Genomic DNA, 245,943 nt, shown 5'->3' with positions numbered 1-245,943 from the left:
CACGGACTGCTCGGTTAACGGTAGGGGGTTCCCACCCTGGGTCATGGACCGCTCGGTTAATGGTAGGGGGTTCCCACCCTGGGTCATGGACCGCTCGGTTAATGGTAGGGGGTTCCCACCCTGGGTCATGGACCGCTCGGTTAACTGTAGGGGGTTCCCACCCTGGGTCATGGACTGCTCGGTTAACGGTAGGGGGTTCCCACCCTGGGTCACGGACCGCTCGGTTAATGGTAGGGGGTTCCCACCCTGGGTCATGGACCGCTCGGTTAACTGTAGGGGGTTCCCACCCTGGGTCATGGACCGCTCGGTTAACGGTAGGGGGTTCCCACCCTGGGTCACGGACCGCTCGGTTAATGGTAGGGGTCCACCCTGGGTCACGGACCGCTCGGTTAACGGTAGGGGGTTCCCACCCTGGGTCACGGACCGCTCGGTTAATGGTAGGGGTCCCACCCTGGGACATGGACCGCTCGGTTAACGGTAGGGGGTTCCCACCCTGGGTCATGGACCTCTCGGTTAATGGTAGGGGGTTCCCACCCTGGGTCATGGACCTCTCGGTTAATGGTAGGGGGTTCCCACCCTGGGTCACGGACCGCTCGGTTAACGGTAGGGGGTTCCCACCCTGGGTCACGGACCGCTCGGTTAACGGTAGGGGTCCACCCTGGGTCATGGACCGCTCGGTTAATGGTAGGGGGTTCCCACCCTGGGTCACGGACCGCTCGGTTAATGGTAGGGGGTTCCCACCCTGGGTCATGGACCTCTCGGTTAATGGTAGGGGGTTCCCACCCTGGGTCACGGACCGCTCGGTTAACGGTAGGGGGTTCCCACCCTGGGTCACGGACCGCTCGGTTAACGGTAGGGGTCCACCCTGGGTCATGGACCGCTCGGTTAATGGTAGGGGGTTCCCACCCTGGGTCACGGACTGCTCGGTTAACGGTAGGGGGTTCCCACCCTGGGTCATGGACCGCTCGGTTAATGGTAGGGGGTTCCCACCCTGGGTCATGGACCGCTCGGTTAATGGTAGGGGGTTCCCACCCTGGGTCATGGACCGCTCGGTTAACTGTAGGGGGTTCCCACCCTGGGTCATGGACTGCTCGGTTAACGGTAGGGGGTTCCCACCCTGGGTCACGGACCGCTCGGTTAATGGTAGGGGGTTCCCACCCTGGGTCATGGACCGCTCGGTTAACTGTAGGGGGTTCCCACCCTGGGTCATGGACCGCTCGGTTAACGGTAGGGGGTTCCCACCCTGGGTCACGGACCGCTCGGTTAATGGTAGGGGTCCACCCTGGGTCACGGACCGCTCGGTTAACGGTAGGGGGTTCCCACCCTGGGTCACGGACCGCTCGGTTAATGGTAGGGGTCCCACCCTGGGACATGGACCGCTCGGTTAACGGTAGGGGGTTCCCACCCTGGGTCATGGACCGCTCGGTTAATGGTAGGGGGTTCCCACCCTGGGTCACGGACCGCTCGGTTAATGGTAGGGGTCCACCCTGGGTCATGGACCGCTCGGTTAATGGTAGGGGGTTCCCACCCTGGGTCATGGACCGCTCGGTTAACGGTAGGGGGTCCCACCCTGGGTCACGGACTGCTCGGTTAACGGTAGGGGGTTCCCACCCTGAGTCATGGACCGCTCGGTTAATGGTAGGGGGTTCCCACCCTGGGTCACGGACCGCTCGGTTAATGGTAGGGGGTTCCCACCCTGGGTCATGGACCGCTCGGTTAATGGTAGGGGGTTCCCACCCTGGGTCACGGACCGCTCGGTTAATGGTAGGGGTCCACCCTGGGTCATGGACCGCTCGGTTAATGGTAGGGGGTTCCCACCCTGGGTCATGGACCGCTCGGTTAACGGTAGGGGGTCCCACCCTGGGTCACGGACTGCTCGGTTAATGGTAGGGGGTTCCCACCCTGGGTCACGGACCGCTCGGTTAACGGTAGGGGGTTCCCACCCTGGGTCATGGACCGCTCGGTTAACGGTAGGGGGTTCCCACCCTGGGTCATGGACCGCTCGGTTAATGGTAGGGGGTTCCCACCCTGGGTCATGGACCGCTCGGTTAATGGTAGGGGGTTCCCACCCTGGGTCATGGACCGCTCGGTTAATGGTAGGGGTCCACCCTGGGTCACGGACCGCTCGGTTAATGGTAGGGGGTTCCCACCCTGGGTCACGGACCGCTCGGTTAATGGTAGGGGGTTCCCACCCTGGGTCACGGACCGCTCGGTTAATGGTAGGGGGTTCCCACCCTGGGTCACGGACCGCTCGGTTAATGGTAGGGGGTTCCCACCCTGGGTCATGGACCGCTCGGTTAATGGTAGGGGGTTCCCACCCTGGGTCATGGACCTCTCGGTTAATGGTAGGGGGTTCCCACCCTGGGTCATGGACCGCTCGGTTAATGGTAGTGGGTTCCCACCCTGGGTCACGGACCGCTCGGTTAACGGTAGGGGGTTCCCACCCTGGGTCATGGACCGCTCGGTTAATGGTAGGGGGTTCCCACCCTGGGTCATGGACCGCTCGGTTAATGGTAGGGGGTTCCCACCCTGGGTCATGGACCGCTCGGTTAATGGTAGGGGGTTCCCACCCTGGGTCATGGACCTCTCGGTTAATGGTAGGGGGTTCCCACCCTGGGTCATGGACCGCTCGGTTAATGGTAGGGGGTTCCCACCCTGGGTCATGGACCGCTCGGTTAATGGTAGTGGGTTCCCACCCTGGGTCACGGACCGCTCGGTTAATGGTAGGGGGTTCCCACCCTGGGTCATGGACCGCTCGGTTAATGGTAGGGGGTTCCCACCCTGGGTCATGGACCGCTCGGTTAATGGTAGGGGGTTCCCACCCTGGGTCACGGACCGCTCGGTTAACGGTAGGGGGTTCCCACCCTGGGTCATGGACCGCTCGGTTAATGGTAGGGGGTTCCCACCCTGGGTCACGGACCGCTCGGTTAACGGTAGGGGGTTCCCACCCTGGGTCATGGACCGCTCGGTTAATGGTAGGGGGTTCCCACCCTGGGTCACGGACTGCTCGGTTAATGGTAGGGGTCCACCCTGGGTCACGGACCGCTCGGTTAATGGTAGGGGGTTCCCACCCTGGGTCACGGACCGCTCGGTTAATGGTAGGGGGTTCCCACCCTGGGTCACGGACCTCTCGGTTAATGGTAGGGGGTTCCCACCCTGGGTCATGGACCGCTCGGTTAATGGTAGGGGGTTCCCACCCTGGGTCACGGACCGCTCGGTTAATGGTAGGGGGTTCCCACCCTGGGTCATGGACCGCTCGGTTAACGGTAGGGGGTTCCCACCCTGGGTCATGGACCGCTCGGTTAATGGTAGGGGGTTCCCACCCTGGGTCACGGACCGCTCGGTTAATGGTAGGGGGTTCCCACCCTGGGTCACGGACCTCTCGGTTAATGGTAGGGGGTTCCCACCCTGGGTCATGGACCGCTCGGTTAATGGTAGGGGGTTCCCACCCTGGGTCACGGACCTCTCGGTTAATGGTAGGGGGTTCCCACCCTGGGTCATGGACCGCTCGGTTAATGGTAGGGGGTTCCCACCCTGGGTCATGGACCTCTCGGTTAATGGTAGGGGTCCACCCTGGGTCACGGACCTCTCGGTTAATGGTAGGGGGTTCCCACCCTGGGTCATGGACCGCTCGGTTAATGGTAGGGGGTTCCCACCCTGGGTCACGGACCGCTCGGTTAATGGTAGGGGTCCACCCTGGGTCACGGACCGCTCGGTTAATGGTAGGTTCCCACCCTGGGTCACGGACCGCTCGGTTAATGGTAGGGAGTTCCCACCCAGGGACACGGACCGCTCGGTTAATGGTAGGGGGTTCCCACCCTGGGTCACGGACCGCTCGGTTAACGGTAGTGGGTTCCCACCCTGGGTCACGGACCTCTCGGTTAACGGTAGGGGGTTCCCACCCAGGGACACGGACCTCTCGGTTAATGGTAGGGGGTTCCCACCCTGGGTCATGGACCGCTCGGTTAATGGTAGGGGTCCCACCCTGGGTCATGGACCGCTCGGTTAATGGTAGGGGTCCCACCCTGGGTCATGGACCGCTCGGTTAATGGTAGGGGGTTCCCACCCTGGGTCACGGACCGCTCGGTTAATGGTAGGGGTCCACCCTGGGTCATGGACCGCTCGGTTAATGGTAGGGGGTTCCCACCCTGGGTCATGGACCGCTCGGTTAATGGTAGGGGGTTCCCACCCTGGGTCATGGACCGCTGGGTTAATGGTAGGGGTCCCACCCTGGGTCATGGACTGCTCGGTTAATGGTAGGGGGTTCCCACCCTGGGTCATGGACCGCTCGGTTAATGGTAGGGGGTTCCCACCCTGGGTCACGGACCGCTCGGTTAATGGTAGGGGGTTCCCACCCTGGGTCATGGACCGCTCGGTTAATGGTAGGGGGTTCCCACCCTGGGTCATGGACCGCTCGGTTAACGGTAGGGGGTTCCCACCCTGGGTCATGGACCGCTCGGTTAACGGTAGGGGGTTCCCACCCTGGGTCATGGACCGCTCGGTTAACGGTAGGGGTCCCACCCTGGGTCACGGACCGCTCGGTTAATGGTAGGGGGTTCCCACCCTGGGACACGGACCGCTCGGTTAATGGTAGGGGGTTCCCACCCTGGGACACGGACCGCTCGGTTAATGGTAGGGGGTTCCCACCCTGGGTCACGGACCGCTCGGTTAATGGTAGGGGGTCCCACCCTGGGTCACGGACCGCTCGGTTAACGGTAGGGGGTTCCCACCCTGGGTCATGGACCGCTCGGTTAACGGTAGGGGGTTCCCACCCAGGGACACGGACCGCTCGGTTAATGGTAGGGGGTTCCCACCCTGGGTCATGGACCGCTCGGTTAACGGTAGGGGTCCCACCCTGGGTCATGGACCGCTCGGTTAATGGTAGGGGGTTCCCACCCTGGGTCATGGACCGCTCGGTTAATGGTAGGGGGTCCCACCCTGGGTCATGGACCGCTCGGTTAACGGTAGGTGGTTCCCACCCTGGGTCATGGACCGCTCGGTTAATGGTAGGGGGTTCCCACCCTGGGTCATGGACCGCTCGGTTAACGGTAGGGGGTTCCCACCCTGGGTCATGGACCGCTCGGTTAACGGTAGGGGGTTCCCACCCTGGGTCACGGACCGCTCGGTTAACGGTAGGGGGTTCCCACCCTGAGTCACGGACCGCTCGGTTAACGGTAGGGGTCCACCCTGGGTCACGGACCGCTCGGTTAACGGTAGGGGGTTCCCACCCTGGGTCACGGACCGCTCGGTTAACGGTAGGGGTCCACCCTGGGTCACGGACCGCTGGGTTAACGGTAGGGGGTTCCCACCCTGGGACACGGACCGCTCGGTTAACGGTAGGGGGTTCCCACCCTGGGTCATGGACCGCTCGGTTAATGGTAGGGTTTGATGGCATCAAAAAGTTGGGACCCCTGCATTAGAGGAATTCAGTATACTTACCCCTCCATTTTTCTTTCATTCATGTGCTTATCTATGTGGGAGGGAAGGGTTAGATTGACCCTGGAGTAGGTTAAAAGGTCACTACACCATTCTGGGCTGAAGGGCCTGTACTGTGCTGTACTGTTTGATGTTTTAACAAGAGGCATAAGTTTTGCCTTGGAAGTCATTGACTGGACAATGTGATCAAAAGGGAACGGGAGAAGTTTCACAGGGGATCAGAGCAAAGTACTTTGATAAAAAAAATTGACTTTGAACTCCAGTCATCTTCGTTAGGAAACTCCAGGCCATGATGCATCTATAGAAGTTTGTCAAAAGACTTTGGAACTTGGTGATGTTAATCAGGCAGAGTGTGTGAACTATCGGTGATTAGACTGACATACCACACAGTATTTCAGTTTTTTAATGTGCTACACAGCTGAGTAAAAATCTTTGCAGAGAACTCACTGAGTTTAAGGGAAAGATACCAAGGGTCCGAATGCTAGCTCCGGAATAGTCGTGTGTGGTATGAGAGGTCTGGGTGACACACTAACAATGGCTTCTCACTGAGGCTCAACACACCCTGACTGTACTCCGCACCGAGGCTGGTCACAGACACACACGTACACACTCCTTCCCCACCCCTTGTGCTCCAGAACCCAGCTCCCAGCTGAATTCCAGACCTTTGGCAATGAGTACGCACCCTCTGGATCCTCGGCTCAGATCCCCAATGAATGAGTGAGCCAGATGCTGAATTAGATTCAGATTTGGACTTATTTATCACATGTCCCTTGAAACACACAGTGAAATGTGTTGATCGTGTCAACAACCTACTGTCTGAGGGCAGCCCGCAAGTGTCACCACACGTTCTATCGCCAACGTCGCATACCCACAATGCCCAGCAGAACAACATAGCAAAATAAACAACCCTCACAAATGCTGGAGGAACTCAGCAGGCCAGGCAGCATCTATGGAAATGACCCTCTTCTCGTCAAGTATCTTCAACTGTACTCTTTTCCATAGATGCTGTCTGACCTGCTGAGTTCCTCCAGTGTTTTGTGTGAGTTGCTCTGGATTTCCAGTATCTGCAGAATCTCTCACCTCCTACCCACATACTTAAAGCATCCTAACTATCCCCATATTATCAGGAAATCTAAAAAAGAAAGTTGTAAGTTTGGCTTTCAGGAACCAGGAATGTTCTCCCCACTTGGAAACCCCCTCCTCCACTGAAGCTGGGAGGTGACAGGTGGAAAAGGTAAAGGGCTGTAGAAGGAGGAATCTGAGAAGAGAGGAGAGTGGACCGTGAGAGAAAGGGAAGAAGGGGAACAGGAGGGATGTGAAGGGTGAGAAGAGAAGGAACAAGAGGGGAACCAGAAAGGGGAATGGAAAAAGAGAGGAGAGGAGTGGGGAGAAAGAAGTTAGAGGATTCCATGTTGATGCCATCAGGTTGGAGGCTCCGCAGTTGGAATACGAGACGTTGCTTCTCCAACCCGAGTATGGCCTCGTGGTGATTTCAGAGGAGGCCACGGACTGACACGTCGGAAAGCAAATGGGTAGTGGAATTGAAATGGGTGGCCTCTGGGAAATTCTACCTTTTGTGGTGGACAGAGTGAAGGTGCTTGATATAGCGGACACCCCCCGATCCATGTAGGGTCTCACCGATGTAGAGGAGGCCCCACCAGGCCGCGTTTCTGTTTCCCCAGCCCACCTCCTTTGCCCATTGGTTCCTTACGACCTTGTAACCTCTGACCCATCCCAGTTTTGACAAGGGGTAATTGAGCTCACCGTTGGCTGCTCCCTTCTCCATAGATGCTGCCTGACCTGCTGCGTGTTCCCTTTGTGTGGCTGGGTGAGGCTGGAACACATTCAACTCATCCCCAGCCTGTTGCTGGAACCGGTAGGGCAGCATTCACCGAGAAGCCAGCCTCACGAAGAGCAACCTGATCTTGTGATTAGGTTCCACCCTGCCTGCTGCTCTGCCTTCAAGGCCCCAGAGAAGCAGCTCTACTTACAAAGTTACCTGCGTCCTGTCTAATTGTATCCGCCGGGTCCCTGTGGTCAGCTATTTCGGACCAGGGTTCAGTAAACTTATCAGCAAAGTGCACGTATGCCCTCATATACTACCTTGAAATTCATTTCTTGCGGGTATTTGCATGAAAATAAAGAAATGTAATAAAATGTATGTATGAGATACCGGGCACAGCTCTCTGGGTCTCCGCGATGGAGTAAAGGATGGGGAGACACCGGGCACAGCTCTCTGGGTCTCCGCGATGCAGTAAAGGATGGGGAGACACCGGGCACAGCTCTCTGGGTCTCGGCGATGCAGTAAAGGATGGGGAGACACCGGGCACAGCTCTCTGGGTCTCCGCGATGCAGTAAAGGATGGGGAGACACCGGGCACAGCTCTCTGGGTCTCGGCGATGCAGTAAAGGATGGGGAGACACCGGGCACAGCTCTCTGGGTCTCCGCGATGCAGTAAAGGATGGGGAGACACCGGGCACAGCTCTCTGGGTCTCCGCGATGCAGTAAAGGATGGGGAGACACCGGGCACAGCTCTCTGGGTCTCCGCGATGCAGTAAAGGATGGGGAGACACCGGGCACAGCTCTCTGGGTCTCCGCGATGCAGTAAAGGATGGGGAGACACCGGGCACAGCTCTCTGGGTCTCCGCGATGCAGTAAAGGATGGGGAGACACCGGGCACAGCTCTCTGGGTCTCCGCGATGCAGTAAAGGATGGGGAGACACCGGGCACAGCTCTCTGGGTCTCCGCGATGCAGTAAAGGATGGGGAGACACCGGGCACAGCTCTCTGGGTCTCCGCGATGCAGTAAAGGATGGGGAGACACCGGGCACAGCTCGCTGGGTCTCTGCAATGCAGTAAAGGATGGGGAGACACCAGGCACAGCTCTCTGGGTCTCGGCGATGGAGTAAAGGATGGGGAGACACCGGGCACAGCTCTCTGGGTCTCCGCGATGCAGTAAAGGATGGGGAGACACCGGGCACAGCTCTCTGGGTCTCGGCGATGCAGTAAAGGATGGGGAGACACCGGGCACAGCTCTCTGGGTCACCGCGATGCAGTAAAGGATGGGGAGACACCGGGCACAGCTCTCTGGGTCTCCGCGATGCAGTAAAGGATGGGGAGACACCGGGCACAGCTCGCTGGGTCTCTGCGATGCAGTAAAGGATGGGGAGACACCAGGCACAGCTCTCTGGGTCTCGGCGATGGAGTAAAGGATGGGGAGACACCGGGCACAGCTCTCTGGGTCACCGCGATGGAGTAAAGGATGGGGAGACACCGGGCACAGCTCTCTGGGTCTCCGCGATGCAGTAAAGGATGGGGAGACACCGGGCACAGCTCTCTGGCAGTCACCTCCCACCTTTGAGCCTGGGCACTCAAAATATTCTTCCAGGGAAGGACTCAGAGATCACACCTTCGACTTGTGCCAAAATGTGGGCACCAAGCCAGGGATCCACCTTGTTTATACACACATTCCACAAAACTCCTGAATATCTCAAACTGAACAATAACATGATCCAGTGTCAGTCCTCCAGGGCACCGTGCCTTTGTACATCGGTATTCACCCTCGTATGTACCTTTGGCACAGGACTTTCTCTCTTCATGACGTCTGTTTGTGGTTCAAAATTGGTCTCCTCTGTCCGGGCAGTTCTGGGATGTCTCAGGCATTCCGTATCTCGGTCCTTGCAGTTATCAATCAATCTCTCTCTCTCGCTCCCTCTTGCTCTCTCTTGTGGCCGCATTGCACCGTGCTGGTGTCAGCAAGTCCCAGCACAAGGTAAGACTATTGGGTATCTCTGCAACCTTTAGAAGCAGTCCATGTCCATCCTGGGTCCAGCTGGTCTCCTCAGTCAATGCTCAATTCCTTAATGACACAGTGGACAGGGTGGCAGAGAGCTCACCGGTCAACCGGATGCTTTACTCCGCCAGTGGCCCAGGTTTAATTCCTGCTGCTGTCTGTAAGGAGCTTGTACATTCTCCCCGTGACTATGTGGGCTTCCTCCAGCACTCTAAAGATGTTAGTGTTTGTAAGCTATGGTTGTGCCACGTTAGCATCGGCTGATGTGATACTTGCAGGCTGCCCTCAGCACATCCTTGGACCATTTTGGTCTTTGACTACAAAACAACACCTTTCACTGTTATGTTTTGTTCTACATTCACTCCTAACTTGCACCCCTCCATCAACAGTCAACCCCACTCCTAATGTGTGACCCTCACTCAGTACCACCCCTCCCACAGTGTGACTCTCCCTCAGTACCTCCCCTCCCACAGTGTGACTCTCCCTCAGTACCACCCCACCACAGTGTGACCCTCCCTCAGTACCACCTCTCCCACAGTGTGACCCTCCCTCAGTACCACCCCTCCCACAGTGTGTCCCTCCCTCAGTACCACCCCTCCCACGGCGCAAAGCTCCCTCAGTACCACCCCTCCCACAGTGTGACCCTCCCTCAGTACCACCGTTCCCACAGTGTGACCCTCCCTCAGTACCACCCCTCCCACAGTGTGACTCTCCCTCAGTACCACCCCACCACAGTGTGACCCTCCCTCAGTACCACCTCTCCCACAGTGTGACCCTCCCTCAGTACCACCCCTCCCACAGTGTGTCCCTCCCTCAGTACCACCCCTCCCACGGCGCAAAGCTCCCTCAGTACCACCCCTCCCACAGTGTGACTCTCCCTCAGTACCACCCCTCCCACAGTGCGACGTTCCCTCAGTACCACCCCTCCCACAGTGCGACGTTCCCTCAGTACCACCCCTCCCACAGTGTGTCCCTCCCTCAGTACCGCCCCTCCCACAGTGTGACCCTCCCTCAGTACCGCCCCTCCCACAGTGTGACTCTCCCTCAGTACCACCTCTCCCACAGTGTGACCCTCCCTCAGTACCACCCCTCCCACAGTGTGACTCTCCCTCAGTACCACCTCTCCCACAGTGTGACCCTCCCTCAGTACCACCCCTCCCACAGTGTGACTCTCTCTCAGTACCACCCCTCCCACAGTGTGACCCTCCCTCAGTACCACCCCTCCCACGGCGCGAAGCTCCCTCAGTACCACCCCTCCCACAGTGTGACCCTCCCTCAGTACCCGCCCCTCCCACAGTGTGACCCTCCCTCAGTACCCGCCCCTCCCACAGTGCGACCCTCCCTCAGTACCGCCCCTCCCACAGTGCGTCCCTCCCTCAGCACCACCCCTCCCACAGTGCGACGTTCCCTCAGCACCACCCCTCCCACAGTGTGACCCTCCCTCAGTACCGCCCCTCCCACAGTGCGACCCTCCCTCAGTACCGCCCCTCCCACAGTGTGTCCCTCCCTCAGTACCCGCCCCTCCCACAGTGTGACTCTCCCTCAGTACCGCCCCTCCCACAGTGTGACTCTCCCTCAGTACCACCCCTCCCACAGTGCGACGTTCCCTCAGTACCACCCCTCCCACAGTGCGACGTTCCCTCAGTACCACCCCTCCCACAGTGTGTCCCTCCCTCAGTACCCGCCCCTCCCACAGTGTGACCCTCCCTCAGTACCACCCCTCCCACATTGTGACCCTCCCTCAGTACCACCCCTCCCATGGTGCGAAGCTCCCTCAGTACCGCCCCTCCCACGGTGTGACCCTCCCTCAGTACCACCCCTCCCACGGCGTGACCCTCCCTCAGTCCCACCCCGCCCACGGTGTGACTCTCCCTCAGTACCACCCCTCCCACGGCGCGAAGCTCCCTCAGTACCACCCCTCTCACAGTGTGACCCTCCCTCAGTACCACCCCTCCCACAGTGTGACTCTCCCTCAGTACCACCCCTCCCACAGTGTGACCCTCCCTCAGTACCACCCCTCCCACGGTGTGACCCTCCCACAGTGTGACCCTCCCTCAGTACCACCCGTCCCACGGTGTGACCCTCCCACAGTGTGTCCCTCCCTCAGTACCCGCCCCTCCCACAGTGTGACCCTCCCTCAGTACCAGCCCTCCCACGGTGTGACCCTCCCACAGTGTGACCCTCCCTCAGTACCACCCCTCCCACAGTGTGACCTTCCCCCAGTACCACCCCTCCCACAGTGTGACTCACCCTCAGTACCACCCCTCCCACAGTGTGACTCTCCCTCAGTACCACCCCTCCCACAGTGTGTCCCTCCCTCAGTACCACCCCTCCCACAGTGTGACTCTCCCTCAGTATCACCCCTCCCACAGTGTGACCCTCCCTCAGTATCACCCCTCCCACAGTGTGACCCTCCCTCAATACCTCCCTTCTCTCAGTGTGACCCTCTCTCAGTACCACCCCTCCCACAGTGTCACCCTCCCTCAGTACCACCCCTCCCACAGTGTGACCCTCCCTCAGTACTACACCTTGATCGTGGCGGCACTCCAGCCCCTCCCACGATGCGCTCGCCCGGTTGCCGGCTAATGAGGTCGGAGGGCGGGACCTGTGGGGTGGGGTGGGGCCGGTTTAAAGGAGGTGGAGCGGGCAGTATCGCTCTCGGTGCTGCCGCTGTGACCGACGCGCTGCCGGGCCATGTCTCGCTCCGTCACCTTACCGGCGCCAGGACCCTGGGGATTCCGCATTAGCGGCGGCCGCGACTTCAACAAATCCATCTCCGTGTCCAAGGTGAGCATCGGGGGCATTTGGTCCCTTCTCCTCCTGGACAGCCTTCCATTCTGCCCGCTGCCCTTCTCCCGTCTGCACCCGAGACCGGCGCCGGACTCGCTGGGTGGCCGCTAGGTCCTAACGAGAGCCGGCACTGCAGGGTGAGGGGTGTCACCTCTCCCTCAACCCCCTTCACTGCCCAGGAGAGGGTGTGGGGGGGGGGGGATAAGGCTGCCGGTGTTCCTCAGCCTCTTTCCCTCATCTGGACTGCCTGGGCGCTTTCAACAGGGTCTGGGGTCCCCGGGATGGATGATTGGAGGGTTGGGACAAGTACTGAGTTGAGGGGTTAGTCGGAGACAGCCCTGAGGCCCGGTGTCCCAGTGGACCGGCTCCGGGAAGTTCCTTGGCAGGGCACCTGTTGTCACCAGGTTTACAGGGGAGGTTGGGGGCTAGCACTCGGGAGATGAACCCATCGGCTGGCATCAGGGACAGATCACTGACTCAGCTGACGGCCTGGATCAGTGTTCAGGTGTAACTTGTTCAAAGGGGAACACTGACTCATCTGACGATCTGTGTCACTGCTCAGCCTTGCCCTACTCAAAGGGGTGAAAGTGTGACAGGCCTTTCGGCCCACAATGTCGACCCAAAGTGTCTTGAGGGTTTATTATTGTCACGTGTACTCTGCAGAGTTTTATTTGGCCTGACGACCGTGCCGATAGTTTTAACCCATCATAAGCATACAAGGGAAAACGATATAGCCAGTGCAGAATTGCGTTAGACTTACAGAGAGGGTGCGGGACAGAGCGTTAGACTAACAGAGACTGTTACAGAGAGAGTGTTAGAGTAACAGAGAGGGTGCGGGACAGAGCGTTAGACTAACAGAGACTGTTACAGAGAGAGTGTTAGAGTAACAGAGAGGGTGCGGGACAGAGCGTTACAGTAACAGAGACTGTTACAGTTACAGAGAGAGTGTTAGAGTAACAGCGTTAGAGTCACAGAGAGTGCGGGACAGAGCGTTAGACTAACAGAGACTGTTACAGAGAGAGTGTTAGAGTAACAGAGCGTTAGAGTCACAGAGGGGGTGCGGGACAGAGTGTTAGACTAACAGAGAGGGTGCGGGACAGAGCGTTAGAGTCACAGAGACTGTTACAGTTACAGAGAGAGTGTTAGAGTAACAGAGCGTTAGAGTAACAGAGAGAGTGCGGGACAGAGTGTTACAGTTACAGAGGGTGCGGGACAGAGTGTTACAGTAACAGAGGGGGTGCGGGACAGAGTGTTACAGTAACAGAGACTGTTACAGTTACAGAGAGAGTGTTAGAGTAACAGCGTTAGAGTCACAGAGAGTGCAGGACAGAGTGTTACAGTTACAGAGGGTGCGGGACAGAGTGTTACAGTAACAGAGGGGGTGCGGGACAGAGTGTTACAGTAACAGAGACTGTTACAGTTACAGAGAGAGTGTTAGAGTAACAGCGTTAGAGTCACAGAGAGTGCAGGACAGAGTGTTACAGTTACAGAGGGTGCGGGACAGAGTGTTACAGTAACAGAGGGGGTGCGGGACAGAGTGTTACAGTAACAGAGACTGTTACAGTTACAGAGAGAGTGTTAGAGTAACAGCGTTAGAGTCACAGAGAGTGCAGGACAGAGTGTTACAGTTACAGAGGGTGCGGGACAGAGTGTTACAGTTAGAGGGTGCAGGAAAGAGTGTTACAGTTACAGAGAGAGCGTTAAACTAACGGGGTGCGGGACAGAGTGTTACAGTTACAGAGGGTGCGGGAAAGAGTGTTACAGTTACAGAGAGAGCGTTAAACTAACGGGGTGCGGGACAGAGTAACAGAGAGGGTGTGGGACAGAGTGTTCGAATTACAGAGAGTGCGGGGCAGACAGTAAGGTGTGAGGGTTAGGACGAGGTTAGATATTTGTCAAAGTTTGGAGGTCCGGTGGCCTGTACTGGGGCTATTTATTGAGATACAGTGCACAGTTGCCCTTCCAGCTACTCCGCATCGTAATCCCTGGATTTAACCGAGCCTGATCACAGGACCATTTACAATGACCAATTCACGCACCAACTGGTTCGTCTTTGGACTGTGTTGTGGAAGTGGGTGGTTGGGAGGGCACGTTGTTAGTTTGTTGCTGGTTGTGTTCTGTGTTGCTTTGAATGTGCAAGGACACGTGGGGAACGGCCCACAGCTCAGCTGAAGGGCGAGGAACACGGAATACTCCAGCACAGCACAGGCCCTTCAGCCCGTGATGGAAAGGCATCTAGCCTTTTTATAGATACATCTCTACCAAAGGAGGTGTAAGGTGCTCCTTCCCTCCGCTAGCCTGCCGGTCACCCTTGGGCAAGACGTAGCACCTGCTTAGCCCCCGATCAGGGTCACCTGAAGCCATGGGAGCAGGTGGTGGATGGTCGTATGAGCAGCCGGTGCAGGTCACAAGTCCTGGTTATGTGACCACTGACGCCAGGCAGACAATCTCTGAAGAGTATTGATAACGGCTGGGGTCACCCGTCTTGTAAAGACACTGTCCAGAGGAAGTCAATGGCAAATCACTTCTGTAGAAAAATTTGCCAAGAACAATCGTGGTCATGGAAACCGTGATCGCCCATGTCACATGACACGGCACATAATGAATGAACATATTGGCCAATTCCGCCTTGGGAGAAAGTCTCTGTCCACTTGATCTATACCACTTACTGTCTCGTACACCTCTCATCTTCCTTCACTGCAAAGAGAAGGGCTGTACCTGTCCTCACAAGAGATAAGGTTGTGCTGCTTGTTGCCAGACAATGGATTTCACTGCATGTTTTGCTGTCCATGTGACTGATGAATCTAAATCTGAGCAATCCGCCTTAAGCTGGAGAAGATGCTTTGCCTGAATGACAAGATGTAAGGTCAGTGTGGATAGATGGGAATGTGATTAAAATCTGACTGGCTGTGATCATGGGGATGCCCCAAAGGTGTGGGAGGGCTGTGGCCTCTCGTTTGGACAGTGACTCTGACCAGGACTGGCTGACTGACCCTAACCGCCATTTTGAGTGCTGTGTCTCCTGGCTGCACCCCTTCATTCATGGGAATCTGTCCAACAGGGTGCGTGTGGCCTGCCAGTGAGTGTTTTGTGAGGAGTACTGCAGGGTTCTGAGCCTTAATGTGAAGAGGAAAGCCTGTGGCCTAGACTGCCGTGAGCACTGCCCCCGTTTGTGTTCATCAGAGCAGAATTGGGCCATTTGGCCCATCGATCATTCCATCAAGCTCATTTATCATCCCTCTCAACCCCGATCTCCTACCTTCTCTCTGTTACCTTTGATGCCCTTGCTAACCAAGAACCTATCAACCTCTGCTTTAAGTATACCCAATGATTTGGCCTCCACAGCCGTCTGTGGCAATGAATTCCACAGATTCACCACTCTCTGCCTAAAGAAATTCCTCCTCATCTCTGTTCTAAAGAGACATCCTTGTATTCTGAGGCAGTGCCCTCAGGTCCTAAACCTCCCACTATTGGAAACATCCTCCACTCTATCCAGGCCTTTCAATATTTAGTGTCAAGAGAACTGGAAGTAATGATTGGACTGTGTCCATTTGGAAGGACAGGCCATGGGGGGTTATAGACTACGTCCATGAGAATGGGATAAGTTAGAACGTAGAACATGGAAAACCTACAGCACAATACAGGCCCTTTGGCCCTAGGCTTGCACATAGCCCTCTATTTTTCTAAGCTCCATGTTCCTTTCCAGGAGTATCTTAAAACACCCTATCGCATCTGCCTCCACCACCGCTGGCAGCCCATTCCACACACTCACCACTCTCTGCATAAAAAAAACTTACCCCTGACATCTCCTCTGCACCTACTTCCACGCACCTTAAATCTATGCTCTCTTGTGTTAGCCATTTCAGTAATTGATCAGCCATGATCTCAAAATGGCGGTGCAGGCTCAAAGGGCCGAATGGTCTACTTCTGCACCTATTGTCTATTGAAAAGCCTCTGACTATGCACACGATCAAGCCTCTCATTATCTTGTACACCTCTATCAGGTCACCTCTCATCCTCTGTCGCTCCAAGGCCGAGTTCACTCAACCTTTTCTCAGAAGGCATGCTCCCCAATCCAGGCAACATCCTTGTAAATCTCCTTTGCACCCTTTCTACAGTTTCCATGTCTTTCCTGTAGTGATGCAACCAGAACTGAGCACTGTACTCCACGTGAGGTCTGACCAGGGTCCTATATAGCTGCAACATTATCCCTCGGCTCCTAAACTCAATCCCACGATTGCTGAAGGCCAATGAACCATACGCCTTCTTAACCACAGAGTCAACCTGCGTAACAGCTTTGAGCATCCAATGGACTCAGATCCCAAGATCCCTCTGATCCTCCACACTGCCAAAAGTCTTGCCATTAATGCTATATTCTGCCATCATATTTGACCAACCAAAATAAACCACCTCACACTTATCTGGGTTGAACTCCATCTGCCACTTCTCAGCCCAGTTTTGCATCCTATCAATGTCCCGCTGTAACCTCTGACAGCCCTCCACACTATCCACAACACCCCCAACCTTTGTGTCATCAGCAAATTTACTAACCCATCCCTCCACTTTATAAAAATCATGACGAGTAGGGGTCTCAGAACAGATCCCTGAGGCACATCGCTGGTCACTGACTTCAATGCAGAATATGACCTGTCTACAACCACTCTTTGCCTTCTGTGGGCAAGTCAGTTCTGGATCCACAAAGCAATGTCCCCTTGGATCCCATGCCTCCTTACTTGCATGGGGTACCTTATCAAATACCTTGCTGAAATCCACATACACTACATCTACTGCTCATCCTTCATCAATGTGTTCAGTCACATCCTCAAAAAATTCAATCAGGCTCGTAAGGCACGACCTGCCTTTGACAAAGCCATGCTGACTATTCCTAATCATATTATGCCTCTCCAAATGTTCATAAATCCTGCCTCTCAGGATCTTCTCCATCAACTTACCAGCCACTGAAATAAGACTCACTGACCTATAATTTCCCGGGATATCTCTATTCCCTTTCGTGAATAAGGAACAACATCCCCAACCCTCCAATCCTCCAGAATCTCTCCTGTCCTCATTGATGATGCAAAGATTATCACCAGAGGCTCAGCAATCTCCTCCCTTGCTTCCCACAGTAGCCTGGGGTACATCCCATCCGGTTCCAGTGACTTACCAACTTGATGTTTTCCAAAAGCTCCAGTACATCCTCTTCCTTCATATCTATGATCTGCATCACAGTGGGTACAGGCATTGTGGGCTGGAATACCTGTCTCTCATCCTAAGGCTGGGTGTGATGGAAACTTGCTCAGCACCAGTTCTGCCCAGTGTAGGCCTCAGTATGCAAGTGAACCATTCAAATGATCTCTCACTCCGTAACACACACAGAATGCTGGAGGAATAATGTTGAAAAAGTGCAGAGAAAATTCCCAAGGGTATTGTTGGGTCTGGAGGGCCTGAGTTATAAGGAAAGATTGAATAGGTTAGGACCGTATTCTATAGAACATAGAAGATTGAGAGGAGATTTGATAAAAGTATACAAAATTTTGAGGGGTATGGATAGGGTAGATGTAAGCTGGCTATTTCCACTGAGGTTGTGTGGACTACAACCAGAGGTCATGGTTTAAGGGAGAAAGGAAAAAAGTTTAAGGGGAGCATGAGGCAAAAACTTCTTTACTCAGAGGGTTGTGAGAGTGTGGAATGAGCTGCCAGCACAAGGGATTCAGCAGGTCAGGCGGTATCAACAGAGCGGAATAAACTGTTGATGTTTCAGGCCATGACCCTTCATCAAGGCTCCAACTCTGCCCTGATGAAGGGTTTTGGCTCGAAACATTGACTGTTTATTTCCCTCCCTAAATGCTGTGTGACTTGCTGACGGTGTTCTCTCTAAGTTGCACAGCCGCGCAGTAACTGAAATGCCCCTACGCCCATAGCCTTTGTTGCCATGTTGCTGAAATTTTCCTCTGTTCAATGTCGATAGAAAGTGCTGTGCAGTTTTCAGGCCATGTAAAAATGTCCTGCTTAGAGCAATGATTGTTCTCCACAGTGTAAAAAATTAATTAGAGGTGACATGGCCTGCTGAGTTCCTCCAGCATTTTGTGTGTGTTACTCTGTCCATAGACACCGTCTGACCTGCCGAGTTCCTCCAGCATTTTGTGTGTGTTACTCTGTCCATAGACACCGTCTGGCCTGCTGAGTTCCTCCAGCATTTTGTGTGTGTTACTCTGTCCATAGACACCGTCTGACCTGCTGAGTTCCTCCAGCATTTTGTGTGTGTTACTCTGTCCATAGACACCGTCTGACCTGCTGAGTTCCTCCAGCATTTTGTGTGTGTTACTCTGTCCATAGACACCGTCTGACCTGCTGAGTTCCTCCAGCATTTTGTGTGTGTTACTCTGTCCATAGACACAGTCTGACCTGCTGAGTTCCTCCAGCATTTTGTGTGTGTTACTCTGTCCATAGACACCGTCTGACCTGCTGAGTTCCTCCAGCATTTTGTGTGTGTTACTCTGACCATAGACACCGTCTGACCTGCTGTGTTCCTCCAGCATTTTGTGTGTCTGTGTTGCTCAAGCATCTGCTGAATCTCTTGTTCATATCTCCCATTTTGTGCATGCCTACAGCTCTGGTAACTGCCCCATTGGCCTGTGAGGGCAATTTCGCTCTGTATCTTTCCCACTACAAGTGTCTCTACACCTCACCACTTGCCATTGTCTGACAGGGAGGTTAGAGTTGCTGTACTGCTCGAGCTGGCAGCTGTGGCTTTGCTCATTTCACCATAGCTTCCTGGCCTCTTTCTTCCGCGAGGCTTCTTCAGCAGTGCAGACCAGATACGGAAGAGTGGTTTTCTGATGGTGAGAGCGTGGCGGGGGAGGGGAGAGAGACTGGAAATGAATCAGAATGGGATTTAATATCACAGGCACACGTCATGAAATGTGTTGTCTTGTGGCAGCACTGCAGTGCGATCACTGTTGTATGTCGTGGGTGATCACGGTTTCCATGACCATGATTGTTCTTGGCAAATTTTTCTATAGAAACGTTTTGCCATTGCCTTCTGGGCAGTGTCTTTACAAGACGGGTGACCCCAGCCATTATCAATACTCTTCAGAGATTGTCTGCCTGGCGTCAGTGGTCACATAACCAGGACTTGTGATCTGCACCGGCTGCTCATACCACCATCCACCACCTGCTCCCATGGCTTCACATGACCCTGATCGGGGGCTCAGCACCTTGCCCAAGGGTGACCTGCAGGCTAGCAGAGGGAGGGAGAGACTTGCACCTCCTTTGGTAGAGATGTATCTCCACCCAACACTCAACATCGCAATACAGAATAATAAAAAACTCTAAGTTACAAAAGTACATATTAAAATAAATAAAAAGTTCAAAAAGAGAGCAAAAATATAGTGAGGTTCATTCTGAAATCTGATGGTGGAGGTGAAGAAGTGGTTCCTGAAGCGATGCTAGCAATGAGAAGCGGGCATGTCCTGGGTGATGGGGATCCTTAATGATGGATGCCGCCTTTTAGAGGCATCGCTCCTTGAAGATGTCCTGGATACTGGGGGGGGGGGGGGGGGGGGGGTGCGGGGAAGAGTGTTCATGATGGAGCTGACTGAGTTTGCAACTTCCAGCAGTTTCTTCCGATCCTGTGCAGTGACCCCCCCCCCCCACTTTACCAGACCGTGAATGCAATCAATGGTAGAGAGAGAGATGATAAACTCGAGATTCTGCAGGTGCTGGAAATCTTGATCAACCTGATGTGAGGGTTGATGGGCAGGACTTCCAACCTGGGATCCACGGACCCCTTGCTTAATGGTATTGGTCCATGACACAAAAAACGTGGGACCTCATGCCCTAGAGTGTAGGAGAATGAGGGGAGGTATGAGAGGTATACAAAACTGAGGGGTATGCAAGCAGGCTTTTTCCACTGAGGTTGGGTGAGACTAGATCTAAAGGTCAAACTTAAGGGTGAAAGTGAAATGTTTAAGGGGAACGTGAGGAGGAACTTCACTCAGGGTGGTGAGTGTGTGGAATGAGCTGATGGCAGAAGTGGTGAATGAGGATTAGATTTCAACAGTTAAGAGAAATCTGGATAGGTACATGGATGGGAGGGGTATGGAGGATTATGGTGCCAATGCAGAGTAATGGTTTGTTACCAAAGACCTGTTTCAGGACTGTAGAGTTCTATGGCCTAAATCAGCCAGTCAGTGTGAGAGAGGGAGGATTTATAAAGGTAAAAAGATAAATTTGGTCGGAGGTTGGGGCAGAGGTCAGTGTATGGGGCAGTTGCTGAGCCACTCCAAGCTCCTGAAACAATTGGGCAGAGTGCAGTGGAAGCTCCCCTGGTTGTAGCAGCAACAATGCATTCTGGGTAGGCACAGGAAGAGCCCATAGGTTGGGGGTGGGGTGGGGAGAGAACAACATTGCATTGCTTTAAATATCTCTGGGGAGAGGAAATGGTGGAGTCACAGGAAGAAGGAAGCTACATTACAGCAAGAACTCTTGCACAGCCATTAACCTGGGCTGTTGCTATAGTAACTCACCCTGAGCCAGTAAGATCCATGGGGTCTTGGTATTGTTGCAGCTCTATAAAACTCTGGTGAGACCTCCTGTCTGAGCAGGCCAGGGCTCTTTCATTCATTTAGAGATGCAGCACAGTACAGGCCCGTGGTAGGGGAGTCTAGGACAAGAGGGCACAACTTCAGGATTGAAGGACGTCCATTTAGAACAGAGATGTGGAGAAATTACTTTAGTCAGAAGGTCTGTGGAATTTGTTGCCATGAGCGGCTGTGGAGGCCAAGTCATTGGGTGCATTTAAGGCAGAGATAGATAGGTTCTTGATTAGCCAGGGCATCAAAGGGTATGGGGAGAAGGCAGGGGAGGGAGTGGAGATGACTGAAAGAATTGGATCAGCCCATGACGGAATGGCAGAGCAGGCTCGATGGGCCAAATGGCCTCCTTCTGCTCCTATATCTTATGGTTTTATGGCTCATTTGGCCCACCAAGCCTGCACCACCCAATTATTTATGGGTGCATAGGTATAGAATATTAAACAAGGCTATTGTAACAAAAACTTCACACCATCTTAAAAGTTTCTTGCAGGCTGGCAGTTAATCTGATCAACCATTATAGTTAGACTCCCCCACAACCCCCTCTATCTATTACCCTGTTGCTGCACTGTAAACACCTTAAGCCACTTTTTATAAAGCTAAGGTATATTGTAAATTACTTAATAAATACATAATTTATGTATTTATGCACATTTTATTCCAAATCCATACTTTAACCCCTAACTTTATTTTTATATAATTCTTTATTCATTCTAATTGTTGAATGTTGTGTTTTTTTTGCAGCATGTACTTTGAAGGCAGAGCACGTGGTTAGTTGCAGGATTCCTAACAGTGTATCGAACAGGGGGATATTGAGGTCCACATCCATAGACACCTCCAAGCTGCCGTACAGTGGTTAAGAAGGTGTATGATGTGTTGGTCTTCATTAGTCCGGGATTGAGTTCAAGACCAGCACACCATAGTAAATTCCGAATACGTGTAACTGTACTTGGGGAATAGAGTTAGTTGATCTTTGATACACTGAGATCGTTGCGTATTGTCAGCCCACATGCTCCTAAATCGGTGGCAAATGCATGTTGGTAGCGTAGTTAGAGAGTAGCTCAGTCTGCTCTGCATCCAATAGGGCCGTGTTCACAGGAGCAGAGTTAGGCCATTGGGCCCATTTGACCGTGGCTGATTTATTATCCCGCTCCATCCCATTCTTCTCATAACCTTTGATGCCCTGACTAATCAAGACTCTATCAACCTCTACTTTAAATATACCCAATGACTTGGCCTCTACAGCTGCCTCTGGCAATGAATTCCACAGATTTACCACCCTCTGACTGAAGAAATTTCTCCTCATCTCTGTTCTAAAAGGATGTACTTCTATTCTGAGACTGTGCCCTCTGGTCCTAGACTCTCCCACCATAGGAAACATCCTCTCCACATCCATTCTTTCTTGGCCTCTCAACATTTGATAGGTTTCAATGAGATCTCTCTAATCCCCCCCCCCCCCCCCATTCTTCTAAACTTGGGTGAATGCAGGCACAGGACCATTAAGTTCTTAACGCATCTCGAGCGTTAAGCGCAGTTATACTGTGATACTGCACAATTGGCAGCAGCAGGAAGTGTTGTTGGGAAGCAGAACTGGGCTTTGGACAGGATGTAGAGCTGGGCAGAGAAGTGGCAGATGGAGTTTAAGCCAGAGAAGCGTGAACTGATTCACTTTGGAAGGCTGAATTTGAAGGCAGACTACAGGGTTAATGACAGGATTCTTAGCAGTGTGCGGGACAGGGGATCTTGGGGACCATGTCCATAAATCTCTCAAAGCTGCCAATCAGCTGTTGAATGATGTTAAGAAGGCATACGGTGTGTCGGCCTCCATCAGTTGGGATTGAGTTCAAGAGCAGCGAGGTAATGTTGCAGCTCTGTAAAAGTCTGGTTAGGCCACACCTGGAATATTGCATTCACTTCATTATAGGAAGGATGTGGAGGCTTTAGAGAGGGTGCAGAGGAGATTCACCAGGACGCTGCCTGGATTAGAGAACATGTTTTATGAGGATGGGTTGAGCAAGCGAGGACTTTTCCCTTTGGAGTGAAGGAGGATGAGAGATGACAGATTGAGGAGTATCAAATGATAAAAGGCTAGAGAGAGTGGACAGACGGACTTTTTCCCAAGGTGGAAATGGCTAACACGTTGGGTATAATATTAAGGATGTCAGAGGTAGGTTTTTGACACTGAGTGGAATGCCCTGTGGTAGGGGCAGATACATTAGGGGATGCTTAGATTGGCAACATGGCTGATAAAAAACGGAGGGTTATGTGGGAGGCAAGGGGTAGATCAGAGATTCCCATCTTTTTGATGCCACTGTCTGCGGACCACGGGTTGGGAACCCCTGGCTGAGATTGATCTTAGAAGGACCCATGATGTGCACCAGCAAGTACTCGCAGCTTCTCAAAGTCCTCTCGACAACTCCAGATGTTGGTGGCTGGCGAGACAGAACACCCCAGCGTGGGGATGAGTCTGTGGCCTCCATCGGTCGTGGTCGACCATGGGTACTGCGCCTCTGGTAGTCACCGGGAGTGGCTTCTCCAGGGTGCAAGCCGGGGCAGAGTTGATATGGAGATCCGTCTGTTGCCCGTGCAGTGGGACTCCCCTCTCCGTGCTGATGGCAGGTCCAAAGTTGCCGTGCCGGTGCTGGGTACAGCAGTCAGCCGCCTTCAGGACTCCGACTCCGGATCTTTCCTCAGGGTTTACTCCCAAAGCCTTTCCCGTGAGCAGGTATAGCCTCACAGCAGCGGAGGTTTGAAATCGGAGTTTTCCCCTCTCCTAGATGAGCTACCATCCGTGGTTAACGAGCCCCATCTGCCCGGAGCAACTGGTTTTAAGGTGCCAGTGGCCCGCCTTTGCCCCTTCTCCTGTCAGTGAGAACAGCTCCACCGGGCATAAGAACTATGCCAGACGTGAAGGCCAGGAGTTGGACTTGGTTGTCAGAGGCTGTGTGAGACGCACACCATGAAGAGCATCTGTTTAGCAGTGGGAGCTCGTCCCCACCACCACCCTTCGGCTATGACTACTTAGGATGAGTGACTGACTCGCGCAGGTTCTGCCGAGCTGTCTCTGAGTGAGCAGGGGTCCAGGTTACAGTGGGTCCCCCGTAACCGAGCACACAGGGAGCGTGACCACAGCGGCTGCGTTTTGACACTAGACACAGTTGTTCAAGCACAGGCAGGCAGTCTGAGGCCTGCGGGTTCTCCTGGAGCGAATGGAAACTTTTCCCCCCCCCGCCCGGGCCAATGATATTGTTCAGCACAGGGTCTGGCTGAGAATGTGCAAGTCTTCAGTGTTGCAGAGAGAGGGAAAGGATAAAAAGAAATGTTAGCCCTGCAGAAATCTGCTCTAAAATATATCACTCGCTCTAATCTTCTGCAAAGCCACAAAGTTGAATATCCTGTTTGAGAGACGCTGGAGCCACAGCTTTTTGTAGCAGCGGAGAGATATGAATTTAACACTCCTAAAATGCGTGAAACTGCGTGCAATTTTAAACTGAAAAGTAGCAACTCTGTTGAATTCAGAGAGTCCGTTTTGCATGTGGTTCTGGAGGAATTTGTTCATCACGAAATGTCTCACAACTGTTTGGAATGTAGTGTTGTGGCTTCAATGGAGACGGCAGCCAAAATATGCCAAAGGATTCTCCTTTGCCAGGTGCGAGCATTAGATTGCTTACAGTCAAAGGGAAAGGCTTTCAGTTTCAGTCCAGAGATGGTGCCAACAAATGTTGCCACGGTAATAGCAAATGTTCCTGATACGACTGCTATTTTTTAAGAAGCTGTAGAGAGGTGCAGCCATTTTAGCTGCCCCATCGTGGAGCTAGGAGCCCTGTCTCGATTCGGAAGTGGGTGCTGTGTGCAGAGTTGTGCCCCCCTCTTGGTAACTGTGAGGGTTTCAGAGACAAAATGGTGCTGACGTAGTAAGGGAATGGGTGAAGCAAGGGGGTGGGAAAGGTAAAGAGCTGGAGAGGAAGGAATCTGATAAGGAGAGGGGAGTGGACCATAGGGGCAAGGGAAGGAGGAGGGGACCCAGGGGGAAGTGATGAGCAGGTGAGAAGAGGTAAGAGGCCAGAGTGGGGGGGAAAGAGGGGAGGGAGAGGGATTTTTTTTTAAACCGGAAGGAGAAATCGATACTCATACTATCAAGTTGGAGGCTACCCAGACCTCGATGGAATTGTCCACTTTCAGTTACTGAAAACAGCTCCTGGTAATGGCTTGCACATGAAGTTGGAACTTGGTTCTGCAGAGGTCTTTCTGAGAACCGACAATAGAACCAGCACATTCCAAGTTGAAATAACCTCCATCTGCTGACAACTCGTCCAGATACCTGTGACCACTTGACGATAATGGTGAGGACTGGGCAGAAATGTAGTCAGCTGATGCCACCCTGAAGTTACTGGAACAACTGCTCTACTTTCTCTGTTTTAACACGGGCAGCAACTGTAGCAAAAGGCAGTGGGCTTTCTCTCTGGCGAAAGAAATGGGGTGGTGGACACCAAGAAGCTGGGTGGATGAACTACAGGAAAAAGGTGGGGGTGTTGGATGATGGCTTTAGTGGTGGGTAAATTACAGGAGGGATTCTGAGGGACAGAACCTATCAGTGTTTGGACAGATTGAGTCTGATCCAGGAGAGACCGCAGGGATTTTTTATTTAGAGAGGCTGTGCAGAATAGGCCCTTCTGGCCCTTTGAGCCATGCCACCCAGTAACCTCTGATCTAACCCTAGTCTAATCATGGGTCAATTTACAATGACCAATTAACCTACCAACTGGTACGTCTTTGGACTGTGGGAGGAAACCGGAGCACTCGAAGGAAACCCATGCCATTGTGGGGAAATCATACAAACTCCTTACAGGCAATAGAGGGAATTGAACCTGGGTCACTGGTACCGTAAAGCATTGTGCTAACCACTATGCTACTGTGCCGATTTGTGCGTGGGAAGTCGTGCCTGGGAAATTTCAGGGAGGTTGCTGAGAGAGTGGGTGAGGTTAGGGCAGTGGATGTTGTCAGTATGGATTCTATGGCCTTTGACAAGGTCCCTCAATGCAGGCTGATCTGCAAGGTTAGATCGCGTGGGATCCAGGGGCAGATAACAGATTAGATACATAAGCACAAGATATTCTACAGCATATATGTCAAACTCAAGGCCCGCGGGCCAAATCCGGCCCGCGGTGGAATTATCTTTGGCCCGCGAGATAATATCTAATTACTATTAAAGCTGGCCCCAGTAATCGAAGCGCCTATGGCGTATGATATGGCTAATGCTGAGTTTATTCAGGTACCAAGTTTTCAGGGTTTTTAGTGTTTATTCGGCAGTCTTCTTCATAAGAAACGGAATTTGTAAAGTGAAACACTTTGTAGTTATAGCAGAGACTGAGACACATGAGAGCAGGCTGAAAAAACGGAGGCAACGAAAGCTGCGTTCGCACGCGTCCGACTGATCCGGCCCGCATGAAGCTGCATTTTGCTCAATCCGGCCCGTGACCTAAAATGAGTTTGACACCCCTGTTCTACAGATTCTGGAAAACCTTGAGCACCGTACATGGAATTCTAGAGCAGGGGTTTCCAACTTTTTTATGCCCTGGACCAATGCCATTATGCAAGTGGTCTGTGGACCCCAGGTTTCAAACTCCTGTTCTAGAGGGGCTCAGCAAGGCTCTTGGCCTAAAGTATTGGCTGTTTATTCCCCGCCTGACTTGCAGAGTTCCTCCAGCACTCTGTGTGTGGTGCTCAGATTTTTTTCCGATTCAGATTATTGTTTGAATTAGATTCACAACTTTCTTGGTGCTAGGAAGCAGAGAGTAAGGGTTGAGAATTATTTCTCAGACTGAAAACCTGTGTCTAGTGTGGTGAGCCATAGAGTCGGTGCTGGGACCTTTATTGTTTGTAATTTCTATAAACGCTTTTGATGTACAAGGCATACCTAGTAAGTTTATGGATGATACTAGGATATCTGGCATTGTAAACAGTGTAGAAGTTATGAAAAATGACAGGGGAGTCTAGATCTCCAGGTGAGGATTGACAAATAGTTTACACTGAACTGCAGTGAGATGTATATAATAGTTAAATTAAATAAGTAGTGACGTAGTGTTCATGGGTTCAAACTCCATTCAGAAATCGAATGGCAGAGGGGAAGAAGCTGTTCCTGAATCACTGAGTGTGTGTCTTCAGGCTCTTGTACCTCCTCTCTGATGGCAGAGGGGAAGAAGCTGTTCCTGAATCACTGAGTGTGTGTCTTCAGGCTCTTGTACCTCCTCCCTGATGGTCTCGGTGAGAAGAGGGCTTGTCCTGGATGATGAGAGTCCTTAATAATGGACACAGCCTTTTTGAGGCATCGCTCTTTGAATACTACAGAGGCCTTCTTTGTAGCTGCAACAATGTTTTGGGACCAGGTTAGATCCTCAGAGATATTGACATCCAGGAACTTGAAATTGTTCACCCTTTCCACTTCTGATCCCTCGGTGAGTGCTGGTGTGTGGTCCCTCAATGACGATTTGTGTGTAATCCCTCGGTGATGTCTGACGTGCGATCCCTCGGTGTGGTCTGGCGTGCGACCCCTCGGTGTGGTCTGGCGTGCGACCCCTCGGTGTGGTCTGGCGTGCGACCCCTCGGTGTGGTCTGGCGTGCGACCCCTCGGTGAGGACTGGCGTGTGATCCCTCGGTGAGGACTGGCGTGCGACCCCTCGGTGATGTCTGATGTGTGATCCCTCGGTGAGGTCTGACGTGCGATCCCTCGGTGAGGTCTGACGTGCGATCCCTCGGTGAGGTCTGGCGTGCGATCCCTCGGTGAGGTCTGGCGTGCGATCCCTCGGTGAGGTCTGGCGTGCGATCCCTCGGTGTGGTCTGGCGTGCGATCCCTCGGTGTGGTCTGGCGTGCGATCCCTCGGTGAGGTCTGGCGTGCGATCCCTCGGTGAGGTCTGGCGTGCGATCCCTCGGTGTGGTCTGGCGTGCGATCCCTCGGTGTGGTCTGGCGTGCGATCCCTCGGTGTGGTCTGGCGTGCGATCCCTCGGTGTGGTCTGGCGTGCGATCCCTCGGTGTGGTCTGGCGTGCGATCCCTCGGTGAGGACTGGCGTGCGACCCCCTCGGTGAGGACTGGCGTGCGACCCCTCGGTGAGGACTGGCGTGCGACCCCTCGGTGAGGACTGGCGTGCGACCCCTCGGTGAGGACTGGCGTGCGATCCCTCGGTGAGGTCTAGCATGTGATCCCTCTTCTTGCCCCTCCAGAAGGTTCACAATCAATTCCTTAGTCTTGCTGACTTAGAGATTGTTGCTGTGACACCACTCAACTAGCCGATATATGTCACCGTCTGAAGTTCTACTAACAATCCCGATAGACAGATATATATATTTGCTTTATTTATTGCACTGTACTGCTGTCGCCAAAAAAGGAATCAAATTTCATGACATAGGTTTATCATCACTCACATGATTCTGATATGGGTCTCTATTATGGACGGAGAGTGGAAAGGGGATCCTGGTTGGGAAAGAGGAGGGAGCGGGAAGCACCAGAGAGGTGTTCTGTAATGATCAATAAAATCACCTTGCCTGGTGTCTCGGGGCTGGGTGTGTTTGCACCCGTGCCTTTGGCCCTCTTCTGTCACCTGTCCCACCGCACTCCACCCTCCCCATTCCCAACATCCTTTGCTCCCAGCAGAGTTACAAACTTGCTTTTCACTTCACGTTGACAGACAGTCCTGTACAGAAGTCTCAGGCACCCTATCTATATTGCCTAAGACTTTTGCACAGGACTGTAGTTCACCGAAAGAGACATTTCAGGAAGATAGGGTAACGGAGAGAGCATTTGATACACTGGACTCCATCAGTCAGGACGTTGTGTACCGGAGTTGAGAAGTAATGTTGCAGTTGCATAAGATACTTGTGAGGCCACACTTGGAGTATTGTGTGCAGTTTTGGTCACTCTATTGGAAGAAAGAAGTTTTTAAACAGGAAGCGTGGAAAGATTTGCCTGGACTTGGGGGACCTGGCTTACAAGGAGAGGTTGTAAGCCAAACATAGGAGACTGAAGGCTGATTAAGATCTTGGTGGGGGAGGGGGAGGCACGGATGTTTTACCCAGGGAGTGGTCGCTAAAAACAAGAGGCCATAGAGGTGAGCGACTTTAATGGGACATCAGGGGCAGCTTCTTCACGCAAAGGGTGGCCTGGGTTTGGAATGAGCTGCAAGGCATAATGGTTGAAGCGGGACATGAGCCATGTTTAAAAGCTGTCTGGATACGTACGTGGAAAGAGGTTTACAGTGGGCTACCGGCCAATTGTGGACAGATGCAGCTGGTTTGGGCAAGTTGGGACAAAGGGCTTGTTTCTATGTTGAAGAGATGGATCTCCTGACAATGCTGCGGTGAGTCATACTGCTGAGGGTCTTCATGGCATTGGTCAGATCGCGCCTGGAGCATTGTGAGCTGTTTTGGACCCTTTATCTAAGATAGGATAGGTCGGTATTGGAGAGAGTCCAGAAGAGATTCACAAGATTGATCCTGGGAATGAAAGGGTTAACATATGAGGACAGTTTGGCTCTGGACCCGTGATCGCTGGAGTTTAGAAGAATGGGGGGGGGGGGGAGGAATCTTACTGAAACATTTTGAATATTGAAAGGCCTCAATAGAGTAGATGTGGAGAAAATGTTTCCTCTCGGCCAGCAGTTCCCAACCTGGAGTCTGTGGACTCCTCAGTTAATAATAGGGGTCCATGGCATAAAAAGATTGGAAATCCCTGCTATAATAGAGTCTAGGACCAGAAGGCACAGCCTCAGATTACAAGGACGTCCCTTTAGAACAGAGATGAGGGTGGTGAGTCCATGGAGTATTTTTACCACAGATGGCTGTGTCACTGGGTGTATTTAAACCGAAGTTTGATAGGTTCTTGATTAGTATGTCAAAGGTTATGGTGAAAAGACAGAATGGGGTTGAGAGGGATAATAAATTAGCCATGATGGAATGATGGTACAGATTCAATGGGCTGAATGGCCTAATTCTGCTCCCTGTCTTATGGTCTTATGCAAGGTAAACATCTGACGTGACACTGAGATAGGAGGGCAGAATGGCTGTGGAGCCAAATGTAGCTGCTTGTTGAAAAGCCCATTTAGAAAGCGAAAACACTGTGCAATGTGTATACGTACAGTGAGTCAGTGACATGGGTGTGGGATGAGGCAGTGACATCAATCATGTATGCACTGGAGATTATGCAGTTATGGGTGTGTGATGACGTTCTGTAGACTGTCCACACCCCTGTTCTGTGCTCCTGTTGTCCGTGTGTTATTGCTTTCGTTGGACCTTGCTAACTCACTCATCTGAGTCCAATGTCCACCCTTAGATGCCGGTGTTTATTTACGCACGTCTTGTTCCACGTCGGTCTTTAACCTCGTACTTCATTAGCCTTTTTGATTTCTTTCATGTTGGTTGTGGCACCAGCACAACACAGCAAATTTCTGATCCATGGAAATGTACCTGTGTACCTAATAAAGTGGCACTGAGTGTATGTTCCTGGTCTTCCCCTCCCCTCTTCACTATTCCCCACTCTGGCCCCTGTCAGATTCCTTCCATTCCAGCCCTTGATCTTCCCCACCCACTTGGCTTCACCTAACTATCCTCCTCCTCCTCTCCCCACCCCACCTTTTTATTCTGACATCTTCCCTCTTCCTGAAGAATGGTCCCGGCCTGAAATGTCGACTGTTTATTCATTTCCATAGATGCTGCCTGACGTGCTGAGTTCCTCCAGCATTTTGTTTGTATTGCTGTGGATTTCAAGCTTCTGTAGACTTTCTTGTGCCCGTGGTTTTCTGCTGCTGTAGCCCATCCTCTTCAAGGTTTGATGTGTTGTGTGTTTGGAGATGCTCTTCTGCACACCACTGTTGTAGTGTGTGGTTATTTGAGTTACCGTCAACTTGAACCAGCCAATCTCCTCTGACCTCTCTCATTAACAAGGTGATTTTGCCAACAGAACTGCCACTCACTTGATTTTTTTTTTCATTTCTCTGAACTCTGGAGACTGTTGTGGGTGAAATTCCAGGAGATCAGTTTCTGAGATACTCAAACCACTCCTTCTGACAACAACAATCATTCCACAGTCGGTCATTTAGATCATATTACTTCCCCATTCTGATTTTTGATCTGAACAATAGAAACAAAGAAAACCTACAGCACAATACAGGCCCTTCGGCCCACAAAATAACTGAACCTCTTGACCATGTCTGTATGCTTTTTTGCATTGAGTTGCTGCCACGTGATTTGCTGCCACGTGATTTGCTGATTAGACATTTGCATTAACGAGCTGGTGTGCAGGTATTACTAACAAAGTGGCCACTGAGTGTATATAATTCTTTATTTTTATATATTTTTTCATTGTTGAATGTTGTTTTCATTGCATGTTGCACCCTGATCGACACACCCTAATATATGGAAATGTACATGGTGAATCATTTTTTTTTAATTTAGAGATGCACCACAGTGAGTGGCAGGGTGGAAACATGGCTCTGCTAAAGGAGGTGTAAGGCGCTCCTTCCCTCCGCTAGCCTGTAGGTCACCCTTGGGCAAGGTGTAGCATCTGCTTAGCCCCCGATCAGGATCACATGGAGGCATGGGAGCAGGTGGTGGATGGTCGTACGAGCAGCCGGTGCAGATCACAAGTCCTGGTGATGTGACCACTGACGCCAGGCAGACAATCTCTGAAGGGTATTGATAATGGCTGGGCTCACTCGTCTGGTAAAGACGCAGCCCAGAAGGTGGCATTGGCGAACCACTTCTGTAGGAAAATTTGCGAAGAACAATCATGGGAAGACCGTGATCGTCCATGTCATATGATACAGCGCGTAATGAGTGAACACCACAGTAACGGGTCATTCTGGACCAATGACCTGTGTGACTTATTAACCTAGCAACCTGCGTGTCTTTGGACTGTGGGAGGAAACCAGAGCCCCTGGAGGAAACCTAGTGTGTCATGGTCAGAACATACCAATTCCTTACAGACGGAGGCAGGAATTGACCAGGTCGCTGGTACTGTAAATAACATTATGTTAACCACTCTGCTTCTGTGCCTATCAACTACTAAAGTTGATTCTAAATTTCTCCTGATTCTGGTTACACAATACTCACAACTAGATACACAGCCAAGATGGTGAACAGGAAAACAGGGGCTGCTGGCAAATGCGGGGAAAGTATGAGAGATGTCAGGTAGGAATTTATGCGGAGTGTGGTGGGTGAGGAACACAATACCAGGGTGGTGGAGGGGAGGGTGGAGATGCGTTAGGGACAATTAAAAGACTCTTAGATAGGCACACGAATGGAGGGCTACGTGGGCGGGGAGGGTTAGATTGATCTTGAAATAGATTAAAAGGTCAGCACAATATTGTGGATCAAAGGATCTATCTGTACTGTTCTACATTCTAACAAGAGGTACCAGTTTTGGCCAGGAAGTCATTAGTGAATGATGTGGGCGAAAGGGAATGGGAGAAGTTTCACAGTGAGGGAACGTTCTTCACCCAGAAGACAGGAGGAGGTGAGGGAGGGGGTGCCTGTTCCTCACAGTGTTGGAGGCAACACCTTCCCCACACTTAAACCCCACTAGATCACGTGAAGCATAGACTTCTGAAAGTCCATGAGGTGGGAGGTGACACCTCCATCTGTCCCTTACTGTTAACGTTTCTGTTCTGAGACCTGGATTCCTTCCCTTGGGGAGTTGATAGGATTTTTATGATGATCTGACCTCCTGGCCACTTCATTTCAGGTTCTGGGACAGGAGTTTTGTGCTGCTGGGCTGGCCTGGGTCTACCATCACCTGTTCCCTCCACAGTAAAGTTGACTGTTCATTCCCCTCCACAGACACAGTCTTACTGCTGGTGGGTGTGTGCGTGCGTGCGTGCGTGTGTGCGTGTGCGTGTGTGTCCCTCAGATGAGCCTGCTCCCCAGGATTGGTTCCTTTGAGAGGGGCGTGCTCCCTCTCCCGATGCAAACACAACCTGGCCATTTCCCCGACTCTGACCAGCTACCACTGTCTGTTCTCTCCTCACAACCAAACGCCAACCACTAGCTGGAGAGCAACTAGACAACAAAGGCTTTTTGACTTAGTCTGTCTGCCTGTGGCTTGTCACGTCTGCCGGGCCCCCGCCTCCCTTGGCTCTTGCTGTGCTTTGATGGGGCTGATTCCTCTCCCTTTGTTTCCGTCTTGCAGGTGGTAGCGGGGGGTAAAGCGGACCAGGTGCAACTGAAGCCCGGAGATGTGATCACCACCATCAATGGGGCTGAGACGTCAGAAATGATCAACATGGAAGCGCAGAGACAGATTAAACAGTGCCAGGGAGACCTGGTCCTTGGTATCGAGAGGTATGGGCAAGGTGGAGGGATCTGTGGGCTGGACGAGGAGAGAGGGTTGTGGTTTGGGGAGGGGCGAGGGTGGAAAGTCAAAAGTTGACCTTTTGTGGAAATCAATTTGAGCATGTCCCTCCTCTCCCTCCCAGCCTGATACCCTCTCCCCCTTTCCCCACGAAGGAAAACCCATCCGTGTCCGATCTGTGGTCCCTCCGGAGCAGGGAAAGATTAGCTTTAGTTGTCACGTGTGTACCTCACACAAAATGCTGGAGGGACTCAGCTGGCATCTATTGAGGAGAATAAACAGCCGACGTTTCTGAAGAAGGGTTTCGGCCCAAAATGATTATTTCCCCTCCATAGCTGCTGCCCGACCTGCTGAGTTCCTCCAGCATTTTGTGTGTGTTACTCCAGAGAGTCAGTACCATCATCTATAACCTAGCGATTCCTGAGCCATCTGGCGAGGGGAGCCTGAATCTAACTCCTCCCCCCCCCCCCCCACAACACATCCAGCCCAGGGTCCTGCTGTACTACTGAGGGAGGGATCCAAACAGACGTCTTGCCACGAGCGGCAGACCGTACGGAGCCTGGGGCCCAGGCGAGGTCACTCATACAAGACCCTGTCCTACCTGAGTCGCTGTGGTTACCTACAGGGCCACACCCCGTCACCCAGCGAGCAGAACCCAGCGCTCCATACCGCGGAGACTGATATCGAGGCCGCTGGTGCTGGTTCAGATTCAGGTTCATTAATTTAATTGACACAGTGAAATGCGTCATTTGCGTGAATGGCCAACACATTCCGAGGATGCGCTGGGGGTCAGGGTCGCACCTTCCCATAGGTTGTCCACCATGCTTAGCTTAGCAGAACGACACAACAAATAAACAACAGCAAAACAAGTGTTTTTGCCCCCTCTCTCGCGCACACACCTCCAACCCCAGGGCAGAATGCCTCCAGCAGACCTGAGTACTGCGCTGAATCACCAAACACCATCCCATCAGCGATCGGGGATCAATTCCTGCCTGTAAGGAGTTTGTACGTTCTCCCTGTGACTGTGTGGGTTTCCTCTGGGTGCTCCGGTTTCCTCCCACAGTCCAGAGACGGTCAGGTTGGGTTAGTAAGTTGTGGGCTTGCTTTGGTGCCGGAAGTATGGTGAAGGATGTGGATTTCTCCTGGCACGTCCTCAGGCAGCGTTTGGTCATTCACACAAATGACACATTTCCCCATACATTACAAAATAGAACAACACACACAAAATGCTGGTGGAACGCAGCAGGCCAGGCAGCATCTATAGGAAGTACAGTCGATGTTTCGGGCCAAGACCCTCCGTCAGGACTAACTGAAAGAAAAGATAGTAAGACATTTGAAAGTAGGAGAGGAAGGGGGAAATCTGAAATGATAGGAGGGGTGGGGTGAAGCTGAGAGCTGGAAAGGTGATTGGCAAAAGGAATACAGGGCTGGAGAAGGGAAAGGATCATGGGACGGGAGGCCTACGGAGAAAGAAAGGGGGAGGGGAGCACCAGAGGGAGATGGAGAACAGGCAGTGATGGGCAGAGAGAGAGAAAAAAAGTGGGGGGGGGGGGAGGAGAGATAAATAAATAAATAGATAGATAGATAAATCAGGGATGGGGTAAGAAGGGGAGGAGGGGCATTAACGGAAGTTAGAGAAGTCAATGTTCATGCCATCAGGTTGGAGGCTACCCAGCCGGTATGTAAGATGTTGTTCCTCCAACCTGAGTTTGGATTCATTTTGACAATAGAGGAGGCCATGGATAGACTTATCAGAATGGGAATGGGACGTGGAATTAAAATGTGTGGCCACTGGGAGATCCTGCTTTCTCTGGCGGACAGAGCGTAGGTATTCAGCGAAACGGTCTCCCAGTCTGCGTCGGGTCTCACCAATATATAGAAGGCCACACCGGGAGCACCGGACACAGTATACCACACCAGCCGACTCACAGGTGATGTGTTGCCTCACCTGGAAGGACTGTCTGGGCCCTGAATGGTGGTGAGGGAGGAAGTGTAAGGGCAGGTGTAGCACTTGTTCTGTTTACAAGGGTCAGTGCTGGGAGGGAGATCGGTGGGAAGGGATGGGGGGGGGGGCGAGTGGACAAGGGAGTCGCATAGGGAGCGATCCCTGCGAAAAGCAGAAGTGGGGGGGGGGAGGGAAAGATGTGCTTGGTGGTGGGATCCCGTTGGAGGTGGCGGAAGTTACGGAGAGTTATACGTTGGACCTGGAGGCTGGTGGGGTGGTAGGTAAGGACAAGGGGAACCCTATCCCGAGTGGGGTGGTGGGCAGATGGGGTGAGAGCAGATGTGCGGGAAATGGGAGAGATGCGTTTGAGAGCAGAGTTGATGGTGGAGGAAGGGAAGCCCCTTTCTTTTTTTAAAAAAAAGGAAGATATCTCCTTCGTCCTGGAATGAAAAGCCTCATCCTGAGAGCAGATGCGGCGGAGACGGAGGAATTGCGAGAAGGGGATAGCATTTTTGCAAGAGGCAGGGTGGGAAGAGGAATAGTCCAGGTAGCTGTGAGAGTCTGTAGGCTTATAGTAGATATCAGTAGATAGGCCGTATCCAGAGATGGAGACAGAAAGATCAGGAAAGGGGAGGGAAGTGTTGGAAATGGACCAGGTAAATTTGAGGGCAGAGTGAAAGTTGGAGGCAAAGTTAATGAAGTCAACGAGCTCAGCATGCGTGCAGGAGGCAGCACCAATGCAGTCGTCGATGTAGTGAAGGAAAAGAGGGGGATGGATACCCGTATAGGCTTGGAACATGGACTGTTACACAAAGCCAACAAAAAGGCAGGCATAGCTGGGACCCATACGGGTGCCCATGGCTACACCCTTAGTTTGGAGGAAGTGGGAGGAGCCAAAGGAGAAATTATTAAGAGTACGGACTAATTCCGCTAGACGGAGGAGAGTGGTGGTAGAGGGGAACTGGTTAGGCCTGGAATCCAAAAATAAGCAGAGAGCTTTGAGACCTTCCTGGTAGGGGATGGAGGTATATAGGGACTGGACGTCTATGGTGAAAATAAGGCGGTGGGGGCCAGGGAACTTAAAATCATTGAAAAAATTCAAAGCATGAGAAGTGTCACGAACATAGGTGGGAAGAGATTGAACAAGGGGGGATAAGACAGTGTCAAGGTATGCAGAAATGAGTTCAGTGGGGCAGGAGCAAGCTGAGACAATGGGTCTACCTGGACAGGCAGGTTTGTGGATCTTGGGTAGGAGGTAGAAACGGGAAGTGTCGGGTGTGGGAACTATGAGGTTGGTGGCAATGGATGGGAGATCCCCAGAGCTGATAAGGTTGGTGAAGGTGTGGGAGAGAATTGCCTTGGGTAGGAGGTAGAAACGGGAAGTACGGGGGCCGCTCCCCCTCTGGTCTTCTATCATTTCAGATTTCCCCCTCGCACTTTAAAATCTCTTACTATCTTTCCTTTCAGTTAGTCCTGACGAAGGGTCTCAGCCCAAAACGTCGACTGTATTTCTTTCTATAGATGCTGCCTGGCCTGCTGTGTTCCACCAACATTTTGTGTGTTTTGCTTGACTTTCCAACATCTGCAGATTTCCTCGTGTTTGCGTTAACAAATAGAACTAATCTTTATCTTTACGAACATGTCCAAAATCCTCTTGCATGTTAGAAATGAACCCACACCCACCACTTCCTCTGGCACGAGGTAGAGGCGGAGGTGGAAGTGAGGTTAGGGGAGGGAAGAGGAGGGATTGGTGGCATAAAACCTCAAATGAGGTCTCGGGAGGGGGTTTCGAAGGGAGCAGGTGGGGAGGGGGGATGAGACTGGAAGCTCACCAATGTTATGTTGTTCTCACGAATGGGATCTACATTTGCCACAGGCCAGAATCAAACGCGCTCAATGGATCTCCCACGGACACATTTGTTGCACAGAGATTCCAGGTCAGTCTGTGGCAGCAGAGAAGTATTGGGGGGGGGGGTGTTATTCTGGGGTTATTGGGAGGGGCTGGGTCCACACCAGCGAGGCACTGATTGGCTGATGTGCTCTTCCTGTGACTGGGTGTGATGACCTCTGACCCCCAAGGCTTGTTTCTCTAGGGCGCCTGATGACTCCCTAGGGGGCTTGGTGACCCAGGACAGTGGTTGAGGTCAGTGCCCCAGAGGGAGGGTGTTGAGGGGATAATTCTGCTGAGTGGGATGGGTTATGATGATACTGGCTGGAAGGGTGGGTTGGGTCGGGGGGGGGGGTCAATATTTATACATTGGCCCCCACTGCTAAAAGAAATGGTTGGGACATTACAGAGGGTATCTGAGGATTGGAACTGACCCCTCGCCTCTAGTGAACAGAGCAGTAGGTGTTCCTCAGAGAGAAATCTCAGATGAAATTGGTAGCTCATGTACTTCTCCTCCTCCAGGCCGTCCTTCATGTGGGAGAGGATGAGAGCCAGAACTCCAGGAGGTCAAGTCCCAGCAGGAGCCCAGCCATATCGCCCACAGCTGAACTACAGCCTGCATCTCAGGGCGTGAGCTGGAGGTGAGTCCATAAGACAGCCCGGCCTAGGAAACCCTATCTCCATCTGCCCCAGATCGAAACCAGCCCTGCTTGAATTGAATTGAATTGACTATATTACTTACATCCTTCACATACATGAGGAGTAAAAATCTTTATGTTACGCCTCAGTCTAAATGTGCAATGTATAGTAATTTGTGATAAATAGTATGTACAAGAGGACAGTTCATATCACATAGAAATATAATTGTATCAGCGTGAAATAATCAGTCTGATGGCCTGGTGGAAGAAGCTGTCCACCTGTTGACAGGTGTTGGTTCACCTGTTGGTCCTGACTTTTATGCTGCTGTGCCATTTCCCAGAGGGTAGCAGCTGGAACAGTTTGTGTTTGGGGTGACTCAGGTCCCCAATGATCCTTCGGGCCCTTTTTACACACCTGTCTTTGTCAATGTCCTGAAGAATGGGAAGTTCATATCTACAGATTTACTGGGATGTCCGCACCACTTCTGCAGAGTCCTGTGATTGAGGGAGGTACAGTTCCCTTACCAGGCAGTGATGCAGCCAGTCAGGATGCTCTCAATTGTGCCCCTGTAGAAAGTCCTTAGGATTTGGGGGACTCATGCCAAACTTCAATGATCGGAGGTGAAAGAGGCGCTGTTGTGCTTTTTTCACCACACAGCGGTACGTGCAGACCACATGAGATCCTTGGAGATGGGGATGCTGAGGAACTTAAAGCTGTTCACCCTCTCAACCCCAGATCCATTGATGTCAATAGGGGTTAGCCCGACCCCATTCCTCCTGTAGTCCACAACCAGCTCCTTTGCTTTTGTGACACTGAGGGAGAGGTTGTTTACTTGACACCATTGTGTCTGTTCCACCTATTGTACTGACCTTCCATCTTGGTTCACTAATTTATTTTGGCCTCTGGCTGGATATCTCACTGCTTTGAACTCAAATCCCTCCATGTTTCACCTTCCCCCTCCCCCCACCTTCTTTATAGGGTCCCTGCCCCCTCCTCCTTCAGTCCTGACGAAGGGTCTCGGCCTGAAACGTTGACTGCTCCTTTCAATGGATGCTGCCCGACCTGCTGAGTTCATCCAGCTTGTTTGTACCTCCATGTTTCTAAATGTTTCTCCGTCCACGCCAGCTCTGTCCTCCTCCTGTTGTTACCCGACCACTCAATGTTCCAATGGCTATTTATTTATGAAAGGCATTGTGTTGTGAGGAGGATGGCATGGTTAAGGAAAGCAAATGAGGCAAAGAATAAAACCATAAGACGCAGGACCAACACACTCAAAATGCGGGAGGAACTCAGCAGGCCAGGCAGCATCTAGTAAAAGAGTACAGTCGACGTTTCGGGACTCAGATTTCCAGCATCTGTGGATTTTATCTTATTTGAGATTGGACGTTAGGCCATCCAGCCCCTTGAGTCTGCTCCAGCATTCCATCACAGCTGCATTGGATCTGAGGTAGCAGTTATTTCGTACTCCTTTACACTTGTGTACAGGATATGACAGTAGTAATCTGAATCTACCTGCACCCAGACCATATCCCTCCAAGCCCCCCCACGTACCTATCCAAACTCTTAAATGTCACTATTGAACCCCCATCCACTACTTCTGCTGGGAGCTCACTCCACCCTCTGAGTTAAGAAGTTTCCTCTCGGATTCCCCTAGAATATTCCAGCATTCATCCTGAGTTCCTGACCTCTAACTCCAGTCTCGCCCAACCTCAGTGGAGAACGCCTGCTTGCGTTCACCCTGTTGATTGTTAAACTCTGTTCGTTTGCTGGACGTTGGGACAGGATCCTGGGGGATGCCGCTCCTGGGCCACGGCAAGACTCCGTTCACTTGACCGTTGAGGCGTGGTCCAGTTGGTGACAATTGTGTACATTCAGAGCTGATCATGTACACGGCTCTGCAGGGGTTGGCAGGGGCTGGGGTAAAGGGTCATTTGCAAGGAGGGGTGCCTTCCCTGGCCTGCCGCTGTGCTCTCTAACCCAGGCAGCTTCCTGTTGAACCTCCTCAGTTCATTGGTTTTCATCACCCTCTCCTCATGTACCCGTCGATGTTTCAGGTCGGCGTCCCCGGTCTCGAGTCAGTGGAGGCCGATTGAGAGATCTCCATCCCCAGTGGATCTGGCACTGAAGGTGAAGGTGAGTGGTCTGGGGGCCGGGACAGTGGTGGGTGTGGGAGGGTGACGAGTCTGACCGGGCGGGGGAGGAGGGACCCCCTCGAAGTGCCACTGAAGTATATCGTAGCTGGCACGATTCTATTACAGCTCAGGGTATCGGAGTTCAGAGTCAGCTTCTGGCACTGTCTGTAAGGAATTTGTACAATCTGCGTGAGTTTCATCTGGGTGCTCCTGTTTCCTTCCACATTCCAAACACGTACAGGATCATAGCTTGGTTGCTCACTGTAAATTGTCCTGTGATTTGGCTCGGGTTAAATAAGGTTGCTGGGCAGTGCAGCTCGTTGGCTGGAAGGGCCTGTTCCGCTCTGGCTGTCTCAGTAAATACATTACATTGCGGTCTGTTCATGCATAGTGACATTACACAGGGGAGAGCCATAATGAATATTAAGGGCCCAGGGCTCTGGAATTGAGCTCCCTTGAGAAAAGTTTAGACTGAGTAGTCAGTGCCTCCACTTGGATCCTTCGAGAAATGGCGCCTTTCACTGCCAGCAGTCCCCCAGCGCCACACAGGATGTGTTACGCTGAAGATCCCACACACCACTGAGGCAGGACAGAGCTGCTGAGCCAACCTTCCAGAGGATGAGAGGTGACCATTAATCCCATGCAGGTTGATGGGACTAAGTAGGATAATAGTTTAGCATGGATTAGATGGGCTGAAGGGACTGTTTCCGTGCTCTAGTAGCCTATGACTCCGGAAGTGGTATAACACGGCATCCGTGCTCGTTGGAGGTTGGCCTCTCCCACTGGTGCTGCCATCTAGTGTTTGATCGGTGGAATGGCAGGCTTGATTGCCAGGAACTATACCGTCAATCTGCGGGACATTTCACTCAGGGTCTTGGGTTATATATGTGCTTTTTTTGCATGACTTTTCTGAACGTGCTGTGTGTATTTTGTACCTTGGCCCCAGAGGAAGGCTGTTTCATTCAACTGTATATATGTGCGGTTGAATTATAATTGAATTTGATTTGATGAGTCAGTGACTAGTTAGAGGTGTACAAGTTGATGCGAAGCACAGATGGAGTGGAAAGGCAGCATGTTCTCCCCAGGGTGCAAATGGCTAATACAAGGGGGCATAATTTTAATGCAATTGGAAGAAAGTATAGGTGTTTTTACTGTGATATCTGCGTGAAACAAGGGTTGGTGGTAGAGGCAGATACTTTAGGGACGTATAAGAGACTCTTGTATAGGCACTTAGACAATTAGAGGGCTGTGTGGGAGGGAAGGCATTAGATTAGAGGTTAGATTGATCTTGGAGAGGTTAAGATGTCGGCATAACGTCATGGGTCACAGGGCCTGTACTGTGCTGTACTGTTCTAAATCTCAGCAGGGCAGCTGAAGTGTTTAACGGTCATTACAGTAAACATATAGGTATATTACTGCAACGTAACCAGGTACAGTGAGAAGCCTGTCTTGTACACATGTACAGAACACTGAGCTGGAGTGGGGCCCGGAGCACCGAGGTGGGGGCAGGGCACAAAGCACTGGGGTGGGGGCGAAGCAAAGAGCGTTGAGGTGGGGTGAGACAAAACAATATACCTGTCTGGACACGCCCCCTGCTGACTGCTCCTGTGGCTCCTCCCACAGACTCCGGTATTGATTGAGGCCTGAGCCTGGCCCTCATTCTCCAGGATGTAGTATGGTGGTCAACTACTGCTTGTTCTTTCTTCCAGTCAATAAAAGCCGATATCTCAACTTCACGTCTCAGAGAGAGTTATTGATGGTGCATCAATAACAAAGCTGTCCTTCTGTGAGTTTACAGTCAATACCTGTGGATGCAGTTACTGGCCCAACTTTTAAACCATTTCTTGCATTGCTAATGATGAAATCATTCACCCCGGGTATGCAAAGCTGGAGGTGTCACTCTGGTGGGGAAAATTGGCCAAAGTGGCTCTTTCACATAAAGCTGAACCAATCCAAAGATGAAAAATAGTTTTATTTGTGATGTGTAGATTGAAACATCCAGAGCATGTTTAGGCAAAAGCTGATGTGTGGCTGGTCTCACTGGTGCTGCGTACCAAGCTATAAATAACTCTAACTGCCTACTCAAAACTTTTAAAGTTCAGGTAAATTTATTGTCACAGTACATACGTGCCTCGTGTACAACCCTGAGATTCATCATCTTGTGGGCATGATCAATAAATCCATCACAGACTAATAACCATAATAGAATCAATGGAAGACCGCACAACTTGTGTGTTCAACCGGTGTGCAAAAGACAACAAACTGTGCAAATGATAAAAGAAAGAAATAATAGTTAATAGGCAGGCAATAAATATCAAGTACATGAGATGAAAAATCTTTGAAAGTGAGTCTGTTGGTTGTGGGAGCATTTCAATGATGGGGCAAATTCCCTCTGATTCATGAGCCTGAAGGTTGAGGGGTAATAACTGTTCTTGAACCTGGCAATGTGGGTCTTGAGGCTCCTGTAGCTTCTTACTGATGGCAGCAGCAAGAAGAGAGCATGCGGTGGGAGTCCCTGATGATGGATGCTGCTAGCCTGCAACTGTAGATGTTCTCAATGGTCGGGAGGGCTCTACTTGTGATGGACTGGGCCGAATCCACTTTTTTTTTTTGTTTGAAGACGTTCCTGCCAGAGTTGGTACCAAACTATCCTGTGTTTGATTGCTGACCAGAGACTAGGTAAGGATACGGTGGCTACAGGGCAGGGACTCAGATTCAGGATTGGACTCAAGTTTGTTATCAGTGACGTAAACAAGTAATGCAAAAAGAGAACAAACTACTGAGGCAGTGTTCACGGGTTCATTGTCCGTTCAGAAATCTGACGGCGGAGGGAAAGGAGCTGTTCCTGAATCGATGAGTGTGTCTACTGCACCTCCTCCCCTAAGGTAGTAATGAGAAGAGGGCATGTCCCAGATGATGAGGATCCCTCACAATAGATGCTGCCTCCTTGAGGCATTGTTGTTTGGAGATATCCTTGATGCTGGAGCCCATGATAGAGCTGGCTCAGTTTGCAACCCTCTGCAGCTTTTTCCAATCCTGTGCAGTAGTCCCTCCATACCCGACAGTGATGCAAACTGTCAGAATGCTCTCCATTGTACCTCTGTATAAAATTGGTAGAGGGGAGAGAAGATTTATCCGAGCAGGTAATGGAAGAGGCCTGTGAGTTGGATGACATACCGAATCTCATCAAACCCCAGTGAAGTGTAGCCTCTGGCATATCGGTGGGGAGTGACTTGCCTCCTGTCACTGTTCACTCTACCTTCAAGACACAAGGAGAGCGATGGGACCTTTCCACTTGCCTAGAGGAGAGTAGGACCAACTTGGATGCAGTTCAACAACATCTAGGTCCAAGGAGTCCAGCTCTCACCATCTCTAACATGCTGTGGCCACGGTGTGCACCATCTACAAATGTAAGAGAAAGAGAGGCGACTGTACAGGAGTGTTGAAAATTATGAAGACTGATAAACTAGATGATGTCAGTCTTTCCCACCGGATAGCGGAGTCCAAAAACTAGCATCATACTTTAGGTGAGAGTGGAAAAATTTAAATGTTTATGCAAAGACTGGTGAGTTAATGGAAGGAGCTGCCAGAAGAGGTGGCTGATGCTGGTACAATGGTATCATTTCCAAAGCTCTTGGAATGAATGTTTTAGCTGTAGGTACAGTCTCCTAACTCGAAGGATCTATACTCTTCTTCAGTGAATGGATGCAAGGTTTCTGGGTCACGGTGTCCCACCTCACCCAGGAAGAGATCAGGCCCAGAGTCTGATGAGTCAATGGTGTCAGTATTGGAGTCAACCTGGACCTGGGTGTACCCACGCTGCAGAGACGGCTGACCCAGTTGCCAAGCTGGTTTCATCTGCCCCCGCCTTCAGAAATACTTTTTCTGTATCCAGAATGTCTCTGCTGAAGCTTTTGATTCTCTGTCAGTAAGCTGTAGATCTTCTTGTGCAGAAGTCTGTTCTCAATTAGCAGAGTCATAGAAAAAGTACAGCACATAAACAGGCCCTTCAGCCCACCTGGAAGCTGCCTACTCCCCTCGAACTGCACCAGGTCCATAGCTCTCCATGCCCCTACCTTCCATGTACCTATCCAAACTTCTCTTAAACCTATTCCTCCTTGTTTTCCAGGATGTCCCGCCAGGTCCCGGACAGCGGAGGAGCCTCTCGCCTGCCCACAGCTCCCAGCCCGACCCCAGGCTAACCCGGTCGGCAGAGTCCAGCCCCCGAGAGACAAGGAGTCCTGTTGCCAGGTCACTCTCGCCCAGCCCGGTGTTGGTGAACAAGGGGTACGTGATGTCACTGTGAAGATTCACCCCTCCTCCTTTTACTTCATAATTAGGGGTAACACAACATTTGTGTCGTGTTAGCTCCCTTGGACAGGAGCGATGAACCAGAGAGAGGGGAGAATGGGTGGAAATTGTAGCTTTGAAAGATGACTATTTTTCCCAAGTGTGGGCAGCAGTAATGTGCCAGGGACACAAGTATGTTGGAATGGTGATTGAGTGTCTGTGAATCTGTGGAATTCATTGCCACAGGCAGTTGTGGAGGCCAAGTCATTGGTATATTTAAAGTGGAAATTGATAGATTCTTGATTAGTCAGGGCGTCAAAGGTCACAGGGAGAAGGCAGGAGAATGGGGTTGGGAGAGAAAATACATCAGCCATGATAGAATGGTGGAACAGACTTGATGGGCTGAATGGCCTAATTTTGCACCTGTGGCTTATGATTTTTGGGGGTTGTTGAGTCTCTCTGGAGCAGGGTTTCCCAAAAAGTTTACGCCTTGGATCCCTACCATTAATCGAGAGGTCCGCGGACCCCGGATTGGGAAGTCCTGGTCCAGAGTATCTGTTTGAATCAGAAGCTGTCTGATTCTTGGCAAGTGTGGAAAGTTACGTTTCCTCTGGTGTGTCGGAGGCCTGATAGAAGTTTGTAAAAGTGTGAGAGGGGTAGAGAAACAGACCTTTTCTCCTCAGGCACAAAATATCAAATACTTTAACTTTAAAACTTTCCCTCTCTTACCTTAAGGTTATGTAAAGTCACAACAATTGGATAATTGTGTTCAGCTCTGGTTGCCCCTTTATAGCAGGGATGTGGAAGCTTTGGGGTGTCGGGGTGGAGATCTCTCTCCAAAGGAGGTGTGAGGTGCTCCTTCCCTCCGCTAGCCTGTAGGTCACCCTTGGGCAAGGTGTAGCACCTGCTAAAGCCCCCGATCAGGGTCACGTGAAGCCATGGGAGCAGGTGGTGGATGGTCGTACGAGCAGCTGGTGCAGATCACAAGTCCTGGTTATGTGACCACTGACGCCAGGCAGACAATCTCTGAAGAGTATTGATAATGGCTGGGGTCACCCGACTTGTAAAGACACTGCCCAGAAGAAGGCAATGGCAAATCACGTCTTCAGAAAGATTTGCCAAGAACAATCATGGTCATGGAAAGACCGTGATCACTTAGACCACACGACTCAGCGCAGCGAGCGGACGTGAAGCTTGAGAGAGGGTGCAAAGGGGATTTACCAGGATGCTGCCTGGATTAGAAAGTACGTCTCATGGGGATAGGCTGAGCGAGCGAGGGCTTTTCTCTTTAAAATGAAGGAGGATGTGAAGGTCACTTGATAGAGGTTTACAACATGATTGATTTCCCTGGGCAGAAATGGCTATTATGATGGGGCATGATTTAAGCAGATTGGAGGAAAGTATGGGAGGGGGGAGGGGTGTCAGAGGTAAGAATTTTTTAAGAGTGGTGGGTGCATGGAACGCACTGCCAGGGTTGGTGCCAGATGCACTGGGGACATTTCAGAGACTCGTGACAGGCACATGGATGAGAGAAAAATGGAGGACTGTGTGGGAGGGGAGGGTTGGATTGATCTTGGAGTTGGTTAAAAGTTAGGCACAGCATCATGGGTCGAAGGAACCTGGGCTGGCTGTGCTGCACTGTTCTGGGTTTCACAGGCCCCTTCCATGTTGGATCCTCAGTACATGTTCAGGTTCTGCTCAGGAAAGATTTTTCTTCAGCGATTTGGCCCAGAATAGCCCATACACTCCCCCAGTAACCCCAATTAACCCTAACCTAACCAAGGACCAGTTAACCTACCCGGTATGTCTTTGGACTGTGAGAGGAACCTGGAACACCCGGAGAAAACCCCCACATTCCATGGATGCTTACGGATCAGGGCCAGAATTGAACTTTGAACTCGGGAATGCCCCTGAAAGAGTGCAGGGGAAATTTACAAGGACTTGAGGACCTGAGTTTTAACGAGTGGTTGAATAGGTTAGGACTTCATTCCCTGGACCTTAGGAGAATGAGGGGAGAACTGATAGGAGTATATAAAATTATGAGGGGTATAGATAGGGTAAATGCAAGCAGGCTTTTGCCACTGATGTTGGGTGGGACTCAAATTAGAGGTCATAGGCTAAGGGTGAAAGGTGAAATATTTAAGGGGAACTTCCTTCACTCAGAGGGTGATGAGGGTGTGGAACGAGCATCCAGCAGAAGTGGTGGATTTGTATTTAAGAGGGGTATGGTGCAGTGGAACTAGGCAGAATAAGAGTTCAGCACAGACTAGACGTGCCGATGGCACTGTTTCTGTGGTGTAACTCTCTGTGACGCTACACAGGGACTGTAGTGTCAGTCAGTTTTGACCATCTGAGGCAAGTCTGTCCTAGCTGTCTCCTACACAGGCACAAGAGGACACTGTTTTCACCCTGTTTTTCTCTCTGGTCCCCTAAGAACCACAGAACACCGGCCACTCAATCGGATCGACAAAGACTCCGAGGTGTATAAGATGCTTCAGGAAAACCGCACAGCGAAGGAGCCACCTCGACAGTCTGCTCGCTTCCGGCAGCTTCAGGAGGCACTGGACACTGACCAGGAAGGTGAGCTGGCCCCGGCGGGGTGCGGCATGCGAAGGGTACTGGGGACGCAGCAGGGAGGGGCTTGTGGCTGGCCTGGCTGACTGTCCTTCCTCTGTTCCCCTTTCAGCGGCCGCGGCTCAGTTTCCGGGCAGACTGTCGCCCTCTGCCCCACGCTCTGTCGCTTCCAGGTACCGCGTGTGTGAGAAGTGCGGCTCCAGTATTCTGTGAGTATCCGGAGGAAGGGGGCAGCTTTATCCTTTAGAGTTCCACAAAAGGTGGGGTCTGGGCATTGCGCTTAAAACTGTACCCCCCCCTCCCCCCAGTTCATCTAACTTCAGTGGGAACTTGCCATTAAACCTGGACCTGTCCCAACCAATTCCTCTACCCTGTCCTTTCCCACAGCTCTAAACTGATTCCCCCGTCCACTTCATCCCATCTCCCACCACTGTAAACGTTCCCCAACCCTTTCCCCATGGCTTTGTACCAACCCCTCACTGACGACACCGTTCCACCCTCCCCGCACTCGACCCCTTGGCAGGGCAAACTCCTCAGTCGGTCTGGGGTGGAGGGAGTGAACGTGGTCTCTGTCGGTGTGTGTGTGGGGGGGTGTCTCATGCTCTCTTGCTCTACTGGCTGTTGCAGAACGGAAGCGGTGAAGATCCGGGATGGGTGTTATCGTCACCAGGAATGCTACATCTGCACTGACTGTGGCCTGAACCTTGGCATGAGGGGCCACTTCTGGGTCCACGACGAGATGTTTTGCGAGAAGCATGCACGGGAGCGGTACCAAGCTGCCGAGGGAAGCTCGTGACCCAGCCGCTTGGGGCCTACACGCGCCTGACCTCTAAGACCCTAAAAACCAGCACAACGCAGATCCTTGTAATGTACAGAGTGAATAATTAAAAGAAAGAAATAGCAGTTTGTGGATGATTCTCTCTTCTGCCCTGCCTTATCCTTATCTGGAATTTTACTGTTTCCATCACCAGGACAAGGTGCATTCTGTTTGTCAGCTTAATCAGTGTCCTTGGCACTGTTCCAGTAACCAAATCTGGTTGTCTTTCTGCAGTCTGTGGAATGCTCTGCCCCGGAAGACAGTGGAGGCCAAGTCTCTGGATGCTTTCAAGAGAGAGTTAGATAGAGCTCTTATAGATAGCGGGGTCAAGGGATATGGGGAGAGGGCAGGAACGGGGTACTGATTGTGTATGATCAGCCCTGATCACAGTGAATGGTGGTGCTGGCTAGAAGGGCCAAATGGCCTACTCCTGCACCTACTGTCTATTGCCTGTTGTCTGTCAAGGACTCTGGATCTGTCGCATGATGATGTGTGAACACTATTAGCAAAGCACTACGGTGCTACACAGGTTCCATTTTGTTACAAAAATATCATTTTGTTACTACAGGTAAGGTATATTTCCACATGACAATGGGCCCAGCACTAGCCTCTAGAGATCATAGAAGAGTACAGCACAGGAACAGTCCATTCAGCCCACAACGTTGTGCTGAACCAGCTAAAAAGCAAATCAAAAACATCCAAACACTAATCCCCCCCCCTACCTACACCATGTCCATATCCTCCATCTTCCTTACATCCATGTGCCTATCCAAACATCTCTTAAAAGCCTCCAATATATTTGCCTCTACCACCATACCAGGCAGAGCATTCCAGGCAGCCACTACTCTCACAGTAAAAGTACTTGCCCCTCCATCCCCCTTGAACCTACCCCCCCACCCCCCATCTTCAATACATGCCCTCTGGTATTAGACACCACATCTGTCAAACAACTCTTCAGCATCAGCTCGTGTGTGATGCCATTAAGCCAATTGTGTCTCTGTGACCTAACCTTCCAGAGCAGCCTACCATGTCCAACCTTATCAAAGGCTTTCTCAAGTCCACATAGACAAGGTCTACAGCCCTGTCCTAATCTTTTTCTTGGTCATATCATCATTTTAAATAAAAACTCAAGTTGGTAGAATGAGATCTCCTGCTCACAAAGCTATGCTGACTACCCTTCATCACCCCAGTCTTTCCAGATACACCTATATCTTGTCCCTTGGACTCCTCTCCAGTAACTTGCCTACCCACACATGATAGACATACTGGTCTCTAGTTCATAGGTTTTATTTTGCTGCCCTTAAATAATGCACAGCATTCGCTACCCTCCAGTCTTCTGGTACCTTGTCTTAAGATGCAACTCTTGGCCAAGGGAGATGTAATTTGTGTAGTCTCCTACATTGTTCATGGATACACCTGATCATGTCCTGGAGATCTGACCGCCTTCGTACATTTTAAGACACCCTGCAGCATATTTGCCGTAACACAGGACATCTGAGATCATCCCTCGTTCTCAATTCGTCTTGTCTTTGTCCATGGTAAAACCAGCCAGGAAATTCATGAAGGCCCTTGCCCATTTCTTGCATTTCCACACAAGAATGTCCTTTTTCATCTCTCCTCTCTCATTACTCTGGCTTTAGGTGATACTGCTGAAGGCGGGGTACAACTTACTGGCAGTTACCAAACAAGAAATACAACTGAATACTTTATTACAGAAAATGTCTTTAATAAAAAAAAAAGGTAAATGATTACCGCAAGCAAAGGCGAGGCTGAGTTAAGGCTGATTTATAATTGTGTGTACGGGCTACGCCGCAGCCTGCACCCTAGCCCTGATTTTCACTTCTGCGTCACTCTATGCCGTAGCGAGCATGTGTTGGTGTGTACCAAAATGCTAGTTGGCAGTGGGGCTTCTATGCCACTGTGAGTTTCTTCGTGAGAGACATGGTCGAGGAAATGCATTTCAAACATTTTCACATGTCGGCAGGTAGATTTGACTATTTGGTTCATCTATTTCACATCGGTGTACAGACACGGCGGAGAAGAAGCAAATGGAAATGCGTTGGAGGAAATGCGATGCTACCAAGCGGACCAATCACAGTTGTTGGGGTCTGCTTCGCCACGATGCATGAGTTACTTTTCTGGGGAGGTGCACATCACCCTGCGGCGTAGGGTACGCGGTACCTATGGCATTGATGCGACGCACAAGTATAAATCAGCCTTTAAGGGTCAAAGATTGTGGGTGCAAGGTGAAGTTGGGATGAGTTTCAGGCACATTCAAAAAGAAGTCGGAGTGAGGTCGGGGCAGATTCAGAATGAAGTCGGGACGAGTGGAGTGGGGGAGAGAAGCAGATTTGGGACACAAAATGTCCCACACAAAATGCTGGTGGAACGCAGCAGGCCAGGCAACAACCATAGGAAGAAGTACAGTCGACATTTCGGGCTGAGGCCCAAAGTTTGGTCAATCTAAATGCCAGGCCAGATGGATTGGAAAGGCAGAGTGTGGACTCGGGACCGAAGGTGGGGATCAGGCCGGTTCGGCTCACTGCTCCACGCTACACAAAGACTGAGGTTGCAGCTTGCTCGGGCTGCTTCGGGCATCGTGTCTGCAGGCTCACTGTCGTTCTAAATGCTATTTGCTTACTTTTCTTGTTTGCACAATTTGTTTCTCTCTCTCTGTGCATTGAGTGCTTTATTAATGGGCTCTTTTGGGTTTCTTGTTTTGTGGCTTCCAGGGAGGAGACGAATCTCAAGGGACATACACAAACTTTGATAATGTACTTTGAACTTTGAAAACAAAATTGGAGAAACGATTCAATCATTGGTACGGTCTTCCATTGATTCTATTATGGTTATTATTCTATAGATTTATTGAGCATGCCCGCAAGAAAATGAATCTCAGGGTGGTATATGGTGGCATATATGTACCTTGATAATAAATTTACTTGAACTTTGAATTCAGCTGGTTGAGCAACATCTGTAGGATGAAAGGAAAGGTCAACGTTTTGGGTGAAAACCTGAGTTTCAGGACTGAGTTAATTAACAGAGAGGACAACAGTTTAACAAAAAATGTCAGTTTGATGACTTGCAGACGGTTCTACAGTTGAAGAACTTGGCATTGAAACTGGATGGCAGTCACGTAGCCAGAAGGAAGATGAGATAAGACCATAAGATATGGGAGCAGATGTAGGCCATTCAGCCCATCAAGTCTGCTCTGCCATTCAATCATGGGCTGATCCAATTCTTCCAGTCATCCCCACTCCCCTGCCTTCTCCCCATACCTGTTGATGCCCTGGCTAATCAAGAACATACCTCTGCTTTAAATGCACCCAATGACTTGGCCTCCACAGCCACTCATGGCAACAAATTCCACAAACTTACCACCCTCTGACTGAAGTAATTTCTCTGCATCTCTGTTCTAAAAGGATGTCCTTCAATCCTGAAGTTGTGCCCTCTTGTCCTAGACTCCCCTACCATGGGAAATAACTTTGCCATATCTAATCTGCTCAGGCCTTTTAACATTCGGAATGTTTCTATAAGTTCCCCTCCCATTCTCCTGAACTCCAGGGAATACAGCCCAAGAGCTGCCAGACATTCTTCATATGGTAACCCTTTCATTCCTGGAATCATTCTTGTGAATCTTCTTTGAACCCTCTCCAATGTCAGTACATCCTCTCTAAAATAAGGAGCCCAAAATTGCACACAATACTCCAAGGGTGATCCCACGAGTGCCTTATGGAGCCTCAACATCACATCCCTGCTCTTATATTCTATACCTCTAGAAATGAATGCCAACATTATATTCACCTTCTACACCTGGAGGTTAACCTTTAGGGTATCCTGCACAAGGACTCCCAAGTTCCTTTGCATCTCTGCATTTTGAATTCTCTCCCCATCTAAGTAATAGTCTGCCCGTTTATTTCTTCCACCAAAGTGCATGACTATACACTTTCCAACACTGTATTTCATTTGCCACTTCTTTGCCCATTCCCCGAAACTATCTAAGACTCTCTGCAAGCTCTCTGTTTCCTCAACACTACCCGCTCCTCCACCTATCTTTATATCATTGGCAAATTTAGCCACAAATCCATTAATACCGTACATTGAGTTCTTGTTGTGACCATGGCCGCAGACAGATTGGCAAGTGGAAGCTCCTGTGACTGAGCTGATCTGGAGTTTGTAGAGCATTTTGCCCTATTGTCCTGCTTCGCAACAAAGACTTCATCTCATCTGCATTGGAGTACTCGGGCTTTCTAGAACAGTTAAATGTGTATGGGAGTAGCAGTCTATTAATTTACCTAATTTAAAGCACTGCTATTTGCTTAGATGTTCAATTAACTGTGTATTTCTGAGCTCGGGCACAAGTCCTGCCTTTGCTTGCCAGGAGTTTGTACATTCTCCCCGTGACCGTGTGGGCGCTGCAGTTTCCTTTCACAGTCTAAAGACAGACAGGTTGGTAGGTTAATCGGTCACAAATTGTCATCTGAGTGGGCGAGGGTTAAATCAGGAGTTTGCCGGGCAGCGCGACTCGAAGGACCGGGAGGGCCTGTTGCATGCTGTATCTCAATAAATAAGTAAATAAAACAATTACTTCCAAGAGTAGTTTATTTTTCAAAGTAGGAGAATAGGTAGATCTATAAGTCATAATTTCCAAGATCACACAGGACACTCAACTTGGATATGTTGTGGATTATTAGCGGATATAGAGGTGCAGCAATGGAGACCCAGTTTCCACCCCCACCTCGGCTGCTGCCAGTGTAGCATGCATGTTCTCACTGTGACTGTAAGTTTCCTCAGAAAGCTTAGTTTTCTCCCACAGCCCAAAGAAATGAGTTGGTAGGTTATTAGCTGTCAGAAATTGCCCTGACTCTGCATGTGAGTGGGAGAACTTGGGAGGGGTTGATGGAATAGGGTGTGAATTTAACAAATGCAGTTCATATAGAACTGGTGTGCTGCTCAACACGGCCTGTTTCCAGGCTGTATGTCTCTAAGACTTCTGGATAGTAATGGATTTCAGACAGAATTGTCAGGCAGCTGACACAAGACAGCTGAAAAATCATAGATTATAAGACATAGGAGTAGATTTAGGCCATTTGGCCCATCGAGTCTGCTCCACCATTCCATCATGGCTGATTTATTATCCCTCTCAACCCCATTCTCCTGCCTCCTCCCAGTAATATTTGATGCCCTGACTAATCAAGAACCTATTAACCTCCACCTTAAATATACCCAATGACTTGGCCTCCATGGCTGTCTGTGGCAATGAATTCCACAGATTCACCATTCTCTCCCTAAAGAAAATTTGACTCATCTGTTCTAAATGGATGTCCTTGTATTCTGAGGCTATGCTTCTGGTCCTAAGCTCCCCACTGTAGGAAACATCCTCTCCACATCCACTCTATTCCAGGTCTTTCAATATTTAATAGGTTTCAGTGAGGTAAACCCTCACATTCTTCTAAACTTCAGCAAGTACTGTCCCAGAGCCATCAAACACTCCTCATGTTAACCCTTTAATTCCTGAGATCGTTCTTGTCAACTTCCTCTGGACCCTCTCCAATACCAACGCATCCTTTCTCCGATAAGGGACTCAATACTGCTCCCACTACTCCAAGTGTGGCTTGATCAATGCCTTATGAAGCCTCAGCATCACATCCCTGCAAACAGGAAGTGTAATAATTTGGCAGGAAACATCAAAGCATCTTAAAGTACAGTGACCGACAGTGATCTGTGCATGTGACAGGGCAAGCTGAGGAAGTGGGAGAGTTTTTAACGTGGAAAAGCCATTGCACTGGGTCAGTTCTACACTCTTGATCTCGGAAGTCCAAGTTCAGTGGTACGAACAAGCTTCACAAACTGGGGTCTTCCTTGGTTACAGTGGATGCCCATGATGTCTCCTGTGCCTTGTGATGTCCTTCTAGCTAAATCAGCATTTCCAGAACAAAAAACATTCATTGCTACTTCACTCAAAATGCTGGTTTATAAGTTGTTGTAAATAACTTTCTTTTATGTATTCAATAGTCCTGATTATTTTACAACCATTTATTTGAATGATCAACTTAAGTTTAAGAAATTGCACACAGTTGTATAACAAAAGGTGGACAGAATACAATATACTGTTCCCTGAGTATAATTTCCAATTTTCTCAAAAACACTGTGTTGGAACTTGTTTTAAACTTTTATTTTGTGTATCTCACGCTGTAGAGTGTATTAGAATCAATTATAAGACCTTAAGACAGAGGTGTTGAACTCAATTGCACATGGGGCCAAAACTCAAAGCACGCTTTAGGTCGCGGGCCGAACAGGATAAACATTTATTGAACACACTAAAACTAAACATTTTTTGAACATAAATATGAATAAAAACAGACAGGAATATTATTCCAGAAAAAATAAACTAAAACTTTAAATAACTTAAGTATTTTGCTCTCCATAAAAATATCTCCTGTCAGTATTATGCAAGTTAGAAATACGAGCAAGCTGCAAAAAAACCCTGAAAATATAAATAAAATTTGTGCTTTTCAGCAAAAGTTAAAACAACAACAACAAATCAAAACACTCAGTTTTCTTTGCTCTTATGCCGTTTTGTCAGGGCTGGATGTTTGGCATCTTTTCTTGGCAATAAGTTCGTTTAGGTTTGGTGTAAGGTTCTGTGTTGTGGAGATTCTCAGGATGGACTGCAAGTGTTCATCAGTGAGACGACTCCTGTGTGATGTTTTGTTAATCTTCATCACTGAGAAAAGCTTCTCACACAGATATGTGCTACCAAACATGCACAAGGTTCGAGCCGCATGCCGACAGAGCTGAGGCATTGCTTCAGGAATGGAGCGAATAAACTGTACGGGCCCTGCAGTGTCGTACTTTGCCTTTAGTGTCCCATTACACTGCAGCTCTATCAGCTCCATCTGAATCTGTACAGGTGCAGTTTCCAAGTCGACGGCAAATGGGTTGCGAAGCAGCTCGAAATTAATTTTTTGTGCTTCAAAGTCACCAAAGCGCCGTGCGAACTCAGTGCGAAGTGCGCTCAGTTTATCAGCAAAGTGCGCATTTGGGAACATCATTGCGCCGACCCGGTTCAACATTACTTGGCAACAGGGAAAATGAGGCAAGTTGCACTGGTGCATTTGTGTCTCCCATAAGAGCAGCTTCACTTGAAATGCCTTCACTGCATCATACACGTCAGTGATCATGCGGTCACGTCCCTGGAGCTGAAGGTTTAAGACGCTGAGATGTGTTGTTATGTCAGCCAGAAACGCCAACTCACATTTCCACTTTTCATCCCGCAAAACTGTGGAGTCTTTTCCTTTACTGTCCATGAACTGACAGATTTCCTTGTTGAGCTTAAAAACTCTATTGAGAACTTTTCCCCGACTCACCCAACGCACCTCTGTATGATAAGGAGTGTCGGCAAACTCTGAATCTATTTCCCGCATAAAAGACTGAAATTGCCGGTGATTTAAACCTTTAGCTCGGATAAAGTTTACGGCTTGTGTTACAGTGCTCATTACATGTTCCATCTTTAGGACTTTACCACACAGCGTTTCTTGGTGTATGATGCAGTGATATGTTGTTAACTCACCAGTACAGTTCTCCTCCTGCATCTTTACCCGCATCCTTCCCACTAGTCCACTTTTTTCACCGCACATCGCCGGTGCTCCATCTGTTGTAAGTCCAATAAGTTTGTCCCAGGTCAATTTCATGTCGGTTACACTTTGACATACATTTTCAAAAATGTCTTTTCCTGTCGTTGTCCCGTGCATCGACTTAATGTTCAATATTTCCTCTGTAACGCACAAATTGGAGTCCACTCCTCGGATGAAGATAGCCAGCTGTGCAGTGTCCGTCATATCAGCACTTTCATCCACAGCAAGCGAGTATGCAATAAATGGGTTGCTTCTTTCAATCAACTGTGTTCTTAAATCAGTGGCTATCTCACAAACTATACTCAGCAACCCATCGGTTTTGAAAGACTCTTTTTTCAGAATCAACTTTTCTCTTCGCCATTGTTAGGGGTTAGCTTTGACTTCAGAATAGCGTCGTATACCGCAACAGACGCTTGACGCGGGAATGTTCCCGGGTAGCCTATCGGCAGCTGTTGCGCTGCATTATGGGATCTGTAGTTTGTGTGTTATCAGCGCTTCATATCGCCGGGCCATTAATAATTAAAATAATAGATCTATCTAAAATGATCTCGCGAGCCGGATATAATTGTACGCCGGGCCGGATATGGCCCGCGGGCCTTGTGTTTGACACCTATGCCTTAAGATATAAGAGCAGAATTAGGCCATTTGGCCCATCGATTCTGCTCCCCATTTCATCATGGCTGATCCATTTCCCTCTCAGCCCCAATCTCCTGCCTTCTCCCTGTATCTCTTCATGCCCTGGCCAATCAAGAATCTGTCAACCTCTGCCTTAAATATACATTAAAAACTTGGCCTCCACAGCTGACTGTGGCAAAGAATTCCACAGATTCACCACTCTCTGGCTAAAGAAATTCCTCCTCATCTCTGTTCTAAAAGGATGCTTCTCTATTTTGATGCTGTGTCCTCTGGTCTTGTACTCTCCCACCATAGGAAACATCCTCTCCACATTCACTCTATCAAGGCCTTTCACCATTCAATAGGTTTGAATGAGGTCACCCCTCATTCTTCATTCCAGTGAATACAGGCCCAGAGTCATCAAAGAGTCTTCATTTGACAAGCCATTCAATCGTGAACCTCCTTTGAACCCTCTCCAGTTTCAGTACATCCTTTCCAAGATAAGGGACCCAAACTGCTGACAATACTCCAAGCATTGCCTCACCAGTGTTTTATAAAGTCTCAACACTACATCATTGATTTTATATTCTAGTCTTACTGAAATGAATGCTCACATCACCACAGACTTGACCTGCAAATTAACCTGTAGGGAATCCTACACAAGGACTCCCAAATCCCCCTGCGCCTCAGATTTTTTGTATTTTCCCTCCATTTAGAAAATAGTCAACCCTGTCCTGATACTGTATTCCAACTGCCGCTTCTTTATCCATTCTCCTAATGTCTAGTCCTTCTGTAGTCTCCCTATCTCCTTAAAACTATCTGCCCCTCCACCTATCTTCATATCATCTGCAAACATTGCAGCAAAGCCATCAATTCCATCATCCAAATCATTGACAAACACCTTTAAAAACAAAATTGCTCCCAATAAAGACCCCTCTGGAACACCATTAGTCACCGGCAGCCAATCAGAAAAGGCTTCCTTTTATTCCATTCTTTGCCTTCTGCCAATCAGCCACTTCTTTATCCATGCCAGAATCTTTCCAGTAATACCATGGGCTCATAACTTGTTAAGCAGCCTCAACTCAGTCACCTTGTCAAAGGCTTTCTGAAAATCCAAGTACGCATCAAATGATTATTCTTGTTATGTCTTCAAGGAATTCCAACAGATTTGTCAGGCAAGATTTCCCCTTGAGGAAACCATGCTGACTATGGCCTATTTTATCATGTGCCTCCAAGTACACTGAGACCTCATCCTTAACTATCAACTCCAACATCTTCCCAACCACTGAGATCAGACTAACTAGTCTATAATTTCCTGTCTTCTGCCTCTCTCCCTTCTTGAAGAGTGGAGTGACGTTTGCAGTTTTCCATCTTCCGGAGCCATTCCGCAAACCCGCTTATCCGGGTAGACCCATTGTGTCAGCTTGTACCTGCCCCACAGACTCATCTCCAAACCTCTACTCTATTTTTTTGATGATGGAAGTGGAATTAAAATGGGTGGCCACTGGGAAATCCGCTTTTTCTGGCGGATGGAGTGTAGGTGCTCGGCAAAGCGGTCTCCCAATCTATGTTGGGTTTCACCGATATACTGGAGGCCACACCAGGAGCACCGAACACAGTAAATGACCCCCAACAGACTCACAGGTGAAGTGCCGCCTCACCTGGAAGGACTGTTTGGGGCTCTGAATGGTAGTGAGGGAGGTGGTGTAGGGACAGGTGTAGCATTTGTTCCGCTTGCAAGGATAAGTGGCAGGAGGGACAAATGGACAAGGTAGTCACTTAGGGAGCGATCCTTGCGGAAAGCAGAAAGTGGGGGGAGTGACAGATGTGCTTGATGGTGGGCTCCAGTTGGGGGTGGCAGTAGTTTCGGAGAATTATGTGCTGGACGTGGAGGCTGGTGGGGTGGTAGGTGAGGACAAGAGGAGCCCTATCCCTGGTAGAGCGGCCGGAGAATGAGTAAGAGCAGATGTGCGTGAAATGGAAGAGATGCAGTTGAGGGCAGCATTGATGATGGGAGAAGAGTATTCCCTTTATTTGGAGGGCATCTTCTTTGTTCTAAAATGAAAAACCTCATTCTGAGAGCAGATGCGGTGGAGACAGACCAACTTGGAGATGGGGATGGCATTTTTACAAGTAACGGGGTGGGACAAAGTGAGTCCGTGGGTTTATAATAGATATCAGTGGATAAGCTGCCTACAGAGATAGAGACAGCGAGATTGAGAAAGGGAAGAGAGGTATTGGAAATGGACCAGGTGAATCTGAGGGCGGGATGGAAGTTGGAGACAAAGTAGATGAAGTCAATGAGTTCAACATGGGTGCAGGAAGCAGCACCAATGCAGTCTTTGATGTAGTGAAGGAAAAGTGCAGGATAGTCTCCAGTGTAGACTTGGAACATAGACTGTTCCATGTAGCCGGCAAACAGGCAGGCATGGCTGGGGCCCATGCAAGTGCCCATGGCTCCTTGTTTGAAGGAGGTGGGAGGAGCCAACCTTGTATTCTGTCTGGGTAGCCTCCAACCTGATGGCATGAACATCGGTTTCTCTAACTTCCAGTAATGCCCCCCACCCCCTTCCTTCACCATTGCCCATCCCCTTTTCCCTCTCTCACCTTATCTCCTTGCCTGCCCATGCCTCCCTCTGGTGCTGCTCCACACTTTTCTTTCTTCCATGGCCTCTGTCTCTTTCACCAATTTACTTCCCAGCTCTTTACTTCATCCCTCCCCCTCCCAGTTTCACCTGTCACCTGGTGGTTCTCTCTCCCTTCCACCCACCTTTCAAATCTACTCCTCAGCTTTTGTTTTCCAGTCCAGCTGAAAGGTTTCGGCCTGAAGCATGGACTGTGCTCTTTTCCATTGATGCTGCCTGGCCTGCTGAGTTCCTCCAGCATTTTGTGTGTGTTGCTCCATTCCAGAATCCAGTGGTACTTGAGAGATCATTACTAATGCCTCCACAATCTCTTCAGCCACCTCTTTCAGAACTCTGAGGTGTAAATCTAGGTGACTTATCTACCTTCAAACCTATCATATTCCTGAAAACCTCTCTAGTTAGGGTAACTTCACATACTTCATGACCCTTGTAACCTGGAACTTCCACCATACCTAGAACTTCCCAATCCTGTGTCTTCCACAGAGAAGACTGATGCAAAATTCTTATTCAGTTCATCTGCCATTTCCTTGTCCCTCATTACTACCTCTCCAGCATCGTTTTCCAGCAGTCCTATATCCACTCTCACCACTCTTTTACACTTCATGTATCTGAAGAAACTTTTGGCATCATCTTTAATATTATTGGCTAGCTTACTTTCAAATTCCATGTTTACCTTCGAAATGACTTTTTAGTTGCCTTCTGTTGTTTTTAAAAATCCAATCCTCTAACTTCCCACAAATTTTTGCTCTATTATATGCCCTCACTTTGGGTTGTATATTGGCTTCGACTTTCCTTGTTAGCCCTGGTTGAGTCACCTTGTCTTTAGAATACTTCTTCCTCTTTGAGATGTAAATATCCTGTGCCTTCCGAATTGTTCCCAGAAATTCCAGCCATTGCTGCTCCGCCGTCATCCCTGCCAGTGTTCTTTTCCAATCAGTTCTGGCCAACTCCTCTCTCGTGCCTCCGTAATTCCCTTCACTCCACTGTAACACTGATACATCCGACTTCAGCTTCTCCCTCAAATTTCAGGGTGATTTTGATCATATTAGTATCACTTTCCCTTAGACTTTTTTTTACCTTAAGCTCTTTAATTAATTTTGGATCATTGCACAACACCCAATCCAGAGTAGCTGATCCCCTAGTGGGCTCAACCACAAGCTGCTCTGAAATCTCGTAGACACTCCAGAAAATCCCCCTCTTGGAATCCCACACCAACTTTTGGCACGCATTTTCTATCTTCCATTGTAACTTGTAGATCACTTCCTTGCCTCTGTTTGAGAATCTGTACGTAACTCCCATCAGGGTCTTTTTACCCTTGCAGTTCCTTAGCTCTATCCACAGTGATTCAACACCTTCACACCTTATGTCACCCCTTTCTAATGCTTGTATTACATTTTTTACCATCAGAGCAATGTCACCCCTCTGCCTCCCTGCCCATCCTTTCGATACAATGTGTAGCCTTGGACATTAAGCTCCCAGATACAATCTTTCAGCCAAGATTCAGTGATGCCTGCAACATCATACATGCAATCTGCAACTATGCTGCTATGCTCTGCAACTGGATCCTAGACTTCCTGACTGGGAGATCTCAGTCAGTCTGGATCGGGAGCAGCATCTCCAACACCATCACACTGAGCACGGGGGCTCCCCAGGGTTGCGTGCTCAGTCCACTGCTGTTCACTCTGCTGACCCACGACTGTGCTGCAACACACAGCTCGAACCACATCATCAAGTTCGCCGATGACACGACCGTGGTGGGTCTCATCAGCAAGAACGACGAGTCAGCATACAGAGAGGAGGTGCAGCGGCTAACGGACTGGTGCAGAGCCAACAACCTGTCTCTTAATGTGAACAAAACAATAGAAATGGTTGTTGATTTCAGGAGGGCACGGAGCGACCACTTCCTGCTGAACACCGACGGCTCCTCGGTAGAGATCGTAAAGAGCACCAAATTTCTTGGTGTTCACCAGACAGAGAATTTCACCTGGTCCCTCAACACCAGCTCCATAGCAAAGAAAGCCCAGCAGCGTCTCTACTTTCTGCGGATACTGAGGAATCTCCCACCCCCCCATCCTCAGCACATCCTACAGGGGTTGTATTGAGAGCATCCTGAGCAGCTGCATCACTGCCTGGTTCGGAAATTGCACCATCTTGGATTGCAAGACCCTGCAGCGGATAGTGAGGTCAGCTGAGAAGATCATCGGGGTCTCTCTTCCTGCCATCACGGACATTTACACTACACACTGCATCCGCAAAGGAAACAGCATTATGAAGGACCCCATGCACCTCTCATACAATCTCTTCTCCCTCCTGCCGTCTGGGAAAAGGCTCCTCAATACCCAGAGCCTGGACTGACACCTTGCCCTACTGTGCTGTTTATTATTTATTGTAATGCCTGCAATGTTTTTGTGCACTTTATTCAGATTCAGTTTATTGTCATTTAGAAACCACAAATGCAATGCAGTTAGAAAATGAGACAACGTTCCTCCAGAATGATATCACAAAAGCATATGACAAAACAGACTACACCAGAAAATCCACATAACGTTTGGCAATCCCCATTCCAGAGTCCGGAGAGGCTGCTGCGTATTAATATCGCGCTACCGTCTTAGCGCGTTCCCTGGAAAGGAGCTCCAAACCCACCAGACAAACAAGACCAAAAACTAAAGCTACAAGACCTACATAAAACCACATAGTTACAACAGTGCAAACAATAGCATAACTGATAAAAAAACAGACCATGGGCACAGTAAAAATAGTCCAAAGATGTTAAAGGACTATAAGTTCAAAAGAAATCACCACACAGTCCAGTCCAGTGTAGGTCTGTAGTCTAGTGTAGCTTTCTCTGTGTTTTTTAAAAATTACGTAGTTCAGTCTAGTTCTCCATCTCCCTCTGGTGTTCCCCCCCTCCTTTCTTTCTCCTGAGGCCTCCCGTCCCATGATCCTTTCCCTTCTCCAGCTCTGTATCACTTTCGCCAATCACCTTTCCAGCTCTTAGCTTCATCCCACCCCCTCCGGTCTTCTCCTATCATTTCGCATTTCCCCCTCCCTCCACTACTTTCAAATCTCTTACTATCTTTCCTTTCGGTTAGTCCTGACGAAAGGTCTTGGCCCAAAACGTCGACAGCGCTTCTCCCTATAGATGCTGCCTGGCCTGCTGTGTTCCACCAGCATTTTGTGTGTGTTGTTGTTTGAATTTCCAGCATCTGCATATTTCCTCATGTTTGTTTGTACTGTGTCATGTAACACCATGGTCCTGAAAAACTTTGTCTCATTTTTACTATGCACTGTACCAGAAGTTATGGTCGAAATGACAATAAAAGTTGACTTGACTTGACTTGAAGTTCATTACCTTATTCCATATACTGTGTGTATTCAAATAGATAGATAGATAGATAGATACTTTATTCATCCCCATGGGGAAATTCAACATTTTTCCAATGTCCCATACACTTATTGTATCAAAAACTAATTACATACAATACTTAACTCAATATAGATATGCATCTAAAATCACCCTCTCAAAAAAAGCATTAATAAATAGCTTTTAAAAAGTTCTTAAATAGTTTACTAAAATAAATTGAATGGTAACTTAAGCTCAGTCATAACCCCGGCACTTTAACATATCTTTCCCCTGGCGGTAGAATTGTAAAGCCGAATGGCATTGGGGAGTAATGATCTCTTCATCCTGTCTGAGGAGCATTGCATCGATAGCAACCTGCCGCTGAAGCTGCTTCTCTGTCTCTGGATGGTGCTATGCAGTGGATGTTCAGGGTTTTCCATGATTGACCGTAGCCTACTCAGCGCCCTTCGCTCTGCTACCGATGTCATACTCTCCAGTTCTGTGCCCACGACAGATAGAACACTTTCAATCCTCTATTCACCCTTTCTGAGTTTGTCCACCTTTTACATTGCAACTCATCCTGTTGACTGTAGTTTTGCCCCATCATCAGCCTCTCCTTGCTAGGGGTCTCAGTTCACATTGCCTCTGTTTATAACCCAACCACCTCATTTTTAGAACTCCCCCCCCCCCCCGCGCCAAATTAGTTTAAACCCACTTGAACAACTCTAGCCAAGCTACCTGCAAGGACATTAGACCCCTGAGGGTTTGGGTGTAACCTGTCAGTTTTGTTTACTGCTGATTGTTTTACTTCTATTTATTTGAGAAATGCTGTTGTGCAGCTTTTGCATGCTGTTGTACAACAAAAGATGGCCAGAATCTAATAGTTTCTTGAGCAATAAAAACATAATTTCCAATGTCCTCAAAAACACTGTTGAAACTTACTTAAATTTCATGCTGTGGAGTGTTTTAGAATCAATTATATCATTGTGTAAGTTAAGTCTGAGATGTTACATGCAGTTGTTTAACAAAAAGAGTACTGCAAGCTCGCCCCGGCCTCGTCCACCAGACCCGAGCTTTGCCCCCCTCTCCCCCCATCCCGTTCCGAGATCCGGACCCCAGCTTCCACAATCCTCCCCTGCTCCCCGGCCCTACGGACGCCGAAGAGCGGGGCTGCCATGACAACGAAGACGACGTCACAGCGTCGTTCAGTTCACGCGTGCCTGGGGACGCCGAAGTTCGGGGCTGTCATGACAACGAACGCGACGTCACAACGTCGGCCATCGTGCGCGTTCCCGCGGACGGTTGTTGGGCGCAAATAGCGAACTCGGGGTAAGTGGGGCGGGGGGACGAGGATGGGGTGGTAGGCCCGGGCCTGGTTACTACCCGTGTCCACAGTGACGCGGATGCTGAGCTGAGCTGGGATGAGGGCCGGTGACGCTGGTGGTTTATGGAAGGCAGAACGGACTGATAGATGGGGTATTGGGAACTGGGGTATCTGGTGGATGGAGGCTTGTGATTGGGGGGTGGTTGTTATGGAAGGCAGAACGGACTGATAGATGGGGTATTGGGAACTGGGGTATCTGGTGGATGGAGGCTTGTGATTGGGGGGTGGTTGTTATGGAAGGCAGAACGGACTGATAGATGGGGTATTGGGAACTGGGGGATCTGGTGGATGGAGGCTTGTGATTGGGGGGGGTTGTTATGGAAGGCAGAACGGACTGATAGATGGGGTATTGGGAACTGGGGGATCTGGTGGATGGAGGCTTGTGATTGGGGGGTGGTTGTTATGGAAGGTAGAATTGATTGAGAGATGGGGTATTGGGAACTGGGGATCTGGTGGATGGAGGCTTGTGATTGGGGGGTGGTTGTTATGGAAGGTAGAATTGATTGAGAGATGGGGTATTGGGAATTGGGGGATCTGGTGGATGGAGGCTTGTGATTGGGGGGTGGTTGTTATGGAAGGTAGAATTGATTGAGAGATGGGGTATTGGGAATTGGGGGATCTGGCGGATGGAGGCTTGTGATTGGGGGGATGGTTGTTATGGAAGGTAGAATTAATTGAGAGATTGGGGATTGATGACTGTGGGGGATCTGGTGGATCTGGAGATCTGGTGTTTGGTAGAACTGATTGATGGGGGCTGGAGGATGGAGGGATGTTATGGATGAGGGAATTGGTTGTTTGGGGGAAGCTTGTGGATTATGACCTATAGAGTGATCAAATTAATGATCACTTCTTCATTGTGCCTTCACAATAACCATCAGCACTCTTCACCAGTTCTGAGCCCTGATGAAGGGTCTCAGCCCAAACAGAGACAAACAAACAAACTCTTTATTCCCTGACCTGCTGAGATCCTCCAGCATTCTGTGTTACTCAGCATAATGTGTCTGCCAGACAGAAAGGATTCCAATTCCTGTGTTCCTATTTTGAATCAAGCTATTGTGCTCTGTTACAGTAGTACCGCCAAGGAAAGATGTCTGAAGGCCCCTCCAACATATCTGGCCCGATTCCACCAGATCCAACGCTATTCCCAGACTTTTACCACCGGCCAGTATCAGGTAAAAGAATATTTTGATTATTTTTTCAGGTGAATTGCACCAAATTTTCCTTTTGGAGGCTTGGTTCAATTGCCAGTCTGATCTGGATGGACATAAAGCAGAAGGCAGTGCAACTGTTTAGCAAGGCAAGGAAGTACTTGGTTATTGCATGTGATTACCTTTCAGTTGTTCTACACCAGAATGAGAACTCAGCAAGAGTATGAAAGAAACAAAAATTAATTCCATAAGATCATAAGACATTGGAACAGAATTAGGCCATTTGGCTCATCGAGTCTGCTCTGCCATTTCATCATGGCTGATCCAATTTTCCTCTCAGCCCCAATCTCCTGCCTTCTCCCCATATCCCTTCATGCCCTGACTAATTAAGAACTATCAACTTCTGCCTTAAATATACCCAATGTCTTGGCCTCCACACCATCTCCATTCTAAATGGACATCTCTCTATTCTGAGGGTGTGTCCTCTGGTTTTAGACTCCCCCACTATAGGAAACATTCTCTCCAAATCTACTCTATTAATATCTTTCAACATTTAATAGGTTTCGATGAGAACCTCCCCATTAAGTTCTCTTTTTATTAAAAGTAGAAAATGTTAGAAATATTCAACAGACCAGGCAACATCTGGAGACAATAGACAGTAGGTGCAGGAGTAGGCCATTCGGCCCTTCTAGCCAGCACCACCATTCAATGTGATCATGGCTGATCATCCACAATCAGTACCCCATTCCAGCCCTCTCCCCATATCCCTTGACTCCGCTATCTTTAAGAGCTCTATCTAACTCTTACTTGAAACAGAGGTACAGTTAAAGTTTCAGGTTGTTAGTTTTTTATCAGACGTTTATCTTGAGGAATGGCAGACAGACAGGAAGCGGTGAGTAGGAATAAAAGGGGCCTTTTCTGTTTGGCTGCCATTGACTAGTGGTGTTCCTCGGAGGGTCTGTATTGGGACCACAACTTTTCACATTGTTAATGATTTAGATAATGGAATTGATGGCTTTGTGGCAAGGTTTGAGGATGATATGAAGATAGGTAGAGGGGTAGATAGTGCTGAGGAAGCAATGCGATTGCAGTAGGACTTAGACAAATTGGAAGAATGGGCAAAAAAGAGTGGCAGATGGAATACAGTGTTGGGAAATGTATGATAATACATTTTGGTAAAAGGAACAATAGTGCAGACTATTATCTAAATGGGGAGAAGGTTCAAACATCAGAGGTGCAGAGGGACTTGGGAGTCCTCGTGTGAGACTCCCAGAAGGTTAATTACAGGTTGAGTCTGTGGTAAAGAAGGCAAATGTAATGTTGGCATTTATTTCAAGGGGAATAGAATATAAAAGCGAGGGGATAATGTTGAGGCTTTTTAAGACACTAGTCAGACTGCACTTGGAGTATTGTCAACAGTTTTGGGCCCCATATCTCAGAAAGGATGTGTTATCTTTGGAGAGAGTCCAGAGGAGGTTCATGAGGATGATTCAGGGAGTGAAGAGGCTAACATATGAGGAAATTTGGCAGCTCTGTGCCTGGACTCTCAGGAATTTAGAAGAATGCGGGTGGGGGGGTGGGGGGGATCTCATTGAAACCTACCAAATGTTGAAAGGACTAGATAGGGCGGATGTGGAGACGATGTTTCATATGGTGGGGGCATCCGGAGCTAGAGGGCACAGCCTCAAAATTGAGTGGTGACCTTTTAGAACTGAGGTAAGGAGGGTTTTTTTAAGCCAGAGACCAGTAAATCTGTGGAACATTCTGCCACAGACTGTGGTGGAGGTCAACTCCGTAGGTATATTTGAGGCCTGATCGGTCAGGGCACGAAAGGATATGGCGAGAAGGCAGGTGTATGGGGTTGAGGGGGATCTGGGATCTGCCCTGATGGAGTGATGGAGTGGACTCGATGGGCTGAATGGCCTAATTCTGCTCCTATGTCTTGTGGTCTATTTTGCAAATGGACCGATTGGGCAAATGCATTACTGTCTTGGGCACCATGAAAAGTATCTTATTAAATCTGGAATCTTATTAAAAGTTTGAAATATGTTATTTATAGAATAGTTGGATGCCTGGGTGTGATTACAAGGCAGATTTTTCATCAAACAGTTGGATCTCCCCTTTATTAGTCAAAATGGTGAAACTTTTATTGGATATAGTTTTAGAATTATAATGCTTTAACCGTGATCTTGTTCGGAATTGTGCCTTTTTTTAGCGAATAGATCCCACTGATTTGTGATATGACAGACAAATGTTTGTAATTGATTGCCAATAGCTACCTTGTCCAGCGTGTGTTATATAGAGGACAAGTGATTTTCTGGATGAGGTTATAATACGCTTAAATCTTGAATAGAGATGCAAGAGACTGCTGATGTTGGAAATCTGGAGAAACTCAGAGGGTCAGGCAGCATCTATGGAGGGATATGAACAGTCAAACGGTTCTAGGGTTCATTGTTCATTCAGAAATATGATGGTGGAGAAGAAAAAAGCTGTTCCTTAACCATTGACTGGGTGTCTTCAGACTCCTGTACATCCTGCCTGATGGTAGTGATGAGAAGAGGGCACGTCCTGGATGGGTAGGGACCTTCATGATGGACGTTGCCTTCTTGAAGATGTCCACAGTGCTGGGGAGACTAGTGCCCATGATGGAGCTGACTGAATTTACAACCCTCTGCAGCTTTTTCCGATCCTGGGCATTGACTCCTCTATACCAACCTGTCAGTGCTTTCCATAGTACATATTAAATAAGTGAAAATATAATTCAGCCTCTTTCTGTTATCTGTTGCTGAAATCTGACCATCTTTTGACCGCATTGCCAGCTTTGTGGATAGTGATGGAATGTGATTGATTGATGTCCACCTAACTTTTCTTTCCTTCTGTTTATGTCTACAGCTCGGGGAAGGTTAGAAGGAAACAGCCTGAAACTTGACTTTCTCTCAGGGCCGTTACTTCCGGATCCCACTTTGTACCCATCGTGCTACAGTGCCAGGCCTCAGCCAGCTCCTCGTGTGCGTTCAAATGCTAGAGAGATCCTGGAGAGAGGACAAAAGGGTTCTGTTGGTGTGCTGCTGCAATTGGAAGGAGTGTCACTACATAGACAGTTCTCACCAAGAAGTAAATGGACTCTTTTATTGCTTAATTTCTTTCAGGGAGTTACATTGCTAACAATTGTGTATCATTAGTTTTGGGTCTGCTATTTCCTGTACTAAAGAGCCTAGTTACTATGGTAGGATATCTCTGTTCATGAAAAAGCAGACAAAAAAAACCTGGAGGTATTATGTGAGATGAGCGACCTAGGCAAGGATGGTTAGGACCCAAGTGCTGGAGTGAAGTCGAGATATGACACGAGACTGGAACAAGAACAGGGTACGAAACTAGAGGCTAGACGAGAATTCAGGTGGAGTTGGCGATTGAGCAACAACCCTCAGTTCAGGAGCTCTTTAAATATTAAAATCCTATTGCCAAAGCGTGGCTGCCAGTTAGCGGGCGAGGCTGCGCCAGTGTCTAAACCCCAGCAGGTGGCGCTGTTCGGTGTGTATCATCACATTATGAGTATGCTTTATCTAGATTTTAGCTCTCTGTTGGTTGGTGTTGTCTGTAAGGAATTTGTATATTCTCTCATATTCCAAAGATGAACAGGTTGGGGTTAGTGAGCTGTGGGCATGCTATGTTGGCGCTGGAAACGTGGCAACACTTGCAGGCTGCCCCCAGCACATCCTTGAACTGTGTTGGTAGTTGAAGCAAATGATGCATTTCACTGTATGTTTTGATGTACATGTGACAAATAAAGCTAACCTTTATAATATTTAATCTTCCTGTGGTGGGGTGGGGTGGGGGTGACCATCCCTTAACTACCATTTTAACTAATGTTAAAATTGTACAAGGCATCGGTAAGGCCAAATTTGGAATATTGTGTACAGTTCTGGTCACCGAATTATAGGAAGGATATCAATAAATTAGAGAGAGTGCAGAGACGATTTACTAGGATGTTACCTGGGTTTCAGCACTTAAGTTACAGAGAAAGGTTGAACAAGTTAGGTCTCTATTCATTGGAGTGTAGAAGGTTGAGGGGGGATTTGATCGAGGTATTTAAAATTTTGAGAGGGATAGATAGAGTTGACGTGAATAGGCTGTTTCCATTGAGAGTAGGGGAGATTCAAACGAGAGGACATGATTTGAGAGTTAGGGGGCAAAAGTTTAACGGAAACACGAGGGGGTATTTCTTTACTCAGAGAGTGATAGCTGTGTGGAATGAGCTTCTTGTAGAAGTAGTAGAGGCCAGTTCAGTTGTGTCATTTAAGGTAAAATTGGATAGGTATCTGGACAGGAAAGGAGTGGAGGGTTATGGGCTGAGTGCGGGTAGGTGGGACTAGGTGAGATTAAGAGTTCGGCACGGACTAGGAGGGCCGAGATGGCCTGTTTCCGTGGTGTGATTGTTATATGGTTATGGTTATATGGTTACAGTTCTTTTTTTTCCTTCCCAACCACTCACTGGCTATTCACTCTGTGTCCATGGAAACAACACATTTCAGTGTATGTGACAGATAAAACTAATCTTTATATCTTAATCTTTATACTTCAGCAGTTAGCATTGTGAAAGTCAGGAGGTCTCTTGGTAGTTGGTACTCACTGGAACATTTACATTCCACTTTGTTCCTGGTAGGGAAGGAACCAAGGGATCATGAGAAGGAGAACGTGAGGCGAATGCGTGAGATCCAGAAGAAATGCAGGGAGAAGGACCAAGAGCGTGAGCAAAATGGCCCCAAACCCATCAAAGCCTTGTGGAAGTCCCAGAAGTATGAATCTGTTCCTTCCAAAGTGATGGCTCGCTTACAGGTAGATACTTGTGAAAGCAGTAATGAACTGATGGAAGGTTCCTGAATGAGTATTGTTACGTATCCCGTAACTGGATCACTTACCAGCAAAAATAGAGAGGTCCGCTGAAGTCTGATGGTACCATTTTTAAACGTTTTTATTTATAAAGGGGCACAAAAGTAAGGTTAATACAAACATTCAGATAACATACGTCGTCAATACTCAATCTAAAGCGCAGGTATAGTAATAATCAATAAGAAATAAGCTCTCTCGTTGTCTAGGGGTAAGGTATATATTGTCCGCTGTATATCTAAAAGTCTCTTGCGTTCACTGCAGTTCCACCAGCTGCCGTCTTCTGGGGTGTCGCGGTGGTGCACTTTTGTTAGAGAGAGAGAGATAGAGATTGAAAGAAACAGTTACCCGGCGGGTTTTTTCCAACCTTTATGAGTTCGATCCATCGGAGTCTCGTTGGGGGGTGGCCGTTCACTTGTGGCCTCTCCTGTAGCTAAAGCCGTTCTTTCGTGGTGAGGTCGCCAATCCCAGGCAAGGAAAAGAAGGCACATGAACCCCCCCACCGGCTGTCGCTATTAAACGCTGTCGCAGGATTTCTAGCGTGTCTTCTGGTGCGTCTGGGGGGCCGTCTTTACAACCCCTCTTTTATCTGAACTCACGGGGTCTCAGATGTCAATCAGGTTGGGATGATGCAATCTCTCTCCATCTCTCCACCCACGTTGCCCTGAGGGTATACACGTAGTACAGTTCCCAATTCACAAAGGTGTCTCCATGAGACAATGACCACAGACGCCAGCTTTTGCCTCGACGTGAAACGAGGGACACCGCACGTATCTTTCTCTTCTCTTGGGTCATTGACTAGGGCATTCACTAGGGCTCTGGCGATTCTCACAAAGGAGGGGGCTGGGATCATAACAGTATAGAACAGTTCAGCCCACATTTTAACCTACTCTAAAATCAATCTAACACTTCCCTCCTACATTTTTCTATCATCCATGTGCCTATCTAAGAGTTTCTTAAATGTCCCTAATGTGTCTGCCTCTACCACCCTCACTGACAGAGTGTTCCACATACTCAGCAATCTCTGTGTAAAAAAATTTATCTGTGACATTTCTTCCCCTCCCCCCCAATATTTTCCTCCAATTACCTTAAAAATATGCCCATTGTGTTAGCAATTTCTTCCCTGGGGAAAAAGTCTCTGTCTGTCCACTCAATCTATCTCTCTCACCATCTTCACCTCTATCAAGTCATCTCTCAGCCTTCATTCCAAAGAGGAAAACTGTAACTCAACCTATCCTCATAAGACATTTTCTCTAATCCATGCAGCATCATGGTAAATCTCCTCTGCACTCTCTTGTAAAGATTCCACATCCTTCCTATGAGGTGACCAGAACTGAACACAATATTTTTTCACCCAGAGAGTTGTGGATCTACGGAATGCTCTGCCTCAGAAGGCAGTGGAGGCCAACTCTCTGGATGCTTTCAAGAGAGAGTTAGATAGAGTTCTTAAAGATAGCGGAGTCAAGGGCTATGGTGAGAAGGCAGGAACGGGGTACTGATTGTGGATGATCAGCCATGATCACATTGAATGGTGATGCTGGCTCGAAGGGCCGAATGGCCTACTGCCTCTATTGTCGATTCCAAGTGTGGCTAATCAGGGTTTTATAGAACTGCAATATTACCTCACAGCTCTTGAACTCAGTCCCTCAACTAATGATAGCCAACACATCATAACCCATCTTATCAACCCTTATCAACTTACACGGCAACTTTGAGGGATCTAAATGTGGACCTACAGTGGGAGGAGAATTGTCTGATGATGGTTAAGCAGAACACAGTAAATGACTGGCGTCTGTAGGAGGTAGTGCTGCATTAAGATTTATTGAGGGTCTGGATACTGGAGGAACCCTTCCCCCTGACACCCCCACACCATTTCAGGCAGTGTGTAGCAGAAATACATGGGACCAAATTGTGCCCAATAACTGTGGCCCATGTATAAAACTAGAATAAGAATCTGGATTATTATCACTGGCATGTTGTGAAATTAGTTGTTTTGCAGGAGCAATACAGAACAGTTGATAAAATAATTACTAAGTTATACTAAGAAATATATTTTTCAAAAAGAGCAGAATAGTCCAGAAGAAGAGTCTCAGCCTGAAACTTCGACTCTTTACTCATTTCCATAGATGCTGCCTGACCTGCTGAGTTCCCCCAGCATTTTATGTGTAGTACTCAGCAAAGTAGCGAGGTAGTGTTCATGGTTTCATGGACCGTTCAGAAATCTGATGGTGGAGGGAAAACAGCTGATCCTAAAATGTTGAGTATGTGCCTTCAGGCTCCTGTACCTCCTCCCTGATGGTGGTATTGAGAAGATGACATATCGTGGATGGTGAGGGTACTTTATGATGGATGCTGTCTTCTTGAGCCATCAGCCCTATAAACTATACGGACACTTTAAAAGTGCATTTTTAAGAAAATGCATGGATTCTTAAATATATGGCAGTAACCACTGGCACAGAGCACAGTTTCCCAAAATCTACCTGATTTCCTTTCCATTTTTGATTTGATTTATCTTCAGGAGAACTCATCGGTGAAGCCTGTGGATAAACAGCACTACCTTAAAGCACATTCACGATGTGGGACTGGGATTAGCCCAAAAAGATCCTCGTCGCCAAACCCAACAAAAGCAGAGATCTGTGCTGAAGCATCAGAGAGGGTTAACCTTGATGTGAGTGTACTATTGGACAAAATTCACAGGGTACTTTAAACATGACTGTTATATTCCGAATAAGATGAAGCTTTATTCTAACTGAGGAAAAGAATCAGAATTAACTTTATTATCATTGACATATATTGGGAAATTTGTTGTTTTGTGACTGCAGTACCATGTAAAACATAAAAAGTACCATGTTATAAGAAATATATAAATATTTCTTAAATTATATTTATATACTGCATATACACTCTGACCACTTTACTAGGTACAGGAGGTGACCTGGTATGGTCATCTGCTGTTGAAGCCCATCCACTTCAAGGTTTGACATGTGTATTCAGAGATGCTCTTCTCCACACCACTGTTGTAACATGTGGTTATTTAAATTACTGTCACCTTCCTGTCAGCTTGAACCTGTCTGGGCATTCTCCTCTGACCTCTCTCATCAAAAAAGTATTTTCACCCACTAGACTGCTGCTTACTGGATATTTTTTGCACCATTCTTTCTCTTTTTGCCTTATGTAATATAGTGCAAAGGGTGGCAGGATGGGGATGTGTTTCTACCAAAGGAGGTGTAAGGCACTCCATCCCTCTGCTGGTCTGCAGGTCACCCTTGGGCAAGGTGTAGCACCTCCTTAGCCTCTCCCCCCACCCTATTAGGGTCATGTGAAGCCATGGGAGCAGGTGGTGGATGGTCATATGAGCAGCCGGTGCAGATCACAAATCCTGGTTATGTGACCACCGACACCAGGCAGACAATCTCTGAAGAGTATTGATAATGGCTGGGGTCAACCATCTTGTAAAGACACTGCCCAGAAGAAGGCAATGGCAAGCCACTTCTGTAGAAAAATTTGCCAAGAACTATCATGGTCATGGAAAGACCGTGATTGCCCACGTCATAGGACACGGCACATAATGAACAAATGATATAGTGCAAAACTAATTAGGTAGTGTTCATTGTCTGTTCAGAAATGTGATGGTGGAGGCGAAGAAGGCATTCCTAAAGTGATGAGTGTTCTTTCAGGCTCCTGGACTTCCTCTGTGATGGTAGTAATGGGAAGAGGGCATGGCCTAAGTGTGGGGGTCCTCAATGATGGATTTTAGATGACCTGGATGCTGGGGAGGCTAGTGCTCATGATGGAGCTGGCTGCATCTACAACTCTCTGCAGCTGTTTCTGATCCTGTATTGTGGCCCCTGCATACCAGATAGAGATGTAACCAGTCAGAATGCTCTCACAGTTCACCTGTAGAAATTTGATAGAGTCTTTGACACCACTATTGTAACACTGTTACTAAATACCAAATATTTTAAAATTCCTAATGAAATTACCAACTTGGAAACATGCTGCCCAGAATAGATTTGGGAAGTGTTTAGTGTGGAACCATCCTGGTAATTAACATCTTTTTGCGATTGTGTAACTAAATCACCATCACTGTTGATGAGTACCAATCTGTTTATTTTTGTTTTATTACAGACTCAGGTCAAAGATATTAATATAGATTTCATTAGGCGTAATGCACAGAATGCGAGAAGAATGCCAGTGCGACGCTCCAAATCCCTGCAGTCCCTTACAGATGTTCTGGACAGGAAAGCAAAGGAACAACAGGAGTACATAAGCAAGAATAAAGGACAGCTACCCCAGTAGTAAGCATGGATTATTGGGGAACTCATCCTTTTTCCTTTCCTCCTCCTGGTTTATTTAAAATACTGCACTCAAATAACTCCCTCCATTTCCTTCATATTCATGTGTCTACCTAAAAGCTTTTTTAAAAAGAGATTCTTTCTTTCTTAAAGAGAAATATTGGATTCTTTATTTTTCACATGTACATTGAAACATACAGTGAAATGTGTCATTTGCATCAATGAATGTGTGCTGAGGGCAGCCCCTCACAACTCACTAATTGTAATCTATACTTTGGAATGTGGGTGGATATTGGAATACCCAGAGAAAACCCACGGAGCCACAAGGGGAACATACAAACTCTTTACAAGACAGTGGTGGGTATTGAACCCTGGCCCTAGAGCTGGTGCAGTAATGGCATTACGGTACTGTGCCACCGCCAAGCTGTCTGCTTGGTAATCCATTGTAGCTATGTACACTTTCTGCATAAAAGAATACTTACCCCTTACATCACCTTTAAAATTCACCTCTCTAGCCTTAAAACAATGTTCTCTGGTGTTTAATATTTCTACCCCAGGGTAAATATTCTGACCGTTTTCTCCAGGGATCTAACCTGGGATCCACGGACCCCTTGGTTAATGGTGTTGGCCCATGGTATAAAACGGTGAACCACTGGTCTACTCTATCTATGCTTCTTATAATTTGAAAAACCTCTATCAGGTGTCCCCTCAGCCTCCAATGTTCTAGGGAAAATGACCCAAATTATTCTAACCTTTCCTCATAATTCATGCCCCCCATCTAGGCAGCATCGTGGTAAACCTCTTCTCCACCCTGCCCAGTCTCCACATCCTTCCTGTAATGGGGTGACCAGAACTGCACACTCAATAAATAGTGATCTGACAGAAGTTTTATATAACTACAGAATAACCTGTTTACTCTTATTCTCAACTCCCACACCAATGAAGGCAAACAGCTTCTTAAAGCCATTTCATCAAAGCTGATCCACTTTTACTCTCAGCCCAATCTCCTGCCTTCTTCCCTGTTCCTTCGTGCCCTGACCGATCAAGAATCTATCAACCTCGGCCTGAAATATACAGGATTCCACAGATTCACTACTCTCTGGCTAATGAAATTCCTCATCATCTCCGTTCTAAAAGAACCCCCCTCTATTCTGAGGCTGTGTCCTCTGGTCTTGTACTTCTCTACCATAAGAAACATCCACTCTATCAAGGCCTTTCTGCATTCGATAGGTTTCAATGAGGTTATCTTCATTCTTCTGATTTCTAGTGAATACAGGCCCAGAGCCATCAAATGCTCTATATCACTCATAATATTGTGTACCTCTATGGAATAGCTCCTCATTCTCCAACCCTTTAGGGAATATAGTCCTAACCTATTCAACCTTTCCCTATAACTGAGGTCCACAAGTCTTGGCAACATCCTCGACCAACCTCCCATCCGGGGCCTTGTCAAAACCCTTGCTAAAGTCCATGTAGACAACATCTACTGCCTTGTTTTCATTAACTTTCCTGGCAACTTCCTCGAAAAACTCTATAAGATTGGATAGACATGAAGTACCGCATACAAAGCCATGCTGACTACCAAATACTTGTACGTATGTCCAGTCCCTTAGAACTCCTTCCAATAACTTACCAACTACTGAGGTGGGTAAATTATTCTTCCACGTATTTACAGGAAAATAAAAAATACCATAGAATTTATGAAAATCTATACATAAATGAAGTCTGACAAGACAAATTATACAAAAAATACTAAGAACCTGAGCTGTAAAAAGTCCTTGAAAGTGCATCTGTAGGTCATAAAACAGGAGTTCTTAACCTTTGTCATTCCAGTGAATCCTCTGGACCCCTTCTTATAATGATGTGTGTAAATATATAAAATAAAATACATAGGATTACAAAAGAAACCAATTCTATTGAAATACAGTTATCAAAATGCTAAAAAAATCAATCTTGTGATACAGTAATATATGTGCTTTATTTACACATTAAATAACAACTATACATTTAAAATATAGGCAAATTTAAAATAAAATTTTATTTCTTTAAAAACTTATCAGTGTTAAGGACCATCTGTCCTACTTGCAGAGGTAAATTGCAAGAGGGAGGTTAGAGGGGAGGGATGTGTGAACAAGGGAATCATATTGAACGTGATCCCAGTGTAAAACAGAGGGTGGAGGGAGGGAAAGAAAGATATGCTTATTCCTCTCCATAGATGCTGCCTGACCTGCTGAGTTCCTCCAGCACCTTATGTGTATTGTAAATGGTAGTATACGTACTTTGATAATAAATTAACTTTGAGCTTTAAATAAAGACCATTGTGAAGATTCACAGTCCTCTGGTTAAGAACCCCTGTTGTAGAAGCAAATAAGAGATATGGTAAGTGAAGATATCCACACCAGTTCAGGAGCCTGATGGTTGAAGGGTAGTAACTGTTCCTAAACTTGGTGGTGTAGGACATATGTCTTCTGTACCTCTTTCCTGATGGTAGTAGCACCTTATCCCAAACACACGAGATTCTATAGATGCTGGAAATCCAGAGTAATGCACACAAAATGCTGAAAGAACTCAGTTGGTCAGGTTGAATCAATGGAAAAGACATTTGGGCTGAGGCTGTTCTTTTGGACTGAAGAGGAGGAAGAAAGTTCCTCTAGCATTTTGTATGAGCACTTTAACTGCTGGCATAACCACTTCCAGTGAATTATGAACTTGGACCCCAAGATCCCACTGTACCTCAATGCTATTAAGGGGCTTACTATTAACTGTATACTTTCTCCTTTCATTTGACCTCTTAAAGAGCAACATCTCACACTTGGCATGTCCTTCATTTCAAAGTGAAATTGCCAAATTAAATGCTATTTGCTTCCCTACCTGTAACTTTCTTATGATCTTAGTTTTCCATTGAGAATAGCCAATCAATATTTGCTTTGTTTCCAGCTTAATTGAACGGCGGAACCAGTGGAGGAAAGAGGAGGAGGAACGACAGAAAAACATCCCCGACCCTAGCATGCCTCCCGGTCACACTAGGATGCCAGAGGATGAAAGGCTGGAAACACTCAGTTCCCTTTATCAAAGTACGTCCATGTGCTGTCCTTACTTTAGAGGATAACATATCGAACTAAGAATTTGTTAATTACCCTGCAGCATTTCAAGGAACACATTCAGTCATACACAGCACAAGGCACATATAGCCGATATAAGATAGTAGTAAAATAGTCACACAAAAAATATAGTCCAAATCCCTAGGTTCATGAATGTTGCATCAGTCTGTAGTCAAACACAACACCATTTGTTTAATGCCGAGCGAACACTGGAGAGCAGCACCAATGCCTCTCTCTTGGATGGCTACAAACAGGCGTCACTGCAGCTTGAGGCCTAGTTCTCTCTATGACCAAGGCCATGGAGCTCCTCTACTGCCCGCACAGCACAAGGCAAATATACCACATATAAGACAGTCATACAAAAAATATATATAGTTCAAGTCCATGACTCCACGAAGGTTGCAGCAGTCTGCATTTCAGCACAATACAGCTTGAGGCCGAGTCCTCACAATGACTGAGGCCATGCAGCTCTTCCACCCCCTCTGCCAACTGCACAGCACAAGGCACATAATAGCAGTAAAATACAGTCACACAAAAAAATAGTCTGAGTCCCCGAGTCCATAAATGTTTAAGCAGTCTGTAGTCAAATACAATACAGCTTGCTTTCTGCCGTGTGAGCACTGGGGACAGCACCGACACCTCTCTCCTGGACAGCTGCAAACAGGCAACACCGCAGTTTGATGCCTGGTCCTGCCTATGACTGAGGCCACGCAGCTCCCCGCCATTCACCAATAAACTGGTGAACTGGCTGGAATGGTTTTTCACTTTGGATAATCCCACACACTTCTACCTCAGTACCTTGTGTAAATCAATTTCAGACAAAACGGTGCTCAATGATAATAAATCTGAAAACAAATAAGTGAAATCGTTTGGAAGTTACTGCAAAAGCAGAATGTGAATGCACATGTCATCACTAATTCACTGGACTCTTGAGAAGCTCACATTTGTTGCTCAAACACCTTATTTGTGCACATTGTTCTGAAGTCTGAAGAAAGAAATGCCATTTTTACACAGAATTGACTAGTTGCATACAGATAATGACCAATTGGTAACCTTGTGGACATTCAGGTTCCTTATTTACATAATTAATCACTCCAATAATATAGATATTAAGTGAATAGAAACTACAAGCTAACAACTGATGATACTTTGAAGTTAGTAAAATAATTGTCCCCTCATTGGTGTGTGTGCCTTGAATCCTTACATTATATCCTTGTCTCTGTATGCCAAATGGTTCTGATTCCCTGCTGTGCAAAGGGAAGCGAAGTACTTCAAACACCTCTCTTGCCTGGGCTGACTGCACTCTATCCTTAAACGATCCTTGCCTAGACATTGTCTTAACCTTTGCCTTGCTGCAACTTCCACACATAGAGCACATCTCTGAACTCGTTTTACCTTCTGTTCCATGGAGAGCTTTATGGTAGCTCTCCATGTGGATGGAAGCAAAGTGGAAGGAAGAGGTTTGGATTAAATACAACTCAACTCAGCTGCTAACAATGGAACTAATTATAGAGCAACACTTCTAGAAATCTTACAGTAATTTTTGAAATGGATGATAATGTACAAACTAAACTTTACAGATTTATAATTTTTTTTTCTAGACAATGAAACCTTTTCCCTCATCAGAACAACACTAGTGTTGTCCAGTTTTCTTTTAATTTCCTGAGAGCCATTTTTTTCCTCTTCTGGTCCAAATCCAAGAAAAAGTATTTTCAGGTCAGGTTTGGCCAGAGTAATTGCAGTGTTTTCTTTGGAGAGCTCCTAGCTGTGGTAAAAAGAAATGTTTTTTTAATTACACAAGAGAATGACCTTTGAAGTAAGCGTGAAAGTCAGAAAGTTAGAACGGCAGATGCTGGAAGTTAAAAGCAGAATAAAAGCAGAAAATACTAAAATACACAGCAGACCAGTCAGTGTCTGATGATGATAGGAACCTGTGTGGGAAAGCTTTTAAAGTGGAACAACCATTGCACTGGGGTAGTTCCACTCCCTAAACCTCACAAGCCCGATTTCGGTGGTACAGGTGATCGTCACAACTGGAGGCCTCTTCGGTTGCAGTGGATGGCCGTGACATCTTCTGTGCCTCGCCCTCCATAGAGTGTTGCAGAACTGCTATCCTGGCCATTGGATCTCACAGTAGATCTCATCCACCCAGTCCAAGGAGTTAGCTTTGCAAGCTGGGACAGGCATATCCCTAACTCACGGTGTTTGAGGCATACTGGCTACCCTCAATTGGCTTAGCCTGCCTGTTGAAGCAATGTAGCAGGGTGTGGTTGCTATTGCTGAAACCTGATGAAATATCATTCACCTGGAGCATTAAATCTGTTTCTCTCTACACAGGAGCCATTTTATTTGTAGTTCCTGTGTTAGTTAATCTGAACTAGCTGCTCACCTTGCTTAATCTGCTTCTTGCCATCTCTTACCTGTAGCTCAAAAGCAGCTGACCAAGCAATTGCTGATGTTTCCCGTACAAGTGGATACCATTGGCATGCAGAATCGACGCACGGACCTTGAGAAGAAGCTGGCAGAGATTGAAGAGGCCATCAAAATCTTCTCAAGACCCAAAGTTTTCATCAAAATCAATGACTGAGCAGCTCTATGAGGTAAAAATCCAGTTTGTAGCAACATTTCTGTTTACAATTTGGATTAACATTTTTGATCAATATGGAAAGGGGAGAAGAGAATTGAGGTAATTAGGTTGTTAGCTGTTAGACTATATACGATTTATTGCAGATTGACAGAGTTTATTCTCATTTATTTATTTAGAGATATAGCACGTTAACAGACCCTTCCTGCCCAAAGAGCCTGCACAGCCCAATTGCACCCAATTGACCTACTAACCCATACTCCTTTGGAATGTGGGAGGAAACTAGAGCACCTGGAAGAAATCCACACGATGACAAGGAGAATGTTAAAAACTCCGTACAGACAGCGATGAAATTGAACCTGGGTCACTGGCATTAGCATTATGTTAACCATTACGCTACCATACCGCTCCTAACTATTTGTGACATTAAGCTCAAAAGATGGATTGTTTGACATCTTTTTGGCCCTAAGATGAAGAAGAGGAAATCAAACATCGTTCTGGTCTGAATGGGCTTATAATAACCATTATTATAAGTGTGAATTGTCCATATCCTAATTGTTATGATTCATGTTTTCATATGTCGCCAAGGTCTCACCACTTACTATTACAACCTTTTCCAACTACATAACTCTCGTGCTTGTTCCAAAGTTCTAGAACTCCTAACATAGGTTTTGTTAACTCCATTTTTCCTTAAAGCCCATTTAATAAACGTGCCTTAATTTTTCTTTCTGTAACTTGTGTCAAATGTTGAAATATAACACACTTGTAACCCCCACAAAATGCTGGAGAAACTCAGCAGGTCAAGCAGCACCTATGGAGGGGAATAAAGAATCAATGTTCCAACTGAGACCCATTATCAGGATGAGGATCTCAGCCTGCAACATCAACTGTTTGTTCCTTTTAGTAGATGCTGCTTGACCTGCTGAGTTCCTCCAGCTTTGTGCGTGTGTGACTTTGGATTTCCAGCACCTGCAGAATCTCTTGTGTTTATAACTCACTCTGAAGTACTTCGAGATATTTTATTCTGTTAAAGTACAAGTCAGTAATGAAATGGAATGAATATAGAAAGATTAAATTGATGTTGTTGGGATTGACTAAAGTGAATCCCTTTGGAAACTGGCTCACTTGCACCTAATGTCTAACTATGAAGAATAGTTACCCAAGTGTGATACTGATTCTGTTAAAGTTGTGTAACTTTAGGAGAGATGACAGTAAAGGTGAGAACGTTATCTGAAATTTATCTTTAAAAAGCTTGTGATTTTGTTCATCTCTGAATTAGAATTAGAGAGATGTTTATGGAAGGTGAAAATGGAACCTATTTTATGCTCTAATTACTTGACTCTGAACTGTTTGTTGGTTGTGGTCCCTTTACATTACAGGCTTTGAGCCGAGATGTTGCTGGATGCCAGAAACCTACAGGAAGCCAAGGCACACTGTGATTCCTGAGTCTGATGATAATCTTTCCCACAAATCTGTAAATAAATTATCAGAATATTTTTAAAAAGAATTATATGTTAATTTTGTATTATCAATGTTATTAAATTCATTTTTGAAAGAAAAGTGATTTAATTTTATTTGATTTACTTAATAAATTAGTGACTGAATGTATAACTATATGTTGCCATAGACTCAATAGGCCAAAAGGCCTGCTTCTGAGATGATTCTGGCTATGACTCTATATTGGTGCAATTTCAACCTTAGTTCTTTGATGAACATCGCCAGTTTTATAAAATTGCTTTTGAATTTACATATATGCACGTCAAGGTAAGTTGACACTCCAATGCAGTGGCCACTCTGGGTCCAACTAAAGGTGTATTAGTTTGTCCTCTACTTTTTTAAGATCACAAGTTATTGCTAGATACTAAGAATATCAAGCACTGCAGGACTATCCTATCAGTGTCACTCAATAGCAATGGAGCTGGACTTACTGTGTACCATTGTTGTGTTGTCACCTGGACTTGTTGCATATCATTATGCTGAGATGGTGCACAATGTGACTGATTGTCTTGGAAGTTTTTTATTGTGATCACAAGACCCTGTTGGACTTCAGTAACATAGAATACTGCAAGTCTGGTTCACTAGTTCATCGGTGAGACCAACAGCAGGGGAGCTGCCTTGCCTTGGTAGTGGTAAGGAATAGGCCCTCACATTGGGGTCGCCTGTTGCAGTTGCCCTGGGGTGGAGATGCCAGAAGTGGTGTGGGAGAGAGCAGAGGCCTCTCTCTGGTGTGTTGGTATCCGCACAGGGTTGAGAGCAGACACTTCCTATCGGTGCTGTCCTCAAGTGTTCACTTGGTGCTGCTCTCCAGTGTTTGCTCAGTGGAACAACAAGCTGGACCAGAACAACTTGCCATCAATCAGTCATGCCCCTCAGGGACTTGGGCTATATTATTTTTTCTTTGTAACCATATACTTTCCTGAAATCGTAACCTTATGTGTTACTTGTGTGTTGTGGGTAATTTGTTTTGCAGCTTGGTCCTGGAATAACACTGTTTTGTTTGGCTGTATTCATATATGATTGATAATTAAGCTGTACAACAGATCAGAGGGGAGCTACAGCTGTTTGTTTCTCATCTTACTGATGGCACTGGATCATGATTCACAGCTTCCCTGTACTTGTAACAAAGCAGGTACCTGGCATTTTAATCAAACACAAAACAATTCTGCCCTCCAAATACTAATTTTTAGCTTTTTGTTTAGTAGCTAATTTTCCTATTTGGGCAGTCATCTATATTCACATCACCTCACACACATACAAAAGAGATCAGCTGGAAATAATGTCTATGTGTTGAACATATGACAAGATAGAATACTACAAATTGATTTCTTCAGGTCAGCAGTGGAGATGAGTACATTTCTTCCTTGTATTTGTGCTTTAATACTTTAAAATTTGTTACTGATTCCTTTTTAGTTCCACAACTAAAGGTATTTACAAACAAAGGAGGCACTGTGTACGTGTTAAAGGTTATAAGAAATTATTTTTATTAGAATTATATAAAATACAGAAAGAAAGAAAAATGGTTAATAAAGTAGTAAAATGCAAAATAATATTTATTAACCAATCAGTAAAGCATGTCACACAAAATACTGCCAGAAGGGACTGTCTCTCTCCCCCTTCCCCTCCCCCTCTCCCTCTCCCTCTCCAGCTCTTAGCACTGGTCGTAACCCAGTCTAAAAGAAGATTACCATTAGGACCAAGAAATTACCTTTTTTATACCCTTCAAAACCTTTTACTCTAATTTTTTCCCAGTTAAATGTGCTTTTCACCGTTATCTACTCTTCAAGGTGTAGACAGGTGCTCACACTAAATTTTCAAAACATGGCTGTGGACTGGTTCCCTTTCTCAAAACATTTCCGATCCAGACCAACAGTCCTGACGAAGGGTCTTGGCCCGAAATGTTGACTGCTCATTTCAACTGATGCTGCCCGACTCCAGCTTGTTTGTACGTGTTGATTTGACCACAGCATCTGCAGTGTACTTTGTGTTGACCATATTTTTCCTATAAGCTTCCATTTTGTGTTACACATTTTAGCAGATACCAAGGAGGATGTAATGGCACAATTAACGCACACCATGGCATCCTGCATGCATGTGAAGAACAGGAGGATGACTAGAGTGAGGTTAGGACCAATCACAGTTAAAAGAGGAAATGTGCCTGGAAATGGAGGAGGTAGGGGAGGTCCTTAACATTGCTTCAGCTCTCACCAATGAGAGGGACCTGTATGAATATGAAGACAGGCTAATGCTAGAGGGCATCTGATTGGAAGAAAGCATTGGGAGGATGCCAGGCAGTTTAATTTACACAGGGTGGTAGGTGCCCAGAACACCTTGCCAGGGCAGATATTAGAGATCTTTAAGAAACTTTTAGATAGCCTCATGGATGGTAGAAACATGGAGGATTATGTTGGAGGGAAGGACCTACTCAAAGGTCACACAACATTGTGGGCCATAGAGCCTGTACGTGCTGTATGCTCTATGTTTTAGAGGACCCGTCCTTGGCCCAACACGTAAGTGCTTCAGAGGACCCGTCCTGGGCTCAGCATGTGAGTGCAATTATGAAGAAAGCACAAGTACTTCCTTAGTAGTGTGCGAAGATTCAGCATGACATCTAAAACTTAAAATAACTCTATAGATGTGTAATGGAGAGTATATCGAGTGGCTGTATCATATTCTGGTGTGGAAACGCCAATACCCTGGAACCGAAAATCCAACAAAAATTAATGGATTCAGCCCAGTTCATCACTGGTAAAACACTTCTAACCATAGGAAAGCAGCATCTATCATCAAGGACCTTCACCACTCAGGACATACTCTTCTTGGTATCATCAGGTAGAAGGTACAAGAGCCTCAGGACTCATGCAGCCAGGTTCAGGAACAGTTCCCCTCAACCATTAGGCTTTTGAACCAGAGGGGATAATTTCCCTTTCCTCATCATTGAAATGTTCCCACAACCTAGGACTCACTTTCACGGACACTTGATCTCATGTTCTCAATATTTATTATTTATTTTTTGTATCATTTGTTTCTTTTAGTATTTGCAGTTGTCTTTTGCACTCTAGTTGAGCGCACTAGTTCTGCATCTTTCACTGATTCTGTTATAGCTACTATTCTATAGACTTGTTGAGTATGCCCCCAAGAAAATGGATCTGAGTTTTATAAGGTGACATATATGTACTTTGATAATAAAATTTACTTAGATCTTTAATATGCTACTATGCATTACGTACTGTATTTCCGGCAGATCTTTGACATTTTGGTGAAGGGTCTCGGCCCGAAACGTTGACTATTCATTGCCCTCCGTAGATACTGCCTGACCTGCTGAGTTCCTCCAGCATTTTGTGTGTGTTGCTCTGCATTTCAAGCTCTTGTGTTTATGAAATAAAAGTGCTTTGCTTGTCCTCCATTGGGACTTCCCTCAGCCTGCAGAACATTTATTCCTACCCTGGCGTCCCACGCACCGAGTTTAATGCAACCACAAACAAATAAGCAGAGATGATCTAATATCTTTATCGATTTGAGGGCGCGCTCGCGACGGTTTAAAGGCTCTGGTGATGGGAGGAGACGCGCGAGGAGCAGAGCGCGTGTCCGCGAGTTTAAATGTCCTGGTGGCGGGTCGCGCGCGCGGTTGGAGATATCACGGGCCGCACACGCGCGCCGTCCATGATGTCACACGGGCGCGCGCCTCGCGCCGGGTTAAATGCTCCGGTTGGCGGGTCGCGCGCACGCGGCCTGTCGACGCGGCTGCAGCCTCGGTATTGTCCTGAGCTGAAGCTGGGATTTACTCTCCGCAGGTCTGAGCGCCGCCACCATGAGCAAACGGAAAGCGCCGCAGGAAACGCTGAATGAAGGGATCACCGACTTCCTCATCGGTAAGCGGCGATGCGGGGGACCGAGGCCGCGGCCTTTCCGTAGGGAATGCTCTGTCAGAACTGAGGGCATTAATCCTCCACTGCCCTCCTCCTTCCCTTGCTCTCCTATCAGATTCCTCCACCTATCACCTTACAGCTTCTCACTTCTTCCTCCCCTTCACCTGGTCTCACTTGTCACCTTCCTCTTCCGCCACCTTTCTTCCCCCCTTTTCCAGTCCGGTTGAAGGATCTCGCCAGAAATACCGACTATTCGCTCATTTCCGTAGAAGCTGCCTGACCTTCTGAGTTCCTCTGACATTTTGTTTCTGTTGCTCAGGACTAATTCCTTTGCACCATTAGTGGGTTCCAGTATTAACCCCGAGTTTCCTCTTTTCAGCATGTTGTTCAAACTTATGTTTATGGGCAACTCTGAATCTCACTGTCATTATGTTCTGTGTCATATGACGTGAGCAATCATAGTCTTACCATCTGTCTTTAATCTGAGAAGTTCTAATGGGCTTTTCAGAACTTTTGCCTGTCAGTCCCTTGATTTAAATCATGAATGTCATGCATTGTCAACTACAACTTTTTCTTCCATCAATTTTTCCCATCACTACAAGGTGTTCGAGCTTCTCCTTCATGGTAATAAGTTCTCATTTTAATCACCCTTAACCTCAACCAGTTCCAATTTGGAAGATGTCAGTAGTTATTGTAATATATGTAAATATATGACATATGGATGTAAGAAAAGAGAGCTATGTGAGAGAGATGGCGTAGATTAATCTTAGAGTTAGTTAAAAGGTTGGTGCAGCACTGTGGGACGAAGGGCCTGTACTGTGCTGTCCGATGTTCTATAACTGATGTGTGTTGACTACTTTGTCAGTAATCATTGCCTTCTCTCTAGTAAAATTCTACTTTTAATGTGGATGAAAAAAAAGATAGCCTTATTAAATAATAATTTATATTAGATTAAGAAATTAGTCAACTACTGTCATATTTATAAAATGACAATGTAGAAAATAAACTTTGTAGAAATAAACAATGTAGAGAATAAAAAAGATCTGATCGGTAAGAATATTGAAATGGGATATGTGGGTGGAGTTACATCTCCACCAAAGGAAGTATAAGATGCTCCTTCCCTCCGCTAGCCTGCAGATCACACTTGGGCAAGGTGAAGCACCTGCTTAGCCCCCGATCAGGTCACGTGAAGCCATGGGAGCAGGTGGTGGATGATATGAGCAGCAGGTGCGTATCACAAGTCCTGGTTATGTGACCACTGATGCCAGACAGATAATCTCTGAAGAGTATTGATAATGGCTGGGGTCACCCATCTTGTAAAGGCACTGCCCAGGAGAAGAAAAAACTGCCAGGTACAGTCATGGTCATGGAAAGACCACAATCGCCCATGTCACAGCACATAATGATGACGATGACAAGAAGGACATGAATTGCACATGAATCAGACCTCTTTGTTTTGTTCTATTTGTAGAGCAGCTCATTCATTGGAGAACTGAGTTCAGAGTAAAATGTGAGCTGATGAACAAGGCACTTTGGATTTATGTACCTCTTGAAGACTTCCTTGGTGGCAGGAACTGGCCGAGAGTCTTTTGATCCTGTGTGTTGGAGTCTCTGTTGCAGGGAATGATAAAGCCAATAAGAATGCTCTCCACACTACATCTGTAGCAATTGGCAAGATACCAAATCTCAAATACCTAATGAAGTAGAGCCTCTGATATGCCTTCTTCAATGATTGCGTTAATGTGTTGGGGCCAGGTTAGATCCTTTGAGATGTTGAGTTGAGACTGCTCACCCTGTCCACCACTGACTTCTCAATGCTGTGTGTTCTCCTGAATTCCTTTACCACAATCTCGGTCTTGCTGACATTGAGTGTGAGGTTGTTGTGACATCACTCAAACAACCAATCTATCTCACTCCTGTATGCCTCCTTATCACTATCTGAGATTCTGCCAACGACAGTGATGTCATCAGTGAATTTATAGATGACCTTTGGGCTGTGCCTAGTCACACAGTCATGTTCATCGAGAGGCTAGAGCAGTGGGCTAAGCCTACGTTCTTGAGGTCTGCCTGCATTGATTGTCAGTGAGAAGGAGATTTTATTACCGATCTGTACTGATTGTGGTCTCACAATAAGTAAGTCAAGGATCCAATTGCAGAAGCCCAGATTTTGAAGCTTGTTTATTAGTGGTGAGGGGAAGGTGGAGTTGAACACTGAGTTGTAATTGATAAATAGCAAACACACATGTTTTACTGTTATCTAGGTGCTCCAAAAGTGAGTGGAGATCCAGAGAGATTGCATCCGCTGTAGATCTGGTAGACAAATAGTAACAGGAGATGAGCTTTTCTTAAAAAATGAAGATTTATTGAAATCTTCAGATTCAGATTCAGTTTATTGTCATTTAGAAACCACAAATGCAATGCAGTTAAAAAATGAGACAACGTTCCTCCAGAATGATATCACAAAAGCATATGACAAAACAGACTACACCAGAAAATCCACATAACGTTTGTCAATCCCCATTCCAGAGTCCGGAGAGGCTGCTGCGTATTAATATCGCACTACCGTCTTAGCGTGTTCCCTGGAAAGGAGCTCCAAATCCACCAGACAAACAAGACCAAAAACTAAAGCTACAAGACCTGTACAAAACCAAATAGTTACAACATATAGTTACAGCAGTGCAAACAATAGCATAATTGATAAAAAAAAACAGACCATGGGCACAGTAAAAATAGTTCAAAGATGTTAAAGGACTATAAGTTCAAAAGAAATCACCACACAGTTTCCACAAGTCCCCAGGGTCCCGACAGACTCGCCATCCCACGCCGGCGGCAGAAGGGAATACCCCTGCTATGGACTTCCACGGTGCCGCCCGACTCAGCCTCACAGACGCAGCACACAATGAAAGCTCCGTTGAACCCAGCCTCGCAGACGCAGCACACACCAAAAGCGACCTGACCGCAGCGGACTCCGAGTCCGTCGAACCTCCGAGCCGACGACCATCCCCTCCGGCACAGCTTCTCCGAGCACCATCCTCTGCCAAGCGTATTAAGACAGCCCCGCCAACGGCCACCGGCAACACGACCCCGAGGACTGGGGGCCTGTTCTTCCCAGCAGAGTCCTGGACCTCACAGAACCTTGCAACATTTGGCTGTAAAACTATTTACCTTTTGAGGTGTTCGCTAATGTAGATATTTTTTCAAATTGAGTTTCCTACAAATAATTTAAAAAGAACTTAAATAAAAGTCTATTCAAAGAAAAGTTATAGCAGCACACACAAAATGCTGGTGGAACTCAGCAGGTCAGGCAGCATTTATGGAAGTGAACAGATAATCAACGTTTTAGACCGAGACCCTTCTTCAAGAAAAGTTATAGCCAGCTGAAACCAAAATTTCAATATTGTGGAATTGTTGCTGGGTTGGAAGTGAACAAATGTGATCTTGCTTCTGTAGAAAGGAGGGAAAAGGAAAAGGAGAGTCACTAGACCAGTTTGCATCCATAGTATTAGAATCAGATTTTAATATCATTGGCATATGTCATGAAACTTGTTGTTTCCTGATAAGTGGTGGTGCAAAAAATAGTGAGATAGTGTATGTGGGTCATTGTCCATTCAGAAATCTGATGATAGAGGTGGAAAACTCTGTTCTCAAAATATTGAGTGTGTGTCTTCAGACTCACATACCACCTTCTTGATGTTAGCAATTAAAAGATGGCATATCCTGGGTGATAGGGGTCCTTAACGATGGATGCCGCCTTTTTGAGGCATTGCCTTTTGAAGGTAAATCCTGGATGCGGAGGAGGGTAGTGCTCATGATGAAGCAGGCTGAGTATGCTACTTTCTGCAGTGGCCTCTCCGTACTAGTCGGTGATGCAACCAGTTAGAATGCCCACCATACTGCATTTAGAAATTTGCAAGTGTCTTTGGTGACATACCAAATCTCCTCAAACTCTGAATGAAATATATCCACTGTCATGCCTTCTTTGTAATTGCATCACTATGTTGGGCCCAAGATAGATCTTCAAAGAAGTTGACACCCAGGAACTTGAAGCTTCTCATCCTTTCCTCTTCTGATCCCTCTATGAGGACGGGTGTATGTTCCCTCGAGTTCCCCTTCCTGAAGTCCACAATCAATTCCTTGGTCTTACTAAGGTTGAGTGCAAGGTTGTTGTGACACCACTCAACCAGTTGATCTACCTTACTCCTGTACATCTCCTCATCACCATCTAAAATTCTGCCAACAATGGTTGTGTTATCGGCAAATTTATAGATGGTGTTTGAGCTGTGCCTAGCCACAAAGTCATGACTGTAGAGAAGGTAAAGCAGTGGGCTGAGCACACATCTTTTAGATATGCAGGTGTTGTCAGTAAGGAGGAGATGTTATTTTTAATCCATACTGACTGTGGTCTCCCAATGAGGAAGTCAAGGATCCAGTTGCTGAGGGAGGTACAGAAGCCCAGGATTTGGAGCTTGTTGATTAGTACTGAGGATGTGATGGTGTTGAATGTTGAGCTGTATTCAATGAATAAGTAGCTTGAAATAGGTAATGCTATTGTCAAGGTGGTCCCAAGACTGAATGGAAAACCAATAAATCATCCTCCACTGCAGACCTATTGTGGTGATAGGCAAATTGCAGCAGGCCCAGGTCCTTGCTCAGGCAAGAGTTACTCTGGCCATGACCAAACTCTCAAAGTACTTCATCACAATAGAAATGAGTGCAACTGGGTGATAGTTGTTGAGGCAGCTCACCCTGCTCTTCTTGGGTGCTGATATGATTTCCACTCTTTTGAAGCACCTCTGACTGCTGCAGTGAGGGATTGAAGATTTCCTTGAACACTTCTGCCAGTTGGTTGATGGAGGGTTTCAGTGCCCTATCAGGTACATCATTGGGGCCAGACACTTTGCAAGGGTTCACCCTTATGAAAGATGTTCTGGTGTCAGCCTCTGAGACAAGAGTCACTACGAGGGGTGATTGATAAGTTTGTGGCCTAAGGTAGAAGGAGTCAATTTTAGAAAACCTAGCACATTTATTTTTCAAAATAGTGTCCTGCTACATTTCCACACTTAGTCCAGTGGTTGTGGAGCATACGGATCTTGGACCTTCAGAAAGTGTCCACAGCAGTAGTGATTGATAAGTTTGTGGCCTAAGGTAGAAGGAGATGAGTTCTACAGCTCTCATTACAGGCACATGCAGGTGAACTCTTTGAGTGATTATGCAGTGTTACGAAGGATGAACAGCTCTGATGGGCAGAAGGGTGCAAGGTTGCCCATGTCCCCCTCCCCTGGGAGGATTACAAACCGTTACTGTTGCCAGGCTGTTAATGAGAGAGAAAGAGATGGAACAAAAACGTACTTGGACTGGAACATCTGCTGCTGATAAGGGAGAGGAGAGGAGCCATTGATTTACTGTTATGTCTTTTGGAGAGGGCTGTTTACTTGGTACTATTCTGTTTATTAAAATTCCTCAGTGGAAAGCTGGAGTGGGCTGGTTTGATGGGCTAAACCATTCAAAACTGATTGACATCTGAGACCCCGTGAGTAGGGATAAAAGTGAGGTCTGGGGAGACACCCCTCAGACACACCAGGAGACGCACCAAGAGACACACTAGTGAGCACTGTTTAAGTGTTGGAACCCACGAGAAAAGTGGGGGGGGGGGCATCGGAGACCGAACGAAGGATCGGTCAATTTTAACTCACAGTGTTTATAGCGAGGCCGGTGGGGGCTTGTGTGTGTGTCCACCCTTGCCTGGGTGACGAGTCCACCACGGGAGAACGGTCTAGCTAAAAGACAGAGGGGTCATGCTTGAATGGCCACAACAACACATCGACGGATCAAGATCGTAAAGGAAGGTTTGCAAGACAATAGCTGTCACTGTTTGATCGCCCTCTCTCTTTCTCTCTCTCTCTCTCCAATTACAACAAAAGAACCAACAACTACTTCAGCCTACATGAATTGAACTGAACTTTATACTTTCCCATGATAATTCATTATCCCCTAGACAACGATAGAGCTTGTTTATTATTGATTATTATTATACCCACACTTTTAGGTTTAGTATTGCTAACGTGTATTATCTGTATATTTGCATTGTTGATATTGATTTGTATATTTTACTAATAAACACTGTTTTGAAAATAGTACCAGACGCCAATGGACACTTCTGTCTTTGCTGGTAAGACACCCAGTTACGGGGTATGTAACAAATCGGGGGCTCATCCGGGATTTGATACCTAATTGGGGAGCCAGTGAATCAGGCTATATGTCCATTATTTGTTCTGGTTGCGTGGGTAACCAGACAGGAAACCAGCAAAGATGGATATAGACAAATTTTTAGAAAATCTGACTTTGAAGGCGCTAGAGGATGCCAAAATGACGGACTTGGTGAATATTGCGAAAGGTTTAAATATCACAGAGGTGAAGTCGTCAATGAAAAAGTGGGAGATCCAGAGGGCCATATATGGACAAGGATATGTTTTCGGCTGGGGTATTGGATCTGTTCCTGGAAAAGAAACCAGTTGTTGGGGTGGTTCAGTTACAGTTGGAAAAATTAAGGTTGGACGTGGAGCAGAAGAAAAGGGAGTATGAGCTCCAGCTAAAGGAGAGGGAGCATGAACTTAGGTTAAAACAGTTGGAAGCAGAGGAAAGGGAAAAGGAGAAACAGAGGCAGCATGAGCTGGACATGGAGAAGTTAAAGCAACAGGGAAGAGTCCAAGGGGCAGACCGAGAGGAGAAGTTTAATGTTAGTAGGGAGTTTAAGTTAGTACCTCCGTTCGAGGAGACAGATGTTGACAGTTACTTCTTGCATTTTGAAAAGGTGGCAGTGAATCGGAAGTGGCCTAGAGATCAGTGGGTGGCGTTGTTACAAAGTGCATTAAAAGGGAAGGCTCAACGGGCATATGCGGCGTTGTCTGAGGGGGAGTCTGAGGATTATGAGGAAGTAAAGCAGGCTATCCTTCGGGCCTACGAGTTGGTACCTGAGGCATATAGACAAAAGTTCAGAGATTTAAAGAAACTGTGGAATCAGACGTATGCAGAGTTTGCCTATGAAAAGGGTGTGCTCTTGGATGGCTGGTGTGCTGCAGAAAAGGTGGAGGAGGATTTCCATCGTTTCAGAGAGTTAATTCTGATTGAGGAATTTAAAGGTTGTGTTTCGGATAATATCCGGATGTATCTGAACAAGAAGCCGAATAAGTCTATATTGGAATTTGCCAGGTTCGCAGATGAATATGCCCTAACCCACAAGACAAAGTTTTCCTCAAATAAAAGTTATCAGAAAGGTAGTAGGGACGGTAAAGAAAGTCCACTGGCTAAGGCAGAGAATAAGCCGGGAGCTAGTGGTAAAGGTAAGGAGGAAGAAAAGCAGGCTGGCAGGAAAGTTCCTGGCTTGACCTGTTATAATTGTGGAAAGGTTGGTCATATTGCATCTAAGTGCTTTGCTCTGAAGAAGGAGACAGGAAAAGGGAAAACAGCAGTCCCTACAGGGTGTATTGAGTTGATCAGCAAATCGACGAGAAAGGCCAAGGTAGATAAAATACGAGAGGGGCGTGAGAAATTTATTTCAGAAGGGACAGTGTCTGTGAAAGAAGGAGAGACCCCAGTTCCAGTGAGAATCTGGAGAGATACTGGGGCTGATCAGTCATTGATCCTAAGTAAGGTGCTAGATTTTGGTCCTGAGACTGGAGAGGTAGTTTTAAGAGGTATAGGAAAAGGGACAGAAGCTGTACCTTTGCATGGGATCATTTTAAAATATGACCTGGTATCTGGACCAGTCGAAGTAGGGGTGCGGTCAGAATTACCGAGAGACGGCGTGGACGTCCTTCTTGGTAATGATTTAGCAGGTGGTGACGTGTGTTCAGCAGTGAAGCTGACGAGCAAGCCTGTGAGTGCTGAGGACCCACCCCTGGATTCTAAGATCTATCCCGCATGCGCGATCACTTGCAGCATGTCGAGAAAGGCGGCTGAGAAAGAGGACAGTTTAAATGAGTCCAGTGTTGATTTGGCTGAGACGTTTTTACCGACGCTGTACCAAGAGGGGTTAGGGGATGGTGAAGCGGAGAATAGGGAGGTGAAAGAGAGTAAAGGAGAGGAGGTAGACCTACCCTTAGCCAGGAGGGACTTTATAGAGGCACAGAGTAAAGATGAGAAACAGATAAGGCAGTTAGAAGGTCCAGGGTTGGACACGGATGATCTGTCTGGCTTGACAGAACTGTTTGAAGAAGTTGAAAAATTTAAATGTGTTACCGATAATGATATAAGGGCAGTCGTAGATGAAAAGGATGCCGCTACCTTGAAGGAGTCTGCTGGATTAGCAGATGAAGTTGTTTTAATCCGCAGGGTTGAGTTTACTCCGGATGGGAGTTGCCCAGAGAGTAACTGGGAGGATCAGGGGAACTTAGAAGTTGAAAAAGGGACTGGTATGGAAAGCCTGGAAGAGGTAGATGTCCCGTTTGAGTGTGTTCAGGGTGTGGATGCACAGGATACTGAACCTAGTATTGAAACTCAGGAAAAGTCTGAGGTATCTGATTTAGTTGAAAAGGAATGCTGTCCTTTTGGGTCAGATGGACTTGGTTCAGTGAAGAGAGGGTTAACCTTGGTACCAGTGGAGAGTGAGAATTCTCAGTTGTTTGTGTTAGGAGGTGTGGTAAAAGTTAGTGAGGAGATGAAAGCTGGTGATGTGAATATTATTGAAGGAGAAGGGAAAGGTGTTGTTCCTAAATTGAATAAAGAAAATTTAAAGTCTGAATTGGTTTTGGAAGCAGTAACCAGGTTGAAGGAACAATGGCTTGTTAACAAGGTGCCTGTGAATTACAGTTTGTTTTGGAATTCAAAGGTAAACAACTTGCTGATGTTAGTCAAGGAGGTGATTTGGTGAGACAGAATCAAAAGTGTTGTTTTGACAAAGAGGGATCACATGCGGATGTGAAACTGAAAACTAATAGAATGAAGGGTCCTGAAGATAAAATTAATGACTTGCTTAAAAATAAAGAATTGTGTGGAAGTTCAGAGAATAGGCTGAGTTTGGAAAACATTGGTGATAAGAATACTCCTATGAAAGGAGTATGCGAAGGCCTATTCCACATGGTGTTTCCACCTGGTGAGCAAGTTAACCATGTGAGAGTTAAATGGAAAAGGGGCAAAGGTTGACAAAATGCCACTTTGAATAATAAGATCTGGTTTTGAGGGATTTTGACAAAGCGTGTAAATAATAAAGACAACATCATGGAAGATTGACTGTTAAGTTTAAAAATAAAATAGAGATTAGTATTTGTACAAACTTTTGTAATGTACTACAGTATAATCACACATGTATTAGTTCACATTTTGTAATATACACTTAAGCTAAGATCACAACCCTTGGTATTTGTTGGCTAACAAAAAGAAGAAAAGGAAAAAATAGGTGGTTATTAAATTGGAGTCTGATGCTACAGGAACTTATTAAGAAATTAAGATACAATATATTAAAGGAAGTGACAATGTAATCGCTGACTGTTTGTCTAGATGCTAAGTGAAGGTATATCTGTATTGCTTTATAGTTAAGAACACTTCTATATTTTTTTGCTAAACTCTGTAATCCTGTAAAACACTGTACTAGTTAATTTTCCCCTTTGGTGAAAATTCCTAGAAGGATGGGGGTGTTACGAAAGATGAACAGCTCTGATGGGCAGAAGGGTGCAAGGTTGCCCATGTCCCCCTCCCCGGGAGGATTACAAACCGTTACTGTTGCCAGGCTGTTAATGAGAGAGAAAGAGATGGAACAAAAACGTACTTGGACTGGAACATCTGCTGCTGATAAGGGAGAGGAGAGGAGCCATTGATTTACTGTTATGTCTTTTGGAGAGGGCTGTTTACTTGGTACTGTTCTGTTTATTAAAATTCCTCAGTGGAAAGCTGGAGTGGGCTGGTTTGATGGGCTAAACCATTCAAAACTGATTGACATCTGAGACCCCGTGAGTAGGGATAAAAGTGAGGTCTGGGGAGACACCCCTCAGACACACCAGGAGACGCACCAAGAGACACACTAGTGAGCACTGTTTAAGTGTTGGAACCCACGAGAAAAGTGGGGGGGGGGGACATCGGAGACCGAACGAAGGATCGGTCAATTTTAACTCACAGTGTTTATAGCGAGGCCGGTGGGGGCTTGTGTGTGTGTGTCCACCCTTGCCTGGGTGACGAGTCCACCACGGGAGAACGGTCTGGCTAAAGGACAGAGGGGTCATGCTTGAATGGCCACAACAACACATCGACGGATCAAGATCGTAAAGGAAGGTTTGCAAGACAATAGCTGTCACTGTTTGATCGCCCTCTCTCTCTCTCTCTCTCTCTCTCTCTCTCTCTCTCTCCAATTACAACAAAAGAACCAACAACTACCTCAGCCTACATGAACTGAACTGAACTTTATACTTTCCCATGATAATTCATTATCCCCTAGACAACGATAGAGCTTGTTTATTATTGATTATTATTATACCCACACTTTTAGGTTTAGTATTGTTACCGTGTATTATCTGTATATTTGCATTGTTGATATTGATTTGTATATTTTACTAATAAACACTGTTTTGAAAATAGTACCAGACTCCAACGGACACTTCTGTCTTTGCTGGTAAGACACCCAGTTACGGGGTATGTAACAGCAGAAAGTTTGAAGTTAATAACTTATCAGGGGTGATTGATAAGTTCGTGGCCTAAGGTAGAAAGAGATGAGTTAGTAACTTCAAACTAACTGTATAACTCATCTCCTTCTACTTTAGGCCACAAACTTATCTATCACCCATCTGTGGACACTTTCTAGAGGTCCAAGATCCATGTGCACCAGGACCGTTGGACTAAGTGTGTGCATGTAGGAGGGGACTATGTTGAAAAACAAATATGCTAGGTTTTCTAAAATTGACCCTTCTACCTTGGGCCACGAACTTATCAATCACTCTTCGTATATGCTACAGGAGTCTGCACAGGTGTTGTTTTGTTCTCACTTTCAAAGCATGCATAGAAGGCATTGAGCTTATCAGGGAGTGAAGCATCACAGCCATTCATGGTGTTAGGTTTCACCTTGTGGGAAGTAATGTCCTGCAAACCTACCAGAGCTGACATGCATCCAATTTCATCTCTAATGTCAATCAGAATTGTTTTTTCACTCTCAAAATAGCCTTTCACACCTGGAGTTCTTGTATAGTTCTGGATCACTGTTCTTGAATGCTGCAGATCTAGCCCTACAAATCTCCAGGTTCATCCTTTGCTTTCGGTTTGGGTATGTCTGGTATTTTCTAGAAGACACATACTCAACCACACAGGTCCTGATAAAGTTGGCGATAACTTTGCCATATTCATTCAGATTTGAAGATGAATCCTTGAATATTGTCCAGTGCTCTGATTCAAAGCAGTTGTATAAGTGTTTTTTTGACTCCCTTGAACATACATTTGTGGTTACCACCACTGGAGCCGTGGTCTCTGCCTGTATGCCAGAAGTAGAAGTACAGCCTGGTGATAAGCATTCTTAATGATGGTGGTGTAACAGTGGTCAAGTGTGTTGGCTCCTCTTGTTCCACAGATGACGTTTTGTTGGTAGTTGGTCAGAGACTTCGTCAAGCTGGCCTGTTTGAAATCCCTTGCAATGATTGAGAAAGCATCGGGGTGTGCTGTTTTCTGATTGCTGATCATGGTGCTCAGCTTCTGTAGTGTCTGTCTGATGTTGGCCAGGGGTGGAATGTACACCCCTACCGTAATCAGGGTGGATAACTCCCTCGGCAGATTAAAGGTCTATAATCAGAATCAGAAGAAGGGAAAATATTAATTTTTTTTATGAAGAAATAATAACAAAGTGCTTTGTAAAACAGGATGTGCATAGTTATGAGGATATTTATTTACTTACCGGTAAGTCTATTACAAGCCTTGCGGACTGTGAGGGTGGGAGGGAGTCACCAAGTTGTTTCTGGCATTAAATGAATACGTTATCAAGAGGAGCTGAGAGCTCAGTCTCGTCAATCTTGGTGGTAAATAATTGACAACTTTGTTCAAAAAAATTTCAAATATTAAACAGTGTAGATCATGATAATGGGAGACGTTAGTATTAGCAAAGAGGATAGTTTGGAGCAGTTTCAGAAAAAATGTTTTAAAAAAAGAATGATATATACAGTACCTATGAACGATTGAAGTATTGGAGTTGAAGATTGTTTGAAATTTTTTTTTGATGTGTTGAATGACTACATATGTTGACTGTGGCTTTGAAAAGGTTTGTACAAAGGGTTTGAAACAAAGCTTTGTTTTTTTGTTTACAGAACTGGCGAACTTTGAGAGGAATGTGAATCGAGCCATGCATAAATACAATGCTTACAGGTAAATCCACACACAAACAAGAGAAAATCTGCAGATGCTGGAAGTTAAAGCAACGCACACAAAATGCTGGACGAAGGATCTTGGCCCGAAAAATGAGCTGTAATTTTTTCCATAGATGCTGCCTGGCCTGCTGAGTTCCACCAGCATTTTGGTTCCAAGATTAGTTAGAGTTGAAATTACATTTCTGTCCAGGGTTCATGACTTAATGTTGGCCCACTCAGGTGATGCATCCAATTGGATCTAGTATTCTCACCACAAGTGACGTTCTTATGAGCAATGGTTACCAGTATGAACCACATGATTGAGTACAATTCAAGCTTAATCTTTCATTTTATTTGTAAATAAAAATGTATCTTAAATCTGATTTTGCCAGTTTTAGATTCTTAATAGAAAAGTATACTTGTTTTCTATTTGAGAGTCCCTTAGCATGGGAGAGCACATGTAATACAATTTTTTGAAATGTTTTTAGTAGCTTTTTGTTCTATAGTACCCCTGACAAAGTACACTTTTCCAATGCTAGTGCTTTTTAAAAATTATTTTCTTGCAGGAAAGCAGCTTCAGTTATAGCAAAATATCCAACAAAAATCAAGAGTGGTGCAGAAGCTAAAAAACTGGTGAGCTTTTTCATTCTTTAAAAAAAATGAAAATTGTAATACTAAATTTATTTTGCATAATTTAAATTATTTTTGCAACATCCTGTTGTAATATTTATTGTATTACCATATATATACAGTTTACTCTGTGGTTTTAAGTAATTAGATTGCATCAGAATGTATATGACAATAATTTAAATTGTCTGCACCGTCTTGTAGTATTTATTATTGTATTTATTTTACTATATATACAGTTCACACTGAGTTTTAAGTAATTTTATTGCACCATGATGTATATGATAATAATCTGAAATGACAGGTAATCTGAACACAGGTCTTCTGCATATTATATTTCCAATACTTCTAGGAAGGCGTTGGTGACAGGATTGCAAAGAAGATTGATGAGTTTCTAGCGACAGGAAAGTTGCAAAAGCTGGAAAAGGTAAGTCATGGGTTTATGCAACACACACGAAATGCTGGTGGAATGCCGCAGTCCAGCAGCATCTATAGGAAGAAGTATAGTTGATGTTTCAGCCCGAAATGTCGACGGTACTTCTCCCTATAGATGCTACCTGGCCTGCTGAGTTCCACCAACATTTTGTGTGTGAGGCATGGAGTTATATTCAATAAACTCATTCAAGTATATTCATCACATATTTAGGTTTATACCAGATTAATGGTAAGGGGATGCTTGGACATTTATTTCAAAATAAGAAATTATGTTATATTTGTAGGGAATGTCATTAACTTCTTTTAGAAGGATGCAAACTAGTCTCAACCCTATGTACTCACCAGTATTTATCCCTCATATAACACCTCAATGTGGAACCTTGCTCTATGTGAATTCATTTCTGCATTTCAATTCCACTTGTAAGTATTTACCGGTAATTGATTATAGGGTGTCTGGCATCCTGCTTTATTTGCTGTATTCTCATCTATTTTGTTAAAAACATGCTGAAGTTCTGCATTGTGTCCTTGGGTATTTACTCTGCTTTCTAAAAAAAAATGTAATTTTATTTAAGTGATTGCACTGCAAATTATCATTTATACTTATGAGTACAAAGTATTAGTAGCATCAACTGCAACAATGGATTGTGCCTTTATTCAGAATATACACATCATGTTTTGTTGGGGAAATTTTCTTGCAGTGGACATTCATATAGTAAATCTGTCACATTTTCTTTCTCCTCAATAAGAAATAACTACAAATTTTCTGATCAAAATTGTAATTCTCCTTTTTCGTTGTATGCAACTGTAAACCATTATTCACCTACCAGTTTGTGACAATATATTTCTATGGAAAAATAACTTATCCTTTTTATTATGTTTTATTTTATGACAAGAACTGTACAGATACTTATGAGGGTGTGTTACAAGTGAAAGTGCAAAGTTACAGCTGGTTTCTCTTTGGAAATGAAGATTAAATAGGATAGCTAATAGAGATCTTTTAAAATTATAAAAGATTGTGAAAGAGTAGACAAAGGGAAATCCTCAACATTCAAAATACATTTACTATCGAAGTAGGTATGCAGTGTACAACTTTGAGATTCATCTTCCCCACAGATAGCCACTAAACATGGAGCCCGTTCAAAGAAAAAATCATCAACTCCCTACCCCCCCACACAAAAAAAACACATCACGCAAATGGCAACAAAAAAAGAGCAAAAACCACAGAATATAAAACACAGAATCAAGAGTCCAGGCATATTCAGTTTCCTTCAGTGTTTGTTATCTACAGGCACCCCATTCAAAATCACCCAAAATAACTACAAAAAGAGCAGCAACTAGAAATCAATGGTTCAGTGATTCAGTTTAATATCAGAGAATGTAACCTGCATTCCTTTGCAGACATCCACAAAACAGGAAAAAACCCAAAGAATAATTGACAGAAAAGCATTAGAACCCCAAAGCCCCCCTCCCCCATGCACAAGCAGCAGCAAAAGCTTCAACCCTCCCCCCCCACCACTTGTTCCAGCAGAAGCATCAACGTCAACCACCAATAGTAAAGCCCCAGAGACCATGATCTAGAGTCCATCAAAAACTATTGTCCATCCCAACACTTCGAAATCTCAGACAGGCTCTCTCTCTCTCTCACAAGGGAGAGAGATACTGCTCCTGCCACGATGAGAGGGGTGACCAACAGTTTGCTGTTTCAATGTTACAATCTGCTGTGTTGCTTGTCTGAGTTCCCCTGACTTGAGGACCAACAGACTGTCACTCACGATTACATTGCACATTTAGATGGAGGCGTAACATAAAGACACCAAAATGTGAACTACAGAGCCCAATCCACATCATATTCATTCTCATGAACATGATTTAACAGAACTAGAGGCAATCAAATCAGAAGAACACTAAGAAATCATGTAGGGAAATTTGGAACAAGCATTTCTCTAGAAAGTTGTGGACATGTCATCTTGCAAATTTAGCCTGTGATCTCTTTTTGGGTTTGGGAGCAATTCTGAACAGGAAGCTTGCATTTTTATCATGAAGGAGGTCTAAGGTAAAGTAGCTTTTTAAAGTGAGAAATTATGTACGTGCAATGGACTGGTAGATCCGAGAGGGGTTCACGCAAGTGACAGAAGTGTATGGGAGATAAGATTGAGGAACGTGCATTGATGCTTTGGAGTGAAGAGAGGAAAGAGTGAGAAATTTCAAGTTCCTGGGTGTTGATATCTCTGATGATCTATTCCTGGACCCAACATATTGATGCAGCTACAAAGAAAGCACCACAGTGGCTATATTTCATTAGGTGTTTGAGGAGATTTGGTATGTCACCAAAGAGACCATGGAGAGCATTCTAGCAGGCTGCATCACTGTCTGGTATGGCAGGGGGTGCTACTGCACAGGACTGAAACAAGCTGCAGAGAGTTGTAAGCTTAATCCTCTCCATCATGGCCACTAGTCTCTGTAATGTGCAGGAATCTTCACGGAGTAATGCCTCAGAAAGGTGGCATCTATCTTTAAGGACCACATGCCTTGTTCTCATTGCCACCATCAGGAAGGAGGTTCAGGAGACTGAAGATACACACTCAACGATTCAGGAACAGTTTCTTCCCCTCTGCCATCCGATTTCAGAATGGACACTGAACCCATGAACAATACCTCACTTTCTTATTTTTATTTTTGCATTACTTATTTAATTTAACCATTAGAATTCACATTTCTTCCTATTATTATGTATTATTTTATACTGCTGCTGCAAGGAGAACAAATTTTATGACATATGCTGGTGATATTAAACCTGATTTTGATTCTGAAGATCGGTGGGGTCACTGTTTGGGTATATAATTGGGATATGGATGGTGCAAGTACTGAGGTATTGGCAATAAGTAGATCATTGTGAACACTTACAGTTGAAACTACACTTTAAAAAATCTACCAGAAGGGAAAATGATATCCTGACTCCATAGTAGTGATCCAGATAAGGCAGATCCCTTTTCAATAATATGAGAGGAAGTGTATAAAGTCCTGTCATGCAAGGTAGAATATTGTGTGTGATATTAAACATTTTGTGCAGTTTAACGTCACTGCACATTTCCTTTACCATTCATGTGATAGTGTGTCCTGTGAATGAAAGAGCAGGCAAAGACCAGTTTCAGGTTGTCTTCGTTTATCTTAATAAAAGTGATGGCACCTGTAGGGTAAATGCCTCTTAACGTGGATTAATTAGGAGCTTGAGGAGGCAGCTCGGGCCCCTGAACTCTTCCACATGCAACCAACCTGACTCCACCATGAGGGTGAAAGGTGAAAAGTTTAATGAGAGCACGAGGGAAAACTTTTTCACTCAGAGGGTGATATGAGTGAGAAGAAACAGAGGGTTATATTGCTGGGTGGATGAAGGAGGATGTGAGGAGTGAACTATAAATTAATTTATAGACCAGAAAGATTGACTGAACGGACTGTACCTGTGGTGCATTTGATTCTGCTTTTTCACATTCTCAATGTAACATTGAAATTCTGCTTTGTTTTCTTTCCAGATTCGACAAGATGACACCAGTTCATCTATTAACTTTTTAACAAGAGTGACTGGAATAGGGTAAGGACACAATCATCTATCAGAGTATTTCTTTTGTTCTGTTATGCATATCCTAATCATTTTACCCATGTGATGCCCAGTGTTTAATCTTGAATCTACTTTATTAAAAGACTCAAGAAACAAAATGTTGACAGAACTGGTACAAATGACAGGAAATTAAATGCATTGCATTATTTGTTATCAAAGGAGAAGAAATTCTTTAAAAGCATTAGCAAATTATCATGAGACAACATGCTGTAAAGGATTATCTAATCAAAAGAAGACAGGCAGAGGGTGGTTAATGAAATCTTCGCTCTTTCTTTATCTGTGATATCACATTGGCAGTAAGAATACTTTAGCAATTTGGGCCAATATGAACTGAGATGATTTGCTCTTCTGGCATTGGTAATATGGTCTCTGCTTTTCTTGTGTATAAATAGACTTTGCATCTTGTAAAATTTGCAGATGATACAAAACTGAATTCAATCTGTTTGGATAATCAGCTAATTCACTTTTAGGCCCTAAAAGCTTTAATATGGTAAGTTGAGTACTCTTCCTCAAGTTTATATTGAGCTTTGTCAGAACTGCATGAGAGGTCAGAATGAAAAGGTCTGGAGAACTGAAAAGAAAGGCGACTTGGTGCTCAAGGTTTTCCTTGGGGAATGAGTGAAGCTGTTCAGCAGAGTTTAGACCCAATCTGCTTTTGGTTTCTCCAGTATAGAGGAGAAACATCTTTAAAAAAATCAGTACACTGCCAGATGCAGTGTACTAGATTTGCAAGAGAGAAAGGTAAATCGCTAATACAAGATTCTGCAGATGCTGGAAATCCAGAGCAACACACAGAATGCTAGAGGATCTCAGGTCAGGGAATAACAGTCGATGTTTCAGGCCAAGACCCTTCATCAGATCACCATAAATTGCTGTTTCACTTAGAAGGAAGCTGGGTAGAAGTTCTATTACTTGAGTTCACTCCTGACTCCATTGTGAACTTTGTACATTCTCACTCACTGTGACTGTGGGTTGGTACAGTAAATAGTCATAGTAAATTGTCCCCTAATATGTGTGTAAGTGGTAGAATCTGGGGCAAGCTGATGAGAATTTGGGGAGAATAAAAATGGAATTCATGTGGGATTAGTGTTAATAGGTGGTTGATGTCTGGCACGGTGAGCTGAAAGGCCTATTCCTGTGTCGCATGACTCTAATTGGGTCCCTGGACAGCAGGAAGGAAGGAGAGAAGGGCAGATGTTGCTTTTTCAGCAGTTAAATGGAAAGATGCCATGTGCCATATGAAAGGGAGATGGAGGATTGGACTAAAGTGTCACTGAAGGAATGGTCTCTTTGAAACTGAGAAAGGGGAGGAGAGGGAAAGGCTTGCCTCATGGTGTCATTGTAGAGAAGATGACCTATTGACCGTGGAGGCAGATGGTGACGATAGAGGAGAGCTTTCTTTGTTCAGAGTTGTTATAATTAAGATTGTGGTGGAGGGGAGAACAGTTGAAGGAAATAAAATAGGCAAATTGGAAAGTGGCTTTGTCAGAACTATGCAATAGAGATGGAAAAACTAGGTTAATAGTATCCCAGTTGAAAAAAAAGTGAGGAATTCTCGTCAAGGTAGGTACTGCGGTCCTTGTACTTGTAGTGTGTTCTGATTGTTCATTTATTCCCTCAAATGAAAAGTCAAGAAGGAAGACTAGAAAAAGTTAAATTAATCAAGTATAAGAGAGAGAGCAAAGTAGAATGTGGGAAGTGATACTGAAGCAGTTACTGAAGTGCCAGAAAAAGAGAAGGAAAAGGCTTGAGCTAGACTGAAACAAAACTTATTGCATAATGAGCTTGGGGCAGCTAGGATCCCTACACATTCCCAATGATATAGGAGCAGGGAGCAGCACAGACATAGGGGTGCAGATCTTTGAAAACTGATAAAGTATTTATAATATGTATGGGATGTTTAGTTTTGTAAGTAGGAACATTGAATATAAAATCATCTAAATCGTTGACAAATCATTTGTTAGGTCACAAATACAATGTTTATAGTTCTGGTGGGATGAAATTTCATGACATATATCAATGATAATAAATCTGATTCTTATTCTGGAATTAGCTGGCTGGTGGCATAGTGGCATCAGCGCTGGACTTTGGAGCAAAGGCACCCGAGTTCGAATCCTGCCGGCTCCCTTGCACACTTTCCAGCCAGCTGGGTTGAGCATCAAAATAGCAACCTAACCTCATAAAAATAAGAAAGCCTGCTAAAAAAACCGTCGTCACGATGGTGTCCGTATGACTCCACCCGGAGTTAAGGGCTTTCTTCTTCTTTTTATTCTGGAATTAAGAGATTGGAGAACCTGGAAGTGTCTATAACTTTCCAAACAGAAAGTTCCCTGCCATGCGCAGTAATACTTGTTGTCATTTTACAGACCTGCAGCGGCAAGAAAGTTTGTGGAGGAAGGAATCAAGACTTTGGATGGTATGATTTTTAAATCCCATTGATTTTTTGATTAAAGTAGCAAATCTACTATTAACTACCAATAAATAACCAACGTATGAAAATGTTTCTTTACTTATTTGGTATAGTTAACTTACTTATAGAAGTTACAGAAGTAATATAAGTTTTCAAACTGCAGGATAGCCAAGCAACCCACACAAAATGCTGGTGGAACACAGCAGGCCAGGCAGCATCTGTAGGAAGAAGCACTGTTGACGTTTCACCGAGACCCTTCATCAGGACTAACTGAAAGAAAAGATAGCAAGAAATTTGAAAGTAGGAGAGGGAGGGGGAAATCTGAAATGATAGGAGAAGACCGGAGGGGGTGGGATGAAGCTAAGAGCTGGAAAGGTGATTGGCAAAAGTGATGCAGAGCTAGAGAAGGCAAAGGATCATGGGACGGGAGGCCTAGGGAGAAAGAAGGGGGGGAGGGGAGCACCAGAGGGAGATGGAGAACAGGCAGAGTGATGGGCAGAGAGAGAAAAAATGGGGGGAAGTAAATAAATCAGGGATGGGGTAAGAAGGGGAGGAGGGGCATTAACAGAAGTTAGAGAAATCAATGTTCATGCCATCAGGTTGGAGGTTACCCAGCCGGTATATAAGGTGTTGTTCCTCCAACCTGAGTGTGGCTTCAGCTTGACAGTAGAGGAGGTCATGGATAGACATATCAGAATGGGAATGGGATGTGGAATTAAAATGTGTGGCCACTGGGAGATCCTACTTTCTCTGGCAGACAGAGCGTGAGTGTTCAGCGAAACAGTCTCCCAGTCTGCGTCGGGTCTCACCAATATATAGAAGGCCACACCGGGAGCACCGGATGCAGCATACCACACCAGCCGACTCACAGGTGAACTGTTGCCTCACCTGGAAGGACTGTCTGGGGCCCTGAATGGTGGTGAGGGAGGAAGTGTAAGGGCAGGTGTAGCACTTGTTCTGCTTACAGAGATAAGTGCCAGGAGGGAGATCGGTGGGAAGGGATGGGGGGGACGAATGGACAAGGGAGTTGCGTATCTCTCCCATTTCATGCACATCTGCTCTCACCCCATCCGCCTGACACCCCACTCGGGATAGGGTTCCCCTTGTCCTCACCTACCACCCCACCAGCCTCCGGGTCCAACGTATAATTCTGCATATCTTTCGCCACCTTTAATGGGATCACACTACCAAGCATATCTTCCCCTCCCCCCACTTTGTGCTTTCAGCAGGGATCGCTCTCTACGTGACTCCCTTGTCCATTCGTCCCCCCCATCCCTTCCCATTGAAATCCCTCCTGACACTTGTAAATGGAACAAGTGCTACACCTGCCTTTACACTTCCTCCCTCACCACCATTCAGGGCCCCTGACAGTCCTTCCAGGTGAGGCGACACTTCACCTGTGAGTTGGCTGGTGTGGTATACTGTGTCTAGTGCTCCTGGTGCAGCCTTTTATATATTGGTGAGACCTGACGCAGACTGGGAGACCGTTTCACTGAACATTCACGCTCTGTCCGCCAGAGAAAGCAGGATCTCTCAGTGGCCACACATTTTAATTCCACGTCCCAGTCTTGATATCTCTATCCATGGCCTCCTCTACTGTCAAGATGAAGCCATGCTCAGTTTGGAGGAGGAACACCTTATATTCCGTCTGGGTAGCCTCCAACCTAATGGCATGAACATTGATTTCTCTATCTTTCGTTAATGCCCCTCGTCCCCTTCTTACCCCATCCCTGATATATTTATTCCCCCCTCCTTTTTTCTCTCTCTCTGCCCATCGCTCTTTACCTGTTCTCCATCTCCCTCTGGTGCTCCCCTCCCCCCCTTCTTTCTCCCAGGCCTCCCGTCCCGTGATCCTTTCCCTTCAACAGCTCTGTATCCCTTTAGCCAATCACCTTTCCAGCTCTCAGTTTCACCCCTCCCCCTCCTGTCTTCTCCTATCATTTCAGATTTCCCCATCCCCCCCCCCCCCACTTTCAAATTTCTTACTATCTTTTCTTTCAGCCAATCCTGACAAAGGGTCTCAGCCCGAAACGTTGACAGTGCTTCTTCCTATAGATGCTGCCTGGCCTGCTGCGTTCCACCAGCATTTTGTGTGTGTTGCTTGAATTTCCAGCATCTGCAGATTTCCTCGTGTTTGCAGGATAGCCATTTCACTTTATATGCTGTATTATTCTGTAAATCATTAATGTATTCATGATGAAAAGCAAAATTCTGAAACTCCTGGGAATATAAACAAAAAGTGCAGGAGATGCAGAGCAGGTCAAGTAGCATCTTTGGAGAATGAAACAGTTAGCTTGAACTGTACTTTTCAGATCTGATGAAGGGTCTCAGCCGGAAACTTTGACTGTTTATTCCCTCCATAGATATTCTCTGACCTGCTGAGTTCCTCCGGTATTTTGTGTGTTTCTATTCTTTTGAAATTTAAGTTGTGGATAATGATTTAAAATGTAATTTCTTTGATATATAGATCTGAGGGAAAATGAACACGTACTCAATTATCATCAGCGGATTGGCTTGAAGTAAGTGTTTTTGTGATGGAGGTTTTTCATAGCTGAAATGGGAAGCACTGTAGGATTGAACATTAATTGTTTAAAATTTGCTGCTATTGAAAGTTGTTTGCATGCTGTCCATTGTTTATTGGGATGTCTACAAGTATTATATGAAAAATTAAACCCAGTACTTTTAAGGCCCTCCATTGGCTGGGGTCAAACATGGAAGTTGCAACCCATCTGCCTGTGTGATGAGCAAGTCAGTATGCAAGCCAGGGCAATGCGATATCAAGAGCAAACTGATGCCCATGTAGCAGGCTCCCCCTCTTCATGAAGCTGATGAATCCAAAGGAACGGCAGAGACTGATGCAGTTTGGCACCAGTGGCATCGCTGGAGTTGGTAATCAGCATTGAACTCAACATAGGACTTCATTAGGGACTCATCTCTGGATTTTTCCTTCGAGTTTACTCCTGAAGCTTTCCCTATACGTGGGTATAGCTGCAAGGCAGCCGAGATTTGAGATCAGAGTTTTCCTTCTCCTAGATGAGCTACCAACCAAAGCTGACAAGCTCCAACTGCCTGAAGTGAACAGTTTTAAGGCACTAGTAACCCATCTTTGCCCCTTATCCTGCCACTAGAAATGTTTCTGCTGGGCTTGGTAGCTAAGCCACATGTGAAGGCCAGGAGCTGGACTTGGTTGTCAAAGGCTATTTGAGATGCATGTCATTGGGAGCATTTAATAGGTAGTGGGGGCTTATCCCCTCTGCACTCCCTCCCAGCTATAACAACCTTAAGGAACTAATCCCAATACTATAAATCAAATTACTGCAAATACTGGAACTCTGAAAATAGAAACCTAGAAATACTTGGGAGTCAGGCACAGAGCAAAGAGCGGTGCAGGAAATTTTGGATGAAGTATGTTTTCAATTCCAGTGGAAGATGGGGTTGGGGAAAGAAGGTAGGAGAAAGTTGGGTAGTTTTTCTTTTAATTTGTTTAGAGATACGGCATAGTGACAGGTCCTTCCAGTCCAAAGAGCCTGTGCCACTCAGTTACACTTTTGGGACCAATTAACTTACTAATCGGTATGTCTTTGGAATGTGGGAGGAAACTGGAGCACCTGGAGGGAACCTACACAGTTACAGGGAGAATGTATACACTCTTTACAGACAGCGGTGGGAATTGAACCCTGCTTGCTAGTGCTGTAAAGAAACACGCTAACTGCTATGCGATCATGCTGTCCCACAGTAAAGTAGCGGTTAGTTTTGTGGAACAGAAGCGTAAGGGTAGAATGACCCAAAATGAAAATCTATGACCAGATATACATACTGTAGCCAACTTTGTTGTTAATCACCAAAACCTTTGTAATCCTCTTTGGCCTGCTCTATCATCTCCTTTGTTATTTGACCTTTCCTGCCATCTGCTGTATCTCACACCTTTTATTTTTTCTGCACTTTATTTCTACTGGTCATTTTGAAGGGGCAATAATAAAGGACAATATTACCTCCGTGGGATGTTTCAGGAAAAAAAACAGCTTTTCAGCAAACTGACAGGTGGGTCTAAGTTTCTTTCAAACTGGAAGCGTAGGGTGGAGTACATCCTAGTAATCACAGCAGTGCTTCTTATTGTTGAAGTTTCATTATACCAGTTGTAATTTCAAGTGGAAGGAAGATCATAGTTTTGTGGATTTCGAGATTCAGTTGATTTGGTACACTGGCAAAAGATGGAATTGAAATGAACCTTAATTATTTGATATAATTTTATTATTCTGAAATCTTGAACAGTGGAGTTGTGTAGGTATGTGTTTAGTGTGCTGATGTCCTCTGGTGGCAGTAAAAGAGATAGCAAAATAACTAGAGAAACGAGAGACTACAGATGAATCGTAATCAGAACCAGGATTAGTATCAGTGACCTATGTTGTGAAATTTGTTGTTTTGTGGCAGCAGTACAGTGTAATACATGATAATCTGGAGCAACAAACTAACTGCTGGAGGAATCCAGCGGGTCAGGCGGTATCTGTGGAGAGAAATCAGCAGACAATGTTTAGGGTTAAGTCCTATCATCTGGATATTTCCCTTCTCCAATGCTGCCCCGTTCCACGGACTTACACCAGTAGCTCATATTGGCTTATAACAAAATAAGTTGTGTCCACAATAACTATGTTACATGCAACAGTTTCTGAAATATTTTTATTGAAACCAATCTCAAAATGGAAACACACACTGCTGAGTGAACTGAGAGTGCTATGGATCAAGAGGTATGTCCCGTGGACCAATGCTGTTGAGTCATAAGCCAGGGCCTGATCAACCCTGGCTGGGTTGCTTGGATGAAAGTACCTTGATGTTGAAAGACCCAATACACACTATGTTCCCAGGTTACATCACTGATGATGTGTCCCTGCACATCCTAGGTTGTAGCTTATCATTAGACTTGGCAATATACATTGTTTGATATATCACACAAATGACAATTCATAATTTGGGTTTTAAACTTGAATTCCTACCTTATGCTTCACTTTTATTGAAGTGCTACAGTTTATCTTTAATTTGCATGTTTGGTGGTGTTGTAAAGTTGCTGTAATTTTTCTTGGTGCTAAACTTGAACCACATGGCTGCATTACATTTACGACTTGGAAGTTTAGGAGAGGGTGCAGAAGAGATTCATCAAGTTGCTGCCTGGATCAGAGGCTGTTAGCTGCAAGGAGAGGTTGGGCAAATAGGGGCAACCTGGTAGATGTATATATAGTTATGAGAGGTATAGATAGGGTAGATCAGGGGTTCCATATACCATTAAGCAAGGGGTCTGTAGAACCCTGAGATAGACGGTCTTCTTCTGAAGGTGGAAGTGTCAAATATTATAGGCCATTGCTTAACGATGAATGAGGTAAAGCTTAAAAGAGTTCTACCGGGCATTTTTTTGTGGAGTAGTGGGTGGTAGTGGTTAATTCCTTGAGGTTGTTATAACTGGGGGGTGGTAATGGGGATAAGCTCCCACTACTTAGTAAATGCTTCCAGTGGTTAAGAAGGTTTATGGTGCATTGGCCTTCATCAGCTTTGGGATTGAGTTAAGAGCGGAGAGGTAATGTTACAGCTATATAGGACCTTGGTCAGACCCCACTTGGAGCACTGTGTTCAGCTCTGTACCTCACTACAGGAAGGATGTGGAAACTATAGAAAGGGTGCAGAGGAGATTTGCAAGGATGTTGCCTGGATTGGGGAGCATGTCTTATGAAAATAGGTTGAGTGAACTTGGCGTTGTCTCCTTGGAGCGGCGGAGGATGAGAGGTGACCTGATAGAGATGTATAAGATGATGGGAGGCATTGATTGTGTGGATAGTCAGAGGCTTTTTCCCAGGGCTGAAATGGCTAGCACGAGAGGGCACAGTTTTAAGGTGCTTGGAAGTAGGTACAAAGGGGATGTCAGGGGTAAGTTTTTTTACACAGAGAGTGGTGAGTGTGTGGAATGGGCTGCCGGCAACAGTGGTGGAGGCGGATACGATAGGGTCTTTATAGAGACTCCTGGATAGGTACGTGGAGCATAGAAAAATAGAGGGCTATGGGTAACCCTAGGTAATTTCTAAAGTAAGTACATGTTTGGCACAGCATTGTGGGCCAAAGGGCCTGTATTGTGCTGTAGGTTTTCAATGTTTCAATGGTGTGGTCCTCAAATAGCCTTTGACTACTAAGTCCAGCTCCTGGCCTTCATGTGTGGCTTAGCTGCTAAGCCCAGTGGAGCTATTTCTACTGACAGGAGAAAGGGCAAAGGCAGGTTACTGGCACCTTAAAACCAATCGCTTCAGGCAGATGGGGCTCATCAGCTGTGGTTGGCAGCTCATCTAGAAGAAGGAAAACTCTGATCTCAAACTTCCACTGCCTTGCAGCTGTACCTGCTCATGGGGAAGACTTTGGGAGTAAGCCCTGAGGGGAAAATTCCGGAGTTGGTCCCTAAGTCACTCCTACATTGAGTTCAGCACTGACTGACAATTCCTGTAATGTATAAACAAGCTGGAGGAACTCAGCAGGTCGGGCAGCATCCGTGGAAACGAGCAATCAACGTTTCGGGCCGAGACCCTTCGTCAGGACTCGGAGTCCTGACAAAGGGTCTCAGCCCGAAACATTGACTGATCGTTTCCACGGATGCTGCCTAACCTGCTGAGTTCCTCCAGCTTGTTTGTACGTGTTGATTTGACCACAGCATCTGCAGTGTACTTTGTGTTTACAATTCCTGTAATGTTGCTGGTACCAAACTTTGTCGGTCTCTGACTTTTCTTTGGCTTCATCAGATACATGGAGAGGGAGAGCTTGCTGTGTGGGCAACAGCTCAGTCTCCATATCATACTGCCCAGGTTTGCGTATCTAGACAACTAGGATACACCGTCCATTGTGAACCCTGACTGGCAGAGGCCTCACTCAGGTGCCCGGATTGTGGTGCTGAGAAAGGGGTGGAACCCACTATATGGTAATATTTAAGAGGCCTTTAGACTGGCACCTGAATAGGCATTGAATGGAGGGATATAGACAAGGTATAAGCAGATGGTATTAGTTAAAATTGATACATTAGCCTTAGGCATTGTGGGCCTGTTACTGTGCCTAATTGTTCTAGGCTCTAAAAGTAAGGCTAATCTGACTGAAGCAACACAGTGTAAGGAGGAAACTGTTAACTGAACATTTAATCTCTTGATAAGACAGTTCACAATGAGTGCTTGCTCATAGACATTTTATTGATCTCCAAAGGTATTTTGAGGATTTTGAAAAGCGAATTCCTCGGAGAGAAATGGTGAAAATGCAGGTAAGACGAGAGCTAAAACTACACCTGGTTCTGATGCAGGTTCCTGCTCCAAAGTGTCAACCATTCCCCCCTCCCACACCAAACAGGGTCATATGAAGCCAACGATAGTCATTTGAGCAGTTGATGCATATCATAAGTCCTAGTTATGTGGCCATTGATGCCAGACAGACAGAAGAGTTTTGATAATGGCTGGGGTCACCTGTCTTGTAAAGACACCGCCCAGAAAAAGGCAATGGAAAAAATTGCCATGAACAATCATAGTCATGGAAAGACCACGATCGTAGATGTCATACGACATGGCACATCACAAACAATCTAAAATCTTCCCAATTCAGCAACTTCCAATATCTCAATATTCCTAATTCATTGACATCCCACAACTCATTATCAATGTCCTAAACTACCAACCCCATATCCTGCATCCTTGCTTCTAATTTTAGTCACTCACCTAAAGGAAATAGCCTCTTATTACTTATCATGTCAATCCATCTTGTTATTTTCACTCCAACGTCTTGTTCTGCAGTTAATCTGGGGCCAGCTTACTAAAGCTTTTTTTGCAGCGAAGCCATGAAGCTGAGATTTTAGTATGTTAGAGTTGCGGTGAATTGCAGTCACCTGAAACATCTCTACTCTCTTAAACTTTTATTATTTTTGTCCCCTTTTACTCAGGCGATAGTTCTGCAGGAGGTGGAAAAACTGGATCCGAAATATATTGCCACTGTTTGTGGCAGTTTCCGACGAGGTGGGTATATTCTTTCAGCATTAGCAAAATTGGGATACTTGCTCCTGTTCTCTTTAATTTATGCAGTATCCCATTTCATTATTTAACCACTTTCTCAACTCCTTTTTGAAGATAATTGGAAATGTCACCAATTCTTTTTGTGTTTGTGTGAAAACTAACAAAACAAAAAGTTGATTATAAAATAGAAGTTACTAAAAGTGGATGGCCTTCAACAGAGAATAAATATTACAAATATTTATCATTAGGAAATTAATCTTTAGCACAACCGTAATTCTATGAAAACCTTTTCTATTGTATTAGATCACAGAAAATTCACAGCATGGAATGAAGATATTTTGGCCTACCGAGTCCATGATGACTCAGCTGTATATAAGAATAAACTAGCTTGGCCACGTCCATAGTCCTGCAAATTCTTTCCCCACCTTCTCCCTCACCTAGCTTTACCTATTATCAGCCAGCTTGTACTCCCTCCACTTTCCCCACCTTCTTATTCTGGTTTCTTTCCCCTTCCTTGCAGTCCTGATGAAGGGTCTCTGCCCGAAACGTCAACGATTTATTCCTCTCTATTGATGCTGCCTGACCTGCTGAGTTCCTCCAGCATTTGGTGTATATTGCTCAAGATTTCCAGCATCTGCAGGATCTCTTGTGTTTAACACTACCTCACTTTTTGTTCTCTTTTTATACTACTTATTTATTTCTAGTACAACTTGTTGTAATATGTAATAATTTTTAAAATATTTTGCTTTATTCTGTTGCCACAAGACAACAAATTTCATGGCATATGTTATTGATAATAAATCTGATTCAGATTCTTTTGTATGCTTGCACCAGTTTAAGAAACAAGTTTGCTATATCTACATTGTCATGTGTATATTAAAGAAAATTAGAAGTAACTATTATTTAAGAGCTGCGAATGTTGGAAATCTGAAAGAGCACAGAGGTTCTGACTTTGAGGACGACAGGATGTATATGTAATTAAGCAAAAAACTGCAGTTGCTGGAAATCTGAAATAAAAGCAGAAAGATTAGGCACTATCTGTGAAAACAGACACCAAATTAATATTTTGGGTCAAAGAGCTTGGAAGAGAGGAAATGGAAACCTCATTTTTCTCCTCAGTTCTGACAAGGTGTAAGATTCTGTTTGCTTTCAGGTTTTTATTGCAAAGAGTCATCTACCTCCATCAAAATGGTGGCATTTGCAGAAATACTAATTCACTGTGTATGCAAGTGGAGACTGGATATGTTTTGGGGATGGTTGATCATGGAGTTTAAATGTCAGATGGGCTAGTTGAAATGTAGAGCAACAAGCACAAAAAGCAGGAGGAACTCCAAGTCAGGCAGCATCTGTGGAGGAAATAGTCAATGTTTCAGGCCAAGGTGCTTCATCAGGACTGGAAAAGAAGGGAGCAGAGAAGGGTCTTGGCCCGACAGGTAGACTGTTTACTCCCCTCCCTTGATGCCTGACTTGCTGAGTGAGTGTGTGTGTGTGTTGCTCAAGATTTCTAGCATCTGTAGAATCTCATGTTTAATATTTGAAATGTAGCTATGGTTGCTGGTTAAAGGGTGTTTTGATTAACTCATTATTTTCCTCTCTTGTTTGCAGGTGCTGAGTCCAGTGGTGATATGGATATTCTTCTGGCTCACCCAGACTATACTTCAGAAACAGTGAAAAGAGTAAGTGTGGATTAGAGGAGATGCCACTTTATAGTAGCCACAATGTCAAGTGTTGTTTATTCAGCATGTGTATATTCACCAAGTCACGTGACAGAATCTCAGATGATGCCATTCTTGTGATACTTAAGCGCACAGTCGTTGACTTTATATCATATGGTTTATGTTTTTGTTTTGCAAAGATCCAATCGGATCCGATTAGTTGTACGTGGACTCTAGTAGTCTAGAACTTATTCAGCAAGATTCACAAATAGTTTGGCAGCATGCCTTTATAGATGCAGGTTCAACAGCATTCAGGACAAGAAGTCCATTCAATCAGCACTTTTCTCCCCTCTCTACCCCCCATTCACTCAGTACAATTACACAAGTATCACCTATAAAATGCACTATGGCTGCTCACCAAAATGGTTCAACAGCGCTTTCAGAAGTCATGAAGGACAACCTGGAAGGAGTAATAGGCATATTGAAACAAAAAAACAATTTCCTGTTTACTTTAAGGGTATGACATCAACGATCAGAATTTAATTCCCACTGCAGTCTGTAAAGAGTTTGTGTCCACATGGATTTCCTCTTGGATGCTCTAGTTTCCTCCCACAGTTCAAAAATGTATGGTGGGAGCTGAAGTTATAAATCCATGAATTAATTAAAATGGGTTAATTGATCTCTTCCCATTTTATTTTTTCTTGTGACAAGATGTAAGCTTCCTATATTCCTATAATCATATTCTTTGGCACACAGGGAGTTTAAGTATCATCATCAAGGTTAACCAGAAGCACGAGATAAGACCATAAAACACAGGAGCAAAATTAGGCCATTTCGCCCATTGAGTCTGCTCCACCATTCAATCATGGCTATTCCTTTTTTTAATTCCCCTCCTCAGACCCACTCCAAGGACTTCTCCCTGTAACCTTTGATGCCATGGCTAATCAAGAACCTATCAATCTCTGCTTAAGTCCATCCAACGATCTGGCCTCCACAGCTGTCTGTAGTAATAGATTCCAGAAATGCACCACCCTCTGGCTAAAGATATTTCTCTGCGTCTCTGTTTTAAATGGACACCCCTCTAATCTTGACTATCCCACCATGGGAAACATCCTTTCCACATCTACTCTGTCTAGGCATTCCAACATTCGAAAGGTTTCAATGAGATCCCCCTTTCATCCTTCTAAATTCCAGTGTGTACAGGCTCATCAGGCAGGATTTTTCTTGAAGTAAACCATGCTAACTTTGTACTATCTTGTCCTGTGTCACCAAGTACTCCATAACCTCATCCTGAACAACTGTCTCCAACATCTCCCCAGCCAATGAAGTCATGCTAACTGATCTATAATTTCCTTACTGCCACCTCCCTCCTTTCTTAAAGAGTGGAGTGACATTTGCAATTTTCCAGTCCTCCATGCCTAAGTCCAATGTTTCTTGAAAGATCATAAAAGATTCCACAATCTTTACCGCTACTTCTTTCAGAACCCTAGGGTGCAGTTCATCTGGTCCGGGTGACTTAGGTACCTTAGGGTCTTTCAGCTTTTTGAGTACCTCCTTCCTTGAAATAGTAACTGCTCTCACTTCTCTTCCCTCACACCCTTAAACATTTGATACACTGCTAGTGTCTTCCATAGTAAGACTGATGCAAAGTACTCATTTACTTCATCTGCCATCTCCTTGTCCCTTGTTATTATTTCTCTGGCTGTATTTTCTAGTGGTTCTATATACAACCTCATCTCTCTTTTATTTTTTATGTACTTGAAAAAGCTTTTTCTATCCACTTTGATACTGTATGCTAGCTTGCTTTCATGTTTTATCTTTTCTCTCCTAATGATTCTTTTAGTTGCTTTCTGTAGGTTTTTAAATGATTCCCAATCCTCTACCTTCCCGTTAAGTTTTGCTTTGGTATATGCCCTTCCTTTGCTTTTATGTTAGCTTTTACTTCCCTTGTCTGCCACGGTTGTATTATTTTGCCATTTGATTATTTCTCTGATTTTGGAATACATCTATCCTACACCTTCCTTATTTTACCCAGAAACTCAAGCCATTGCTGCTCTGCTGTCATTCCTGCTAGCATCTCCTTCCAGTTTACTTTGGCCATCTCCTTTCTCATACCACAGTAATTTCCTTTACTCCACTGAAATACTGCTATGTCAGACTTTACTTTCTCCCTATCAAGTTTTAAGTTGAACCCAATCATATTGTGATCATTGCCTCCTAAGGACTCCTTTACCTTAAGCTAACCAATCGCCTCTGGTTCATTACTTAACATCCAGTCCAGTATAGCTGATTCCCTGGTTGTCTCAACAACGAGCTGCTCTAAAAAACCATCTCACTGGCATGAAACAAATTCACTCTCTTGAGATCCATTACCAACCTGATTTTCCCTATCTTCCTGCATGTTAAAATCTCCCATGACTATCATAACATTGCCCTTTTGACACGCCTTTTCTACTTCCCATTGTATTCTGTAGTCTATATTCCAGCTACTGTTTGGAGGCCTGTTATATAACTGCCATCAAGGTCCTTTTACCCTTGCAGTTTCTTAACTCAACCCATAAGGGTTCAACATTTTCTGAAACAATGTCAGATCTTTCTAATGATTTGTTACCATTTTTACCAGCAGAGCCACAACACCCCCTCTACCTAGCTTCCTATCCCTCCAATACAATGTGTAACCTTGGAAATTCATCTCCCAGCTAAAACCATTGTTCAGTGATGGCCACATCATATCCAACAATCTGTAAAAGTACAACAATATCATCCACCTTATTTCTTATACTCTGTGTATTGAGAGATAACAGTTTGAGTACTGCGATTGCTACCCTTTTGCTTCTGCATCCCTAAGGCAGTGGTCCCCAACCACCGGGCCGCAAAGCATGTGCTACTCGGCCGCAAGGAAACAATATGAGTCAGTTGCACCTTTCCTCATTCCCTGTCATGCACTGTTGAACTTGAAATAACCTACCAAGTAACACATAAAACCTAAAATAACACGAACATATAGTAAAAGCAGGAATGATATGATAAATACACAGCCTATATAAAATAGAAATAATGTATGTACAGTGTAGTTTCACTTAACAAAATTGGGAAGATTAAGGCAAAACTGATATGTAGAGAAAAAATCAGCATGTACACGCATGTGCACATCATGTATGCACACGTCACGCATGTACACACAGGTGCCTGCGCAAGGCATTTTGGTCATGGTAGTCTTTCTCGGGGTAAACATAAGTGTCCCGTATTTGACTGCTACTTTTGTCCCTTATTTGGGAGTGAGAAAGTTGGCAACCCTACTTGAACACCACTACCCCCCCTCCCCCCCGTCGTTTGGTCCGCAAGAACATTGTCAATATTAAACTGGTCCACGGTGCAAAAAAGGTTGGGGACCCCTGCCCCAAGGCACTGATACTCACCCTGTTGACTGCGATTTTGTCCTATCATCTGCCTGCCGTTCCTGACAGTCTGAGTGCATGCTATGATTGCTTTTTTTAAATCATCTGTCCTATCCTGAGTCCCTTCAATCTGGTTCCCATTCCCCTGCCAAATTAGTTTAAACCCTCCCCAACAGCTCTTACCAAACCTGCCCAAATATTGGTCTCGCTCAGGTTCAGGTGCAACCCGTCCCTTTATAGGTCAAACCTTGCCCAGAAGAGATCCCAGTGATCCAGAAACCTGAAGCCCTGCACCAGCTTCTCAGTCACATGTTAATCTGCCAAATCATACTGTTTCTATCCTCACTGGCGCATGGGAGTGAAAATGGTTGTACAAAACTTATTTTGCTTTTAATTTTCTGAAACAGAAAGAACAGTGTCTTTGCAACAGATTGCCCACTTTCTTCTTGTTAGCAGATTTAAATTTAGAATGGAGACTGGTTGCTTTAATGTAATAAATACATTTTGCAAAAAGGGCATTAAATAAGATAGAGTCGAGAGATTGCAGGTGCTGGAATAGGGCAAAAATGAGCTGCTGGCAGAATTCAGCAGGTCAGGTAGCATCCGTGGGTGGAAATGAGCAGTTGATATTTTGGATAATGGATCTCATAAGATCAGGATCCAGACCCCATTTCTCTCCAACACACATTGGCAGCTTGTTTTTATGTGTTTCAAAAAGGTTGCTTTAGGGTTCTGAAAGGATTTGGGGAAAAGAGAGCATGTTATTGGACTTTAATGAAGAACATACATTTTAAAAAATGGGACCGATCAAAGCGAGTCAAAATTTTGAACTGTAAATATACAGTTTTGGTAGTAGAACAAAAATTCAAGTTGTTTATACTTGATTTCAAGTGAAATCTTGGAACCTTATTATAGCCCAGTGCAATAAAAGTTTAAAAAAATGTTTGAAATACTTAGCAGGTCAAACAACATCTGTGGTAGTGAAAATAGTATTATTATTATTATTTCTATATTTCTATTTTTATTATTATTATTAGTATTATTATTTCTAATCAATGACCTTTCATCAGCATGATGTTTCACTGATCTGAACAGATATAACCATATAACAATTACAGCACGGAAACAGGCCATCTCGGCCCTTCTAGTCTGTGCCGACGCTTACTCTCACCTAGTCCCACTGGCCTGCACTCAGCCCATAACCCTCCATTCCTTTCCTGTCCATATACCTATCCAATTTTACTTTAAATGACAATATCGAACCTGCCTCTACCACTTCTTCTGGAAGCTCATTCCACACAGCTACCACTCTCTGAGTAAAGAAATTCCCCCTCGTGCTACCTTTAAACTTTTGCCCCCAACTCTCAAATCATGTCCTCTTGTTTGAATCTCCCCTACTCTCAATGGAAAAAGCCTATCCACGTCAACTCGATCTATCCCCCTCATAATTTTAAATACCTCTATCAAGTCCCCCCTCAACCTTCTACGCTCCAAAGAATAAAGACCTAACTTGTTCAACCTTTCCCTGTAACTTAGGTGCTGAAACCTAGGTAACATTCCAGTAAATCTTCTCTGTACTCTCTCTATTTTGTTGACATCTTTCCTATAATTCGGTGACCAGAACTGTACACAATACTCCAAATTCGGCCTTACCAATGCCTTGTACAATTTTAACATTACATCCCAACTCCTATACTCAATGCTCTGATTTATAATGAACATTCTTCAATGCATCTTCACGACAGTTAAGGGTTTTATTTAATTCGATTTTAACAAAGATTTTGATGGCTACATTCAAGAAAAGGGAACACATTTCACTTCTTGTGACATGGGTTATATGCATCTACATAACAAACATAAGAACATAGGAAATAGGAGCAGGAGTCGGCCATCCTGCCCATCGAGCCTGCCCTGCCATTCAATAAGATCATGGCTGATCTGTCTGTAAACTCAGCCCCATCTACCTGCCTTTTCCCCATAACCCTTACTATGTAAAAATCTATCTAAATTCTGTGTTGCCTCTGGCCAATATGCCTGCATCTTGAGAACAATGGGTGCATGTACAATGACATCAAGCTGTGAGCTCTCTATAGGGGAATTAGTATCAGTGCAATGATGTCACTGAAAAGGGAGCAACTTTCACATGTGGCAGTAAGTGCCTTCATTGACTAACAAGCAGTGCAAAACTAGTGAATGAGGTTCTGTAAACTGGATCTTCTCAGAAACCTCCTGTGAGTGTGAAACCTCTTTGGGCAGGGTGTAGCACCTGCTTAATCCCCCCAATCAGGGTCATATGAAGCCATGGGAGCAGGTGGTGGATGGTCGTATGAGCAGCCGGTGCATATCACAAGTCCTGGTTATGTGATCACTGACACCAGGCGGACAATCTCTGAAGAGTATTGATATTGGCTGGGGTCACCCGTCTTGTAAAGACACTGCCCAGAAGAAGGCAATGGCAAATCACTTCTGTAGAAAAATTTGGAAAGAACAATCATGGTCATGAGGTGACACAACAAATGATGATGACGATGTTGTTGGTTACTTTTTGATGGATTCCTTTGCTGAGTTTTGGGGATGGAGTCCAGAATTTGTGTAGCAGACAAATAAGAGCTTTCAGCTGAACCTTATGAGGCATGACAGTCCCAAGTAATAGATGTAGTCTAGCCGTAGCCTCCCTGTACACTGATACTGGCACTCTCTTTTGCTTGGCCTGTGCCACCACCTCAGATGGGTTGTGCTTGCCAGAACAACAGGTGAAATCTAGGAATCATTTATGGCTGTATCAAATATATATAGCAACATACACAAAATGCTGGAGGAACGTAGCAGGTCAGGCAGCATCTGTGGAAAGGCATAAACAGTTGATGTTTTGGGCCGAGACCCTTCTAACTAACTAAAAGGGTGGGGGTGGGGAAGAGGCTAGCTAGAAGTTGATAGGTGAAACCAGGTTGGTGGGAAAGGTCAGGGGCTGAAGAAAGAATCTGATTGGAGAGGAGAGTGGACTGTAGGAGAAAGGGAAAGAGGAAGGGACTTGTGGGGGCGGGCGGGGGTGGAATTATTAGGCAGCTGAGAAGCAGTGAAAGGCCAGAGTGGGGAATAGAGGGTTGGGGAATTGTTCACCGGAAGTTGATATTCAAGCTACCCAGATGGAATCCTCCGTCCTGACGGTGGCACGAGAACAGGAATCGGTATTTTTAAAATGTATATATAAAATAGATATATATATATATATATATATATATATATATATATATATATAAATATATAAAAAGTTAATTTAGTTAAGTACTGCAAAAAAAGTAGTGAGGTAGTGTTCATGGGTTCATTGTCCATTCAGAATTCTGATGGCAGAGGGAAGAAGTTGTTCCTGAATTGCTCAGTGTGTTTCTTCAGGCTGCTATACCTGCTACCTGATGGTAGCAATGAGAAGAGGGCATGTCCTGGGTGATGGGGTCCTTAATGATGGATGCTGCCTTTCTGAGTGCGGTTGCATAAATTCATTATTTGACTGCTCTCTGAAACACATCTCCCAGTTTAGACACTGCTCCGTAGATGCTTCTGAGGCGGGCTTTGCCAGGTTGACCAGGCTGGAATGCTCCCAGTAGATAGATAGATAGATAGATACTTTATTCATCCCCATGGGGAAATTCAACTTTTTTCCAATGTCCCATACACTTGTTGTAGCAAAACTAATTACATACAATACTTAACTCAGTAAAGAATATGATATGCATCTAAATCACTATCTCAAAAAGCATTAATAATAGCTTTTAAAAAGTTCTTAAGTCCTGGCGGTAGAATTGTAAAGCCTAATGGCATTGGGGAGTATTGACCTCTTCATCCTGTCTGAGGAGCATTGCATCGATAGTAACCTGTCGCTGAAACTGCTTCTCTGTCTCTGGATGGTGCTATGTAGAGGATGTTCAGGGTTTTCCATAATTGACCGTAGCCTACTCAGCGCCCTTCGCTCAGCTACCGATGTTAAACTCTCCAGTACTTTGCCCACGACAGAGCCCGCCTTCCTTACCAGCTTATTAAGACGTGAGGCGTCCCTCTTCTTAATGCTTCCTCCCCAACACGCCACCACAAAGAAGAGGGCGCTCTCCACAACTGACCTATAGAACATCTTCAGCATCTCACTACAGACATTGAATGACGCCAACCTTCTTAGGAAGTACAGTCGACTCTGTACCTTCCTGCACAAGGCATCTGTGTTGGCAGTCCAGTCTAGCTTCTCGTCTAACTGTACTCCCAGATACTTGTAGGTCTTAACCTGCTCCACACATTCTCCATTAATGATCACTGGCTCCATATGAGGCCTAGATCTCCTAAAGTCCACCACCATCTCCTTGGTCTTGGTGATATTGAGACGCAGGTAGTTTGAGTTGCACCATATCACAAAGTCCTGTATCAGTTTCCTATACTACTCCTCCTGTCCATTCCTGACACACCCCACTATGGCCGTGTCATCAGCGAACTTCTGCACATGGCAGGACTCCGAGTTATATTGGAAGTCTGATGTGTACAGGGTGAACAGGACCGGAGAGAGTACGGTTCCCTGCGGCGCCCCTGTGCTGCTGACCAACGTGTCAGACCTATAGTCTCCCAACTGCACATACTGAGGCCTATCTGTCAAGTAGTCCACTATCCAATCCACCATGTGAGAGTCTACTCCCATCTCCGTTAGTTTGTGCCTTAAGATCTTGGGCTGGATGGTGTTAAAGGCACTAGAGAAGTCAAGGAATGTAATCCTCACAGCACAACTGACCCCCTCTAGGTGAGAGAGTGATTTGTGCAGCAAATACGTGATAGCATCCTCCACTCCCACCTTCTCCTTATACGCAAACTGAAGAGGATCCTGGGCGTGCCTGGTTTGTGGCCTCAGATTGTACGTCTTTAGATTGTGTTGGTTGTTAAATGGAAACAGCAGGTTTCACTGTAGATTCCGATGTGATAATAAATGAATCGGAATGTCAACATCAGCTGCTCCGTCCTACTTTATTCTGTCAGGTTAATGCTGTGGAGTGGGCCATTATCAGAATCAAATCAAGGTAGACTGAGAATCACTGATATTATACAACTGTTTGATAACCAGTCCTCAGAAATAATAATAGTTGTTGAGGAAGAGAGGGTCAAAATTTAGTACAAAAATTTGGAACAAGATTTTGTACTTAAGAGCAAGACGTGAATGTGAAAGGTAATCTTTATTGATCTGGAACATAAGATGCTCTACTGGAAGGCAGACGTAACAAGGATTCTTTTTATGAAAGGAATGAAAAGAGAAGTTATTCCCTGTAAGAGATAGAGATATTCAAAATTTTATTGCTGGTGTTCAGAAAATTAAAAAGGGGAGAAGCAGATGATGTGGGCTGGAAGAGACATAGTTGTGGAGAACTAGGTTCCATGTGGCAAGAACATACTTACAGATATATTAGGGTTGTCATGTTCGTAGATTTTGAGCAGCAAAAGAGAACCTCTTCATGTGTGTCGCTGATACAACTGCCTAGCACAGCCACTAGGGTGCATTAGAGTATCTCTCTCACTTTATTGCAAATATTTCCTACCATTGCCTGAATAAAGAGAAAATGTTGTAAGACCTTAACTGCACAGATACTGTCAGCTCTGACTTTACATCAATTTCCTAACAGAGCCTCTTCCTTTCATTTCTTAACTTTACCTCTTGAGTTTTCTGTCTTCTACTACAGACATAGTTTTCCTCTTTTTAATCTAGATTTCCCCTTTTTCTCCAATTCTGTAATTCAACCAATACTTCAGAGGCATGGATGAATCAATATGTTAAGAGTAAAAACTCTTACAGTAGTACTACAGTAGTAATTGGGGGATTACATTTATAATTGAGGACATGGGTGCCTGGGGCATACATATGCAAGTTTTTCTGGGCCTTGGATTAACAATCTGGAGACAGCAGTCAGATCCCACCACAGAAGCTGAGAGGCTTGAATTAACTTAACCTTGAATAAAATATTTAGTATTGGCAAAGTGACTGTGATACCACAGGATTATCATTGAAAACATACCCAATGCACTGACATGCTTTTGGGAAGGAATTTTGCCTTCCTGACCTGGACTGGCATATACATAGTCTGAAAGCCACAGTAATGTCGTCAAGTTGAGCTGATTTTGGTCTGTAGTTAAGCTTATTTCATAGTCTTAACTGTAGCAGTTGACTTTCAAAACAATTCCTGATTGAGAATCTTGTGATTAAATCAGTGCTGGAGAATTGGGGCACCATGGTAGTGTTGTGGTTTGCACACTGTTTTACAGTACCACCGACCCGGGTTCAATTCTCACTGTTGTCTGTAAGGAGTTTATACGTTCTCCCCTTGATCATGTGGGTTTCCCTCAATGTGCTCCAGTTTCCTCCCACATCTCAAAGACCTACCAGCCGGTAGGTTAATTGGTAAACTGTCCTGTGATTAGGCTATGGTTAAATTGGAGATTGCTGGGTGGTGTGGCTCAAAAGGTGGAAGGGACTATTTCATGCTGTAACCCAAGAAATAAATAAAATAATTCTTTTAATTGAGCCATTATCAATCACCTCGTTATATTTCCTTAATATTCTCAGAGCATTACAGACTATTAGCCATTCTTGTTTGTTGCATTAGAATTCTGATATTGAATTCCAATTGACTTGATATAGTTTTACAAGACTGTGAGTGTCTTTATTGGAATACATCAAGGGAGAAATAAAACTCTGTGAGTTGGCTAAATGGAACATAGACCAATATAGCAGAGTACAGATCCTTCAGCCCATGATGTTGTGCCAATCTTCTAACTTACTCCGAGATCCATTTAACCTATCCCTCTCACAGAGCCCTCCATTTTTCTTTCATCTATATGACTATCCAAGAATCTCTTAAGTGTCCCTATTGTATCTGCCTCTGTTATCACTCCTGGCTATGCCTTCCATGCACCCACCAATCTGTGTATATATAAAAAAACTTACCTGTGACATCGCCCTTATACTTTCCTCCAATCATCTTAAAATTATGTCCCTCATATTAGCCATTTCCACCCTGGAAAAAATCTGGCTATCCATTTTATCCATGCTTCTTATCATCTTTAATACATAGATTTAAAATAATTAACAAATGACAAGGTGTTAAGACAAGGTGTTCTACCATGAGTAGATTTAAAATTGAATTTGACCATGACTTTAGGATGAGAAACTTACTATTGTATTGAAACCTGGCCCCTTGAGACTACTCCTCCATTCAATATGATCTGCCACTTCCTTCTCAGAGGGAATTAAGAATGGCCAATGCCCAGATCTTCAAAATTAATTTTAAAAGGCTGTACTATTCATTGTATCATTCCAGAATATCTTTTTATTTCATTTTAATTTTAGTTAATATATGTGCCATCATGTTAATTTGATTAAAGTTAACTATTTAAGTAACTATTTAAAACAAATCTTCTAAGAATATCATTTCATGAATTTAAAACTACCCAAACATGCAGGTAGGTATTATTAGGCCTATTCCCTACATTGACGAGATGGTTGATATTCCAGTTTAAATGTTCTTACTTTTATAACTATCACCTGGATGATCTCTTCCCTTGGAGCAGCACCTTACAGAAAAGGTATGAGAGAATTGGCTGGGAAGGAAATGTGACAAAAATGTTGAACCAGTTAAGAGATTTGTTTTGAATCCATTAAACATTATGGGCGGCTTCATGCTAACATCATGCTGAGTGAATTTACCGCACTTGGAAATAAATGTTATAAGTGTTGAGGCCACACATGTGTTTAATTTTAATCCACTTCACTGGAGATGGCAAAGTACTAATTCCCATCTAACCATTTACCTCATTAAATGTGTTCATAATAATGCCATTATTGAATATCATTGCATAAAAGGGATTCTGATTTGAGTTCTGAGGTTTACACAGTTGGCCACGGGAATAGAACAGTGAAAACAAAGCAGAACTGGTTGCTTTTCAACTGTTTACTAGACTGTCAGAAGATTGCAAACAAATTTTCTTGCACTGCCATTTAGACTATACCATAAGAATAGGAGTTGAATTAGGCCATTCAGTCCATCGTTTGTCTGCCATTCCATCAAGCTGATTTATTATCCATTTCAACCCTATTCCCCTGTTGTCTTCTCCCTGTAACTTTTGATGCCATGACTAATCAAGAGCCTACCAACCTTTGCTTTAAATATACCCAGTGACATGCCGTCCACAGCTGCCTGTGGCATGAATTTCACAGATTCACCACCCTCTGGCTGAAGAAATTCCTCCTAATCCCTATTCTAAATGGATATCCTTCTGTTCCAGGAATTCCCAATCTTTTTTTATGCCATGGACCCCTACCATTAACTGTTTGGGAACTATTACTTCTGAGGCTGCGCCTTCTGGTCCCAGGTTCCCCTACAATAGGAAACATCAGCACAGGAGCACTGCAAGGATGTGTACTTAGCCCCCTCCTCTACTCAGTTTACATCTTTGACTGTATGGCTAAATACACTTCCAACACATTATACAAGTTTGCTGACGACACCATTGTTAGGAGCTGTACCAAAAGGGGTGATGAATCAGTATACAGGAGGGAGTTTGAAAACTTGGCTGAGTGATGTAATAACAACAGCCTCTTACTTAATGTCAGTAAGACCAAGGAACTGACTTCAGGAGAGAGAAAGTAGAGGTTCATGAACCCATAATCATTGGAGGATCAGAGGTGGAGAGGATCAGTAATTTTAAATTTGTAACTCCGTTCGGATATGGCCCAAGTGCAGAGCGAGAGACACTAAAGTGGGTCGATAGTTCATAGACTTTAATGCGAACAGTTAGAGAGAAAAGAAAACAATAAGTGCTAGGCCAAATAGGGCCATTAATTAAAATTCTCAAATGGAAAACAAAGCCTACACTGCGGCTGAAATGAATAACCAAATAAAAAACAAATTCCGGTAGTCTTCAGAGTCAGTTGACTTGACAGTCCAATTTCTCTGGTAAGGCCGAATACAAGCAGGTAGCGAAACATTGCTGTCCTTTTCTCAAGTCTTGACAAGCACTGAGATGAAAAGAATGGAGTTAAATACCATAACAATGAAATAATAATTAGCTGACATGTTCATATTCACGATGAGCGACTTGTCCAAGATGTCCTTCGCCGGAATCCGAGAATGTTCTTCTGGACTATACCCTGCCCAGTCTACGAGGTACTGGACGTTACCATATACCCGGTGAGATGCCAGGAGGCATTGCACCATACAGACAAGGGAACCATCTGTTAAGCAGGAGGAGGGGGAGGTAGGGTAACTGGGGCCAGAGGAGAGGTTGTAACCAGTTTGAGCTGGGAAACATGGAATACTGAGTGGATCTTCAGTGATGCTGGTAGATGCAATCTATAGAACACCTTGTTGACAGCCTTTTCCACTACAAACGGTCCCACGTAGTGTGGTGCCAATTTGCGGTTCTCAACTTTCAGGGGGAGATCCTTCGATGCCAACCAGTCCTTCTCTCCTGGCTTGAATGGCCTTACCTGTCAGTGGGGCCGATTAGCCTGTTGGGCATGTTGTTTCTGGGTGCGCAGCAGAGAAGCCCTGGCTCGTCTCCAGGTGCGCTTGTAGCACTGGATCAGCTGTTCAGCAGCAGGAACTCCTACGTCAATCTCCTGATCAGGGAAAAGTAGGGGCAATCAAAGGGAGGCATACCTGTGGAGGATGACTGGAGGTTATTGTGGGTGATCTCTGCCCAAACCAATTGGGAGCTCCAGTACATGGGGTTGGAGAAGTGGTTGCAAGGCAGCGCAGGGTTGTCTCCAACTCCTGGTTCACTCTCTCAGTCTGACTGTTGCACTGGGGTGAAAACCAGATGAGAGGTTGGCTGTGGCTCCTATAAGAGAGCAGAAAACCTTCCAAAAGTGGGAAGTAACTGTGGTCCACGATCAGATACTATGTTATGAGGAAAGCCGTGGAGCCTGAACATATGTTGAACCATAAGTGTGGCAGTCTCACGAGCCAGTGGGAGTTTGGGGAGGGGAATGAAGTGGGCAGCCTTGGAAAAGCGATTCACAATGATCAAATGGTGGTGTTTCCATTGGACAGGAGCTGCCCAGTGATGAAATCTACTGAGAGGTGGGACCAGGGGTGGTGGGGCACAGGCAGTGGATGTAACAGACCTGCAGGATGCTTGTGTGATGTCTTGTTCCGAGCGCAGGTAGGACAGGTAGATACAAAGTCGTGGATATCCTGGGACATAGATGGCCACCAAAATTGTCTCTTTATAAACTCCTGTGTCTGTTGAATTCCCTGATGTCTAGCTAGACGGGAGGAGTGACTCCACTCCAATGCTTTGGAATGCGCTGCAGCAGGGGCAAACAGCTGGTTGGGAGGTCTCCCACCCCGGCATGGGTCCAAATGTTCAGTGGCCCTCACCTCTGCCTCTATTGCCCAGATCACTGGAGCAGCAATACACAAGCAAGGAAGAATGTGGACCTGTTTTGAGACATCCCTGACCCTGGCACCTGGAAGGCAAGATACCATCTTGGTGTCCCCTTCACATACACAGAATATCCTCTTACATCCTTTAACATCTTTAACATCTTTTACATCTGCCGGACGATGCTGAGGATGTTCTACGAGGCTGTGGTGGCCAGTGCTATCATGTTTGCTGTTGTGTGCTGGGGCAGCAGGCTGAGGGTAGCAGACACCAACAGAATCAACAAACGCATTCGTAAGGCCAGTGATGTTGTGGGGGTGGAACTGGACTCTCTGACGGTGGCGTCTGAAAAGAGGATGCTGAACAAGTTGCATGCCATCTTGGACAATGACTCCCATCCATTCCATAATGTACTGGTTAGGCACAGGAGTACATTCAGCCAGAGGCTCATTCCACCAAGATGTAACACTGAGCGTCATAGGAAGTCATTCCTACCTGTGGCCATCAAACTTTACAACTCCTCCCTAGGAGTGTCAGACACCCTGAGCCAATAGGCTGGTCCTGGACTTATTTCCACTGGGCATGATTAACTTATTATTATTTAATTATTTATGGTTTTATATTGCTATATTTCTTCACTATTCTTGGTTGGTGTGGCTGTAATGAAACCCAATTTCCCTCAGGATCAATAAAGTATGTCTGTCTGTCCGTCTCTGCTCTTCTAACTAAGGAGTCCCCTGTTACTTCACTTCCCTTATTCCCACTTCCCTTCTGAGTCACAGATTAAACTTAACATGTACAATATGCTGGAGGAACTCAGCAGATCAGGCAGTATCCGTGGGAACAAGCAGTCAACGTTTTGGGCCGAGACTCTTTGTCAGGATTTAAACTCTTTGTCAGGATTTAAACTCAGTGCCAGAGATCCGGTTGCTGCAGCACTGGCTGTCTATTCCCTTCCCCTCTCCCGACAGTCACATAGTTACCTGTCTCCTGCAAATTAAGGGTGAATCCCTCCATGTAGCTCTATCTCCCTTCTCTCCATTTTTCCGTATGAGCCCAAGGTCATCCAGTTGTGGGTCCAGTTTCTTAACATGGTCTCTAAGGGGCTGCAGCTTGATGCTCTTTGTATAGATATAGTTATAGAGAGACTGGAGGTCTCACAAAATTCCTACATCTCACACAAAGAACTGACATCTAACCCTGGGTCCCCTCTCAATACACTAGCTTTGTACTAATACACAGAGAAAAAGAGAATAAAAACTTGCTTAGAGCCTCTGCCTGTTCTCACTGAAGCCTTTTGAACCAAAGCCTCACACTTTAACCCTGGCCCACTGACACAATAGCTTACACCTCACTTCTTTTTATTGGCCTTTGCAAAATTATTAATAACCCAAGCAATCTCTCATTCTGTAGCTAAGTCCCGACATGGGGAACGATCGGAAAGGTTGATCTTGTTTTCTCAGAATCAAAGAAGTCTGAGTATACCAGAATATACTTCCCATGATTGCCAACATTATGCGTTGTGTTGTATGAAGTAGGATATCGAGGTACATGACCATGATTATTCTTGGCAAATTTTTCTGCAGATGTGGTTTACCATTACCTTCTTCTGGGCAGTGTCTTCCCATGGTAGAGGTATCAAAAACAAGTGGCCAAAGGTGAAAGGTGTTCTCATGTAGATTTGTGGGAAAGGTTTGCAGAAAATGTGTCTCCAGGACAACATCCCATGCACGGTGCAATCTACAGGCCATGACATTCAGGCACATAGGCTATAGTTTTTTTGTGATTGTATGTTTCACTGCTATCATAATTATATGTGCCTTGTGCTATGTATGACTGTTGGTACTGTGTTTTGTACCTTGGCTCCGGAGGAACACTGTTTCGTTTGGCTGTATTCATGTGTACGGTTGAAGGTCAATTACACTTGAACTTTATGCATAGAGGAGGTGCATTCAGAGACAGTCACTACTTTTAAGAGAGACACTCCTATAGGCATCACATAGAAGGATGTGGACTTATTGCAGGCAAGTGGGATTAGTGCAGATGAGCAAGAAATTCAGCATAGACAAGATGGGCCGAAGAACCTGCATAGCAGGTTCATCTGATTTTGACAATTTCCCTTGATTTATTTATCCGTAAACAAGCTGTCCTTTTTATTCATTTCTTTTGGTAGTGGACTCCAAGTCCACACACTTTATGTTATTTCTTTTCAAATTTAATTTCAGAGAATGACAATAGCTAAAACTGCTGGTGGAGTAGAATTCACACATTTTGATGAGATTATATAAACCCATTTATAAAGATGCAACGCAATTACACCATCTCATTTTCTAGTACAGAGACAACAGTAAAGACAGAAAATGCTGGAAATACTCAGTGGTTCCAGCCATTTATGTTGAAGTTGACACAGATAAATGGCTAACGCATAGTTAATGATAGTCAACTATTTGTTGTGTTCTGTGTGGTTCTGCTGGAACATTGTGAGCCTGGAATGTGTAATGACACTTACAGACTGTCCCCAGAACATCCTTAGGTCGTGTTGGTTGTTAATGCAAATGATGCCTTTTACTGTGTGTTTCCATGGAGACATTTGATAAATAAATCTGGATCAAACTGTCTATGTCAGCAATAGACACCATATGTGCCTAATCAGAATCAGGTTTAATATCACCGACATCTGTTGTGAAATTTGTTGTCTTTGTGGCAGCAGTACAATGCAATATATAATAATAAAAAGTATGAATTACAGTTCATGTTATTTATATATATGGTTATGTATGTATGTGTATATATATAGTTACATTAAATAAGTAGTGTAAGAATAGAAATAAAGCAGTAGTCAGGTAGTGTTCATGGGTTCAATGTCTATTTAGAAATCGGATGCATAGGGGGAAGAAGCTGTTACTGAATCGTTGACTCTGTTACTTCAGGCTTTTGTATCTTCTTCCTGAAGGTAGCAATGAGAACAAGGCATGACCTGGGTGATGGGGGTCCTAATGGATGCTGCCTTTTTGAGGCATTGCTCCTTGAAGATGTCCTGGATATGATAGAGGCTAAGACCCATGATGGAGCTGACTAAGTTTACAGCACTGCACTTTATTTTGATCTTGTGCAATAGCCCCTCTCCTCCCATACCAGATGGTGATGCAACAAATTAGAATGCTCTCCATTGTACATTTGTAGAAATTTGTGTATGTCTCTAGTGACATATCAAATCTCCTCAAACTCCTAATGAAATTTAACCCCTGTCATGCCTTCTTTCCAGCTGCATCAATATGATGGGTTCAGGATAGATCTTCAGAGATATGGACATCCAGGACTTGAAATTGCTCACTCTTTCCACTTCTGATCCCTCTCTATGGACTGGTGTGTGTTCCCTTGTCTTACCTTTTCTGAAGTCTACAATCAGTTTTTTTGTTCTTGCTGGCATTGAGCGCAAGGTTGTTGCTATGACACCACTCAAGATGTGATACATCTCGCTCCTGTACATCCTCTTCTCACCATCTGAAATTCTGCCAACAATAAAAACATAAGAAATAGGAGCAGGAGTCGAACATCTGGCCTGTTAAGCCTGCTCCACCATTCAATAAAATCATGGCTGATCTGGCCACATTCTCATATCCACCTACTAGGCATAACCCTTAATTCCCCTACTATGCAAAAATCTATTCAACCTTGTCTTAAATATATTTACTGAGGTAGTCTCCACTTTTTTGGGCAGAGAATTCCCACAGATTCACCACTGTCTGGGAAAAGCAGTTCCTCCTCATCTCGGTCCTAAATTTACTTCCCTGAATCTTGAGGCTTTATCCCCTAGTTCTAGTCTCTCCTATCAGTGGAAACAACTTTCCTGCCTTTATCTTAGCTATCCTTTTCATAATTTTATATGTTTCTATAAGATCTTCTCTCATTCTTCTGAATTCCAGTGAGTACAGTCTCAGGTGACTCAATCTCTCTTCCTAGTTAGTCTAACCCCCTCATCTCTCGAATCAACCTGGTGAGCCTCCTGTACACTGCCTCCAAAGCCAGTATATCCTTCTTCAAGTAAGGAAACCAGAACTGCATGTGTGGCTTCCAGTGCCCTGTGTAGTTGCAGCATAACCTCCCTGCTCATTGCCCTCCAGCAACGAAGGCCAACATTCCATTTGCCTTCTCGATAGTCTGCTGCACTTGCAAACCAAACTTTTGTGATTCATGCACAAGCACCCCCAAGTCCTTCTGCACAGCAGCATGCTGCAAACTTTTACTATTTAAATAATAATCTGATCTTTCATTTTCCCTTCCAAAGTGAATGAACTCGCATTTACCAATATACTCCATGTGCCAGACCCTTGCCCATTCACTGAACCTATTTGTATCTCTCCGTATCCTCTGTGCAAATTGCTTTTCCACTCAATTTAGTGTCATCAGCAAACTTAGATACACTACACTTGGTCCCCTCTTCCAGATTGTTAATGTATATTGTGAACAGTTTCGGGCCCAGCACTGACCCCTGCAGCACACTGCTCACGACTGATTGCCAACCAGAGTAACATCCATGTATCCCAACTCTCTGCTTTCTGTTATTTAACCAAACCTTTATCCATACTAATACATCACCCCCAACTCTATGTATCCTTATCTTATGGATAAGTCTTTTATGTGGCACCTTTTTGCACGCCTTCTGGAAATCCAAGTAAATAACATCCATCTCTTCCCGTCTATCCACAGCGGTTGTTATATCCTTAAAGAACTCCAGTAAGTTTGTCAAAGAGGACCGGACTTTGCTGAGTCCATGCTGTGTCTGTCTGATGGATCCACTTCTTTCCAGATGCCTCGCTATTTCTTCTTTAATGATAGCTTCAATCATTTTACTAACCACAGATGTTAAACTAATTGGCCTATAGTTACCTGCCTTTTGCCTACATTCTTTTTTGAACATTTGCCGTCTTCCAATCCATCGGGACCTGCCCAGAGTCCAGAGAATTTTGGTAAATCATCACCAAAGCCTGTACTATAACATAGAACATAGAAAGCCTACAGCACAATACAGGTCCTTTGGCCCACAAAGTTGTGCCAAACTTGTCCTAACTTGAGAAATTGCCTAGGGTTACACATAGTCCTCTATTTTTCTGAGCTCCATGTTCCTCTCCAGGAATCACTTAACAGGCTCTATTGTATCTGCCTCCACCACCGTCGCCGGCAGCCCATTCCACGCACTCACCACTCTCTGTGTAAAAAAACTTACCCTTGACATCTCCTCTGTACCTACATCCAAGTGCCTTAAAACTGTGCCCTCTTGTGCCAGCCGTTCTAGCCCTGGAAAAAGCCTCTGACTATCCACATGATCAGTGCCTCTCATCATCTTATACACCTTTATCAGGTCACCTCTCATCCTCCGTTGCTCCAAGGAAAAAAGGCCGCGTTCATTCAACATATTCTCATAAGGCATGCTCCCCAATCCAGGTAACATCCTTGTAAATCTCCTCTGCGCACTTTCTAATGGTTTCTACATCCTTCCTATAGTGAGGCGACCAGAACTGAGCACAGTACTCCAAGTGGGATCTGACCAGGGTCCTATATAGCTGCAACATTACCTCTCGGCTCCTAAACTCAATCCCACGATTGATGAAGGCCAATGCACCACATGCTTTCTTAACCACAGAGTCAACCTGCATTCTTTGACTTCTGTGGGCAAGGCAGATCTGGATTCACAAAGCAATGTCCCCTTGGATACCATGCCTTCTTACCTTCTAAATAAGCCTTGCATGGGGTACTTATCAAATGCCTTGCTGAAATCCATATACACTACATCTACTGCTCTTCCTTCATCAATATGTTTAGTCACATCGGGCTCGTAAGGCATGACATGACTTACACAAGACATGCCGGCTATTCCTAATAATATTATGCCTCTCCAAATATTCATAAATCCTGCCTCTCAGGATCTTCTCCATCAACTTACCAACCACTGTAGTAAGACTTACTGGTCTATAATTTCCTGGGCTATCTCTACACCCTTTCTTGAATAAGGGAACAACATCCACAACCCTCCAATCCTCCGGAACCTCTCCCATCCCATTGATGATACAAAGATCATTGCCAGAGGCTCAGCAATCTCTTCCCTCACCTCCCACAGTAGCCTGGGGTACATCTCATAAGGTCCTGGTGACTTATCCAACTTGATGCTTTCCAAAAACTCTAGCACACCCTCTTTCTTAATATCTCCATGCTCAAGCTTTTCAGTCTGCTGTAAATCATCCCTGCAATCGCCAAGATCCTTTTTCGTTTTGAATACTGAAGCAAAGTACTCAATAAGTACCTCTGCTATCTTCTCCGCTTCCATACACGCTTTTCCACTGTTACATTTGATTGGTCCTATTCTCTCACATCTTATCCTCTTGCTTTTCACCTACTTGTAGAATGCTTTGGGGTTTTCCTTAATCTTGTCCGCCAAGGCCTTCTCATGGCCCCTTCTGGCTCTCCTAATTTCTTCTTAAGCTCCTTATTGTTAGCCTTAGAATCTTCTGGATCTCTATCATTACCTAGTTTTTTGAACCTTTCATAAGCTCTTCTTCTTGACTAGATTTACAACAGCCTTTGTACACCACGGTTCCTGTACCCTACCATCCTTTCCCTGTCTCTGCCATTTCTTTCAGTATCCTGGGATGCATTCCATCAGGACCAGAGGACTTATCTATCTTCAGGCCCACAAGTTTGCTCAGCACACCTTTTTAGTGATAGCTATTGTATTGAGGTCCTCGCCTCCCATCACATCCATAACATCTCTCTTTGCCATGTTAGATGTGTCTTCCATTATGAAGACTGACACAAAATAGTCATTCAAAGCCTTGGTCATTTCCTCATTCGCAATATCAATTCCCTTTTCTCATCCTCCAAGGGACCTACATTCACTTTAGCCACCCTTTTCCACTTTACTATCTGTTTTTATATTTTGTGCTAGTTTATTTTCATAATCTAGCTTCCCTTTCTTTATAGCTTGCTTAGTGGTATTTTGTTGATTTTTAGTTTTCCCAGTCTTCCAGTTTCCCACGCTCTTGGCGACTTTGTGTGCATGAGGTTTCAGTTTGATGCCTTCTTTTATTTCCTTAGTTATCCAAGGCTGGCTCTCCCCAGCCTTACTGTCCTTGCTTTTTACTGGAATATACTTTTGTTGAGCACTGTGAAAAATCTCTTTGTAAGTCTTCCACTGTTCAACTGTCCCACCATATAGCCTGTGATCTCAGTCTACAGTAGTCAAATCCTTCTCATCCCAATGTAGTCTCCATTGTTTCGGCATAATACATTGACTCTAGATTGAGCTATTGCACCCTTCCTTTGTATGAGAAATTTAATCATACTGTGCTCACTCTTTCCAAAAAGGATCCCTAATAACAAGATCGCTAATTTTACCTGTCTCATTGCATAGAGCCAGATCTAAGATAGCATGTTCCCTTGTGAGTTTAGTAATATGCTGTTCAAAATAGCCATCAGGGATGCATTCTATAAAGCCCTCCTCAAGACTGCCTCAATCAACTTGATTCACCCAATCTATGTACAAGTTAAAGCCCCCATGATAACTGCTGTTCCATTCTTACATGCCTCAGATATTTCTCTGTTTATTGCCTGTGCCACTGTAATGTTATTATTCAGTGGCTGATAGACAACTCCCACCAGTGATATTATACCTTTACTAATCCTAATCTCTACCTAGATGGATTCCAGATTCTGCTCCTTAGATCTTATATAGTCTCTCACTATCGCCCTGATCTTACCTTTAATTAAGAGCGCTACCCCACCCCCTTCCTTCCTGCTTATCCTTCTGTCTTACTTGATATTTGGCCTTGGATATTTAATTCCCAATCCTCTCCACCCTGCAACCACGTCTCCGTAATGGCTACTAAATCATACCTCTTTGTACTGACTTGGAGTCACGTTTACTGACCATGTTTCATAAGACCGTAAGAAAAAAGAGCAGAAGTAGTCCATTTGGCCCTTCGACTCTGCTCCGCCATTCAATCATGGGCTGATCCAAATCTTCCAGTCATCCCACCCCCTGCCTTCTTATAGCCTTTGATGCCCTGGCTAATCAAGAACATAAGTACTAGTTTCAAGTACTATGGGCGTTCAAATAAAGTGACCTTACACTCGTTGTGCTTTTAAAATTTTGTAATCTTTACTGTTTTGCACTTGACTTTTCTTCACTTCACTCTTACTTTACTCTTTTATTATCTTTTGTTTTTTCTTTATCTTTTTCCCACACTTTTATTTTTTACTTTATCCATACTTCTCCAATCTGCTGAACTCACCCCCTACTGTTTAGTTTAAAGCCCTACCCACAGCCCTAGTTATGCGATTCGCTAGGATACAGGTCCCATCACGGTTCACATGGAGCCCGTCCCATTAGTACAGCTACCTCCTTCCCCAATACTGGTGCCAATTTCCCATGAATTCAAACCTACTTCTCCCACACCAATTCTTGAGCCACGCACTTAACTCTAATCTTCTTGACCCTATGCCAATTTGCAAGTGAATACTACCTTTTTGGTTCTGCTTGTTAATTTAATCCCTAGCTGCTCAAATTTCTTCTGCAGAACCTCTTTCCTCATACTACCTATGTTGTTCAGTAATAGTTGTAAATTTATAGATGTCATTTGAGCTGTGCCTAGCCTCACATTCATGGGTGTAGAGAGAGTGGGCTAAGCACACATCCCTGAGGCGTGCCAGTGTTGATCGCCAGTGAGGTGGAGATGTTTCCGATTCACACAGATTGTGGTCTTCCAGTTAGGAAGTCAAGGATCCAGTTGCAGAGATGCTAATGCCTCAATTTTGAATTTTAATGGCATGTCATTTGGAATAAGGAGAGATTTACAGCACAGTTGCAAATGCAATGATGATCAAGGATTCAGTATTTTTTCCCATTGGGCTGTACTTTTTTCCATAGATGCTGCCTGGCCTGTTGAGTTCCTCCAACAATTTGTTTGTGTTGCTTGGATTTCCAGCATCTGTAGATTTTCTCTTGTCGTGATTCACTATTTAGACATTTTGCTCTTTTACTGTCTAAATTGAAAGTATTAGAATCTTTTCTACTAGGGCATAGGCTGCTGATAGCATTTCACCAGATTCCTCTGTCTAAGGCCAGTCTTTCAAAATCCAGGTGTAGCCCATCTATATGTCTCCGAGGTGAAGATACTTTCTGTTCCAGGGATGAGGTCTTTGGAGCTTCTTTTGGTGTTTCTGTAGCACCCATACCCACCCCACTTCCTTTTGCAGCCAGGCTTGGGAGCATCATATTAGAATGCATTGTAGTTTTTCACATGTTAGCTAGAGTAAAGGGCAACTTGGATACACTGGATATACAACATGGTGTATTAGTGTAGAGAGAGGAAGTAATTATTATCTTCATAATGTAATTTTGGAAAAGTACAAAAAACTCTATTTTCATTTTGGAATGCCTCTTAAAGCAGCACTATCAGGCAGTGATGTCAGATTGCTTCCCTAATCATTCTCTAGAATAGGAAAGGGCGTGGGCTATTTCGCAGATGCTTGCCTCACCTGAAAAGAGAATATGTTAGTTCAGTGGGAGAATGGTTACACAGGAACCATAGAACCACAGAACATTACAGCACAGAAACAGGCCTTTGGCCCTTCTTGGCTGTGCCGAACCATTTTTCTGCCTAGTCCCACTGACCTGCACCTGGCCCATATCCCTCCATACATCTCTCATTCATGTACCTGTCCAAGTTTTTCTTAAATGTTAAAAGTGAGCCCGCATTTACGACTTCATCTGGCAGCTCATTCCACACTCCCACCACTCTCTGTGTGAAGAAGATGTTCCCTAATGTTCCCTTCACCCTTAACCCATGTCCTCTGGTTTTTTTTTTATCCCTTAGCCTCAGTGGAAAAAAGCCTGCTTGCATTCACTCTATCTATACCCATCATAATTTTATATACCTCTATCAAGTCTCCCCTCATTCTTCTACGCTCCAGGGAATAAAGTCCTAACCTATTCAACCTTTCTCTGTAACTCAGTTTGTCAGGTCCCGGTAACATCCTTGTAAACCTTCTCTGCACTCTTTTAACCTTATTAATATCCTTCCTGTAATTTGGTGACCAAAACTGTACACAATACTCCAAATTTGGCCTCACCAATGCCTTATACAACCTCATCATAACATTCCAACTCTTATACTCAATACTTTGATATATAAAGGCCAATGTACCAAAAGCTCTCTTTTCTACCCTATCTACCTGTGACACCACTTTTAGGGAATTTTGTATCTGTATTCCTAGATCCCTCTGTTCCACTGCACTCCTTAGTGCCCTACTGAGGAGTGAGGTAATTTAAACTGGATCTTTGGATGATCCTCAATGTGGCCTTCTCAAGATATAATTTGGTTTGGTGATCTTGCGCCATATGCATATTTCTGTTATTTACCCTTGGGTGTTATTTCTTTCAATGTTCTACACCTTCTGTAAACTCAGTGTGCAACTGCAGTTTATTGAATTAACACCAGCTATCACTGTTAGCAAAGTTATGGAGAGCAAAAGAGATGCCTACCCAATATCCAAATGAATTGTGAAAAAAGACTCAGCAATACTAAAAATTAGTTTTATTTTAAATTTGCATTGTAGTTGAAGAAAGCATTAGCATAATGCTTCAGAGTACCAGTGACCTGGGTTTAATTCCCATCACTGCCTGTGAGGAGTTTGTATATTCACCCCATGACTGTGTATGTTTCCTCCAGCTGCTCTGTTTCCCTCCCACAGTCCAAAAGTAGTACCGGTTGGTAGGTTAATTGGGCATTGTAAAGTGTCCTGTGATTAAGCTGGGAATAAATTGGGCGATTGCTGAGTGGTATGGCTCCAAGCACTGGAAGGGGCTATTTTGCGCTGTTTCTCAAAAAAATAAAATAAATTTTGAGTTCTATAGGAATAAATTGAAGAACATGGTGATTAAGAATGAGGTGCAAGTGTGCTGGTTTATTAGATTAGAGTTACTTATTAATCACATGTACATTGAAACATGCAGTAAAAATTTATGTTGTTTATCTGATGATGTGCTGGGAGAGTTTCGCCTCAAATTATTGATTGATGTAAATAAATTTGTTCTTGCAAACTAAATATTCTTAATAGCAAAATGGAATAAGGAATCACCACAGCTTAATTGCTGAGATTGTTGTTTGATCTTTTTCAGCCAAAGCTGCTTAATAAAGTTGTGGAGTGTCTGGAAGCAATAAATTTTGTCACCAACACACTTTCCAAGGGAGATGCCAAATTCATGGTAAGTAATATTTTTCCAGATTCCAAAATTAGATAATGATATACAAATGCTGAAGGGTTTAGCTTGGAACTTTCTGTTGTATGTTGTGGAAAAATTAACTTTGAATGACCTCTTTAAGTGTTTTTGTAGGCTGGTATCTATTCTACATTATGCCTTTGGTATTTTGCCTTTTTAATTACCTAACATGTAGAACAGTACAGTAAAGAACAGGCCCTTTGACCAACAGTATAGTACTGAACTAACTAAACTAGTAATCAAATGCCCAATTAAACTAATCATTTCTGACAACTCAATATCCATATCCTTCCATTCCCTACCTATCTAAGAGCCTCCTGAATATCTCTGTTGTTTTTGCCTCTACAAATTACCCAAGTCAGTACATTCAGGCACCTACCACTCTCTGTGGGGGATAAAAAAAAACTTGCCTCTCACATCTTTGAATTTACTCTCTCTTAACTTAAATGCATGCCCTCTGGTATTAGACATCTCTGGGGGAAAAAGATACTGGGCATTGACTCAGTGCCACTCATAATCTTATAAACATCGAATCGATCTCATCTTAGCCTCCACTGCACCAGTGAAAACAACCCAAGTTTGTCCAGTGTTTCCTTACAACACATGGCCTGTAATCTACTCAGCATCCTGGTAAACCTCTTCTGCACCCTCCCCAAAGCCTCAACATCCTTCCTATTATGGGGTGACCAGAAATGAATACAATACTCCAGATGTGGCCTAATGCTTTATAAAGATGCAAAATTACTTCCTGATTCTTGAACTCAGTTTCTTTGACTAATAAAGGCAAGCATGACCTATGCCAACTTTACCATGTTATCAACCTGTGTAGCCACTTTCAGGGAGCTATCAACTTGGACCCAGAATCCCTCTGCTCATCAACACTGTTATGGGTATTGCCATTAACAGTGTACTGTCACTTTACATTTGTTCTCCCTGGATGCAACACTTCACATTTGGCTGGGTTAAACTCCATCTGCAACTGATCTATATCCTGCTGTATCTTTTGCCAGTCTTCTGTGCTATCCACAACACCACCAATCCTGGTATCATATGCACACTTACTAACCCATGTATCTATGTTTTCATCCAGATCATTTTTATATATCACAAATAACAGACATCTAATACAGAACTCTATAGAACATCACAGACCTCAAATCAGAATGACTTCCATCAACCACTATGGGCAAGTCAATTCTGAATCCATGAAAGGCCTTGTCAATTGCCTATCTTAAAATCAACATAGATAACACCCACAGCTCAATCACCCTCGTCACCTCATCAAAAAACTCAATCAAGTTAGTAAGACATGACTGGCCCCGCACAAGGTCATGCTGACTGACCCTAATTAAACTATGAGCTTCCAATCAACTCCTAAATCCTATTACTAAGAATCTTCACCAGTTATTTCCCAACCATTGATGTGTGCCTCACTGGTCTATTGTTTCCAGGATTATCGTTCTTGAATAACAGAACAAGAACAAGAGTGTATTAGCTACAAACCAGTCCTCTGGACCAAGCCTCTGGCTAGAGAGGACATGAAATACTTGGTCAAGGCCCCAGTAATCTCATCTCTCGACTTTTAGTAACCAGACATACAATATCTCATCAAGCCTTGGGAACTTATCCATCTTAATGGTTTTTAAGAGACCTCACACTACCTCCCCTTTGCAGTGTGCAAATTAGCATGCTTTATACTGATACATGCCCTTCTCCTTGGCAAATACTGATGCAGTGTACACATCCTCTGCCTCGAAGCACATGCCCCTTCTTTATCCTTGAGTGATGCGACTTGCTCTCTAGTTGTCTTCTTGCTCTTAATGTATGCAGAATTTCTTGGGATTTTTTTGTACTCCCACAAGCCAAAGGGACTTTGACTGTCTCTGCTGGACAAGATAAAGCAATGGGATCTGTTTCGGCTTAATTAAATAATGCATTCACCTGGCCTGCCAAATGTAACTTAAAAATATCACATGCATGTGAAGTACCAAGTAGCAATAAAATAATATAAATAATAGAGAGCAGTCAGGCTTGTTAGGAATGGTCAAGGAATGACGAGAAGAATGACAGAAAGACAGGGTGACTAGATCCATTCCTCTGCCTTCGATCTCTGTGACAGCAACTCATACACCTCAAACTTGTTGGTAAGCTTATTTAGCTTATAGGAATTAAATCTGTGGTTTGGAAATCCTTTGTGTTTTAGAATTCATTTGTAATTTAGAAATCTTTTGTAAGATAGAAATCATCTGAGTTTTAATTGTGTTTTAAGAAGTTTATTGAAACTTAAAAGTAAATGACTATGTTAGTTGTAAGTATATCATCCTTGCTAGAGCATGGTACCTCTACACTAGTGAGTACTGTATACTAATATCAACTATTAGTTGGTATTGGCAGATAAACTCACTGTGGAGCATCCACAGTGAAATGATCTAGCCTTGAAGAGTAGGTTGCTATAGTATAGCCTCCCTTTTTGCAAGGGTACCCATGCCTATCTATATTAGATAGGGCTTAAGATCTTCGTTTACTTCAGAACTTTGTGGACAGCAATCCAAATACCATCAAGAGCCTAATGTTTGAGGGGTAGTAACTGTTCGTGAACCTGTTGGTGTAGGTCCTGAGGTTCCTGTACCACCTCTCTGATGGCAGTAGTGAGAAGAGAGCATGGCCTGGATGGTGGGGTCCTTGATGGATGCTGCTTTCCTGTGACAGCACTCCTTGCAGATATGCTTAATGATGAGAAAGTCTTTACCCATCCTGGACTGGTGAACAATACACACAAAATGCTGCAGGAACTCAGGACTAGTCTGGAGAAAGGTCTGGGCTTGAAATGTTGACTGCTTATTCATTTCCATAGATGCTGACTGACTTGCTGAGTTCATCCAGCATTTTATGTGTGTTATTCTGGATTTCTAGCATCTGCAAAATTTCTTGTGGTATAATTTGCTTAATAATTGACAGTTTAGGAAAGATACCCGAATATTGATAAGGAACATGAACCCTTACTGAGTTGTGAGAGAGTGTGCTGTTACTCCTCTGCTTCAACCACAAAGTTGTTTTTATTTTAAGCTTTTCAACTCTTAGAATTCAGAACTTATTTAAATCTTACATCCATCCCATAACATGAGGGAGTATAAATCTTTGCGTTATGACTCCGTTGCAATGTGCAGACACGTGAATTTAAAAGTCTAATGGCTTGTAGAAAGAAGCTGTCCCGTAGCCTGTTGGTCCTGGCTTTAATGCCGCAGTAGCATTTGCCAGATGGAAGCAGTTGAAACAGTTTGTGGTTGGGATGACTGGTGTCCCCGATGATCTTCCAGGCCTCCTTTCTGGACCTGCGGCTATAAATTTCCTCGGTGGAGGAAAGTTTACATCCACAGGTGCGCTGGGCTGTCCATATCACTCTTTGCAGTGCCCAGTGAGCAAGGTTGGTGCAGTTTCTGTACCAGGCGGTGATACAGCTGGTCAATATGCTCTCAATGGTGCTCTTGTAGAAGGTCTCGAGGATTTGGGGGCCCATGCCGAACATAAATCCCAATAGTAACCCTCGGGCTCCTGTTGGTCGCTGGAGGCGAAGGCTGGAGCCACACACTGAACTATTTATACAAGGCTTCAGGTTTGGGTAGACCCAGACTGATTTTTGGGGAACATGTCTTCAATGCACTTCTAAATGAAGTTTTTGACCGCTTCAGTGTATTTGGAGAAGTTCTCAGCTCGAAATGACTCCCAGGTGATGCTATCAAAGCAGTCTTGTAACATTGAGTCTGATTGGTTGGACTAGCAGTGGTTAGTGTTCACTATGGCTGCATCCTGCTTCAATTTCTGCTTGTAGGTGGGTAGGAGTAAGATGGAGGAATAGTCAGACTTCCCATATTTCTCAATTTCTCAACAGTCAGACTTTCTTCATTGCTAAGAACTTGATTTAACTTAGCTAGGGTCATTTTTAATGTTTTAAACTTGGATTAATGCTTTTACCTATGTTTCAGAATCTTAAGTTTCATAAATCCTTCCCAGTAGTCAGCACTATATTAGCAATACACCCAAAATGTGATGGTGATCCGTTGGAGCTTAAAAGAGTTCAGAAGGAACTCAGAGTACAGATAAGGGGGGCAAAGGAGCAGTATAGGAGGAAGCTAGAACAAAAGCTGCAGAAAAAAAGCATGAAGGAGGTGTGGGATGGGATGAAGATCATCACCGGATGCGGTGCAAAGCGGGGGGCAAACATAAGTGGAGATGTGGAGAAAGCGAACCAGCTGAACAATTTCTTCAATAGGTTCGACAGCACAATCTCATCCTCACCGCAGAACTCCACACCAGGCTTACTTCCTTCACAGGAAAATAGCCACTCACAGGAGACCTTGCCCACGCCCAGGATTACGGCTGCACAGGTGGAAGGTCAACTGAGGAAGATCTGTACCAGCAAGGCGGCGGGACCGGATGGAGTTTCCCCACGATTACTGAGGGCCTGTGCGACTGAGCTGGGAGAACCACTACAGCGCATCTTCAACATGAGCCTGGTGCAGAGAAGAGTACCCAGACAGTGGAAAACATCCTGTATTGTCCCGGTACCGAAGAAACCACAACCAAAGGAGTTGAATGACTTCAGACCTGTTGCCTTGACGTCGCACGTGATGAAGACCATGGAGCGGCTGATAATACAGAATCTGAGGCCACAAACCAGGCACGCCCAGGATCCTCTTCAGTTTGCGTATAAGGAGAAGGTGGGAGTGGAGGATGCTATCACGTATTTGCTGCACAAATCCCTCTCTCACCTAGATGGGGTCAGTGGTGCTGTGAGGATTACATTCCTGGACTTCTCTAGTGCCTTTAACACCATCCAGCCCAAGATCTTAAGTCACAAACTAACGGAGATGGGAGTAGACTCTCACATGGTGGATTGGATAGTGGACTACTTGACAGAGAGACCTCAGTATGTGCGGTTGGGAGACTGTAGGTCTGACACGGTGGTCAGCAGCACAGGAGCGCCACAGGGGACCGTGCACTCTCCGGTCCTGTTCACCCTGTACACATCAGACTTCCAATATAACTCGGAGTCCTGCCATGTGCAGAAGTTCGCTGACGACACGGCCATAGTGGGGTGTGTCAGGAATGGACAGGAGGAGGAGTATAGGAAACTGATACAGGACTTTGTGATATGGTGCAACTCAAACTACCTGTGTCTCAATATCACCAAGACCAAGGAGATGGTGGTGGACTTTAGGAGACCTAGGCCTCATATGGAGCCAGTGATCATTAATGGAGAATGTTTGGAGCAGGTTAAGACCTACAAGTATCTGGGAGTACAGTTAGACGAGAAGCTAGACTGGACTGCCAACACAGATGCCTTGTGCAGGAAGGCACAGAGTCGACTGTACTTCCTTAGAAGGTTGGCGTCATTCAATGTCTGTAGTGAGATGCTGAAGATGTTCTATAGGTCAGTTGTGGAGAGCGCCCTCTTCTTTGTGGTGGCGTGTTGGGGAGGCAGCATTAAGAAGAGGGACGCCTCACGTCTTAATAAGCTGGTAAGGAAGGCGGGCTCTGTCGTGGGCAAAGTACTGGAGAGTATAACATCGGTAGCTGAGCGAAGGGCGCTGAGTAGGCTACGGTCAATTAGGCTATGGAAAACCCTGAACATCCTCTACATAGCACCATCCAGAGACAGAGAAGCAGTTTCAGCGACAGGTTGCTATCGATGCAATGCTCCTCAGACAGGATGAAGAGGTCAATACTCCCCAATGCCATTAGGCTTTACAATTCAACCGCCAGGAGTAAGATATGTTAAAGTGCCGGGGTTGATTGTATTTAATTTATCTAAGTAAACTACTTAAGAACTTTTTAAAAGCTATTATTAATGCTTTTTGAGAGAGTGATTTAGATGCATATCATATTTTTACTGAGTAATTTATGTAATTAGTTTTGCTAAAACAAGTGTATGGGACATTGGAAAAAATGTTGAATTTCCCCATGGGGATGAATAAATTATCTATCTATCTATCTATCTATCTATCTAAAATGCTGGAGGAACTTTCAAGCCAGGCATCATCTATGGAAAAAAGTACAGTTGATGTTTTGGCCTGACTACTTTTTTCCATAGATGATACCTGACCTGAAAGTTCCTCCAGCATTTTGTGTTGTGTTGGTCAGATTTCCAGCATCTGCAGATTTTCTCTTGTTCAGCATTATATAAGCACTTTTTTTTAACTTGACTTTCAGAATGAGAAAAATTTTCTCCATATTTCAGCAAAATAAAAATGCTTTGATTGCTGTAATGCAGACGTGGATTAAGATAGCAATATACATTTATCACGCTCTTTGTTAGGTGCCTCCTGTATCTAATAAAGTGGCCACCGTGTGTATATTCATGGTCAGTTGCTTTAGCCCATCCACTTCAAGATTCGACATGCTGTGAGCTCGGAGATGCTCTTCTACACACCACTGTTGTGACATGTGGTTATTTGAGTTACTGTCACCATCCTGTCAGCTTGAACCAGTCTGCCCATTCTCATAGAAACTTAGAAAACCTGCAGCACAATACAGGCCCTTCAGCCCACAATGATGTGTTGAACAAGTACTTACTTTAAAAATTACCTAGGGTTGCCCATAGCCCTCTATCTGACTTCTCTCATTAACCAGGCATTTTCATTCACAGACCTGGATGTTTTTTGTTTCTCACACCATTCTCTGTAAACTCTAGAGACTGTTGTGCATGAAAATCTCAGGAGATCAGCTGTTTCTGAGATACTCAAACCACCCTGTCTGGCACCAACAATCATTCCACAGTCAAAGTCACTTAGATCGCTTTTCTTCCCCATTCTGATGTTTGGTCTGAACAACAAATGAACCTGTTGACCACGTCTGCATGTGTTTAAGCATTGAGTTGCTACCACGTGATTGGCTGATTAGATATTTGCATTAATGAGCAGGTGTACCTAATAAAGAGGCCACTCAGTGTACGTGCAATTTATCTGAATACTTAATGTTTTGTGGCCACCCGTGAGCAAGCAATTCTCAACGTTGTATGATTTGTAGACTCTTTGATAATAAATTAATCTTGAAACTTGTTAATTCTTTTGGAAAGCATTTTGGATTGAATAGTACCTTTCTGTCCATGTGGGCATGAGTAGCTTTTAAAGATGATTCTTCTATATCTTTGTTTTCAGATCGTTACTATGAATTCTACTCAATATGGTGTAATTCTTATTCTTAATCAGTTCAGCATGGTCAGGAATAATTTCATTCACTATCGTTCTGTGGATTCTGAGGTGGCAGAAGTGTCCTATGTATGATATGGAGACGCTGCCTCTGGTGAGACAGGTAATATTCAACAAGCAGCTGAGGATAGTACAGGATCCTTTCCTGAGACATGAGAAAACGATCCCCAAATGTTCCATTGCCATTTTGACTGGCCATGAACCAGACATTCTTTATAAGCCAGTGATGATGTTCAGTTTCTTTCAGGATACTTTGAGGACGTCTTTGAAACGTTTTCTTCATTTGCATGAAACTAAGCTAGTCTTTGGAGTGTGGTGTTAGGCATACAAACAATGTGGCCTGTTCAATTGTTCACTATCATATAAACAAATTTAAAGCATAGGATGTTATAGCATAGTACAGACCCTTTGACCCATGATGTTGTGTCAACCTTTTAATCTACTCTAAAATCAATCTAACTTTTCCCTCCTACGTAGCCCTCCAATTTTTATATCATCCATGTGCCCATCTAAGAATTTCTTAAATTCCCCTAATTTATCTGCCTCTACCACTAACCTTACATGCACCCAACATTCTCTATGTTAAAAAAAAAATGCCTACCTCTGACATCGGCCCTATATTTTCCTCCATCACGTTAAAATTAGAGAAGGCCTCTGTTGGTCAGGATTGATCATGGTTGTTGCATCCTAGCTGTCCAGATATGCAAGCCTGGGCAGTATAATATGGAGAGCAAGCTGTTGCCCATGTAGCAAGCAATCCTTCATTACACATCTGAGGAACCCAAAGGAATGGCAGTGTCACAGGAGTTGACAGTCATCCTTCAACTCAATGTAGGACTGCCTATGGGGCTCCAGCTCAAGATTTTTCCCTCAGGGTTTATTCCCAAAGCCTTCCCCATGAGTGGGTGTTGCTGCAAGGCAGTGGAGGTTTGAGATCAGAGTTTTTCTTCTCCTAGATGAGCTGCCTTCTGCTAGGTGAGACCCATCTGCTCAAAGCTACTAGTTTTAAGGCGCCAGTAATCCGCCTTTGCTCTTCTCCTGTAAGTGGAAACAGCTTTGCTGGGCTTAGTGCACATGAAGGCCAGGAGCTGGACTTGGTGGTCAGAGGCTATTTGAGGTACACGCTGTTGGGATCATTTAATAGGCTGTAAGAGCTTGTCCCCATTACCACCCCAGGCTATACAAAGTTAAGGAATCACCTTGAAATTATGCCCCTCATAATAGCCACCTTCCCCCAGGAAAAGGTTTCTGGCCATCCATTCGAACAATACCTCTTATTACCTAGTACACCTAACCTTGTGGGTGGATATAGAGCCAAAGAGCGCTAGAACACAGAAAGAGGTCTCTTGGACAACATAGTTTGTGCCAAACTGTTACTCTTCCTAGTCACTTTGACCATTTACAGTACATCTGTGAAATAAAATTAACCTAGTGTGCCTTGGCAATCATGTAAGTGACCTTTGGGTGTACTTTTGCATAATTGGAGTTTATTGAACTATCATTACACTGAATCACCCATCATCATCATACATAAGTTTTCTTTTTGCATGTAAGTACTTAGCACATACAAAGTGCAATTTAAAAAAAAATCTGTAACTCTTCTGAACCATTACTTCAAAAAGCTATCACGTCATGATTTTGAATATTCATAAGAAAACACACCTTGTCCCTCAACTTGTTACTTATAATCAAAGGGGCAATTTCTATGTTTCTCATTCCCCATCACCTCTTTTGATCAAAAACTATTTGACTTGGAGAAGTATAATTATGCAAAAATGTATTACAACTCAGGTAGATGTCGTTGGCCTTAAGTGTGAGTCTTGAAAGTTTACCACAAGCAATTTACTCATTTTCAAAGGGATTCAAGGGAAACTACCTTTCAGGAACCATTTTGTAACCCCCTTCAGAATTCTATACTTCAGTAATGAACATCTCTTGTTGTTCCAAGCTCTAGAGAATGTACCTGAACTTTCCTTACAGGACAGTCCTGATATTCCAAGAACCAGTTTGCTGCATTACATTTGAGGACATCTTGTTCCTGAATCAAAACTATAACTCTTACCCAAGACTCCAAAGTCTTGCATAACTGCAGAAAGATGTCTACTGATCATCTTCTTAATATTGCATTGCTCAGACCTCTCCTGAATAAACCTGAACAATGGGTGAGCTAACCAATCTATATGTTTCAACTGTTCCTATTTTGAGCCAAAGAGATGGAAAGCCTATTTTTTTCTTCATTATCGGCTTCATTATTGGGTAGTGATGGGCATTTCACCAGTTAAGCCAAAGGAAGCATCTTGCAGATATACTGAAAATAATCTTAGGAAATGTGGATTTTGTAGATAAATGTAGATAACAAATTTGATTTTTAAATATAAAAACAACTTGAATGTACTTGAGTATAAGCAACACCTTGTATTCTGACTGGGTAGCCTCTGCCGGATGCCATGAATAATGATTTCTCCTCTAGGAAACAAGTTACCCCTCCCCTCTTCCTCTATTCCCCTCTCTGACTTTTTAACCTCTTCTCACCTGCCTATTACTTTCCCCATTCCCTTCCTCCTTCCCTTTCTGCTATGGTCCACTCTGTCTCTTATCAGATTCCTTCTTCTCCAGTCGTCGACCTTACCTACCCTGCCCCCACTTTTTTTTATTCTGGCATTTTCACCCTTCCTTCTCAGCCCTGAAGAAGGATCTCAGCCCAAAACATTGACTATCAACTCATTTCCATAGATGCTGCCTGACCTGCTGAGTTCCTCCAGCATTTTGTGTGTGTTGCTCTGGATTTTCAGCATCTGTAGAATTTCTCATGTTTATAAGTTGAATGTGAATGTTCTATATATATTAAATATTCTGTGAATATGCTTGGAATTTAGCCTTAATTTGTTTTTTGCAGCCATTACCATTTATCAAAGGATAAATTTGCTGACAAACTTAAAAAAATTCCTGGCTGTCATGAATAAGTATGAAAGAGATTGACTTCACTGCTAGGAATTGACATCTTATAGAATATCGATCATTGTGTACTTGGCTCTTGTAGTCAGGGTAACTTTTGCTTTGTTTATTATAAGTGATTTTACACATCTGTTTTCAGAACATCTTGGCACAAAACCTGAGTACTGAAACTGCCTGTTATAACACTACGGTTTGAAAACATAGTTTACTAATACTTACATAAAATTGAATATGGTATGGAATCATGCCACCTGGCTCAACCAGTCCATGTTGGTGTTTATGTTCCACTCAAATTGCTATTTCATCTCTATGAGCATTCTTTTCTCCCTTGCCTGCTTCTCCAACTTCTCCTTAACTGTATCTCTACTATTCCTTTCATCTTTTTATCTGTAGTAGGGTGTTGCACGGTCTCATCCCTCTCACAATACAGCAGCTTTATTAGAACTTTCTAATGGATTTCTTGGTAACATGTATAATAGTTTTTGCCTCTGGCCAAGCCGTTTCCCAAGTGGGAACATTTTCCTAAATCCACTCAATCAAATTTTTCTAATATTTTTGAAGACTTCTATTAGTTTGTTCTTTGAAAAGAAAAGAAACCCTTGAAACAAATAGAGTTTAAGTAATTGCTAATCAATCTGCAGTCCTACAAAGGAATGTAAGAGGATGCACTTTGGGTTTCATCCAGATCTTTGAAATCAAGTCAGTAATATTTATCTCAAATTGCTTCCTGTTTGTAAACTGGCACCTCCATTTTCTCATTTCAGCCCTTGCTATTCTTTTAAATTTGAAGCACCTGATCTGAGGGGTGTTTTGAACTTATAATCACATGTTTGCCTCCTGCTTTTGAAGTAATCTGACAAGTGCGGTGAGGTTTCTGTAGGAGTGGCGGAACACGGCTGGTTTACACCTTAGAAGTCTGTTCATTGATCTTGGTTTAAGATCAGCATAAAAGACCCGTCTGTTCATCTGCTACTCTAATGGCTTTTGAAAACACAAGTTAGTTGACTGTATTCCTAAGGAGGTATGCAGTATATTTGGATATAAATATCAAAATTAATTTTTGTGTTAATTATAAGCACAATTACAGTGACTTCCAAGTAGAGATCTTATTATTTTGTCAGGATATTAAGTGAACTTGCTTCTCTTCATTTCATGGAGAGTGGAGGTGCAGGAAGGGTACCTGCACTTGCCCCACCATTAAAAATATTTATATAGTGCGCTGCCCACAGAAAGCAGCAAGAATCATCAATGACTCTCATCATCTGGGCCATGCTGTCCTCTTGCTGCTGCCATTAAGCAGGAGGTACAGGATTCTTAGGGGTCCCACACCATCAGGCTCTTGAACCAACTTGGATAACTTCACTCACCTGAACACTGTTTACAGGAACACATTATAACTCATGTGTTGTACGTGTTGATTGACCACAGCATCTGCAGTGTACTTTGTGTTCTCAATGTTATTTAATTTGTTTTTATTTGCACTATTAATTTTCTTCTGCACATTGGTTGTTTTGTCAGTCTTTTTTTATGTATAGTTTTTCATACATTTATTTATTTTCCTGTAAATGTCTGCAAGAAAATGAGTATATGGTGATACACACATACTTTGAAAATAAATTTACTTTGACGTATGACCAAATCTACATGTTATATTGAAACAGATAAACTATACAAGATATGGAGCGATTTAACAATAATCAGCTCTCTTCCCTGTTTTGAACTGTATAGTTATGTAAATGATGCTTGTGTTTGTCCATGCTCAGAGACTGAGCTCTGTCATTGTTGACTCTACCTGAACTGCATAAGATGATAGGTTGTATATTCAACATGGCAAGACAAGGGCCTCTACTTGCCTTTCCTGCACATTGTTGCCCTCCAGTGATGAGAACCCTTGAAATGTAGACTACGTACAGTGGGCATTAATACGAGCCTCTGGAAAAATACCATCCAAAGTATCTTTACAAAGTTCTCAATCAATATTAGCACCTTCATCATGGCCAATATCTTCTGTATTGACTCCTTAGTTCAATTGGGCAGATTGTGCCAATTGTTGCCTTACACCAGCTTCCCTGAACAGAATCTATTGCAAATACGAAGATGTTACCAATCATACAGAGCAAAAGGTTCGACCATGTAATCAAAGCTTCTTTGAAGAAATGCAGCATCCCCACTGAGTCCTGGGAATTTCTGTCCCATGACTGCTCAAAGTGGAGAAGCAGCAATAGGGACTGTTTGGAGTCCATTGAGAGCACCCAGAGGCCCTGAGTAAGTGGCAGAAGATAGATAGATAGATAGATAGATAGATACTTTATTCATCCCCATGGGGAAATTCAACATTTTTTCCAATGTCCCATACACTTGTTGTAGCAAAAACTCATTACATACAATACTTAACTCAGTAATAATATGATATGCATCTAAATCACTAACTCAAAAAGCATTAATAATAGCTTTAAAAAAAAGTTCTTAAGTCCTGGCAGTTGAATTGTAAAGTGAGTGGACCACTTCACAATTTATCCAGGTGCTTGCCCCTTCAGCCTGTATCATCAGTGGGAAAACTCTGCAGTTCCAATCTTGGTCTCATCAGCCAACTCAGAACCCAGAAACTGACTTGGAAATAAAACATCCTTTATCCTGCCTAGGAAGAAGTGGAACAGGTTTAACCCTTCCTCTTTATACACCTTTTTTGTGATTTCACCAACCAGGAGTACTTTTGGCTCTGGTGAAATCATTAAATCTAATACTTCAAATTGTCTCAGTAATAGATATGGTCTAGATTTTGAGTTCCCTTAATTCATCCTCCAGTCATTTCATGTCCTCATCAAACTTCAGTTCTCTCTCAACATCAGCTTTCTGCGATCCCATATCTCCACACACCCAACTTCTTCAATCTCCACCATCCACAATGATGTTTGTGTCCTGCATGCTATTCACACCTACAAGTTGTTCATTGGACCTACCCAGAGAGTTGCCATAGGCCATGTAATTTATGAGGTAAGTTAACTAACAAAATGATTTAGAAGCAACTTCTGCATTCTTCATAATTAGAAGGTATTTAGTGTTTTGGTCTTGCTTGATGTGACACTTTTAATCACTTTATAAGTGAATATATACTCAGTGGCCCTTTATTAGGTACAGGAGTGGAACCTGGTATGGTCTTCTGCTGCTGTAGCTCATCAACTTCAAGTTTCAACCTGCTGTGCATTCAGAGATGCCTTTTGGCACATCACTGCTGTAACACATGTTGTTTTCAGCTCCGTTCTCATGATATTAGCACCTAACACAAGAGTATGTGTTGGAACTGATTCTTTTTACCTTATGTCAATGATTTGGATGATGGAAGTGATGGCTTTGTTGCAAAGTTTGCAGACAATATGAAGGAAGTAATTTTGAGGAAGTAAAGAGGCTACAGAAGGACTTGGACAGATTAGGAGAATGGGCAAAGAAATGGCAGATGGAATATAGTGTTGAGAAGTAGTACTGAAAGGATTGACTGAGTTCTTGTGTAGGATTCCCTAAAGGTTAATTTGCAGGTTGAGTCCGTGGTGAGGAAGGCAAATACAATGTTAACATTCATTTCAAGAGGAATAGAATATAAAAGCAAGGATATAATGCTGAGACTTTATAAAGCACTGGTGAGGCTTCACTGGGAGTACTGTGAGCCAGTTTGGGCCCCTTAGAAAGGATGTGATGAAACTGGCGAGGATTCAAAGAAGGTTCACAAAAATTATCACGGGATTGAATGCCATGAAGAGTGTTTGATGGATTTGGGCCTATGTTCACTAGAATTCTGCAGAATCAGGGGTGAAACCTCATTGAAACCTATCGAATGGTGAGAGGCCTTGATAGAGTGGAAGTGGAGAGGATGTTTCCAGTGGTGGGAGGTCTAAGACCAGAGGACACAGCCTCGGAATAGAACGGAGATGAGGAGTAATTTCTTCAGCCAGACAGTGGTGAATTTGTGGAATTCTTTGCCACAGGCAGCTGTGGAAGCCAAGTCTTTATGTAAATTTAAGGCAGAGGTTGATAGATTCTTGTTTGGTTAGGGCATGAAAGGATACAGGGAGAAGGTGGGAGATTGGGGCTGAGAGGAAAATTGGATCAGCCATGATGAAATGGCGGAACAGACTCGATGGGCCAAATAGCATAATTCTGTTCTTATATATTATGGTCTTGTGTTCTAACTGCACTTAACTTTACACTGTGACTTTGTAGGTCTTGACAGCACATTAAGGGAATATTTACTGTAACGCACATATGTTATAAATTTAGAAACTTTGTCCCTCAGCCCACATCAAACTGCCCTCAACAAATTTTATAATGTTGCACATTTCTGCCATTAACACCTTTTTTGGATTGTAAGTGGCCAATTCAGGATTAAGGTAGAATGTTGTATAACAAAATTCAAAGCAAAATCTGCTGAAAATCTGAAATACAATTAGAAAATGCCAGAAACACTCAGCATGTTATAATGTTCTTGCAAAGTTCTTTTGATTTGAAATATTACTGTGTATTTATTTATAAACATTAGTTTATCTGTATGAAACCAGTTAAATTAGTATTTGCAGTGAAAGGTACTATTCAATTAGAAATGAGACAAAATTTGGATTTGTGAAATGTACTTTAAAATGATACCTTTTTTTGTATGAAACTGAATTTAGAATAATTTACCTAATGTGCTGCCTTCAGATTGTGGGAGTGACATATGATTAAAGATTACTTCAAAGCAGGGATATTTGTCGCATGGCTTGACTGAGTACACGTTTTTTGTTTTTATCTCATGTTAATATATATCAAGTGAATTACAATGTTGTGATAGCACAGAACAGTTCAGAACTTTACTGAACCAAGCAAGATTCAAATCCAGTTTAATATGTCTGCTTACTCCCTGTGGAACCATTCTAGCTTGTCAGCTTTTAAAAATGTTTTTATTAACCTACATCACTACTTTTTAGTGATTTCTGGATTCGTATCTGCACTTTAGGCTAATATATGAAGTTACCTTATTTTTCCTATAAAAACCTTACATTTATCCAAGTTCAAAGTTCAAAGTAAATTTATTCCTGAAGTACATGTGTCACCATACATAACCCTGAGATTGATTGTCCTGTGGGCATACTCAATAAATCCATTAGAATAATAACCATAACAGAATTAACGAAAGACCGCACCAACTTGGGCATTCAACCAGTGTGCAAAAGAATACAAACTGTACAAATACAAAAAAGAAAGGAACAATAATAAACAAGTAAGCAATAAATATTGAGAACATGAGATGAAGAGTCCTTGAATGTGAGTATAGGTGTGGGAACGTGGGGCAAGTGAAGTTGAGTGAAGTTATCCCTTTCGGTTCAAGAGACTGATGGTTGAGGGGTAATACTGTTCCTGTATGCTGAAGATTATTTGCATATTACACTTTCTTCAAGTTTATTAACATGAACCTATATCTTTATGCAGACTGCTTAAGTGGTAATTGTACCAGCTCCCTGGTTTACTAGTATCCACAAATTTTGAAATTATATATTATCCATTACTCAACTGAATTACTTCCATCAAACTCTTCTGTTTGCTTTGATTGTGCTCAGCTTGCTTCCATTTCTTCTACTTATCCATTGACCCCATATTCTGTTACCTATTCCAAGTTTTCACCAGGACTGCCATTCAGAACTTATGAACTTCTCCTGATCATCATTATGTGTCATATTGTATGACGTAGGGCTGTCATGGTCTCATGACCGTGATTATTCTTGGCAATTTTTTTCTACAGAAGTGGTTTGCCATTGCTTTCTTCTGGGCAGTGCCTTTACAAGACGGGTGACCCCAGTCATTATCAATACTCCTTAGAGAGTGGTTGCATAACCAGGACTTGAGATATCAACCAGCTGCTTATGTGACTATCCACCATCTGCTCCCATGGTTTCATTTGACCCTGATCAGGGGAGGGAGTGTGGGCTAAGCAGGTGCTACACCTTGTCCCAGGGTGACCTGCAGGCTAGCAGAGAGAAGGAGCACCTTACAGCTTATTTGTTGAGGCTGTATCTCCACCCTGCCACCTTACAACTATTATTTCAAGTTCTTTTTCTTAGTATTTTTGATTTGTTGGGAAAATTCTAACTCAATTTCATATGACATTCATAAAAAGGTTCCATATTAACTGATGAGCCACTTAAATGCTCTTTGTCTCAGAAATTTCTTGTCAGCCTAACTAGTCCATATTTTAGTATTTAGGCAAAGATGAAAAGATAAAATTCGAGAACACAAAAATGTTTACAAACTCCTTCTGATTCTTTGTGGCTGTTTTATAAAATCAATGTAGAGGTAAGCATTTAAATAAAAGCAAAATATTGAAAAATTTTAATTAGAATCTCCAGAGTATAAACAGTTCAATGCTTAAGCTTTCAAAATTACCACCTTAAATTGTTGCATTCCTCCTAGTGAAGGAGTTCCTGCAATGTTTTTGGTTAGTTAATTCCAGAATTTAAATCTAGTGATGGAACATAGCCATATGTTTTATTGTGAGGATGGTATTAACATGGATGGAATCTACAAGTGGTGATGTTTCCACACACTTGCTTACCCTGGTCTAGGTTGTAAAAGTCACAGCTTTTTGTAGAGTCATCTTCTACTTTGCCATTTGGTTCAGTAATTCTAAATAGGAAACCCCTAAGTATAGCTTTCCATTTTCACAGCGGGGCCTAGGGCTGCTGAGAATTTGTGATAGTTTTAGGTTGAATTGTGAGCATAAGATCATCACAGTGTAGATATGCCAACCTCCACAGCGCTACCATTAAAAAAAAATTGTAGAAATGGCTTTTGGAGAGTGAAGACATGTTAGTACATAATGAAGGATTATTTTAAACACTAGACCATATGAAACTGAGTTGTGAAAGCTCAAACTTGTTTCATCATTTGGAGTCCTTGCACTCATTCCATAGTCTGAGGATTCTAATTTACGTGTATGTTCAAATGCACCAAATTCGTGCTGTAAATGTTTGGGAATATTACTGTGGTACTGAATAAAAGATATCAAATGACTATTACTATCTGTGAAAATAGAAACAAAATTATCATTTCAGTCATAGAGTCACAGACCACTACACAACAGAAGCAGGCCCTTTGGTCCTCTGTGCTGAATCATTATTCGACCTAGTCCCATTGAACCGTACCTGGGCCATAGCCCACCATACATCTCTCATCCTTGTACTTATCCAAAGTGGCCCTCCATTGGTTGGGGTCAATCGAGGATGTTGCATCTCCGCTGTCTGTATGATACACAAGCCAGTCTGCAAGCCAGAGCAGTACGATATGGAAAACAAATGTAGCAGGCTTCTCCTCTCCATGCAACTGATGGATCCAAAGGCAATGCAGAGACCGGTACAGTTTGGCACCAGCATTGTTGCAGAAATTGCTGATCAATGTAGGTCTGCCTTAGGGACTCCAGCTCCAGATTTTTAACTCCTGAAGGCTTCCCCATGAGTGGGTACAGTTGCAAGGCAGTGGAGATCAGGATTTTCCTTCTCCTGGATGAGCTATCAACAACAGCTGATGAGCCCTATCTGCCCGAAGCAGCTGGTTTTAAGGCTCCTTTGCCACTTCTTGTATCAGTAGAAATGGTTCTGCTGGGCTTAGTAGCTAAGCCACACGTAAAGTTCAGGACCTAGACTTGGTTGTCAGAGGCTGTTTGAGATGCACACCATTGGGAGCATTTACTACCCCTGGCTATAACAAACATGACCTTAAAAGGAAGGTTATTACCCAGTTATTTTAAATTTTTGCTGGCCTGCTTAGTGAATATCTCCGACATTTTCTGGTTCATTTCTGATACTGCAGTGTTTTGCTTTTGAAATGGCTTGAACATTCATGCTGCTTACAAGCCCAAAGGCATGCGATGATTTATGAAAAACTTAAAAAAGAAAATGTACCTGTTCCTCTGTTTCTGCGAAAAAACGTGGGAGTGGGAGGAATGAATGGAAACTAAAGAATCAGTACAGCTGCTGGCATGCCAGAGGCAATGGCTCTGTAAGCAAATCAAACTAGAAAATTGTTGTGTTCTCACCTTTTGAAATTTGCCATCTATGACTGACTGTGCTTAATATGGTTATGCAGTTTTCTGATGGAGCTTTTAATGTGTTTAACATAATGTGTGCAGCACAGTACAGGTCCTTCGGCCCACAATGTTGTGCCGACCCTTAAACCCTGCCTTCTATATAACCCCCCACCTGAAATTCCTCCTCAGGAATTCTCAGAAGTCCTCAGGAGTCTGTGGAGATTCGGCATGACATCAAAGACTTTGACAAACTTCAGTAAGTGTGTAGTGGGGAGAATATTTACTGGCTGCATCACAGCCTGATATGGAAACACCATTGCCTTTGAATGGTAAATCTTACAAAAGGTAGTGGATTTGGCCCTGACCATTATTGATAAAGCCCTCCTCACCACTGAACACATCTACATAAAATGCTGCTGTAGGAAAGCAGCACCCGAAATCAGAGATCCCTACTACCAAGGTCCTGCTGTCTTCTCATTGCTGCCATAAGGTAAAAAGAACAAGTGCCTCAGCACACACACACCCAGGTTGAAGAACAGTTACTACCCCACAATCATCAGGCTCTTGAATGAAAGGGGTTAACTACATTCAACTTCATTTGCCCATCATTGAAATGTTCCCACAACCAATGATCTCACTTTCAAGGACTCTTTATCTCATTATAGAAACATAGAAAACCTATGCCTATACAGGCCCTTCAGCCCACAATGCTGTGCTGAACATGTACTTACTTTAGAAATTACCTAGAGTTACCCATAGCCCTCTATTTTTCTAAGCTCCATGTACCTATCCAGGAGACTCTTAAAAGACGTTATTGTATCTGCCTCTGCCACTGTAACCGGCAGCCCATTCCACACACTCACCACTCTCTGCGTAAAAAAAACTTACCCCTGACATCTCCTCTGTACCTACTTCCAAGCATCTGTGCCCCCTTGTGGTAGCTATTTCAACCCTGGGAACAAGCCTCTGACTATCCACACGATCAATACCTCTTATCATCTTATACACCTCTATCAGGTCACCTCTCATCCTCTGCCGCTCCAAGGAGAAAAGGCTGAGTTCACTCAACCTATTCTCATAAGGCATGTTCCCCAATCCAGGCAACATCCTTGTAAATCTCATCTGCACTCTTTCTATGGCTTCCACATCCTTCCTGTAGTGAGGTGACCAGAACTGAGCACAGTACTGCAAGAGGGGTCCGTCCTATATAGCTGTAACATTACCTCTTGGCTCTTGAACTCAATCCTACGGTTGATGAAGGCCAATGCACCATATGTCTTCTTAACCACAGAGTCAACCTGCACAGCAGCTTTGAGTGCCCTATGGACTCGGACCGTAAGATCCCTCTGATCCTCCACACTACCAAGAGGCTTACCATTAATACTATATTCTGCCATCATATTTGACCTACCAAAATGAACCACCTCACACTTATTTGGGTTGAACTCCATCTGCCATTTCTCAGCCCAGTTTTGCATCCTATCGATGTCCCACTGTAACTTCTGACAGCCTTCCACATTATCCACAACACCCCCAATCCTTGTGTCATCAGCAAATTTCCTAACCCATCCCTCCACCTCCTCATCCAAGTCATTTATAAAAATCACGAAGAGAAAGGGTCTCAGAACAGATCCCTGAGGCACACCACTGGTCACCAGCCTCCATGCAGAATATGACCCATCTGCAACCACTCTTTGCCTTCTGTGGGCAAGCCAGTTCTGGATTCACAAAGCAATGTCCCCTTGGATCCCATCCCTCCTTACTTTCTCAATAAGCCTTGCATGGGGTACCTTATCAAATGCCTTGCTGAAATCCATATACACTACATCTACTGCTCTATCTTCATCAATGTGTTTAGTCACATCCTCAAAAAAATCAGTCAAGCTTGCCTTTGACAAAGCCATGCTGACTATTTCTAATCATATTATGCCTCTCCAAATGTTCATAAATCCTACTCTTAGGATCTTTTCCATCAACTTACCAACCACTGAGCTAAGATTCACTGGTCTATAATTTCCTGGGCTATCTCTACTCCCTTTCTTGAATAAGGAAACAGTATCTACAACCCGCCAATCCTCCGGAACCTCTCCCATCCCCATTGATGATGCAAAGATCATTGCCAGAATCTCAGCAATCTCCTCCCTCGTCTCCCACAGTAGCCTGGGTTACCTCTCAACCGGTACCGGAGACTTATCCAACTTGATGTTTTCCAAAAGCTCCAGCATATCCTCTTTGTTAAGCTTAAGCTTTTCAATCCGCTGTAAGTCATCGCTACAATCGCCAAGGTCCTTTTCTGTAGCGAAGATTGAAGCAAAGTACTCATTAAGTGCCTCTGCTATCTCCTCCAGTTCCATACACACCTTTCCACTGTCACATTTGATTGGTCCTATTCTCTCAGGTCTTATCCTCTTGCTCTTCACATAATTGTAGATTGCCTTGGGGTTTTCCTTAATCCTGCTTACCAAGGCCTTCTCATGGCCCCTTCTGGCTCATTCTTAAGGTCATCCCTGCTAGCCTTATATTCTTCTAAATATCATTCCTAATTTTTTGAACCTTTCATAAGTTTTTCTTTTCTTCTTGACTAGATTTTCAACAGCCTTTGTACACCATGGTTCCTGTACCCTACCATTCTTTCCCTGTCTCATTGAAACGTACCTATGCAGAACACCACACAAATATCCCCTGAACATTTGCCACATTTTTGCTTTAGATTTCCTTGAAAACATCTGTTCCCAATTTATGCTTCCAAGTTCCTGTCTGATAGCTTCATATTTCTCCTTACTCTGTTTAAACACTTTCTTAACTTGTCTGTTGCTATCCCTCTCCAATGCTATGGTAAAGGAGATAGAATTGTGATCACTATCTTCAAAATGCTCTCCCACTGAGAGACCTGGCACCTGACCAGGTTTATTCCCCAATACCAGATCAAGCACAGCCTCTCCGCTTGTAAGCTTATCCACATATCGTGTCAGGAAACCTTCCTGAACACACCTTACAAACTCCACTCCATCTGAACCTCTTGCTCTAGGGAGATGCAATCGATATTTGGGAAATTAAAATCTCCCACCATGACAACCTGTTATTATTACACCTTTCCAGAATCTGTCTCTCTATCTGCTTCTTGATGTCCCTGTTGCCATTGTTCCTGTGGTCTATAAAAAAAACACCCAGTAGAGTTATTGACCCCTTCCTGTTTCTAACTTCTCAGTGGCAAATCCCTCTGTGACTTCCTCCTTTACTGCAGCCGTGACACTATCTCTGATCAGCAGTGCCACACCCCCACCTCTCTTGCCTCCCTCCTTGTCCTTTCTGAAACATCTAAAGCCTGGCACTCAAAGTAATCATTCTTGCTCCTGAGCCATCCAAGTCTCTGTAATGGCCACAACATCATAGCTCTAAGCACTGATCCACGCTTTAAGCTCATCTGCTTTGTTCATTATGCTTCTTGCATTAAAATAGACACATCTGAAAACATCGGTCTGAGCAGATCCTTTCTCTATCACCTGCATATTCTCCCTCTCGCACTGTCTCCAGGCTTTCTCGCTTGTGAGCCAACAGCCCCTTCCTCCATCTCTTCAGTTTGGTTCCCACCCCTCAGCAATCCTAGTTTAAATTCTCCCCCACAGCCTTAGCAAACTTCTTTGCCAGGATATTGGTCCCCCTCAGATTCAAGTGCAACCTGTCCTTTTGGTACAGGTCATGCCTGCCCCAAAAGAGGTCCCAATGACCCAGAAATCTGAAGCCCTGCCCCCTGCTCCAATCCCTCAGCCACACATTTATTCTCTTCCTCAGTCTATTCCTATACTTATCGTCGCGTGGCACAGGCAGTAATCTCGGGATTCTCAACTTCCGTCTTAGCTCCTTGTAGTCTGTTTTCAGGACCTCCTCCCTTTTCCTACATATGTCGTTGGTACCAATATGTACCATGACCACTGGTTGTTCACCTTCCTACTTCAGGATATCATGGACACGATCAGAAACATCCTGGAGCTCGGCACCTGGGAGGTAAACTACCATCGGTGTTTCTTTCCTGCGTCCACAGAATCGCCTGTCTGACCCCCTGACTATAGAGTCCCCTATTACTGCTGCCTTCTTTCTTTCCCTATCCTTCAGAGCCACAGGGCCAGACTCATGTTCTTGTTATTTATCGCTATTTATTTATATTTATAGTTGTTACTTGCTGAGTATGGCCACAGGAAAAGGAATCTCAGGTTTTAAGTACATATATGTCATGTATGTACTTGACTAATAAAATTTACTTTGCACTTTTTACTTTGTATCGTATGTACATAAAAACATGGTAAAATGCATCATTTGTGTTAACAACCAACACTCCAGAGGCTGTGCTGGGTGCCAACATAGTATACCTACAATGCTTGGTAGAACAACACGGAACACAGCAAGCTATAGAAAATAATAACAGCAAAACAAACCCTGTTCCTCCCACCCACCCAAGATAAATTCTTTCTTTGATGAGGAAAAACCTGAATCCTTAGTGTATCAATATTATTGAGCAATTTGTAATGCACGTTTTTACTAATCTATTCTAAAATAGTTCCCAGACAGTTCAGATCAACTAAGTTTGACCTGCTCATGCTGAGAAAGGCACAGTACTGCTGTGATTGACTTCCTGAGGAGCTTTTGTTGCACTGAACATTACAGGCCTGGATGGAGGGGTTTGGTCTCTCCCACTGAGCCTCAGGAATTACAAGGACTAATGGATGGGCGGGATCGTCCAAAACAAAATAAACCAATTTGTGAGTGTGCTCTTTAAACCTGCTTGCCATGTAAGCAGCTGACAACCTTGTAGGGATGTATGTCTGACGGATGAGATGAAGAAGTGAGATTTGAGTGCTACATAAGAAGGGATGTAAAAACAAGGAAATGCGGGATATGGTCTCTCCAAAGCCTGATAATGGAATGCATTGTAGGAAGCATGAGACTTCAACTTAATTGTCTACAGTCTCATTTTGGGTTGATAATTGATTTAATTGTAACTTTAAACTCAGTTGCTCTTTTTGGCAGTGGAAGTTTCATGAAATGCATTACTTGCTGCTGTAATTTATAGGGCTGATGAAATATCTTGCACAAATAGTTTGGCAGTAATGTTTGTTAACATTAATTCTACAGTGCACTGACATTTTTATATCAGTACTTCAAGACAAGAGTTCCAGGCATTAATTGATTTCGTCTTGTACAAGTGGAATTGCAGCTGCCCAAATCAAATTCATTTTGAACTCTTGGAACAGAAGGAAATTTTGATTCCATGAGTCATTTCAAGATTTTAACTTGCTGGCTAAAATTTTCAAAATCAGTGAAAGCTTTTAAGTATATAAGTTAATATTAGGGTCAAAGAACATTGCTCGCCACTGATTGCCAACCAGAATAACATCCATGTATCCCAACTCTCTGCTTTCTATTGGTTAACCACTCCTCTATGTACACTAATACATCACCCTCAACTCTATGCATCCTTATCTAGTTGATAAGTCTTCCATGTGGCACCTTATCAAACGCCTTCTAGAAATCCAAGTAAATAATCCATCTGTTCCTTTCTATGCACTGCGCTTGTTATATCCTCAAAAAACTCCAGTAAGTTTGTCAAACAAGACCTGCCTTTGCTGAATCCATGCTGCGTCTGCCTGATGGATCCATTTCTTTCCTGATGCCTCGCTATTTCTTCTTTAATGATAACTTCAAGCATTTTCCCAACTATTGATTTTAAACTAGCTGGCCTATAGTTACCTGCCGTTTGCATACATCTTTTTTTTGAACAGTTGTGTGGCATTCGCCTTCTTCCAAACCACGGGGATCTGCCCAGAGTCCAGAGAATTTTGGTAAATTATCACCAAAACCTCAACTATAACCTCTACCATTTCTTTCAGTACCCTGAGATGCATTCCATCAGGACCAGGGGACTTGTCTATCTTCAGGCCCACAAGTTTGCTCAGCGTATTGTATCGAGGTCCTCACCTGCCATTGTATCCATATCATATCACTCTTTCCAACAGGATTCCTAACTACACGATTACTAATTTTACCTGTCTCATTGCACAGGACCAGATCCAAGGTAGCACATTCCCTTGTAGGTTCAGTGACATGCTGTTCAAGAAAGCTATCATGTATGCATTCTATGAAGTTCTCCTTCAAGCCTGCTTCGGCCAACTTGATTCACCCAATCTATGTGCAAATTAAAGTCCCCCATGATAACTGCTTTTCCATTCTTACATGCCTCAGATATTTCTCTGTTTATTGCCTGTGCCACTGTAATGTAATTATTGCTCCCACCAGTGACTTTTTTCCCTTTACTACTCCTAATCTCTACCCAGATGGATCCCATCAACCTGCACCCGCACCATAACCCTGCATACCCCTCTCATCCATGTACCTATCGAAACTTCTCTTAAAAGTTGAAATTGATGTAGAAATCGCATTCATCGCTTCCACTGACAACTTGTTCTACATTTGCAGCACCCACTGACTGAAGAAGTTTCCCACCATGTTCCCTTGAACATTTCACCTTTCAGTCTTAACCCATGACCTCTAGTTCCAGTCTCATCCACACGCGGTGGAAAATGCCTGCTTACATTTACTCTATCTATACCCCTCATAATTTTGTGTACCTTACTAAATCTCCTTTCATTCTCCTATGCCCTAGACAATAAAGTCCTATCCTATTCAACCTTTCCTTGTATCTCAGGCCCTCAAGAGCTGGTAAAATCCTTGTAAATTTTCTCTGTACTCTTTCAATTTTATTGATACGTTTCCTGTAGGTACGTGTCCAGAACTGCACATAATACTCCGAATGTGGCCTCACCAACCTCTTATACAATTCAACATCCCAACTCCTGTACTCAGTAGATTGATTTATGTATGTCAAAAGCGCACTTTACAACCCCATCTGTATTCTGTGATGCAGTAATAAATCACGGTGCTTGAAATTCTTTACCTTGTTATATGAGGCTGAATGTGCTGAAATGGTCCTCCATCTAGATGTGCCCTTTGTATCTCTTTTAGAAAGGGAGATCTCAATGATACTCAGCCCTAGATTGCTGTAGATGGGCTCTGATAGAAGATAAACCGGGATGCAGAGCTTTTTCTTCTGTGAAAGCTATCAAGAATTCTCAATATTTTTAGACTCTGACACTTAAAATATTAAATTGTTCATAAAAGGATAAAAGTTGCTTTACTTTAGTTATAAATATTGCACTGAAACAGGTAAAACATAGAAAAGAATAGCATCATTTAAGCTGAGAAAACATCAACTGTCAGCTTGCAATGGTGGTAAAAGTGGAATGCTTTTTAGCACAAGAAAGTGAGGTGTGTACTGATGATTGAACTGAAGCCACAAAAGTACATTACATTGCTGTCACATGATGCAGCATGAATAGGAAAGAAGAGAATCTATCTAAGACATAGAAATGCCAGATTTTAAGATGATCTTTGGAACATTTCCTTTTTTCTCTTATTTTCTTTCCCAAAGTCACTTTTTAGCCCTTGTAAAGCATTTACATATATACGAATAATCCTATAAAACACTATTTTGAGAGACTAGCATTAAATACATTATCTAATCCAAGCAAGTACTATGCAATTTGTAACCCAAGTCCTTTCCATTAGCTTACAGATCAGATTCATTAACATAATCACCTTCTTCCCCATTTTCCTGTATTCTAGAAAGGCTTTGGCTAGTTATGCCACCCCATGCATTGTGCAACAGCAGCTTAATTACCCCTGAGCCTTAAGAATGAGAAGTTCATGTTCAACTCCAAGCACTTGGATATACTGTAGTATAGGGGTTCCTAACCTTTTTTTATGCCATAGACCAATACCATTAAGCAAGAGATCCATGGATCCCAAGGTGGGAACCCCTGTTCTAGTGTAATATTGAGAAAGATCCGATCATTGAGATGAAATTTCAAACAGAAACGATGTCTAACTCTCAGATGGATGTAAAATATCACATGGCATATTTGACAAAGATGGGGTATTAGTAATAATAACTTATTTATAGAACCTCTTTTCATACCAGCAATGCAGTTCAATGTGCTTTACAATTAGATAATATGCATGCATGAAAATAAAATAAAAAATACAAATAAACATAAAAATAAAGGCAGAAGGATGTTAGTTAAAAGCAAAGTTAATTAAATCGGTTTCGAGCATTATCAACTGAGTGTGTATCGCTTATAGTTTTATGTATTGAATTCCACAATTTAGGAATGTAGTTCAAAAAGCAGACCTGCCAATTATATTTGAGGGAGATTGTTTAAATTGAAGAGCCTGGTGGAAGAAGAACTGAGAGCTCAAGCGTGATTATAAAAGGAAAGTGATTCTGAGATGTACTCTGGTCCCAGACCTTTGAGAGCTTAAAAACAAGTAACAGGCTTTAAAATAAATAATAAAAGATACAGGAAGCCAATGCTGAGTCGTAAGCCAATGCTGAGTCGTTAGGATGGGAGTGATATGCTCGCTCAACCTGGTTTTAATTAAAACTTTAGCAGTGGTGTTCTAAATGAGTTGAGGTTTGTCAATAGATTGCTTTGGAAGGCCAATTAAAAAGTACCTTGCAGTAAGCTAGTCTATTTGATATGAAGAGGTGAATTAGTGTTTCAGCATCATTATGTGATAGGAATGGACATACTGTATCTTTGCAATATTGGTTAAGTATAGAAAAGCTGCTCTGGTCACTTTCTTTATGTGGGATTTAAAATTCAAATCTGAATCAAGGATAACAGTCAGATTTGTTACTTTTGGAAGTCAGAAATACACCCAAAACTGCTAATTGTCTGAATTATTGAAGCAACACACATAAAATGCTGGAGGAACTCAGCATCTGCAGATTTTCTCTTGTTTGTGATCTGAATTATTGATCTCAGTAAGATCTAGAAGTCTCTGATTTAACCCACTGGAAGAAGAGGTGTGCAGACATAGAGCTTCATCAGAATAACATGTCATCTGATGCCAGGTCACAAACCATATTTTCAACAATTCTAACCTACAACAGATGCTGCTCAACCTACCATCTTCCTCCAGTATTTCACTTCTTGTGAAATATCACAAACCTGGCTGCCTTCCTAGAATCTCTCTGAGGTGCTCTTTGTATCTATTATATTTTATTTTAACTTTTTAGTTTGAATTTAACTTTCCCCTTTTTTCAAATCTTACGAGAACAACCATTCTGTGAATGCATTTCAATGCAAAATTTTAAACACAATAGATTCTGCAGATGTTGTAAATCTTAAGCAGGTCTTGAATACGATCACATCTTATGAAGTTAAATCAAGCGACATGGGCAACAGTAGGGCTTCGCTTCCAGGTGAGCTCAATGCCTCTGTTCTTGCTTTGGCCTTCAAAACATGGAGAAACCATCATGAACTCCTACAGCCTCCAATGATTTCTGTCACTGGCCAAAGGGGATAGCTTCACTTAACTTCCCTTGCCCCATCATTGAAATGTTCCCGTAATCAATGGAATCTCTTTCAAGTGCTCTTCATCTCATTTCTCAATATTTATTGCTTATTTATTCATTATTATCATTTCTTTCTTTTTGTAATTGCAGTTTGTTGTCTTTCACACTGGTTGAACACCCAAGTTGATGCCATCTTCTGTTAATTCTGTTATGGTTATTATTCTATAGATTCATTAAGTATGCACCTAAGGAAATGAATATATGTATGGTGACATATATGTATTTTGATAGTGAATTTACTTTGAACTTTGAACAAATGCTGATGAAGGTGTCACAGCCTGAGGCATCGTCTGTTTATTCATTTCCATAGATGCTGCTTGACTTGCTGAGTTCCTCCATCATTTTCTGTGTGTTATTGCAAAACCTTGCTAATTTCTTATTGATTGGAACAGAGGTTTTTTATTTTTCAAACATAAATAAAGTTGTTTATAGAAAACAGAAAAGTGACAAAATTGATAGTCTTTCATTCTTGGCTCTTACTGCTTGGGCAACTTGTTGGATAAGTTTCATTCTAAAATGAAAATTTGGAAAATGCTTGTGCTTGCAAAACACTAAAATAATTGACTTGCTGCTTGTAATTATAACTAACCACTTTTAAAAATTATAATCCATTTCTGAGCAGAATGATCTGTGACTGCTACTTGTAATAAATGTGAAACTGGGTGGCATGCATTGTGGTTAGTTGTAACTGAGTTAAATTAAATAGAGCATTATTAGTGGTTAGGCAGCAGCTGCCTCTTGTCTGTTAGAATGAACCATTATCAGATACTTTTGCATCTTTGAAGTACCAGTGGAGACTTTGCCCCAAGCTTTGATAGTGCAGAGGCACCGTCTGTGTTACTACCTTGTCTGAATATTGATTGCTTACTGAGTCACCAGCATTGTAATCTGCAGTCTTTGCTTCCTGGCCTACCTGCCGGAGCAGCCTGCTCATTTCTTTTCCTCAGGAGTCTGACTGTGACAGCTGCTTTGGAGACACTGATGAGAAAGTATTATTAAGCTTTGAACAACAGAGCCTTTGTAAACTTTACTTGACTCAGACTAAACGCTTCCTTGCTGTGGTCTTAAAGCATATTTTTAAAAATTAATATCCTGATTAACCCATAAGCTTCCAGATCCTTACTGTACTAATGATCATAGGATAGTTGGATGAGAAATAGGGTATGTGCTACGTCAAAGTAAATTTATTATCAAAGTACATGTATGTCATCTTATACTTACCTTGAAATTCACTTTCTTGCAGGCATTTACAGGAAAATAAAGAAATATAATAGAATTTATGAAAAATACATAAATACTGACAAACAAACAACTGCAAAAAACAGACAAACTATATTGAATAATACTGAGAACATGAGTTGTAGAGTTCTTGAACATGAGTCTATCGGGTCCTCGAGGATGGAAGCTGCTTTCTTGTGGCAGTGCTCCATGTAAGTGATCTCCGAATTTGATCAGAATTTCAAACACCTCGAACTGCTCATCAGGATGAATTGGGTTTCCACACAGACAAAATGCAACTGGATGAAACAAGGGTAGATAGTTAGCTGGCTTGATACTTGGTCTGTCAAATGGGTCATGTAAACATTCCAAGTACTTTTTAACCATATAAATGAACATGACAAATGTTTTTTAAAAACTATTTAATAGATCCTCAACTACTTACAGGTTTCAGGAATTAGTTGTAGGTGAGCTAGTATTACTGAACTGGACTAGAGGATGACATTTGGGTTATGGTCTTTGGCCAGAAAGGTCTATTTTAGAAGCAAGCCTATTTCCACTTCCAGAAACAAAGATTTGAAAGGAGTTGGCCAATGGATTGCTGTTTGCTAAAAACAAATCTCCAGTCATGAAGCTGTTTCTAGAATACTTTGTCTTTAACAAAGTAACCCTGAATTACTTGGCCTCTGGGTAATTTCAGGCTAGTAATTAATATGCACCTGCTTTGTGATAGATTATTTCGTTAATTGAATGGGACAGAAGGTGAATTCTCCTCATGTAAGAGGCAACAGACATGAGGATTTCCCAAAGTAATGGGTGTTTTATGAGGCTGAATATGATAAACTGAGCTCATGTGATGACAAGAGTTCCATAAGTAGTACATCTAATCAACTTCCTGCTTTTAACATTTGAGTCTCACACATTCATGAGCTGCCAGTGGAAGTGATGAAGGTGGGCTTGATTGAAACATTTAAGAGAAGTTTGGATATTAAAATGGATAGGAGGGGTATAAAGGGCTATGGTCCAGGTGTGGGTCGATAGGACCATGCAGATTAACAGTTTGCTATGGACTAGATGGGCTGAAGTGTTTCTGTGCTTTAGTGCTCCATAACTCTCTATGACTGTAAAGGCAGATGTTAGACTGTGAGAGGAAGAGAAGTTGAAGTTGCAGAGAAGATGAGAAAAGGTTAGAGAGGACAAAAAAATATCTTTTGTGGTGAGTCAAGGTTTCCTCAAACGATGAAAATGTTTTCAAGTTGTTTGGTTTATGAGAACAGTTGGATAGAAAATGAAGGGATATAGTGAAGATGTGAAATGCAGGCCAGCCGTGGGTGAATCTTGAAATCAAAGGAGATGTGTTAAGAATGCCCAACAAACCAGACAGTGTCCATGGAGAGAGTTAACATTACCGATAGGTAATTTTTACAGCAGATGCATTTCCCTGGCATACTGGTCATTGGCTTTCTTTGATGGAATATATTTAATTATGAACATAATTGCCATTCAGCAGAGACTATACAGTTTTAGTTTGTCATTCAAATGTGGAACATGTGCTATTGAGAATTTGTCTGATGGCTGGATGATGTAAATGTAAACCCTGGGGGATGTATGTTTGAAAATATTGTGTTCAAATTAACTTTATATTTAAAGCAGCTGCTGTAGTTTGTAAAGCCATAACTTTGCACTTTAGAAGTAATGCCATTATTGAAATGTTGTCAAGATGATATCCTCTAATAGTCCTGTTCTTTCAAGTCTATGATATCCAAACATTTGTTTTACAAATGATCTCTTTACACCTTGCAATTTTGTCAGCTTTAGTAACTATTTATAGTTAATTGATGCTTTGGCTTCTGGTGTTTATAGTCCCAACTGTAGGATTTAATTTGTGTGTTGAGTTGAAGTGCTTTTGCCAAACATTTATAAGTAGTAGATTTCTTTTTCATGGCATCAAGTTCCAGGTCTGGGTTCCCAAATTGGTTAATGGTATGGATCCATGGCATTAAAAAAGGGCTGGAAACCCCTGTTCTAGATAATCAAATGATGAAAGGCTGAGGAGAGCAAGAAGGGGGCATGAGAAGGCCTTGGTGAATAGGGTAAAGGAAAACTCAAAGGCATTCTTCAATTATGTGAAGAACAAAAGGTTGACAGGAGTGAAGATAGGACTGATTAGAGATAAGGGTGGGAAGATGTGCCTGGAGGCTGTGGCAGTGAGTGAAGTCCTCAATGAATACTTCTCTTCAGTATTCACCAATGAGAGGGAACTTGATGATGGTGAGGACAATATGAGTGAGGTTGATGTTCTGGAGCACGGTGATATTAAGGGAGAAGAGGTGTTGGAGTTGTTAAAATACATTAGGACGTATAAGTCCCCGGGACTGACGGAATATTCCTCAGGCTGCTCCACGAGGCGAGGGAAGAGATTGCTGAGCCTCTGGCTAGGATCTTTATGTCCTCGTTGTCCACAGGAATGGTACCGGAGGATTGGAGGGAGATGAATGTTGACCCCTTGTTCAAAAAAGATAGTAGGGATATCCAGGTAATTATAGACCAGTGAACCTTACATCTGTGGTGGGAAAGCTGTTGGAAACGATTCTTAGAGATAGAATCTATGGGCATTTAGAGAATCATGGTCTGATCAGGGAGAGTCAGCATGGCTTTGTGAAGGGCAGATCATGCCTAACAAGCCTGATAGAGTTCTTTGAGGAGGTGACCAGGCATATAGATGAGGGTAGTGCAGTGAATGTGATCTACATGGATTTTAGTAAGGCATTTGACAAGGTACCACACGGTAGGCTTATTCAGAAAGTCAGAAGGCATGGGATCCAGGGAAGTTTGGCCAGGTGGATTCAGAATTGGCTTGCCTGCAGGAAGCAGAGGGTCGTGGTGGAGGGAGTACATTTTGATTGGAGGGTTGTGACTAGTGGTTGTCCCACAAGAATCGGTTCTGGGACCTCTACTTTTCGAGATTTTTATTAACGACCTGGATGTGGGGGTTGAAGGATGGGTTGGCAGGTTTGCAGATGACACAAATGTTGGTGGTGTTGTAGATAGTGTAGAGGATTGTCGAAGATTGCAGAGAGACATTGATAGGATGCAGAAGTGGGCTGAGAAGTGGCAGATGGAGTTCAATCTGGAGAAGTGTGAGGTGGTACACTTTGGAAGGACAAACTCCAAGGCAGAGTACAAAGTAAATGGCAGGATACTTGGGAGTGTGGAAGAGCAGAGGGATCTGGGGGTAAATGTCCGCAGATCCCTGAAAGTTGCCTCACAGGTAGATAGGGTAGTTAAGAAAACTTATGGGGTGTTAGCTTTCATAAGTCGAGGGATAGAGTTTAAGAATCGCGGAGTAATGATGCAGCTCTATAAAACTCTAGTTAGGCCACACTTGGAGTACTGTGTCCAGTTCTGGTCGCCTCACTATAGGAAGGATGTGGAAGCATTGGAAAGGGTACAGAGGAGATTTACCAGGATGCTGCCTGGTTTTGAGAATATGCATTATGATCAGAGATTATAGGGCTTTACTCTTTGGAGAGGAGGAGGATGAGAGGAGACATGATAGAGGTATATAAGATATTAAGAGGAATAGATAGAGTGGACAGCCAGCGCCTCTTCCCCAGGGCACCACTGCTCAATACAAGAGAACATGGCTTTAAGGTAAGGGGAGGAAAGTTCAAGGGGGGTATTAGAGGAAGGTTTTTTTACTCAGAGAGTGGTTGGTGCATGGAATGCACTGCCTGAGTCAGTGGTGGAGGCAGATACACTAGTGAAATTTAAGAGACTACTAGACAGGTATATGGAGGAATTTAAGGTGGAAGGTTATATGGGGGGCAGGGTTTAAGGGTCGGCACAACATTGTGGGCTGAATGGGGCTGTACTATGCTGTATTGTTCTTTGTTCTTTGAAATGTGATTTGCCTCAAGAAAGGTTCATGCAAAAGATCACCCTGAAATTTAGCTCCAGGACTCTCCTAACAGAAGTGTTTTTTTCCCCAAGTATGGCAGTAAGCTATCTGGCCATGAGGCTGTCTGTGTGACAGAGATGCCAGACTTGAGAATTTAAAGGTTCTTACTAAGCCACATTCAATTAGAGTCACTCCAAAGTGACTCCATACAGTTGCTTCATACTTGACATTTTCTAAGAAAGTAATACTTTCAAAACTTTTCATTTCTTTTCCTTTAACTTCCAGCATGTTTTTCTGGAGTGGCAGTAGTGTGCATGGTTGTTGGTGAAACCCATTGGTTCCAATAATTGGTGCTGCTGTAACTGACTTCTCCAAGAGCACCACAACCCTTGTCATTGGGTTTGGAGGCTTGCATGCTTCAATTATCCAGAGAGTTATGTTGGTTGGTGTCTGAACTTCATGCTATTGGTAGACTTTTGGTAGGGTCACTCATGCCAAACAGGTCAAAGGGTAGAGGCCAGACTGAGAGTGGTCCTGTGGTGCTCCAGGTTTGGGGGATCAGCTCAGGACTAACAACCCTGACGGGTAAAACAAAACTGTTCCGGAAACAGCAATGAAGAATCCTTCTACATAACAAAAGAGAGGGCATACAACAAAGCAAAAATTAGCAGGAAGATAGAGGATTGGGAAGCTTTTAAAATCCTACAGACAGCAACTAAAAGAATCATTAGGAGGGAAAAGATAAAATATGAAAGCAAGCTAACAAACAATATCAAAGTGGATAGCAAAAGCATTTTCAAGTATATAAAAATAATAAAAGATGAGAGTGGATATAGGACCGCTAGAAAATGAGGCTGGAAAAATAATAACGGGGCCAAGGAGATGGCAGATGAACTCCCTCAATGTTGCAAAAACAAAGGAGCTGGTTGTGGACTACAGGAGGATTGGAGACAGGCTAACCCCTATTGACATCAATGGATCTGGGGTTGAGAAGATGAACAGCTTTAAGTTCCTTGGCATACACATCACCGAGGATCTTACGTGGTCTGTACATACCGGCTGTGTGGTGAAAAACGCACAACAGCACCTCTTTCACCTCAGATGGTTGAAGAAGTTTGGTATGTCCCCAAATCCTAAGGATTTTCTACAGGGGCACAATTAAGAGCATCCTGACTGGCTGTATCACTGCCTGGTATGGGAACTGTTCTTCCCTCAATTGCAGGACTCTGCAGAGAGTGGTGCAGACAGCCCACTGCATCTGTGGATGTGAACTTCCCACTATTCAGGACATTTACAAGGACAGGTGCGTAAAAAGAGCCCAAAGGATCATTGGGGACCGAGTCACCCCAACCACAAACTGTTCCAGCTGCTACCATCTGGGAAATAGTACCGGAGCATTAAAACCAGGACCAATGGGCTCTGGGACAGCTTCTTCCACCAGGCCATCAGACTGATAAATTCACGCTGATACAATTGTATTTCTATGTTATATTTACTGTCTGGTTGTACATACTATTTATTACAAATTACTATAAATTGCACATTTAGACAGAGAAGTAATGTAAAGATTTTTACTCCTTATGTATGTGAAGGATGAAAGAAATAAAGTCAATTCAATAAATGAGTATTTTGCATCAGTCTTCACTGTGAAAGATACTAGCAGTGTTTCAGATGTTGAAGGGTGTGAGGGAAGAGAAGTGAGTGCAGTTATTTTTAGAAGGGAGAAGGTTACTCAAAAAGCTGAAAGACCTAAGAGTACATAAGTCACCTGGACCAGATTAACTGCACCCTAGGGTTCTGAAAGAGGTAGCAGTAGAGATTGTGGAGGCATTAGAAATGATCTTTCACAGATCATTGGACTCTGGCATAATGCCAGAGGACTGGAAAATTGCAAATGTCACTCCACTCTTTAAGAAAGGAGGAAGGCAGCAGAAAGGGAATTGTAGACCAGTTAGCCTGATCTCAGTGGTTGGGAGGATGTTAGAATCAATTGTTAAGAATGAGGTTATGGAGTAATTGGTACCACAGAACAAGATAGGACAAAGTCAACATCGTTTCCTTCAGTGAAAATCTTGCCTGACAAACCTGTTGGAATTCTTTGAGGAGATTACAAGTAAGATAGATAAAGGAGATGCAGTGGATGTTGTATATTTGGGCTTTCAGAAGGGCTTTGACAAGGTGGCACACATGAGGCTGCTTAACAAGCTCATGGTATTGCAGGAAAGTTACTATCATGGTTAGAGCATTGACTGATTGGTAGGAGGCAGCGAGTGGGAATAAAAGGTTCCAGAAGACTGGAAATTTGCTAATGTATATTAAGTAGTTAAATTAAAAATATTAGTGCAAAAACAGAAATAATTATTCTAAAAAGTGAGATAGTGTTCATGGGTTCAACATCCATTTAGCAGAGGAGAAGAAGCTGTTCTTGAATCACTGAGTGTGTGCCTTCAGGCTTCTGTAACTCCTTCCTGATGGTGAGAAGAAAGAGAAGAGAGCATGCCCTGAGTGTTGGGGGTCTTTAATGATGGACACTGCCTTTCTGAGGCACTGCTTCTTGAACATGTCTTGGATACTACAGAGGCTAGTACCCATGATGGAGCTGACTCATTTTACAACTTTCTGTAACTTCCTTTGATCCTGTGCAGTAGTTGCCCCCCTCATGCCAAACGATGATGCGGCCTATCCACAGTAGATTTGTAGATGTTTTTGTGTGTTTTAGGTGACAAACCAAATCCCCTCAAGCTCCTAATGAAATATAGCCACAGTCTTGCTTTCTTTTTAGCTGCATTGATATGTGGGACCCGGTTAGATCTTCAGAGATATTGACACCCAGGAACTTGAAATTGCTCACTATCTCCACTTCTGATCCCTCTATGAGCATTGATGGGGAGGGTGCTACCAGTGATGGACTGCATTGTATCCACTACTTTTTGTGGGCTCTTCCATTCAAGGGCATTGGTGTTTCCATACCAGGCTGAGATGCAGCCAGGCAATATACTCACCACCACACATCTATAGAAGTTTGTCAAAGTTTTGAACGTCATGCTGATTCTTTGCTAACTTCTAAGAAAGTAGAGGCACTGCCGTGTTTCTTTGTAATGGTACATGTACTCACATGCTGGACCCAGGACAGAGTCTGTGAAATGATAACATCGAGGAGTTTAAAGTTGCTGACCCTCTCCATCTTGATCTCCTGATGAGCACTGGCTTGTGGACCTCTGGTTGTGGATAGTCAATTCATTGGTTTTGCTGGCATTGAGTGAGAGGTTGTTGTTGTGGCACCATTCAGCCAGATTTTCAATCTCCCTCCTATATACTGATTCATCACTACCTTTGATTTAGCCAACAACAACATGTTGTCAGCAAACTTAGGTAGACATTAGAGTTTGGCCTCGCAGTCATAAGTATAAAGTGAGTAGAATAAGGGACTAAGCACACAGCCTAGTGGTGCACCAATGCTGCTGGAAGTTGTGGAGGAGATGTTTTTGCCAATCCGAACTGACTGGGGCCTGCAAGTGTGGAAATTGAGGATCCAGTTGCACAAGGAAGTCTCGAGGCCTAGGTCTTGGAGCTTATTGATTAGATTTGAAGTGATGATAGTATTGAATGCCAATACAGTTGAATGAAGAGCCAATGAAATGGCGCCTGCTGTCAACCGGTTGTAAGCAAATTGGAGCAGATCCAGGTCGCTCCTCAGGAGTTGATATGTTTCATCACCAACCTCTCAAAGCACTTCATCACAGTAGATATAAGTGCTGCTGGACAATAGTCTTTGAGACAGGTTACCACATTCTTCTTGGGCACTGGTATAATTGAAGCCTGCTTGAAGCAGAGGCAGACTGCCAAAGTGAGAGGTTAAAGATACTGAAACCCCTTTTTACTGGGCATCTCTAGAGATGCGACTCATTAGCCCTTCACTAACAGCCTCTGGACTCAGCGGTGAGAAAGCCACCTTTTTCAGACTCCATATGTCTAGGGTCAATCTCGTGAGGTTGGGATGCCTTGCCCACACGAACCCTGATTTGTATGATTGTTGTATAACTTGCTGCTCCCATGCAATCAGCCATCGGCAAGAAATAACAGACTGTACACTGCATACAGTTATAAAGAAAATATATTTAGGAATGTTAACTTAACCAAACAGATATTAAAGAAAAGAAAGAAAAGAACAATGGGGCCATCATAACTAAACAGTCAAATGTACACACAAGTTGGAGCTCATCTTGAAGCTGTCTTTAACTCGCGAGCTGGACCCTCGGTTTGCATGAAAGCACACACAAAATCCGTCTCAAACAAATGGGGTCGCCCATGGGAGTATTGGCCCTTCCTCCTTGAAGCATTCTTCTGCACAAAGCACCTTGTGCAACAGGGACGGCACCCTCACCCACCTTCCCTCCTGTCTTCTCCCAGTTCCTGCCAAAAACATCTCAACCCACGTCAGTGTCTGTCACAAAAACCTCTCCTCCCAGGTACTCGAGAACTTTCTCCCAATTCCACCACCCTGATTGGCTGACACCACATTCCTAAGTTGAACAACAAAACCCCTTATCTCAGCTCAAACTCAAACAGGCTGAAAGCAAAGCAGACTGTCCTTACAGAACTGCTAAAATGAAATACCTACAGCATAGCAGTAAAAATCATAACCAGGGTGTTACAATGCTATCAGTGAACTCCCCGGTCAGTTTATCAGCAGAGGTCTTTAGTACTTGGTCAGGTACCCCATCCTGCCAGATGCTTTCCATGGGTTCCATGCGCTGCTTGCACGTCGGCCTCAGAGACTGAAATCATAGGGTTGTTGAAAGCTGTGGGAGTTCATGAAGGTACCTCCATGTTTTATTGGTCAAAGTGAGCATAAAACGCATTGAGCTCATCTTGGAGCGAGACCTTGTTGTCACCTATGTCACTAGGCTTTACTTTGCAGGGAGTGATAGCATTCAAGTCCTGCCGCAGCTGTTGAGCATCCTTTCCCATAGATGCTGCCAGTTTGGTCTGGAATTGCCACTCTACCTTGACCTCTTGTACTGTATCTTATTTGGTCCCCAGTCCTAAACGCCACTAATCTGGCCCTTAGCAGATTGCAAAACTCTTGGATCAGTTGGAAGTGAAACTGTGTACAGGATTTATTTCCTGAAGACTGGGTCTCATTTTAGTTAATCCATAATTACACTGCCAAAATGTCATAACTATCAGTGCAAGAGAAGTTTATAATTTAATAAATTCCAAATAACAACTTGCCGAGAGTGAATTTTATGCTATATTGCTCTTTTGAAATACAGAATGTTGTTTATAATGAATGTTTAGCAAGATTACAGAATGATCCCTTCATGATTACTATGTACAGTCCAATCCATTCTATTCACTAAATGTTTTTAAAGATTGCAAATGCTTTTAAAAGTGCAAAAGTTTTAACTTGGAATTATATCCCAAGTTCATACATCTGCAGAGTTGATTCAGAGATGAGGTGCATTAAAGTGCATGGGTATGAAATTGTTTTTATATGTTCACTGCTGTTTCAGTAAAGTCTTTTTTTTCCACTAATCATTACTTGATGAGGAGCACTAAGGTTGTTAACTATCACCATGAAAGAGCACAAAAATTATTATGCCCTAGAACAAGTACAAAGTTGGAAAAAGGAATATAGAAACATAGAAAATAGGTGCAGGAGTAGGCCATTCGACCCTTCGAGCCTGCACCGCCATTCAGTATGATCACGGCTGATCATTCAACTCAGAACCCTGTACCTGCTTTCTCTCCATACCCCCTGATCCCGTTAGCCACAAGGGCCATATCTAACTTCCTCATGATGTATGATGAAACATAATGGCAAGATTTTTAACTGGTTGATTCTGCTCTTTTTGTGTCTTTTGTCTCCTGTGATAGCATAGCTATTACAGCACCAGCAATCTGATTCAATTCCCACCATAGTGTGGAAGGAGTTTGTCTGTTCTCCCCGAGACTGTGTGGACTTCATCTGGCTTCCTCCTACATTCCAGAGATGTATGGTTGGGGTTAGTGAGGTGTGGGCATGCTATGTTGCCACTGATGAGACATGTAGGCTGCCCAGCACAAGCCCTGCTGAATTGATTTGTTGCAAATAACACTTCTCACTTTATTTTTGATGTTTTTATGTGCATACATGTAACAAATAAAGCTAATCTTTAAGTAATCATGTTTAGAGAAGATACTGGAATAAAATATAATTATTCCAATATCTTTTGGAGTTTCTTTTAAAATTGTCCTTTATTGTTCTTCCAAAGAGTGGGTCCAGGTGAATTTTAAAACTAGGTGGTTGTACTTTTTCATTTTTGCATAGATGGCTATTTTGAAAGTTACCTTCATTTTCTTTTGATTCACAGACTTGCATATGGGGTTGTAGTGTTGCAGTTTAGGAGAATGAGAGATGAACATTGAAAGGTATATGATCCTAAGGAGGATCACAGGGTAAATGTCAAAATGTTTGAGTCTTGAACAATGGGACATAGTTACAACTTAAAGGAGCAGTCATTTAAAGCTGAAATGCATAGCAATATCATCTCTCAGGGTGGTGTATCTATAGAATTCTCTACCCTAGAGGTACTTGGAAATTTGATCACTAGAGGTAGTTAAAGAGAAAGTAGATACGTATGAGAAAGATTGTGGAACTGAGAGCTGTGTGGAATAGAAGAGTTGAAGACTGGGATGGGTCATAAGGAGAGACTTGCTCCTGTTTTCCTAAGTGCATCTTGCCTGTATGTTCTATGCCTCTTGACAAAGTCAAGAATGCCAAAGGAGTTATTTCTAATAGTTTATACAAGCATGCACCCATATGCTGCTGCTCATCCACTCTTTATAGAACAGTGTCCCTTGTTTTATAGTCTCCCGCCAACCCCCCCCCCACAGATTTCCTACCAAAATGTATGAGCTTACATCAAATTGATTTCAACTTCACCCACCACAAGTTTGTTCATTCTATCAAATTGTTATATCCTCCTGTGGTTTATCACTGTTCTTTTTGCAATTCATAATACTGACAAAAATTGCCCATGAGCTATTTTAAAAGAAAGACTTGCATTAGATTGAAATGAATTATCTGGGAAGAGTTTAATCTTAAGAGAACTGAATTGTTCCTTTTTAAGTGGTAAATGAATAAGTGTTATAATTATTGTTTACAGCAAGTTGAATCTATTCCCTGGTTGCCAATTGGCAAGAATTACTTTGTTTATAGATGCCGTGGTTCATGATGGGAGATGAATATCAAAGCAATCTGTATCATTCAACTCATGAAGTTTATTTCTTCCACAGACACATTGATTTTACTACAACTTAGCCAACTTTGTGATGCAGTACTTCATAAAGTTGCTGCCTGATCACCAAATCCAGCAATTGGAGTATTAATCTGCTTATACTGCTAATATGATCTGTAAGAGATTCAGATTAAGATTAGATAGTATCTTTATTTGTCACATGTACATCAAAATATACAGTGAAGTGTGCTGCTTGTGTCAAATCAAGGTAGCAAAGATTGTGCTGGGGGAGCTCACAACAGCACCAACATAACATACCAATAACTAACTCAGCATGGTCGTGGTGAGAACTCCTTACCAACAGCAGCAGGAATTGAACTCCAGTCTTACAGCTAGTGCTCTACAGCATTGTGCTAACTGCTATACTACAATGCTGTCTCTTCGTAGAATACTGGTGTTAAACTAACAATGACGGCAGGGTCCAAGCCCCAAGCGTATTGAAGCAACAGGACCCAGGTATAAGAGCGAGGAATGACCCAATGTTTGGATGATCTAAATGCTGGGCCAGATTGAAAAGGTCAGGGTGTCGGGACTAGAGGCAAGGGACATGTCAGTTTTGCTCTGTGCCCTGCAACGATTATGTTGTGCTGAACTGAGGTTGTGGCTCGCTCTGGCTGCGATGATGCCTGGCCCTTTGCCTGGGGACTTACTTTTGTAGCACTTCAGTTATGAATGCTGTTTGCTTACTTTTATAGTTTGCATGATATCTTTTCTCTCTCTGCACATTGGCTGTTTGACGATCTTCTTTTTCTTAATGGGTTCTATTGGGTTTCTTTGTCTTGTGGCTGCCTGTAAGGAGATGAATCTCAAGGTTGTATATAGTGTACATACTGTGATAATAAATGTACTTTGAATATGCAAGTATAATTAATTCCCAGATTGTTCTTTCATTTCCTAAGTACCAAAAAACATTCATTGTTTTGCCTTACTGTTTTGGCAATGATTTTGGTCCATGCTGTTCTTATGGTAGTTACTTAAGACTGTTATGTTAGTAAATTCTAACCAGTTTTCTCTGCCTTCTTTGAACAGGGTGTCTGCCGATTGCCAGATGACAGTGATGACAGTGATTATCCATTCAGGAGAATTGACATTAGGTGCGTTAATTCTAGAATATTTAAAGCTAACTGGAATATGTACTAATTTCGTCATGGTGTGGCATTGCAGTTCGAATCAGTAGGAACACAAGAAACTGCAGAGAGTAGTGGACTCTATTCAATACGTCACAGACCTCAAGTTTGCAGAGATAGGTGGAGATTGCACAGACGGAAGGCAGTGGAGGGTAGAGCAATGGTGAATTGATCAGAATCATTTTTAATATCACCGGCATATGTCATGTAATTCGTTAACTTTGCGGCAGCAGTACAATGTAATACATGATAAAAATAGAAAAAACTGAATTACAGTAGGTAATATATGTATATCAAATAGTTAAATTAAAATAAGTAGTGCAAAGACAAAAAAATTTAAAAAGTAGTGAGGTAGTGTTCATGAGTTCAGTGTCCATTTAGAAATTGGATGGCAGAGGGAAAGAAGCTGTTCCTGAATCGCTGAGTGATTGCCTTCAGGCTTCTGTACCTCCTGCCTGATGGCATCAATGAGAAGAGGGCATGTCCTGGGTGGTGGGGGTCCGTAATGATGGACATCACCTTGTAGTGGCTTCACTCCTTGAAGATGTCTTGGATACTATGGAGGCTATTGCCCATGATGGACCTGACTAATCTCATCAATCTCTGCAGCTTACTTTGATCCTGTGCAGTAGCCCCCCCCCACCCCACCCATTGCAGACGGTGATGCACCCTGTTAGAATGCTCTCCACTGTAGATCTGTAGAGGTTTTTATTTTAGGTAATAAGCCATATTTCCTCAAACTCCTAATGAAATACAGCCGCCATCTTGCCTTCTTTATAGCTGCATCGATATGTTGGGACCAGGTTAGATTCTCAGAGATATTAACAAGCAGGAACTTGAAACTGCTGACTCTCTCCACTTCTGATCCCTCAATGAAGATTGTTTTGTTTTTTGTGCGGACTGATTACTCATGTGACATGGAATGCTCACTTTGATTTTGAGCTCTACTGTGTTGCTCTTCTTGATTGAGATTAGAGAGGATTGAATGTTGTTTAAAAAAATCTACAATTTCAGGGGTGGATTATCACTGGTGATGGAGGGGAGGACATCTCTTAAACTTGACTCCTACATATCCGCACGTGCTTTGTCTGCGGCTTTTAAGCTGAATAGTGAGCTCTTCTTTCGTGTTTGCTAAACAACTTACAATTGTTCGGCTTTCAGGTACTTAGCAGAGCTTCAGGAAATGCCCTACATAGAAAACATAGAAAACCTACAGCACAATACAGGCCCTTCGGCCCTCAAGGATTGTGCCGAACATGTCCCTACCCTAGAAATTACTAGGCTTACCTATAGCCCTCTATTTTACTAAGCTCCATGTACCTATCCAAAAGTCTCTTAAAAGACCCTATCGTATCCGCCTCCACCACCTTTGCCGGCAGCCCATTCCACACACTCACCACTCTGAGTAAAAAACTTAACCCTGACATCTCCTCTGTACCTACTCCCCAGCACCTTAAACCTGTGTCCTCTTGTGGGAACCATTTCAGCCCTGGGAAAAAGCCTCTGACTATCCACATGATCAACGCCTCTCAACATTTTATACACCTCTATCAGGTCACCTCTCATCCTCCGTCGCTCCAAGGAGAAAAGGCCGAGTTCACTCAACTTATCCTCATAAGACATGCTCCCCAATCCAGGCAACATCCTCATAAATCTCCTCTGCACCCTTTCTATGCCTTCCACATCCTTCCTGTAGTCAGGCGACCAGAACTGAGTACAGTACTCCAAGTGGGGTCTGACCAGAGTACTATATATCCCTACCTTGAAGCGTGCCTCTGAATTGCCTTGGTGGCCTTTTGTCTAAAATAATGTAAACATATAATTAAAATTTAAAGAAGTCTATTCAGGCACACATTAAACCAAAATTAATTAAAACATTAAGAGAAAAATAATACTAATTTTAATATTGGAATAAAAACAAAATCGAATGAATGAAGCAAAGATGTAATGATACAGTTTAGGAAATATATTGTGCCTAATTGGTGGCAGGGTGGAGATACATCTCTACCAAAAGAGGTGTAAGGTGCTCTTTCCCTCCACTAGCCTGCAGGTCACCCTTGGGCAAGGTGTAGCACCTGCTTAGCCCCCTTCCCCCCCCCAAATCAGGGTCATGCGAAGCCAAGGAAGCAGGTTGTGGATGGTCGTATGAGCAGCTGGTGCGTATCACAAGTCCTGGTTATGTGACCTCTGATACCAGGCAGACAATCTCTGAAGAGTATTGATAATGGCTAAGGCCACCTGTCCTATAAAGACACTGCCATGAAGAAAGCAATCGCATGTCACTTCTGTAGAAAATTTGCCAAGAATAATCATGGTCATGGAAAAATCATGATTGTCCACGTCATATGATGTGGCACCTAATGATAATGATGGAGGAAAGTTTAGGGGAGGTGTCAAAGGTAGGTGTTTTTACACAGAGTGGTGGGTGCCTAGAATGTACTGCCAGGAGTAGTGTAGAGGCAGATACATCGAGGCCAATTCTTAGCTAAACACATGGATGAAAGAAAAATGGAGGAAAGGGTTATGTTAATTGTGAGGATTTGCATAGGTCAGCACAGTGTTGTGGGCCAAAGAGCTCACTGTGCTGTACTCTTCTGTATTTTATGTTTCATCTCTATGGCTACTGCGTCTATAGTTGGTTTTATGATTATCTTTACCATTCTTAGTTAGCATATATTTTCCTTTTAGGTAAATTTACCACTCTTGTTGATCTTCCAGCATAATATATCTGTCTAAATTGTCATGAGTTCATCATTGTGTTTATCTTTGTTTTTAGTTTAAGAATAGTGGATATCTTGAACTCCATTTTCTTTCCTTTTTCAATTCAAGTCAAGTCAAGTCACTTTTTATTGTCATTTTGACCATAACTGCTGGTACAGTATATAGATACCACAGGCTGAGCATTTTCCACCAACAGAGTGCAACTGGCAAGCTTCAAAATAAAGTCAATAAAACCATCTTGAAACATGTTTAGTGTTATTCATAAATTAAAGGTTGAGGAAAATTTCATAAGGTTAAAATACAATAAGAGCTGTGAGTCATTCCAGTGAGGACTTTTGATCTGGCAATAACAAAATAGAACTTGTGTAAATAATTTTGATGTTCTGTCTTAGTGTAGCAGTTAGTGTAAGGCTATTACAGCACCAGCAATCTCCGATCGGGGTTCAATTCCTGTCGCTGTCCATAAGGAGTTTATACGTTCTCCTCTTGACTGTGTGGATTTTCTCCGGGTACTCCAGTTTCTTCCCACTTTCCAATGACGTATGGTAGTATGCCCACAACTCATTAACCCTAAACCATACATATTTTGGAACATAGGAGGAAATCGGACCACCCATAGGAAACCCACGTGGACACGGGGAGAATGTTGAAGCTCCCTACAGACAGAGGTGGGAATTGAACCCCAGTTTTTCAGCTGGTGCTAACCACTGTGCAAATGTGCCGCCCCCTTATACCTTTAGCTTGATTGCAGTGTAAATCTATGGATAGACTATGCTAAGGAGGAAGCAGGTCTGCTTCTAAAGGGAATTTTGGTTGTTACTATGTTTTTAAAAATGAAGTTTCTATTGACATTATTTCATAAGATGGTCAAGTTAACATACTACCCATTAAGAATAAGTGTAAGATTCAAACATTTCCATTATCTGCCAATTTATTGTCCTTTGGCTTGTGTTTTTCTTTTAGGCTTATTCCAAAAGATCAGTATTTCTGTGGTGTGCTTTATTTCACGGGCAGTGATCTTTTTAACAAGAACATGCGGACCCAGGCATTAGAGAAAGGCTTCACATTGAATGAGTACACTATTCGCCCACTGGGAACCACAGGTAGGAGCAGAATGATATTGGAGATCTCAATGTAAACATGGATTGAGTATTTCTTTATTAAACTAATTTTAAAAACCAAATAATTAAGCCTCTTTAAGAGTGAGCTTTTGATTTTTAATTATGAACCCCACAACAAATGATGATAAATAAAGGATTTTGATGGAGAACTCTTCAGAAAATATAAAAGTCAGGAATAATTACCAACTAGAGGTTTACGATTTGAACTTATTTTACCCTCTCTATAAATGAGGTAGAAAATGTTGGTATGTGCGTCATCAACACATTGAATTGGATATATAATCAATTTCAGTTACCGTAATTGGGCTATTGGTTAATTAGAGCAGCTGTTAATTTGGAACAACTTTTAAAGAACAATAACTAATTGAGAAAATAGCGGGGGTTCCCTTCATTGATTTGGGACAACTATGCCACTTAATTGGGGCAGGACACTGTTGCCAAACAGTTTCTAGGTAGCATCATATACGTGTCCTTGTGTGGCCATCAGACACTGTTCTGTGCTTAGAGCGAACAGATTTTAAATAGCGTAAGTTACATATGCTTGTGTTCAAAAAGCAGTGAGTTTTGTCTCTGATAGTTGGCAAGAAATAAACAGTAAGACAATTCAGAATTGTTTTGCTCACTGTGGTTTTAAGCATTCAGGCTTGGAGGTGCCAGAAAGGGCCAGGAGTAAAAATGAAACTATTTCACTACTTCAACAAGTTAGGAACTATGAAGAATTTGAAGGTACCAACAATCATTTTGAATGGTAAAATGAAAATGAAGAATTGGAGGATGAAATCAAGAGCATTGTATGAAGGCAGTCCATTATCTACACTAGGAGTCTGTGCTAATTGTGTTCATTTACACACATTCAAAAGAACGTAGCAGTATTCATCTTATGAATTCCTCCATCGATAACTATTAGGAACCAATACAATCGGCCCTCCTTATCCGCGGATTCTGCATGCGCGAATTCAACCAACTGCGAATCGCGAAAACCCGGAAGTACTCTTCCAGCACTTGTTGTTCGAGCATGTACAGACTGTTTTTTCTTGTCATTATTCCCTAAACAATGCAGTATAACAACTATTTTACATAGCATTTACATTGTATTAGGTATTATAAGTAATCTAGAGATGATTTAAAGTATATGGGAGGATGTGCGTGGGTTATCATGGATCGGGATTGAAAAAAATCAGAAGTTCTCTTACATCCGGTGTTATTTAGCGTCAGTTAGTCAAACGTTTCTGTTAGCATAGAGTATATATTTTACCTTTCTATGCATATAAAACACTTAGGAATGTATGTTTCAGCTCCGGGCTCGGGAACTTCATCCCGAGTTCGATCCAGTGACAGACCACTATCAAGTGCGCTCTCCACCGTGCTGGGTTGATGTGAGGATCAAAAACCCAAAACCCAATAATTAAACCACTGTGTTGCTTAGTAATAATTGTAGCTTTCATCGGGGCACAGCCTTTCTCGCTTTATCCATTAAAATTGTTCCGATCGTTGATCGACTGTAGCCTAACGCTTTTCCAATGACCGATGGTGTTTCACCTCTTTCCAAATGCTTTATTATTTCCACTTTATTTTCAATCGCGATCGTGATTATTTTCGTGAACAGAAACACTGCGGATTCAGATCTCTGTTGCTGGGTCCTAATGTCCATCGCACTGAGACAGGTTGAACAAGGGACTTGAGCATCCGCGAAGTTTGGTATCCGCGAGGCGTCCCGGAACCAATCCCTCGTGGATAAGGAGGGCCGATTGTATACAGTTTTATAGTACTGTAGTGGTATTGATAGTGTTCTAATTTGTTCTGTATTTCATTTAAATATATAATTTGTTACTCAGTTAAATGATAGTTTGTCTTTTTTTATACCTTTTTAACTACTTCCATGAAACTTTGGTTAATTAGGGCAGCTGCTTAATTGGGCCAAGATGTGCTGGTCCTGATTTGTCCAAATAAACTGGAATCCACTGTATTTCAGAAATATTTTGTTAAATGGATGTCAAAGACTACTGTGCTGAATTCAATTATTGGGGATTATTATTCTGAGATGTTTCAGAATCATTAAAGTGTTTTAATAGTTTGAAATATTTAAAATGCAACTGAACTTTAAAATATATATACAGTATTATTAAGCTATTTGAGAGACTTTTTAAAAAGTCTTAATAAAACATTTGCAGAACATTTTATAATAATTTATTTCAATTAATAAACTATTGAAAATCTATTTCCTAGACCCCTTCCAGCTACATTTACTGCTACAGTGAAACTTAGAATCAGAATGAGGTGTTTTACCATTGACATAACCCTGAGTATAAATCTAAACTCTTCTAGTGCCTGCTACAGAATCTTCAAATGGTTATCCCTTATTATTAGGGAATTAGTGCATCGATTCTGTTCCCTATTAATTTCTGTTTAATCAAAGCTCACCTACAGAGTTGTGTTAAATTACTGGCATCTGCCTTGGAATTCCTCCATTTGGGTAAATGTTTATAAGTTACTGATGTTTTTGTAGTGCAAGGATGGCAAACACAACTAGTTTTCCAGCATTGCTAATACAAAGTTTAGACGATGATGTATGTGGAGTACTGTGATTATTCTTTAGGAATGCATGCTTTTTTTGCCAAGGAGTATTTTCAGGATTTCAGTATATAATGAGCAGTATTGAGAGAGCAATGCAAATCCTCTCCTCCCCCTTTAACTCCTTCAGTGTTCCTTTTCTGCCAGCCTCAAAAACCATGTACAATAGTTCATCTTTCTTCAACTAAATCCAGATAAGTTTTTTAACTTTTCTGCAGTTAGATCATGTAAATCACTACTGCCGTGTCATTCTTAATGTAGCAGTTCTTTTTATTGTGACATACTGTTATTTCTTTGAGTACAGGATTCATTGTTTATTAAGTTTTAATTTTCAAAGGAGGCTTGCAATTTCTGCATGATGGTGTTGTGAATACAAAGAATGTGACTAGAATATAAGACATTAATAAATTTACTGAGCGTGCATGAAATTGAATGTTGAGTAAATGTAAGATGGTGTTTAAATAGGGTCGAGGACAAAAAGGACGTGTTCACCAAATAATGGAAAGCTACAGAAGCTTTATTGAAAGGCCTTGATCAATTCACAACCCCATATATTTTTTATTGCTGTAGTTTTTTTTGAAAAGGAAATTAAGTTAGAAGTTAGCATAAAAAGTATATTAAATGCATCAAAGCGCAGTTAGATGCCGTGGTGAGTACTGCACATAGCTTTTGTCTCCCAAATTGTAAGAAAGGAAATGGAGAGAATGCAAAAGTGTTTCATGAGGCTGATACCAGACCTGAGAGGATATTACTTTGCAGGTAAGTATGATTAAAATCAAAATCAGAATCAGGTTTACTATCACTGCCATATGTCGTGAAATTTGTTAACTTTGTGGCAGCAATAAGTGCAATACATGATAAATACAGAAAAGAATGAATTGAAGTAAGTATATTAAGTAGTTTAAAATATGTAGTGCAAAAACTAAAAACAAAATAAAAACTAGTGAGGTAGTGTTCATGGGTTCAATGTCCATTGAGAAATCAGATGGCAGAGGCAAAGAAGCTATTCCTGAATCACTGAGTGTGTGCCTTCAAGTTTCTGTATTACCTTCCTGATGGTAATAGTGAGAAGAGGGCATGTTCTGAGTGGTGGGGGTCCTTTCTGAGTTACCGCACCTTGAAGATGAAGATGTCTTGGATACCACCGAGGCTAATACCCATGATGGAGCTGACTAATTTTACAACTTTCTATAGCTTCTTTCGATCCTGTGCAGTAGCCGCCCCCATACCAGACGGTGATGCAGCCTGTCAGAATGGTCACCCCCCCCATACCAGACAGTGATGCAGCCTGTCAGAATGGTCACACCACCCCATACCAGACAGTGATGCAGCCTGTCAGAATGGTCACCCCCCCCATACCAGACAGTGATGCAGCCTGTCAGAATGGTCACCCACCCCCCCCATACCAGACAGTGATGCAGCCTGTCAGAATGGTCACTCCCCCCCATACCAGACAGTGATGGAGCCTGTCAGAATGGTCACCCACCCCCCTATACCAGACAGTGATGGAGCCTGTCAGAATGGTCACCCTCCCCCATACCAGACAGTGATGGAGCCTGTCAGAATGGTCACCCACCCCCCCATACCAGACAGTGATGCAGCCTGTCAGAATGGTCACCCACCCCCCCCATACCAGACAGTGATGCAGCCTGTCAGAATGGTCACCCCCCCATACCAGACAGTGATGGAGCCTGTCAGAATGGTCACCCCCCCCCATACCAGACAGTGATGCAGCCTGTCAGAATGGTCACCCTCCCCCATACCAGACAGTGATGGAGCCTGTCAGAATGGTCACCCCCCCATACCAGACAGTGATGCAGCCTGTCAGAATGGTCACCCCACCCCCATACCAGACAGTGATGCAGCCTGTCAGAATGGTCACCCCCCCCCATACCAGACAGTGATGGAGCCTGTCAGAATGGTCACCCTCCCCCCCCATACCAGACAGTGATGGAGCCTGTCAGAATGGTCACCCCCCCATACCAGACAGTGATGCAGCCTGTCAGAATGGTCACCCCCCCATACCAGACAGTGATGCAGCCTGTCAGAATGGTCACCCCCCCCCATACCAGACAGTGATGCAGCCTGTCAGAATGGTCACCCCCCCCCATACCAGACAGTGATGCAGCCTGTCAGAATGGTCACCCCACCCCCCCCATACCAGACAGTGATGCAGCCTGTCAGAATGGTCACCCACCCCCCCCATACCAGACAGTGATGCAGCCTGTCAGAATGGTCACCCCACCCCCCCCCATACCAGACAGTGATGGAGCCTGTCAGAATGGTCACCCACCCCCCCATACCAGACAGTGATGGAGCCTGTCAGAATGGTCACCCCCCCCCATACCAGACGGTGATGCAGCCTGTCAGAATGGTCACCCACCCCCCCATACCAGACAGTGATGGAGCCTGTCAGAATGGTCACCCACCCCCATACCAGACAGTGATGCAGCCTGTCAGAATGGTCACCCCCCCCATACCAGACGGTGATGCAGCCTGTCAGAATGGTCACCCCCCCCCCCATACCAGACAGTGATGGAGCCTGTCAGAATGGTCACCACCCCCCCATACCAGACAGTGATGCAGCCTGTCAGAATGGTCACCCCCCCCATACCAGACAGTGATGGAGCCTGTCAGAATGGTCACCCACCCCCCATACCAGACAGTGATGCAGCCTGTCAGAATGGTCACCCCCCCCATACCAGACAGTGATGGAGCCTGTCAGAATGGTCACCCCCCCATACCAGACAGTGATGCAGCCTGTCAGAATGGTCACCCCCCCCCATACCAGACAGTGATGCAGCCTGTCAGAATGGTCACCCCCCCCCATACCAGACAGTGATGCAGCCTGTCAGAATGGTCACCCCCCCCCATACCAGACAGTGATGGAGCCTGTCAGAATGGTCACGCCCCCCCCCCCATACCAGACAGTGATGCAGCCTGTCAGAATGGTCACCCACGCCCCCCATACCAGACAGTGATGGAGCCTGTCAGAATGGTCACGCCCCCCCCCCATACCAGACAGTGATGCAGCCTGTCAGAATGGTCACCCACCCCCCCATACCAGACAGTGATGCAGCCTGTCAGAATGGTCACCCCACCCCCCCCATACCAGACAGTGATGGAGCCTGTCAGAATGGTCACCCACCCCCCCATACCAGACAGTGATGGAGCCTGTCAGAATGGTCACCCCCCCCCATACCAGACGGTGATGCAGCCTGTCAGAATGGTCACCCCACCCCCCCCATACCAGACAGTGATGGAGCCTGTCAGAATGGTCACCCCCCCCCATACCAGACAGTGATGGAGCCTGTCAGAATGGTCACCCACCCCCATACCAGACAGTGATGGAGCCTGTCAGAATGGTCACCCACCCCCATACCAGACAGTGATGGAGCCTGTCAGAATGGTCACCCCCCCCCCCATACCAGACAGTGATGGAGCCTGTCAGAATGGTCACCCACCCCCATACCAGACAGTGATGCAGCCTGTCAGAATGGTCACCCCCCCATACCAGACGGTGATGCAGCCTGTCAGAATGGTCACCCCCCCCCCATACCAGACAGTGATGGAGCCTGTCAGAATGGTCACCCCCCCCATACCAGACGGTGATGCAGCCTGTCAGAATGGTCACCCACCCCCATACCAGACAGTGATGCAGCCTGTCAGAATGGTCACCCCCCCATACCAGACGGTGATGCAGCCTGTCAGAATGGTCACCACCCCCCCATACCAGACAGTGATGCAGCCTGTCAGAATGGTCACCCCACCCCCCCCATACCAGACAGTGATGGAGCCTGTCAGAATGGTCACCCCCCCCCCCATACCAGACAGTGATGGAGCCTGTCAGAATGGTCACCCACCCCCATACCAGACAGTGATGCAGCCTGTCAGAATGGTCACCCCCCCATACCAGACGGTGATGCAGCCTGTCAGAATGGTCACCCCCCCCCCCATACCAGACAGTGATGGAGCCTGTCAGAATGGTCACCACCCCCCCATACCAGACAGTGATGGAGCCTGTCAGAATGGTCACCCCCCCCATACCAGACAGTGATGCAGCCTGTCAGAATGGTCACCCCCCCCATACCAGACAGTGATGCAGCCTGTCAGAATGGTCACCCCCCCCCATACCAGACAGTGATGCAGCCTGTCAGAATGGTCACCCCCCCCCATACCAGACAGTGATGGAGCCTGTCAGAATGGTCACGCCCCCCCCCATACCAGACAGTGATGCAGCCTGTCAGAATGGTCACACACCCCCCCCCATACCAGACAGTGATGCAGCCTGTCAGAATGGTCACCCCCCCCATACCAGACAGTGATGCAGCCTGTCAGAATGGTCACCCCACGCCCCCCATACCAGACAGTGATGGAGCCTGTCAGAATGGTCACGCCCCCCCCCATACCAGACAGTGATGCAGCCTGTCAGAATGGTCACCCCCCCCATACCAGACAGTGATGCAGCCTGTCAGAATGGTCACCCACGCCCCCCATACCAGACGGTGATGCAGCCTGTCAGAATGGTCACCCACCCACCCCATACCAGATGGTGATGCAGCCTGTCAGAATGCTCTCCGCAGTACATCTTTAGAAGACTGTTTTCACTCTTTTCAATCTTTTGGCTTAGAAATACCAAGATACCAATAATTACAGAATGTTTTTGTGTGTTAGAATTGTTCAACTTATTGAAAACCTTCATGTGCCAATCGTTCAGTACCAATTCTATTGTACATGAGGTTCAGGGTAGAATTTAACTGTCAAGGAATTGCGCTCAGAGCTGGGTAGATCCCCTGCAGAGTGACAGTTCAGTGGTGTCTTAAAGTGATGAAAAATTTCTAATCCTGTATTTTCCTGAGCAATTATTGATGACTTTTCAGATAATGAATTAGTTTGATGCTCCTACTACTGTGGGATTTTAAAACTATATATGTTACGTGTAGACAAAAAGAACGCAAACACAGGGAAATCTACAGATGCTGGAAATTCAAGCACACAGCTGGAGAAGGGAGAGGATCATGGGATGGGAGGCCTAGGGAGAAAGAAAGGGGGAGGGGAGCACCAGAGGGAGATGGAGAACAGGCAAGGAGTGATTGTGAGAGGGACAGAGAGAAAAAAAGGGAGAAAATAATAAATAAACAAACAAACAAACAAGGCATTGGGTAAGAAGGGGAGGAGGGGCATTAACGGAAGTTAGAGAAATCAATGTTCATGCCATCCTACCCAAGATCCACAAACCTACCTGTCCAGGTAGACCCATTTCTCAGCTTGGTCCTGCCCCACCGAATTCATTTCTGCATACCTGGACACTATTTTATCCCCCCTTGTTCAATTCCTTCCAACCTATGTTCATGACACTTCTCACGCTCTGAATTTTTCAATGATTTTAAGTTCCCTGGCCCCCACGGCCTTATTTTCACCATGGATGTCCAGTCCCTATATACCTCCATCCCCCACCAGGAAGGTCTCAAAGCTCTCCGCTTCTTTTTGGATTCGAGACCTAACCAGTTCCCTTCTACCACCACTCTTCTCTGTCTAGCGGAATTAGTCCTTACTCTTAATAATTTCTCCTTTGGCTCCTCCCACTTCCTCCAAACTAAAGGTGTAGCCATGGGCACCCGTATGGGTCCCAGCTATGCCTGCCTTTTTGTTGGCTTTGTGTAACAGTCCATGCTCCAAGCCTATACTGACATCCATCCCCCACTTTTCCTTCGCTACATCGATGACTGCATTGATGCTACTTCCTGCATGCTTGCTGAGCTCGTTGACTTCATTAACTTTGCCTCCAACTTTCACCCTGCCCTCAAGTTTACCTGGTCCATTTCCAACACTTCCCTCCCCTTTCCTGATCTTTCTGTCTCTATCTCTGGAGACAGCTTATCTACTGATGTCTACTATAAGCCTACGGACTCTCACAGCTACCTGGACTATTCCTCTTCCCACCCTGTCTCTTGCAAAAATGCCGCCCCCTTCTTGCATTTCCTCTGTCTCAGCTGCATCTGCTCTCAGGATGAGGCTTTTCATTCCAGGACGAAGGAGATGTCTTCCTTTTTTAAAACATTGATTTCTCTAACTTCCATTAATGCCCCTCCTCCTCCTCTTCTTACCCCTCCTCCTCCTCTTCTTACCCCATCCAGCCATTAATTAATTAATTAATTAATTTCCCCTTTTTTTTTCTCTCTCTGTCCTTCTCTCACCTGCTCTCCATCCCTCTCTGGTGCTCCCCTCCCCCTTCCTTTCTCCCTAGGCCTCCTGTCCCATGATCCTCTCCCTTCTCCAGCTCTGCATCCCTTTTGCCAATCAATTTTCCAGCTCTTAGCTTCATCCCACCCCCTCCGGTCTCCTCCTATCATTTCGGATCTCCCCCTCCCCCTCCCACTTTAAAATCTCTTACTATCTCTATCAGTTAGTCCTGACGAAGGGTCTCGGCCCGAAACGTCGACTGTACTTCTTCCTATAGATGCTGCCTGGCCTGCTGCGTTCCACCAGCATTTAGTGTGTGTTGTATGTTAAGTGTAGGATGGTCACTAAAAATTCATTGGGAATACAAGGAAAAGTAATTGTGACATGTTCCTAATGTTATGGCTAGAGGGTGGGGTGCGTGTAGGGCATGAAAACTTAGCTGAACAGTAAGTTTGCTGTAGATTTGATACAATGTTTGATACAATTTGAAAATGTTGTTTTCAACAAAAAATAATTTTTTTTCTTCATTCAAATAAACTTTGTTGGGATCTGCTGCTGTGAATCTAGTGAACTTCACTGTGTTTCCTCTTTGCAAGTATAGTGTAATCTTTTAATTATGTAAGGAGAGCAAAAATAATGCAGTTTGATGCAGTCTCATCTCAACCTATATCACTGCAACAATGTAGTCAGACCCTCTTGTAATAAAGGCCAATGTACCATTTGCCCTCTTGATCACTGGTTGCCTTTCAGTGACTTTGTTCCTTTTCCCTAATTTATAAATAGACTTTACATTTCTGTTTTCTGCATCATAGCGGAAAAAATTGTATTTTTTTCATGCTGCATTACATCTGTCATATTCTTGCCCATATACTCAATTTGTTTGTATTCTATTGAAGCTTTTCTACATCTTTCTCCAAACTCATACATAGAAATGTGAGATTTAGTCTCCTCTGCCAGACCATGGATATCAGAATCAGATTTATTATCACTAAATCATATTGTGAAATTTGTTGTTTTGTGATTGTAGTACCAAGCAAAGCATAATCAATTTCTATGAATTACAACAAGAAATAGATGATCAATAAACCAATTGCTTGTAATCAAATTGACCTTGCCTGGTGTGTCAACACCTACCCCTGGCACTCCTCACCATCTATCCCATACCACTCCAGCGGTGCTCCACCCTTGCCATTCCTAATCTCCTTTGCTCCTACCACATTTACAAGATTCCTGTCCACTCCATGTTGTCAAATACAGTACTGTCCAAAAGTCTTAGGCACATTTAGTTTTCATTCTTATTCCCTAGCTAGCTTTAGTAGGGTAAGTGAATGCTGAGGTCCACCTTCTCCAGGTCAATCATAGTTCATCACCCTTTGTCTCAGCCAGTCACTTTTGGGCCACGCTCTATTCAAGACTTTCCCAAAGCTCTCTCTGCATTTCTCCCTTTTTTGCCACTGAAAGCATAATTTATTTTAAGCTTTCTTGGTTCAGATAGAAACTGTTTGTTCTGAAACACTGAGGATCTCAGTAAGTCAGGCAGCATCTATGGAGAAGAGTATGTAGTCATCATTTCAAGCCAAGAGCCTTCATCAATTCTGGATGATGAGTATTGGCCCAAAACATCAACTCTCTACTCCCCTATATAGATCCTGGCTGCCTGACTTGCTCCAGCATTCTATACATGTTGCTCAGGATTTCCAGCATCTGCAAAATCTCTTGTTCTGAAGCATTGAATCTTTCTCTTTCTCCACAGAATCTGTGTATTTCTGGTGTTTTCTGTTTTTATTCTACTCTGACGTGATGTATATTTAAAAAGTTTCCTGTCTCATTAATGCTGTACTGTTCTGATTGCAGGAGTCCCAGGGGAACCACTGCCTGTGGAAAGTGAAAGAGACATTTTTGAATACATTGAATGGAAATATCGAGAACCGAGAGAGCGAAGTGAGTGAATGTCCATGAGGATGAAGTTGAGAAGCTCCAAACATCCAGTGCATGTGAGAATCTGATGATCCTGATAGTGAAGAACTGAGTGAAGTATTCCAGAAAGAGTTCTCCATTCCCTGTAACGCGTATATGGATAGTATATACTGGATGAGCTTTTACATGCAGTTGTTGAGGTCAGCTTTTGTATAAGGTGCAGGAAAAGCAATAAAGCACATTCAGGACACTTTGGTGCAGTATTTAATAAGGAATGAAAAATAATAAATACAAATATTACACATAATAAATTGATTGTAAAGCAAGCAAGATGGAAGGGATGTACTGGTTGGGTAACCTCAAACTCTGCGAACTACAACGACGTTCACTATTAGAGCTTTTCCAATCTTAATAGCATTGATGATTTCCAAACAATACCCATTAGCTAATTTGAATAATGAGAATAGTATGTAGATTATATATTTAGTTGATTATTGCAAAGCCAATAAATCTTAGTGTCCTATTTGTTACTAGGCCTGTATGCAATGTAATCTAGCAAAAAACATGCATGTGTTACTATGTATGGTAATATACTGTCAGTCGTTCATAACTGGTTAATATGGATGCTCTGTATAGAGAGTAATACTATGCTTCCACCTGTCTGTGTCTCGAGTTCAGAAGCTGTAGGTTACCTGCAGTAGTGCTTGGCACGCAGCTTCTAAACATTTCGCACAAACCCATACAACCTCTACGTAGAGTGCAAACTACTTCTGGGTTATTCAGTTATATTTAAACCATTTCTTGATCAGTTCCAGATGCTATAGGATATTGCATTAAAAATTGGGTGATTTAGAATTAAATTTTTGACATTAGTGCAGAATTGCAGTTTTAATTTTATTGTGTCCTTTAAAATGTGGATATACTGGACCTATTCCACAGGTGAAATATAGATCTGGCTTATTTCAGCTTTCATTACACAATATAACTTTTAAGTTAATAAAGTTTCAGAAGAGCAGTCTAACTTATTTATGTGTGGACGTTGTTACAAGATAAGGAAGTAGTCATTTAAAACTGAGCAGTGTAGGAATTTTTGTGATGAAATCTCTTGAATTCTCTGCCCAAAAGAGTCACTAGAGTTATTTAAAGAGTAGAATTTTTGAAAGACTGGGTAACTGAAACTACGTGGAAGTGGCTGAGAAGAGCAGTAGAGCCCTGGGACAGCCAGCCATGATCATTTTGAATGGCAGGGTAGGCTTGAGGGCCAAATAGCCTACTTTCCTTTGTCCTTATATTCATTTATTCTAATAGAAAATAGTCATAGTCATAGAAAAGTGCAGCACAGAAACAGGCCTTTTGGCCCATCTAGTCCACGCTGAAACCATTTAAACTGCCTACTCCCATCGACCAACTATGTGCCATTCTTTGAGTGGAAAAAAGTCTTCTAAGCCTTCGATCCTTTCACCTAATTTTATGTTCTCTTGTTTTTATACAATTATGTTCTGGACAATGGTGTCCTATGATCTACTCTATCTGTAATCTACCCTACATAATGTTATCTGCTTCAGCCATATCCCGCTTAATCTCCTTTGCACCCTCTCTGGTGTTGTTCTCTTTGAGAGGCCGAGTAATAATTTAAAAAATCAGGAGGTTGCAAAGATAGTGTGATTTTTGATCAGTCTTCAACAATGAAAAAGAATTTCCAATGGAAATCCCAGTGAAGGGTCTCAGCCTGAAATTTCAACAAACCCTTCCATAAATGCTGCCTGACCTGCTGAGTTCCTCCAGCATGTAGTGCATGTTGCTGTAGATTTCCAGCATCTGCAGAATCGCTTGTGTTTGTGAAACACGATGAATGACAGACTGAGTGAACGATAATGACCACGGCAGTTTTTCTGCCAAATTGCTTGCTTGTTCAGTCAGCGTCATTAGCTGTTGGGCCTGCAGATTTGGAAGCCACTTAAACTTTTGTTGTTTTGTCTTTGTGGTTGGAAATAGTAAATTCTGTATTTTAAAAAACTTGTGAGACATAGTTTAAAATTGAGTTAAACTCTGTGAAATATACCCAGAAATCTTGAAATGCTATCTGAGATTTGGCAAACATTTGTGTTATTAACCCAGTACAGGTATCAGAATTTCCAAGTTACATGTAAGTGATGGATGTGTGTTAGTTTTCCAGTTTGATAGATCTTTAAACAATGCACTGTCTGGGGCGGAGGACAAATTCTAACTAAATATTGGATGATTAAATTGAAGATCACAGAGGGGGAGCAGTGAGAGCAAGAGCTCCCGTTGAAGAGATTTAAACTTTGTCAGGGTAGGCAACACCCTGAAAAAGTTTAAATCTTGATGAAGGGTTTTGGCCCAAAATATTAACTATTTATTCCCCTCCATAGATGCTGCCTGACCTGCTGAGTTCCTCCAGCAATTTTGTGTGTGTTGATTTCCAATGTCTGCAGAATCTCTTGTGTTTTAATTTGGAGATGATCTGTTTTATCTGTAGGACTTCTGTTGGATAGTTTGGATATACAAGAGGCTGAAGACCTGGAGCAATTGGTTGGAGGAACTCAGTGGGTCAAGTGTCAGTACAGGTGCAGAGTCTCAGTCTGAAATGTCGACCATCCCTCTGCCTCCACAGATGCCGCCTGACCTGCAGAGTTGCTCCAGCAGTTTGCTTTTCAGAAATAAGATGAAGCCTTGAAACCTCTGTTCTTAAGTTAAGCAATTTATATTTAAGCTGGTTTTCAAGCAATTATGTTAGTAATTTGGTTGCAGTTAATAATTGTTTTGGTCTCAAAGTTTAAATTAAAATATGCTTAATTAGAACTAATAAGAGGCCTTATTTAAAATTAAATTTAAGATGTTCAATTCAGGTACTGTATAATCACAACATGAGTGATTATACATTTTAGATTTGGTTCAGAACTATTTCCTAGTGGAATAAAAAAAATGAGAAGTGAAAAATTCTGCCAATTTCTGAACTTATTATATGAATGATTTCTTTTAAATTTTAGAGACTGTGTTCCTTTAAAAAAATTAAACTCAGCAAATTTATAAATTGTCTGCAGTTCCCCTATCTTTTCTCCTCTGGTATGTATGTCAGTGTACTGTTTCATCATGGAAGTTGTTGTTTTTAATTTTTACAATTATTTGCTATGTTGCTAGAAGAAATAACAACATGATTTAATTGCCTGTTTTGGGTGTATTCATGTGCAATTTACTTCACTATGCTTTAAAAAAAAAAAAATTTGTTTTTGTTATTACTTTTGGGTGAATTTTGAATCTGAGCAGTCTGCAGATAAAGAACACTGACCAGAACTGAACTGAAATATACCTTTTGATTTTGTTTTGTGTTCTGTGTTTTCACCTTTTTTTTTGTTGCTGTTCGCACAATTTTTTTGCTCTGGGGAGGGGGTTTGATGTTTGATATTTTTCTTCGAACAGGTTGGTTCCATGGTTCTTCGTTGTTTCGTGACTGTCTGTGGGGAAGACGAATTTCAGGGTTGTATACTACATACACACTTTGATAATAAATGTACTTTGAATCTTGGAAAATATCTTTTCTCTTCAGTTAATAAAATATTAATTTGAATTAAAATTGAGAGGGGTTGTATGAATAATTTCAAAATTGTCATGTGAAATTCTATTTAGTGTGGAAAATAATTATACAGAAATTTAATTTGCATCTTGGGACATTAGAGATGATTTATTTGATCTTAATTGGTTTGAAGTATCTTTAGTTTATGAAGTTGCTATATAAATGTGAAATAGATGTCAAAGATGGAATGTGCAGCTGTGGAATATTGACAGTTCAAAAAGTCATCTTTTTCAGGAATAGAACCATTTCCAAATTACATCCAAATTAATCTTCAATGTTTATATACTGGTTCTATCTATTTTCTACACAGCTTTATCCCTTTATAAACTGTCCCTCTTGGAACCTTGCTTACAAAGCTATTGACTATCAGATTACAAACAAAAGTAGGTCTTTATACTAAAGTTAAACTTGATCAGCACCTGAGATTTTATGTTGAAGTTGTATAAGACATTGATGAGGCTGAATGGGAGTAATGTGTGCTGTTCTGGTCACCTACCTACAGGAAAGATTCAATAAGATTGCGAGAATGCAGAGAAAATTTATGAGGATGTTGCCAGGGCTTCTGGACCTGAAATACAGGTAAAGGTTGAATAGGTTAGTACTTTATTCCCTAGAGTATAGGAAGATGAGGGGGGATTTGATAGAGATAAACAAAATTATGAGAGGTAATTGCAAACAGGCTTTTTCCACTAAGGTTGAGAGAGACTGGAACAAGTGGTCATGGTTTAAGGGTGAAAAGTGAAATAGTTGAGGGGGTGTGGATTGAGCTGCCAGTGGAAGTGGTGGATGCAAATTCAATTTCAACATTTAAGAGAAATTTGAAAAGCTACATGGATGGAGGGGTATGGAGAGTTATGTGCTGGATGCAAGTCGATGGGACTAGTTAGAGCTTCCCAACCTTGGATCCATGGACTCCTTGCTTAAGGTATTGGTACATGGCATAAAAAGATTGGGAACCCCTGGGCTAGACAGACTAATCATTCAGTACAGACTAAATAGGCTGAAGAGCCTGTTTCTGTGCGCTATGACTTTGTGAACTAACGCAGATCCTGAATGTGAATTAATGCTTTGCCCAAGGGTCCGACACTCTGACAAAAGGTCCCATTGTAAAGCATTAACATTTGCTATTTCTTTTCGGGACTGCTGCCTACAGGGACATTATCCTTAACCCTCAATACTTTATGAATTCATTTGACACAATCACCCAATCAGACACACTAAGTGGCAGTTAAGGATTACCCCTCACAGAGCAAGTTTTATAATTTGTACCATTTGATGAACAATGTTTGGTATTTTTGGCTTTGTATAATGACAATGCTTTATTTGAACTAGTGCAGTACTGATCTTGTTAATTTGTGACATCGTTACAAGTGTTCAAGGTTAGACCTCTCTAGATACGTTGGCAGATCCACAGCCTGGAGGTGCCCTGAGAAGGTTGTTGATTTTGGTTACGGCAGGTTAATCCTGGTCCACAAGCACACCGCTGGAAGATCTCTGGCCCTTGAGGACCCTCTTTCCTCCCCCGTTTTGAGCATACTTGGCCCTCTTTCAGGACAGGCCGGCAGATCTTTGACCAGAAGTGACGGGCACAGCACAGTCCAGTGGAGCAATCTGATGTTCGTAAGCAGGTCTCTCCTTCCAGCCCTGCAAGGTAGAACATTTATGAAAATTTACTCAGTTTCATTTTTAAGATATGCATATACTCAGAGCCTCTTAGAAGTTTGCATAGATTCAGAATGGCACCAAAAACACCTATAGATAGATAGATAGATACTTTATTCATCCCCATGGGGAAATACAACATTTTTTCCAATGTCCCATACACTTATTGTAGCAAAACTAATTACATAGTTCTATAGATACAGGTTGCATCACAGCCTGGCAAGGAAACACCAATGCCCAGGAATGGAGGTCTACAGAAAGTGGTGGATACAGCCCAGTCCATCACAGGCAAGGGCACTGCTAAAGAAAGCAGCATCCATCAAAGACCCCCACCACCTAGGCTATGCTCTCTTCTTACTACTACCATCATGCAGGAGGTATATGAGCCTTAGATCCCATATCTCCAGGGTCAAAACAGTTACCACCTATAACCATTAGGCCCCTGTAATGGCATGGATAACTTCAACTCTTAACTGATATTTACATCTACAGATTATCTTTCAAGGACTCATTACAATTCATTTGCACAATTTGTCTTGCTCCTTGGTTGTTTGTCAGTCTTTAGTTTATGTATAATTTTTTTTAAATAAATTTGATTGAATTTATTTTCTTGTAAATGCCTGCAAGAAAATAAATCTCAAGGTCTTATATAGTGACATATGTACTTTGAAAATAAATTTTCTTTGACTTTTATAGTTCATTGCAAAACAGAAAGATAAGAGGGTCTAAGTATCAACTCAGAATTTGTATCAGCTTTTCCATTCTCCTCACATAGACCATAGGTTTCTACCTTAGCACTAAGTGGCACGAATACAGCATAAAGTCTCTGACAGGTGAAGAGAATGAGGAGGAAGGGACAGGGCTTGTAAGAGTTGTAAGAGTTAAACAATTACTTTGTGGCAAGGTTTCAATGTTTTCCTGTGATTTGTTATTACATTAAAGGTTGATTGGACCTGTACAAACAGGATTACTATAAACATTTTTTTAAAAATTGATTTCGGAAGAAGATTTTGTTCCGTGAAGTTAGGCTCACAGACCTCCGTTTATACCCCTGCCCCATCCCCATCGATAATTTTAGTCTGGTTCTCTTCCTCTCTCTTTTCCCCCCCTCACTATAATCTCCCCCCAGCCCTACCTTTCTTTCTCTTTTATTTCCCATAATTCTCCACCTTCCCCTAGCCCATTTCTCTCCAGCCTATCACTTCCCAGCTCTCTACTTTATCCCTCCGCCCACTTCTTATCCCCCCTCGACCATTCCATGTTACTTCACTCCTGATGAAGGGTTTCGGCCCGAAACGTCGTCACTACCTCCCCCCATAGATGCTGTCTGGCCTGCTGAGTTCTGCCAGCATTTTGTGTTTTTACTAGAATGTTACCTGGGTTTCAGCACCTAAGTTACAGAGAAAGGTTGAACAAGTTAGGTCTTTATTCTTTGGAGCATAGAAGGTTGAGGGGGGACTTGATAGAGGTATTTAAAATTATGAGGGAGATCGATAGAGTTGACGTGGATAGGCTTTTTCCATTGAGAGTAGGGGAGATTCAAACAGGAGGACATGAGTTGAGAGTTAAGGGGCAAAAGTTTAGGGGCAACACAAGGGAGAACTTCTTTACTCAGAGAGTGGTAGCTGTGTGGAACAAGCTTCCAGTAGAAGTGGTAGAGGCAGGTTTGGTATTGTCATTTAAAGTAAAATTGGATAGGTATATGGACAGGAAAGGAATGGAGGGTTATGGGCTGAGTGCAGGTCAGTGGGACTAGGTGAGAGTAAGTATTCAGCAATGACCAGAAGGGCCAAGATGGCCTGTTTCCGTGCTGTAATTGTTATATGGTTATATATATGTATATTGAATAGATTAAAAATCATGCAAAAAAACATAATATATATTTTAAAAAGTGACGTAGTGTCCAAGGGTTCAATATCCATTTAGGAATCAGATGGCAGAGGGGATGAAGCTGTTCCATAATTGCTGACTGTGTGCTTTCAGGCTTCTGTACCTCCTACCTGATGGTAACAGTGAGAAAAGGGCATGCCCTGGTGCTCAACGTCCTTAATAATGGACGCTGCCTTTCTGAGACACCACTCCTTGAAGATGTCTAGGCTAGTAGCCAAGATGGAGCTGACTAAATTTACAACCCTTTGCAGTTTCTTTTGGTCCTGTGCAGTAGCCCCCTATCTATCCAAATACTTATCTATCTGGTCCCTTAGAATACCTTCCAACAACTTTACTACTGATGTCACATCCGGTGGCCTATAATTTCCCGACATATTCTAAGAGCCTTTCTTAAACAATGGAAAAACATTGACTATCCTCCAATCCTCTGGTCCCTCATCTGTGGCTAAAGATGTTTTAAATATATCTGCTAGGACCCACAGGGTCTGAGGGAATGCATTGTGAGGCCCTGGGGATTTATCCACCCTGATTTGCCTCAAGACAGCAAACACCTCTATAACCTGTACAAACTCCACGATCTCACTGCTGCTTTGTCTCACATCTAGAGACTCCTGAGTAAATACAGATGCAAAAAACCATTTATGATATTTATTTATTGAGCTACAGTGTGGGACAGGACTTCCAGCCCTTAAAGCTGTGCTGCCCAGCAACGCCTGATTTCTTGATAGAAGAAATAAAAGCATAGACTATTTTCTAAATGGAGAGAAAATTCAAAAATCTGAGGTGCAGAGGGACTTGGGAGTTTCCATGTATAATTCCCTAAAGGTTAATTTGCAGGTTGAGTCAGTGGTGAGGAAGGCAAATACAATGTTAGCATTCATTTCGAGAGGATTAGAATATAAAAACAAGGAGGTAATGTTGAGGCTTTATAAAGAACTGGGGAGGCCTCATTAGGAATATTGTGAGCAGTTTGGGACCCCTTATCTAAGAAAGGATGTGCTGACACTGAAAAGTGTTCAAAGGTGGTTTATAAAGTGATTCCGGGATTGAAATATACGAGAGGCATTTTATGGAATTCAGAAGAATGAGTGGGGATCTCATTGAAACCTATCCAATGTTGAAATGGGTAGCCTTCAACCTGATGGCATGAACATCGATTTCTCAAACTTCTGGTAATGACACACCCCACTTCACCATTCCCCATCCCCTTTTCCCTCTCTCCCCTCATCTTCCTGGCCTGCTCACCACCTCCATCTGGTGCTCCTTCTTCCCCCTTTTCCTTCTTCCATGGCTTTCTGTTCTCTCCTATTGGACTCTCCCTTCTCCAGCCCTGTATCTCTTTCATCAATCAGATTCCCAGCTCTTACTTCATCCCCCCCACCCCCATTTCACCTATTACCTTGTGTTTCTCTCTCCCTTCCCTCACCTTTTAAATCTACTCATTTTTTTCTCTCCAGTCCTGTCAAAACGTCAACTGTACTTTTCCCATAGCTGCTGCCTGGCCTGCTCAGTTCCTCCAGCATTTCGAGTGTGTTGTTGGATTTCCAGCATCTGCAGATTTTCTCTTTGTGAACTGTTGAAAGGGCCTTGATAGAGCAGATGTGGAGAGAATGTTTCCTATGGTGGGGGAGTCTTGCGATCAGAGGACACAGTCTCAGAATAGAAGGATTCCATTTAGAATGAAGAGGAGGAGGAATTTCTTTAGCCAGAGAATAGTGAATCTGTGGAATTTGTTGTCACAAACAGCTGTGGAGGCCAAATCACTGGTTAAAATTAAGACAAAAGTTGATAGATTCTTGATTAGTCAGGGCATGAAGGGATATGGGGAGAAGGCAGGAGAATGGGGCTGAGGGAAATTGATCAGGAATGATGAAATGGCAGAGCTGGTTTGATGGGCTAAATGATCTCATTTCTGCTCCAATGTCTTAGGGTCCTAACCCTAGCCTAATCACAGGACAATTTATAATGATCAATTAACCTACCAACCTGTAGGTCTTTGGACTGTGGGAGGAAACTGCAGCACTTGGAGAAAACCCATGCAGTCACAGGGAGTACTTACAAACTCCTTTAAGACTGCTGTGGGAATTGAACCTGGGTTGCTGGTACTATAAGGCTGTGCGCTAACCAGTGACGTCCCTTCTCCACACATAGATTATCACTCTAATCTTTCAGTGAACCAATTTTGTCCCTTGCAATACTTTTGCTCTTAATATACTGTATCTGTTGAAGCTGTTAGGGTTCTCCTTCACTTTGTCTGCTGGGGCAACCTCTTGCCTTCTTTTGACCCTTCTGATTTCTTTCTTAAGCATCCTCTTGCATTTCTTATACTCAAGTACTTCATTTGTTTCTGCCTGCCTATACCTGCCATGCTCCTCCTTTTTCTTAACCAATGTCTCTCGAAAACCAAGGTTCTGCAAGCCTTTCATCTTTGCGTTTTATTCTACAGGAACGTACAAACTCTGTACTTTCAGAATTTCACTTTTGCAGGCCTTCTACTTACCAAGTACGCCTTTGCCAGAAAACACCCTGTCCCAATCTACACTTGTCAGATCCTTTCTGACACCTTTCTCCAATTTAGAATCTCAACCCAAGGACCAGACCTACCCTTTTCCATAATTACCTTGAAACTAATGCATTAGATAGATAGATAGATAGATAGATAGATAGATACTTTATTCATCCCCATGGGGAAATTCCAACTTTTTTTATGGTCACTAGATGCAAAGGATTCCCCAACACAAACTTCTGTTACCTGCTCTGTCTCATTCCCTAATAGGAGATCTAGTTGGGATTTCTCTGTACTGATTAAGGAAATTTTTGCTGAACACATTTGACAAACTCATTCCCATCCAGCCCTTTTATAATATGGGAGTCCCAATCAATATGTGGAAAGTTGGAATCACCTACTAACACAAGCTTATGTTTCTTGCAACAGGTTGTGATCTCTCTACATAATTGCTCTTCTAAATCCGTGGATTATTGGGTTGTATCCCATTAAAGTGCTCATACCTTTCTTATTCCTCAGTTCTACCCATAACACCTCACTAGATGAGCTGTCCAGTCTGTCCTGACTGAGCACCACACCATTCTGATGTTTGGTCTGAACCTCTTGACCATATCTGCATGCTTTTATGCTACCACATGATTGACTGATTAGATAATTGCATTAACAAGCAAGTGTACCGGTGTACCTAATAAAGTGGCCACTAAGTGTGTACTAATCACAGCAATCTCATTCTCCAGTGTTAATTCTCCTGTAAAGTTTTGTAAGTCTGCTGATCAGGGCCACTAGACTTTAAGTCCAAACCAGATTCAGATGCATTACATGTACATTGAAACATGCAGTGAAATGTATTGTTTGCGTTAACAACCACAGTCCAAGAATGTGCCGGGGGCAGCCTGCAAGCGTTGCCACACATTCCAACGCCAACATCACAATCCCACAGAATCCTTGGCAGAACACACACAGCAGCAACAAAATCACAAAACAAGTCAAGAAGAGCAAAACATGCCCCTTTGCCTCTCTAGCATCCACCCATCCAAACACACAGACACTCCAATCACTGGTCATGCTGCTTCTGAGCCTCCAGTCCCTCAAACTCCAATCTCCAGCCCCAGGCCTGGACTCCCAGACATGGGTCTAAGCATTCACATATCGTACCAGTGAGAGTTAGCCTGCTTGCATTTACCCTATCCATAACCCTCATAATTTTGTATAACTCTTATCAGATCTCCTCTGAATCTTTTATTTTCAAAGGAATAAAGTCCTAAGCTGTTCAGTCTTTCCTTATAACTCAGGTCCTCCAATCCCGGCAATACTCTTGTAAATTTTCCCTGTACACCTTCAACCCTATTTATGTCTTTCCTGTAGGTAGGTGACCAAAACTGCACACAATACTCCTGTGTGTTATCATGTGGGATTTATGTGCATCATATCAGTGTCATCTGAAAATACAAATAAAATTGAATGTTACAATCCAGAGTGGGCCCTTTGGCCCACAATATTATGCTATCCCATTAATCTCCTCAAAATCAATCAAGCCCTCCCCACCCCACATAGCCTCCATTTTTCTATCATGTCAGCACCTCCTCGGACAGCATTGGTCATTGACGCACATGGTGCATTTAGTTATACACGTGACAAATAAAACTAATCTTTGTAGTCCCTTGTCATACACTGAAATGTGTCGTATCAAATCAGTGAGGATTGTGCTGGGGGAGCCTGCAAGTGTCACCACATTTCCCAGCACCAACTTAGCATGCCCACAACACACTAACCCCAATGTCTTTGGACTGCGGAAGGGAACTGGAACACCCAGCGGAAAGCCATGCAGACACAGAGAGAAAGTACAAACTCCTTACAGACAGCGGTGGGAATTAAACATCAATTCATGATTGGTGCGCTATAGAACATTGCTCTAACTGCTACCACCTTTCCCTCTAAGCTGTGTGGGTGTGCGGCCGCACAGTCACTGAAATGCTCCTGTGCACATAGCCTTTGTTACCGTGCAGCTGGGAACATCCTTTTGTATAATGTTTTATTAAAGTGCTGTGCAATTTTCAAACTGTGTAAAAATTTACTGCTCACAGCAATGGTCAGTCCATACAGCTGTAAAGAAAAAGGGAACGTTGCCTGCTATGCTACCATACAGTATTGGATACGAGGTAAATGTCAGCCGGAGCACAATAAGAAATCTCTTGAGCATCTGCAAATCGTGCCAGTGGGTTTTGTACATTTGCTAATGACGGTAGATTGGATCATGGTGGAATATTTCAGTCAGAAATTCAGCACCTCCAACAGAGAACTATACATCACTAAAGTGTCAGCCCTGGTTAGATGCTCAAGTGTTATCAGGGACCAGGGTCTAACTTTATTCACCATATACATTTACATGCATTAGGAAATTGCTGTGGTGTGGTGGTCAGGGTGCAATATGCAACAAAAACAGCATTCAACAACTATAATGAATAAAGAATTACATAAAAATAAAGTTAGAGGTTAAAGTACGGGTGGGTTATGAACTTGACCACAAAGGTCAAAGTTTTCCTTTTTTGTTTAGAGATACAGCACGGTAACAGGCCCCATCCAGGCTAACAAGCCTGTGATGCCCAGTGTTACACCCATGTGACCAATTAACCAACTAATCGGTACGTTTTTGAAATGTGGGGGGAAACCGGAACACCCAGAGGAAACCCATGCAGTCACGCGGAAAATGTACAAACTCCTTACAGACAGTGGTGAGAATTGAACCTGGGTTGCTAGTACTGTAATAGCATTATGCTAACCGCTAAGCTGCCATGCACTGACTTGGTGTAACCATCAACGAGCCTCAACAATGCTCACTCCACCCATCAGAGAAGTAGGCACTTTGAGAGGATTTCTGCAGCTGCAAAGATTGAAAACTTGAGCTCTGCTCGTGGCCCAAGTACATTATTTATAGATGAACCTTGAAGAATTACCAGCTCCCCAGTCAACAATCAACACAAGAGGTTCTGCAGATGCCGGAAATCCAGAGCAACACACACAATGTGCTGGAGGAACTCGGCAAGACAGGCAGCATCCATGGAGAGAAATAAACGGTTGATGTTTCAGGCCAACACCCTTCATCAGGGCTAGAAAGGCAGGGGAGGAAGGCAGAATAAGGTGGTTGGGGGGAGTACAAACAGGCAGGTGATAGGTGGCACCAGGTGAAGGGAAGGTGGATGGTGGGGGGGGGGATAAAGTAAGAAGCTGGGATGTGTTCAGTGGAAGGCATAAAGGGCTGAAGAAAGAAGCTAATAAGAGAGGATAGTGGACCTATGGGAGAAAGGGAAGGAGAAAGGAAACCAGAGGGAGATGTGGGTAGGTGAGAAGAGGAGAAGGGGTAAGAGGGAGGGGGAATCCAGGATAGGGAGATTCTGGCTTCTTCCCCCGACCCGATGTAAAGGGTCTTGGCCTGAAACACTGATGTTGACATTCTGAGTTCCGCCAGCACTGTATTTGTGTGTGTGCCTTCCCCTGTCAGCCAGTATAGCTTCTCAATTAACTTGTTCAGTGAACTCCGCAAACTTTGCAAAATAGAGATTTAAAAGAACCAAAATATTCCTGAATTGGCAAGAGTCCAGCTTCTGATAATGAATACTTGACAATAATCCGCAGAATGAAAGCCAAATCTGTGTTAAGTAGTATGCTAAGCCTTTAATAATCACAGTAATGAATTGGGCTGGCTATAAAGTAAAGTGGAAGGTAACAAATTATAGGCTTCTTGCCATCAAAATACTTTAATGGCAGATTACTTCAGGGTGAGCAAAAACATTTTGATCGTTGAGGTACATTTATGGTCTCTGCATTAAGAAAATAGTAACCCTTTGAGCTCTGCTTGTACACTTGTGCATCTAACTGGGGCTGACACTTTGGTGATGTATAGTTCTCTGTTGGAGGTGCTGAATTTCTGACTGAAATATTACACCATGATCTAACCTACTGCCATTAGCAAATGTACAAAATCCATTAGCACAGTTTTAAGATGCTCAAGAGAGTTCTTGTGTTGTGGCTAATACAAACCTAATATCCAACATTACAGAACAAATTACCTCTTCTTTCGTATCAGTGGAGGTTGTGTGATCTTGTTGCACACAATTTGGTTGTGCATTGTATGTACAGTAACAATCCATACGTCTTTAGACTCTGGGAGGAAACCCAAGCGCCTGGATGAAGCCCACACGATACTTGGGGAAAGCGTACAAAGTCCTTACAGGCAGTGGTGGAATTGAACTCCGAAATGTTCCAAGCTATAATCGTGTCACGCTACTATAGCACCCTACACTTTCTCTATATTGCGTCTGTAAGACCGCAGTAGAATGTCTTGAATTTGTAAAAAAAAAGGTTTTTTAAATGTATTGATTTTCATAAGATGTCATTAGAACTACAAAGGTATGTCCTATTGTAACTATCAACAAGGACTTTGGGACATGGATCAAGTGGACAGCCAGGGTGAAAATGGCTAATACAAGAGGTATAACTTTATGGTGATTGGAGGAATGTATGGGGAGGAAGAAAATGTTAGAAATAGGTTTTATTTAAAAACAGAGAGGTGGGTGTGTGGAACGTACTACTGGGGTGGTGGTGTAGGCAGATACATTAGGGACATTTATGAGTCCCTTAGATAGGCACATGGATGATAGAAAAATGGAGGGTTATGTGGGAAGGGAAGGGTTAGATTGATCTATTGTGGGCTGAAGGGCCTATTGAGTGCTGTAATGCTCTGCGGTCTCTATGCCCAATTCCAGAAGGTGGGATATTATCTTGGGAAAGCCAGTCTCAACTTGGGTTTAAAACATGATTATAGAACCCCAGTTATGAAAGCCATTTTACAAATTAAGGGGAAAATCTATGAGGCTGTATGAAAAATAAGCAGTTTATCTTGAAGATTAATGTATGTGTCAAGTGCCACTAAGGTAGTGCCAAGACGTTTATTTGTCATGAACATATGTCATTATGAATGCCCCAGGGTAATTCAAAATGGAGAAAAAGCATAAATGTAAGTCTCACTCGGATTTGCTCTTTGGAGTGAGAAAACAGTCGGAAACATAGATCGAGTGGACAGCCAGAGATTCTCAGGGCAGATCTGGCTAATACAAGGGGACATCTTTTAAAGTTTTCGGGGGAAAGTACAGATGGAACATCAGAGGTAGATTTCTTTTTGTTTTATAAACCACAGAGGGTGGAGGGTGCCTGGAACGTGCTGCCAGGGGTGGTGGTAGAGGCAGATGCATTAGGGCAGGGGATCCCAACCTTTTCTATGGCATTTCTACCAGTTACTGAAGGGTCCGTGGACCCCAGTTTGGGAAATTCTGCATTAAGAGAATTTAAGAAACTCTTAGATAAACACCTGGATGATAGAAAAATGGAAGGCCAAGTGAGAAGGAAGGGTTAGATTGATCATAGAGTAGATTAAAAGTCAGCACAACATCATGGGGTGAAGAGCCTACACTGTGCTGTAATGCTCTATGTTCTATCAAAAGTGGCCAACAAGAGCTGGTCCTAAACATTACCTTTCCCTGCCTGAGGACTGTCAAGCCTTTCCCATTGGTTCTCTTGCTGGACTTCCTTCCTTTTGTGCCCATCGGGTTTCTTGGCCTTCTTTCCGCTTTTCGCATTCCGTGACTCTCCATCCGTCGACGATTTCTCTGCTGCCTGTCCTTCCAGTACTGTGCACACATCTAATAAAACAAAAGAACAAAGCACATCTGTCAGCAGCTGCTCCTCCCAGTGCTGAAGTTCAGTCACGTTCTCGAGGGATCAATCTTCTTAAATGAATCAAGTCCGTCAGTGTGTTCAGAAGATGGGAACACTTTTAAAACGAAGTTTTATTGTGTGACAGTTAACAGCAGAGGGTATAGATTTACCTGGGATGCAGCTGTATGTAAGCATTGCCTTCGGGTAGTCAAGATCGAGGGAAAAGGGGATGAAGATTAAAGATTCCTTTCGAAGGTGCTTCTCATGAATGCAAAAGGAGCTGCAGATTCGTAATTTATCTGGAACTCAGATTCACAAGAGGAGACAGGCAATTTCCTCTTGGGTGAATAACTAGGTTCGTCATAAAAATTGCTTTCAAAAATTAGACGAGTTCACTTGTAATCATTCGCAGGAAGATCTTGAATATGGTTAACTAGCAAGGCAGATTTTTCACATTACAGTGAATTTTTTGTTTTGTAGGACATACCTAGAAGCAGATGTCTGCTTTACAAATGTTCATTAATGCCAAGGGTTGTAATTATGGCCATTGCTCACCCAAACTTTCCTTTCTTGTTCCTCTGAGGTTTCTAACAACTCATTATTGGATTATTCTTCCTGTCCGTGCATCCATCTCCTAAAATGAATTACAGCTTCCTGAGAACTTCAAGTTGTTCAGTGCCTCAACTCCTCAAACCATAACACCATCTGACATAAGAACAGAATGAGACCATTCAGCCCATCAAACCTGCTGCATTTTGACTGATCTATTACCCCCCTTGACACCATCTCCCTGAAACCCTTGCCTCCGGCCAATCAGCCACTGCTTTATCCATGCTAGAATCTTTCCTGAAATATCATGGGCTCTTACCTTGTTAGCAGCTTCATGTGTGGCACCTTGTCAAAGGCCTTCTGAAAGTCCAAATATACAACATTAACTGATTCTCCTTTGTTTATCCTGCTTGTTTTTCTTCAAAGAATTCCAACAGATTTGTCTGGCTATACTTCCCAGTGAGGAAACAATGCTGATTATGGCCTATTTTATCAGGTGCCTCCAAGTATGCTGAGACCTCATCCTTAATATCGCTTCTAACATGACCTATCAACCTCTGCTTTAAATATACACAATGTCTTGGCCTCCACAACCATCAATAGCAATGAGTTCCAAAGGTTCACCACCCTCTGGCAAAAGAAATTCCTCCTCATCTCAAAGTTGAAAGTAAATTTATTATCAAAGTACACATACATCTCCACATACAACCCTGAGATTCATTTTCTTGTGGGCATACTTGATAACTCAATAGAATAATAAGCATATCAGAATCAATGAAAGACCGCCCAAATTGGGTGTTCAACCAGAGAGCAGAAGACAACAAACTATGCAAATACAAAAAAATAAATATCGAGAACATGAGATGGAGTCCTTGAAAGTGAGCCCAGCTCAGTGATCAGGTGCGTGAAGATGAGTGAAATTATCCCTTTTGGTTCAAGAGCCTGATAGCTGAGCAGTAATAACTGTTCCTGAACCTGATCCTAGACTCTCCTACTACAAGAAACATCCACTCTATCTCAATATTCAATAGGTTTCAATGAGATTTCCCCTCCCTCCTCATTCTTCTAAACTCCGGTGAGTACAGGCCCAGAGCCATCAATTATCAATTGCTCCTCATACATTAACCCTTTCGTTCCTGGGATCATTCTTGTGAACCTCCTCTGGACCCTCTCCAATGCCAGCAGATCATTCTCAGGTAAAGAGCCTAAAACTGTTCACTATACTCCAACTGCAGTCTGACCAATACCCTATAAAGCCCTTGTTTTTCCTCAAAAGCAAATTTATTTCAGCGACGCCTTGATTCTCTCAGATTACTTGAAATGAAGAAACATAGGATTCATTGTTCCATTGGGATACGTTGTCAAGACCAAAATAAAACTGTAAATATTGCACACACTCAACAGGACAGAGAGCACCTCCTGTCCTGTACAGATCTTTCACATTACAGTGATTTTTTTTGTAGAACATGTTTGGTGATGTTGATCTAGGGGTTCATCGGAAGATGATAATGAGGCATTAAACTTGATGGCTCAACTATTTTAATGAATGTTACAGGAACAAAGAGACAAAGACATTGTGGTCATCTCATACTCAGACTAGAGATAAGGTACATCTCACTGAAATAGCCAGATTCAGGTGGAGAAACACCAGTCGCAGAAAAGCTAAGAAACTTGTAGAAAATACAGAATTGGCGATGATGTAAAAGTTATAAACACAGGGAAGTTAATCCACAGGAGAAATATCAGAAGAATAAAAGCAGTATGCCCTAATCCAATGAGATTTAGAAATGGGAATTAACAAATTGCTTGGATTAGCTATGTCACATATACATTGAAACATACGGTGAAACGTATCGTTTGCCTCTACGACCAAAGCAGAACAAACTCTGCCAGGGGCAGCCCACAAGTGTCACCACACTTCCGGTGCCCACAACCTACTAGCCTTTACGTGTTTGGAACGTGGGAGGAAACCCACATGGTCACAGAGTGGATATACATACTCATTACAGACGGCAGCAGGAATTGCTGGCATTGTAAAGAGTTAGGCCAGCTACTACGCTGCCATGCAGAAGTGGCAAGGCAAGTACAATGACAGCGTCTAAAAGGCTTCTAGATAAGTATGTTTAGGAAAGGTTTAGAGGGTTTGAGCCAAAGGCAAACAATGGGACTGGATTAGATGAGCATCTTGGACTAAGGAGGGCATGATCCTGTGTTGAACTACCCAATGACTCTACACTCAGTGACCACATTATTATGTGCATCTGCTCATTAATGTGAATATCTAATCAGCCAATCATGTGCAGCAAATCAATGCACAAGAGCATGCAGACACGGTCAAGAGGTTCGGTTTTGTTCAGACCAAACATCAGAATGGGGAAGAAATGTTATTATGTGCTATGCATTCTTTGGCACATCTTTGTTGTAACACATGGTTGCTTGAGTTACTGTCACCTTCCTGTCAGCTTGAACCAGTCTGGCTGTTCTCCTCTGATCTTACTCATTAACAAGGTATTTTTGTCCACAGAATTGCCATTCACTGGATTTTTGTTTTTGTTTTTCACTCCATCCTCTATAAACTCTGGAGACTGTTGTGTTTGAAAATCCCAGGAATCAGCGGTTTCTGAGATACTCAAACCACCCCATCTGGAACCAACAAAGTCACTTAGATCACGTTTCTTCCCCATTCTGATGTTTGGTCTGAACAATAACTGAACCTCTTCACCATGTCTGCATGTTTTTATGCATTGAGTTGCTGCCATATGATTGGCTGATTAGATATTTGCATGAACAAGGTGTACAGGTGTACCTAATAAAGTGGCCACTGAGCCTATATTTCTTATTATTGTAACTTACAGTAATTTTAAAAATATATGCACTGGACATGCTGCTGCAGAACAAATTTAATGATGAAATCTGCCTGTGCTGCTTCTGCAAATAAGTATTTGATCACACCTGTGCTTACTTGCGGTTAAGCACCTGACAATAACCTACACTTGACTTGTAGATAAAGGTGGGGGGATTGTTCATAAAACAGACTTTGTGGAAGGTGAGTAACTAGAACAGAAGCCACGTTAACAACACTAAAAGGATTTGGACTACTTCTGGGGTGCCACAGTAACGTAGTGGTTAGCATAATGCCTTACAGTACCAGTGGCCCAGGTTCAATTCCCAGTGCTGCCTCCTAGGAGTTTATATGTTCTCCCTGTGACTGCTCGGGTTTCCCTCAAGTACTCCAGTTTCCTCCCACAGTCCAAAGATGGACCAGTTGGTACATTAATTGGTCATTGTAAATTGTCCTATCATTTGACTAGGGTTATATTAGGGGATTGATGGGCAGGAATGGTCTACTCCACGCTGTAATAAATACAAATTCAAAGAATTTTAATAAAATTGGAGTTGTTTTGAGAAGGTTCCCTCCTAGTTAGTACTATCACAGGGAGGATGCAGAGAGACTGCTTATAGTAGGATGCTGTAATTGAACTCCTAACTCCAGAACGCCCTGATCTGTAATTTCACTGTGCTATCCGCTCTGCAAAGTGGCAATGACGATCTCAAGTACAGAAGTCTGCAGAGCTAGTTGCAAATTTCACCTGAACGCAGAACGTTACAGCACAGTACACACCCTTCGGCCCATATTAAATTGACTCTAAGATCAATCTAACCCTTTCCTCCCACATTGCTCCCCAGCTTTCTATCATCCATGTGCCTGAGTTTCTTAAATGTCCCTAATATAACCATATAACAATTACAGAACAGAAACAGGCCATCTCGGCCCTTCTAGTCCATGCTGAACTCTCACCTAGTCCCACTGGCCCACACTCAGTCCATAACCCTCCATTCCTTTCCTGTCCATATACTATCCAATTTTACTTTAAATGACAGTATCGAACCTGCCTCTACCACTTCTACTGGAAGCTCGTTCCACACAGCTACCACTCTCTGAGTAAAGAAATTCCCCCTTGTGCTACCCTTTAACTTTTGCCCCCTAACTCTCAAATCATGTCCCCTTGTTTGAATCTCCCCTACTCTCAATGGAAAAAGCCTATCCACGTCAACTCTATCTATCCCCCTCATAATTTTAAATACCTCTATCAAGTCCCCCCTCAACCTTCTACACTCCAAAGAATAAAGACGTAACTTGTTCAATCTTTCCCTGTAACTTAGGTGCTGAAACCCAGGTAACATTCTAGTAAATCTTCTCTGTATTCTCTCTATTTTGTTGACATCTTTCCTATAATTCGGTGACAGAACTGTACACAATACTCCAAACTCAGCCTTACCAATGCCTTGTACAATTTTAACATTACATCCCAACTCCTATACTCAATGCTCTGATTTATAAAGGTCAGCATACCAAAAGCTTTCTTCACCACTCTATCCACATGAGATTCCACCTTCAGGGAACTATGCACCGTTAATCCTAGATCACTCTGTTCTACTGCATTCTTCAATGCCCTACCATTTACCATGTATGTCCTATTTGGATTATTCCTACCAAAATGTAGCACCTCACACTTATCAGCATTAAACTCCATCTGCCATTGTTCAGCCCACTCTTCTAACTGGTCTAAATATCTCTGCAAGCTTTGAAAACCTACTTCATTATCCACAACGCCACCTACCTTAGTATCATCTGCATAGTTACTAATCCAATTTACCACCCCATCATCCAGATCATTAATGTATATGACAAACAACATTGGACCCAGTACAGATCCCCGAGGCACACCACTAGTCACCGGCCTCCAACCTGACAAACAGTTATCCACCACTACTCTCTGGCATCTCCAATCCAGCCACTGTTGAATCCATTTTACTACTTCAATATTAATACCTATCAATTGAACCTTCCTAACTAACCTTCTGTGCAGAACCTTGTCAAAGGCCTTACTGAAGTCCATATAGACAACATCCACTGCGTTACCCTCATCAACTTTCCTCGTAACCTCTTCAAAAAATTCAATAAGATTTGTCAAACATGACCTTCCACACACAAATCCATGATGACTGTTCCTAATCAGACCCTGACTATCCAGATAATTATATATACCATCTCTAAGAATACTTTCCATTAATTTACCCACCACTGACGTCAAAGTGACAGGCCTATAATTGCTAGGTTTACTCTTAGAACCCTTTTTAAACAATGGAACCACATGAGCAATACGTCAATCCTCCAGTACCATCCCCGTTTCTAATGACGTTTGAAACATTTCTGTCAGAGCCCCTGCTATTTCTACACAAACTTCTCTCAAGATCCTAGGGAATATCCTGTCAGGATCCAGAGATTTATCCACTTTTATATTCCTTAAAAGCGCCAGTACTTCCTCCTCTTTAATCATCATAGTTTCCATAACTTCCCTACTTGTTTCCCTTACCTTACACAATTCAATATCCTTCTCCTTAGTGAATACCGAAGAAAAGAAATTGTTCAAAATCTCCCCCATCTCTTTTGGCTCCACACATAGCTGTCCACTCTGATTCTCTAAGGGACCAATTTTATCCCTCACTATCCTTTTGCTATTAATATAACTGTAGAAACCCTTTGGATTTATTTTCACCTTACTTGCCAAAGCAACCTTGTATCTTCTTTTAGCTTTTCTAATTTCTTTCTTAAGATTCTTTTTACATTCTTTATATTCCTACTCCATGCTGCCTGTATTTATTGTAGATATCTCTCTTTTTTCCTAACCAAGTTTCCAATATCCCTTGAAAACTATGGCTCTCTCAAACTTTTAACCTTTCCTTTTAACCTAACAAGAACATAAAGATTCTGTACCCTCAAAATTTCACCTTTAAATGACCTCCATTTCTCTATTACATCCTTCCAATAAAACAAATTGTCCCAATCCACTCCTTCTAAATCCTTTCGCATCTCCTCAAAGTTAGCCTTTCTCCAATCAAAAATCTCAACCCTGGGTCCAGTCGTATCCCTCTCCATAATTATCTGCCTCTACAACCACCTCCAGCAGCATTCCACACACCCACCACTTTGTATAAACAAAATGCACCTGACATCCTTCCTGTACTTTCCACTACTCACCTTAAAATTATGCCCCTCGATTAGCCACTGCACCCCAGGAAAAAAAAAGACTCTGGCTGTCCACTATCTATGTCCCTTAATCTCGTACACCTCTATCAAGTCGCCTCTCATCCTCCTTCACCCAAAAAGAAAAGCCCTAGCTCACTCATGAGACATGCTCTCTAATCCAGGCAGCATCCTGGTAAATTTCCTTTGCACACTCTCTGAAGCTTCCACATCCTTCCTATAATGAGGTGACCAGAACCAAACACAATTCTGCAGGTGTGGACAGCTATTGGTGATCATTTCCATCATTACCTGTGAGGAAAGGTGTTTAATTTATGTTTTAAACACAATTGTTTCATGTTTGCAATACACCAAGGAAACATTCGTCTGAACTTAAAGCTGTAACTGATATTTAGAAGTTAAATCAGATATTGTATCTCTCCATGGTACAGAAACTGCACTGCTCTGCAATAGGGAGTCAAAACTACCCAACACTTCACCAGCACCAGCCTATCCACCCCAGGAACATATATACAAAATGGTGCTGGAAAAGTGCCAGCAATATCATGAACGATCCCATCCATCCTGCTCACGGACAGTTTATCCCACTCCCATCAGGGTGGAGGCTACGTAGCCTCCTTACCAGGACCACCAGAATCAAAAACAGTTATTTTCCCCAAGCAGGAAGGCTGATCAACCTCTCCTCAACCCCAACCACCGCTACTTTATCATTTGCAGTCTTTTCTTGCTCAATACTGCTGGAGGATGGTGCCAGGGTCCTGGGTCTTGGCAAAAGTTTAATCGACATGGTTTGTGGATTAAACTCTGTAGTTCATGTTATGATGTGTTTCTGGTTACAACTTCTTTAATTGCTATTTTGAGCAATTTTGGTCAAGGCGGTCTGGCTCTGCTAACCAGCAGTCAGTGAAGGACACAGTGCTAGACTGAACGGAATTAAACTAAACTGGACACTCCTGGACAGTTTTGATGACTCTGTGGTTTGATATTTTATATTCAGTGTAATTCTAATTCTTTATTTGCCATTTGTGAGAGTTGTTCTTTTTTCATGCATTGGATGTTTGATGTTTTTCATTGAAAGGGGTCCATGGTATTTCCTGTTTCATGGCTGTCTGTAAACTGCATACATACTTTGATAATAGACCTACTTTGAATCTTTGAACCTTGATTCCAAATAGTTTCTCATTTTCCGAAGTTAAATACATTCTGAACACAGGATGTCCTCTGGGAGTTACTGTCCATCTTGTGTTGAAACACAGCTCCTTTAGTGACTTGTGTGTGTGATATACTGCCCAGTAACCATAAACATCTAAGGTTTACAGTTCAATAGAGGTCAGATCTTTGCTAGAACATCACTTACCCCTCAAGCAACACATTCTCTTGCATCAAAGATACCCATTCACTTGCTACAATTCAGAGTTTCCCTACTTCCATTACTCCCCGTGGCTAGTCTATTCTGTTTGGTCAAATCCACATGAATAGAGCACTTCCAAGGCTTTGGGTAATTGTTTAAAGTGATAATCTCTCTCATTGATGACTCCAATTGGTCAAATGTTGAATGAAGAAGGGGCAGTAATGAAATTTGTTTATTTAGAGGTACAGCATGGAATAGATCCTTCGAGCTGTGCCACTCAGCAATCCCTGACAAACCTAATTTAACCCTAACCCCACCATGGGACAATTTACAATCACCAATTAACCTCCTGGTGTGTATTAGTATTTCAGTAATCTTGTAAATATTTTGTTTGATTAAGCAATCTTTATTGTTTATATAATTGATTTTGGTTATACAGTGCTCAAAAAATTTTAAACCCCCCCAGTTTTCATGTTTTACAACATCAAATCACAGTGGATTTAATTTGGCCTTTGTTTTTGCACTGATCAATAGAAAAACTCTTTTGTGTCAAAGTGAAAACAGATCTCCACAAAGTGATCTAAATTAATTACAAATATAAAACACAAAATAATGGATGCATAAGTATTCACCCCATTCAAGTCAGTATTTAGCAGATGCAGCTTTGGCAGCAATTACAGCCTTGGGTCTGTGTAGATAGGTCTCTATCAGTTTTGTACATCTGGACAATGCAATTGTTCCCCATTTTTCTTCATAAAACTACTTAAACTGTCAGATTGCATGGGGGTTGTGAATTAACAGCCCTTTCAAGTTCAGCCACAAATTCTCAATTGGATTGAGTTTGGAACTGACTTGGCCACTCCAGATCATTAACTTTGTTGTTGTTAAGCCATTCCTGTGTCGCTTTGGCTTTATACTCATAGTCTCACTGAAATACAAATCTTCTCCCAAGTCACAGTTCTCTCGCAGACTGCACCAGGTTTTCCTCCAGGATTTCCCTGCACTCATTTTACTCTCTGCTTTCACAAGCCTTCCAGGGGCCTGCTGCAGTGAAGCATCCCCACGGCATGATGCAGCCACCACCTTGCTGGTGTGCTTTGATGAGCAGTGTTTGGCTTACACCAAACATAGCATTTAGTCTAATGGCCAACAAGTTTAATTTTGGTTTCATCAGACTATAGGACATTCTTCCAGCTGACTTCAGAGTCTCCCACAAACCTTCTGGCAAACTCTTGCCAAGACTTTGTGAGATTTGTTTCCAACAGTGGCTTTCTCTTTGCCACTCTCACATAAAACTGTGACTGGTGAATCATCCAGGCAACACTTGTATGCACAGTCTCTCCCATCTCAGCCACTGAAGCTTGTAACTCCTCCAGAGTCTCTTGGTGGCCTCCCTCACTAGTCCCCTTCTGACTCAGCTTTTGAGGATGGCCTGCTCTAGGCAGATATACAGCTGTACCATATTTTTTCCATTTCTTGATGATTAACTTGACTATCCACGGGATATTCAGTGACTTGAAAATTTTCCATTTTCAATTGTATCCATCCCCGACTTGTGCTTTCCAATAACCTTTTCACAGAGCTGCTTGGAGTGTTCTTTTGTCTTTGCCAGGTCACTGACTCACCAGCCATTGGACCTTCCAGAATTAGGTGTATTTCAATTGAAACACCTTGACTGCACACAAGTGATCTCCATTTAACTAATTATGTGACTTCTAAAACCAATTGGCTACACCAGTGATGATTTGGGGTGTCATATTAAAGGGGGGTCAATACTTATTCAATCAATTATTTTGTGTTTTATATTTGTAATTAATGTAGATCATTTTGTAGAGATTTGTTTTCACTTTGATATGGAAGAGTCTTTTTCTGTTGATCAGAATCACAACAAAGCCAAATTACATCCACTGTGATTCAATGTTATAAAACAATAAAACATGGAAACTTCTGGGGCGGACGTGAATGCTTTTATAGGCACTGTAGATAAAAATGTGTGAATTGCAGACATTATCACACTTCCATGTGATATGTGCGCACCTCACTTAAAGTTAACATGAAGTTAGACCCATATTTCGGACTCTCAAGCCTTCCTTTGAATTAATATACTGTTTTGAAGTTACAAAATGACCCAGTATGTCTTTGGAGGAAATCAGAGCATCTGGGGAAACCCACACATTCCACAGGGAGGACGTACAAATTCCTTACAGAGGACACAAGGATTGAGCTCTGAACTCCGACTCCCAGAGCTGTCATAGCATAATTTAATATGTCCATATATTGTCTGAAGCCGCGCTGCTATCAACAAGGGTGTCCCCAGGGACAGCACCCTCAAAATGCTGGAGGAACTCAGCAGGTCAGGCAGCATCTATAGAGAGGAGTCGACGTTTCAAGCAGAGAGCCTTCATCAGGACAGGAAAGGAAAGGGGAAGAACCCAGAATAAGGTGGCGGGAGAGGAAGGAGTACGAGCTGATAGGTGAGAGCAGGTGGGGGGGGGGGGGAGGTATGGGTGGAGGAGGAGGGAAGTAAGTAGTCAGATAGGAAGTAGTAAGTTGAGAGATAAAAGGCTGAAGATGAAGGAATCTGATAGGAGATGAGAGAGAACCATAGAGGAAAGGCAAGGAGAAGGGGAAACAAGGGGAATTATTACTGCATTTTGTGGTCTACTTGCTGCAGAAAAACTGCATTTCAAGAAAAATACAGAATCAGCTATACTAGAATTACTGGAAATTCATTGAACTATTACTGTATATAGATGACTGTATTCTTAAAGAGAATGGTGGGTGCATGATATGCACTGCCAGGGGCTGTAGTAGAGGCAGATACCATAAAACACAAAACATAGGAGCAAAATCAGGCCATTCATCCCTTCAAGTCTGCTCCACCATTCCATCCTGGCTGATTTATTATCCCTCTCAACTCCATTCTCCTGACTTCTCCCTTTGACACCCTGACTAATCACAAACCTATCAAACTCTATTTTAAATATTCCCAATGACCTAGCCTCCACAGTCATCGTAGCAATGAATTCCATAGATTCACCACCCTCTGGCTAACAAAATCCTCATCATCTCTGTTCCAAATGGGTGTCCACTATTCTGAGGCTGTGCCCTCTGATCTTAGACACCCCCACTATTGCAAACATCCTCTCCACATCCACTGTCTAGGCCTTTCAATAGATCTCAATGAGATCCCTCATCTTTCTAAACTCCAGCGAGTACAGGCCCAGAGCCATCAAGTGCTCCTTCCTTTCATTCCTGGAATCATTTTTAGGAACCTCCTCTTGGATCCACTCTGAGGCCAGAACATCTTTTATTAGATAGGGGGCCCCAAAACTGCTCACAATGTGGTTTGACCAATGTCTCATAAAACTTCAGCATTACATCTTTGCTTTTATACCTATTCTAGTCCTCTTGAAATGAATGCTGACTTTACATTTGCCTTCCTTGCCACTAATGCATTAGCAATGTTTAACAGACTCTTAGGATGAAGGAAAATGGGAGGGAAGGGTTGGATTGATCTTGGAGTAGGTTACAAAGTTGGCACAACATCATGGGCCAAAGGGCTCTACTACGTTGGGTGATGTTCTGTGATCTACTTGCTGTTGGTTTCTTATTGTCTCATGTGCAAGGATACAGTGAAAAGCTTGTCTTGCATACTGTTCATACAGATCAGGTCAATACACAGTGCATTCAGGTAGAACAAGGAAGAACAACAACAGAATGCAGAATAAATTGCAACAGCTACCAAGGAAGTACAGCACAGGTAAAACTATAAATGAATGGAATGCAAGATTATAACGACGTAGTCTACAAGGTCAAGAGTTCCTATTGACCAAGAGGTCTGTTCAAGATTCCGTGCACCCACCACTCTGTAAAAACCTACCTCTGACATCCACACCCCTCCTGTACATTCTTCCAATCAACTTAAAATTATGCTCCTTGTGTTAGCCTTTCCCACCTAGGAAAAAGTTGCCGGCTGTCCACCCTATCTATGCCTCATCTACACCTCGGTCAAGTTATCTCTCTTCTTTCTTCACTCCAAAGAGACAAGCCCTAGCTCACTCAACCGATCCTCATAAGACATACTCTCTAATCCAAGCAGCATCCTGGTAAATCTCCTCTGTACCCTCTCTAATCCAGGCAGCATCCTGGTCAATCTCCTCTGCACCCTCTCTAATCCAGGCAGCATCCTGGTAAATCTCCTCTGTACCCTCTCTAATCCAGGCAGCATCCTGGTGAATCTCCTCTGCACCCTCTCTAATCCAAGCAGCATCCTGGTAAATCTCCTCTGCACCCTCTCTAAAGCTTCCTCATCTTTGCTATAATGAGGCGACCACAACTGAACACAATATTCCAAGTGTGATTTAACCAAGGTTTCATGCATCTGCAACATTACCTTGCAGCTCTTGAACTCTGATAAATGAAGGTCAGCACAACATACACCAACTTAACCACCCCATCAACTTGTGCAGCAACGTTGGGGGATCAATAGATGTGGACCCCAAGTTACTATGTGTTAGCCACAGCTGTTGGTAAGATACTTCCCTCTCCATTTCCTATGGACCTGCAGTAGATGAAACGGCAGATCTACCCATTGCCAGTAAAGGAAGCAAAGGTTTTGCCGACAGATCACTGTTAACTTAGCACAGCTCTTACCATTTAGACAGTGGCTCCCTGCACAGCACATCGCGTCCCGGTGGCACCGTCTCCTGATCCCTCTGCAAGGGCTACAGACAGGTTCTTCACGTCGAGATGAAAGGCAGAACTTCTCCAGGCCACAGTCAGCATCTGCTGAGCACTGGTGTCCCTGTGCAATCGACCAGAAACCAGAGTTCAGTGGAGACTCAGTGTTAGAGCACAGAAAGAGACCTTTCAGACCATCTAGTCTATGCCAAAATATTATTCTGCCTGGTCCCATGGACTTGTACCTGGACCATAGTCCTCCATATCCCTCCCATCCATGTACTTATCCAAATGTTGTGATCAAACCCACATCCACCACTTTGGCACACGCACACCCTCTGAGCAAAGACATTCTTCCCCCCCACCCCACATTCTCTTGTTTACTTCCTGTTGACTCACAATGTGATGACCGTTTACTTCCAGCTGACCCTTTAACCTATTCTTAAGATGAATCTATCCCTTCACTTCCACATGGCCCTCCATTTTTCCATGAGCCTATCCAAGAGTCCTTTAAATGTAACTGCCTCTACCACCGCCCCTAGCGGGGCACTCCACACACCCACCATCATGGTATGGCGTGGGCGATCAGACCATGATTCTCTCCCTCTATAATTCCCTCCAATCCTCTTTAAAAACCTCAGTAAGCCGGGCAGCGGTTATGGAGGGGAATAAAGAGGGCATTTTGGGCTGAGAATCGAACCCCAGCTGATGATTTGTGGCGCCGCAAAGCGATCGCACTGACCGAGCTTTGCCTTCCATCTGTCCGATGATTCCAAACGAAAGAAAACGTATTGAGATAGTACAGAAGGAAAGTATGAACAGGGTGCTGAATATCGTGTTACAGTTACAGGGCAAGTGGCGAGGAAAGTCCGGGAACGGTGACAAAGTAGATCGAGGATAGGACCCGTGAGCCTCACGGCTTCGGCTTGCAGCCGTGTTGAGTTTCTCGAGCACCTGTATTTACTAATCGTTATCTTACTTAACCAGAGCCGCTAGACCTTGAGTTTTCAGTTTTTGCTTGTCAAGTTAATTGTGACTGGCGCGGCTTTTCCCAGATTCTGTGATTATTAAGGAGGATTGATTCAGTGCCTGAGCGGAGTTATTGTGTTGGAGGATGATTTGGCTCCTAGATTTGCTGCTCCAAGGCTCTGTTGGCATCCCCATGTCCAACCTCTCGACTCCGTCTCATCACGGGGGATCTGCCGCCTACCGCTCCCGTTGCCAGTTCTCCCTGTGACCGAGGTCCCGGGCTGAGTGGGTGCCCAGGCGGCTGTGACGGAGAGAGCCTGCCGGTCCAGCGCCACGATCGCGCAACGGGGTTCAATTCCCGCCACTCTTTATGAGGAGATTGTACGTTTTCCCCGTGAACGCGTGGGTTTTGCTAGTGGGTGTGGGTACACACAACCGTGTACACGGATTAGTGATTGTGTCAGAGTTACATAGCAGGGTGTCAGCAGCTGAGTGGGTGACTGATATGGTTTGAATCTCAGTATTCCTAAAGTCATGGAGCAAAACAGAATCAGGCCATTCGGCCCAACTCATCTATGCTAGATAAAATGCACATCTAAACTAATCTGATTAACCTGTGTTTGACCCATGTCCCTCTAAACAAGGAGACGCCAACCTTTTTTAATGCCACGGACGGATACCATTAAGCAAAGGGTCTGTGGACACCCCTGCTCTCTACATTTCCTATCTACACTCAATGGCCACTTTGTTAGGAACACCTGGACATCTGCTCATTAGTGCAAATATAGAATCAGCCAATCCTGTGGCAGCGTCTCAATGCATAAAAGCATGCAGACATGGTCAAGGGGTTCAGTTGTTGTTCAGACCAAACATCAGAATGGGGAAGAAATGTGATCCAAGTGACTTTGACCGTGGAATGATTGTTGGTGCCAGATGTGGAACTCAAACTGCTAATCAAGTATTTTCACACAGTCTCTAGAGCTTACAGAGAATGGTGTGAAAAACAAAACCCAGTGAGTGATGGTGTTAATGAGAGAAGTCAGGAGAATGGCCATATTGGTTCAAGGTGACAGGAAAATGAATAGGAACTAAAACATAGATTACAACAGTGGCGGGCAGAACAGCATCTCTGAAAGCACAACAGATTGAATCTTGACGTGGATGGGCTACAGCAGCAGAAGACCATGAACATACACTCAGTGGCCACTTTATTAGGTATTGGAGTGGGATATCTAATTCTGTGGCTACTGGGTTTTTTTGCAAGCTAAATCCCCATGAAGATCGAGTGAAAATCACTTTTTCTCTACATTTCCATGAGGTCCAGTACCAAGGCACAGTTACTCAATGTTAATTGATGGCTGGTAACTCTTGTTTAGACAAGTAGTACAGGGTTGTAACAATGTACCCTGTTATAGGATATTAGTTCCTTAAGATTGTCATATCCAAGGGTGGGGGGGTGGTAGTGGGATATGCTCCATTTACCTATTAACTGCTCCCAATGGCGTGTGTCTTAAATAGCTTCTGACAACCAAGTCCAGTTCCTGCCTCACACGTGGCTTAGTTACTAAGTCCAGAACAGTTTCTACTGACAGAAGGGACAAAGGCAGATTACTGGCACCTTAAAACCAATTGTTTCATGCTGATGGAGCTCGTCAGCCATGGTTGGTAGCTCATCTGGGAGAAGGGAAACTCTGATCTCAAACCTCTGCTGCCTTGCAGCTAAACCCACTCTGGGGAAGGCTTCGAGAGTAAACCCAGAGTTAAAACCCAGATCTGGAGTCCCTAAGATAGTCCTACATCAAGTTCGACACTGACAGACAACTCCTGTGACGCCACTGATACCAAACTCCATCAGTTCCTTTGGGTTCATCAGATGCGTGGAGAGGGGATGCCTGCTACATTGCTCTCCCTATTGTACTACCCTGGCTTAAGTATCATGTAAACAGGACAACACCCACGGTTGACCCTAAATGAGACTTCACATAGCATATTAGGATAGGATAAAGACTTCCACCCATTAACCTATCCGACCACTCCTTCATTCCCCCCCCCCCCATGCACTGCCACTTTACACTTGACCTCCACACTTCATACCTACACTGACACGATCACAGTCCCGCTGCATTTTCCTATGTCCTGCTGCTACCTCGAGGAGTTCCTCTTGCCGAGAGCCACTTCATCTCGGTCTATGTACATAAACTGACCATATGTATATACAGTTACACTTGCACAATTACTTGCTTAATATTTCCAGCATTTCTGGTTTTATTTCAGATTTCTGGCATCTGCACTAGTTTTGATTTCAACACTAACTCGGGATTTTCCCCTCTCCACAGATGCCGCAAGGCCCGGTGAGAATTTCAAACACTTTTCCCCTATGTTTTTTTTAAAAAAATGCCTTGCATTGTTACAGGAGATTGAAGACCCACACTGAATATTTTAGAGACAGATTCTTCCCCTTCATCAAATTTCTGAACAGTCCATGCACTACCTCACTATTTTGCTTTTTTTTGCAATATGTATTTGTTTTTAAAGTTTCTTAATGTACTGTAATTTTATGTACTGTACTGCTGTCATAAAACAGCATCCAGATGTGTGGTGGAATGTATGTTGACTGGCTGCATCACAATCTGGTGTGGAAACAGCAATGCCCTTGAATGGAAAATCCAACAACAGGTACTGGATATGGCCCAGTCCACCACAGGTAAATCCCTCCCCACCACTGAGCACATCTACATGAAACCCTGTTCCAGGAAAGCAGCATCCATCATCGGGGACTTCCAGCAGCTAAGACATGCTCTCTTCTCACTGCAACCATCAGGGAGAAGATACAGGAGCCTCAGGACTCACACCACCAGGTTCAGGAACAGTTATTACCCTCAATCATCAGGACTCACACCACCAGGTTCAGGAACAGTTATTACCCCTCAACCATCAGGTCCCACACCACCAGATTCAGGAACAGTTATTACCCTCAACCACCAGGTGTAGGAACAGTTATTACCCTCAATCATCAGGACTCACACCACCAGGTTCAGGAACAGTTATTACCCCTCAACCATCAGGTCCCACACCACCGGGTTCAGCAACAGTTATTACCCCTCAACCATTAGGTCCCACACCACCAGGTTCAGGAACAGTTATTACCCCTCAACCATCAGGTCCCACACCACCAGGTTCAGGAACAGTTATTACTCCTCAACCATCAGGTCCATCACCACCAGGTTCAGGAACAGTTATTACGCTACAAACATCAGGCTCTTGAACCACAGGGAATACTTTCACTTAACTTCACTTGCCTTATCATTGAACTGTTCCCACAACCAATGGACTCACTTTCAAGGACTCTTCATCTCATGTTCTCTATTTATTATTACTACATTTTGTATTTGCAGTTTGTTGTCTTATGCATTCTGGTTGTAAGCCCTAGTTGGCCAGTATTTCATTTATTCTGTTATTATTATTCTTTAGATTTATTGAGGATGCCCACAAGAAAATGAATCTCAGAGTTGTATATGCTGACATGCATGTACTTTGAAATTCACATCATAGGTCACTGTACTTCTGGTGCAAATTAAACTTAACAGTACAGCAGTGACGGCAAACCTGATTCTGATTTCTACTATACAGACTATATTTATTTTTCTGTCAATCCTGCCTTAGTGCAGGGTTTTTCTAAATGGAAATAAAGTTTAAAAATCTGAGGTGCAAAGGGACTTGGGAGTCCTTGTGCAAGATTCCTTGAAAGTTAATTAGCAGGTAGAGTCTGTGTTGGGGAAGGCAAATATAAATGTTACCATATATTTTGAGCAGACTAGAATATAAAAGCAAGAATGTAATGTTGAGACCTTTTTTTTGCATGGGGGGGATTTAAAAATTATGGCGAAAAGGCAGGTACATGGAGACGAATTCATGGCCAGATCAGCCATGATCTTATTGAATGGCAGACCAGGCTCAAAAGGCCTGATGGCCTACTCCTACTCCTATTTCTTTTGCAATGTTCTTTTTAAGTACCGGCAAGGCCTCACTGTATATTGTGAGCAGGATTGGGGCCCTTATCTTGGCTAGGATACACTGATACTAAAGGGGGTTCAAAGGAGGTTCACAAAAATAATTCCAGGATTGAAAGGCTTATCATAGCATGAGCATTTGATGGCTCTGGGCCTGTATTCTCTGGAATTAAGAAGCATGAGGGTGACCTAATTGAAACCTATTAGATGTTGCAAGGCCTTGACAGAGTGGATGATTCACGAGGGTGGGAGAGTTACGGCTAAGGACATGGTCTCAAATAGAGGGGCATCCTTTCAGAACAAAGAGGAGGAATTTCTTCAGCCAGAGAGTGGTGAATCTGAGGAATGTGTTGCCACAGGTGTCTGTGGAGACCAGGTCTTTATGTACAGAATGAGAAGTTGATAGACTCTTGGTCAGGGCTTGAAGGGATTTGGATGGGGGGTGGGGGGAAGAGTGGTAAGCAGGAGATTGGGACTGAGAGGGAAAATGGATCAGCCATAATGAATTGGTGGAGCATGTTTGATGGGCCAAATGGCCTAATCCTGCTCCTATATCTTATGGTCTTAGTGGACCCCTCAGTTAACAGTTGGGAACCCCTGCATTAAAGTCATAGCTTACTTTTCTTCAAGTTTAAGTCCTGATGAAGGGTCTCAGCCTGAAATATCAACTGTACTTCCCCCCCCCCCCTCCCCATAGATGCTGCCTGGCCTGCTGAGTTCCTTCAGCATTTTGTGTGTGTTGCTAAGATCTCAATAACAACCTGACCATTCACTCAGCAGCTGATCTTCTGGGTTACATAGACTAACAGCACACACATTAACAATATTCCAGTATTCCTTGTTTCAGAAGACTTCCAAACTTCTCAGTGAATAACACAAGCACCGCCTCGTGTTATTCATAGAATTACCAGACAAGTTGTTACACCATCCTTTGCTTCTCCTGTCTCTTGCAAAGAGCAGTACAGGCCCTTCACCCCATGATGTTATGCTGACCCTTTAATCTACCTTAAGATCAACCTAACCCTTCCCTCCTACATAACCCCTAAATTTTTCTATCATACATGATACCCAACTTAAATGTCCATAATTTATTTGCCTCTCCTCCACTCCTGGAAGGGTGTTCCACACATCCACCACTGTTATAAAACAAACAAACTCACCTCTGACATTCCCTACGCCCCATACATTCCTCCCTGGACTTTAAAGTATTAGCCATTTTAGCCCTGGGAAAAAGTCTCTGGCTGTCCACTATCTATGCCACTTATCTTGTACATCATTGAGCCAGCTCTCATCCTCCTTCGCTCCAAAGAGAAAAGCCCTAGCTTGCTCAACCTATCTTCAGAAGAGATGCTCTCCAATCCATCCAGCCCCCCTGGTAAATCTCCCCTGCACTCTCTCTAAAGCTTCAACATCCTTCCCATAATGAGGTGACTAGAACTGAACACAATATTCCAAGTGTTGTCTAACCAGAGTTTTATAGAGTTACAACATAACCACTCAGCTCTTAAACTCAGTCTCCCAATTTATGAAGACCAACATACCATATGGCTTCTTAACATCTTCTCCAGGATCTATGGATGTGGATCCCAATATCCTGTTCCTCCACACTGCTAAGAATCCTACCATTAAACTTGCATTCCACCTCCAAGCTCAACCTTCCAAACTGAATCACTTCCCATTTTGCTGAATTGAACTTAATCTGCCACTTCTCAGTCTATCTCTGAAATCACTCAATGTCCAATTGTAACCCATGCCAGCCCTCTAAACTATCTAGAACATCACCAACCTTTGTGCACCAAACTACAACTGCTGAAGTCACTAACCTGCTAGCATTTCTTACAGTGCCCTGTCTCCATCTCAAAGATCACCATGCAAATGTAACAAGTCAAAGTAGCATTAATCATCAGGAACCCCCACAATCCAGGCCATTCTCTCCTCTCACTAATACCATCAGCCAGGAGATACAGAAGCCAAAGATCCAACACCACCAGCTTCAGAAACGGTTATTACCCCACAACCATCAGGTACCACACCACCGGGTTCAGGAACAGTTATTACCCCACAACCATCAGGTCCCACACCACCAGGTTCAGGAACAGTTATTACCCCACAACCATCAGGTCCCACTCCACCAGGTTCAGGAACAGTTATTACCCCTCAACCATCAGGTCCCACACCACCGGGTTCAGGAACAGTTATTACCCTATAACCATCAGGTCCCACACCAACGGGTTCAGGAACAGTTATTACCCCTCAACCATCAGGTCCCACACCACCAGGTTCAGGAACAGTTATTACCCCTCAACCATCAGGTCCCACACCACCGGGTTCAGGAACAGTTATTACCCCACAACCATCAGGTCCCACACCACCAGGTTCAGGAACAGTTATTACCCCTCAACCATCAGGTCCCACACCACCAGGTTCAGGAACAGTTATTACCCCTCAACCATCAGGTCCCACACCACCGGGTTCAGGAACAGTTATTACCCCACAACCATCAGGTCCCACACCACCAGGTTCAGGAACAGTTTTTACCCTACAACCATCAGGTCCCACACCACCAGGTTCAGGAACAGTTATTACCCCTCAACCATCAGGTCCCACACCACCGGGTTCAGGAACAGTTATTACCCTATAACCATCAGGTCCCACACCAACGGGTTCAGGAACAGTTATTACCCCACAACCATCAGGTCCCACACCACCAGGTTCAGGAACAGTTATTACCCCTCAACCATCAGGTCCCACACCACTGGGTTCAGGAACAGTTATTACCCCTCAACCATCAGGTCCCACACCACCAGGTTCAGGAACAGTTATTACCCTATAACTATCAGGTCCCACACCAACGGGTTCAGGAACAGTTATTACCCCTCAACCATCAGGTCCCACACCACCAGGTTCAGGAACAGTTATTACCCCTCAACCATCAGGTCCCACACCAGCAGGTTCAGGAACAGTTATTACCCCTCAACCATCAGGTCCCACACCACCAGGTTCAGGAACAGTTATTACCCCTCAACCATCAGGTCCCACACCACCAGGTTCAGGAACAGTTATTACCCCTCAACCATCAAATCCCACACCACCAGGTTCAGGAACAGTTATTACCCCTCAACCATCAGGTCCCACACCACCGGGTTCAGGAACAGTTATTACCCCTCAACCATCAGGTCCCACACCAGCAGGTTCAGGAACAGTTATTACCCCTCAACCGTCAGGTCCCACACCACCGGGTTCAGGAACAGTTATTACCCCTCAACTGTCAGGTCCCACACCACCAGGTTCAGGAACAGTTATTACCCCTCAACCGTCAGGTCCCACACCAGCAGGTTCACTAGTGTGGATAACTTCACTCATTAATTCTGAACAGATTCCACAACTACAGACTTGCTGTCAGGGACTCAGAATCACAATCAGGTTTAATATCACTGGCATGGGTAATGAAAATTTTTTATCTGGCAGCAGTGCAGTGCAATGCATAAAACTAATTATGATAATAAGTATGTATAAAAGTTAAATTAAGTGATGCAAAAATGGAAATAAAACATCCTGAGGTTGTGTTTCTGGGTTCAATGTCTATTTGGGGATCAGATGGCAGAGGGGAAGAAGCCTCCAGCTTCTGTTCCTCCTCCCTGATGGTATCAATGAGAAGAGGGCATGTCCTGGGTGGTGGGGGTCCTTCATGATAGACACCACCTTTCTGAAGCATCAGTTCTTGAAGTCCTGGATCCTCGGGCAGCTAGTGCCCATGATGGAACACACACACACACACACACACACACACACACACACACACACACACACACACACACACACACACACACACACACACACACACACACACACACACACACACACACACACACACACACACACACACACCTGATGCAGCTAGTTAGAATGCTCTCCATTGTACAGCTGTGGAAATCTGCAAGTGTCTGGTGACATACCAATTCAACTTATTTACAATTCATCTTCTCTGTATTAGTTATTTTTTGCACAATTTATCTTCTTTAGCACACTGTTTAGGTACAGTTTTCCATAATTCTGTTACATTTCGTTGTTTTCTCTGTAAATGTCTACAAGAACAGGTGGTATATAGTGACATGTGTACTTTGATAATAAATGTAATTTGTCTTGGAGTTCACTTGCACGCTGCAACACAATGAGCAGCCCCTTCTCCAAACCTGTTGCTTTGAGGAATTGCCTTTGCCATCAGTATACAGGAGTCAGACTTGGTCTGGACTATAATCAGTGTAAAAAAAAGGTCACAGACGCAAGTTGGACTGGAATTACAAGGAGCAGGTCCAATTCTGTTCAGAGAGACCATTCCCCATCTTTCTACGAGCATAAATAGTACAGGAACAGGCCGTTCGGCCCTCAATGTGTGAACACAACGGCAAATTAAACTGATCACCCTTTTCACACATGATCGTCATCTGAAGCAGCCTTTCAAACACCGACATCGTATCTGTGTCCACCCCCACCTCAGCACCCACCATTCTAAAAAAAATTGTTCTGCAAATCTCTTGCAGAAAAACTTCCGTCTACCCTCTATTTCTTTCATAATGTTATAAATTCTACAATTTCTGTTTTTTTTTGTATTTGCACTCCTTGCCGCCTTTTGCACGTTGGTTGTTTGTTTGCCCGTCCGGTTGGATGCGGTCTTTTACTGATTCTGCTGTGGATTTTAGATTTACTGAGTGTGGCCACAAGAAAACGAATCTCAGGGTTGGAGATAGTGGCGTGTGTACCTTCATAATAAAATTACTTTCAACTTTATTCACTGAGACTTCAAAATGCACGGTGGGTTTGTTAATTGGGTTAGCGGGTCCTTCGGTCTACCGTCCCTGTTTACGACCCCTCTGTACCTGCCGACCCCAGGTCTCCGGTTTGTATCGAGTGGCAGCGGGGTGAAGCTTCCTAAACGGCCCCGTAGGTTACAACGGGGCCATTGCTGTCTGAGGTCCGAGGGTTAACTTCCCCAGACATCGGGCTCCTGCTGCCGGCAGACCGACTGATCGGAAACTCCATCGGATATCCTCAACATCTCTGCCTATATCCCACAGACACCCCCCCCCCCCCCCCACAACCGCCACCTCGACTCTCCCACGGACACTTCCCGCCTGGATATAGGGGCTACACTGCCGTGGAACCCGGCACTTACCCGGTTACTGGGTGCCAGTCCAATTTCGGTCGAGCTTCGGATGATGTTAGTGTCCAGGACCAAGCCATCGATATAACGGTAGAGACAGAGGAGCATCAGGATTAAAGAGCTCATGGTCCAAGACGGGCGGGGTACAAGTATCAGTTACCGACACAACGGACAACTAGATTCAACTGTTGTCTGTCTTCCCCGGACTCAGGTCAGCGTTCCTGCAATTCCCCTCATTTCTGGGGGTTCTTATAGTCCGGGGTCTCCCCGCCCTCTCTGACGTCGGAAGGTAAATGTAAGATTGCTTTTATGAAATACACCCCCCCAACACTCGCACGCCCCCGTTCCTCGGGACCCTCCTTCCTAGCGCTGGGCGGGATGTCTTTGAAGAGAGAGTTCAAACCGAACGCATCAAACTGATCCGGTAATTAATTCCCGTGCAGGTGAGCGAGCATCTTCAAAGGGATGTGGAAGAGGACTGAGGTTAGGGAAGCGATCCGGGGTCGGAAGTTATTGCTGTTCATCCGACCGCGGGTGGCTCCGAAGACTTCAAACACCTTTGCAGTTTCCGCCGCTTCGGATCTCCACTGCCAACGCGACGTCCCGTCACTCTCACCTGCACTCAACAGCTTGGATCTGGGGTCGGTGGGGTCTTAAAGCCACAAGATGCAGGAACAAAATTAGACTATTCGGCCCATTGATTCTGCACCATCATTCGATCATGGCTGTTTATTTAAAAAAAAACCGCTCTCCTGCCTTCTTCCCATGACTCTTACCCTTTGTCGATCTCTTGACATCCTCACCAATCAAGAACCAATCGGTCTCCGCATTAAATACACTTAATGTCGGCCTCACCAGTCGTTTGTGGCAATGAATTCCAGAGTCACCACATTTGGGTCAAGACATTCCCCCTCATCTCCCTTCTGAAGATTCGTCCTTCTATTCTGAGGCTGTGCCCTCTAGACCTGGACTGTCCCTCTTACAGGAAGTATCCTCTCCACGTCCACTTTGTCCGGGACATTCCTTGGTTATCCTTCTGAATTCCATTCATTATCATCCCCCAGACTATTTGGTTCTGATATGTTCACCCTTTCATTTCCTGATCATTCTTGTGAAGATTCTCTGCACTCATTCCAGGATCAACACACCCTTCCTTAGATACGCGACCCAGAATTGCGCACAGTCCTCTGGTGGGGTGTGAGCAGAGGCTGTTGGGTGGGCTTTGGGTTCCTGTTCCTAGAGGTGGGCTGGAATATGGGCAAGGCTTGCCCTGCCAGCTAGAGCTCTGGGCATAGACAGGGCCCCAACTTTGCACGTTACTACAGATGTACCATGGAGAGCATTGGAATGGTTGCATCACCACCTGGTATGGAGGGGCCACTGTGCAGGATTGGGAAAAAGATGCAAACTCAGCTAGCTCCATCATGGGCACTAGCCTCTCCAGCATCCAGGACATTTTCAAAACACAATGCCTCAGAAAGGTGACATCCATCATTGAGGACCCCAGTCACCCAGGACATGCCCTCTCCTCGTTACCACCATCAAGGAGGAGGCACAGGAGGAGACTGAAAACACACCATTAACATTTTAGGAGCAGTTTCTTCCCCACCTGTCGGAATTACGAATGAACAATGAGCCCATGTACACTAGCTTCATATTTAATTTACTTAATATATATATATAAATCCTCCAAGATGACCACAACCTTGATTTAGTGTTTGAAGACTTGATTGCCTCACTGACCTGGAGAGCTATGCTCGCTGGAGTTGGGGCTTTATGCCGTGGCTCTTGGGAGAGTCATCCATGCCAAACAGGTCAACGGTCAGACATGCCAGACTAACAGAGGTCTATTGGTCCCCTGGGTTCAGGGGTTCAGCTCAACCCTGACTGGTCAAACCAAACTGTTACGGAAGCAGCTTTGAAGAAGCCTTCTACATCTGTGTGTAGTCAAGAACAGACAGAGATGGAGGACCTCATAGTTTATTGCACTGTACTGCTGCCAAAAAACAACAAATTTCATGACATGTGCCAGTGATATTAAACCCGATTCTGAATCTGAATCTGCCGAAGACAGCAACTGCTGTCCTAGGCTGGGAGTCAGGCTTTGCGAGGGCCAAGGGAAGCTGGCTGAGTCAGTCAGCGGCTGAGGAGAAAGGAAGGACATGAGATTCCTTCTGTCCTCCTTGGGGAAGCTGCAGCTGATCAACGATGGAGCTACTGAGGAGAGGTTGAGTAGAGTTGGCTTGTTTTCTCTGTCCTCAGGAGCATCGGAGACTGAGGGAAGACCTGAGAGAAGAATGACAGGCATAGACAGGGTGGACAGAAAGAATTCTTTTATGCAGGGTCAAAATGTCAAACGTTAGAGCTCCATCTCCACCACCAGGCTCCATTGCGCTTCAGCTTCTGGCCCTCGATCAATCTTCAGGCTTTAACCTTCGGTATCGACCCCAGTACTCACTGAGGGCTTTAAACATACGCAATACCTTGGCGTCCATAACCGTCTGTGGCAATGAATTCCACAGATTCATCACCCTCTGGTTAAAGAAATATCTTCTCACCTCTGTTCTACATGGACGTCCCTCTATTCTGAGGATGTGCCCTCTGGTCCTAGACTCCTCCATTATCGATAACTTCCTCTCCACATTCTCTCTGTCTAGGCTTTTCAATATTCAATAGGTTTCAATGAGATCTCCCCTCATTCTTCTAAACTCCAGTGAGTACAGGCCCAAAACTATCAAAAACTCCTCATACAATAACCCTACTGTTCCTGGGATAGCTCTCATGAACCTCCTCTGGATTCACTCCAAAGCCAGGGCATCCTTTGTAGATAAGGGGCCCAAAACTGCTCACAGTAGTCCGAATGCAGTCTGACCAATATGTTATGAAGCCTTAGCACTGCATCTTTGCTCTTTTATTCTAGTTTTCTTGAAAGGTGTTTCTCTATGACTCTAAGAAATCCAACATTCGCACCGACTCTGGGAACGTCTGCCCATGACTGCTCAGACTGTTTGGGGACGATGTGAAGAACCGTGAACGTGTGTTGGAAGTGAGTAGTGGGAGGAAGAAAGCTCCTCAGAAATCAGAGTGGAGGCAACTCACAGCAATCTCAGCGGACCGAATGGGGAGGAGAAGGTCATTCTCATTGTTGCTGTTGACTTTGTTTAAGCACTCATGCACCATCTATGGAAAAGAGTAAGCAGTTGACATCCTGCCGAAGGGTTTCGGCCTGAAACTTTGACTGTACTCTTTTCCACAGATGCTGCGTGGCCTGCTGAGTTCCTCCAGCACTCTGTGTGTGTTGCTTTGTTTACCAGTAGCTCTTGGAGAAATGGAGTCACAGACCACTGCACAAAGGTAAGCCCTTCGGCCCATATAGACATTCAGAAAGAGGATGTGCTGGAACTTTTGGAAAACATCAAGTTGGATAAGTCTCTGGGAACAGATGAGATGTACCCCAGGCTACTGTGGGAGTCGAGGGAGGAGATTTCTGAGACTCTGGCAATGATCTTTGCATCATCAATGGGGATGGGAGAGGTTCCGGAGGATTGGAGGGTTGTGGATGTTGTTCCCTTATTCAAGAAAGGGAGTAGAGATAGACCAGGAAATTATAGACCAGTGACCCTTACTTCAGTGGTTGGTAAGTTGATGGAAAAGATCCTGATAGGCAGGATGTATGAACATTTGGAAAGGCATAATATGATTAGGAATAGTCAGCATGGTTTTGTCAAAGGGAGGTCGTGCCTTACGAGCCTGATTAAATTTTTTGAGGATGTGACTAAACACATTGATGAAGGTAGAGCAGTAGATGTAGTGTATATGGTTTTTTTAGCAAAGCATTTGATAAGGTACCCCATGCAAGGCTTATTGAGAAAGTAAGGAGACATGGGATCCAAGGGGACATTGCTTTGTGGATCCAGAACTGGCTTGCCCACAGAAGGCAAAGAGTGGTTGTAGACGGGTCATATTCTGCATGAAGGTCGGTTACCAGTGGTGTGCCTCAGGGATCTGTTCTGGGACCCCTACTCTTCGTGATTTTTATAAATGACCTGGATCAGTAAGTGGAGGGATGGGTTAGTAAATTTGCTGATGACACAAAGGTTGGGTGTGTGGTGGATAGTGTGGAGGGCTGTCAAAGGTTACAGCGGGACATTGATAGGATGCAAAAATGGGCTGAGAAGTGGCAGATGGAGTTCAACCCAGATAAGTGTGAGGGTGGTTCGTTTTGGTAGGACAAATATGATGGCATAATACAGTATTAATAGTAAGACTCTTGGCAGTGTGAAGGATCAGAGGGATCTTGGGGTCCGAGTCCATAGGACACTCAAAGCTGCTGTACAGGTTGACTGTGTGGTTAAGAAGGCATACGGTGCATTGGCCTTCGTCAACCATGGGATTGAGTTGTAATGTTGCAGCTACATAGGACTCTGGTCAGACCCCACTTGGAGTACTGTGCTCAGTTCTGGTCACCTCACTGTAGGAAGGATGTGGAAACCATAGAAAGGGTGCAGAGGAGATTTACAAGGATGTTGCCTGGATTGGGGAGCTTGCCTTATGAGAATAGGTTGAGTAAACTCGGCCTTTTCTCCTTGGAGTAACGGAGGATGAGAGATGACCTGATTGAGGTATATAAGATGATGAGAAGCATTGATTGTGTGGATAGTCAGGGCTGAAATTGCTAACACCAGAGGGTACAGTTTTAAGGTGCTTGGGTGTAGGTACAGAGGAGATGCTAGGGGTAAGTTTTTTACGCAGAGAGTGGTGAGTGTGTGGAATGGGCTGCCAGTGATGGTGGTGGAGATCATGGTATATGATAGGGTCTATTAAGAGACTCCTGGATAGGTACATGGAGCTTAGAAAAATAGAGGGCTATGGGTAACCCTAGATAATTTCTGAAGTAAGTACATATTCAGCACAGCAGTGTGGGCTGAGGGGCCTGTATTGTGCTGTAGGCTTTCTATGTTTCTAGTCCACACTAAACTATTATTCTGCCTAGTCCTTAACTGATTAATGCTATTGTGTAATGATTTTGGGGTGATACCAGTTGTAGATATTATTATTGAGGCAATGTATTCCCTGTTCATCTATCACAGTCTTTCAATTTCCTCTTTTAATTCAGCACATTTCTGGTGTTTTTCACTGATTAACTTCTTTAAGTTATGTGTGTTTGTAATGGCTGTATCTATTAAGAAACTTGTTCTTCCTTGTTTATCCTGTAATATATATGAATGTTGTTATGGACTGTCTTGTCTGTAATAATGGATTGTTTCAAATGTAATTTGTAGGACTGAAACTGGATCAGGCTTGTATTTATAGTAAGATATGGTGTCTTTTATGAGCATGTATTTCAAGGAAGATTTTGGTGAATGATGTTTGTCACTTGATTGTCCATGTGTAAGTAATCAGATTGAGTTAAACTGCTGCAGGATCCTGTAATGTGTTGGATTGTTTCTGGTTTCTCCTGGCATTTTCTGCATTTATTGTCTTAAATTTCTTGGTCTTTTACTATGTATTTTTGATATTTTTTGTGTTAACCACAAGGACTGTGGACTGTATTGCCACAAGGAACGCTTCTGTTTCTGGGAGGAAGTCTCCAACTCTGAGCCAGAGGTTTCATGCTTCCTTGTTGGCATCTAGTCTGCGCAAGTGCTGGGGATGTCTTTCATGGCGGGTCTTGCTCTTCCATTGCTTAACTTTGTCCTCTGCAGTGGTAATTTCTTTATTTTTCTGGGTTGTACTTTCATTTAAGTTTAGTGTGTGTACTTATCAGAATTGTGTATGCTTGCATAGTGTACAGAATCCTGTTTTCATTGAGGAAAGTATATCCTCCGAAGTTTTATCTGACAGTTGTGTAAACTTTTTATGTCTGTTATTCCTCTTTCTCCTTCGGTACTAGGTAGTGTTAATGTAAATGTGTTCAAATGTACATAGTGTTTTTAATAAAATTTGTATTTCAGTTCTTATTTTTCTTTGTAAATTTTACAAATCAGTTTTATACCAAGATATTATGCCAGAATAATATGTTAATAGCAAATTGTTTATTGCCTTTGTTATATTTTTGCTGTCGAGCTCTTATTTTGCTAATTTTCTTAAGCCTTGAAATAAATTCTGTCAAAAGATTTCTCTTTATCGCACTATGATCTATTTTCTATGGTTTTTGATGTCCCAGATTCTCATATTTCATATTCATCCATCGGTTATATTGAACCCTGCTGCTCTGTTTTGTATTCTATTGGCTCTATTGCACCTTCCTGTATGTTTAATGTTCTGCACTTACCCAGTCCAAAGTTCATATTCGTATCCTTCGAAATAGTTCTAGTATTTGAATTCATTGCTTTTGCTTTACTGATGAAGGAGCGTATAATTTCAAATCATTCACGTGCAGAAGATGTGTCAAGGTATAATTTGTTTGGTTGTCTCCGATCTGATACCCAATTTTCATCTGATTCAGTAAAATAGAGAGCGGGCTTAAAGTTAGACAAAACCATTGTGAGTTTAGAGAGTCACTCTGGAAAATGCCCAGTTTTACCATGGACAGGTTCTGTCTTATTTTGTTGAGATTTCTCTTATATCCATTTAGACTGTGCATGCACTACTGGGCTGCCCTGCAAAATCTTCACTGACACAAGCTGGTGCATTTCAATGTACACGTGACAAATAAAGATTGAAGTTGACCATGTTGTGATTAGTGGTGTACGTGTAGTTAGAGTGCCAACTGAATCCAGATCAGTGATACCTCTCCGGCCACCCCTTTTGCTGGCTCTGAAACAACATACTTGGAGAATTCGAGGCTCAAAGTTCAAAGTCAATTTATTATTACACAAGCACACATGCGTGTGTGTCAGTGAAAGACCATATATTACGCTGAGATTCTGAGATTCATTTTCTTGTAGGTATTCACAGTTCATACATTATGTGTCATATCATATGACATTGCCAGTTGTGGTCTTTCCCTGACCAGGATTGTTCTTGGCAATTGTTTTCTACAGAAGTGGTTTGCCATTGCCTTCTTCTGGGCAGTGTCTTTACAAGACGGGTGACCCCAGCCATTATCAATACTCTTCAGAGATTTTCTGATTGTCTGCCTGTGTCAGCAGTTGGATAACCAGGACTTGCGATGTGCACCAGCTGCTCGTACGACCATGGCTTCAGGTGACCTTGATTGGGGGGATGGAGCTAAGCAGGTGCTACACCCTGCCCAATGGTGACCTGCAGGCTAATGGAGTGAAGGAGTGCCTTACACCTCCTTTGGTAGAGATGTATCTCCACCCTGCCACCCAGCATTCACAATAGAACAAAAAAACATAATAGAATCAATGAAAAACTTCGTGAACCTGTGGTGGAGAACTAATGGTTGTAGGGTAATAACTGTCCCTGAACCTGGTGGTGTGGGACCTGATGGTTGAGGGGTAATAACTGTTCCTGAACCCGGTGGTGTGGGAGCTGATGGTTGAGGGGTAATAACTGTTCCTGAACCTGGTGGTGTGGGACCTGATGGTTGAGGGGTAATAACTGTTCCTGAACCCGGTGGTGTGGGAGCTGATGGTTGAGGGGTAATAACTGTTCCTGAACCTGGTGGTGTGGGACCTGATGGTTGAGGGGTAATAACTGTTCCTGAACCCGGTGGTGTGGGACCTGATGGTTGAGGGGTAATAACTGTTCCTGAACCCGGTGGTGTGGGAGCTGATGGTTGAGGGGTAATAACTGTTCCTGAACCTGGTGGTGTGGGACCTGATGGTTGAGGGGTAATAACTGTTCCTGAACCCGGTGGTGTGGGAGCTGATGGTTGAGGGGTAATAACTGTTCCTGAACCTGGTGGTGTGGGACCTGATGGTTGAGGGGTAATAACTGTTCCTGAACCTGGTGGTGTGGGAGCTGATGGTTGAGGGGTAGCAACTGTTCCTGAACCTGGTGGTGTGGGACCTGATGGTTGAGGAGTAATAACTGTTCCTGAACCTGGTGGTGTGGGAGCTGATGGTTGAGGGGTAATAACTGTTCCTGAACCTGGTGGTGTGGGACCTGATGGTTGAGGGGTAATAACTGTTCCTGAACCTGGTGGTGTGGGAGCTGATGGTTGAGGGGTAGCAACTGTTCCTGAACCTGGTGGTGTGGGACCTGATGGTTGAGGGGTAGCAACTGTTCCTGAACCTGGTGGTGTGGGACCTGATGGTTGAGGGGTAATAACTGTTCCTGAACCTGGTGGTGTGGGACCTGATGGTTGAGGGGTAATAACTGTTCCTGAACCTGGTGGTGTGGGACCTGATGGTTGAGGGGTAGCAACTGTTCCTGAACCTGGTGGTGTGGGACCTGATGGTTGAGGGGTAATAACTGTTCCTGAACCTGGTGGTGTGGGACCTGATGGTTGAGGGGTAATAACTGTTCCTGAACCTGGTGGTGTGGGACCTGATGGTTGAGGGGTAATAACTGTTCCTGAACCTGGTGGTGTGGGACATGTGGCTCCTGTACTTCCTGCCTGATGATAGTAGTGAGAAGAGAGCATGGCTCCTTGAGGATGGATGCTGCTTTCTTGTGGCATTGCTCCTTATAGATGTGCTCAGTGGTGGGGAAGTCTTTTCCTGTGGTAGACTGGGCTGTGTCCACCACTCTGTAGGCTTCCAGCCTGCTAGCCTCCTCATCCCTACCCATACCTCACCTCTGATGAATAGATGTCTGGAGTCTACAATCCACCACTTCCTCACAGAGCAAGATCTTTCATACTCCAGGCACACCAAAATCTGCTAATAAATTTTCCACTAATTCTCCATCTCCTGCTGACAACTTATTATATCCTGTCTTATTATTGAAGTGTTTTAATCTTTAATCATGAAAGTCTCCATCTCCTGTGTTATTCCTCCCCCTGTCTTTTTACAAACATTATCACCTGTATTATCTCCTTGAAGCTATTATCTCTGTGATCCGACCACATCACAACCTCCAAACTGTGTAATGAATTTGCTGTGGTCTTTATAATCCAACTGTTTCTTTTGGGAACATGCCCTCCCCTATCCTGTTTTGTGTGTTCTATTATTTTTTTCTTTTTCTTTTCTCACTTTTTCCTTTCTCTTTCTTGATATGATGTGGTGAAAGGAGAGGCAGGTAACGGTTTTAGGGCTGTGATGAATCATTCAGCGTCTTTATTGGATGAGCATCACACAGGAATTTGGCTCAGATGAGAAACATCATTAAATATTCCTTGCAGTCCTGGTCACCTACCTACAGGATAGATATTAATAAGTTCGAAAGAGTACAAAGAAAATTAATAAGGATTCTGCCAGGACATGAGGATCTGAGTCATAGGGAAAGGCTGAATCAGTTAGGATATAATTCCCTAGAACATGGGTTTCCAACCTTTCTTTATGCCATGGACTAACGCCATGAAGCAAGGGGTCCGTGGACCCCAGGTTGGGACAGCTGCCTGGAGAATAGATGCATTATTGATCCCAAAAGAAATGACAGTGTCACAATAGCATTACAAGTGCACAGATATGCAAATATTAGAAGAGAAGTAAGAAAGAATAAAAAATAAGTTACCTCAACAGTCGAACAGGAGGGGGTCATCACTTCCCCAGCTATAGGTTGACTCATTATAGAGCCTAACGGCCAAGAGTAAGAACGACCTCATATAGTGCTCTTTGGAGGAATGCAGTTGTTTTAGTTGTTACTAAAAGTGCTCCTCTGTTCAGCCAAGGTGGCATGTGGAGGGTGAGAAACATTGTCCAAAATTGCCAGAATTTTCTGTAGGGTCCTTTGTTCTACCATAGACTCCAGTGTGTCCAGTTTGACTCCTGTAACAGAGCCAGCCTTTCTAATCAGTTTATTGAGCCTGCTGGCATCACCCATGTTGATGCCATTGCCCCAGCACACCACTGCGTAGAAGACTGTATTGGCGACAACAGACTGGTAGAACACGTGAAGGAGAGGCCTGCATACGCCAAAGGACCTCAGTCTCCTCAGGAAGTAGAGGCGACTCTGGCCCTCTGTGTTGGTGTTCCACTCAAGTCCGTCATCCAGATGCTCCTTCAGGAACTTGGGGTACAACGTTCCCTCTAATTTTTCTACAGCTGTGTGGACCAACCATTTCTCTGCGCAGGAAATTCTTACACCGCCTGAAAACTGTGCGGCTCTTTAAATATTTTTTGTCATATGCATACTATGAATATTCAGAATGAAATTTGTAATTACAGGGTACTTCACAATTGTACCAATATAGATTTCAAAATGATATGAACATTATATAAAAGAAAATTCCAGCTATGTGCTTGGGAGCGTTTCTGTTACTGTGTAGCCACGCACCCAGGCAGCTTAGAGGGAACAGTGATAGGGAGATTTGATAGAGGTATACAAAATTATGAGGGGTATTGATAGGGTAAATTTCCCACTGAGGCTGGGTGAGACTAGACTGGAGGTTGCAGGTTAAGGGTAAAAGGTGAAATACTTAAGGGGAACTTCTTCACTCAGAGGGTGGTGCGAGTGTGGAACAAGCCTCCAATGGAAGTCATGGTTGTGGGTTCAATTTCAACGTTTAAGAGAAGTTTGGATGGGTACAGGATGGAAGAGGTATTGAGGGTTGTGATCTAGGTGCACGTCACTGGAACTGGGCAGACTAGCATTTCGGCATAGACTAGATGGGCTGAAGGGCCTGTTTCTGTGCGGTAGTGCTCTATGGCTCTACATCAACAGAATGACTAACGTTCCTGGATAAACGAAGGGTGGCATGATAGTGGAGTGGTTAGCACAATGCTGTTACTGCGCTAGTGACCCAGGTTCAATTCCCACTGCTGTCTGTAAGGAGTTTGTACATTCTCCCCGTGACGGCGTGGGGTTCTTCCAGGTTTCCTCCCTCAGTCCAAAGACGTACAGGTTAGTAGGTTAATTGGTCACGTGGGTGTAACTGAGTGCTCAGGCGCAGCGTTCCAGAAAGGCCTGTCATCGTGCCTTATCTCTAAAGCAAAGTCCTCCGTTAGATTCCCCGTGACATCACAGTAACAATGAGCCCACTCCGCCCAGTTACACCCACGTGACTAACTAACGTAAATGTGGGAGGAAACCAGAGCACCCGGAGGAAACCCACAAATGTACAAACTCCTTTCAGAGAGCAGTACGAATTGAACCCGTGTCACGGATGCTGTAATAATGTTCTGCTAACTGCTACACTACCAGCTGCACTTTCCTTGAGTAGATCACTCGAAATTAGACTATCTCTAACTACCTCCACCATGGACGGTCCCAAACCCAGCTGTAAAACGAGGAGGGCTGGGCATGGGGCTAGGAATCGCATCCTGTAAAAATACAGAAAGGCCAACAGCAGTTCAAGAGAGCTCACCCCTGGGAGAGGTGGCCTGGGACAGGGGACTCAGGCGAGCTGCTGTTAGCAGCCTATACTCCAGCAGGGGTGATGGGTGTAGGGTAAGGTGAGGTTACACTGTCCTTATATACATTATTCTGACATAATCTTAACATTTACATCCATTACTGCTCTGCTGCCATTGTGGTGAAAAGTGGCTAATTGTACTCGTGCTGAATCGGGTTCAGATTCATTGTGTACTTTGAAACTCACAGTGAAATGCATCGTAAGTGTTAGTGACTAACACACCGAGCGACGTGCTGAGGGCAGCCCACCAGTGCTGCCACACATTCCAGTGCCAACCTAAAATGCCCACCATGTTCAGCAGAACAAGACAGTACACATCAAGCAACGAATCGACAGCGGCCAAACAACAAGCCCCATTTCTCACTCTCACCCACCCCCACACACGGCAGTCCTCCACCTCCAGGGCAGGCCATGAATTCCAGTCCAGGTCACCAGGGTTCCAGTCTTCGGTCTTCAACTTTAACCCCAAACTCTCAGGACTTGTCCTCTTCTAATTGCTGCAATCAGGGAGGAGGTACAGAAGCCTGAAGGCACACACTCAGCGATTCAGGAACAGCTTCTTCCCCTCTGCCATCCGATTTCTGAATGGACATGGCACCCATGAACACTACCTCACTACTTTTTATTTCTATTTTTGCATTACTTATTTGATTTAACTACTTAATATTTTAGTTACTGTAATTCACAGTTTTCTATCATTATGTATTGTAATGTACTGCTGCCACAAAGACAACAGACAGATTTGACGACATATGCCAGTGATATTAAACCGGATTTTGATTCGGACCCATTGTCTTGGCCTCCACAGCCCTCCCTGGCAATGAATTCCACAGATTCACCTGCCTCTGGCTAAAGAAATTCCTCCTCATCTCTGTTCTAAATGGACATCCCTCTATTCTAAGTCTATACCTTCTGGTCCTAGACTCCCCAGCCATAGGAAACACCATCTCCACATCCAGTCTATCTAGGCCTTTCAGTAGCTAATAGGTTTAGATGAGAACCTCCTCATTCTTCTAAACTGCAGCAAGTAAAGGCCCAGAGTCATCAATGCTCCTCATATCTTAACCCTTCTAATTTCTGGAATCATTCTTGTAAACCTCCTTTGGAACCTATCCAATGCCAATCCTTTCTTAGATAAGGAGCCCAAAAATTCTCACAATAGTCCAAGTATGCTCTGACCAATGCCTTTTGAAGCCTCAACATTACACTCTTGCTCTTTCAGTACTGACATGTCAGTCCATGGCCTCCACTTTTGCCATAATGAGGCCTATCTTACAGGGACGGGCAACACCTCATAATCCATCTAGGTGGCCTCCAACCTGATGGCAGGAACATTGATTTCTCCAATGAGTAATTTTTTTCCTCCCACTTCTTTCTTCTTCACTCTGGCCTCCTACCTCTTCTCCTCACCTGCCTATCGTGCCTTTCCTCCTTTCCTTTCTCCTATGGTCCGCTCTCCTCTCCTATCAGATTCCTTCTTCTCTAGCCATTTACCTTTCCCACCCTCCTGGCTTCACCTGTCACCTTCTAGCTAATGTTCTTCTGCTCCCCCCATCTTTTTATTCTAGCATCCTCCCACTTTCTTTCCAGTCCTGAAGAAGGGCCCCGGCCAGAAATGTTGACTGTTTATCAATTTCTATTGCTGCAGAAGGATGGGAGATCTCCTTCCTCACAGGACGTTAGTGGACCAGAGAGGTTCCAGTAATTCCATGATCACCATTACTGATGTTAGTTCTTCAAGTTTTGGTCTCTGTACTTCATTAAAATCAAAGCCGTAAGACCAAAGAACATAGGAACAGAATTAAAAACAGCAAACGCTGGAGGAACTCAGAAGGCCAGGCAGTATCTGCAGAAAAGAGTGTTGTCAATGTGTGTAATTTTGCATGTGTTGCTTGGATTTCCAGCTTCTGCAGATTTTCTCTTGTTTGTGATAGGAGCAGAGTTAATCCATTTGATGAAGTCTGCTTCATCACCCCATTTTCTCCTGCCTTCTCCCTGTAATCTTTGATGCCTTTACTAATCAGGAACCTATCAACCTCTGCTTTGATATACCTAATGACATGACCTCCACAACTACCTGTGGCAATGAGGTCTACAGATTCACCACCTTCTGGCTAAAGAAATTCCTCCTTATCTGTGTCCTAAAGTGACAGCCTTCTATTCTGAGGCTGTGCCCTCTGGTCGTAGACTCTCCCACTATGGGAACCATCTTCTCGACGTCAACTCTATTTAGGTCTTTCAATATTCGATCGGTTTCAGTGAGAACAGCCTCATTCTTCTAAACTCCACCATATAAAGGCCAGAGCCATCAAATGTTAACC

General features: G+C 44.2%; 4 protein-coding genes across 10 annotated transcripts; 3 read left to right on the top strand and 1 right to left on the bottom strand.

Moving 5' to 3' along the window:
* Nucleotides 1-11,859: 11,859 nt before the first annotated feature.
* On the top strand, nucleotides 11,860-47,322 carry pdlim2 (PDZ and LIM domain 2 (mystique)). Its single transcript, XM_073061741.1, has 9 exons — nucleotides 11,860-12,015; nucleotides 32,790-32,941; nucleotides 36,773-36,833; nucleotides 37,307-37,425; nucleotides 39,478-39,556; nucleotides 43,685-43,842; nucleotides 46,280-46,425; nucleotides 46,532-46,628; nucleotides 47,047-47,322. Exons 1-9 carry the CDS (start codon nucleotides 11,923-11,925, stop codon nucleotides 47,213-47,215), a joined length of 1,074 nt encoding a protein of 357 aa, XP_072917842.1. The 5' UTR covers nucleotides 11,860-11,922; the 3' UTR covers nucleotides 47,216-47,322.
* Nucleotides 47,323-62,690: 15,368 nt separating this feature from the next.
* enkd1 (enkurin domain containing 1) lies at nucleotides 62,691-80,435 on the top strand. 3 transcript variants are annotated; one of them, XM_073061652.1, is made up of 9 exons: nucleotides 62,691-62,805; nucleotides 63,930-64,032; nucleotides 66,901-67,122; nucleotides 68,672-68,844; nucleotides 71,414-71,563; nucleotides 73,024-73,193; nucleotides 76,128-76,264; nucleotides 78,718-78,891; nucleotides 80,255-80,435. In XM_073061652.1, the coding sequence occupies exons 2-8, from the start codon at nucleotides 63,948-63,950 to the stop codon at nucleotides 78,876-78,878; spliced, it is 1,098 nt and encodes a 365-aa protein (XP_072917753.1). In that variant the 5' UTR covers nucleotides 62,691-62,805; nucleotides 63,930-63,947; the 3' UTR covers nucleotides 78,879-78,891; nucleotides 80,255-80,435. The 3 variants fall into 3 exon arrangements, with proteins under 3 accessions (XP_072917753.1, XP_072917774.1, XP_072917763.1); XM_073061673.1 differs by lacking the exon at nucleotides 80,255-80,435 and adding an exon at nucleotides 79,055-80,248; XM_073061662.1 differs by having other exon boundaries at nucleotides 62,758-62,805; nucleotides 63,933-64,032.
* A 3,619-nt stretch (nucleotides 80,436-84,054) lies between these two features.
* polb (polymerase (DNA directed), beta) lies at nucleotides 84,055-197,712 on the top strand. 5 transcript variants are annotated; one of them, XM_073061608.1, is made up of 15 exons: nucleotides 84,059-84,244; nucleotides 96,514-96,571; nucleotides 97,119-97,185; nucleotides 97,532-97,606; nucleotides 101,145-101,203; nucleotides 103,597-103,646; nucleotides 106,108-106,159; nucleotides 110,862-110,916; nucleotides 111,586-111,658; nucleotides 113,261-113,331; nucleotides 138,292-138,378; nucleotides 179,507-179,571; nucleotides 183,289-183,428; nucleotides 194,055-194,194; nucleotides 197,559-197,712. In XM_073061608.1, exons 1-14 carry the CDS (start codon nucleotides 84,184-84,186, stop codon nucleotides 194,147-194,149), a joined length of 1,008 nt encoding a protein of 335 aa, XP_072917709.1. In that variant the 5' UTR covers nucleotides 84,059-84,183; the 3' UTR covers nucleotides 194,150-194,194; nucleotides 197,559-197,712. The 5 variants fall into 5 exon arrangements, with proteins under 5 accessions (XP_072917726.1, XP_072917718.1, XP_072917709.1 ...); XM_073061600.1 differs by having other exon boundaries at nucleotides 196,618-197,712; XM_073061593.1 differs by having other exon boundaries at nucleotides 194,055-197,712.
* On the bottom strand, nucleotides 197,206-232,467 carry LOC140735987 (dickkopf-related protein 4-like). The gene is made up of 4 exons (XM_073061639.1): nucleotides 232,267-232,467; nucleotides 222,088-222,238; nucleotides 209,299-209,466; nucleotides 197,206-199,356 (listed from the first exon to the last, which is right to left on the bottom strand). Exons 1-4 carry the CDS (start codon nucleotides 232,378-232,380, stop codon nucleotides 199,103-199,105), a joined length of 687 nt encoding a protein of 228 aa, XP_072917740.1. The 5' UTR covers nucleotides 232,381-232,467; the 3' UTR covers nucleotides 197,206-199,102.
* Between the last annotated feature and the right edge of the window lie 13,476 nt (nucleotides 232,468-245,943).

This window comes from Hemitrygon akajei, chromosome 1 (assembly GCF_048418815.1).
Source record: "Hemitrygon akajei chromosome 1, sHemAka1.3, whole genome shotgun sequence".
NCBI lineage: Eukaryota > Metazoa > Chordata > Chondrichthyes > Myliobatiformes > Dasyatidae > Hemitrygon > Hemitrygon akajei.
Note: the sequence above shows the minus strand (reverse complement) of the source record. Positions and strands in the feature narration are given on the sequence as shown.

What these genes read in the sequence shown, in the direction of transcription:
- pdlim2 (XM_073061741.1), top strand. Translation starts at nt 11,923, where the DNA reads ATGTCTCGCTCCGTCACCTTACCGGCGCCAGGACCCTGGGGATTCCGC. An exon ending in AATCCATCTCCGTGTCCAAG is followed by an intron (nt 12,016 to 32,789) that starts GTGAGCATCGGG and finishes TCCGTCTTGCAG; the next exon opens with GTGGTAGCGGGGGGTAAAGC. An exon ending in ATCTGGCACTGAAGGTGAAG is followed by an intron (nt 39,557 to 43,684) that starts GTGAGTGGTCTG and finishes CTTGTTTTCCAG; the next exon opens with GATGTCCCGCCAGGTCCCGG.
- enkd1 (XM_073061652.1), top strand. Translation starts at nt 63,948, where the DNA reads ATGTCTGAAGGCCCCTCCAACATATCTGGCCCGATTCCACCAGATCCA. An exon ending in AAGTGATGGCTCGCTTACAG is followed by an intron (nt 68,845 to 71,413) that starts GTAGATACTTGT and finishes ATTTATCTTCAG; the next exon opens with GAGAACTCATCGGTGAAGCC. An exon ending in CAGAGAGGGTTAACCTTGAT is followed by an intron (nt 71,564 to 73,023) that starts GTGAGTGTACTA and finishes GTTTTATTACAG; the next exon opens with ACTCAGGTCAAAGATATTAA.
- polb (XM_073061608.1), top strand. Translation starts at nt 84,184, where the DNA reads ATGAGCAAACGGAAAGCGCCGCAGGAAACGCTGAATGAAGGGATCACC. An exon ending in GATCACCGACTTCCTCATCG is followed by an intron (nt 84,245 to 96,513) that starts GTAAGCGGCGAT and finishes TTTTGTTTACAG; the next exon opens with AACTGGCGAACTTTGAGAGG. An exon ending in ACAAGAGTGACTGGAATAGG is followed by an intron (nt 101,204 to 103,596) that starts GTAAGGACACAA and finishes GTCATTTTACAG; the next exon opens with ACCTGCAGCGGCAAGAAAGT.
- LOC140735987 (XM_073061639.1), bottom strand. Translation starts at nt 232,380, where the DNA reads ATGAGCTCTTTAATCCTGATGCTCCTCTGTCTCTACCGTTATATCGAT. An exon ending in GACTGGCACCCAGTAACCGG is followed by an intron (nt 222,239 to 232,266) that starts GTAAGTGCCGGG and finishes TCGATTGCACAG; the next exon opens with GGACACCAGTGCTCAGCAGA. An exon ending in AGGGAGCCACTGTCTAAATG is followed by an intron (nt 209,467 to 222,087) that starts GTAAGAGCTGTG and finishes TTGTTTTATTAG; the next exon opens with ATGTGTGCACAGTACTGGAA.